Below are 288358 nucleotides of genomic sequence, written 5' to 3'. Positions count from 1 at the left end.
CCGCCCTGGAGAAGACCCAAGCGTCCATAATAAAGATATATGTGGTATTTTCTTAGGAAGAGGACAGCATCCTCCAGGAGGAGCTTTTCCAGCTGGCGAGCAAAGGGCTGATAGAGCCAGAGCGCAAAGTCAGGTTCATTAGCAACTTATTTCTAGTGTGCAGAAAGGACAAGGTGAGGCTAGTAATAAATCTGAAAAGCCTCAATGGGTGGATCCCTTACAAACATTTTAAGATGGTCGGCATCCACCTCCTCAGAGACACTCTCTGAAAAGAGGATTGGCTGGCACGGATAGACTTGAAAGACACTTATTTGACAGTGCCAGTAGTGCTGGAGGATAGGCCTTTTCTGGGATTTCTGAGGGACGGGCGTGAGTGGAAGTTCAAGACACTGCCATTCAGTCTCAACTTAGCCCTGTGAACATTCACCAAGCTCATGAGGCCAGTGGCAGCAGCATCCAGGGAGAGAGGAATCTGTATGATCATGTACATGGACGATAATCTACTATTATCAGTGGAGCGATAGAGGCTGCAAGAGCAGACCCAGTGGTTGGGGTTCCTTCTAGAGTTGCTAGGGTTTCCCTTCAACCATGAGAAGTTGGAATTAGCTCCCAAGAAGAGGGTAGTGTTCCTAGGTTTCGTGGTAGACACCAGCAAGACGATGTTGGAATTCCCACCACAGAAACTCTGAGACACCAAGAAAGAGATCAGGGCTTGTCTGCGAAAGGAAGTTATATCTCTGACAGGGTTAGCGAGAGTGGTAGGCCTGCTAGCGTCCTCGATCTAGGCAATATTCCCGGGGACTTTGCATTACAGAGCCCCTGAAAGACTAAAGATAAAACATTAAAACATCCATATCAGGGGTTAGGATATCACCAACTAGTCCCCTTACACCAGGCAAGCAAGTCGGAGCTGTAGTGGTGGCACCAGAGCATAGAAGCCTGAAATGTGCACGCAATCTTTGGCAATGTTCCAGAGTTGGTTATAGAGTCAGACACGAGAAGATCTGGCTGGGGAACCAGGTGCGGTTCTTTAGAAACAGGATGAAAATGGGGTGAAAAATGTAAACATCCTATAAACTGTCTGGAACTCTTAGCAGGGTTATCGCAATAAAGACATTTGCCAGGGGGAAGGCTGTGTCCTACTCTACTCGACAACGTGTCCGCCTTGGTGGTGGATGAAGTCCAGAATGCTAGAGAGCTGGCGAAGAACTTCTGGTATTTCTGCCTCAAGAACCAATTTTCAGTCAGGGTGGAGTACCTCCCTGGGGAGCAGAATATGAGGGCACAATAGAATTCCAGGTATCTGCTAGATGCCAGTGACTGGAGGCTCCTGGAGGCAATCCGCCAGAAGCTATTAGCGATCTGGGGACTGTTAGACATAGATGTATTTGTGTTCAGACTAAGTACTCAAAGTCCCAGATGTTTCAGCTGTCTTGGGGATGGTTGCATTTCTGCACAACTGGGGAGCTGGGAGACACTACGCCTTTCCACCCTTTCGTAATTATAGCCAGAGCGCTAGAAAAAGTATGCAGGGAGCAGGCAGAAGTGGTGATGGTGGACCCAGCCTGGAAGTCACAAGCATGGTTTCCAGTTCTGATGGAACTTTCCGTGGATTTCCCACGGATGCTTCCTCAGACTCAGGACCTGATCTCGGACCCGACAGGTCAGTGCCATCCCCTGAGGATGAAGAATGCCCTCCCACTGCTCACCTGCTTGGTATTTCAGGACTGGCTGAACAGCTTATAATAGAGTGCTGGGCTCCATCCACACTCCTGAGCTATGACACAGAATTGTGTAAGTGGCAATCCTGGCGCCGGCGGCACAATGTTCATCGCATTTCTGCCCCAATAGTCCAAGTGCTTAACTATCTAGCTGCCCTGGAAGGTGCAGGTAGAGCATTCAGAACTCTGGGAGTGGATGGGCTGGTAGTTTCAGCAGGGCATGAATTAATAGATAAGAAGCCGGGCGAGGAGCAGCTGGCAGTAGTAAGATTGCTGAGAGGGGTGAAGATCCGATCCCCACTAACTCCAAAATATACGTACCTATGGGATGTCAACAAAGTGGTTAGAGTTATTCATAGGCTGGCTGCACAACAAATATCTGTCCGTGGCGCAGCTGTCTGGGAAGTTAGCCACGCTGCTATGTCTGGTTTGTGTAGACGGGTGTCCAATGTCAGACAGAAAGATGTTCTTCCCGGAGGGATTTGCCTTCAATATAGTAAGAAGGACGAAAACTAATTCGAGAGTCCTCTCATACACGTACTTTCCGGGGCAGAGTAAACTATGCATAGCTTCATGTATCAAAGAGTATGAGCACATGACAGAAGAGTTAAGGTTTCACGGGGTGATCCAGCTACTTATAGCGAGAAGGAAACTCTTAAAAGCGTTGGCTTCAGCGACTATAGCCAGATGGGTCAGAGAGGTAATGGAGCAAGCAGGAGTGCATCTATCCACTTTCTTGGAACACTCAGTGGGAGTTGCAATGGCTTCCAAGGCTTTTGCAGCAGGGGATAGTTTTCAAGACATATTGGCCCTCATTACAAGCCTGATTCACAGTTTAACGCCTGCTTTTTGCAGGCGTTAAAGTCCAAGGCGCTAAGCGACCTTGGTGCTAATTACGGCACCGTAATTTACGGTGCCGTAATTAGCGCCTTCCCCATCCCCATTATGCCCTATGGGGCAAAAATGGGAATGGGGAAGGGCAAATGGTGAATGGGGAATTACCGCCCCACTCACCTTGGAATGGGGCGGTAATTCCGCCATCCACCATGGCGGAATCCGGCATGGACCATGGTGCTACTAGCACCATGGTCCACCGCCTGACTTGTAATGAGGGCCATTGCGCGCAGCGGATTGATCTAATGATTCATCTTTTAGAGTGTTTTATTTTAAGCCAGTAACCTCAGTAGCAGAAACAGTGGTAAATAGCTTTGAACGAGCATAATGCTCGCCTCTGGTCTTGACATAGAATGAATATTACCCAGGCATAGAAGCGCAGGTACTCTTGATTCTAATAAAGATACGGAGGCAAGCATTATTCCTGCCCAGCATACACAGCGGGGAGTATGGGAAAATGCTACCCTATGCTCTGTGAGATTCTGAATTGTGGACATGTGGCTTTGTACACCCACCCTAATATGACTTTCGTTTCTCATGCAGTAGAGGAGCAGAAGAATGATTGAACACCACAGAGCGCAAGAAGGATCAAGTTCTGAATTCCACAAAAAGTGGTCAAGATTGGACTGGCTTCGTAGTTGAGAGTGGCCCAATTATTCGAGTTGACATAGTCTAAGTTACCTCAGAGACAGTTGGTGTTTTGGGACAGTTCAGAGCAGTTCAAGAAAAAGGAAGGCACCCTGGAGGAAGTGACATAAGAGGGGCAGGGAGTGCCCGGGGGACTACAGGACTGAGACCAGTGACGTAGCACAAAATGTGTGCCCCCCCTGTGAGCCATGTTAATGGGGTCCCCCTCACCTCCAGCTCAGAATCAAATCACGGGTCAAGTCACACTTTGGGCCGGCCTAGATTACCATGCTTGCCCAATACTCTCAAACGTGCTTCTGTCGGGGTACGCTGCACACTGCACTACGAGAAAGATATACATATGTGTTTTAAAGCATTATACAGCAAACTTTCTGAGAAAAATTGGCTAAAAAGCTAGAGTGTTTACAATTGTTTTGTAAGGTAACACCAATCCAAACATCCAATACAAGCATGTCACCTACAGTGCACAGGAACATTAATGCTTTAATTAATGTAATGCTTTACTCTTAAACATGTCATGCCCAATGAAAACATGTCCAACTGGCTGCACAATGTAGACTAGCCTAGACATGCAATAACATATTACAGTAAAGCATTCCAGGCCACATTTATGCATAACTAGACTGGTTGCACCAAAATGCCAGTTGAAGCAATAACGCTTATCATGGTTATTTTATCAAGGATGCCTAGAAAAATATACAATGCCATACTAAGAAATGGCTAGTCTGGCAGCATTCAAATGCCAGCCGAGCCAGGTATTACTCTTAGCAGGACTACTTTATCAGAGATGCCCAGTCAAGTCAAGCCAAACTAAGAAATTAATAGGCTGGCTGCACCAAAATGTCTCTCTAGCCACTAATACCACACAATATGCCTGCTTACCCTGGACATCTATGATCATTAGGATTTATTGCACAATCCCCGGCCCACTGCACCCCTCCACACAACCCCTCCGTTCCACCCCCTGCCCCAACTCACGAAATTAGCTCCATGGCCTAGAATGACCACCACATCCCTCTTCCTTGTCCAAGTATTTACGTATGAGTCACCTTGCCTCATAGGAATGCACTGGGATGAGGAAGAGTGGGACTAGGAGAAATTAGGATTACAGGCAACTAAGACAGATATTACCTCCATGTCATCCTTTCTCATCCCAGTACTTGTGTATGAGGCAAAGTTCCTCATACACAAGTACTGGGACGAGGAAGAATGGGGCTAGGACTAATGAAATTACCAATAAGTAATCAAGACATTAAACATAAGCAGTGGTGCAACACCATTGATCTGACTGGGCTTCACCCCCTGTTAGGCAGAAACCTGTGCAGTTCCCTCTGGGACCACTGCAAAAGATTTAGGACTACAGGTGGTTGGCAGTAAACCCACTTGGTAGCAGTCTGTACCACACAGATTCACTTGGTAGCTGTGGCTGAGCAGTCAGACTGCCCTCAAGAAGAGTTAGGCAGTATACAGAGTATTCACAATAGGTCAAGAGAACACAATAGAACAAGTAAACACTGACCAGGGCTTGGTGTAAAAGAGATATAATTATTTATTTAAAACCACATCTAGAAAAACACACAGGCACTAATAGTAAGCAATTCAAAAACACGGTCACTAAAAGGTACACACTCCCTTAAAAGAATATTAGACAAGTCTTAAGTAAAGCCCCACTTATTTTCAGACAGCAGTGAGCGCTTAACGTAGATGGCACTCAAATAATTTGTTTTAAAAAGGGAGAGAAAAGCAGAGAATAAATTGAAACAGATCCCAACACTTTTTCATGAACACAAGAGGGGAAGGCAAAGTAACACCGTGAATTCAGAGTCAGTAGGCCGGATCAGCTTTAAGAGGATCAAAACGAAATGTGTCCAAGGTCACACGGTTGCAGTGCACAAAAGTCTTGTAACGGTTCAAAAAGGAGTTGGACCAAAGAAAGGGACCAGTTAGAGGGTCAAGGCGGCCACCCCAGTCCAGAAGGTTAAGGGGTTATTATTACCTTGTAGCAATCTTTAGAAAGGGAGGCCTGGCGAACACGGTACCTTAAAGTGGTGAGAACACTCCAGTGGGGGCAGTTGTTCCTGGCAGCGGATGCAAGTCGGTGCTTCATCCGGGGGAAGAGAGGATCTCGTAGGGGAGGAAGACAGGAGTCTGTTGCACTGCCAGGGAAGAAACCAGCCGCAGAGTTTCTCAGGTACAAAGAGCGGTCCGTTGATTCGCGGTCCAGTGGTAAGTGGCTATTCGGCTGCCGGGATGCTTGGCACGGGCAGTTCGACCACAAACCGGTCTGGGGTGCGAAGAGAAGAAGGTAAACTGGTTGTGCCCACCAGTCAGGGGAAGAAGCCTCTCCAGCCGGGAGATCTTCTCTGTCGTCAGGAAGTGGTGAGTCGGTTCCGCAGGGTCCACCGGTGGTGTCGTCATGGTAGGTCGGCTCAGCTTCTCCCTCGTCAGATTCTCAGGTCCTGTAGCGACTTCTGAAGTTCCAGTCCCCAAAGCCCTGCTTCTATGCCACATACCCCCATTCACTCAGCCTAGCTGTCAATCAAACATGCTAAGTGGTGAGCCAGCCGGCTCACCACTTGGGCCAATCACACAAGAGTGCGACTTGAGTTACCAAGGTAACTCAGTCCAGGGTGCCTAAACCTCCTCCCACATACCCTGTGGTACCCAGACAGAGTGGCACCACTTTTGGAGTCTTCTGTGGGGAAGCCCGCCAAAAAGTGGAACAAAGGGCTCGACTTGGGTTGGAGTCACAGAAGAGAACACAAACGCCATTTTAGAATCGAGTCCTGGCAAAAAATACCAACCGGCGAATTAATATTAAATAAATAAACCGGCGGTATGTTCGAGGCTATGAGAATTAAATAATTAAAGTTGGTAGCCTCGAACAATGGGAAAATCCCATAGGGAAATATTTGCGGTCGAATATAAAAAGTAGTATCCACTGCCACCAGCCAAAACTCGATCAGGGGGGACGGAGACGTGCGCCCTCGACTAACAGACCCCAGGGCAATCGAATTGCCCCAACCAGTACGTCCACAATATGATGGTTTGTACTGGTTTCTGTTAATAATTTGGGACTAGTAATTTGGGACTAGTAAAGCGGATTGATCTAATGATTCATCTTTTAGAGTGTTTTATTTTAAGCCAGTAACCTCAGTAGCAGAAACAGTAAATAGCTTTGAACGAGCATAATGCTCGCCTCTGGTCTTGACATAGAATGAATATTACCCAGGCATAGAAGCGCAGGTACTCTTGATTCTAATAAAGATACGGAGGTAAGCATTATTCCTGCCCAGCATACACAGCGGGGAGTATGGGAAAATGCTACCCTATGCTCTGTGAGATTCTGAATTGTGGACATGTGACAAGCCAATGGTGACTTTACATGCCCTGGGAGATAGTAGTCAGTCCCAGGGTATGGAGTCTATAGTGGGGTGTCACTATGACACCCCTGTGTCACTGCATGGAGGGTGCTGTGTAACACACATAGTAAAAACACATGAGACCCTATGGAGTAAAGGACCCCATAGCCCATAAAACACATTAACAGTCAAAGGAACACCATAAATCATGTCCAAGAGTGGGAGAAAAAGAGTCTCACTCTTGGCAGGAGAAAAAAACAAACTCCAGAAATCCAGCAAAGCTGCTGGGGGACTCACTAGGTTAGGAAATTCAGCCTAAACAGAGAATTCTCCCTAACATTCGCCCCCCCCCACTCCCAGACTAAGAGACAGGAGGATTTAATCCAGTCCTGGATGAATCTCATACCTCTAGTCGATGACATACATCCTAGAGAGACCATCAGCATTTTGGTGGTGACACCCTGACCTGTGCTCAATGGTGAAATCAAACCCTTGCAGGCAGATTGACCATCTCAATAGTTTTGGGGTTTCCCCTTTCATTTGCATTAACCATCTCAAGGTTTGGTGGTCAGTCTGAATGACAAAAGTAGAACCATCCAAGTATGGCCTAAACTTCTTCAGAGCCCACACAATAGCAAAACACTCTTGTTCAATGGTTGCCCACCTTGTTTGAGGATCCTTCAGTTTTCTACTGATGAAGCAACTGGGGTGCTCCCTACCTTTCCCATCCAGTTGACTGAGGACTGCACCTATTCCTACATTTGAAGCATCTGTTTGCACAATGAAAGTTTGGTGGTAGTCAGGAGCTCTGAGTGCTGGGGCTTGGCAAAGAGCCTTTTTCAGGGTTTCAAAGGCCTGATTGCATTCCTCATTCCACCTAACCTTTTTAGGGAATTTAGGAGAGGAGACAACATTCAGTGGAGAAGCTATGGACCCATAGTTCTCAATGAAATTCCTATAATACCCAGTGAGACCTAAGAAGGCTCTCACCTGGGTCTGAGTAGTATGTGTTGTCCAATTTTGCACAGCTTTAATCTTACTGGGCCAAGGCCTTATTTCTCCACCTCGTACCTCATGTCCAAGGTAGACCACTTTAGTCTGTCCAATCTGGCATTTACTTGCCTTTATGGTCAGATTGGCCTTTCCAAGAGCCTGCAAAACATATCTCAGGTGGTCCACATGCTCTTCCCAGGAATTGCTGAACACTGCTATGTCATCCAAGTATGCCATGCAGAAGTCCTCCATCCCATTCAGAACCTGGTTTACTATCCTTTGAAATGTAGCAGGTGCATTTTTCAATCCAAAAGGCATAACCTTAAACTGGTATAAGCCAACTGGGGTAGAAAATGCAGTTTTCTCCTTGGTATGGTCTGTCAGGGCTATTTGCCAATAGCCTGACGTCAAGTCAAATGTGCTGAGGAACTTGGCTGCACCAAGTCTATCCACCAACTCATCTGTCCTTGGCAAAGGGTGGGCATCAGTCTTAGTGACTGCATTAAGAGCTCTGTAATCCACACAGAATCTAAGTTCTTTAGATCCTGCCTTTAGTACTAACACAACTGGGCTAGACCATGGACTAGTAGAGGGCTCTATTACCCCGAGATCAAGCATCTTGTTGACCTCACCTTTGATGTGGGTTCTTACATTTTCTGACATTCGATATCCTCTGCTTTGGACTGGCAGACAGTCACCAGTGAGTATGTCATGCTGTCCCCAAGGGGTCAAGCCTGATGAAAGTGAGAACAGAGAGGCAAACTGATTTAACATAGACTTGCACTCTTCCTGTTGCTCAGGGGTCAGATTTGAAGAGAGATTCACTCCTTCAATCTTTTCATCTAAAGGTAAGTCTCTGAGGAGATCAGGAAGAGCTTCACTCTCTTCTTCTTCCTCTGATGATGCTAGAAGCAAAGCTCCTACATCAGGTCTGGAGACGTACACTTTTAGTATGTTGGTGTGGAAGACTGTTGGAGCCTCCTTGGGATTTCCCAAGTCCACCAGATAGTTGACCTCTCCAAGTTTACCCACAACTTTGAAGGGTCCCATCCATTTGTCTTGCAAGGCCCTCTGCCTTGTTGGAATCATAACGAGAACTAGCTGGTCCTGAGTAAACTCAACCATGTTAGCCTTTTGGTCATGCCAGTGCTTGACCAATGCTTGTCCAGCTTTCAAGTTATCACTTGCTTCTGCCAACATTTGTGACATTCTCCTTCGGAGACCTATCACGTAGTCAGTCACTCTGACTGGCTTGGGGGAAGGAGCACTCTCCAACCCCTCCTTGATCAGAGCCAATGAACCTCTGACCGGATGACCATAAAGAATTTCAAAGGGAGAATAACCTACTCCCTCCTGAGGGACTTCTCTATAAGCAAAGAGAAGGCATGGCAGTAGAAAGTCCCACTTTCTTTTAAGGGGGTTCTCTAAAGCACCTATCATGCTCTTCATGGTTCTGTTGAACATTTCAACCAGCCCATTTGTCTGAGGGTGGTATGCGGTTGAGAACTTGTAAGTAACTCCGCAGGTTTTCCACATGGCTTTCATGTAGTGAGACATACAATTTGACCCCCTGTCAGAGATTACTTCCTTAGGAAACCCAACCCTGGTAAAAATACCAAGGAGGGCCTTAGCCACAGCCAGAGCTGTAACAGTCCTCATAGGAATTGCCTAAGGGTACCTGGTAGCATGGTCTACTACAAGTATAAACCTGTTGCCCGAGGAGGTTGGAGGATCAAGTGGACCAACAATGTCAATCCCTACTCTCGCAAATGGGACTCCCACAACTGGGAGAGGCACTAAAGGTGCCACATTCTTGGAGCCAACCTTACCAGAAGTCTGGCAGGTGTGGCGGCTCCTGCAGTATTTATCTACTTCAGTCCCCATCATTGGCCAATAAAAGTAGAGTGAGCGCCTTTCCTCAGTCTTCTTGAAACTCAAGTGACCAGCAAAAGGAATCTCATGGGCTAACTGCAAGAATGGTCTGTTCTCTTGGGGTACTACAAGTCGTTTGTTGTCCCCAGAGGCAGACTCGGTTGGTTCACTGTAGAAGAGGCCATCTTCCCAGTGTAATCTATATTTCTCAGGCTCTTGCCCTTCAGCCTGAGAATCTGCCTGGTGGCGAAGACCTTCCAGAGTTGGACATTCTCTCTGTCCCTTACTGAAGTCTGCCCTGTTGGGTCCACCTTCTGCCAGTACAGACTGCAGCTCAGGATGGTCAACAGGATCCAGATCTCCAATGAGTTCCTGGCCTTCCACTAGCTCTTCTTCAGAGTCTCGTTCAACCACACAGGGTTGTACCTCCCTCTTAGCCTCAGCTGGGGGGGAGTTACTGGTGTTACTTTTGACAACCTAGGGGAAGTCCTTGTTGGCTGCACTGGAGTGCTGACTGCTGGTTTCTTGTTAGAAGTCTTAGGTTTCCCCTTTGCTTCTTGTTGCTTAGAGACAGCAGCTGACATCTCCAGTGGAGCAGGAGTGATCTCTTTCTTCATCATCTCCTTGGGAGTACCTCTCATGGTTCTCTCCCTTGCAGGTCTGGTGAGCTCCTGTAACCTTTTGCTAGGAGGTCTGGGGGTATGTGACACTACTCCAAGAGTTTTCAAGTCATTACCCAGCAGAACCGTTCCTGGCACCTCACATTGTATGCTGACAGGTATCTTCACAGTCATGTCATTACACTGGGTGAGAACTGGTAATTGGGGAAGCATCTGCACAGGCCCTCCAGCTAACTTGGTGAGGCGTTTGGGTGCCTTAGCAACATCCTCAGCCTGAAAAAACGATTTGTCCACCACAGTTATGCTGGCCCCAGTGTCCCTAATGGCAGGAGTCTCCTGACCATTCACCTGAACACTGACCTTATAATACTCTTTAGTATTATGTAGGATAGAATTATAGAAATCTAAGTTCTGTTGTTCCCACAAACCCAGAGACACTAAAGAAACACTGGCTGAGACTCCAATGGCTTCATCAGCCAGTAATAGAAAGTTTCCACTTGCCATTTGTACTTCCTCCTCTGGAGCGAAGGCTAAGGAGACAAGCTGGACCCCTGAAGGTTTACCCTTACACCTGGGATCTCCTTTCACATGGCCAGTAGAGCCACAAACAAAGCATTTACCAAATGCTTTCTGGAATGGTGGCTTGTTCTGACCTCCTTCTGGTTTGGCACCAGGAGGTACACTAGCCTGATTTGGTTTCCCTGGTGGCTTACCTTTTTGGTTCTGTTTGGGGCCCTCTTTGGAATTGGAATTATTAGAATTCTCTTTGGAGTCCTTCTTTGGCTGTTTTCCCTCATCCTTTTTCTGAGTAGCCCCAGAATCCTTGTGAGTGGCCCTGTTGGCAACCCACAAGTCAGCAGCCTTAGCTAACTTCCTGCAATCTAATTTCTTTGAATCAGCCAAGTGCTGTCTGAGCTTAGGAGAGCAGGCATCATAAATTGACTCCAACATTACAAGATTCTTCATTCCTTCATAAGTGTTAACTCTGTAACCCTTAATCCATCCCTCTAAGTTTTTCAAACTTTCACTCACCCAGGTAGCCCAAGGGGTACCATCATGCTTTTTGAGGGTCCTAAACCTCAAAAGGTACTGGGAAGGGGTCTTCCCAAATCTAGCTATCAAAGCTAGTTTTACACATTCATAATCCTTCTTATCCACCTCCCCCAACTCCATTACCACATCCCTTGCAACAGGGGGAAGCCTAGAGAACAACCAGTGAAGTAACTCATTCCCTGTGATGTCCTGGAGCCCATGATTATACTCAAACATTTTTAACCAATCCAACACATCCAACTTAGGTTCATACATACCCACTAATTCCTTAGGCATCCGGGGTCTTTTGGGACTGGAACTCCTAGAAGAACCACAGGAGAGAGAAGGATTTTCCACAGACAACTTTTTCATTTCTAGTTCATGATTAAGCTCTATTTCTCTGAGTCTTAATTGAGCTTGCTTCTGCTCAGCCTGGGCATTCATTCTTCTGAACTCTAGCTCTTGGTTTCTTTCAGATTGAGCAATAAAACGTTTGTACTCTAATTCAAGCTTCATTTTTGCAAGTTCAAAATAAGCAGGGTTACATGTGGGACCTGGTATGGGCCCAGTAGGTACAGTAGGTAAGGCAGACAGAGGCTTGGAGTGGCTAACTTCATTAGGCTCACTTTCCTCTTCTGACTCATTATCAAGACTTTGATTCAGATCAATACCATCACTGTTTTCTACATTTGCTGGGGGGTAGATTCCTCTGTACCACCCAGACTTTGGTTTTCTAACAATCTTTCTATAAGTTCCATTTTCTTGCCCTTCTCAGAGAGATTCTTATGTCTACACAATACTTTTAAGCAATCAGCAGTGTTGGCAGACAATGATTCTAGGGCATAACTCTCCATAGCAGACAAAGTTAGAAAATAGCTATTTAGTGCTAAGCTTTGTGGTTAGTTGTCCTAAAGTGTTCAACAAGCACTCTAAAGTGTATACTCAATACAAATCCCACTGCTGTACACCAGTGTTAGGCAGAAACATGTGCAGTTCCCTCTGGGACCACTGCAAATGATTTAGGACTACAGGTGTTTGACAGTAAACCCACTTGGTAGCAGTCTGTACCACACAGATTCACTTGGTAGCTGTGGCTGAGCAGTCAGACTTCCCTCAAGAAGAGTTAGGCAGTATACAGAGTATTCACAATAGGTCAAAAGAACACGATAGAACAAGTAAACACTGACCAGGGCTTGGTGTAAATGAGATATAATTATTTATTTAAAAACACATCTAGAAAAACACACAGGCACTAATAGTAAGCAATTCAAAAACACGGTCACTAAAAGATATACACTCCCTTAAAAGAATATTAGACAAGTCTTAAGTAAAGCCCCACTTATATTCAGACAGCGGTGAGCGCTTAACGTAGATGGCACTCTAATAATTCGTTTTAAAAAGGGAGAGAAAAGCAGAGAATAAATTGAAACAGATCCCAACACTTTTTCACGAACACAACAAGAGGGGAAGGCAAAGTAACACAGTGAATTCAGAGTCAGTAAGCTGGATCCGCTTTAAGAGAATCAAAACGAAATGTGTCCAAGGTCACACGGTTGCAGTGCACAAAAGTCTTGTAACGGTTCAAAAAGGAGTTGGACCAAAGAAAGGGACCAGTTAGAGGGTCAAGGCGGCCAGCCCAGTCCAGAAGGTTAAGGGGTTATTATTACCTTGTAGCAATCTTTAGAAATGGAGGCCTGGCGGACACGGTACCTTAAAGTGGTGAGAACACTCCAGCGGGGGCAGTTGTTTCTGGCAGCGGATGCAAGTCATTGCTTCGTCCGGGGAAAGAGAGGATCTTGTCAGGGAGGAAGACAGGAGTCTGTTGCACTGCCAGGGAAGAAACCAGCCGCGGAGTTTCTCAGGTACAAGTAGCGGTCCGTTGATTTGCGGTCCAGTGGTAAGTCGCTATCCGGCTGTCGGGGTGCTTGGCACGGACAGTTCGACCACAAACTGGTCTGGGGTGTGAAGAGAAGAAGGTAAACTGGTTGTGCCCACCAGTCAGGGGAAGAAGCCTCTCCAGCCGGGAGATCTTCTCTGTCGTTGGGGAGTAGTGAGTCGGTTCCGCAGGGCTCCACCGGTGGTGTCATTGTGGTAGGTCGGCTCAGCTTCTCCCTCATCGGATTCTCAGGTCCTGTGGTGACTTCTGAAGTTCCAGTCCGCAAAGCCCTGCTTTTATGCATCATACCCCCATTCACTCACCCTAGCTGTCAATCAAACATGCTAAGTGGTGAGCCGGCCGGCTCACCACTTGAGCCAATCACACAAGAGTGCGGCTTGAGTTACCAAGGTAACTCAGTCCAGGGTGCCTAAACTCCCTCCTACACCCCCTGTGGTACCCAGACAGAGTGGCACCACTTTCGGAGGCTTCTGTGGAGAAGCCCGCCAAAAAGTGGAACAAAGGGCTCGACTTGGGTTGGAGTCACAGAAGAGAACACAAACGCCATTTTAGAATCGAGTCCTTGCAAAAAATACCAACCCGGGAATTAATATTAAATAAATAAACCGGCGGTATGTTCGAGGCTATGAGAATTAAATAATTAAATTTGGTTGCCTCGAACAATGGGAAAATCCCATAGGGAAATATTTGCGGTCGAATATAAAAAGTAGTATCAACTGCCACCAGCCAAAACTCGATCAGGGGGGACGGAGACGTGCCCCCTCGACTAACAGACCCCGGGGCAATCGAATTGCCCCGACCAGTACGTCCACAATATGATGGTTTGTACTGGTTTCTGTTAATAATTTGGGACTAGTAAAGCCAATGGTGACTTTACATGCCCTGGGAGACAGTAGTCAGTCCCAGGGTATGGGGTCTATGGTGGGGTGTCACTATAACACCCCTGTGTCACTGCACGGAGGGTGCTGTGTAACACACATAGTAAAAACACATGAGACCCTATGGAGTAAAGGACCCCATAGCCCATAAAACACATTAACAGTCAAAGGAACACCATAAATCATGTCCAAGAGTGGGGGAAAATGAGTCTCACTCTTGGCAGGAGAAAAAAAACAAACTCCAGAAATCCAGCAAAGCTGCTGGGGGACTCACTAGGTTAGGAAATTCAGCCTAAAGAGATAATTCTCCCTAACAAGGCAGCTCTCTGTAGCCGGGGACCACACTATCTACAACTGGCTCTCACTAAATACACTCCCTCCAGATGCTCCTCCAGCACCATCTCTCTTCCTATCAAGCGCTTTGCTAAAAAGCGAGCCGGTGGCCGATCTCTTTCTTGGCTGTCTCCCTTCCATGGAACAGCCTCCCATTCCCTCTTTGTCTTGAGCCGGATCTCCCCAAATTTCGGAAGCTCCTCAAGACTTTCCTTTTCACCCCCCCACCCCCTTTGCTAAAACCTCACAGTCGCTGAGATTTGTGACGAGGGCCCTTATGTGTCCACTTGGGCCTGGCCTCTCACCCCCAATCGCCGTCAGCCTTGGCCCACTCCCAGCACTTGCCTCAGCACCTACTGGCCTGTGATATTGCAACTTACTTGCCTAGCACTTTGTTCAGTTTTACTCCTAGCACATTCCCCCATCCCTCTCTCTCGCTGCACTTGCACGTTCTGAAAACTCACAAGGCCTAGTAGGACCGCTTCTCTCTTTCATTGTTTTATTTACTTCTCATTCCCATGCTCACTCCCTATTGCCCTATGGGCGCTTTGAAACACAATTTACTTGATGCAAAAACGCCTTACACATGCACAATAAAATTAAAATAAATACATTCAAATTATTAATTTTTTAGGCACTTAAAATCGTGATGTGGGTTTAGTACTTGCACACCAGGGCAGAGATTCAAATGGTCGAAAGGGGACAAGAGACCGCTCATTCTCACAGCAGTCTATAAGTGGGTGCTTTCAGACTTAAAGGAGAGAGTTAACTGCTTTTAACATTGAAGCTTCACTAGAATAGTCCCATTAGAATGTGTAAAGAAGTGAGATGCCCCGACACAAATACATGTGCCCCCGCCCCGACGCCCATGATGTTATTGCCTCTCCAAACATTTGAAGGATTAGCCCCCCCAAAAGAATGTAGGTTTTGTTGCACCCCTGAACACAAGCACACATGCCATTCACCATACACAAACACACACCCAGCCACCCATACATTTAAGTGTGCACCCTTTCACCATACAAACACACCCAGGCAGCCAACCATACATTTAAGTGTGCACTCTTTCACCATACATGCACACCAAGGCAGACACCCATACATTTAAAAGTGAACCCTATCAGCATACAGGCACATTCTGGCAGCAACCCATACATGTACGTTTGTACACTTTCACCATACAGGAACACACACCCAGACCCCAACCCATACATGTAAGTGTGCACCCTTTCATCATACAGGCACACACACACACACCCAGCCAACCATACATTTAAGTGTGCTTTACACTCACACAGGCACACCCAGGCATACACCATGCACTCACGCAATTATGCACATTACATTATATACATATACACACACAGACTTACATGCACGCAGATGCATTAAAAAAAAAATAATCGTTTAATCCATTGGTCCAGGGAGAGGCTTTCAACTCCCTGCAGCAGCCAGGAACATTTGTTCCCATCATCTGCAGAGAATCTTGATGCCTCCATGTCATGGGGTGGCGGGGAGTCCTATTATTTCGAAAAGAAACAGTTTCTTTTTTAAGTCACTCTGACTTCATAAAGAAATTATTTCCGTTAAAGGACCAAACCATAACGGAAATCATTTCTTTCTGAAGGCACAGTGACTTCAAAAAGAAATTATTTCTTGTTTAAGTCATAGGGCTCACCCCATCCCATGACATGGAGGCCAACATTTCGTTTTGATTATTATTCTTTTTTAAATGTTTGCATTTTTTTTTCCTGAGGGGGGCCCCGCAGGACATGTACTGGTGGTCCCCCAACCAACAGGGGCTTCGGGGGCCCCCAGTATGCCAGTGACTGAGATTGAGATTAGGGATTTGTAGTCCATAAAGAAGGGGGAAAGGAGAAGGGACATTTTGCGAGTAAAGAAGAGCATACGTAAAGAAAGTTTAAGCATTATGCTCACCTCCGTGTATTTAATAGAATCACTTCTACGCCTGGGTAATCTTCGTTATACTTTATTTTAATCTAGTGTGTTCAGCTCCCAACAACTGCAACAAAGTCCAAATAGTTTTAAAAGTACACGGATGTGGTCATGTATTTTATGAATGCTGCTGTCTATATACATACAGTGACACTAGCTTTAAATAAAAAAGTACTTTTTTTCAATCTATAGTGGGTCTGTTGGGCAAGGTTCACACTGATATGACCAGTTAAAGGTCAAAGGTACATGAGACTTGCATGTATGAAAGTTAATACATGTGTTATCTGGCAAAAACTACCCATAACAGAATCTTATGTATGGCACACTGGAGGTTCAGATAATGAGGTAATTTTATGTGCAGCAGATGGCAGAAACCTAAAGCCATATACAAGGCCAGCCCATTTAATGGCCATTATAGCAAGTGTTGGGTTAGTTACCTGTAACAACTGTGAGCCATCTGCTAATGTCATCATACAGTAAATTGCCTCGTAAAGTCAGCAAGAGTTGTGCTTGTGTCTATTACATGTCATATATGATGGCATGATTTGATTTGATTTGAATTATGCCACTCAGGCAATGCAGAACAAATTGCATCCACACGCAGATCATGAAAAACAAGCATTGCCAATGGCAATAGTTTTTGTTTTTGTGTAGATATGGAAAAGGTATTTATCAGGCATTGACCTAATGGTACTAACTGGCTTTTAATGGTAGCAGCTGAAAAATGGCGCACATAACGCTGAAACTGTTGGCTTGCAAATGCTTGCTTTTAACAGGACAAAGAAGAGAATATCCACACTGGCTTTTTTCGTGGGCTGATGATTTTCTGCCAGGAAAGTGTCAAAGACAATTGAATGAAATTAGCATATTTCACTTTATGAACTGTCAATTTTTGGTGACTTCACTGCACTCTGCAGATGTTAGAAGGTCTTCCTCCTGTTTTTAGGACGTTTGCTCTGCTTGTATTTAATGACGTTTATCATGCTTGAAACTGAGCGTAAAGCCAATGAAAAACAAGCATTGGAAATGCCAACAGTTTTCTCTTTTGTGTAGATGTGGAAAAGGTATTTGCCAGGCATTGGCGTAATGGTAATAACTGTCCTTATTTATTTATTGTTTATTTATATAGCGCTTATAAACAGGTAAGGTGCTTGAATCCGGGATGGGAACAAGGGAATGCAGTAATCATTCTTAGACCTTGAAGATTCTGAATGATATAAACAGAAAACTAGCATACTAGGTCTGGCAACATTTCTCCTAGTGCAAGGTCAAGTGGTACAGTTGTGACCAAGCTCAGGAGGTGGGGACAGAAATGTTGGGGGGCGGCGAACTAACTGGTCCTAGTCCATTTAGGTCATTCATATGTACAGACGGAGGTACAGAGATGGGAGTGTTGGGGGAACAAAGAGTTTGGTCCAGCAGGGCCCCGGGTAAAGTGCAGAAAGGTTGCCCGCTTAAAGAGCGTAAGCTGAAAGTGCAGTAATGTTGAGCAAAGTGCAGCAGCCAGGAGGCAAGTGCAAATGACTGGCAGGGGAGCCTGGGACCTGTAGGCTCTGAAGGTGAACCAGGCAACCAGTCAGCAAAACTGAACAGAGTTAGGGAGGATAAGGAGGGTGTGGAGAAAAGAAAGGAGGTTAGCAGGGGAGAGGGAGAGAGAAGGAGGGGGAGAAAAGCAAGGTATTGAGAAGTTTCCGGAACTTGTGTGTTACAGCTCAAGACGGAGAGAGGCAGGGAGGCTGTTCCAGAGGGAAGCACCTGCAGAGGACAAAGATCTACCCCCGAATTTCTGTTTGTGAAAGTGGATCATCTGCAGAGAGTTGGAAGAGGACGAGCAGAGGACACTAGAGGGAGAGTATTTAGGAAGTTGGCATTGTAGGTAGTGCGTGCCCCGGCCCTGAAAGCCTTGTGGAATATACAGGGGGTCTTGAATTTGATCCTTGCAGCCACTGGAAGCCAGTGGAGGGATTTTAGCGCCAGAGAGATGTGATCCCAGGGCTTGAGGCCAAGGATAAGTCTTGTGGTTCTGTTCTGGATGAGTTGTAGAGGACAGAGAGAAGAAGTAGGAAGATTGAGGAGAGGCTGTTGGAAGGGTAAAGTCTAGAGAGAACCAGGGCTCTCGAGGTGATGAGCCTCTGGGGAAAGTGAGAAAAGGTACAATACCTCTGAGGAGGTGCAGTTGGTAACTGGCCGCTGTGGAGATGCCAGAGATAGGAGAAGGAGAGAGTGGAGTCAAAGATGACCCTGAGTTTTTTTGCCTCACTGGTATGGGTGGGTACAGGGCCAAGGGAGGCAGGCCAGTGAGAAAGTGGGAAAGCGGGAGCAGGGGTCAAAATGAGGATGATCTCTGTCTTACTGGCGTTCAGGCATAGCTTGTTAGCAGCACACCGAGCCTAAATTGTGGATAGACAGTCAGGGATGAGGGAGGGGGATGAAGAGGCCGAGGGTATCCTGAAAGGGAGCTGCATGATATCAGCATAACACTGAAAGTTAGAGGTAAAGGTAGAGATGCTGTGGGCCCAGGTGGCCATGCAGGTATTGAAGTACCAGGGGGAAAGGTTAGATCCCTGGCGGACACCACAGGTGGAGAGAGTGGTGGAGGAGAGAAAGAGCCCGAGTTCCATCTGCAGGGGCCAGTCAGAGAGAAAGGAGATGAGCCACGCCAGGGCCTGATCTGTGATGCCCAGGGTATCATGGAGATGGGTGATCAGGATGTTGTGGTGTACCATATCGAAAGCAGAAGAGATGTTGAGAAGAATGAGGACAGAGGGAGAGTTGGAGTGAAGATTTGAGAGCAGTTTTCACGGGTGTTCGGAAGAGTACTTTCCATGCATCTGGATGCTCTAAAGCCAGGCTGACGGTCATGTAGACAACCAACAGATTCAGTGTGGGGGGTAATTTGAGAGATAGCTAGCATCTCCAGGGATTTTCCCAGGAAAGGGGTGATGGAGATTGGGCAGTAGTTTGCTGGAATGGACGGGTCGGTGGAGTATTTTGAGCAGGGGGTGCATAAGATAGTGCTTGAGGGGAGAACACTCCAGTTGTGAAAGAGAGATTGCAGAGGTCGGCCAATGCTGGAGCGAGAGTGTCAATATTGTCCTTGATGGTTTTGGAGGGGCAGGGGTGCATCTGTATGGAGCAGGCTTTCATAGACCTGACTTGTGTAGAGACCTCATCAGGTGTGACAGGTGAGAGGGAGGAGAGAAGAGGGGGAGAGATGAGTGTGGCCGAGGGGGTCCCAAGAGATGTTGGTGCATGGGGGTAGCAGAAGAGAGAGATGACAGGATGTCCTGTGTTTTGGTGGTGAAGTGTGTGGCCAGGTCTCTGGAGGACAGCTTAGGGGCAACGTGCTCGCCTTGGAAGCAAGACGACACAGAGCAACACAGGTTCGACCCCGGGTCCGCGCTTAGAAATGGGTATTAAGTGTGTTATAAATAACCTATCATATCATATCATATGGTACCATCTAGAAATAATTGGGGTTTGAAATGGCTCCAATAAATTGATCCATTTGGTTGTGAAGCTTACATTTGTTGGAAACTTTTGAACTGGAATTGGAGCTCCTTGTAGAGATATGAGTATTTGATAGTCAGCTTGGCTTCAAATAATCTGAGCAGAGTAGAGGGTTCCATTTAAAACAAATCTTGTTTTTATTATGTTTTGGTGCATGTTTAATTGATTCTCAGGACAAAGGTCGGGATAGAGCAGATTGAGAGAGGAAGGGAGTTCCAGTGGAGGGGGGCAAGGAGTTGGAAGGAGCGGAAATGAGAGGGGGTACAAGGGGAGGGAGGGAGGAACAGTGAGGATGAAGTGGTCAGCGGAACGAAGGATGCAAGAGGGAGTGTAGAAAGAGAGAAGGGAAGAGAGATAAGGGGGAGCAAGATTATGGAGAGATTTGAAGACTAGACAGAGAAAACTAAATTTAAGTTGGGAGTGAAAGGGAAGCCAGCCAATGGAGGATAGGGAAGCAGAGATGGAGTCACGGGAGGTGAGGAGACAGAGGGTACGGATGGCAGAGTGGTAGATAGATTTGATGGGGGCGAGATGTGGAGTAGGTAGACCAAAGAGTAAAGAGGAGCAGTAGAAGAGGTGAGAGAAGATAAGAGAGGAAATTCAAAGTTTAGTAGCATGGAAAGTAAGGGAGGGGCGGACTTTGTGAATATTATAGAGGTGGTAGCGGCAGGCACGAGAGGTGTGAGAGATATGATGGGAAAAAGTGAGAGAAGAGTCGAAGTGAATGCCTAAGTTGCGAGCATGGGGGAGAAAGTAAGATTAGAGGGAGGAAAATTAATGAAAGGAGGAGGAGAGGAAGGGGAAGGGAGTTTTTAATGGCAGTAAGACAGGAGGAAAGTTTAAGGTGGAGATCTGGAGAGAAGGAAAGAGCTGCGTGTCATCGCCATAGAAATGGTGAGAGATGCCAAATGAGGAGATAACAGGGACAAGGAGGGAGGTGTAGAGTGAGAATAGGAAAGGACCAAGCACCGAGCCTTGGGGTACTCCGTATTCCAGAGGCTGGGAGGGAGAGGAGCGGCCTCCCCAAGAAACAGTAAAAGAGCAGGAGGAGAGGTAAGACGATAGCCAGTACAGAACCTTTGAATCCAAAGGAAGAGAGAGTGTTGAGAAGAAGGGGGTGATCAACAGTGTCAAAGGCAGCAGAGAGATCAAGTAGAATAGGACGGAGGATTGATTAGAGTGTAGGGCAGAGAGGAGGTGTTAAGGATGTAAGTGAGGGCTGTTTCAGGAGAGTGTTTGGGGCGAAAGCCATATTGGGAAGGGGGAAGGAGAGAGTGATTACTGACAAAGTAAGGATTACATGTATTACACCAGTAGAGTGCTCACAACACTAATTAAACCATTAGCTTTCAAAAGACTGCTTTGATAAACCTCTGACAGGCACGTCCAGTGAAAAGTGTGATTTTAAGTTTTTATAAAGGTAGCTCAAAGAGATCTCAGGAGGGTGTGTTTCAGGCCGGAAGGGGCAGGTGGGTGGGAATATGCATGGACATGGGCAGTCAATGGGTGGCTAAATAACCAAACAAAATCTACAAGCATTGTGTCCCTTCTCATATGTATCTCTCCCTTGCTGTACTCTAATGCATTAGCTTCGGCTAATAGATGGTGCTAAAGTGCCACCTTGTAGCCAAAACTAAAAATAGAAAGAGTAAAACGTGCATAAAATTAGGAATGGGCAAACCATCTAGAAATAATTGGGGTTTGAAATAGCTCCAATAAATGGATCCATTTGGTTGTGAAGCTTACATTTGTTGGAAACTTTTGATCTGGAATTGGAGCTGCTTGTAGAGATATGAGTATTTGATGGCCAGCTTGGCTTCAAATAATCTGAGCAGAGTAGAGCGTTCCATTTAAAACAAATCTTGTTTTTATTACGTTTTGGTGCATGTTTAATTGATTCTCAGGACAAAGGTCATAGTTGTGTCACTGCCAGCCACAACCCAATCACATTCTGGCCCAGGACATCAGCACAAACATACCAATAATCTAGCAAAAACTGCAGAGACAACATCCAAAGTGCAGAAATCCCCATGTATCCTTCACCTCCCCTCCTAAATTACCAGGCAAGTTGGCTTCTTACCCTATAACAATGTTCACAGCCACAATCTATCTAACACTGTTTACCCCTACGAACTTACTATGGTATCCTTACAATGTTCTCAGAGGTGGTGCTACCATTGATCGCCCGGCAGCACTACGTTAGCCGCATCAGCTCAGACTCAGGCCACCAGATGCTCACGCTGATACAGCGCTGAGAAATTAATCATCACATCGCAAGTGTCTCTCAAAGGTCTCAAAGGACAAACATGAAAGTTGTTGATAATGGCTCCAAACTTAAATGAGCCTAGATGCACACATCACTGCAAGCCACACCATGCATGCAAATGCACTGAAACAGCAGGCACAGCCACTGTTGCTATTTATTTGATACTGCAGAGAGACAGACTTCTGGGCCTGATGTGCTTCATCTGAGGCCATCCGGAGCAGGAAGGGTCCATGATAATACAAGAGACTGGGTCTGATTCGATTAGAAAATTAGATTCACAGCTAGGTTATGTTGAAAAAAAGTCACTTATTTTAACAAAACAAAATCAATATTCTAAAATATTTCATATTTTTTGGCTGTCTCTAATCTAAGAACCTCTGCGACACCCACAGGATGTTGGGTTACCCTGGAAGATAAGGACTGGTTCTTAAGCTTTTTGCACTTACATATTTGGCATTAAAGGAATGGTTCGGTCAGAAATATTATTGTCCTTATGGTTCGGCCATGTGTTTTTAACCATAAATTGATCGATCCTACAAACATTTCCGATGGACCTTACCGGAGTTTTCGTCTTTTGAACACAAGCGAAATCAGGCATCAGGGCGTGGCCATCTTGTGATAATCTTATCAGTTGACGCATCGCCCTGGATAAACTGCCTTTGCGGCACTAAATCATATCCCCCGCCCCTGAGCCTGACATCACTAGACGCGTACCACTCATTTCACAACGCCAAAATGTGTCAGCATTCTCTGTGCTTCAGCTAATGACGTGTCGCCATGGAAATGGCAGGACTCATCTTTCCTCAATAAGTATAAACAGACAGTTTCACAACACACAACAGCAGATTTTCTGTTACATTCCTCTCACTGTATTTCTTTGAGTATTCTGTGACTCGTTTCTGTGCTCTGGTCAGCTACCTTCATTGCTTGTAGCCCGTGCAAACAGATACCAGTACCATTGCTATAAATTATTTTCATTTGTTTACCACACAATGGCAACAATAATGCCCTACCAGTACGAGCCTGAGTATTCCGAGGAGGAATAACTGGAAAGAGAAAGATACGGAAACGATGGGGCTTCGGACAACAGTTGGGAGGATGATTCAACAGATCAAGAGCCTGAGCCTAGTCACATGGATGGCGTATCCACCTGGTGTACCTGCAATCGGTGCGTGCTAATGCCAACAGAGTTGGAGAAACAAAACTCTGGATTCTTGTCCTACATATCGCAAGGCGAGCCTCGGCCTCAATGCGTTACCGAGCTGCCAGACTTCAGGGCAGCCTGCCTCACACGGTCCGTGTTGAGGATTTTGATGGTGCTTATGCACAAACTTCGCGCAACAGTTCGCCCTCGTAATCCAAGTAACGAATAAGTATACTCTGGTTGTGATGTCAGTTAGGCCACTACTATTTCATGGTTGTCTTCTATATTCTCGTAACTTCAATATATCATTGTCATACCAATTTAGTCTTGCAATTCTCCAGTAATAGTCGTATAAAAGTCGTTCAATATTGTGCAGTGTCTAGGTAGCATTTGTCCTGGCAAAAGTGCCATTAGATACAAGAATTGTCATTGACAACTAAGGTTTAATACACTTACTTTGGTCATTTAAAAACAGTTTGTATCTTTCTCTTTCACAGGTGGTACCGGCTGGTGGCCTATCGTTCTTTTACATGGTGGCTTCATGGGAGGCTTGGACACCGCGTTCGACGAGTAATACCCGCCTGTGTCGTTTGTGCCATCAGAGAAACTTTCCCCAGTGACAGCGGTCAGTACAGGGGATTTTCCCTCACTGTACTGCAACCAGACAATGGGCCTCATCACGACTTTGGCGGTAACCGTTAAATCCGGCGGTAGCGCTACTACCGCCGGATTTAAGGGTCTGCCAAAGCAGGACTTTGGCGGATTTCTCCCCAGCTCTGAGCTGGGAGGAAATCCGCCGAAAATTCGTGCTATTACCGCCGGCGGGAAATCCGCCGGCGGTATTAGCGCGAAATTTCCCCATTGAGCCCAATGGGGAATGGGGCATTCCCGAATGGGCTCAATGGGGGATGGGGATTGACATTACCGCCAAACTCGTGATCCGGCGCTATTAGCGCCGGGGAGTTCGGCGGTAGGGCTAATACCGCCCGCGCTAATAGCGTTACCGTTACCGCCCAAGTCGTGATGAGGCCCAATGTGTAGTAGTTTTGTGCCATCAAAATAAGAAACAAAATAAAACACAACATATTTTTTATCAATGGTTGTTTCAGTTTTTCAGTGAATCAAGTGTGTCTCCATTCAGCAGTGTTCGGGTGCCTTGTCTGCACGCCCCAGGCCCATCCATCCCCCCTCCACTATCAAAGGCAGTTGGCGCCAGTGGATATGAGCTGCCAAGGGGTACTGTATGGGGCGTGAACAGGCAAGGTGCCAAACACCATGTACACTTCAAAGCTATCTTTCGTGCAGGGGTCATTGTTCACATGCCCTCCTCAGACCCCGTGTCTGCAGGCAGGCTCCCCTTGAAGCAAGCCACACCCCTGCAATCAAAGTAATACCACAACATACACACGTCATTCATTCACATACACCCCCCTTTTTTGTAATTCTTTATAAACCACTGGATATTTATCATGAGAACATCTTTGAGCACTGCAAGTCATCTTGTGAATGTGCTACCTGAGAACCCCAGTGACCGATGCTAATATGCTAGTTGTCGTGCTATCTGTGAACTTCTGTGACCGTTGCGAGTCAACTCGTCAGTGTGCTACCTGTGAACATCTCCCGGTTCTCCTGCCACTAACTACTCTGCTTGCTGAATTTAACTGTTTTTGGTCAAGGTAAGGGCATGCATCCTAATCATATCTCCTTCATCTGTAAATTTCTATTTATTTTGAACTTACGTACTCAGTAGTACCATGTTCATTCTTCTCATTGCTTTTGACTTGAGTTTCATTTGTTATGTTATCGATATATCAATTTTCATCAGTGTCAATTGGCGGCGAATTGCATCCTTCGTGGACTGTGTCTATAATATAAGCATGTTTCCTTTTCATGCACGATAGTACATTCAAGGGACGAGTAACATGTTCTGATTTTTGTCACATCAATTAATTGTTTATGAAAGATATCCTATAATACAGCCGCACACGCTGCACTGGTTTTGCTGTGGTGACCAAAACAAAGCTTGGATTGAACAATGTATGGTCTAATTCCTTCTTTCTCACATTTTTATGCAAAGTAAAATTCGAATAATGTTGACCGTTTTTTCAGAATTTACAACAGAATTTTTTAAAAAGAATTGTACAATTTTTACGATTGCCATACAATGTAACACTGTGCTTTCACATTTCACATTTTTGTCGAGCTACTGTGGGACCTTCATATATCGTGGTAGGGCCCGATGGATAACAGTGTGTAAGAATCTTTGGGTTTCGGCAGTTGCCTTACCATCCAGTTCCCCAAACAGCTGAATAAATGCTTGTCACACAAAAGGAATGAGACCTAGGCTACATAAGATACTAGGCACGCAAGAAGTAATGACTGTGAAAACATGCCATGGGGTAGGAGGCCGTGAGATAAGCAGAGGTGGGGCTATTACTAGACACACTTTGACTCCGTTTTCGTGTTTCCTCTACTACAATTTTGGAGTAGGGCGCATTCTGTCATTGGCAAGTTTCCCCTACCACTCAGCAGCATCACGAACAGTGAGCAGTGACAGCCCCCAAATTTTTCCTCCAGGGCCCGTGCTTCACAATTCTCATGGATGCGTTGACACGAGATGTTGCAAACTAAGAATGTATGTTCTTTGTGAGTGAAGGTCACCAGCTTTGAATTTTTTCTTGGGAGCTGAGGATGCCCACGCATCGCACACACAGTATAAGGTTATATTGTTTTTTGACCTTGAGAGGCAGGGACCTTTCGAAAGGGATTGAATGGAAGGAGGGGTGTAATAACGGAAGATATGATAAGGTTGTCCATTGCAAAACTGGACTTAGTTACATGTAAGTCCAGTTTATGAAAAATCATTGACACGAACGGAGTCTGCGTTACGGTCTGCATTACGCCAAGAGAATGGAAATGCCGAATATAATGTATGTTTCACATTAGACGATTTTATACCAGAACTAGTCCAAATATTAATAGCTGACCCTTACTGCTGGGTTACATTGTACTCGTTCTTTCTGTGTGGCATATTGCAATGAAGCGCAAGTAGAACCTTTGTGTGCAGTCCAGCATCGACACGCATGTAGACAACCACTCGTTTCCCCCTGGTTCAACGCTAAATAAATCATTACATTGTGCACCTCAAATTGTTGCCTCAGTTTACGCATTATGTTTGGAGCTGAACATACTCCATTGCACTATCCCTTGAAGCAAATAGCGGAGTACTTTCCACGTTGTGTTCTCTTGGTTCACATTGTGTCACATCTGTGCTAATAAGTAAAAGGATTAATTGTAATAAAGATCTGCTACTGAGACACATTTCTATTTTTATGTTTTGAAAACAGGTACATCCTGCCATTCTGCGATTGTCATCTATTCCAGACCCCAACCGATGGTTTCTTCAACCGCCAGCTGCAGCTACATGTCAATCACTGGATTTATTTGACTGTTTTTTGGGACAATCGCCAAAGACTGATATGCCCTTACATTGTACCAGTGATTAGGAGCAACATAACAACTTTTACGGTGGTCTAGTGCCAAGTTGATGCACCAGCCTTGCAATTCACCATGCGACCAAAGTGCTTCTTTTACCCAAAACTAACACCCGGTGTACCCAAAAGGAACAGCACATGACTCATGATAAACATTTGCGGATCGAGAGCAAAGAAAAAAAATTCAATTTTGATTGAATATGTCAGTCGACAAATGTTCTCGAAGCATTTAATGTGAAATAAATGTACTTTACCAATTGTACAGTCTTGCTGTTTCCTTTTAAAGTACAGTATCATATTCCGAATTGTGACGCGCTGTGTTGTGATACCATATGTGTTGTTTTCTGGATTCTGTGTCAAGTCGCGTAGGTGACGGCTGGGCGGGTTTGGCTACGCTGCCCAGGAATGTCACGGAGAGAGGCAGAGAATATAAATGATTTGGTGATGTCAGGCTCAGGGGCGGGGGATATGATTTAGTGCCGCAAAGGCAGTTCACCCGAGGCGATGCGTCAACTGATAAGATTATCACAAGATGGCCACGCCCTGCTGCCTGATTTCGCTTGTGTTCAAAAGACGAAAACTTTGGTAAGGTCCATAGGAAATGTTTGTACGATCGATCAATTTATGGTTAAAAACACATGGCCGAACCATAGGGACAATAATATTTCTGACCGAACCATTCCTTTAACAAATGGATCCCAAAAGCTCTCCAGCTAAACTCCTTCTTTATATGGCTCAATTGTGTCCCCTTTTTTAATTAAAAAAGAGATATGCAAAATGTATATTCCAAGTGGGTCAAATGAACAGCTGTACACTTCTTAAGTTTTTAAAATAATGCCCTACTTAAAATACATTTGGAAGTAGAAAACTACTCATTTTCTTATAAACATCCCTGATTGCAAGGATCGAAATTTAGATTAGACAAGCAGGATCTAAAAGCAGTTCCTGGGCATCTGACATTAACCCCAGTGAGCAGAAGCTGCCACAGAGGAACTAGGAGCTAGTTCCGCAAATCTGACTTCAGCGTAAGATGCAAACCTAACATTTTGCTTATTTTGTATGCCCCCTTATGTTTTAAATGTCGTATCGATTTGTCCTAATGCTCGTTTATAGACTGTCCCAAATGCACAGAATTAAATTCATTTAGGTGTGCTTGTTTGGTATCAGTTGGCCTGGGGAGCAAAAAGTTGCTCGTGGTAGCTGTTGCCAGGCTCTTCTAGGCAAGAAGCAGGAGCTACATACCTTCCAGCTACCCTCAAATTCAAACTCTGCTAGTGTTATTTCTATTTGCTTAAATTAACCAACTTTATAACTTAAAATGAAATTTAGGATTGTTTTCCCCACACAAATAGATGTACATCTCTCTCTTAATCAGGATGTTTCCCTTTGACTCAGTGAAAAACATCCGAACATGTTTAAGTCATATATGACTGTTTTTTTCTCCATTCCAATACGAATCCATACATCATACTAAATTGCACTTTTATTTTTATCTTATGAAAAATGCATCTTGCTCCACTCTCTGTAACGAGGGGGAAATTAAAATTACAAAAGCAATTACATTATTTCACTTTGACGTGGAACAATGTGGCATACCTGCTCCAGGACCATGGCAGCCTTGGCTCCTCCACATTGCTGTCGCTGCAGTGGCCTAAGATATCTCAGGACCAGCGTGCTGTCACCACACCCTCTCTGTGGACTGAGAAATCTTTATGCTGCAGCATGACAATTCTTGCCTCCCCTCCATGTCTGGTCTGGGTTATGTAGGCCAGCCACACTCGTCCATTCTCACTGCACTTTACTCCACAGTGCAAGGCACATGAAATGATAAGCGACTCAGTACATGAAACCTACAGGATCATTGATTTTCAAAAAATAATTAGAGTATTATGATGTCTGTCTACAGAACCCATGCAGAGCATGGGTACTTTTTGGTAGTATGCTATATAATAACTTATAATGTCATACATTCTGTATTAATGTAACTACCGATACAGTATTATGCATTGTACAATAGTCATAATTACTAAATATACCTATACATGTATGGATCAAAAAATCGCAACAGACAATTTAAGGTGTTATATGAGGTAAATCATTTCGTCTCACTAACAGGCTACAATGAATGGGCATTGTTTTTCTATGAACTAGTTTATTGAAGGCTTGCATAACATTGCAAACTCCTTGATTAAACGGCCTGGCTCCCCAGCCTTCTTACAGGTTTTGAGCATGTCTTCTAAGGTTCCCTTATTGCCTGTGATTGCCGCGCTCTTTCATGTCTGTCGCGAGAAGCATCATAGACACGGTTTTAGGTATTGGTATCAGCCCGCTAACGAGATGAATGTTCGAGGCTGCCCCACTTTTTTTTACATTATCAAGGGCGTATCACGGTCATTAATGGATACCTTGAATTAAAGGGACCGCTCTTCAAAACGTGCTCACCCATTAGCAAACCTCTTAGCTCAAAAGGCTCTCGAAACACCCTCTCTGTCAGCATAGGATTCAGGGCCTTCAGCAAATGCAGCTCCAACTGAACAATCTGGCAACTGTTTTTGTCAACGAAAAGCAGAACTTAACCGAATTCTTTTTTTTTTCTTCACACCACCTTTAAGTCAATCACTTGAACGTTAAAACTCTATATGCACAAACCCATATACACCCCCCAGGAGTTAACATAAAATGCCTATAGTTTGATGTTTGTATTGATATATATTTTTAATTTCAGCATTTGTATGGCACGTGAAATCTCTGGATGACTCTTAGGACCTAATTTACAAAAGAGGTTTCAAATGGACTTTCCAATGTTAAAACATTTCTCTAAACTTCAGTGTCTCTGTGTCTTTTTACCTTGTACACGTTCACACAATATTATTAAATTAGGGGCCAAACAAAAGAAAACGATCTTTTTTTGATTGCTTTGAGAAATGTTTCCAATGTGAAGCCATGCAGAGTGACAAGGTCACAGAATCTGCCATGAGATTGATGTTAGAACGAGCACCAACACATGTAAAATCAGGTGGAGTAGGATTCAGCATTAGACAGGGTCACTGACTAGGGTGGGATATAAAGTCACGCCTTAACGGGTGCTGCAAACGACATCATAATGCTGAGAAAATAAATAGGACTAACCGGCGCACGCACACGTGAGTGCACCCTCTACCCCCCACACGTACTAGCTCTGTGTCTTCCTTTTCCTGCACTCTCAATTCTTCCATCACTGCTGTGGAGCACCCCATTCTTCAGCACTTCCCGTAACAACTGGTGACAACTGGCAGGCGGACACTGGTGCATCAGTATTGGACCCATTGGCATCACCATGCACGGATCGCTGACTTGGCCCTGGGTGGCCATCTTACCGCCTAGTCTCATACGAATAAGGTGATCTTTATTTTATTTGATTTTATTTATGTTATTGTTTAAAGCGCAGACCCAGCTCGAGAGCAGAGGAGTGCTGTACACAGTGTGGATAGCAGCCATTTGGGCTGGCCTCTTCTAACAGCACTGTGAGCTCTGTATGGCCGTATGTGCATCCATTGGAATTAGCCATTGGTCAGGTGTTTTTTTAAAGAGGCATGTTTTGCGAGAGTTGCAAAATTGGAGAATTGTGGGGGCATTCTGAGCCAACACAGAGATCGAGTTCCAGAGGGTGGGTGCATGACAAGAGAAGGATTGTTTACGGGTCCTCTCTTTGCAGACAATTTGTGATTCAAGCCGGTTGGTCGATTTGATGTGCAAGGAGTGTGTGGAGCTTAGCCACCAGGTACACTGGTACACTATTCGTGACTGATTTGTAGACGATACATGCAGTGTTGAACAGTATGCTGGCTTGGAGTGGAAATCAATATAGTTTGTGTAGGATATGGGTAATTCAGTCAAATTACCCTGATCCTGTAATAAGACATGCTGCAGAATGGTTGACCGCTGTTTAAGGCAGCCAAGTGATCAGCTGGTAACCCTCTCAGGAGAGCATTTCCCCTATTGATTTGCAAGACTACAAGGACCTGCACTACAATCTGGAAATCTTGCAGCGGGATAAAGGGTTTGATTTTTCGAATAATAGAGATTTTGAACAAGGCTTTTTGGGCCTTCTTGGCTTTGTGTTTCTGGACTGACAGAGTGCCGTCAATGGTGAAGCCTAAGGATTATATCTTGAGGATTGCATACAATTTCTGCAGCCACAATTTTTGGAAACACTTTGGAAAACATTGATTTATGCAGGTTGGCAGTACACTTGCCTGATTTATGCTTATGTAACTGCACTTCAATTTTGATAGCATTTTGATAGCATTATTATTCACCTTTAACCAAACACCTCAACTGTGGTTGCTCGCACGGCCACATTGGGCTTCTTAAAAATGTCTTGCAGAACACCATTCTTCACTGTAAATTGCAGCCAGGAGTGATTAGGATGAGGCTCAGCTGGATTCTTCCACTGCTCCACCACAGAGAACGCCACCAATGGTCAGAGGATCAATCTCTTACATTTCACCAATAGTGGTGTTTGATTTTACATTTGCTACCTCAACACAAGGCCCACCATATGTCCCGTGGGTAGAAAGACTTGAAATGCACGTGGCGGTAACTGGGGAAGATGGTGACATTGTGAAGAGAACTACTCTGCTATACTGCAAGGGTTCACAATCTTCTCAATGTTGCACCAGGCTGAAAATGTCTGTGTTGCTTCATCTGCTTAATTTAGTCCCTCAGTAATTGTGGTTTATGAGACATTTCAACTGCTCCCAGTTCTCCACCCCCTCTCTGGCCAGACTCCTTAAGTCCCATCCCCTCACCCGCCTGTGAGGCAAATAACATTGGGATCATCTTTGTCTGATCTCTCCCTCTCCACACCTCACAGACCTTGCCAAGAAGTTCAAATTTCCGCTCCAACTTCTCAGGGGCATTCTACCTTTCCTCACCTTCCCCCAGAATCTCAATGTCTCCAGAGCCCTGGTTCCCTCTTGGCTTGACTATTGCACCAGCCTTTTCCTCAATATGCCATTTTCCTCCCTCTGTGCACTTCATCTAAACCAGAATAGGACATCAAAACTTATCCTTGGCCTCAAGCACAGTAACTGCATCTATCCTGCCCTAAAATCTCTACACTGGCTCCTGGTGACCACAAGGATCAAACTTGTGACCCTCTGCATCATCCACAAGGCCGTCCAGGGCATGGGACCTCTTTGCATCCAGCTTTACATCCCTAAATACATGCCAACATCCCTTCGGTCCTCTGTCTCCAACTCTCTGCAGCTGAAATGTTTCTCCAAGCAGAGAGTGGGAGGTAGATCCCTTTCTGTGGCTGGCTCTTCCCTATGGAATGGCCTGCCTTCTGCCCTGCGTCTTGCGCTGGATCTTCTAAAGTTCCGGAAACTTGTCACGACTTTCATTTTCTCCTCTTCCTTCCCTCTCCCATGTGAAATCTCCCTCTGTAGCTATGACTGAGGACTGGTCCCATCAGAGTCATACAGTGGCCAGACCACCCCCCACCAGTCCCACTTGCATCATTTGCCAGAACTAGCCGTCGGTCTCCCTTTCTCTGACTAACTGAACCCACCCTGGCCACTGCACTCATCCTCCCTTTCCTCCTTTTTTCCCATGGCACTTACCTTCTTGACTTCCCCAGCACTTCCCCTGTCCCCACTCCTGAACTTCACTCTCTACCCTCTCACCCCCCTGCACTTACCACCTTCTCAAGCACATGCACGGTAGGATTGTCGCAAGACCAATATAACTGCTTTTTGTTTTGTTGTTTTTCCCCTGCTCCCCTACCCCCATCTTCTCTTGTGGCACCTGAAAACACTTGTGTATAGGTGCCATACAAATATCCAATAAATACATAAATTAAGTAAACTGTGGCAGGCAAGACAAGGGAAGGAAGAAATACCAATACTACACTAGGTCAGCTAGAATGCACATGTACACACAATGGTTGAGATGATGGGTGACGGCTCAGCTAATTCAATGATGCTTTTCATCAATGTTGAAGCAGCAATTCTTGAAGGAACTAGATATCACCTTCTAAAGACATGTTAAGTTAGATCGATCACATGAACTGGCCAATGCTGAAGTGTTGCAGAGAAAACATGGGCCACGATTGCTGCAACTGATGGATGTTAAGGTGTCCATCTCACCCTTTCCAGACCGTTCCTTAGCCGCATCCATCAAGTTGACGTGACTGATGTGTTTTGTCACTAGCCCACAAAGGTCACTGTCCCAAAAAAGAGAGGATGTGGTGCTGGTGTGAATAATGTAACCAATGTGCACGTCTGTTATTCAGAATACTGAAATCAAGACCAAGCCGCTGTCAAAAGCCTTTCCCTGAAAAACCCGCATTGGCACATGTCGAAAAGGCCACCACTTAGGTACAAGATGGTTAACTCAAGGATGACAAATATGTCTTTCTCATATAAGTGGCAATGGAGGCAGGTTCATGCTAGCAGAAGCAACCACACAGCATTATCCCCATATGAGGAAAGGATCCAGCAATCCTAATTGACACAAAGGCATTCATCAATTATTTGTAGTATACACGCTTCTTAACAATCGCCTTACACCAAAATCTGACAAAAAGAAAAGTGTGCATATTCTCTTTTGGTGGATTAACTCCAATAGCCCAGGAAAATACATTCACAACAGCCAACAGTCATGACCACAAGCGAGGGTCAGGTTTTTCATCACCACAGTTGGTAAAGACACATGCCAAATGTACAACACTGTAGAGCCAGTGTATGCATTGGATGCCTTGCACTTAACTTTTGAAATCTATTTGGATGATGTTGCTATCCCCTTTTATACATACAATACACTCTTCCAGGGTGTAGGGTGCCTGAAGAGTCCACCTCCATTTTGGTGAAACAATTCAAGCAGTAATGCTCTGACACAAGAGTGTCCCATTTAATCTAAGGAAGACAGTGGACATCGAGTTGGAACAAGTAGAATGGGAAATTTGCCTAGAAGGAATGCCTTGCCATATCACTCATAGTCATTGCAACGCATCCCAACAACCAGAATCGATTCAAATGTGTGTGGACATGTGCCTTCACAAAAAGACTGACCATTGTTGAAATTAAAGTAGAATTGTAAGATTTCAAATTGCTCTGCAAATTGGGCTTTTATGCAGGATACATCAATTACAATAGCATCATGAATTTCGCTAGATAACTTTCTTTTCAACAACCTATATATATGTATATGAAGGACCTGGTTTCTGGTGACTATTCAACTGCAGAGATATTTAAGGAAAATATCATTGGTATGTTGTCTAGCCCCCTGTGCCTTTAATGCCAGAGAGAAGATCCTGGTGTATGCAATGTTAGAGGTGGAATATATAGAAAGATGTTTGTGGAGACTCCAGTTACAAGGCATAACCCTAAATGTGGGCCAAGAATGAGTTCTTCAATTCCTGAATTGAATTCTTTGGCTACATCTTCCTGGAATACAGTCTCTCATCAGCCAAAGAAAGTGTTGGTAGTAAAGAGAAAGCCAACTCTAACACATATCCTGGGAATTCACAGTTTCCTAGGTATGGCTATCTACTGTGGGTGTTTCATGCATTGTGTAGCACCATCTTGGAGCCATTCCGCAATCTGTGACAAAAAATAATTGTCATTGGTATGTGCTGCACCTGAGAAGCACAGATTTTAAGTGAGTGACCACACCAGCACTCATGGATAATACCCATGGCATTTTTGATCTCTATAAAGATGGTTGTTGATGTGAGCCCATTTGGCCAGTGCAGATAACGACAACAATTGAATGATTGATTCATATCTTTCTGCACATGCCAGGGTAATTTTTGATACACCTTGGTATTCCCAACTCTGTAGGAACAATCTGTTTCCTACTAAGACTGTCTTTTCAATTAAAAGGTTTACCCTAACTGGTTTTAAAGAACATATTGAGTTTTGTATGTTTATGTTCATTTTGTAAATACTTTGTTGAATGTTGTTCTCCTTTGTTCTTCAATTTCTTCTGTTTTCAATAATAATTTTATGTAATTTGTGTTGAAAGTGATCTGATTCAAATTTATTTAGTTCATTAAATTATTGTACTCTATGACTTTTTCTCTGGTTTCTCTGGTTTCTTTTATGTGACTTTCTTAAGCACAATCCTTTTGCAGTTTCTTTGGAGACACAGTTGAAATAATTGACAGAAATTAGGACTGTCCTAAGTGTGGGTACCATATTTGGTTTTGCTTTATAAGTATATCTTGCCCCCTCCCACGCTAGCACAAAGGGGCACCCCTTTTGTTTGTACAAATATATCATAAGTGCAGTGGCATTTAGGACCCAAGACAGAATAGAAAGATGGATGTTCCAACTGCAGAAACATAAGGGGGGTCATTCCAAGTATGGAGGTAACCATGCCACTATTAGCGGCATGGCTACCCCCATACCGGGTACCGGGTGTGGGTTCCTTGAATGAGGAATTACCTGGCCATTTCGACTTTGGAGGGCCCGGTAATTCCTCATTCAAGGAACCAATCCCCATTCCCATTCGAGCCCCCATAGGGCTCAATGGGAATGGGGAGGGTGTTAGCAACGGGCCTGTTAATAATGGGCCCATTGTTAGCACCCTGGTCTGCTCGTGGGACCCGCTAAGGACGTCTGGTGTTACATGTGGGTTAAGAAGGTAACTCAGAGGTGAGGAGATAGGCTTTTATCTTGGTTTTGAAGAAAGTTATTGGCATCCTTACAGAGGTAATCAACGGGTGAACAAGACCAAAGCCTGACCATGGAAAAATAATTCCTCTCCTTCCAGGCTAAATTTGAGTAAGCAATTTGCAGGTGTTTGTTGTGTCAGTCCACTGGACCACAAAACTACTCATCACATGTCAACATGCTACAAAGAAACTCCCTGCCATGGCAATGCATCAGCATGACCTTTGGGAGAATACAGACAGACATACGGACAGGTCTTTCCTGTTTGATAAATGGTCCTGGTTTTCAGAATTAGAGTTTGTGTCATGCACCATGGCAGCCCTGGTAGTCACTGTGGTAGAGAAGCGGTTTGCTATCTGTTAGACTGGATTTCTAAACTCTGGCTTGATGGACAGTTGTTTAGGAGGCCACGCTAATTATAGTGAACAGGATAACTGTCTGAGCTGTAGCAAAACCAATCAAGGTAGCATGGAGAGTGGTCAAGGCTAAGCATCAGGAGATAGTGAGTGGGGTCTGTGGTCCACAATGAATCCACACAGTGAGCAATCAAGGATTACACTTAGACAGATATGAGAACACTTCATTTATGGCCAACAAAGCTCTATGAAAATGACTAAGAACAGGTAATGATATCACACAACACTAACAGTCAAATACATACACACCATCACAGTGAGTTAGTGTAGAATAACCAATTCACCCCCCCCCCCGAACCACCATACTAATGCCTGAAAGGGAAGGGAAGCAATTAGATATACCCCCAACAGTCCACAGGAATTAGAACCCTAATTTACAAAGTCTAACCCTGTGTGGGGCCTTGTGCCCAAAAGTCCACATCATTTTCAAAGAATTTTAGGAAGTGGGAACAAGTTAGGAGGAGGGTTCCGTGGATTGAAGAAGGTTCCAGAAGACACATGAAGACGTTCACTCGTGAGTAAAACCTTTGTATATCTTTTGGAGGGCTTTAGGTAACAAGTGTTGTCAAAGCCAAACGTTATAAAACAATTTAAACGTTCTTCAAACTCTGATTTTTTCTCAGACTTGGCAGGACATTGGACGGTCATCACAGGTTGATTTTCCCACTGCTGGTTCCAGTCACAGATGCACAGGAGCTGTGTCCGGTCAAGTCCAGGAACTGGTGCAACCTGTTTCTATGGATGAATGCAGCAATCACTGATGCAGGCCTCCTCTAGGCACTCGACCAGATGTGGGAAAGCCAGTTTCAGCGACAGTCATGGATGAGCAACAACAGCAGGAATGTACCTATTTAATTTATTTGTAAAGTGCATACACTGGCCCTGGGGCATGGAGGTGCTGGGACAGGACATAACAACAGAAAACAAGGAGATGGGCAATACAAGGGGTGGGGTCAAAAGAAACTAGAGGAATAGAGCAGTTTTCAGCCTATGCTTAAAAACAGCAATGGAGGAACATGCTCTCAGGTCCAGTGGAAGAGCATTCCAGATCTGAGGGCTGCAATGCTCTGCGGGCTGGCAGCAGCGTGAGGTAATTGGTCAGATACCTGGGCGCTTGTCCATATAGGTATTTATGCGTAATCCATTGTACGAAAAAAGTGATCCTGCTGCAAACAGGGAGCCAAGGTAGGGCTCCCCTGGCCGCAGTACCATGTTCTGTTCTGTCTAGGCCCTCAACAACATGCACAGCGTTATTTTGAACAACCTCTAAGCAAGTACAAGTAAGTTACGTTTTTTAATCGTTAAGTGCAAGCTTGTTCACTTGCATCCATGTCTAAAAGATCTTGCATGTAAGGCTCAGAGCGTTGAAGTCAGCAGTGTGATCCCCCATGAGTGGAACAAGACACTGCGTGCCGTCCGCATAATTTGCATATAAGATGCCTACCCTATCTAGTTGTTCGAAAAGGGGGAGCAAAAAGATGTTAAAACAAGTGGGTGACACGCACAAGCCCTGTGGCACCCCACAGGTGATTGTAAAGCTCTTCGCCAGGGCATCCTTAAAGAAAACCCTTGCTCTACGATCCGCCAGAAAGGACTTCAGCCGTTCAGTAGCTGCTGAGGAAGAAAATGCCTGTGCTACGAAGTCTCTCTGCCAATATGGCATGATCACCCAGATCGAATGTGGCAAAGGGATCCAAAAGCACCAGCAGGATGGTATGCCCACCTTCCAAAGACTTTAACATGTTCGTTTTTAACTCAAGAAGAGTAGACTCTGTGCTGTGAGCACGTCTCAAATTAGATTGTTTCTGGCCCAATATGTCCTGCTCAGAAAGGAATTCCTCGATTTGTAAGCAGGCCACCTTGTCAAGTTTTTCAGCAGGTAGGGGACATTGGTGATGGGCCTACATTTCCCTGGCACATTTTGGTCCAGGGAAGGTATTCAGTAGTAGAGGAGAGATCCAGGCATGTTTGATATCATTAAGGACATAGTTGTCTGAAAAGCAGGCATTCATAAACTTGGTTATAAGGGGAACTAGCTGCGAGGAGCAGGATTTCACTCTAATGGCAGGGCAGATTTCCTCTTTGTAGTTGGTTGGCTTTAATTTTCTAAGAATGTACAGGAGATCATGCTCAGATATAGAGTGAAAATTGAACTCTGGGACAGGTCATATTAGTGGTGGAGGCTACTGAGGTATGCTCTATGTTGGCTCTGCCACTTTCAACAACGATATTGGATTTAATTTTCTTAAATTTATACAATAATGCTTCTTGGATAGTATTACACCATCTGGCATCAGTAATAATCTGTGATGGAAGAGGGCACCGATCCTCGTGCTCTCTGGGGACTCTAAACAGCTCGTTGGAACTGGAGGCAGCCCCTAGGATGCATTGATCATAGTAGTGTTTTCCAGCTTGTGATGGCTATTTTATGTGCCTTGACAGCCTGAAAATAAATGATGTCCTCTGTGAATTTGTTTTTTTCCCCATTGCTTTAATGCATTATTTTTACTTTTCTTGAGATTGTGAATATCCACTGAGTACCACGTTTTGTTGGGTAGCTATTTCAGAAGGCAAAATTTTACCGGGGCCATGCTTTCAACATCGGTCTCTAGTGTTGTTCGATAAGTAGTTGCCAGTTGTTCAGCAGAGTGAAAATCAGGGAGATTACAAATGGTGGGAGAGATGAATGGTGCCAGGCAGATGGGGGAGCTTATGGTGGTTTCTTTAAGAGGATGGTGATGGACCATGGGTATTCATTATTGCACATGTCACCAATAATGATGTTCTGTGATAAGACCCAATCCAAAGTCCTCTCTTTCTTATGAGTGGGTTTGACAGTGTGCTGGTAGAAACCTGGATCAAGTAACATTTTCTTCACCAGTGAGGACTGTCACAATATATTATGCAGCACAGGCAAGTCAGGACCTTTTTCCCCTGCACAGAGTGTGTGCACAATTAAACCGCTTTGTATTTTTACAACCCCCAAATGGTCTTTAAGGAGGCCTCCTACCCGTCTCACACCCAACCTCCACCAGCACCCTTTGTCCCAATAGACCAGGAACCAGACCGGTATGTTGTCAATGAATACTTTATTAATGTATTATTTTAATATTCAATCAGAACAAAAATATGACAGCAGCCACTAAAGTTGTGGCAACACAATGCATAGGCTTCTAGAACATCACCGGGTTAAAATAGACTTCAATGCCCCAACACATTTTTGTTGTGAAAAGCAATGCCAAATAATTTCCCTCAACTGATGGCAGAAAGGTTAATTGCTCTCCCCTGTGACAATGGAAAACTGGGTTTTCAATTATTTAATATTACTGCTATGGGACAGCACGCAAGGGTACTTCAGGCTGCTTACACTAGAGAACAAAGAGGGCTTCGAAACCCACTAGCTAGCACTTATAGGCAATTGGCATTTAACACAGGCAACACAAGAGAAAGAAAATAAAAAAAATAATAAAGGGAATGAAATTCAAAATCAGTGAGCAGGGTCTAATAGAGGAAGAAGGATACAATAGGAAAAACGAGTTATCAAAGAATAAAATAAGTTTTTAGAAAAAAGAAAATTGAAATCACATTGAATTTGGCAGGAGCTGGAAATGACAGGGACGCTCCGAATCATGAAAAACGAAGGAAAGGCAATGCAAAATCCGATCTGAGAACATGATAGAGGAAGGGAAATACTTTAGGAAAATCACTGTTTGAGTATGAAAAGAAATATTTGGAAAAACGAAATTATAAATCCCAATAAATTTAGCTGGACCTGGAACTGACACACACACTGTCAACAATGAGGAAGACACATAGGAACCATGGTTTTTAGGGAAATGACAGGGGCAACTCACAGGTATGTTTTGGGGCAAAGAGATTCTCGCTGTGGGAACAACAGTTTGGGTTTATTATGACAGCTGCAAATGGGGATTTGTTTTTAGAGACACAATTTAACACATGGACACATAGCTTATAATGAGAATAATTCTTTTTGGGCAACACTTTAATGACTATAACCATTAAATAACAACACTGGGCACAAGATGGTTGATTTCAAATTGCCACAATCTTGCTCTGTGAATTTCAATGGTGAAATTAATTGATTTACTAAGCAAAATACTAGGGAAATAACTTACTTAACTATGCAAGCAAACAAACAAACAAAGGACTTTTCTGGGGAAAGGGAGCTATAATCGACAGAACACAAGGGATTATTTTGTTGCATGGGAAAAATGACTTAAATGCACATAGGAACACAGTATTTGTCAAGGGGAGAGTTACTAAGAGTTACTTAATCACACAGACAAATAAACTACTTTTCAATAGAAAAGTGACTAAATTTTACAAACAGATAGAATAGAATAGAAGACAATTATTCTAAAGTCATCAATGGTGCCAGGAATCCACTGCCAGGACCATCTAAGGGGTCAATCAGGGCCTAAATCTAACCCAATTTCTGCAAGTATAGCTCCAGAACTTCAGTCAGCTGCACACACATATATTTTAGAGAGAATCTCCAGTTGAGGAGGAGTAACCTATTTATAAGCCAAATGACATCACAGCTGTGCCATCCTCCTCGCACAGCTGATTGGGCAGTGGTCAAGGGTCCCCTCCCCTTCCATAAGCCAGTGGGCTCAGAGAAAGTAGGCATGATTTCAGAAGTCAGGGGAGGATACCCCATCAATCATAGGACAAAACAGGGGGCTGGACCTGGCTTTAGTATATAGAAATCTCATATTTTAATAACTACCCTTTCTCCTCATGTTATGTCACCAATGGCCATATTTCTAGATACTACATTTTTCAGACAGTCACCTAAACTTAGTTTAATGACTGTGGGACCTACTGGTGCGACACTCTGTTTTTCCCTCATTTCCGCCCAAACTGTATTACTGAAAAATTGATTAGTTGGGCAGAATGCCTATCATCTGTTAAACCTTTTTTTCACATGTTTATGATCGTCATATTTACGCAGAGGTCATAATCAATTTTTCCCCTCTAACTCTTGTTAATTTGGGGTCCCAAAAATCACTTTCAGTTGAGCAGATGCAGCTTGAGGACAGCTTTCCAGAAATCTGCACATTAATATTTTGAGATTGATATTGGGGATTTTACACAACAAAATGCATATATCCCCAGTGTGTGCAATGGGACACCAACCCCCTCATTAAATCGCCCCCCACCCTCTGCCATATGGGGCAATGATGTAGCAAGGGTTGCTGTTTCTGCTTCAAAGGGGTTGATTGTCAGCATCAGCAGAATTTATGAGGTCCTTAAGTGCTTTTGATCTTAAAACTGGGAAGGCAGGAAATTCTTCAAGCCATTCCTTTGGTAACAGGGTGGGGACAGAGCCAGGATCACACCTCAAGAGCCCACAACAGAAACAAAAGTGCAACTCTGGCATTTCCCCCACTGCCAGCATTTCTTAAATCAAGTATTACAATGGCACAATTGCAATATGTAAAAACCTTCACATAGTGGTTGCCTCCAATCCCTGATTATAAAAAGGTACATAATGTATTTTACAAGACTTTAGCTGAACATGTGCCAGCTCCAAGTGTGAACATTTAAAGCACAATTGCCATGATTCACGCAGAAAGTTCCAGCTGTGACCCTTCATTTGTTGTTCTTTTCATGATGGGCTCAGGATGAACAAACTTACAGTTCCTTTATGGCATTTCTTTTACACATTTTGAAAAACATGTCTTTAATATAATGAGAGGGAAAAACTGATTTTTGAAGACCATCATTCTTGTTACAGTAAAAACCACAGTCTGTTGTGCTGACTTACACAAATTTGGCCCCTTTTATGTACATGCTGGACGTCGTCATTTTTGCCAACATGGTCTCAGCCTCTCTGGATCTTTTGCAAAAGTACCATGATATCTTCCCCTCATGTGTGGCAAGAAACATTTTCAAGCCTCGCTAGGCTTAAATGCCTAAATTAGCTCCTTTGTGTTTGGGCATGGGCCTCATTTTGCCTGTGCTCATGCGCAGGCCTTTTGCTGAGGGGCATATATCCCCTTCTGACTCCGGCCTGCAGTTTTGGCATTTTAGGGCGTTTTCACTCCACAGGACGAGGCATCTAGTTTGTCCTTGAAGCCAAGGATAAAGTCCCTCAGAAGGAGCGTTCTTGCGCTGGGTTTGAGACTGGGGGATATCAAGTCAGTAAGGTGTGTCAAGAAATCTGGCATGCGGTGCAGGGTTATATATAGCAGGAATATATTGATAGTGGTATTAGGATCCACCTCAAATTTAGCCCACATCACTTCACATTCAGGGATTGAGATATTCTACATTTTTCAGATTTTCATGGCTTGATCGTAGAGTAATGCCACTCCACCTCCCTTAGCATTCATACGGTCGGCTCTTAGTATGTTGTAACCTGCCAGGACTGCCAACGCAAAGGCGGGACCTGCAGCAACATGTAGCCATGACTCTGTGATAGCGCAGAGTTCAATTTTTCTGGCTAATTATGTATTCGGCCACATCTGTAGAATACTTAATAAGTGATCTAGTATTGAGTAGCATATATTTCAGCTCCCTGATTTGTGTCAACCCAGGTACGTCATTACATTTGGGGACACTACCAATCTCAAAGTTGGGTGGTATGACATCATTGGACACCATTGGTCAGTTTGTGAGATTTGGAAGATTCCTGCTGGGTATGTTCCACGCAACCTGGGGTTCAAGCCCTTTTGCCCTTTCAATTGATTGGGAAACACTTGTTGCACTAGTATTGGTACATTCCGATTGGATGAGACTGCAACTGTGTCAGCAGGATTTTGTGTCTTTACCACATTTTCAGGAAAGCTAAACCCATTGCCATCAATTAGTGGAAGTTGCACAATATCACAAACTAATTTCACGTCTTTGAGTGGTATACACATGGTATACACATGGAAGGTGACTTGCCTCTATTCACGTTGGATGAACCCCCCAGCTTAGAAGGTACACTGCAAACCATAGAGCCCTATGTGTACCTCTCCTGTGAAGGCATACAAATCAGAGGCAAAAGGCCAAGGTCCAAATATTTCTGCAAAATGGTCATAGCTGTTTTACTGCATCACAGTAGACATTTCCTAGGAAGGCTACTTACAGGTGAAACTGAAAACACCTGAATTTCTCAGTCAAAATGCAGAACGACAACACTTCTCCTGCGGTATCCCAAATTGGAGTTGATCAGTCCATTGGATGGCTCAGGAATGCTTCCAAAGACTGCAGGGCACAAAGAAGATGTTGAGAATGGTTGTTCCCACCCAATCCAAAGGGTTGAAGCACGGGCAAGGGTTTTCTAAGATCAATAGGCAGACATGGCTCCACCGGGACTGCAGCAAAAGTTGGTCACAAGGCCTTCTAAGGATTGGTCCTCGGGTCTTCCGAAGTCTTCGCAGCTGTGCAGTCTAATTGGCTCCTATTTTCTGACCTCTGGGAAATGGCTGAACAACGCCTCTCCTTATCCAAAAACTAAGATTAGAACATAAAATTGCTGACTCATCTACAGCCCTTCATTACCCAACTGAATGGCGAGACTATGGTGAGGGCGAGAGTGGGCGCCAAAAAAATTGATTACTGTCGATTTTTTAATTTTTTTATTTATATATATTTTTTTTTGGGGTCCGGGAATAATAAAAATGGGTAATACAAAAAAAAATTCTAAAAAGGGAGGGTTTGGGGGCAACCCCCCCCCATTTCGAATAAAAAACGTAATAAAAAAATCGACTTTTTTATTTTCGACATTTTTTTTTTCTATATTATGACTTTCGACATTATGGTTTTCGATTTTATGACTATAAACCCTGTTGCAGTCTCTTGTTTGGCATTAACAAAGGGGGCTGTAAGCACCTGCAAGTTATTCAAAACAGCGTGGTCAGAGTGGTAACAGGTACTGCTCACAGAGATCATATCTTCCAGGCCCGGCGAAGCCTACATTGGCTGCCGGTGGAATCCAGATGACTTTATCGCCTTTTGTTAATTGTGCACAATGTTAGCTAGGTAAGATGCCGGCTTACCTTCAGGCCGTGATTGAAGAAAAAATTCACACGAGATGTCTCAGGTCCAACAACACTGATCAGCTTACTCTACCTAAATGTAATACTGCCAAGGCTAGTAAAGGTGCATTCCTGAATGCGGCCCCGGAGCCTGGAATGGACTACCCACTGAACTGAGGGGCATCAAATCCACGAAAGTAAAAAAAAAGAAATGTAAAACATGGCTTTTTAATTAGCTCTTCCTCCTCAGTCCCCTGTTCTCAGCGTCACCTGCTTTCTGTTTGATGTCTGTAGTGCTTTCTGTTTGTTTCTTTGTATTGGTGCCCTCAAACCTTCCAGTCCATGGACTGCGCAGTATACATTAATAAAGTAAAAAGAAACTCAGGCCAACAACTGAAGATCTGCCGCTCACACACGCCCCAGAAGTAGTACAATTAGGGACCACTGTTGGTGAAATGTATGCATAAACTCCAGACATACAGAAACCAGTTTGTGGATTGGGACCAGCCAGTCCCAGCCCGCTTCACGGCTTGCAACTCACATGGTCTGCTCACATTTTGACTTTTTGCAGCAGTGCTTGCCTGGGAAAATGCAAGACCATAAAAGGAATTTCTTAACCTGGCAAGGCAGGAAGAAGGCAGAATGACAGAATGGCCAAGGAACAAACGAAAAGCCTCATGGCACAGGCCACAGTTAGCAGCCAAACATGGTAAACTCGGCAAGGCTAAATAAAAGTACCCTAAGAATCAGGAGAAAGTAACTGCTGCCACCAGTTTGTACTTGGGCACATCTGCAAGTAACCAAAAATCCCTTTGAGGGTAGTCTAGTGTGATACAAATGTATCCCCAAAACATTGCACTGTAAAGTGCTGTGTGCAATCTAAAACTGCTACCCAAAATAGCATGTAAAAAGAAAAAGGGAAACCTAGTTTCCCAGTACTGACAGTCTGAAGAATTAGTCAAATCATAAGTGAGCAACAGGCCAGTGCAGTGAAGCTGAAGAAATAACTCTCTGCAAAAAGTCAGGACATGGTATAAAAACAAAAGTAAAATGTGTGAGGGTCTATAGAATATAGAGGGCAAGTTGCTGAAAGAGAAAACATTCCTAACATTGTCCATGGGTTCTGAAATGTTGATAGCTTCTAGATAGATTAGACATTGAACACAAATGGATTACATCATGCTAGTCGACAGCTAACGGCAACATTTAGCACTTCATACACACACTGAAAAAAGCATTCTGGATTGCACACGTTCAAAATGAAGAAATGGAAAAAAAGCATTGTATTGCTTTATTGAGGGACTAATGAACAACATCATATTCATCAAGAGGAGTAGACCTGACAGAAGCATTGGTGGAATGGAATGTGCGAGGAAGCATACCAAGTGTGCCATCAACACAAATGCCTTCTATTGATTATCAACATGTTCCTCACAAGAAAACAATAGTAATGCAAACACATGCAGGAGTTTATGCACTTCTCTGGTGGATTTACAGAAAGGTGACAAGGCCCGCTTAAAGCAGAGTTGTCCAACTCCAGGCCTCGAGGGCCAGATCCACATCAGGTTTTCAGGTTATCACTCATTAATATTCATGAGATACATGTGCATACAATGATTTCAAATGTATGCAATTTCCTCCTAATGAATAGGCATAAGGCATATCTTGAAAACCCATCAAGATCCCATCCCTCGAGACCTGGAATTGAACAACCCTGTCTTAAGCGCTATGTATCCTCCTCTCCCTTATGATACACATTCATGAACAGTAACATAGATGGAAGGATCTATGATTCTGACAGCAAATGAGACTCAACAGATAATCCAATAAATGCAATTTCTTTAAGGAGCTACTAATGTACTAGGAAATGGAGCACACATTTGTCCCAGGACGTATCCTGGAGAATTATGACAGTGAAGTAGTAGAGATAGGACAATACACTGGTGAACAAGAACCTCAGATAGACAATGATTCACAGGAAACTCTGGGCTCGTCTGCAAGAGAGAGGGCAGAAGAACAATCACAATTGAGCGAGAGAACTGTGATATTTGTGTAATGTGTGAATAAACACATTAAGCGCGGGCTGTGACACAGGCATAGATCTGATACTGTTATTCAGGAATTTCAGATGCTCTGCATTTAGTTTGGTGGGACGGGATGGTGCATTGTCACAATAAGAACATAAATGGACTGGCTTGACTCACCTCTTCTTTTCTCTTAGCTTGTAACTGTGGCATCACCACTCTGGAGAACCCAATCCTTAAGTGATCCCATAAACAGGTGGACACATTAACATAGTTTCCATATTATGGACACTTTTCCTTGGATATCCAGAAATAAATTCAAGTTGCATCAAACATTTCTCAGATTCTCACTGAACTCTATAAACCAGGAACAGAAGTATTGACCATTGGTCGTCCTGCCCCTGGTATGACCAGGGGAAGAATTGAAAATAAATAAAATATGCATTTCTGAAGAAGTTTTGAATGAACTGTCAGAAACTTGAGACACCTGTAATATAAGAAATATTTGAAGAAAGGAGATGTAGGTGTACATCCCTCAAAGGATGTGCACAATAAACGGGCAAATTAAAAGATCGGTTTCCCTTGCACTGTTTCTAAATAAATCATCAGTACAGCTGCTCTGTAACCTCATAGGGATGTATCACTTATATAATAATGCCTTTAACACTGTGACCCACCTTTGTGAATATTGTTTTCAAAGATATAATTTGCAAAACTAAAGCATGAGAAAAGCATGTTCAGTCCTTACTGGCAGTAAATGATGTATTTTACACATGTTCTTCCAATATTGGCCAATTCTTCAGTTGGATATGGATAGTGTTGTTGAAAATCACTGGGACAAGGAGTGGACACACCAGTGTTTGTGGGTTGAGCATCAACAGGATGAACAGTTGACCATTTGGTTGCATACAGACAATACCTTTCAAGACAATGTACCTCATTACGAGTCGGGTGGTCCGGAAATAACAGTGGCGGTAAACCCGCCGCCACTGTTAATTCCGGACCGCCCGATCTCGAGCACTGCAGGCGGGAGGTGGCGTTCCCGCCAGGTCTGACCTGGCGGGTTTAACACCGCCCGCCTGCAGGCGGATGTGGAAACACAGTGTTTCCACTTCCCCATTCCCCACTTCCCCATCCCACATTCCCCATTCCCCATTTCCCACTTCCCCATTCCCATTGAGTCCTAGAGGACTCAATGGGAATGGGGATTTACCGAATTCCGCCTCCGGAATTCCTGGGACACCAGGGTCGTAATGCCCTGGTAATTCCGTCAGTCACGGAGGCGGAATGGTAACACGAGTCCGGCAGTAACCGAGCAGGAAAAACCAGCTGGTTGCTGCCGGACTCGTAATGAGGCCCAATATAATGTGTTTAATGATACCAATGTTGAAAAATAACCATAAATAAAGCTTCGTCATAACTTCAAATACTGCAATAGCACACACCATCAAATCATTCAGTTTTGTTATAGGTGCTGTACAAAATACAGCATCAAGTGCACTAATATATGGCACGCGGCCTTGACCCGCACCGTTACAAAGTTCTACAAGCCCCTACTACATAGAAACATGCTTTCAATCACATATTTTTCCAGACATCATTGTTTGTAAAATGTGTCCATGTAACACATATCGTTCCATACTTACAGGATAGTTACTAGTTCCATTTTCTGTTGCCCTGGTCTCAAGCTCTGAAAGCTTTCATGAATAAAGCAGAATATATACATGTCTTTGTTTTATACTGTTGTGAAGAAAAAAGAATTATGCATGTTAACAGGAGATTTGTGTATTATCGTTACTTTCTTGACTATCTCAGACCTTGGGTTTATCGTTAGCTTACCGGATGTAATCTCAAGGCCAGAAATACTGAGTTCCCTGTTCTATCAAATGTAACATTCGTATCAAATGTGCAAAAGTCAAAATCTGCTGGCGAACAGTGAAAGATGGAAATAACAGGTTGTATTGTGCAATTGTCCCATTACCTGACTAGTAAAAGCAGAAATGCAGCAGCGTTACATTTAAATCAATCGATCCATAAAAAGTAGTGTTGACGAGTGTCATGGGGGGAAATGCAGTTAAGTTGTGGTGTCAGTCGAGTTAATTTGTCTGGCGCCCAGCTGATTAGGCTAACACAGTCTTGGATCCTGGTACTCTAATGTATTATGAGTGCACCAATCATGGCTTTCGTCTCACTAACCACCTCCTCTACAGATGTTCTCGCATTTGAGTGCACTTCTATGTCACACATTCGCCACAGCCTCTCTCTGGCAAAACCATGAAGATTGTTGTATACTCCCTTCAAGTCAGTATAGTGGCAGGCCACGGAGAGTAGCCATAAGAAAATGGTACACATTCTTCATCATAGGCACAGAAGATCCACCAGACTCATAGAATGTCAAAGTGTGGATACTGGAGACATATTGGAAGCAACACAGAAGGTAGACATACCATAGCATAGATCAGAACTACTGATATGCTGGGGCCAGGATAAATAAGTATGCAGGCATAGATGGAGATTCGAAGAGAGCCATGGTTTTCAAAATGTGTTGCCATTAGTGAGGAAAGAAAGAAATGACGCTGTGGTGTGCAGTAGGTCATTATTATTATATCTAAAGCAACATTATAGCCACTTAATCCACGAGTGAGGCGTGTCTGCTTGCCCTGAGAACTGTATGACTATTATGGACTGCTGATTTTGAAAGATTTTAGGGACTAGTAATTCTGAAAGGTTGAATTGTATTTGTTGGATTACACACTTTGGTGAAGAGGTGATGCTGTAATTGGAGCTCAGTTTGCTTTCCTTGCATTTGAACATGGTATTTTTCACAGCAAAGTGCACGTATTTCTGAATATTTGACTTCATGAACAACAATAATACCCTGTTTTGTAGTCATGTCTTGAACATTTTAGACATTACATAATAACCCATCATGACATGACAAAACGTTACAGAAACATTATGAAAATGGAGAAAGATTGCATATTCTCCATCATCAAGTACCGCACAAAATAACAGAACCAACCTGGAATATGTCTTGTCGGTTTGACTGTTGTATTTTAGCTCTTAAAGTACGTTCAACACACATACTTAATTCATGATGAGCAGAGGAACTTGCATAAAAAAAAAAACTGTTTTCTTGTTGAATAAGGGAAAAGGGAAGCAGCACATTTATAGTTAAAGTCCAGGAAGTCAGGGTTGATAGAGATGGTGAGTGGAGGAGACAGTAGAATTGACAGTGAAATTGATGAGGCAACAGTTAGGTGGAGAGGGATTGAAGGAGAGGGAGAGGGATTGAATCTGTATCCATAGAGGAAAATGAGGTTCAGCGAGATGACATGAATGTGGGTGGCTGATTGCGAATGAGCACTGAGTTTTCAGAAAGAGTGCTGTCGCTGTGGAAGCAGACACTTCGTAATGTTAGAACGTTTAAAATCTTACATGAGTGAAGCAGCAGCCTCACAGGGGAGGTGTTTGAAGTCAAGGAGGAGGGAATTGAGAGCACCAGGTAGGAGTTACATAAGAACGATGGTGTGAGGGTTTGATACTAAATGTTAAAATGAACATATTCAAAACAAGTCAGGAGAAATAACGTTGTGCGATGAGGTTCAAAAGGGCAGGCCTTATTGATCCACAATCTCACTCCAGTTGATTGGGGAAAGGTATTCAGGTTTTTCTCTGTAAGGCTGCAATTCTAGTTGTGTTGTGGAGATGTATCCAGGTTTCAGTGATGGGAATCAGCGAGCGATGGGGAAGGTAAGAGTCAAAGGGGTCAGAACTAAAGAGGTATTTTTACAGAGAGATTGGGTGTTTCATTGCCGCAGTGATATCTTGGTATTACAAGTGAAAGAGGGGGGTTGTTAGTAAGGGCCTACTCTAAGAGGAGGTGATAGGGTGTGGATGAGTTGAGGGGAATATGGCTGAAGTGTTCATGATTATGCTTGGGAGAGAAGGGGGTGATACACATATGGTGGGAGAGAGGTGAGGGGATGAAGGGCAATGGTGATGTGTCGGATGGGCCTTGTAGGCAGGAGGAAGTTAGTGCGAGGTAAGCATAGTACAGCCAGAGCTATTAGTTACTATTGATGGTGTAGTGACAAGGGTTTCAGGTTATCATGATCCGCAGTAACCACAAGATAAATATGCAAGAGTGCAAATGACTAAACATTACTGGACTAGGCCTGTAGCTGACACAAAAGTAATACGCAAGTCTGGCTTTGAACACTGTGTATAAGTGCTGTATGTGTTTGTAAGTGATCCCTTCACCTGTGAATCATCTGGTTAGTACATTTGAACATTTGAAAAGCTATACAGTTTAATAAGGTTTCTGCCTTGTTCTGTAAACATTGTCAATTCATATAACTTTTGATGTGTTTATTTATAGTTAGCACCCTGGCGGGAGAGACAGCCAATCAGGTGGCTCGAACGCGGGCTTGAACCGCCGATGAAAGCCTGTGTTCCATGTCACCTGGTGGCCAGATCCCCCCACTGTCACCTTCTCCCCACCCTCTGTTCCTTTTTCTTGTTTTTCTCACCCTCCCACCCAATTTACCTTATTACTGCGGCGGCGAGTGCCGCCGCCGCAGCATCTCCTTCTGCATGGCTCCCTCTGGCTGCCATGTAAAGGGAGCCCCGCCTTTTCTTTCCGTGGCGGCCATCTTTGAAAAGTATTTTCCTTCATTCAATGGGACGCACGTGACGGACCATTGAATGAAGGACAATACTTTTTTTGTTTTAGCACCCAGGGTCACCGCTTTGACAACCCAGTGTGCTAATAGCCTTAATCCCGTGGTCCAAGGGTTGGAACAGGGAGTAACGGTTCGGAGCCCTCATTATCCACACTCGCTTTGCTTCGGAACGGGTGATTAATGCCATAGTAATTAATCTGAAATGCAATACAAGGGTAAACCCGTTGACAATGTGGATGCATGAGAGCGGTTTTCTCGAGTTAAATAGTTACTACATGACATTTTTTATCATTTTGGAGATTAATTCCCAGGCGTAATTAGGTAGCATTTCGTGGACAAACTAATCTGTATATTCTATCAATTCAAAGCTTTTCATGTGTAGCAGAATGTATCTCTGGACAACTAGACTTGGGCGCTCTGTGCAGCACACCTTCTTGTGGCATATACATGAGGTCTCATCCTGACACATGCAGACATCTGAAGCAACTGTTATGTGGGATGCATTGGCATTGATGCTAATTTCGAATTCCAAGAAGAGAACGCTTGAACTAATTAAGCTAACGCTTGTGCAACAACTCATGCTCCAGCAGAAGCTGATCTTGTGCAGTTCAGCAAAAGAACCATTGAGCCTTGAAAACCCCTCCCTTGTATTTGGGAAACCCAGGAAATCAGATAACATCAACTGAGGGGGCAGACTGAAAGTCGGGGGGCAGGAAATGGATGCTGTTCCACTGAATGTCTTTGTAGAAACATGCTCCGATGCGTTAATTGACAGGCAGCAGCAAAACAATGTCAATAATGAAACCAACCTGCTCCTTGGCTTCTCAGACTGTCGGTGTCATTTGCACAGAACGTTGTAGGCCTATTCAACGCCCCTAAGGTCACGAGGCGCGCACAATCGGCTTCCACACTACTGGGTTACTGTGCATAAGATGCCACTCATCAGTTTGGCAAATCTCTTCTGTTTAAATCGGAAAGTAACTCTTTCTGGACCCAGTATCAATCCCAAATAGCCGGTCTGCGTGTATTCATTCCTTCTGTCTGTGGCGTTCGTTTTCTTATCCTAGACACACTCATTCTAGCCGCTCGAGGAGGAAAAAGAATGAACCTCTGCCAGACAACGCCGTGCCCACTATTATTGCAGAGGGCACAGCTATTCGCTGGAAGCATGCTAGGGTCAAGCCAGGTGGTGCATCAAGAAACCCCTTCAGACCGGAGGGTGCCGAGGCAGAGTGAGCACATTGGGATCTTTGATTTGAAGGAGGAAAAAACAGGGGCATCACGTTTGCTGCAAAAGTGTCTGCAAAGATTCTGTAGACACCCAAGGCCTGATTTGAAAGGCCTTTTTCAGTGATGTGTTCCCATTTAAGAGGGTTTTTGTAAATCGTGTCCCAGTGTTACTGTGACTAAGCTCAGACGTGCAAGCAAGTAACATCAGTGGTGAAAAAACAGGGAGGGGCTATTTTCTATGTCCTGCTTACTTTATGCATAGTGGACATGTTACGTTTACACTTTGGTGTACACAGGTTCCCTGTTTGCAATTTTGAACATTTCCATGTCGGACTGCAAAAGGGGATTGTAAAATGGTGGAGTACTCGCCTGCACGCCACACCGCTGTGCAAAAGGAATGCTGGTAAATGCTGGTGTAAATGCTGGTGTAAATGCTGTGGAATCCTCCTGCTTTTTGCTGGTGCAAAAAGCAGGAGGATTCCACAGCATTTACACCAGCATGAACATCTCATGCTAACGTAAATGCTGCAGTATTTGTATGGTGGAGAGGAAGGGTGTTGCGGAAGCGTAACTTACACTCTGCGTCTCCTCTCCACCATACAAATAAATGAACATGAGGTATAACGTAAATCCACTGCATAAAAGTCTTATGCATGACTTTGGCATTGAATGCAAGTTACGCCTGGAGCCAAATGAGCTCGAGACAGATTATTTCCTTGAAAAATTGTAAGTGATGGCAATTCCTTCGAGGTTGACTTAAAGGGAAAAGTAGAGCAGGAGTCAAATGGAGAATCTTCCCACACAGGTCCCTGAGAAATTCAAGGTAAAGTGAGAGTAGTTATATGGAGTGAGCAACTAGAGGCAGAAATACTGACCTGGGTAGGAAGAGATGAAGTGAAATGTTAGATGTAATCACGTCTGAAAAATGACGCCAATCACTCGAAGCCTTAGATAAAGGTTCAGCAACATACCGACTTAATACACCTTTTGGAGCCCATACTGACAGAAAATGGAAGAACAAAAACACGAAGCACCAGTCAACAAGAGGGAGGGTATAATGCCATTCAGGGAAGAATGTGCCAGCATGAACAATTAGCTCCTGGTAGCGCTGAAAGATGCAACATATCCAGACATTATAAGAAACAAAAGGAAACGCTGTAAGGCTTTGATGGAAGGCACGAAAAGGAAACTGTTGGAAGAAAGTGGCCACTCCTGGAAAAAGCAGCTAATGAGAAAGACAGTCCAAGTTTCTGGAATTAAGTGGTCACAAGCCTGGAGCAGTGGAGCAGCCAAATTGTAACAAAGATCCCAGCAGAAGACTGGTTCAAGATTTGTAAAGTGATGTTTAATAGATGGGAGGGCCAGGGATGTGTGCAATGGCAAGATGAGAAGGAGACAATGGGGATGCCACAAGTCAATTCAGGATACCCAAAAAGGAACACTGGGCAAGTGTTTTCTGGCCCTCCAAACTGAAGGTGTCATTGGATTGTATGACAAGAAGGAAAGCTCCATGGTCAAATATGATACCTCTGATACTGTTAAACGGTCTGTGGTCTGGCAGATACCATTGCTGGCACACACCTTCCACAGTCATGAACCCATCTCCAAGAAAGACCCAACAAAAGATGCAGACACATGCAGACCAATCAGCCTAATTGCTATGGATATCAAACTATTATACTTTAGAAATGCAAAAAAAAAAGACGGAGGAGAAAGTGGCTCTGAATATCAAACATGGAATCCTCCACCTGGGTTTACCAACAATTGACCAATTATTTACTTGTACATCATAATTATTTTGGCCATGGGGTTTGAATACTTGGTAACTCTGGTGAGTTCTGACTTTAGTTGGGTATGTAACAAACATGTGGAGAAATCATTAATATCATTGAGTAAAGCAGTGTAATTCTATCATATGTCCCTGCTCTCCATCATGGGATGATTAGCCTTGGGGAAAATGATCCCATTGCCAAGAGTCTTATCTCTGCATGGAGTGATGACAGTGTTGATCTCTTCTGGATACTTTCAGAGATTAAATGGTGTTCTTAATCTTAAGAAATGATTGTGCGGGGGCACAGTGGCTCCCAGATAGCTCTGCCTACAATGCAATTGCTGGGTGAAAAAGGTTTTACAGGAGTACCAAGCTATCACGTGCACTACTAGGCAGTGTTGTTGTAGCATGCATTGGACATGTTTAATACTACTAATGTGGACCATATAATGCATACTATTAAGGAAATGCCTCAACTTTTAAAGCTTGTTTGAAATAGTGGGATCTTGTCAAGCGGAATCGAGTCTTCATTCAACTCCCCTGGCAAGGCGTGTACAGATCAAGTGTCAAGGGACAAAATGGCCTCACTGCAGGTTGATGTTTCTGCCCAAAATGTTGGTTATTAGTTATTGTTATGCCCTGTAATGATGCTGGAAGCTGGTACAGGCAAGATCCAAAGTTAAATATGGATACTGTAAAGGGCTTGTATTTCGGTGATACATGTGTAATGTGTCAGGAATGCTGTACTTTACATCCACAAAGGCATTCTAATTGTTCAATGTTTTATTTTATGTATTTACACCAAGTAAATTGTGTTTCAAAGCGCCCACCAGACTTTGCCAGACTAAGGGCAGGTGTAACAATATGTTGTCCTGGCTTTCTTGCATACACGTGTTGCATGGTATAATTATAACCCTCACAACATTAGTAACAGCAGGCAAGAATAACACAACATTACACAAGCCAAGGTTATTTTATTTATAAAGTGTTTATAAAGTTAGAACCAGAGGGCATAAATATTTAAGTGAAACATTAACGGACTGCGATTTGCTAGCGCTTGTCCCCACAAAATAACTTCTCGTAATTACAGATTCCAATGGGTGCAATATAAATATTTGATGTGAGCATGCGTCACATCAATGATACTGGTTAAGATAGCTTGGGGCAATAGTCCAACGTCTTGGTACTTCAATAGGGACCTGGCTGATTTTCTGCATATGTGCTTGGGATGCCAGGAGGTGGCAGTTCTTTGTAAGAAATTGGTAACTTAATTGACCACATTAACACTTACACATGTCTGTAAAGTTGTGCTTATTGGGGCTAGTGCCTAGGAAAAAAGAGCACCAGGGATTAGTTAAATGTCTGTCATTGGAAATTGTATTGGCCAGGAGCCTTATAAGCTTGAAATACTCTGAATGGCTCAAACCAATTGGCTGGTGGTCTATATTACAAAGTGGTTAATTGCAGAGAGAAATATGAGGTGTATTGAAAAACCCTGAGGGTGGGGTTATGACACACACTGTTTTGTTATGGGGAAACTGATATACCCTTCAGACTGTCAGTACTGGGAGTCTTTGTTTCCCTTAGTCTTTCAATGTGTTGCTATTTATTAGCAACATTGTATCAGTGCACAATATACCTTCCAGTATAGTGGGCTGGGGTCCCTTTTTCATTTTTAACACCCTAGACACCCTCAAAGGATTTTTGGTGAATCTATAAGTGTGTCCAGGACAGAGCTGGTGGCAGCAGTTACTTTTAAAGCATGTTTTACTCTTTTTAGTGTTCCAAACTGTGTTTACCATGTTTGGCCCAGGACAGTGGCTTTTGCCTAAAATGGCCTTGCCACGAGGTTCTTTGTTCTGTCCTGTGGCCATTTTGTCCCTTTGCCTTCCCCAGGCTGGGCAGACCCGGGAATTTCCTTATTTGGTCAAGTACACCCCCACGCAAACCAAAGCTTTTGCAGGCTTCTGCATGCCTTGTGTGTGTGGGCACTGGATGTGGGCTGGAGCTGTCTACTTCCAATACACATCCTTGGTGCCAGGATGTCTGGTCTGCTGTGATGACTGGGACCACTGTGGACCATGATTGGTCCACACCTGGGATGGCTGAATGTGAGCAAAACTCTTATTGGTTTCTCTTGATTTTAGCGCAAAGGAGACTTTGGATGAGAGAAGGCTTACACCCATTACAGGTCGATCTTCTGAGTTCAGACCAAACTTAAGTAAGTAAAGGAGCAAAGTGTCCTGAACTGAAGAAGCAGATCTGTAGAAGTACTGGTGACCCGCTGGAAGGTTTGGCACCCTGACCTTGCTGTTGTCCCATCAGAGCCCCTGTTTCTCATTGAACACAGAAGGCCTGCAAGGGTGCTGCAACCCGTTGGAGCAGTGGGAATAACTAGACTCGGCACCTCCTGCTTAACCTACAAGCAAGCCTTTTCTGAAGTGTTCCTGGACTGCCCAGTGACCTGACCAGCTCTTATGGGACCTTCGCCACCGTCTCGATTTTTGACTTGATCCTATGGAAACCATAAGCTCTTGGTACAAGGCATTCTCCTGCTGAGCTTCGTACACCCAGCATTCCTAGATCTGGAATTAGGAGAGTCCACCTGAACCTGAGCATACTTGGTTCCTGTGTCACCCCGCTGTGGTACCAATATTCATGGGTGCCTTTCTGCTGTGGCCCCCTCTGCCCTAAAATGAGCTGCAGTGGAACTAGCTCCATCCCTTCACCAGAAGCGGACAAATCACCACTGTCCCAACATGGACTGAGGTCCTGTAACGCAGCCCCTGAAAGCCAGAGAGATGGGCAACTCTTGGGTTCGAACCTGAAAATGAACTGGACTTGACTGCTTAAGTTTGGTCCGGAGAGCACTGAGGGTCAGGGAGTACTTGCATCACTTACTGGTGGCCCATGGCGCATCCATAGACTTTTATGCATGAGTGTCCCCTGAGGGCCACTCTCCTTTGTGAAGGTAGCCTGCTACGGATAGTTCATATCCATCACTGGTGGGGAGAACTTGCTGCATACCAGAATTTATTGGTAATACTGACAACGAAGAGAACGTTAGAAGATTGCTCATAATCATCACTGAAGAGTTTTTGAAGTTGCCTGAGTTCAGTGTGGAAAACACAAATGTCCCTATCACCCAACGCAGCACAGTGTCAGTGTGGTGTTCTTTCGTTTAATTGAAGACTTCCCCCCATCTCGTTGGAAGACAAGAAATACTGCAAACTTGAATGTGATCCTGGACGGCATCATCATCCAGGTGGCGATATATTCTGAAAGAAAGCAGAGAGTTGTGTAGTAACTTTCCTCCGAGGGACAGATCGAGGAAGTGATAAAACCTAAAACTATGTTCATGCTGACAGGGAAGCTACAATGTCAACTGGACTGAAGCAAATTCGAGGCATCAATTGGGAAATGGTTAATAAAGCAAAATTTATAGCAGCTCGCAGAAATCATCTTTTTTCACGATAAAGGAACATTTGCACTGCGACTGGTGGAGAAATTGGTTCCAGAAAGCAGCTAGTTGATCGAGGACGAATGCTAAAGAAGACAACAAGCTTCCAGAAGCAATCTAGGAATACAGTGTGATTAAAGAAGTGTTTTTCCTTCCTTTGCATTAAATGATCGAGATGAGTAATCAGAGTAGCAACTTTGTATTGCCCCAAGAGGACAGACGTTCAAATTGCCCCAGAAGCAGATGCTGTAAGATTTCCTACCATTGCATTGTTTACACATGTATTGTATTCATACTCATAATGCTTTCACTGACAGTTAGAACTGCTTTTTATATAGGAGCACATGATGCAAAGGTTCCTGTATATGTTTCCAAGCCGAAGGAAAGGGTAAACGTGGCAACTACAAGGCAACCCAGGCCATTCACAGTCATTCCTGTCCCTACAAAAAATTGACAGCTACCTGAGATTAAAATCGATGTTATTAGTAATACATCACACACAGCACTTGTTTCAAACACTACTTTTGAATGCCAGAGACAGGGTTGGCGAAACAGGCAAAATAAGGGATTGACAAAGATTTGGCCCACACAGATAATACATGCAGACATGCCTGGTTTAGTAACAAGAAGATCAAGCACAAGTCCCACAAGACAATCACGTGCAGAAATGATAGCAGAATCTGTATGGCCGTTCTTAGCCATTGCCAGAAAAAGACAAAGGATAAAGAAAGACTTGCTGAACTTTCTTCTACGCAGATAGTCCGGATCGATGTTCCTGCAAATCGACCAGCCAGAAGAAGTTATACTGATGTATTCGGAGATGTGGTTTTAGAAAACTACAGGAAGACTTTGAGAATTAAAAGAAGCACCCAAAAAGACAATTATGAACTGAATGATTATCTAGACAGCACAGCACACTTGGGAAACAATATATGGTACCAACAAATGAATGAACTTGGAAGAAGGACGTCAGATGAAGACTGCTTCGTATGTGCACTCTTGCCATACAGCATGGTAATGTCAAAGATCTTCATAGCTATTGAAATTGATGTCCAGACAGCTCATTGCCTTTCGCACATAGCACTTTGCAAAACAAAAAGAGGTCAATTTATGGGAAGTGATGCTTCTCTTAAATGGGCAACTTAAAAGATGATCCAGATGAAGATATAAAGACAAGAAACAGAGCTCATACGAGAAATCATGTGATCCGATATGAGAATCCAGGAGTGAAAGCAGCTGGCAGTAGAGGGGAAGTGAACGAAAAACTTGATGTTAAAGGAAAATCTGTAGAAGCTTGCAGATGGAAGAACAGAGGACAAATGCAAATTTAGGGAACAGTACTGTCACCAGACGGGTGGGAAAAAGGAGTTGTGATCTGCAGAGCATGGGTAATTATAGGCTGTTACCAACCTACTATTAATATAGTACAGAATGGATGCAAGCCATTATGGCCAAGACTAGCTAAACTACTGACATGGGTCAAAGACAGGGGAGAACCATTGCATATAGTACCATTAGAAAGTTCTAAGTTTTGCTTCAGGAACTATGGCACAAGAAAAATGGGGGAAAATCAGAACTGTGGACAAATATTCAATGCACCAGGAATAGTGCATGGAACAGCAGTAATCATGGATCACTATTGGACTTTTGGATCAAAAGCCTACATCATAATGCATAAAGATTGGGGAGGAATTTGCACATTATTGAATGTCCATGTTCCGGCATTGGTGATTCCTAAAGGTGACCTGAACATTGATAGTTTTCCAAAAGCAGATGCTCATCGAAGGAAAAGGAGATCTGTGGAGCTGATAAATCGAACAAAGAGAGAGAACTACTTCTCTGCTAAATCAATGGAAGCCTTTGATGCCGTCCCTCATGACCACAGGCTGTTCAGCCAGACCTCATCAGTGTTCACGATGATATTTATGTGAAGAATCCAGGTTGGAGCAAATACCAAGTGGTTACAAATCACCAGATGGAAATTGCTGCAGACAATTAACACAACTATAAAAGGATTCAATGCAATCAGAGAAGAACTGAGAGCTGTTAGACTAATGGCTCTCCAGAACAGATATGGCCTGGACATGATTACAGCCATGATTGGAGGCATTTCTGCCAAAATTGGAGAATCATGTTGCACATTTATACCTTCTCACGATGACAAGGATGGAACTTTGACAGAGGCCATAAACATGCTGACAAAACTCCATGGCCAGATGATAGAAGAAGTAGAAGATATTGCTAATGACAGTTGGATTGGATCACTCTTCTCATGGGTTCCACAATGGATGGCAGATATGTTCAAATTTCTTGGAGCTTTGCTATTATTAGTAATTCTTGGATTTTGTGTGATAAACATAATAATCTCGCAAATCAAGAAGACAGCAAAGAAAGCCATAGGGATGAAGATCATGATCAATGTTGAACCAGGATGGAAGCCTAAATACTTGACCGATGAGGAAATCAGAGACTTTGTGAAGGCTAGGATCCATGCACCTGAGGGAACAAAGTTCCTGTATCCAAAGGACTGCAGAAAATGTGTGGGAAGATGGATCTACTGCAGTCCAAGTGGACAGTGCATGCTCATGACATGGAACAAGGATGAGCATGTGAAATCAGCTGGATGCCTGAAGGGAGTCATAAAAATATGGGTCCCTAGGAGGCACTTTCAGCACAGGATGTCTAGGTATAGGGATAGAAGATGATGTGAGAGTGGTTGATACATCGCCCAGAGGAGGGAGTGTAGAGGAGGAGCCAAGTACCCCACACCACCTGCCTCCTACATTACCTGAGAAGTATGTGACATATACTGCACCAATAAGAAAGCAGGAAGAAGAGCAACAACTCTGTGCAGTACCCATAAGAATACCTATACCTAAGAGAATATGGGAAGTGAAGTTCCCATTGAGGAAACCATACCTACATCCAAGTCAATATGATGGCCATTTGAATGTGATTCCTGATGAGACAAAGAAACGGAATAATCAGGATGAATGGTGACGTTATACAAGACTGAATCAACTCCATATAGAAGATGACCAGCTCAAAGAGGCAGATGATTTATGTAGAATAGAGAAGTACCAAGGATGAGTGACATCTTGGGATCAAGATAAAGAGACATATGCCATATGTATGATGAAAATGTTTAGTTTAAACGTGTATCAATGCAATGAAATGCAAGCAGCAAAGCAATCAGGAAGCTAGCCAAATGCTTATAGTGAATAGATTGCGGCAAGCACCAACATATACATATGTACCTCGTGGATACATATGGATTAAATAAAGAATGAATGTTCCACTATGTATATAGCAGTCTTGAACAATGGGGAAGGCCTCAAATTCAGTGTTGCAGTTACAAAAGCAATTGCATTAAACAGAATATATTTCAACTAATGAGATGGATGCGCCAAGAGAGCCAAGGTCTTATCAGAAACTAGAATTGGCTTACATTGGGTACAATTAATGTGAAAGAACAGAAGCTCCTGTTCAAGAAAGTCAAGTGAAAACAAAAGACATCAGAGGACTATTAGAGAATAAAATCAAATACACAAAAAGGCTCAAATCGTGGTGTCCAGTCAGGTGATGGAAGAAAGTTGGACGCCTGAGAAGATCACACCTATGCACAGAAGCCAGACAGTACCCATATTCCTTAAAAAATCCCAGAGAAACAGTACAGAATCAAAGCCAACTTTAAACACTAATTGACACTGGACCATTGAGGTGATGATAGAGTGTACTTTTAGTTGGTGGGAAGCTGGTATCAAGACAAGCTCACCCACACCTGGTTGTTCAGTCTGCGTGCTGCTCACATAGGTGGAAAGTTATTTACAGGGGTTTGAAGCCAACCAATTGTAGAGGACCACGTAGTTGGGGGTCCTATAGTTTGTGTAGCCAATGGGACGTCATACAATTAGTGACTTTTATAGTGGTCATTTTGCAGGGAGGGCTTAGTTGCCCCACCTGATGTTAAGTATCCAATTATTCCTTTCTGTTACTCTATACAGATATAACACCTATGCTTAGTTATTCACTTAGAACCAATCCCGCTTCCCGATAGGTTTTAGAAGTTTGCCACGTAGGATGACGTTTGTAATGACGTAGGTCAACACGTCAGCTATGACCAATTTTGGGTTTAAGAACCCAGCTTTTTAATGAAATGATTGAGAGTTGAGTATCGAGCAGTTGCTGATGTTCGTTGTACTCCCTGTTTTAGTTACTTGCATTAAAACCGACAAACTTTTGCCAAGATATTTGTGACGTCTGAATTATTGATGTTTGATTAAAATCTGCATCCCCATCCATCTCAACGGTATTGCTACTCATCTTAAAGGGCTGGACGTGTCCAGTTCACTTGGTGTGCCTTCCATTTTTCCCTTACACCTGATACATGAGTGTAAAGGCCCCAAGAGGGAAAGGGGGCAGACATGGCTGGGGTCAAGGATGTCCTGTGGAAGCAGTTGCCCAATCCCCAAGGATTCAGGGATGGGCTGCGGAAGCAGCTGCCCAAACTCCAATAGTTCAGGGATGTGCTGCAGAAGCAGCTGCCCAAGCCCCAAGGGTTCAGGCACATGCTACGAAGCAGCTGCCCAAGGCCCAAGGGTTCAGGGATGTGCTGCCGAAGCTGCTTCCCAATCCCAAAAGGGTAAGGGACGTGCTGCGGAAACAACTGCCCCAGCCCAAAAGGACAAAGGACGTGCTGCGGAAACAGCTGCACCAGCCTCAGGGGGTAATGTCATGCCCCAGGCCATTTGTGGTCCAGCAGCTGGACCCCAGATTGGTCCCAGCCACACAGGGGTGGCAACAATACCGTGTGGCATGAAGGCAAAACCTGCACATCAGGAACATGCACAACCCCAGGACATAGCACAGGACACTGGCACGTTGAAGAAGAAGAACTTGCATGATGGAGAACTCAAGATCCTCATGGACTAAGTTTACCACTATGACAAGTGCCACCAACCCGGGAGCACAGATACACCTGCTCATTGTAAGGTGCATTGGCAGCATGTCACAGATGGGATCAATGCCTTAGAATTTGAGAAGTGCACTGCTACACAGGTAGTGAAGCACTGGAATGACCTCACCCATCGTCATGCTGGGTGCCAACCTAGCCTCTGCTCTTGCAAAAGAAGGGGGATCACCAGAAGAGGAGGAGCTGACCGAGCATGAAGAGGCCATGAGCCAACTCATTCTACTGAAGCAGGTGCAAGGCGTGGGAGGCCTCGAAAATTACGAGGACATGTCCGGTGAGTGACCAAGATTGTGCATTCTGAGTATGTGAAGTGAAGCATCACCAAGATGTATAATTGTGGTGCGCATCTGGCTGCATTTTAATGATGGCCCCGGGTGAACCATGCCATGGTCTATTGACTCCTGTCCAGTGAACACAAGAGTAGATACAAACTATGTGTTGTACATCAGTTTAACATGGCCATGTGACAGTACTCATCCCCCACTAGCATACCCCCACAATATCTGCAACATGATACTAAAATGTGCACTCTTGTTAGCTGCATCCTTGATGTCAGTGACTCTGCTCTGCTAGACATATGCTTGTGTCCGAAAAAACAGTTACACTTCAATACCTGAAGGGTATAGAATCTCTTTTCACACATGTACATAGGTGCTTCTATGCTACATAGAACATATAAGATGACAACCAACACACCTTACGGCATACCATGAGTGAGTGTGCATATGTCTAGACTGTGCACATCCCTGCTGCCCCAACTGCAATGACACCTGAGGCAAATCATTGTGGAACCTGATCCCTGTTACTCTCCCACACTCAGCCCACACTCCATGGGTCCATGCCCCTCTCCCTTTTGTGGGTCACTGTACCTTGTTCCTATCTACAACTCCATTGACTTACTCTCTCCACTTCACGGACCTTGCCTAGTGGTACTCTTACAGCCATAAATTAACTGGGACTGTTTCCTTTTTCACACACTTACGGCATGTTCCCATTGTGTACAGTGAACCATTGTGTACAGTGTACCAGGTCAACACTCGTGTACGTTTCTAGACCCAGCACACCCCATCTTACAAGAGAGTGCTGGAGGGGTTACTTAGTATCCCCTATGTTTAGTTACTCCTGTAACAGTCAAATGTTACCCTTTCCTCTCAGAATGGCTGATGGCAGTGGTTTTACAATGAACTACCATGATTTACCCTGACCGCGAACTGTTCGCAGCTCCGGTAATGTTAAATCGCGCGAGCCATGTTTTCTAAAATGGTGCCTGAGCCTCCTTTGTTAAAACGGGTCCCGGTCCTCTTTTTTCACCATTTCTTTGTGTAAAGGTCCTTCTTGAGTTTTTCTCTGCGCGCCAAACCATGTTTGGTCTCTTTGGTCATTCGCCTTTGCACGGCTTTGGGAATGAAACCCGCCTCTGGCTCCAGAGTGTCTGGGGTAGGCAGGAAGTGAGGGAGGTGCCCGAAACTCCATGTGCTTAGTCTCCCAGGAGACCCAAATGCCCTCTGTGACGATTGGCTGGCTGACTGTCAGGCAAGGACAGCCACCCTGCTGGGTGAGTGTCAGCTAGGCTGGAATAAATGGAAGAGAACTGAATAAAAGGCGAGTCTCTTGGCTTGGAAGGCAGAGTCGACCACTGGACGAAGGAACCGAAGAACAGCTTGAAGAGGACGGCTGCTGCAACTCCTGGACCGTTGGTTTGCCTGGTGAAGCCCTGCTGCAGGTCCAAATCGCCATGTTTGCATCGACAGAGAAGCCCTGCAAATGGCGACTTCTCCCTTTGAGTTTGTAGGGCCAATCAACTCCCAAGTAAGCCACCTGGACATCCATCTCAAAGCTGGTTGCATTTCCTCAGAGTGGTGCAGGAAACTGTAGAGCCAAGAAGAGGGATACCAGATAGTGTGCGTTGCTTGTAAGCTGCCCTAAAGCTTTTAGAAGATCCACTGGTCTCCCACAAAGCAGGAGACCAAGCCTGACTCCCCTCAGTTGAGTGCGGCAACTCAGATGTGAGTAAATTCCACCTTGACCGCCGGGAACCGCGCTTATTGCTATTTGCTGAACTGCAAGGAGCTGAACGCGAAACAGCCACTGAAAGTAAAGTTTGCTGGTTGCCAGCTTTGACGGTGCCAGTACAGTGCAGGAGTGCCCCGACGTCCTCCCTCTTGTCCGCACAACTGAGGCCCAAGAACAGCGAGATCTGCAGGGCTTTACAGGAACAGAAGTCTTCAGCTGCATATTTTTCTTCTTTACTAAGGTACTGTAAAACTAGCCTACGAGAACTTACCTCTTGCTGTGGAAGTGCTTGTAACTTCTGCAACTCACAAGTCTAATCAGCTTGTGGCCCTACATCTGATTCTTCTTTTTTACCAAAGACTCCTAAGAACCTGTTCAAAGACTTTTCCATTTACTTACCTGAAGTGCTGCATCCTATACAAAGACTTTGGCCTATTGACTTTGGCTTAGCCTATTGAATTGAATGACTCTTCTCAGAGCTATCTGCTTATGACTATTTGTATTTCTTGTTTTCTAAATGCATACATTATTAATTGTTTATGCAAGAAACCTTGAGTGTAAGAGTTTATTTGAATACCTGCAACTGTGAATCTTTGTGTAACTCCACTACAGCTCACATTTCCCCTCTTGAGATAAGCATGGCTGCTCAACACGCTACCAAAACTGTGTAGTACAAGCTTATACAAAAGGTTGGGTTGCCTATACCTGTAGTCATTGTTATTTGTAGTGTTCCCAGAGGGTACTGCATTCAAACTTTGCCTAACACAGGTGGCAGGTGGTGAGGATATACTGTAGAGTTGTTACATTTAGAGTTTACTTTACCTTTATTTAAATAGTAACCTTCACAAGGCTAAGTGCCACTAGAAAAGGAATTGTAACATGCCAGATATGGATAACTTCAGACAGGAAGCCCTGATCATTTTGACAGTAGAGCAACTGAAAGAAATGGGTAAGAAACCTCTGACTCAAGTAAACAATAAAGATTCTAACACAGTTTGAAATATACACAAACCAGTAAAAGCAGTGGTTTTTGAAAGACCATCTAAGATACGACCTCTGAGCTCTAAGGATGAAATGAATACTATTGTGAATCTTGATCAGGAGGAACCGGTACAGGTGGAAGCCCTTAATGAATCAGGTCAAGAACAAGAAGATCTTGAGGAACTACTAAACCTCTCAACTTATTCTGATGAGATGAAGGTAGAAAGCCCAAACCCGAGTGTAGGGATCCATGAAAGGGGCCAAGAGCTTGACGAACAGCTTGTCAGAGAGGAAGAAAACTCTCAAATGGAAGAGGAAGTAACCAAAGTAAATGACCCACTGAAAGCTAAACGTATGGAGAACAATCAGGTGGATAAGGAGTGGGCCACTGAAAGAGGGACTTTAATGAAAATAAGCAGAAAGGTTTAGACCAGCAAGCTAGAGATGGATATATGACACTAGAACAAAAAAGGAATGGTCTAATTGGGGTGGAAAAAGGTCTAATGAAACTCGAAAAAAGATTAGTAATTAAGGATAAAGAGACCCTGAGAATCACAAAGAGGGTAGAACAACAAGAAATCAGCAAAACATACAGACTTTCCCTAGAGAGGCTGCTGAAAATTAAGGATAAGCGGATTCTGAATAGAGCCAATATCATGCGGATCATGCACAGCTTTCTGGAATTAAGAGCTATTCAGTCAAAGGATCTATATTTGATAGAGGTTCCCAACAAACACCGGCTTGTTATGGTCGTGATTTACTTTCCAGCTCACAAAGTAAAGGACCTCCTAAACAGAGAAGGACATAGGTTACTCACAATGAACTTTTCTCTGAAAGAGCTTGATGATGAAGAATTACCTCTAACAAATAGACAAGGCTGTGATAACCTTCGGATAGATAAGCAACAGAAAGAAAAATGTATTAAAAAGACCATGAATGGTCAAATGCCCTCCTATGAGGAAGCTTTAGGCATGGATGTGGGGAGGCAAAAAAAATCAGCCCTCCCACTGGGGTGTCCAGTATATTGTAGGGGGCAACAGAGTACAGCACAAACAAACTGGTCAAACGAGGAATGATGATTATGTGGAAGACTGGAGCTGGCTTGTGGGAACGCTAACCTTAAAATCACAATGCCTACAGCATTTACAGGTCACCCCATATGAAGAAACGTTATTCGGTTGTTGAAATAGTAGGGGGTTTATACACCTCTTTGGTAAAGGTGACCTGAGTTTTGAAGATTATGACATCGTGTGCCTTCAGGAAACATGGCTGAGGGAGGCACTGGTACTAGAAGGATTTGAAACCTACAACAATCCGGCCGAGAAAGGGGCGACTGGATGACCAATGTCAGAGATGATTACTGCTATTGAGAGATCCAGTGGTTTGGTGGTGTGTTCTATGACTAATTCATCCCCACTACCACAGTTCATTCTATTAAAAAACAAAGTACAAAAAGACTAACAACCCTTGTCTCTTTTGATCTGTAACCTTTATTGGAACCTGGCATTATCGTTGGCTACAAACTTGATACAAATGGTTATGGATCATATAGATGAGCAAGGGTCGCTAGGAGCAACTTAGACATTTTGATATGTGGTGACTAGAACCTCAAATGCTTCAATAATGATCTGGAACTAATAAATAACCCACCGACAAATATTTCATCTAATATACAGGTTATTTTAGAGGGATGAATTAAAAAAAGAAACATTAATATCATTAACGGTGACCTGAAGGGTGATGTTCCACCAACAAAATCCTGGAAGAGAGGCAACCAATCTATGATCTTGGACTATGTGTTTGCCACTGACAATCTCCAAGGAAAGTTGGAAAGTATGAATGTCTTAGACACAAAATACAGTGACAATAACCTTATTCAGGTAAAAGGACAGCTGTGGACTGAAGGGCAAAACATTCCCCACAACATCAGACATAATGTGGAGATCATGCCAGGATGAAATCGTTTAAGAATTAGTAGAGCTGAGTTGATGACTCTAACGGAAACACTGACAACCGAGTCACCAGAAGACGACATTGGCAATACTTTAGCAATCTTACAGTACCCACTGTTTTCTTTGTAAAAACATGGTACAGGTTCAATAAGAGTGTTCTCTTCTACGCATGTGTTCAATCAGGAGGTGGCAGTCAGGAAGAACGCTCTACATAAACTGAGTTAGCTCTCAAGAAAATGTCTGTCAATCACAACTGTTGAAGCAGTTAGACTAGGAAAGCAGTCCTTTAGAAATTGGCTAAAACACCATGGATGCCAACAATTCCAGCAGGATGGTGAAATAATGTTAAAACTGATGGCCAATAAGAACACGGCTGAAATGTGGAAGTTTTCAATGCTTCAACAGTTCCACAGCAATCTTTTATAGTCACTCAGTGTCATCAAAAAAATGGGAGGACTACTATGGCCTGCTCTTCTTAATTAGTAATATTCCTGTACCAAGGACCGTGACTTCCAGTAACATCGGATGGTCCTTTCAGTTTGACAAGGGGTATATTGTCAATCTGATTAAAAAATCCAGTAAGTCAAGAGCTGCAGGGCCGGACAGCCTGTGAAACACCATACTTAAAAAATATCCAGAGCAATGGGCTGCATTCATGGTGAAACTGTTCGAAAAAATTAAGCTTACAAAGTCTATTCCACAGTCGTGAATGAAATCAATAGTGGTACATATCTATAAGAAGGGGGATAGGTTGGACCCAACCAACTATAGACCTGTTGCCCTCTTAGATGGGGTGGGTAAGCTCTTCTCTGCAATTTTGTTGAAAGAACTAAATATCTGGAGTACAACTACTAAACATCTAGATATCTGGCAGGCCGGATTATAAAGGGTACGGGAACAACTTTGAACTTGTTCCTGATACATCTCTTTAAATGCAGGGTGAAAGCAAGCAAGAAAAAAATAATCTACATTGTGTCAATAGATATCATGAATGTCAGGCTGATTTCTTGATTCGTCGGAACCAAAATCGTCGTTACGCAGAACCCACTCCTCCTCACCTGATTCTTCAGTAGACTCCTCGCGTCTTCGCCCCTTTTTTCTTGTGGATTTCTTTTTTGAGAAGAGATATGGTCTTCCGCGGTTAGAAGCCACCCTGTTCCCCCTAGTAAACCAGGGAAGCAAGGGACCCCCTTTCCGCAGGAGCCGTAAGAGAGGAAAAAAGCGTTAGCTAAAAAAAACCGCTCTTGTAATTCGATCTTGATGAGGAGCCAGGTAACCCAGACAAACTGTTTCTCCAAATATCCGAAGGAGAGGAGGATCCGGGTTGGAGGGATAGTAGAGACCGCGGGTTGTAGCGCCAAATGTCTAGTTGGAAGGGAAAAGGGTAAGGAAACAGGTAAGTACGGAGGAAGGAACGCAAAAATAGAAAAGGAGGACTGAAGTACCGGGTAGGAGAAAAGCAACAAAGGAAGGCAGAAAGGGACGATCACCGGCAAAAACACCGGTCAGGAAGCAGGCAAGGAACTGGAGAGAGAGCGCTAGCGAAACGGAGCGTGAAAGCTTCTGTTGCAAAGCGCCGGGCAAAACAAAGAGGCGTGGTTAAGAGTGAAACCAGGAAGAGGTCGGAAAAAGACTAGAGCGTAGCAACAGGAAATGGGGGAAAAATATGGAACGATTAATGGCGGCGGAGTTGCCATTGGTTTCTCAGACTCCAAGGGAATCTCTTTGCAAACGGCATGACAATAGACTTAGCACAGGCTTTTGACTCCATGCACTGAACAATTATGTGGTCAAAACTGCAAACCTGGGGATGCCCGATAGACCTTAGAGAAGCCTTGGAATTATTACATACCTCAACGACATTCAGCATAAGATTGGACGAGAAAGGTACGCTGACCAACGAAATACATACATAGAAAGGATTAAAACAGGGATGTAGGCTGCCACCAGCAATCCTCAATTTGTAAATTTCTGATATTGAAGAAGCTTTCTCCTGTGTTAGGTGTTTTCCAGAGAAAATATCACGAATAGCCGTCGGTAGGCTTCTATACATTGATGATCTCTTGTTATTGGATCAAACGGAAATAGGGTTGCAATGACAACTAGATGCCCTGGCGATCTACATTGAATCAAACACACTTAAGATCAATCCAAAAAAATCAAACATATTTACGTTAGGATCTTAGAAGAAGCGGCACAGTTCCCAGCTACATAAATACGTTTCCATCACCTGCATCGAGACATGAGTTCATGGGATTTCGTTTGAACTTGTACCCCTCAAAGGAAGTAATAGAAAGACGGAAGGCTGCAACTGAACGCGACTACAGTTGCAGAATTTGCACTCAATCATCAGAAACCTTATTCCACCTTACGCTACAGCTACAGTGTCTATCGTTAATCCAATCAGGAATGAAATATTTTGGAAAATTCATTGCGGGGTCTAATGTGATGTCAGCTAAATAATAGTGGAACTTTTTTGAACCAAAGGAAAAGAGTAACTGTGACATTAGCCCTATTGGCACTCTTAAAGGACATTTTTAAATTGATTACAGAAGAAGGAAACTGTATTGTGAATTCAACTCTTGAACATTAAGTCAATGAGTAGAGAATTATGATATTGACTGCTAACCATTACTACACTACAATTAATTGCCTTATTCTTTCCTTCTATTTTTCTCCTCCTGTTTAATATTCTTTCTGTTGTGATTACCCTTAAGGAGGAGACGAAGTGGGGTTATCTATTTGTATGCTTTCCTTATGCTTTTTTTTCTTTTTTTCTTGTGGGTCTTTTTCTTTTCTTTATGTTTGCGTTTATTGTTACTTATGAAAGAATAGCATAAAAAGTTTGATTTGTAAACTAAAAAAGGCTAATTAAAAAAAGAAAAAAGAACACTGAATAAGTGGCACTGATCACTCACAAAAGTATGACTAAGTGATCTGTTTGCATAGAAAGTTCCTACTTGTCATCTACCACTTACATATAGTATTTCACATTTTCAACATATCCCAGTTTGTTACCATACTACTTCGCTGGTAGTGGAGAGATCCTCTGCCTCTTCAGGAGTTCACATTTTATAAGACTTCACAGTGCAATTAATAGGTTACCACATGGTTCACAACTAGCTATGTGGACAGTTGTCCTTAAGTGTGTGTTCGGGACTATAAAATGAAGATCCCCAATTGCACTGTTCATATAATGCCGAATGATTGCATCGTTGAGTCATCAAACACTGATTTACACCTCTGGCACTAAGGTATGTGTAGCAGTTACTGCACAAATATACTTCTCTGCCTCTTCAGGAGTTCACAGTTTATGAGATAGCTCAGTGAGGTACATATGACCAATTACAAACATTAATTTGTTATATCAACTTTTATAGTGATTCTTATTATGGCTCAGATAGGGAACACAAAGATAGGGACCCAGGTACTACTCTTCATTTTTCCATAATGGTGTCATGGTGTCTAGTTTGTGAATCCAAAATAATTCACGTTGTGAAAATCGTTTAGCCAAGTCACCACCTCAAGGTAGTGGGTGAATGACGTTGAGGGTGATACATCTTAGCTGTGAAATGTTGTGATGGTTTTCCTTGAAATGTCTAAATACTGGTGTTTTAATGTTAGCTGTTCTAATGCTGGACTTGTGCTCCGTCCATCTCTCTTTGGCTTTCCGTGTGGATTTCCCCACATAGTGCTTGCCACATGGGCATCGTAACGCGAAAATGATGTTTCTAGTATCATAGTTTCATAGTCTTTGATGGGGATTTTTTTGCCAATGTTAGGGTGACGGATGTAGTCACCCTTAATGATGCTAAAACAATTCTGGCAATTGAGGCAAGCAAAAGTGCCACATTTTGGTTAGCTCAGGGTGCTTTGTCCTCATGTCTTTGGTCTTTCAGCTCTAATGAGTCTATCTCTAAGGTGTTTGCCCCTTTTAGAGGTGAGCATGGGTGGTTTAGGGAACAATCGCTTGAGATTGGGATCTGACTTTATTAAATCAAAATTCTTCTGGATAATCTGCTTGATTTGATAACTTTGGCTTGACATTTTGAGCGAGGGAATTAAGCTCCTGTTCTCCTTTCTTTTGTTACCTTTCAGCAGTTCTTCATGTTTGAGTGGTTCCGTTCTAACAATAGCTTTATTAAATATCTCCTCTGGAAAACCGCTCTCTACAAATCTCTATTTCATATCATCATACTCCTGTTGTAAGTTAGCAGAGTCTGAGGTGATTCTCTTGAGTCTTAATAGTTTACTATATGGGAGTTTTTCCTTTTAAGTGTTTGGGGTGAAAACCTTTGAAATGCAAGGTACTGTTGACTTCCATTGGTTCCTGTAAATATTGGTTTAGAAAATAGTTATAGTCTGTACAACGTTCACATCTAAATAGTGTATTGGTGGTCTCCCAATTTCAGTGGTGAATTTAATCCTCTCATTACAACTGTTTAAATAGTCAAAGAAATGTAGTAGTACCTCCTCAGTTCCTGCCCAGATTCCAAAAATGTTGTCAATATATCTTTTCCAATATTTGATCTTTTAGTTCCAGGGTTGTCTATCTAAGACATGAGTTTGTTCAAAGTAATACATAAAATGTTTGCATAAGAATATGCCACTGAGTAACCCATTGAAGCGCCAGCTATCTGGCAATAGTATTGCCCATTAAACCTGAAATAGTTATTGTATAGAATTATGTTGATCAATTTGACTGCAAAGTCTTTCTGTATTAAGGTTCCATCATGTCGCAATAATAACCATTCCAGGGCCTCAATTCCCTCGTTGTGGGGAATGGATGTATATAGGCTAGTCACATCAAGTGTGAATAGAAGTAGATTGGGATCCTTGATTTTGAATGTGTCCAAAAGTTGTAAGAAGTGTGTTGCGTCCTTCAAATAAGTAGGGGTGGCCTGTACCAATGGTCAAAGTGCTGTGTCTAGATAGACTGCCAATAGGTGGAAAACACTTTCTGTCCCTGCTACGATGGGTCTAAATGGTGGGTCAGTGATATTTGTATGTATTTTTGGCAAGGAATAAAATACAGGTGTAACAATTAATTTTCTTAATAAGGAACTCACTGTTTTTTCCCGAGATCCAATCCATCTCTAATGCTTTATCAATTGTTTCCTTGATGATTTCTTTGATTGTAAACACAGGGTCATCATTTAATGTTAGATATGTTCTGGGGTCTGCTAAATGTTTAATGCAGCCTTTATTGTAAAGGGTAGTGTCTATAAAAACCAAAGCTCCCGCTTTGTCGCATGTTTCAGAGTTATGGTGTTGTCATCAGCCAATTCTTTTTTGATTTTTAGTTGGTGTTTCCTGATATTACTTTTACATGATGTATCATATTTGAGGCATTTTAAATCTTTTGTGGTTTTCAATTTAAACATATTAATCAGAGGATGATTTATTTGTGGATGAATGTGTTATTGGTTGGTATAAATGAAATACCAGGATTTCGTGTGTCTATTTGAGTTTTTGACAATTGTTTAGACAAAATATTGAATACTATTGTTTGTCTTATTTGTTCCTCTGTCACGGTTTTCTTTTTACCTCTTCGGTCTTCCTTCACCTAAAAGAGGTAATTGCTCAGTTGTTGTCTTCAACGATGTACTGGGTTGTTCTGATGGAATGTCCTCAATGGGGGGAATAACCAGACAGAATGTTGGCACTAGTTGTGATGTTGCTCTCTACTTCTCCAATAGTGGCGCCACTATTCACAGAGCTTTTGTTGGAATTTGTCTCCCTATTCTGGTTGGGTCTGGTCTGGCGTTACTGTAAAATTCCTGCCATGAGTAGACAATATTGCGGGCGTAGTCCAAAGTGTCCCTTCGGAATTTCCGCATTTTGCGTTGCTCATGTCTTTTTTATAAGCATCCAGTTTCTGATTAGTATCCTCCAGGATAATCTTGAGTTCTGCCATTGTTTTTAATTTGGATAGTTGTTGTGAGACGTCCTCAATTTCTTGGTTGATAGTAGACAATGATTTAGCCAGTTCCTCAATAGTGAGTAAGATCAGATTGAGTGAGCATTTATTTAAAATGTGTTCCCATCCCTTTACAAAGTCTTGGTTTTCTTTACATAAGGTGGGACATAGGTATAGTCAAAGTCCTCTGGGTATCCTTTTGGATTTATAATATTCAACCCAGGTTGTTGTGTGCAGGTTCTGGGATATTTCCCTGCCAATCAATCTTTCTAATTTTTGAATAGGTCTGTCAGGGTTGTCGTCACCTGTTGTTTCTTTGTCAGTGTCTTTAATTAATGCCAAAATTCTAGTTGCTTCCTCTTCAGTAAATGCCAACGTGGTGGCAGATTTGTCAGTTAATGTATTAATTTATTTACAAAAAACAGTTTGTTTACCTATGATGTCTTGTATGCAATCGCACGATGGCGTCATAGGTAGACATGTAAATAATCACTGACCATTCAGACCTAGCCTAATTCTTACAGGCCTTTTATCATGCGCTCACTAAGCTTAGATGGTTCAATCTTTAAGTATACTTACCCTTGCATTTACAGATGCGCTGGGTCCTTTTAATTACACATAACACTGCCGACATCCCTTACCACTTGAACAAATAAATAACACCTCAGGATTCATATGGTAAGAATTCCCTGATTAATTGGACAGTTTATGCAACACAGAGATTTGCTTATTACAGTCTATGTTTTTTCTTAACCGTGAGAGCGGATTTCTTCATTGTATGACAGAATTGGAACATTGAACTGCTATTATGACAAACCTCATATGGCACTCTGTGGACAACAATGAAGGTCAGCATATCATTCTGATTACGGTATACATTTTTACAAGTCTATGAGTTACTTTCTTAACATGACAACTACCAATGAGAGAACCTCATGATTTAACTATGTTGTATTCTCCAATTAGGACAAAGGGTTTTAGGAATACTTTGAGGTATCCATTAAGTTTATTAACACATCACTATGATATGTGACCTTTAGATGGCTTAGCACTTGATTAGGCTCACTAAGTAGAGCATTGCACGTTTAAGAATATAGATTACAAGATCTCAATGAGAAATGTTTTCCTAGTGAACAATGTTCACAAGTGTTAAAGATGAATCATGTATTGATACAAATATTAGACTTATCCATTTTTTGTTTCACTTTTTTGTATAAAAAATTGCAATTGTACAACCCTGATGAATATTTTACTCGAAAAGCGTTGAACAATATATGCCTGTACTTATGAACTATTGATGAATGGTCATTGGAATTAAACTTGTTGGATTAATTTAACTTTTTTCAACAAAGCATTGTATATTAGAAGATGATACACAAAATTACACTAAATTCCTATTAAATTGTGAAGTAGCTGAGTAGGTGCCTAGGTTAAGGTATCTCACGCTATCTCTTATAAAAGTTTGGCTTTCTTCTAGCCATAGACAGTGTCTAATAGGGAACTTTTGTCTCTTTCAAAGTATAAAAGTTGCTCACCTTTTAAACCCATCAATCTGTCATGAAATATTTTCTGGAAAACTAAATCCCAATACGAAACAAGTTCTTGTGGTCTTGTGAGTAAGAGTCTATACAGGGAATATGACAACATGAGTAAAATCATGGTAGCCAAATATATTAGCAAGCTTGCCAACCTAAAAAAAAAAAGGGGTTGCATCCATCCTCTGAAAAAAAGTTACGCTGTCCACCCACAGGTGTTTTTTGCTGGTGCCTTGAAAAGCAGCCACAATCAGGGGAAAATAACTGCACCAGTGTACAGGATTGCAAACTCTCTTGCCACATTGTGGGCACGAACTCATGGCTTACTTTACTTCTCTTCTAACAACATGAGGGGGGATTCCAGTAAAGGAGCCACAAAGCAATTAATGGTATAGAAAACACCTAATTAAACAACAACAGATGGAAGCAATCTAGATGAAAATTGCGACGTTTTTCTTGAAGGATTCCATTCATGAATTTACCAGACTTCCAATTAGTATAGTCTGAGTGAGCCACCCAGTACAATAGTGTACTAATAGAATAGAACAAAACCGAGTTGTCAAAATGAGCCTCTGTCCAAGTTCCATTCTGACGTTGGACTTCTATGAAATACTATTTGTCCAACTGTAAAATCACTATCATACCCCTGCTCAATTCCTAAGAACAAACTAAGTATCTTGTATGAAAGAAACATGCTGGGTTGCGTTGAAACAAATGTGTAGTGTGGTTAATTGAGACATTGTGAGTTTTGTATTCTTCTAAGTTGTATGATTATTTCTTGATTTAAGAAGACAACTGATGTGTTATGTACACTGTCCCACTCTGTAACTATACATGTTGATGTTGATGTGATCTTTTCTGAATGCTGATTATTGTATTTTAGTGACAATTTATATACACTGAATTAACTGTGCAAAATTTTAGAATTGCACTAAGCACTTTTGTGGTTACAAATATACACAATGAGGAATTTTGCTTACTTTGTCATCTAAAGCGATTTATTTTGAACTTTTTGTGCGATTAATAAAATTATACATATAATTTTATTTTCAGGGTAATTGTATTTTTTACCCTGACATATGATGAGAGTGTTCAACTACATTACAAAAGGTGTATGTAACACATACCTGCCCAAAGTCGGTTGTTGTTTAATGATTTTAGAGTACAAGAAGTGGGTTCTAGGTAACTAACACTCCTGTGCTAAGCTCTTTGTATAGTTCTATTGGAGTTGATCTGTTGTTGCAAGGTCACAGGTTGAGAGAGGCCAACCCAATACCTCTTACTGGGGAAATTCGAGAGAAAACGTCCTGGTTACCTTGCAGGATAAGTATTCGGACCCTTATTTGTGGAAGGATCTCACGCGTTTCTGCTGTGTTGTTACATGAACATTTTTATTTGCTTTGGAATAAGGTTTAGACACGTGGGTGAAGGTCAGCCGACACGTGTTTCAACCCCTGAGGGTCTGTATCAAGTCAATTGGTAAGGTTCATATGGCACAATACAGTTGGTTCATAGAGCCATTGGCTAGTAGTAATCCAAATATTGGGATAAAGTAGGCTGATGCCTGTCGTCTGCTTGCTCCGTTCGTCCGGACCTCTAGCGGACCTCAGACAGCATTTACACCGCCCAAAAGCACAGGGGTTACCCTACATTATAATATCATGCAACAAACAAAGACATGTACTTTAAATTACAACAGATAGGTATAGCACATTCAAAAATTAAATATGTATATAAATTCTGTACTTATGCAACCAGAAGTAAAATATCATAGGTTACGCAACAAAATGGAATGCACCAAGCACAAAAGTAAACTGTACATCTAACAGTAATACCTCAGTGCAACCTTGCATACACACTCAGAAGCAACTCCAAGATACTCAGAAGAAACACTAACAAAAAGTAGTAAGTACACTGTATTTCTTCTTATAACATTAGAGTTTGTTACATGTACATGACTTGTAAGAAATAACATTATTGTTTTCTTTAAACAGAAATGGCAAGCACCCTGGAGTGGTTGGAAGAAAATGTCCCCCATAATGAAATAAGTCAAGGAAATAACTCTAATGGTACAGAATGCAATTTTTAAAATAGAAAAAATGATGTAAATAATTGCATAGTTTTAACAGCACATAGTGCAAATGAATAAAGTGGTCCCAAATGTCTATGAAATTAGCAAGAAGATGTGCACATGCAGCCCCAAACTCCCAATGGAGCAAATGAACTGTTAAGTCTGTCTGCAAGTATGCATGAACTGAACACTAATTTTGTACAGTCATGACATTTGTCAAAAGTCATATTCAAGAAAATATTAGATACCACTGCCCCACTTGTACTTTTGCCCCTTAACTCTGCCCCAGCCAATCATCCCCACCAAATTCCTTCAATCAACGATGCTACGATGAAACCTCAATCCCTTCCTCCCCTCATGAACAGTCTGTAGAAAACCCCAATTCTCCCATATTTGTTTCCCATTCTGCTACCCATTTCCTTTCCTAATTGAGTGCATTTCTGTGTCTTAATAAATAAAAAGCCCAGTTGGGTGCCTGCAGACAGCACGACTGTCCGGGCTGTCCTCAACCAAAATGGAGGAACCCCTGAACAGCGCGCCTGTCCGGAGATGTCCCTAAAGTCATGATGCAATTTTATACAGTCTGGGGGCCCCGGCCCTGTCCTACGGACACCTGTGCACACGCGCATCGCTCTCCTTGCCCTCCGAACACTGCACCTGTCCGTAGATGTTTGTGTAGTTGTGACACACTTTAAATTAGTTTGGGGGTTCCACTCCTGTCCTACGGACACCTGGGCGCATGCACATCTGATATCCTGTGCCCCCGAGCACTGCACCTGTCCACATGCACGTGTCTTACTTTTAATTAGTTTGGGTCCCCAACCCTTCCCTACGGACACCTGGGTGCATGTGCACACTATATCCCTCACAATAGGTGTCCTGTGGACAGCCGTCCTATCCGCAGATGTCCGGGGGTGTTATCATGTGACCGTACCCGCGCTGAGCGTTGGGAGTATCGGCTAACACTGTTCATACCCCTGGACAGTTAAAAAGTGCATTTGTGGCCAGTCTGAGGGGATTTGAAGCTGAAACTGCAACTTTGCAGAGGTACTAGACCATTTCCTGGTCAATCTAGCAAGTTTTTGGAACTTTTTGAGCCACATCCACTGCTGCTCCTCATTGTGTTTCTGGTTTTCCAGGAGTAGCACCTGCTGCGGATTAGGAGATTGCTTTCTCTACTTTCTTTGTATTTGTGAGAATGGCTTCGATGGTGCTGCAGCTGCCCCACCACCAGTACCACCACGGTCACCATCTGGAGGGCCTGGAGAGGGGGACAGGCTTGGTGATGCAGAGGGGAAGGACCATGCACCATGCTGATGGCACTTAGTGCTGTTTTCGTCTGAAGGAGCATCCTTCTGTGAGCCTCGCCTTACCCCCTTTGGGCTGGCAAAGAAACGTAGAGCAGCCAAGACATCAAGAGGAAGTAGAGGATGAGGTTGGGAAATCTCTGTCACCAGCTGCCAGTGTGAATCTTGGGTATGGAGGCTTTTTACCACCATTGGGGGTTACCCAAGACATGTGTGGACAAGGTTTGATACACTGAGTGCATTGTACTCAGTCTCGGAAAGCCTGGTCTATATAGCTACGAGACCACCTCCATGTGACGACATGGTCAAACCACAAGTCAGCTTTTCGGAAGGTCGTACCTTTCGAAGGCGTGAGTAGGTTGACATCCAATGTCACATCCTCATCATCTGCTCCTGCCACCACAATAGACACACCTGTGGGGCAGAGTATATCTGGGGATGCCCGGCAGGTGTACATGACGCAGTCGACCCTTACCTTTCAAGGGTGACAGTGCTCTGTATGCACTGTGACACATCACTCTGTACAGGGGAGCAGTTTCAAAGTGCTTTTGAGGCTGCGGTCCGGGAGCATGAGAAACACTGCCCCCTACCTAAGTAAGGCCCACCCAAAATCTTCCTCTCTCCACCTGCCCCTTCATCCATGTGGTTGGTGCCCCTTCCCTACCCTCCCTTCGATTCCCGCCCACCCTTGTGTGTCCTGTGTAAAAATGCCCAAAAAATTATAAAACACAAAAAATAAAAAATAAAGATTCTTTTCAGATCCACCTATCACAGTTCAAAAATAGAAATATCAAAAAAAGGGGCAGGCCCCTGTGCAGCCTGCAATGTCTGCGGACAGCGCCGTATTGCGCTGACATCCAGAAAAATCTATGTGGGGGTGGAATCAAAAGCATTGCACTATTTTGCGTGAGAAATTGGTGGCTCTGAAAAGGGCTTTTTTAAGTATTTTTTGTTTTTAGAAAGTTTTTTCAAGTTTGAAAGTTAACTAAACAACATTCTACTGAACTAAACTAGTCCGGACAAATGTTGGCAATACTTACAAAACATGCTTTAAAGCATTTTGAGTATTGTGCAGAAGAAAACTGATTGCCAACATCACTAAGATGTAGTCCATCTCTGTGAAAAGTATTGGTACTATGAAATTGAATGTTTTCATTATCGAAAGATGACATGCCAACATCTCTCAAAAATGCTGAAACAGCTGTGTTAACATTGTGCTTTGCTTTCTCCATTTGTGGACCAAATGAACTGGAGCGCTGCCACATCTGTCTCTGGGCAATGCAAGAACAAATGACTTTGAAGTTTGGAACATGTCCATGATTTTCACAAATATCTCCTTCATTGCAAACTGCAGTGAAATTCCAATTACATGTTACCTTCACAATGAACAATGATAATGTTGGGATGTTGCAATGTGACCCAATTGACACAACATGGGACCAAGTCCACCCACTTCATGCCACACACTCCATACCATTGCACATGAACATCATGAAATGCAAGATTTTCAGCCACTCCACACTGCTCTGCATAGCCCTGCAACCAATGGATCCATGAGTCCCCCAAATTCCACACACTCTGCATCCTGTAAGACACAACCATAGCCATAGCCATCTGCACTCTTCTCAGCAAACAGACCTTCTGCCATACTCTCTCCTTGCATACCACACCCAGGACACCTTATTGGCCAATCGCCTGAGCTCCAAAGTCCCATTTCCATGCCTTCCATCCTCAACTGCCCCGGATGTGGCACATGCCGTTCATAGACTACCTGTCATGGTCACGGGACCAAAGTCACAAAAGCACACAGGGGGCGCGGACGGACACAGTCCTGGCGCCTTTGGCGCCAGGCTCATGAACAACAATAAACGGTTCCATGTCATTTCATCGCGGGATGAAACAACGATGGGTTTTTCTCTGTTGATATTTCAACGAGAAAACGCATAGCTATTTTTTTTTTTTTTTGGGGGGTTCCCACGCAACCCCATCCACTTTAATTATTTAACTATTCCCTAACACCCACACCCTATCTATACATTTTTTAACCACCCTACAAAATTTGATCAGTTTTCACGTTGAAACAACAACAGAGAAAAACCAAGCATCCTTTCATCCCACGATGAAAGGACGTTGTACCACAATAAACAAGAACAATTCATTTTGGTGCAGGAGTGTCTTTATTATTGGAACTGTCCATGTACTTTACTTAGGAGCAGCCCCACGTGTACAATATTGGGTGTGGCTGCTTCTCTGGGTTGCCTTGCACGTGCTGACTCAGGGAGTGGCAGGGTGTGGCAGGCAAGCCAGGCCTGATGGGCGTGTCCCACAAGCTCAGCTATATAAGCTCCTCCAATCCTAGAGGCCGGTGATTGGCGTTATTCTGCTCTCGCATGCAGCATAACGCTCACTGCCAACTGGGTGCAGACTTACCTCTTGGAATCCAGCTTCCTGCCTTTGCAATTACCTTTGGGGACCTGCTCCCACGTGCAGGCATCTTACACTGAACCCGGCAAGATTATTCCATCTTCATAACTTCCGGAACGCAGAATCTTGACCTTGACACCACAGCACAATGCGCTCCTCATCTATGAAGACAACTCCTGCAAGGAACACGAAAGACAAGGTTAGCCATTTAAAAAACATTCAGTTTAAGGTTGCGCTCATCCTTAAAATACCACTTACCTGTTGTCTGGTCATCGCAGATTCATTCCTCTTCCATCCGGCTTCGTCTCGGGCTCCGAAGCTGCTGCTTGGCCGCAACTTCTCCTATTCAGAAGAAAGCAGAAGAAAGACATTATTTAATGAGTGGATGACAGTATTGAAAACAAGATTGAAAACAAGATTGGAACGAACAATACAAACACTTTAAGACACAACAGGCAAGAAGAGACAAGAGAAAGAACAAATACACTTACCAACACAAAGTGGCATAGTCGCAGCTGGGCTGGACTACCATGTGCAAGGGGCCAGTGAAGGAACTTGGTCCCGTAGTACAAGCGCCCCTGCCAGAAGAAGCATGGTGGAGAGCGCATCATTAATAATTACCCGGTGAGCTTCTATGGGTTGGAGCATGCTCAGAGAAACCACGCTTTGGGAAGAACCGTTTGAGAGGGGAATTATTTACAGCTTGATAAACTCACCTCCTCTCATATTTCTGCAGGAGCAGTGCTACCACTTACCGCAGTCCACTGAATACTCGCAGGGGGAGAAGCCGGATAGGGGTGATCACATTCCAGGGAGGGCTGCAACTGTGCCCCAATGTCCCCACAGAGACCAGGTGAGCGTAACACTACTGCAGTGTCTGTGGGCAGATCTACCAATTTGAGGGGGTGAGGAGGGAAATTAAACCCAAGGCAAGGTATTTACTCCTAAGTGGTGGCTCTGAAAAGAACCTTTTTTAAAGGGGCTTGTAGAAAACACCTTTTTCAATAATTTGACTTTGCTTTTATCTTCTTTTTTTCCATACCATCTTACCAAAACCTCTTTGAAGCATTCCTCACATTATAAAGGAACATTGCATTTCCAATGTTTGACAAGTAATTGCCATCTGCAGCAAAAAAAATCATACCCTGAGAATTATTGTTGTCATTCCCAATAGCTGACATCCCAACACTACACCAAAAAGAAGCTATGCTTCTGTTCACTAGACACCTTCTTTATTCTTGTTGAGGGCAGAAGAAATTGGGGGAAGTTCCATAGTGCTCTATGCGGTACGTGAGAAAATATCACCTTTGCACATGGAAAAAGCAGCAATAGTGTCTTTAGCAATTCATTCAGTGCACTCTGCAAAGTTACTACACTAATGTACTCCAAATGCAGTCATCCACAGTGCACCACAAGAACATCTTGAGTATTAAAAAAACGGCCATATCTTGATAAAGTGCATGCACACCTTTCAAATTGTGGCCAGGCACACCACACCACAAAGTCTCCACTGACTCAAATCCAAGGTTGTCAGAAATGTGTTTATCCCTACATACCTCTGCAGATTAGTCACACAGCAATTTCCCACCATCCACACACTGAATCTCTCCATCTCTGCAACCACAGCCACCTTCACTACACAAAGCAATGAAAAAAAACCAAATGCCCTCTCTTCCTACAAAGCACAACCAGAACACCCGATTGGCTAATCCCCACTGTCCCTTTCCATGCTAGGCATCCTGGATGGACCCGGATGTGGCGCACCTTGCCATGGACTACCATGGTGTCTGCGGACCCCGTAACCCAGGGCAACGCTTCTTCCCTTTCCGCTTCATTCTTTGCAGTACTCACTCATTGGCTACAGTTAAGCAGTCACACACCCATGCACCAATCAAATCCAAGAACTCTACATCTAACTATTTCATTTCAGTTCAACACTTCAGATGTACTGTTGAACACTCAGAGGACAGGTTTCCTGTTAGTCCAAAGCAACTGTATCAGAAATTACTATACAAATCTCCAAGGTTTCGATTTGCAGATTCAACCACATCTGCATCCATCAACACAAACTACAGGTATGCATATATTTTGTAAAGTACATTTCTAACTCTTTTACAAATGCATGTAAACAAGGTTCTGGCCATTTACCCTGCATACCCTACTCAATAATCATAGTCTCGTTTGTCCCATCTCCTGACATCATGGGACATTTACTTACAATTTTGTGCGCTTACAAAGTTTTCTTTTGATGAGCATTTTCAAACAGTTTCAAAACACATATTTTCAAGTTCAGCAGCGCTGTCTGTGTCTTTTTCATGAAACAAAATAAAACCACATTTGACACATTTCCACAGCATGTTTAAGTGCCAGATCCTGTGTGGAACCTCAATATATAACCAATGCATGCATATCTGCCCATATCACCCATTCTAATGTAGAAACTGTTATTTTCTTCTTTCATTCTGTCACTTTTAAAACCACTTCACCCACTAACAAAGCTGCACTAAAACTCCCACAATGCACACTCAAAACCAAATGTGCAGCCAGGGTCGTAATGAGGCCCATAGTCTGGCTAAGCATTGATCCTGATGCATCCAGAAAAAGAGTGCTGAAATTCAACCAAGACATCAAAACAATAGCCAAAAAGAATCCCAACAGCCAGGACATTTTGAAAAACAATTCATTAGACACATACTACCCAAACAGAAAAATTGCTTTGGAAAACATGTTCCTATGCCACATTGCCCAACATTTCTCCTACAAGAATAATATTAGACCAGATGAAAAAAATGGAAAATACATAGTCAAAACTTGTGTCAAGGCAGCATTTTTAAACTTACCAAATCCAGCCTAATTAATCATATAAAATTGTCATTGAAAACTCTTCAACATAGAGAACTTTTCTACATGTCCCCACTCCAACTTCTTAAACATTGGCTCCTTTGAAGCTGCTTTGAATGCAAATGAAAGCAGTATAATAAATGTCAATTTCAAGCAATACAAAAACATGTTAGACAATGAACGCCAACAAGAGGAAGAAGTTCAGGCACAACAAAATGAAGACACTCCTGAGGGTAGTCAACCTTCTGTTACAGGAAGCCAAGAACCACTTGGAGAGGAACACATATTAAATGAAGCAGAATTAGCCATGACTGGAATAGAAAACCCCATGTATAAATTTGAGCTAATCAGAAGAAAATGTGGCACTGCTCAAATGGCAATGCAATGATGAGCATTTTCCTAGAAGTGACTAAAGAAATTGAATATGGTTTACAGCATGGAAGTAAAACGTGTAGCTGTCAAAAGTATCAACCTATACTCCTCTGTGTAAGTTGTGAAGCTGGTTCCGAAAAAAAACATTCTCAATAAAAAATCATCAGCAAATTCCTACAAAAGTTAACAAACAACAAACTTTCCGCTGTTGTAACAGCCCAACACAGGTTTAGCTGCCTACAACATAGGAGGTGTTACATTACACCAACTGCTGCTCCTTCCAGTAAAACACCAAAACAAATTAGACTACTACAAACTATCAACAGAAGCTGCTACTGAACTACGCAGAATTCTGAGACAAATGAAAATGCACCTAATAGATGAAATGAGCATAGCCTCTAACCTAATGTTGGCTTTAATTCACCTCAGATTACAAAAAGTCCCTAAAACGGACTATGAAGAACTCTTTGGAGGAACACACATTATTGTTTTTGGAGATCACCTACAATTAACACCAGCGAAAGGTGAATCTAATTTGAACCCTCAGGACACAAGCAATGCCGCAACACACTTGGCAGCATAGAAAATGTAAATCTCTGGCAACATTTCCAATACAGAGAACTAACTCAAAACATGTGTCAGTCTGAAGACCTCACCTATGCTAACATTTTAAAAAGCATTAGGACTGGTTTTCTTTCAAAAGATGCACAATCTGTCTTAAATAGTAGACTCATCCATGAGCTATATGGGCATGACACATCTGCTTCTGATGGCATGGAACAATAGCATAAATGTATGTCCTTAATGCCAATCCTAGCAAGCTGTATGCAATTCAATGAGAAAATGTTAAAAAAGAAATGCAACCAATAGTGCATATTAGCTCCACAGACAAACTGGAAGTGCCCGGCATGTCACTCCCTATGTGTTAACAAGCAACAGCACGACTGAATACGTATGGCCATGCACTCAAGAATCTAGGCACTGGCCACAACCATAACAGCATAATGTGGCCATGCACCCAAGAATGTGCCCACTGGCCACAACCATCACACCACAACTTGCTTTTAACTTCCCAGTTCAAATGCCATCTGCAGACACCAACATAGACTGACAACCCTATTTTTCACCAATGCCAATATCGCCATATTATTTTGATTCACCTCCCCTACTCTAACAATCCCTCTTGTAATCACCAAATAACCCCAAACATGTTTCTCCAAATGCCTACCAAACACTTAGTATTACAATGCAATCTAGGCACTGACCGCCCTATTTTTCACCAATGGCAATATCGACATATCATTTAGAATTCTCTCCCCTACTCTAACTTTCCTCATAACATCTACATTCCACTCCCCTACCCTAATGAAGCCTTCCTGTAGTCACCAGATAAGCTGCCCGCACAGGATCCTGTCTGCGGACTACTGTGCTATCCTCAGACTGCCGCGTTCTGCATGCTCTTCTTCCACCTAAACAAATAGCCTCAATTCATCTTTCTTTCACTCCCCCACCCTTCCCAGCCCCTCTTCCAAACACCAAATGACCCAAAACATTTCCGCGGAAAGAACATGGCAGGCGTTTTGGAAAAATATGATACACATCACGATTTTCACCAACTAATCAGCGGGCACGTGGCCCTCCAGACCAATCGGAGTCCTGTCCACGGAGCGAACAGGGAAGTGAGTCCGCGGACCGGACCCAGATAGCACTTACTTTGTCTGCCTACATTTTGACCATTTTAAAGAAAACAACTGGATGGATTTACACCAAATTTACAGAGGCACACTTTCATGACCAAGCCGTGGCTTCTGCCGCAAAGTTGGTGAAAATCTGTACAGCAGATTGGACTGTAGGCCTGAGCATAGGTTTTTTTCCATTGCATCTATGGAAAAAAAGTTTGGTAAGGATTTGTGCAGGGGAGCGAAGTTATAAGCTGCCCAAAAAGTGATCTTCCTATGAGTTGAGCAACTTAACCATAACTACAGGGCCGGTACCGCAGGCCCTTTAATATATACATATTAAGTAAAAAAACTTTGTTGAAGGGATGTTTTGGTTAAGTTGCACTAACAAAAACCCTATTAAATTCAATGTAAAAACTTTGTTAAAGAGACGTTATGGTTACAAATAAAACCAAAAAAAAACTCAGATATTCGCCATTTATAGTAAGCTAAGCAACCATAACTTGCGTCACCACTGTGCACTGCTAAGACTAACACCCAGGACATCAAAGATGACAAATCACAAATGTCATTGATGACATCACTGATGACATCACATGTGAAATACATTTTGATGAAAAGTCCCTACAAGGAGTTGTGTTTATATTGTTGGTAACAAGATGTCAGGGGTATGTATGTATGTATATATGTATGTATATGTATGTATGTATGTATGTATATATTTTTATAAAGCGCCGGTAGCCCGAGGGCATCAGGGCGCTTGAACATTACAACATAGAAGAGAAGAAAGCAGGCATAAAGAGACGCAAAACAGTTGGCATGGAAGACCTGACAGCCACTAGCGTTAGAGATCTTATCTGAAGAGGAGTGTCTTCATCCGTTTCCTAAATACAAGGTGGTTGGGAGACCTATCATGAACTACTTAATCTATTAAAGAATGTACTCATCTAATATCATTGTATTGGAGTGTTGTGGTTAATACAGAAACCTAATCATATATAAACATAGGCAATGACTGCAGCATGCACCATAGAAGTACACTATTTGCACTCTTGTAATTTTGGATAGTACAATAATGAATGCTACTGTATCAGAGTTTTGAGTAATGTTAAACATGTAATAACTAGCTAACAATTCAACACTTATAGCACTTGTGCTGGTACAAACAATACATATGAAGAACCACAATGCATACATATCAGAGGCACATACAGGGAAACTAAGGTGCGGAAGAAAGAAACTGCATCATCAGAAAATGTTAATGACATTAAAGTTTATCTTCATGTATACAAATGAATTGTGTGTTTGAGGCCTGCTCATTTCCCCATGTATGTGCACCATAAGCTGAGAACAAACCCTAAGGAATATACTTAAAGAACATATGACAAGGTTAACGTCTAGATATATAGCACCTTTTTCAATTTTATTATTCTGACTGCCAGTGAACAAAACCACCTGCCCTATATATGTCACTAAACAAAAAAAAGTGGCCCAGATATCTGATGTCATCAGTGATGTCATCAATGACATTTGTGATGTCATCTTTGATGTCCTGGGTGTTAGTCTTAACAGTGCACGGTGGTGGAGCGAGTTATGCTTGTTTAGCTTACCATAACTGGCAAATTTCTGGGGTTTTTCGATTTTAGTTGAAACCATAATGTCCCTTTAACAAAGTTTTTTCTTTGAATTTCATAGGTTTTTATTAGTCCAACATAACCATAACGTCCCTTTAACGAAGGTTTTTCAGTGAATTCCAAAGGTTTTTATTAGTGCAACTTAACCATAATGTCCCCTTAACAAAGTTTTTCATTGAATTTCATAGGTTTTTATTAGTGCAACTTAACCATAACGTCCATTTAACAAAGTTTTTTCATTGAATTTCATAGGTTTTTATTAGTGCAACTTAACCATAACGTCCCTTTAACACATTTTTTTCATTACATTTCATAGGTTTTTATTAGTCCAACTTAACCATAACGCCCCTTTAACAAAGTTATTTCTAGTAAACTTACTAATATCATACTTACCCAATATAGCAATGTTTGTGTCCAATTTACAAAGTGTCACCTTAGAACTCTGCCATTTCCCACCTTCTGGAATCATTTTTAACACTTCTAGACACTTTCTGCATTTATTTCAACTAGTTTTGCATCCGTAGATGTCTACGAACATCTGACTTCATAGCGGACCTTCCGGACAGTGCCACATGACCATACATTTGCGCGCTGCATGATGACGTGTCCGAGAACCCGTCCACACTTCACAATAAGATCTCTGCTGGCAAATTTCTGGGGTTTTTCGGTTTTAATGAAACCATAACGTCCCTTTAACCAAGTTTATTCATTGAATTTTACAGGTTTTTATTAGTGCAACTTAACCATAACGCCCCTTTAACAAGGTTTTTGTCAGTGAATTTCATGGCTTTTTACCAGTGCATGCTATTTTCCTACAACTTACTAATACATACTTTACTTACCCAATATAGCAATATTTGTGTCCCATTTACAAAGTGTCACCATAAAACTCGGCCATTTCCCACCTTCTGAAATCATTTTTAACACTCCCATACACTTTTTGCAACTAATTCAACTACTTTTGCATCCGTAGATGTCTAGGAACTTCTGACTTCATAGCAGACCTTCCGGACAGTGCCACATGACCATACGCTGGCGTGCGGCATGATGACGTGTCCGAGAACCCATCCACACTTCACGATAGGATCTCTGCTTCGCGGACAGTTCAGAACTGCATTTTCTACTGATCTAGGAACTGTAGGTGCCTTTCCCTGGCTTACTACGTGTAAGAAAAAATAAAATAACCAACACAACCCCTGTCGGGGAAAGAGGCACTGAGAACCGACTGCAAGAGTTCAAAGGATGGTTTATTTCTCCAGCTAGGAAATAACCCAAAAAATGCCCACTCTCATTTACATCATCACTCATATATATATCAATTAAAGTAACTCTAACAAAAAATACTAAATGGACCCGATTGGCCAGGCGGTGTGGTGCTGTAGGTGTGGGTGGCATCTCTTCCTTCTGATTGGCTGAGTGGCTGGCGAGATGATGGACGTCAAATATCTTGTGCTCCACGCAGGTCAGGGTCCGGTCACTGTGGTCACTACCTAAACTAATATGTTGCATTCGTAAAACACTAAATAACAAATTATCTAAACATTTTATACTTCTTTTCATATTTCTACACAAATCACAGATAGTATTTATTGTCAGTACAATTTGGTCATTCGTAGCTTTAATTGGAGGTCTTGACCTTTATTGTGCATTTAAAAAGAGTCAAGCTGTGTTTCACATATCGCCTAAGCTTTAGACCTATTAGTATAAGTAAAAACATATATTGTGGCAAAGTGCTTAAGGTTAGTAGTGGGTGTGTTGGGTGGGTTTCGCAGCGCAGGCGAGGGTCTGGCATGCAGGGTCAGGATGGCAATAAATTACTCTAAATGGGGGTGGGTGGCTTGCACGTTTATGGGGACGAACAAGCAAAAAGTGCTTAGCTCATCCTGGTTCACATGCTGGTTCTCATGCTAGCAGTGATCTCAGAGGAAGAAAACTGTATCATATTGGTTGTTGCAACTTTCTCCAGCTTCAGCGTGAGAATGGGAGCGCAGAGCTTTCCTTCGCAGGGGGAGTGCAAGGGTGGGGTCCAGCCAGCTGCCTGCGCGCCTTGTGTGTGTCTCTGTCCTTGGCTGTTGCAGTGGAAGGGGGAGCTGAGCCTTGCTTTACTATCGCAGTGAGGCCTGTTTACCCAAGATGGAGTCGAAAGGGGGCACAAAAGATGGATGCCCCGTGTCCTGCTCAGTAGTCCCATCTATGTAGTGGTCAACCATGGTTAACTTTACATAAGGACAAGGGGCAACCCCACTACTGGAGGCACGTGGTCCAAGTCTCGTACTGAGGAGTGTACGGCGCGAGAGGCCTGGGGGCCCCTCGCTCCCATACAGAACTTTCAACTTCAGCATTTTCCTTGCACAGCTCCAACACCTATTCCTACTCATTATCCATTAACAATCTAGTACACAGTACATACTTTTAGCAAAACTGCTATTTATCTTAAAATGGCATCAAGAGCCACCACTACTGCTGTAATCAAAGAGCATGAGAAACATTGCCCCCTACCTTAGAAATAACACACTCGCAACATTTTCCCTTGTCCACCTAACCCTCCATATTTGTGTTTGGTTCCTGTTCCCTCATTTCCCTCCCCACCTTTTGTTCTTAGCACCCCTGCCAAAAAATATACATCCAAAAAAAACAAAAGACATATTCCTTTAGGAACCACCTTTCACAGTTAAAAAATAGAACAAAAAAAAATGTATAGACTCCATATAATGTATAGACTCCATCTACTTTATATTTCTCAGTAAAGTACATAGACTCAATAAGATTTTTCCACATTTCCATTTGCATTTTGTGTTATGCTAATGGGAATATTGTGGCGCTCATCCTCTGTTCCAGGGACTGGAACGGTGGATACTGGCCCTGCAGCCCAAGTTATCAGCCCACGGACATTGGATGCAGCTGCTGATTGGATGGTGAAAAGTGTTAGGTGCATCATATTTTTGGGACACGCCCCCCATGTCATGTTTGTAGACAGCGCCCTCTGTCCATGAACATCACAGTAAAAGCATATTAAAAAACACAACACTAATGTAACAATCTCTGGGGAGATGAGGGGTGATGCGGATGGGATGGAACATTTTGTTATATTATTTTAGACGTGACCTTGAATGGTTCAACAAAGTTTGGTGCTGCTTTGCAAAGAGGGAAAAAAGTAGAAAAGGGTCCCAGAATATTTGAAAGGTTTATAAATGTGGTGCTGTTTCACAAATCTAACCTAAGGTTTTATTAAAGATTCAAGACCCAGATTTGAATGTTTTTGCAAAGTTTTGGTGGGAATATGTGAAGAGGAGGAAAATTAGAGGGGGGTTAACATTTTTATATGGGTTATAACTTTGTTGCCATTTGACAAATGTGCACAAAAGATCTTAGAAAGATTATAGACCCATCCTTGAATTTCTATGCAAAGTCTAAGAGGATTTTTTCAACTGGAAGCTAAGTTATGTGACTATTTTATGTACATACAATGTTGACACTTTAAAGTGTCATAATGTATGTACAAAAAATAATATTAAACCGGTGACTGAGGTATCGCCGGTAGTTTTAGAAAATCATGATAGGTTTGAATGGGAAAATAAATTCTGCCCGTGGCTAAAATTCTGTCTTTGGCTACAGCCGAAGTGCTGCACAGGATTACATGAACAGATCCCTGTGACTATCGCTGCATCTACTACGAGACAATGCTAATCAGCAGATTAGTTCAACCAAGCATTGGTTCAGCAGCTTGGTTCAACCAAGCATGCTGAACCAGATGCCCACATGTTGACCGGGCCAACCCTTGAAAGCATTACCCACCCTTAATTGCGACCGTAGTATAGTGGAACAAGATGTTGGGATTGGATGCTGGACTCATTTCCACAACCTCACAGCAATGACTGGCCTTCAATCCATAAGCCTTAATATAGACTATAGAGAGGCAAATTATGTGTCAGCTGAGGTCTAACAATAAATATAGCAGCAAGAATGGTTTTGAAGACTGCATTTATTACGAAAATAGTTACTTATTGAATAACCCAGTGCTGAGACACTGCATAGACTCAGAGATAATAGTAATCAGCAGATAATTAGCAAGCACGCCACACCAGTTGCCCACGTGGTCACCAAGCTAACCCTTGAAATCATTACGCACCCTTATTTGCGACCATAGTGGGACAAGATTTTGGGATTGGATGCTGGGCTCATTTCCACAACCTCGCAGCAATGAATGGCCCACAATCCATATGCCTTAAGCAAGACTCTAGAGAGTTGAATTACATGTCAGCTGAGTTCTAACAAGAAATATAGCATCAACAATGCTTTTGAAGACTGCTTCATTATGACAATAGTTACTTACTGAATAACCCAGTGCTGAGGTGAACAGGGCTCACTCTCCTATTCGAAACCTAACACTTGAAGAAGGAAGCGCACCTTCACAAAAAAAAACCATCACCAGCAGCAGGGTAATCTGTTTAAAGTACTAGATGAAGTGCAGTGATCTACCCATTCTACAGTCCTGCAATTACTAGATAATTGTGTACTCTGATTTGATTATTGGGGCATGCAATATGGCCGAACAATAGGTTTGAATGGGAAGAAATATTTTGCTTGTGGCTACAGCCTGAAATGCTGTACTGAATGACAACAAACCTGCACAAATGTCTACTATGATTTGCCTATTCCGGTATCCTCTGTTGATAAGGACTCACATAAGTATGCGTTGCAAAAAATATATTTGTTAAAGGTGGTTTGTAGTTCTTTCATGTATGTTAAAAGAGGAATTATTCGTAACTTATATTCAATGAAAAAACTTTGTTACAGGGATGTTATGGTTAAGTTGCACTAATACAAACCTATGAAATTCAATGAAAAAAAGTATGCTTACAAGTAAAAGCAAAAAACCTCAGAAGTTCACCAGTTATGGTAAGCTAAGCAACCATAACTCCTGCCACCAGTGTGCACTGCTAAGACTATCACCCAAGACATCAAAGATGACATCACAAATGTAACATTAGGAAACATTTACACTTATAAAAACCTATTCAACTGATGAATGGAAAGGGTAGTAGGGATTGCCAAATGCTGATATGAACCCAGAAGGAAAGTGTGAAGGGATGCCAAGGTGGGAGGCCACTGGATAACTGCTTGGGCAGAGGAGTCCCAAGGGTGCGGTACACAGCCGCCAGGCGGTAGACCCACAAAGGCAGTGCTGAAGGGGGTGTACTGGTGTGAACTAGATACAGGGCCAGGAACCAGTGAGGTTCATGAGGGACCAGGCCACCAGTCTCAGTGGCAGTTGTGTGAGTTAGCAGGGAAGGGATTAAGTGAAAAAGGAAGAGAAGATCTGAGTTTTCAGAAGTTTCTGAAACTTAAGGAAGTCCAGCTTAAGTAGAAGAGGAGTAGGAAGGCTGTTCCAAAGAGAGGCGCCGGCCGAAGAGAGAGACATGCTTCACGCGTTCTGTTTCAAAAAGCATTTGACAAGCAGAGAATTAGAGTTAGAGGAGCAGGGGGCTCTAGCAGGGGAGTATTTAAGGAGACAAGGTTGGAGCTATCCAGGCCCCAGAAAGTATTGTCAATAATTCAGAGGATCTTGTATTTCACCCTTGCAACCACAAGTAGCCAATGTACACATTTTAGGGCTGTAGCAATACAATCCCTGGGTTATGAGGGCAAGGATAAATCTTGCATCCCCATTCTAGATTAGCCAAAGGGGGGGTACACAACAAAGAGGGAGGTTAAGGAAGAGGCTGTTGCACTAGTCCAGCCTAGAGTGGACCAGGGCTCTAGAGACTTTGAGCTTCTGGGGGAAAGTGAAGAGCGGTAGAATGCCCGCAAGGGGGTAAAGCTGAAAGTGGGCTTTCTTTACAAGCTCCAAAATGTAAGAAGTAGAGGAGAGAGAGGATTTTAACATGACCCCAAGGTTTTTGGACTCACAGGAGGGTGAAAGTACAAAGCCCACAGAGCGCGGCCAGAAGGTAGGAGAAAAACAGGTCACAGGTGTCAGTCACAATAAGAAAGATCTCTGCCTTACTTGCATTGAGACAGAGATTGTGAGCTGCACACACTGCCTGGATGGCTGTCAGACAATCAAGGATAAAACATGAGGAGAAGAAATGAGTAGAAGGAAGTTTAAGGAAAGCTGTGTGTCATTTACATTACACTGGAAATGAGAAAATAAAGGACATCAAGTAAGCCAGAGGGACGGAATCGATATTAAAAGCCACAATGAGAGCATAGAGCCCTGGCAAGTAAGTGATGTCATCAATGACATGTGTGATGTCATCTTTCAAGACCTGGATGTTTGTCTTAGCAGTGCATGGTGGTGGCGCGAGTTATGGTTGCTTAGCTTACCATAACTGGCAAATGTCTTTTTTTTTTTTTTTATTTTACATGTATAATAACGTCCCTTTATCAAAGTTTTTTTTCATTGAATTTAATAGGTTTCTCTTACTGTAACTTAACAATAACATCCCTTTAACAAGGTTTTGTCAGTGAATATATATATATATATATATATATATATATATATATATATATATATATATATATATATATACACATAATTCGAAACTTAACTTATCACAGGAGAGGATTACATATTAAGTATTTATTATGGTCTATTAATTAAAAGTAGCGTACATTGCAGTTGGCAATATTTGCACAATACACACTTTTGGTGAATTTCGGAGCACAATATACATACTAGTGGTCCAGAATTCTGTAGGTAGAGCAATCCAAGCATTGTATGCTCAATGACCCTTGGTTTTGCACTTAATATTTTTAGGATAAGGTGTGCCCATGTGTGTTGTATTTCTTGTGTAATGTTCACCCACCGTAAAATAATTGAAAGCATGGGAGAGGAAAAAAAATAACTTCTATGGAAAGCAGATAAACAATTTTTCATTGCCTGTATTGCTCTGTAAAAATAAGCACTTTTTATGTCTGCCTGTGTACTGAAGTATTGATGCACATATGCTTGACCCCTCACTAGGGTGTATGCGCATATTCACCATGTGTAGGAAATGCTAATATGACACGTTCTCTGAAGTGTAAAAAAACACTTTATTGTGAACCGGCGGTTGGGATCTGAAGGAAACCTTTCTCTGCTGTCACACAGGAATACCACCAGCAATGTGGTCTCTAGCTGACATCAACCAGAATTTTTCAGTTGCCAAAGGCAAAGGATGTGAATTGCATGGAAAAGAAAGATAAGTGGTACCTGCAATAATATACTACATTGACAGACATGGTTTGTTTGACAGAATTATTATTTTGCTGGATGGTTCAAAAGGGGCATTTATATAAACGTGGATATAATAAATAACCGTATTTTCAAAGCTACATATAATATGTGATACAAGTTCAATTGGATATGGATGTGAATAGGTTGTGCCATGTTTTCAATAATCTATATTAAAACAGAATACAAAGGAAAACTACTATTAATCTTAGAGTTCTCATTATGAATAGTAATAAATCATAACTTCTATTTTTAAAATAACACATCCTGTTGTATTGAGATCACATGGGATATTGACTGTGTGGTGTGCATTCAAAGTGCTGCATGGGCTAAAAAGACATACATATTTCATCCATGCACTACATATCCTATGCAGTATTATACTACCACATATTTTGGCTGTTACAATAACACTCATAAAAGGGCCCTTGGCAGGGTTGTTAAAGATGATGTGAAAATATTCCAGTGATTAATATCCACCAGCAAACAATACGGGGAGGGAAGTGAAGTGGAACATCGTATTTGTGTTTACAGCTATCTACATGCATTCAGAACATTCATTGAGCTGTTAAAGTATGCAAGATGCCGTGAGTCAGATGATATTGCCTGTCCCAATTGTGTTACAAAGATTGCACACATTCATCCACATTGGAATCGAAATATACCACATGTTTTGCTTATGTAGAACCATATTATAGTTGATGATTTGTTAGCCATCCCCTCATATTGTGAATAATATTACATTATGTGGTCTGGTCACAAAGGCATTTTCCTCCCTTACCCTTGACTTACACCTGGGGAGGTCTATATACAAAAAAGTTACCATTTGAAAATCTGACTTACTTCTATAACTCAGGAGTAAGCGTGAGTTAGTCATTTTAATTTCTTTGTTAATCCGCCCCATGTTTAAATTTAGAGTAAATCAGAATCACGAGCATTGGGCACGATTCTGAAAAGTGCCCAATATAGGCAGACAACACAGCCCAACGTTCAACAGATGTAACAAAGAACATTCCATTTTTCTCCAACTCAATTCATGAAGATTTCAAATGCAACTCCCCTGTGGAATAAGTATAACATTGTACAGCACACATACAAGCGTGTAAATCACATGCATCTTCATGAATACAGCATCTAATTCTGCACATTTGGCATGGTGCACATACACAAGTGAAAAGCACACATATGCCATGATGCATCCACGTAACCCGTAGGCCAAAGCTTGGAGTGAAGTACATTGGTATCATGATGGAACACGTGAGCGTGCATTCATGTGCCTCATCCAGTACCACATTCACAGACAGGTGCAGTGAATGCACAACACACAGTTGCACCAAATCCAGAAACACAGAAATATCCATCAGACCAACACACCCTAGACACTACATAATGGGGCAGAGAGGCAGTAGGAGCATATTGCTGTAGGTAAGCAAAAGGTAGACCAATTACACAAAGGGAGAAGATCACTTTGTAATGGGTTAGATGTATATGCAGGTATCACCTAGTACCCCCACACAGATTAATATGCAAGTACCAATTCCTGCCGTTACTACTCACCATTATCGTACAGGTGGGGAAATTATATCATCTGAGGAATCCTTACTGCACCATGAATCTAGGGGTGAGAGACGATACAAACTAAGGAAGAATCCAGGACACAATACTTTAAATAGTCCATGTAAATTAATGCTTTGTGAGGGCAAAGCTGCACAGTCCATGAGATAAATAAGTGGTGGCAGGATGTCAAGTGCAGGATGAAGAAGAGGCTCATGGACATCAAAATTGTGAAGTATCTACTGCTGGGGATCAAGTGGCTGGCCACCAAACTCAACACAGAAGAGGATGCAATCTGCAAGCTAAAACAACCATAAACCACACAGCCTGGCGATCATCCTCATCGGGCAGTTGAAGGGCATGCCATGTTAATCAAATGCCATTTCTATTAGCATGGCTCGGGTAGGTAGGCTGACTTGTTGTTTACTTAAAACTCAGACTCAAACATAAAAGAATACCAAACCAAAGAACTGGTACCATATTACAAAGGAATGCTGTGATAGAGGATGGCAAGCACATATATTGAGTGTAATCTTTCAGAGGCTTAGCAAGCCATCCCCAGTGACTGCTGACACAAACAATGACACAATCCATGCACCAACAGAACCTCACAGCACATATAAATTCACACAAACTTTATCATTATCCCCACACAAACTGGGCCCGTTCATGAGAACAATTCCAAACTCCACTACCATCATGAGATTATCTCTAATGCTGATTGGGCAGATGTGATTAATATCATGAAACGCTGTCCCTCTCTGCATGACAAACGCCAAGAACCCCAAGAAAACCCTCCAGCCCCATTGAAAGGTATGCAATGTTTCCACATTGACCCACTACACTCATTCATGCACCACTGCCAACGCCTACCCTACCTGGATAGTGGTGTATTTTCCATGTGAAAGTCACTGCATATTGAACTCATTAAGTCACTTTTGTGACACATGCATGACCGTGACAAACCCACCATTCCCAACACCACCATTAGTAGGTAACCTCCAGATACCTCTACTGTGGTGTAACATCCAATTATACACTTCCTAGATCTCGGAGAGCCCCCCCTAACTCCTGCACCAAATCATTCCATGAAGCACAATCCAACAAGCCATCCCTATCCACACCAAAAACACCTTCTGTTATAGAGCATCACAACTTTACAGAAGCTCCTCCTCCGCAAGCTACATGGCACTACTTTACTTGCACACACATAGAACAACCACCCTCAATAGGCTGCAAACTATTCCACGCTACAAAGCCTAACCTTTGTGTGATGAGGCTGTATGGAATCATGCAAGAAGTATGTTGTGTGCTCTCATGTGTGTTTCATGTCACCCATCATTCACACGCCAGCTGGTGTGGGGCTCAACCAATGACAGCCCCATTAACAGTTGCCTCAATGTACCATATAAGTGCCTCTGATCCAAACATACTTAATCTGAAATTGTCACAGAAAGGATTCATCACAATGCATCACAAGTAATCCAGATAAGAACCACCAAACCAGACCAGCAACGGTAGATCATTGTGAAGAGGCACAGTGCAAACACACCTGAACCACAAAAGTCAACCATGCTGCATGCCGAAAGCCATCATTAGTCTACCTATTGACATTTTAAAAGCACATGGATGAGGTCCAATCCTACGAAACATATCAAGTCTGCTGTGTCTGATATGAGAACCTAGATGGCACCTACATCGCTGTACTACAATCAGAATTGAAAATCAATCACATGGTTCAGGGTGATCATCTAGATGGTACAACTGAACAGCACACAAATCAAGACTTATTTATCTTTTATGTTGTTATTTTTTTACATGGTTAAAAAACAAACCTTTCACAAATAAGCAAGGTAATAAAAAGTGTCACAGATTTAGGATTGGATAATCTATTACATACTAAACTTAATAAAAAGATTCCCTAAAAACTGTTCAATTAATTCACAAAACGTAAAATTAGAATCAGATAATATACACCCAGGACTTATCAAGGAAGATAATCTCTGTAAATCCAAGTTATCAATCTAAAACAAGGACACATAGTGTTCTTTCACTATAATTTTATCAGACTAAGTTGGCCTATGACTCTTAATGCTGCAATTACAATTGATGTAGAGGAACCAGCTAGGATCCAATGCCAAAATATATCTTCATCATATATTCTGAAATCTCTTAGAAATCTTTAAAAAATGATTGCTGCTTTTCCCTTAAATGCGCGCACTGACAGAATGTATGTTTCAAAGTTTCAAAAGAATTAGATGAATTGCAATATCTTTATAAAATGCTAATCGAGTGGTCTTTAGTTTTAATATTTAAAATGTCACATGTTTGATCGGGATCAATCTAAGACGTAAGAACTGGTGCCTCCAATACATATTGGGAAATGTTTCTAAATGTAGGAGTAAATGACCCCACTTTAATGGTCCAGGAGTAAATCTCGGTTCTTTACCACGGGCCTTCCGTGTGGTGATCCAATCCCATTCTGGAACAGTCTCCCTCCCTCTCTGAAACTTGAGGAGAACCATCTCCGGTTCCGGAAGCACCTCAAGACCTTCCTCTTTGCTTCTGCCTTCTCTCTTCCTCTGCCCTGCTGGTTTCCTGTCTGATACTGCACTGGTCACCTGGCTTCCCTCTGATTTTGGGACCAGGTCCCTGCCCGCCCAGATGCACACCCGCACTGCCTCCCAGCAACCCTTGCACTTGGGGCTGTAACCCTACAGTACCCCTACCTGCATTTTTACACCTGCTGTCTCCACTTACCCTTGCACCTGCCACCTGCTGGCAGCACTTTTTTTATTGTTTTGATCCCATGTACAGCACTGCCCCCTCCCCTTTCCCCTGGCACTTTTGCCCTTCCCCTCCCCTGCACTTGCGCAATCTCAATGTCACTTGGCCTAGTAAGATCGTTGTCTCTGTCCTCCCTCTGTTCCCCCTTCCTTGCCTTGTCGCGCCTTGAAACACTTGTGTATAGGAGCGCTACAAATGACATATCAAATGATATCATATCATATAATTCCCAGACTTTTGCTTTAACAATCATCAGTGTCTGGATCAGTGTTTCATAATTACAATTTAAACAGTTAAGAATGTTATTGCATTTGTTACCCCATTCATTAAAACATTAATTTTCTTTACTCATGAGCTGAGTTCTTAAAACAACAAACAAGAATCATTTAAAAAAAAAAAAAAGCCAGAGGATGCTCCACAAAAATCTTGCTCTCAGCGAGATCGGGCCCAGCTTGAATCTTATGGCCACTCTAGGCACACAGCTTGGCAAAGATACAACAACCCTCCATAGCCCGGCTTCCACAGCCTCTAACTCATTCCAATCAAACCACAATATGATTTCTAAACTATTTATGATTTTTGGTATGGAAGTGTAATATTTTTTCACAAGATCTAGAGAAAATCATCCCTATCTAACTAGAACATTCCTCATCTTTGGTTTGACCTATAGAACCCCATCCTAATGGCATTTGAAGTTTACATGCAATGCATGTGGAAGCACACACCAGCCATTAATTGTGGCAAGCAATTGGAATTCCAGCAGTTGTGGTAAAGGACCCCTTGTGCATACCTTAACTTAGTGAAACAGGCATAATTTATTTTATTTATTCATTTTATTTATTACATTTGTTACACACCCAGACCCTGAGGTATCACGGCAAAGTTACAGACAGCTTAGAATAGTACAAACAGTGATTAGAAATATACAGGGTCATGATAAAACTATACAGTAAGTTTGCATATTTACAGTATTACAGTATTCATTAATACCACAGTATTTACATTGTTGCGGAGTTGCATAAGGCATCAGTACAGGCACTGTTTGGCTTTATTCACAAGTTAGGGAGTTATGATTTTATTCATAATGGTTTAATAACCACATTTGTAGTGATTTTTTGAAGGCAGTGAGTGATTGTTCTTTTTTGATGCTGATCGCGAGGGCGTTCCAGTGTTTGGAACTGCTACCCCCAGCTCTGGATTTCCTATAGCAGGGTGTTGTCATTAGCAGTTGGTTATTGGATCCGAGCACTCCAGCATATTCTTTTTTGGCAATGGCCTTGTTCAGGTAAATGGGAGCTTTTTTGTAGTGCAATTTGAATGCGATGTATAGTGTTTTGAAGATGATTCTGGCTTTGATGGATAGTCAATGGGAATCTCCTCTTATCTTGGAAATGTGGTAAATTTTTTGTGTGCGTAGGGTGGCTCATAATGCTTTATTTTGTATAAGTTGAAGTTTGTTAAAGTTGGAATTTGAAGTTCCAAGTAGTAAGACATTGCAATAGTCGAGCTTTGATAAAAATCAATGCCCTGGCTAAGGTGATGCAGTTGGTATGTGTCAGGAATTGCCGGTTTAGTGCTATTAGTTTGGTGGTGTAAGCAGTGGTAGAAGAAAGTGTGTTTATATGTTTGGTCATGATGTATGCATTGTACAGTGTGGGTGATAGGCACCACCCTTGTGGTACTCCAATGGGAACTGGGATAGGATCTGCTGCTTCTTTACCTATAAAGACCCTGCAGGTTTGATCGTCTAGGAACGGTTTTACCCATGAGGTGGCGCCCTTGGAGAAGTTGAAGTCTTCGGCTAATGTGGAACAGAGCTTTTCCTGTGTCCCTAATGGAGTCCATCTGGATTTTTAGGTCCAGGAGTGCCGATTCTGTGCTGTGTTTAGGCCTGAAGCCGGATTGATGGGTTCTGAGGAGATGATTATCTTCTAGGTGAGCTTGAACTTGAGTGCAGGCTATTTTGTCTAAGATTTTGAGTAGGAAGGGGACTGTCGTTATTGGCTGGTAGTTATTGGGCACGGTGGGGTCTAAGGTGTTTTTTTTTAGGAGGGGCTGACTCAGGCTTCTTTAATGCTGGCTGGGTCCCGGTTGGTATTGAAGGATGCCTTAACAAAATTGGTTATGATGGGAGTGAGAATGTTGGCACATGAGTTGACTATTTGCGCTGGGGCAGTGTCGCCTTTGCAGTTTGAGGCCTTTTGTTTGGTAATGGTGTCAAGCACTAATTCTTGAGTGACTGAGGCGAAATGAAATAGGGGGTCATTGTTCTTGTTAGGGGTTTTGCAAAGGTTGCTAGTAGCTGGTTTGTCAGCTAATGCTTGCTTTTTGATAGAATTTTGTTTTGCAGGAGGGTGATCTTGGCAGCAAGGGCGTCTTGGATAGTAGTGCACCATACTTTACTGGAGTTGGTGACTGCTATGATTGGAGTGGGGTTTTCCAATTCTCCTAGGATCGAGAACAATTCTTTGGAATCTGAGGCAGCATTGCTAATCCGTGTTTTGTAAGTATTGGCTTTATGATTGACGATGGTGGTTTTGTAAGTTTTATTAGCTGCCTGGTAGGCAGTGAGAGACTCAGTGGAGGGATGTGTTCTGTGGGTGTGCTCTACGGCACGTTTGGTTCTACTTAGTAGGACTAGGTCTTTGTTGGACCAGAAACAGGTTTGTTTGTCGTAACGTTTCGTATTTGTGGTTAGGGGGCTATGGCGTTAATAGTCGAGGTGAGACATTTGTGGTAGGAGTCAGCGAGTGTGCAGGGGTTGTCACTGGTGATTGAGATAGTATCTAGTGATTGGCTGAGTAATGGGACAAGGTTTTCAGGCGAAAGCTTACACACATTTCTGGTTTCATAGCTGTTGGTTATATTAGCTGAGCAGGGCACTAGTTCATCAGAAATGAGAGTGACAAAATGCTGTAATGATCAGTCCAGTCTAGAGGAGTGATTGAATCTATGGTTGTTGTGGAGTCGAGAGAAAGGATCCAATCAAGGGTTCTTCCTTTGATATGGGTGGGATCGTTCACCAGCTGAATAAAATTCATATCTTTCAGAGAAGAGTGCAGGGCTTCTGCTTTGGGGTCTTGGGGGTCGTTGAGGCTCATGTCTCATAGGATGACACATTTGGTTTTGGGTTTAATGAGAGGAGCTAGCAGCAGCGGGATGTCAGCTTCGGAATGGTTGGCGACACTGGGTGATCTGTAGACTACCACAAGGTTGATGGTAGGTTTTTGGTTAGGGGCACATTTAGCTAGGAGTATTTCATAGCTTGCAATGTTATCAATGGGATAGCTTCTTAGTTGTAGTGATGTTTTTGCTATGATGACAACACCACCGCCATATGAGTGGGATCTGTCAGTTCTGAGGCTGATATAGTCTGGTGTGATGGCAAGTGCCAGCAGCGGGCCAGAAGCTTGGTGGGGCCAGGATTCCGTGACTACTAGGAGGTTGAGATTTTGTTTGATGATGACATAATGGACTTCAATGGTGTGGGATCCTAGGGATCGGGCATTGATGAGAGCTCCCTGGAATCTAGTGGGGGAGCCTGCTTCGGATTAGTTGTGGCTAGGAAGGCCTGTGGGGTAGGTGCTAGTTTAATTTTAGTGTTCGGCTTATAAGAGCGTAATGGAATCTAGCAATACCACTGAGATGGCATCTGCCAAGATCTACCACTTGCATGTGTCCTCACATTATTATTCACTTGAAACAGTCTACTTCGACTTACAGACATGCCCCCAAAAGCTTATTTGCCATACATTTTACACCTACTCACAACCACCATTCAAGGACATGTGACTTACAGTGTCATGTGGGACCATTACCATGAAAATATTGAGGAGACAAAAGGAGCATTTGAGTGAGTAGTGGGGAGCACATCGCTGAGAAGATTGTAGCCTAGTGGCTCAACTTTATTCATATGTCAGAAACAAAATCAAAAGCTGGTAGCAGTGCAATCTCTACGTATTCCCAAGACAGCCATAGAACAAATATGATTTTCTCTATCATAGGATTGGATCAGTAAAGTAGGCTCAAGTGGCAAATGCAAGGTCTTTGCACAGCTGAAGAAGCCATCTTTTGGCATGTGCATGCCACAACAGATACATATTGGCACCACGTACCCTCAATCATGGACACACATTTGCCTATTAGGTACCTGAATAGGAATGGCCATATAAGGCCACATATCGTACACATCAACTCCTGAAGTCATAAAATCAAGGTGTCGTTTTACATGAAGCACTGGACCTGCCTGTCAATTGTCCAACACACAGGCTCTCCCTATATCTGGAAGACATAAATGACACACAATGTGCACTCTCAATTGATAGGCTCACAACAGCACATACATCCTCAGGATGTTTACAATGTACAATTGGGAAGTGACGTGGGACTCACTTGATAATGCAGTCAGCTAAGACAGATTAATCCAAGAGCCTAGCTCAGACTTGTGTCACTCTCTTGTGAAGTCAATAGTGGCAGGACAAATCATTGGTGTTCCCATAAAACAAACTCCCTGAATGCTATCTGTACACAGGCCAATGCAGAAATAGTAGCTGTGACATTAAATCACACGAATGATCAAAGAGAAGAAGTTTTCCTTGGGTGTCTTTGTGTTTAGGTAAAGGAATGAGGCACAGACAAGCATTAGCACCTGTGCCAGTGTGTTGCTCAATAGCCTAGATGCATCATCAGTCTGACTGGGTGATTGAACGCTATGGCCATTAATAACAGATAAAAAAACATCATATGACAATGCTCCTGGAATCACTGATTTCGAAGCTCATATGGGTTCTGTAGCCTCGTCTACATTACTGCAATTAGGTAAATTACTTTTTGGTAATTTACGTCATTGCAATTATTTTTTTCCCAATTTATTTACGGGGGTTCCTCAATGCCCCTCCTTCACCGCCACCACTTCCCCAACTCCCCGAAAGTCCCCTTTTGCCCCTTAACCCTTAAATACATGCATACATGTCGAAGTAAAATCAACGGGAGACCCTGCGGTCATGTTAACAGTATACTGGTCAGTGACCATAACAGTGCTGACACCCACACTATAGACATAGCCATACAAGCACAACTTTCACACTCATGTCAGCAATTTCTGTAGGGATATCATTGGGTGATGATAAAGACATGAACGGTTGAGATGCACCACATAGAAATTGCAAACATGTATACCACTCTGCAGATGTTTAGTTACTACAGTAATCAGCCACACAGTAATGATTATTGCACCTTAGTACATTCATAACAGCAGATCCAACCATCGTGGCCAAGGTGATAAAAGGCAATAGGGATCAGAAATGGCTTATTATGGATGTTACTTTTTATGCTGAAGATTTGTGAGTGTGCCGAGGTGATCTAATCATTTGTCACATGTGTCACTGTTCCATTGATGCATGTGTGGGATGTGCAGGACAATGCCATGCACATGCTGCTGGAAAAGTAGTGCCTGAAGAGAAAATGCAGCTTGAAGAAGAAGACCTCATCCAGGACAGCAGCCACATACATGAGGGTGGTCACACAAGCAGCTAACATTTGATGTGCCAGACATCTCAGCAGTCATACCCTTCCATCGCCACAACACTTTAAGCACACAATCATGAAGTCATCAGCTGGATATATGAAGCCAAACCTACTACAACGAAATCCAAACATTCTTGTCACTGCAACACAGGAGGCAGAAGAAGATGAGACAGACATCAAGGTACAGGTGATGAATGCCCCCACTGACAAACACATACACACAGCTTCCTGATTATCCTTGTCCCATCCATCCCACAGATTTCTGCACACATGCAAGGTGTCCTAGACTCTACCACACTGGGAAAAGTAGCTGTTGCACCAGTAGGAGACTGCTCAGGAGAGATTGACAGCTGCAGACCGTTAGAAGGTCATAAAATGGTGAAACAATTTGAGAATAGGAGCACATTGACTCCATCATGGCCATGATACATCAGGGTATCGAAGACAATCGCACCATGAACTTACCCTGGAGAGAAATACATGGCAGAATTGGATAGGCAAGAAAAGTAGAGGGCACAAGGGGAGCAGGCCAGATCATGTACTCACAGTGCATATGTGTATGGATTGGATCGTGAGTGGGGCATGGTTGGAGGTTTTTCTTCATGATAGGTCCACTGAGGTATTTTGTGACCACCTCAACATCTGAGTGGGGTTCATCCCTTCTGAATTTTCCCATGGCTGTGGCTGTGGTGACTACATCACCATCTTCATTCCGTTGATTGCATTGTATCAAGGTTGTCACATAAATGCACTTGCCATATGATTTAGGGATCTAGAACACGTAAAGGTATCTGTTTTGTGTCATTCATAGAAAACTTTATTAACAAGGGTGCAAGTACCAATAACAAGAAACTGACATGGTAGAAACAGCATCAACACTTTTAACATCTGCCAAAAACAAACATACCCATGGGAATTGACACAAGACATCTAGCAATCATCCGAGTGTGGTGACTCATTGACCTCAATGATGTCCATCTCACAAAACTGCATAGGGGCAGTATGTGTGGTTGCAAATTGGAGTGTGTCCCCATGGTACCCTCCTGTTGGATCTAGCTGCTGAATCACGATGGCCTGGAGCAGGGTTGACAATAGCATCACCGCGTCACAGTGCCTCACATTAGCATATATGTCATTCTGAACAATAGCCTCATGTATCTATTGAAGATGCGAGCATATGCTGTGCATTTCCTAGCCAGGATTCTGAATACTAGTGTTGATGGACTGCATGAGCTCATTAATTGGTGCCAAACCACATTGGGCTGTCTCTGTAGTAGATGGTAAATTGCTATTCCTGACTGACTCCATACTGAGTAGACCTATGCGTCCTTCATCTAATATTTCGCTTGGGCTTCACATATAATAGTGCCTGGCAGGGGCAGGGGTTTTGGCAGCCTCCCAGTCAATGAGGAGGCTCAGACCAGGGAAATTACCACATGGTAGTCCCCCCATTCCGAGCCTCCTTGCGGCTGGAGGCCACCATCTCCCACTGCCGGGGATTCAGGTAAGTGCTCCACTCCCCTCCAACTCTCCCCTCCACAGATTTCCCTCCCCCCCTCCTTCCTTCCACTTACCTGCTTTCTTTGGTCCTTTTTGGGAGCAGAAGTGCTGGAAACACTTCTGTCTCCAGTACGTCCACTCCCGATCTGTGGAAAGGCCACCATAGAAAGGAAGAAGAGAGTATGGGTAGTCCATTCTCTCCTTTCCATGGCGGCCATTTTTTTGTTGACCTTTTTCCTTTTTTTTTAATGGCTGCCATGGAAACAGTGAAGGGACTACTGTCTCCCTTTCCATGGCAGACATTTTGTTTGTTTACTTTTTAAAATTATTTTCAATGGCTTCCATAGAAAGGGAAAACGTACTTTGTTTTCCCTTCCCTGGTGGCCATTTTTTTTCCTTTTTTTCTGATATGATATGGCATTTATAATGCACCTGTACAAATATGTTTCTAGGCGTGACAAGACAAGGAGGGGAAACAGAGGGAGGAAAACAAATGATCTTACTAGGCCTTGTGTAATTCAGACCGCACAGGCTCAGGGAGGGGAGAAGTGCACAAGTGGGAGGGGGTATGGAAAAGTGCAAAAAGGGTGGGGAGAGGGAGAAGTGCAGGCAACAGAGTGCAGGCTATGGTTGGCTAAGTGCCGGTAACCAGAGGGTGCAGCCAGCGGCTGGCTAATAAGTGCAGAGAGAGGGTGGACTGTAGGGTTACAGCTACAGACCACAAGTGCTAGGGGGGCAAAAGGAAGTGCATGTGCATCTGGACAGGCAGGGACCTGGTCCCAATTTCAGAGGGTGGGCAGGGGACCAGGTGCATGGAACAGAAGGGTTTTCAGCAGGGGAGAGGAAGAGAGAAAGCTGAAGCAAAGAGAAGGTCTTGAGTTGCTTCCGGAACCAAAGATGGTTCTGTTCAAGCTTGAGCGAGGCAGGGAGGCTGCTCCAGAGGGAGGCCCCAGCCGAAGAAAGAGATCTGCCCCCGTAAGTGACTGACCCTTAGAGAGTTGGTGGTGGATGAGTGGAGAGCTTGAAAAGGTAGATACTTAGGAAGAGAGAGTTGGGGGTGGTTCAGACCCAGACCCCAGAAATCCTTGTGGACAATCCAGAGGGTTTTGAACTTGACCCTTGCCACCACTGTGAGCCAATGAAGAGATTTCAAAGCTGAAGAGATACGATCCCTGGGCTTGAGGGCAAGTACAAGTATTGCAGTCCTGTTCAGGATATATTGTAGAGGATGGAGAGTAGATGCAGGAAGATTTAGAAAGAGGCTGTTGCAGTAGTCCAGCCTTAAGAGGACCAGAGCTTTGGAGACAATGAGCTTCTGGGGGAAAGTGAGAAATGAAAGAATATCTCTGAGGAGGTGAAGCTGATAGTTTGACTTCTTAGAGACGTCAGAAATGTGAGGAGAGAAGGAGAGGGTGGTGTTGAAGATGCCTCACAGGTAGGAGAAGGAATAGGACCCAGAGTGGTCAGCCAGAGAGAGGAAAGGAGGGAGCTCTTGTTCCGATGAGGAGGCTATCCATCTTACTGGCATTGAGGAAGAGATCATTAGTGGCTCACCACTCCTTAATTGCAGACAGACAGTCAGGAATGAGAGAAGCCTGAAAGAGAGCAGAATGTCATCTGCATAACATTGAAAGTTGGAGCAGAGAGTAGCAATGCGGTGGGTAAGAGGAACCAAGTGTTGGTTGAACAGCCAAGGACAGAGGGTAGACCACTGGGGAACACCACAGGTTGTCTTCCTTTCTGAAATGCTGTTTCAGAAAGGAAGAAACATGCTTTTAGTACCCTGGTCCAACAGAAAGGGGTACTAATAGCAATAATCCCCATGCCGGGTGGAATTACCGAGTTGGGTAATGCCCCGGGGGCCTTCGTTATGGCCCTTGCTACACTCAGGCCTGTAGCTGTGGGCCTGGGGTATTACCCTACTCTTTAATGCCTCTCCCCCAGCTCGGGGATTATTGCTTAATTTTGTTGCACATGTTACTGGTGGCTCACATGCCCGATCTTCATCCACTTTCAGGAGTGGACGAGACCCTGGTGTGACTGGGGGATGATGGTGGTTGTGGGAGTATGTCTTGTAGTCCGATCTCATATTCAAATTAGCTGGATATGGCCATACCTTTCTGCATGTCTTTCCTTCCAGACCTGGATCACGAAAGTCATTCCACACATGCCTTCATCCTGAATCGATGCTGTCAAGAGCTCTAGGGAATGGGACAGAGAGGGTACGATGTGTGGGTGAACATCAGTGCTCCACATGTTATTTTTCACTTAGGCATTTTGGGTGATCTTCTTTACTATTACTCTGAGGAGGCTTTTACTTAATTACTTCAAATGCATATACGGAATGATGATGGTTCTATGATACATTGTTACTCAAAACCCTGTACAATGATCCTATAACAGAATGCAGGTAAATGGCATACTTGACGGTATTTTGAAGTCTCTTTGACAGTGCACCACCCTTGGAGAGTGCCTGCATTAATGCTCACATGCCATCATGCACACCCATCCTGTGAATATTGGGTCTACAATGAAAGGTGGGTATTGGAAGCATAATTGATACAATATCCTTGTGGCACTTCAGACATGTGACTTGTGGATGTTTGTTTAGAACATATATTTCTCATGTGTTTAATTGCACCTACTTTGTGATTGCCGAAGTCCTACTTTCCATAGTAATATTCATTGGTGTCAGGCTCATGTTTTCCATTGCACTACCCACGTATTCCTTATCTTTTATAGGACTACTATTCTTAACCGATTGTGTGTCCTCCCCCACTGCCCAATATGAGCCATCTCACTTTGCAAAAATCTATTATGTATGCAGTAATCTCCCATTGATGGTGGAAAAGTGAGAACGTGATGGAGAGTATTTATATCCCCATGTGGGGGAGCCCTAGAGGCATTTGTCTCACGATATACAGGTGATGAATGAGCAAATATGTTTATCAGTCTTCCTGATACGGTTTCTGAAGTAGTTTCCTCATGTTTTTAGGTGTATGTGATTCAAAGCACCTCTCTCCAAGGGTCACCTGCATTTCTTCACTATCATTTGTGTCTGATGCCCTTTGGCTGGTCCAGGTTTTTTCTGTCGTCTATGGGCACTGGTGCTTCAGGTTCTCCCATCTTTTTTACATGTACAGGGCTTCAAACATATATTTTCTCATGATTTACATCATCTATCACTAGCCAGATGTTTCCCCAGTCTAATTTGTAATTCATTTCATCCTCTGGCCAATGCAAACTTCGGCAGTCGAGCCACACTGCCTTTGCTTTCTTTTTTTGTAGGTCCTCCGGTGCTGAAGTTGGGGCCTCTGTGCCTCCACCCCGATTCACTGTCTTCATGTATGGATTTTTTCCCAGTGGAATACACAATAAGGGATGTGTGGCTATGATTTTTATAAGATTGATTATCACACCCTGGATTTTGTTTTGTGGAGTTTCCTCTGATGGAACTTGAGGAACATGCACCATCATGTGCTGCGCAAACGTGCATTGGCGTACAGTTGATGTGCATGCAGCACATGCAAGTGCATGCTGGAAGTTTCTTTACCAGACTCACAGGTGTACACTTGACATACAGGTGGCATTCAGCATACAGATGGAGTATGTGTTTCTTGCAAATATATTGGACACCACAATGTACAATGTATATGGGACATGTTGCCTTTGTATGTATAATCCTTGCAGTACAGAGTTGTTATTGCAATGTGCTCTACTCATGTGTGAGGACAGTAATACTTGATGATGTATATGTGGATCTGGCATTGTGGTCTGTGTTGACATCAATTCTACCCCTTATGATCTATTGGTGTCTGGCCCCCTATATGTCTTGTGTCACAAGTATTCATTTACAGCCAGTATTTGTGTCAGGTGTCTTGTTTCCACGCCTACTGAACATTGCAGTGCAGAGGTTTTATTGTGTGGTTGGTAACATGGCACATGCATGACTCAATCTGTTAGGTATGGCATTTCATAGTCATGTCACACCTCATCATTTATATGCATTGTGCTCATGCACACGTCATTTTGGTTTATGTTTGCACTAACTGAAATGGATGACGAGCAGGTGCTCCCTTATTCTTGTTGACTCATCCCTCTGGCCTGTATCTCTTGCAGAGATGGCTTGTGCATGTGGTTCTCAGGTGTGCGATAGTTTCAGCTTAAAACAAAAAGCAAACTGCATCTGGCTGTCTAGGGCCTACAAATGCAGAAATACTTTCCTGTAATTTGAAAGCACACTGTTTATTGCCAGAACGAAAGGCCAACATGGAAATGTCAACACTGCCAAATATTGACAGTGGTGTCAAAGAAGGGAGAATACAATGAAGTGTGTCCTGTGTGAAAATAAGAAGACTGAAGAGAAATGAGGCCTACCTTACATTACAGGCTATAGAGACACTGAAAAGAATTGTCCCCAAAGAGAAAGCTGCCATAGAAATGAATACATGTGGCAGTTTGAATTGAAAGGAACTGTTTACAGAGGAAGTTCCCTGGCCTGAACCATTCAAATGTATATTACGTGAGGGGTTGGAGTAAGGAGATGGACACAGTGTTGGCTTGTTTCACAATGCTTTTATTTAACAAATAAAATGGGTTGGAGAAATGGCTTATTAGCCCACATTATATAAGGGGGTTCCCTGCCTCAACAAAACTAATTAGTGGACCAGTCGTAGTCAGGAGGTCCAATATAAAGGTCACCATCCTGTGTCCTAAACCTATTCTGACCCTAACACTGAATATATTACCAATAGTCTACTTTAAAGAGAAATACAATGTCTTTGGGCTGTTTCCTTACAGCCTACTGGTGTTCTTCAAACTCTTGTCAGGGTTCAATAGTATGCCAAGGGGACAATCCTCATCCCTGGTCTTTCCTTCCTTGGTCCTTGGGTTTCTCTTGAATTTACCACCCTGGTTACTGTTGAGAAATTGTTAGGTAAGATTTTCATAGGAATGATAAATCTTCCTGACCTGTATCAACTCCAGAACACTTTTGCTTTTACTGGTGGATTATTTTTCCTTTTACATCAGTGAGTGGGACGCATTTTCCACACTCACAGAGCCTTTTGCTCTTTTTATGGGTGTCATTTTTAAGATTCTACATAGTGTCTTTTTAATTGTATCCTCTTTGACAAATTCTGGCACTTTCATGAGGTGAGGCCAGCACCCCCCACCGTATGTGGAGTGCTGCGGGATACTGGATATCCCCTTTCTTATTCTAAATGTAACATTTATTTTACAAGGACAAACTTACCTTTAATGGCTGGTGGCAGTGAACCTTTTTATTAATTCAGTGCACCTTTACCATGGGTGGTTTGCACAGCACAGCCCAGGTAAAGGCACCCATGGGTGCTCATTTTACCAGAATGGTCCCTGTCTTCTTTTTTCACTTTTTTAGTGTTCCTTGACCTTTCTTGTTCTTTACCTTGACCTCCAGGGTGGGAAATTCCTTTGTGTGATTTTTATCTTTGGCAGGAGTCCTGTAAACTCCCCAACCATGCTCCAGAGTGTCTGTGAAGGCAGGAAGCAAAGGGGGCAGTGGGTCCAAAACTCTGCAGTCATTTGTCTTTCAGCCTTAGTGTGAGAATCCAGTTCAAACTGGAGGATGGCTGTCCTGAAAGGTTTGCCAACCCCACCAAGTTTGAAAGTTGCAGGGCTGTTTTATTGGCTGGGTTCCTGCATAAAAGTCTGATCCTGGAAGCTGGAACCAAAAATCGAAGTGGAAGATGAAGAATTTGTGGCTGAGATGATTTCCAGTGACCAGAGAGCCTACTGTGCAACCAGAGCGTGCTGTTACCCTTCCATCCAATTGAAGACTAGAGACTCCAATGGATACTCCAAAAATGATGACCCTGACCCCGAGCCTGGTGAGACCCACTAGACTCAAGACGACCTGCATTTTGAGCCATCCCACGCCCTGCTACGCCCTTGCGATTCTGCAATTCCCCATTAGCTGGTTCCTGAAGCCATTGTGCTGTGCATGGTCTTCCGAATTCCCAACCTCGCTGAAACTTTGTGGGCATCCTGCTGGACCTCCAGAGACATGAATCGAGTCTGAAAAGCCCCCACACCAGAGTGCTGGACCTTTCAAAAAATGAGAATCTGACTATCGATATTCTGTCTTCTTCTGTGCTCCTGAAAAGGGTGCCATATCACCAGAGCTTCATCTAGCCCCAAGGGAAACCTTGCCTAGAGCATTCCCCCTGATCCTTGCTGCAAAACATCTTTGGTTTTTGGCTGCAGATCCTGAAATGCTACTGCTCCAAAATCTTCTTCTGTGCTAAGGTGCTGTGCTGGCTTTAGTATTTACTTATCTTAAGTATTCCTTTGTAGTTGCGGGGTATTTTCGGTGATTTGGAGGTCTCTCGTCCAGTTCACCCAGATTCACTGCTGGAATCGTCCTAGTGTGTCTTCTCTGAAGTCCCTGGACCCTCAACTAACTCTAAAGTAGAATAGTAACTTGTTTGTCTCTCTCTGGAACTCTGAACTTTGCTTTGCTTGGAACTGAGCCCTATCTCACCCTGCCTACAGCTGACTCCTAGACCACTAGGGTCCCTCCTCTGTCTCTGAAAGAACTCATGTACTAGACTTGGGAAGGGATGGATACGTTAAGGTGTGTGCCATGAAAAGTAAAACGAGTATTGAAAAATGTACTTTTGAAAAATTTACTTACTTGTAAATAAGTTAGTTGGTAACTTTAAACTCTCAAAGTGTAGTTATAAAGAGTTATTACTTACCTTAGATATGTTCTGCCATACTGAAAAGTAAATGTAGGATTTACTTACCTTGAATAAGCTTTGTGCCTTCTTAAATAAGCATTCTCAAAGTCTTAATTTCCTTAGAAACTGTCTTGCCATTCTAACAGAAAGAAGATAGAAGGTTAACTTACTCACCTGTGAATTGCGTTCCACTCTTCCCAAAAGTAATGCTGCTGGTGTCACTTTACTATTCCTGTTAGGATAACTGTATGAGAGTCCGCAAATGGGTCTTACTTCACCTGAGCTGCTGTAAGAACTGTCCAGAATAAGTCTGCCTAGGTCATACTTACCTTTTAGGTTGCTCTGGTAGCTCCTTACAAAAGTATAAAGGGTTTATTTACCTTGCGTATAACTGTGTCATTCTAAAATCAGTTAGAATTATTGCTTCGCTTACTCTTTGAAGTGAAAAGCAACTGAAATTGAATATTACACCACTAGGTTAAACTCCCCTAGAATAACTGTGTTATCCTGAAACAGAGTTATTGGTGTTTACTGGTCCTAGAATAAGTGTTACACTATTCTGAAAAGTATATTGTCCAGTTGGATTACTATGTGATTTATTGCTGAGCATTATAGTACAACTGATAGGGACTACTACAATGGTATTACAGAAAGTAAACTAAAAGTAACTATTGATATTGACTTCCCTAGAACTAGTGTCAGGTTTTCCAAATTAGATTATATGTTTTGGTCTGTGCACCTTCAAGCACAGTGTTGTGATTTTATAATGTTTATTAATGTGGTTATAGATAACGTGTGTATGGGAGGAAAGGTCTTTTAGGCCCCCTTACTTCCATTCTGACGCACATGCACACGATGCTCGTCCTACAGCTGCCCATGCGCCTGTGGCCAGAGGTGCCGGACAGCCGCAGAATGACACATATGGATGCAAAGCTCAATCAGAGGGCCGATTACTGACTCCATTTTGTACCAAACCCTGACTCCATTTTGTACATGCTAAAGCAGACCTCATAGCAAAGCCAGCCAAAGCTCTCCTTTGAAATTGCACACAGTGAGCCAGTTATTTCTCCACACCTCCTCACCTCCGTGTCCCTGCAGCAGTCCTATTCTCAGGGGAGACTAGGCGCGAACAAGCTACAAGTCAAACACTGTATCGTTGGCCTTCCTCCATCCTTCACTGACCTGTGAATGACTGGGTAAGAGCTTGGGTCTGGAAAAAACAATTTATCTCCACAAACATGTCTCATCACTTGCAGACCCTACATTTAAGATATGTACTATGGATAACCCCCAACTCCACACCTCTTCTGATGTAAGAGATACATACCCCACGACTGTGTACCACCACCCTGTTTCACCCACAATGCTAATCCCCTCTTTAAAGGCTATAAATCCCCTTCTGTGGTTGTATATAAAGGGGCTGATTCTATGAGATGCAACAGAACAATCATGAATTAAAATGTCTAAATCAATTGCAATGAACATAAAGTTATGATCCATATGTCTGGGTCCTATATTGTTGGTTAGACATCATTCCCTACCAAAGGCCCTCACTAATGTATAACATGCTAAGTGACTTGTTCGATATGATGCAAAATGTATGGTCCGCATGCTCACAGGTTTTTCAATACTATGTATATTTGCAAAAGTGCTCAAACAACATAAGATTCTCATGTGTACAATATAAACGGCAGGGCCACGAGGCTAATGTAAATAGAGCCATTCTGCAGCACGATGCTCATGGTAAATGTGAAGGTATAGCCTATAATGTAATCAGAGCTTGCTTATTATTTGTTGTAAATGAAGTGACAATAACTTGTCTTTACCTCATTCTAATGATTCACGAATAATCCCACTAATCGGACTGAACCGAGCGTAACAAGCCTCAGGGCCTCCTCTCCCCTCTCTAGCAGCGCGGCACACTTAGCCCTCACCACTCTCCCCTCATGCTGGATTGATGGCTAAAGGCCCTTGTCTTACTGAGTCATTAATACAACAAATGTAACCTCTCACCCTTCCATTGAGCCCACACCAAGTACCTACCCCCTTCCCCCTGACACACAATGTCACCATAAACCCGCCACGCACCCACAGACTCTGTTTGAAGAAATATAGCCAACAAGCCCCTCACCCCAAAGCCTTTTGATGTAACGGTTGCTTGCCCCTCATCGGTGTACCACCCCAGCTCACCACAGACCACTAATCCCATGTGTGGCAATATATTCCCTTCATGATAACAAAAAATAAACCATTCTTTCATGGGATCTAAAGGAATGTTTGATGAATGAGTCAACGTAATATTGTGAATAGATTAGGTACCTGGACCCATGTAGTCTCACTTTTATTGTCCGGGTCAAACATCCAGTGATATAACTCTTATATGCCAAAATGTATAAATAATGTTCAAGGTATGTGAGGCCACAAGGGCAAATGATAGACAGTGCATATTTCCACAATTTGGACATCGCCTGACCCTGCACCACACCCAGATGAGCCCAGCTGAACCACATGCTCCACGAAGTTGCCAGTTCTATGCCAGCCAATCCAGGAGCACCACCCTTACAGAAATGGATACAGTCCTGTCCCCTTCGTCCAATGACCGAAACTCAATGTATCCCCTACAGCACACGTCATAGATGACGTGATTTTGTGATATAATGTGCATTTTCTGATGTTTGGGCAGAGCACTCTCGGAGTTTGCAGATTCCTCTGCTTGCCCTATTTTGACTTTAGATAAACTTAACTTTCAAACTCACCCGCACTTGGTCCTGTTCTAATTCCCTCCTGGGGTGTGCCCATTATTGACTCTCATTGAGGAGTTATCATTGCATTTTTGGAGGATGTTCACTTTCATTGGTGACCCCGAAGTGATTGCGTTCTTTTTGTTCCTTCTGGCACGAGACATCCCTGGCCACAGTGGAGATCCAGGGTGCGCCCCCTTAAAAGAGCTGCCCACCTACGGCAACCGGTATACCTAGACGCGCGCACACAGTAGGGCGAGAGGGTACAGGTCCCGGCTTTGCAAAAACCCACCGTACCGCTCTCCGGAGCCGGGTGCGGCCATTGAGTATGGGGTAGCACCTTGACAGACCAGGTCCAGAGGGCCTTGGATCAAGACAGACACGTGAGTATCAAGTGCAAGTGACACTAAAAGAAGCTAGGGGAGGGATGCAGATGTAGTGCATGGAGTCAGATGAAGTGAAGGGGAACTAGAGGAGAGTAAATGTTAATATAGTAAAGGGAGAACTTGTGGGCTTAATCTATTTTCTTTTTCTGGCATATGGCCATTAGGACAAGTTAAAGAGATTACAAGGTGAAAAAGGAGTACAGGACCCTAGCTCTGTGAGGGGGGTGAAAGGCGGCGCCGCATAGTGCTATCTTGACTAGTGCTGGATATAATGAGGAAAATATGTGGAATCAGTAGGAGTCTTGTATGAAGGGAAGACTCGGAGTAGAATTTGGAAATGCTTCATTCCTTTCTTCTTTGGGTAGGGAGGTAATACATGAGGGGTTGAGATAGGGAACGGCCTAGCATATCAAGTGGAAAAAATTGCAAGGGTAAAGGGGACAGGAGGGAGGATTTATGTTAAATGTTACATGTGATATGTTTAATGGTTGTTGTTATGTAATTGTCTCGTTGTGTTTGTTGAGCATAGTGTACACGGACAAGTTGTGATAAAAGGCAGTGTTGCATGATTGTTTTTATATATTCTGTCATAGTAAGTCTGACAAGTTGGAGAGTACCAAATACAGTGTCACGGAGGTGGAATAAAAAGAAGTAAAGTATTGAAGTATTGTGAATTGCAATATTTTTGTACGGACTCACAATGTTGGGAAGGCATTGTTAAGACAGAATGGGTGCGGAGATACTGTTGTCACACATTTGTAAAGGTTTGCCAGGATATGCTGATAAAATCACCAAATACCATGATCAGTGGGTCACAGAGTTAAAAGGGGAATGCCTACCCCAGGTATGGCCCAAAGGTGGATTGTTCGATAAGAACGTCCTAGACATGGTAGCCATCTGCTTTTTTGTGAAATATAAGGGCAAACAATTGCACAATAGACGAGAAATGTTAGATTTATGGAGGCTCTTCGAGGAAGTACCTCCAAGCAAAGGAAAGGAACAGAGCAAGGAACAGAGCACATCTCCCCTGGCAGCAAATAGTAGTGGGAAGGAGGGGGAAGAGAAGGATGGCAAAATAGAAACCGCACAACTATATCCCCTCCTGCCAAGGCCAGTACCAGCTGAAGGGTATAGTGAAGCAGGGTATGTATCAAAGCCTACATCCCCTCCACACCCCAACCCACAGCACCTCCCCCATACGAGTGTCCAAGAGCAGGTGGACAGGTGAGTACCCCAGCAATAGATATCAAAAAGTTCACACAAGATTTAGACTCATGATTAACAATGGCCCGGACAGAACTATGCTGATTAAGAGATATATGCGACCAAGGAGGCTCTGGTACCTCCAGAGTAGAGCAAACGCAGATGTCACAAACACTTGAAAGGTCTACGGAGGAGGGATGGAAGAAAGGAGAAATATTTTTCCGAATTAATGATACACCGACGAGAATAATAGAAATTGATCAAGCAGCAAGTGAGGAGGGAGCATAAGGAGGGGGCATGGCATCTGATAGAGAGGAAGAATATTGGTGTGACATAGAAGAGCAAGAAGAAGAAAAGAGGAGATTGGGGTGTGCAGCAGGTGGGGTATCAGCAGGAATAGAACAGACTCCCTTGACGAGGGTGATGGAGGAAGAATGGAATGTAAGGCTGAGGAATAGGATGGGACGTGTTGGGGAAAAAAGGGAGCGAAGGTAAGTACAGGGAAAGCAGCAGGAAACAAGTTACAGTTACCATTGATACACAGAGGGGGCGGGGAGACCCAATATCTACCCTGGGCCCAAATAGATAAGGCTAACTTACTAAAACTGTTACGCACGATTTCGAGCATGGCTAGTAAGTGGATATACACATTTGAGAAAAACACTGCCAGGGTTCCCTTGGCAGTAGGTGATGTCAAAAGTGTATTAGTGTCTGCAGTAGGTGACCAAGCCAACAGGGTTTGTGCAAAGTCTGGCTTCCCTGGAATAACACTACACTGTGACCACCATGATGGGGCATCCTTTAAGACAGTAAGAGCAAGAGTATGGGATGCCCTAAGAGACACTTTTCCAGATACACCAGATTTACAGCCTGTAATTCAGTGCATAATGGGAGAGGGTGCAGGACATGTGGAGGGTGGAGAAGGGTACGGCTTGGGATCAATCAACTTTTCTACTTTATAATCAAAAGCGGGCTCCCAAAGGAAGTTCAGAAGGCTCTTGATAAAATAGTTGGGATAGAAGCCAAAGGTTGGCCAGAAATACAGCGTAGTATGGTACATCATTGCAAAAGAATTAAAGAAAGAGAAAGGGAGATAGCCCAAAAGAGGTTGGCAGATGAGGCTAAATTAATTTAAAAACATTAGTGAAGGTCACAGAAGCAGTAGCCACCCTCCCTCTAGACAGAGAATGAGAGAAGGAGGATGGGCCGATAGCAATACAAGCCAAGATGGCAGCAAACTGGGCAGAAAATGGACAGGAGTAGTGGAATGGTAAGGAACAATACAGATGGCCACAATGGCAAGTAAGGAGCACCCGTGGAGGAAGTGGTGGGTACAGAAGGCCCAGAGAGTGTGGGTATGGGTATGGCGGGTATGGAGGACAAGGTCCCTGAGGAAGAGAAGGACCAGGGGCTTGTTGGAACTGCGGGAGGTGGGGGAATTTTTTAAGAGAGTGTCGAAGCCGCCCCATGAACAACTATCAGAATGGCCACCCCCACCCAGGAAGCCCATACGGGCCGCCTATGGGTGGCGGCAGGAGAGAAGAGCAACCCGATCCCAGGTACATAGACGATCTCAGAGCACCTCCACAGAATGCACAACAACACCCACAGTCCCAAGAACACATGGCCCCTGTTTGTGGTAATCCCTTTGTTACAACAGCAAATGGTGCCCCTGCGGCTTTCAGAGGAATGGCAGTGGTTTCAGGCAATGTTTTTGATAATGGGGAGAAGACGAGATATTCAGCATAGGACAGCCCACAGAGAGCATTTGCGTGTCCAGTACTATCAACGACCCTTGATGCAGCAGAGGAACCACTGGTGGGGGCGGAGATAGGGAACAAACAGTTCATTTTTATGGTAGACTCGGGAGCAGAAAAATCCTGCCTATGAGAAGGCAGATTTCCGCTGTCTAATCATAAAATGGAGGCACAGGGGTTTTTTGGGGCGGTGGTCGAGGTTCCATATATAGAAGAATTGGAAATAACAGTGGGGGGAAAACAGTGCGGGCACCCCTATTGTATTAGGAAGACTCGCCCATAGATCTGCTGGGGGAGGGATCTCTTTACTAAGCTCAATATGATCATTTCATTTACAGAGAGAGGGATAGTGTGCTTTACACCTGGGATATGTGCAATATGAGCCATGCAAGTAATACAGACGCAAGTGACGGCACAGCAGGTGCGTGGAATGCCTGTAGACCCAGACATGTTTATCCAATGGTTAAAGGCTCTAGCGCGTGTTGTACCCAAATTGAAATCCCAAGAATGGAGAATACCAACAGAATTTGTGTTCTGTCCCATAGCACACCCCAAGATAATGCCAGGGTCAGTGGTGTCCCTAGACTTACCTGGGGTACAGGTATCATCACAAAGGATAGCAGTGATTGGACTAGTCATACATGGATGTGCATGGTGAACAGTGTTGTGCAGAAATGCCAACATAGCCTAGCAAGATTTGTCTGACGAGGAGCTTTTCACTGATTCAGACAGCGACGGGCAAATAATAATGGAAATAGCAATTCCCTGTGACATAATGATTCAGAATCGGCAAGTGCCACTTCCACTTATGGCTGTAGTGAGCACATCACCAGCATGTTTTAATGATGACATGCAACAAGGGCTTGAAGATCTATGGACAACAGGCTCACATGACGTGGGATTGTTGCGTGAAGTGACACCCGTAAAAATAAAACTCAAGCAAGGGGCATTATTGCCCTGGCTAAAAGAGTACCCCCTGTCACGAGAGGCAGAAGAAGGGATGAAAGAAACAATACATGACCTATTACAGCAAGGGATCATAGTACCTTCAAATTCTATTTATTTTCGCATTTTGATGGAACACTCATGACAGCAGCACTGACATCATTGGGTCACAAGTCTCTGGCGTACTACAGTGGTACACTAGACGCTGTAATGCAGGGACACTTCGCTTGCGAACAAGCTCTCGCAGCAGCAGTGTTCGCCATTGAAAGAAGTGCAACAAGTGTGATGGGATGCTCTGTTACTCTGTACGTCGAGAACTCACTGTTTGCCATAGTAGGAAGGTCCAAAAGTACACTAACAACAAAGAGAGCCACTGCATATGAAATAAAACTGTCAAGTGCAAATATACACATAGTAAGGTGTAAAACAGTGAACCCAGCCACATTTCTCACAGAAGCATGCACAGTGGAAGATATGCAAACACATGATTGTGCCACTTACAGAGGAGAAGATGATGGTACACCCACAGCCAATGAGGATGCACTGACTGAAGGCGAGGTATATTTCATAGATGGGTCAGCATCACTTAATTGTGAAACAGGGGAAAAACACATGGGGGTGGCAGTGGTATGACTGAAAGAAGGAGAATATGAAGTAATTGTCCAAAAAGATTGCCCGCCCATTTTTCGGGAAACAGGCAGCTGAACTAGTAGCAGTAATTGAAGTGCTGCATACAGCGAAAGGAAGCGATTTAACAATATACACTGATTACGCATACATGACCACAACAGTGCATGGAGGACTGGCCCGCTGTGGAAGGAGAGGATTTCGAAGAGCAGATGGGTCCCCAGTGCAGCATGCATAATTACTAGCAGAACTAATAGAAGCACTAAAAGAGCCAACGGTTGTAACGTAAGTAAAATGCCAGGCCCACAAACAAAAATGATGCCATCTCATTAGGTAATGCGGCAGCGGATGCTGCCGCCAAAGAAGCGTCCTGTTTAACTAAGGAAACAACAGGTGAGTACATATTACAAAGACATGTGGAAGAAGAGCAGAGGGAGGGATAGAACTCCATGCCAGTTTCGCAGATGTTAGAATTACAGCAGGAAGCACCAGCTGAGGAAAAAGAATTATGGGAAAGAAGAGGGTTTAGCCAATCATCCACTGACCTTATCTGGCGGCAGAATAACACAGGTAAAGTAGTAATGACACAGAAACTATTAGCAACAGCATTTCAGCAGCTTCACTTCCCAGTCCAGAATGCCAAACAACATATTGCAGCGGACATTCAGGAAAATTGGTTTGTGCCGGGCCTACAAGAATAGATATCAAAAATAGTGATAGAATGTACTACATGCCAAACATATAAAACAGGAATGACATTGAGAACACTACGAGGAACATTGCCTAAGCCAGTTGGACCATTTCGGGAACTATACATAGATTATGCAGATATAGGAGAAAGATGTAATGGAACCCGATACATGGTAGTGGTAGTGTGTCCCTTTTCAAGGTTTATGGAAGCAGGCCCCTGCTCCCACCCAGACGCGAAGTGTGCAGCCAAGTTCCTAGTGTGGGAGGTGTTTTCCCGCTGGGGGATATCTGATGTAATACGCTCTGACAATGGGAGGCATTTCGTTAATGATCTGTTCAAAGCAGTAACAACAATGTTGGGCATTACTCACAAATTATGCACAATTTACCACCCGCAATCAAATGGCGTTGTTGAGAAAATAAATGGACTCCTTAAAAGTAGACTGTCAAAACTGTGTTACATATTAAAGAAAAATTGGGTATATTGTTTACCCTTGGCTCTGTTTGAGTTGAGAAACCAACCAAGTAAGGACCATCACTTGTCCCCCCACGAGATAGTGACAGGCAGACGCATGCACACAGCACACTCTCTACTATGAAGGCAATCAGATGCACACAGAAGTGCAACGGTGCTGGGGGAAGAGTTCCACAAGTATCTGAAACAACTTACAAAAGCAGCGCGTATGATTGCAAGACAGCTAGTACCCCCATTAACACAAGAAACAGCGATTGACACAGTAACGGCAGCCACAGTTAGCCCAAGCTGCCAGCTCATGCCAGGGGAGATGGTGTAGGTGAGGATCTTCATACATCTGTGGAAAACCCCCAGGTTTCATGGCCCATATGAAGTTGTGCATTGCACACCCACAGCAGTGAAGGGCCTGAGATACTGGATACATTTGTTCGACGTACACAAAGCATATCACAGTGTAGCACAAAATAAAGAAACAAATAAATCGGAAGGAGAGTCACACATGTAAAAGGAAAAGCAGAAACAACTGATGAGATACGTGAAACAGAAAAGGAAGAGAAAAACAAAAGAATTAGATGAAATGAGATGTGAATTTTGTATCGTAAAGGATGCGAAGAAAATTGAAGTAACATGTGTTATCACATTGCAATAATAGTGATGATGAGAAGTGACTCTCTCTCTCTCTATGTCTCTCTCTCTCTCTCGCTCTCTCTCGCTCTCTCTCTTTTTCCCTCATATTAGTGGTATAGAGTAAACAATGATGTTCACGAAAAGACACAAACAACAGTAAGAATAATAATTAAATGAAACAAAATGCAAATCCAAAAACCCCCCAACTTCACACCTCTCTTGATGTAACAGATACGTACCCCACGAATGTGTGCCACCCTGTTTCACACACAATGCTAATCCCCTCTGTAAAGACTATAAATCCCCTTCTGTGGTTGTGTATAAATGGGCTGATTCTATGAGATGCAACAGAACGATAATTTATGTTAACATGTCTAAATCAATTGCAATGAACATAAAGTCATGATCCATATGTCTGGGTCCACCTCATTCCCTACCAAAGGCCCTCATTAATGTATGACATGCTAAGTGACTTGTTCAATATGATGCAAATGTATGGTCCTCATGCTCACTGGTTTTTCAATACTATGTATATTCGCAAAAGTGTTCAAATAGCATAAGATTCTCATGAGTGCAATATAAACGGAGAGGCCATGAGGCTAATGTACATAGAGCCATTCTGCAGCACGATGCACATGGTAAATACGAAGGCATAGCCTATAATGTAATCAGAGCTTGCTTATTATTTGTTGTAAATTAAGTGGCAATAACTTGACTTTAACTCATTCTAATTATTCATGTATAATCCCACTAATGGAACTGGACCAAGCTTAACAAGCATTATCAGCACTAGCCGCAGAACACACCCTTCAGGTTTGTCATTACTTGCTGCTTAGAATTCCGCTGTTGTATGCTTTGTAATGCCATTGAATGCATCCACAAAAGCCCTGCCTTCCACTGTTCACCCCTGCCTGCACTCTCACGTCAACACATGCTTATACTCTTTGATTGCATGTATATTTACCTCATCATGAGACTGTACTGAAGGGGTCATTTTGATTGTTGCTTTTAACCCATTGCAGCCCACCGCCATTTGATTGTTGCATTTAACCTATGTGTAGCACTCCATTTGATTGCCTCCATTTGATTGTTGCTTTTAACCCATTTGCAGCCCACCATTTCATTACCGCCATTTGATTGTTGCATTTAACCCATGTGCAGCCCTCCATTAGATTGCCTCCATTTGATTGTTGCTTTTAACCCATGTGCAGCCCACCATTTCATTACCACCATTTGATTGCTGCATCTGTAATTGTAGTGCATCCTGCATAGTCCATTCACTGTGCCTCTATAGGCTGCCCTCCTTGCCTATAGTTGTACCTTCTGTCCCAGACTATCATGTATCTACTGCACTAACCTGGTTACCGTACTGACCCCTGATTAGGTTGACTGCTCCCAGTCTATCTCTACTTCACTCCACCATGGATTTAGCCTCTAAAATGTGTTGTACTCCCGGTAGTCACCCTCACTACTCCTCCTCATATGCTAGTACATTAAAGCACACACACCTGTCTACTCTACTCTCCGCCACCTACTTGCTCACAATTCAGGCCCTAACCTGGTCTCCGCTCCTGCAGATCACCGACCAGCACCACGTCTCGCCCTCTCCCACAACTTGCACAACATTAGCACACATACTATCTCTTGCCTTCCTCATGAAAGGTCCCAATCCTTATCTAAACGAGCCAGCACTTTGGTTATTTCACTTCGCCACCAAACCTACCCCTAATCAACCATGCCCCACCCTCTTTAGAAACTCCAGACTCGGCTCGCGCCTGCGCCACCAACCACCCCGCCAATCTACCATACTCAACAATATAGCTACGCCCGCCAGATACTATTCTGTGCCCACTGCTGCAAGCTCCCACTCCCCTCTATCTCAGGCACACGTCGCTGACATTAGTCCCCCACTACCACACTGCACCATACCTACATCACCAAACCTATTCAGTCAACCGTGTGCCACCGCAGTTAGAAACCAAAGATTGGCCTCCAGATGTCATCACTGGTCCTACCACCTGTACAACCCCACTATTGACAAAATCTCCAACGCTAGTGATAACAAAACCTCTGCCCTCCCGGCACCTATAATTGACTCTGCTCTTTTTGCTCACAATACCAAAACAGCCCCCAAACTCTAAGGGGCACTCATCAACGCACGTTCCGTCCCCGCCCATGCCCTAGATGTTGCAGACTTCATTATCACGGAAAACCTTGACTTTCTAGCAATTACGGAAACTTGGCTGCATGCGGCCTCTGGCCCTGCCTTGACCTTCGCCATTCCTCCATTATCTGGTGTGTCAGGGACACTAATCAAAAGAAGGGGGGAGGATTAGCCTTCATATTTAAGAGCTCGCTCAACCTCAGACCTGTCAAGAGCCTGCAGCTGCCTTCAGCTGAACTACTCTCCATCAAACTGCCAATCTCACCTAATCACACTGCCACATTACATCTCATCTACAGGCCCCCTGGCCCTACCTCCTCATTCATGGAGGACATCTCATCTATGCTTGCTACGAGTACCAAGCCCAACTCGCAAATCATCATACTGGGCGACCTCAATTTAGGTTACCTGGACTCGAATGATGCCAAAGCCATTGACTTAGCGAGTGTTCTGGCCGACTTTGGCCTCACCCAACATATTAGTGAGCCTACCCATATCAAGGGTAGCACTCTTGACTGGGTCGCTGACATGAATTGTGCGCTTGACGTAACCTCTGTGACTCCATGAGCCTGGTCTGATCATCACAAAATACTATTCTCCATTAACTTTAGTCCACCTTCAGATAAACCTAGCCTTGCCTCCCCCACTCAAACATGGCGCAGACCCCACAATTCTAGTAGATACCTACAACCTTGCTATGCTAAAAGCTCTCAACACCATTGCCCCTCTCAAACTGTGCAAACAAAAACCTCGCCACCACCTTAACTCCTGGTTTACCCCTGTTTTACGCGACATGCGTAAAGTTAAAAGAAAAGCTGCACCTCATTGGAAAATCTCACCTTCTCTAGTTAATAAAAATAACCTCACCTTAGCCTCCCTTACCTACAAAGATGCCATCCAAGCTGCTAAAAAGGAAGTGTACAACAAAAGGATCATACAAGCCCAATCAAATAGCAAGTAACTCTTCAGGATCCTCAAGGAACTAGAGTCTCCCATTGCCCCGCTTGATACGTGCAACCCCGACACGGAGTGGTGTTCCAACATTCAAAAGGCACTACTGGATAAAATTGCCTTGCTCCAAGCCAAAATCAATACGAAAAAAGACACCTCTCTGATGCAACAGGTAACCCCCACCCTACAAAACCTCCTCACCTAATCACTCCTTTAAACCTTTTAGCTTCACACCCCTTACCATTAAGGAAGTTGAAAATACTATCATGAAGCTTAAGCCTTCCAATTGCCAAGGCGACGCTTGCTCGGCACTGGTTATACAGGAAGCCGCACATGATCTCGCCCCATTCATTACCTCATTCATTAATGCCTCCTTCAAATCGGGCATTGTACCTGACAACCTCAAGGATGCGTGGGTCATCCCTTTAATCAAAAAACCGAATCTCGATCCCAGCAACCCTTCCAACTACAGGCCCATCACCAGGGTGCCATACCTACTTAAAATTTTAGACCATGCAGCATATCTCTAAATCCAGGACTACCACGAAACCCACAATCTATTAGGGCTTAGACAATCTGGTTTCCGTCCCAGACACAGCACTGAGACAGCCTTTATTGACTTGAAAACACAAATCGAGGACCTGAAAGACAAGGGCAAACAGGCACTCCTGCTCCTCCTTGATCTCTCTGCAGCCTTCAATCTGTTCGATCTTCAAATCCTCTGCCACCATCTCACTTCTCTGATGCAGCCACATCCTTGATCAGCTCTTTCCTGGCAAACAGAACCATGAGGGTCTTCTCTTCCTTAGCCGTAGCTGATCCAGCACAAGTCCCATGCAGAGTCCTACAAGGATCTTGCGTATATCTCCGATATACTTGACTATCTGGGTGTCTCCTACACTAATTATGTGGACAACACCCAGATACTCATCCCTATCATGGGCGACTATGTAACCTGTGCCAAAGCACTCAATGCAGTCTACACAGTCATCCAGGTCTGGATGGCACATCATGGGCTCTGCCTTAATGATGAAAAAACAGAGTTACTCATCCTAGGCTCTCACTCCAAACTCACTAAACTTGATCTCAAATTCAAATAATTTATTATTGACGGGAATGATATCAAAGTCTCCAACATCACTAAAACACTTGGAATCTACGTAGACTCTACTCTGTCCCTCAATAGACACACCAATGTGGTAGTCTCAGCGTCATCTTATACCTGTAAACTGATCACAGCGTGCCACCCCTTCTTGACATCGGGCAACTGCCTGATCCTCGCCAGAACCCTTATCATGTCCATAATTGACTATTGCAACTCCCTCTACCTAGGGACCAGTCAAAGAAACCTTGATAAACTCCAGGTCATCCAGAATAATGCCATAACATACCCAGGCATTCTCATATCTCTAACACTAGACACAACCTGCATTGGCTTCCTGTCACTCACCGCATTTCTCTCAAAGCACTCGTTCTAACTCACAAGGCCCAGAACAATGCAGCCCCTGCCTGCCTACCTATCCACGCGCTTCACTCAACACACAGCAATCAGACCACTGAGATCTGCACAGGCTCACACACTGACTATTCCTAGTTTCAAGCTGCAGACAGCCAGAGGCTCGAGCTTCCCAGTCCTGCGGCTAAGCTCTGGAGTACCCTACCCAATGCTCTCAGAAATGTTCCTTACATCCACTCCTTTAAAACGAAAACCAAACTGTGCCTACATGAACTGGAGGCCCCGGCCTTCTCGCCATAAACCACACTGTTGTAAATCCTCCACCTACGAACTGGCTGGGCAATGTTTATAGACTGTTCATTCTGCATACTCAGGCCACTTGCCTCTTCACTTTCTAATGTTCTTAAATGTTTGTAAATATGCTTAAAATGTAACTATTGCCAGGACCTGTAACTATGTATCTATTGCTGTAACCTGTAACTGCCTTGCAAAACATGCACCCAGATGCCCCGGGCAAGGTGCGCACTTTAAATAAATAAATACAAATACAAGCCTCAGGGCCTTTTCTTTCCTTCTCTAACAGCGCTGCGCACTTAGCTCCCACCACGCTCCCCCTCATGCTGGATTGATGGCTAAAGGCCCTTGTCATACTGATGCTTTAATGCAACAAATGTAACCTCTCAGCCTTCCATTGAGCCCGCACCAAGTGCCCACCCCACTGCCCCCTGACACACGATGTCACCATAAAACCGCCTTGCACCCACAGACTCTGTTTGAAGAAATATAGGCAACAAGCCCCTCACCCCCAAAGCCTTTTGATGTAACGGTTGCATGCCCCTCATCGGTTTACCACCCCAGCTCACTAATCCCATGTGTAGCAATATATTCTCTTCACGATAACAAACAATAAACCATTCTTTCATGGGATCTAAGGGAATGTTTGATGAATATGTCAACGTAATATTGTGAATAGATTAGGTACCTAGACCCATGTAGTCTCACTTTTATTGTCCAGGTCAAACGTCCAGTGATATAACTCTTATATGCCAAAATGTATAAATAATGTTCAAGGTATGTGTGGCCACAAGAGCAAATGTTAGACAGTGTATATCTCCACGATTTGGACATCGCCTTACCCTGCACCCAACCCAGATGAGCCTAACTGACCCTCGTGCTCCACAAAGTAACCAGTTCTATGCCAGCCAATCCAGGAGCAACACCCCTACAGCTTGGATACAGTACTGACCCCTTCATCCAATGACCGAAACTCAATGTATCCCCTATTGCATACGTCATAGATGATGTGATTTTGTATTATAATGTGCATTTTCTAATGTTTTGCCAGAGCACTCTCAGAGTTTGCAGAGTCCTCTGCTTGCCCTATTTTGACTTTAGATAAACTTTACTTTTAATCTCAACCGCAATTCCTCCTGGTCTCATTCCCTCCCGGGGTGTGTCCATTATTGACTCTCATTGAGGAGTTATCACTGCATTTTTGAGGGATGCTCAGTTTCATGTGATAGTAGTTATTCTCACAAGATTTAGCTGGACACACTTGTATTGAAATAAACAATTTATTTGTGCAATGCAAAGTGTGTCAGTGTTTCTTTGGACCCTATGTGCATTACAATTTCTTTGTAGTGATTCTGCAGCCCTCTCTCCCTCCTAAGATAGGCCTGGCTGCTCTGTCTATGCTACCATTAACTCAGGTGGTGCAGCCTTATACTAAGAGTGGAGGCTTGTACTGTCTCAGTTGAATGAATTTACTAAGCCCTTAGTTGGACTTCAGAAAAGCTGTCCTAACAGGAAGTAATTCCTTTCCCCTAGTGATTAATTTTCAAGTGCCAAGGGGGACAATCCAATTCCCCTGATCTTGCCCTTCGTACTCTCTTTATGGCTAGCAAGTACTTAGGTGCCCCTTCCCAGCTTTGGCAGGCTTGATCTGCTCTTCTTCTCACTACTGCCAGTATGAGTGCCCCAGATTTACTGGGACGAGCAAGAGCTGGGTACGGATGATCAGTACTCTTATCTATAATGAGCTTCTCTTCTTATTATTCTTTTCCCATGTTGTTCTATTCACCCTCTAATGGGTATTTTACAAACACACATACCCTGTTTCACGTATTCCTCTTTGCTTTGTTCTCCTGTTTTATTTAACAGTCTTTGGTATATCCATTTATATTATTTAGTGATTAACACCTTTATTTTATAGGGCTCTTAGCTTTAGGATTCAATCCTCAACAAAAAATAGAATGCTGCTGATGCCTTTCACCTGCCTCCATGCCGTTCTTCATTGTCCCAGTTAAAGCAACATTTTCATTGGGGAATATAGTGAGCATCCCTTGGCCACAGCTGTTTTTAATAATTGGGGCAGTGTTTCTTGTTGTAAAATAGGGACGTAATCCCTGGATACATCACAATTATAATTGGAAGTAGGACATTGATGGCCTGATGCAAGATATTAAAGCAGTCCTCATGTTTAAAGGAATTGCAGCATTAAAAAATACCACTTTTCTGTGCATGAGGAAAAGCTGTGCTTAGCCCCAAAGACATTTTTCCGATGAAATTTGAAGGCCCCGAACTGCCCACCTTCCACCATCAGATGCAAGGTTCGGCTTGGCTCTTCTCTTTATCTAAGAATCTCTTGGAAGCTCACAGAGCCAAGAAAGGGATGATTTGTGACAGGCAAAAATGTTATGAGGTCAACACATGACCACTGTGAAAACACTAGACCCAACATTTAAAATTGATACATGGTGAAGTCCAGGGTTTGACTGACAATTGACATGTTACACAGACTACTACATGAGTAAAGAAGTGGTGTTATACCCTCTGCTCAAATAAGATAAGAAACCAAATGGACATTAGCCCTGGCAAAATAATGTTAGTGACTTTAGGGCTGGCAAAATAAATAAAGAAGCAGATGGCCCAGACAAATGTCTTAGTTTGAAGAAAAGAAATATAATGTGCAATTGAAGTTAAAATATATCTCATTATTTGTACATAGTAATGCATGGAGGATCATACTTTGACCATTATCTCGGGAACCATAACTCTCACAGAATGATTAAAAAACTTTACAAACATCATGGAAAGCGTTATAAAATTATTAAACTCTCAAAATAATTTGACCATGGGAACTGAAGTTATGAACTGAAATGTCATGATACCTTCCCTGAAAATGTCACGAAGTGGAGATTCAGGAAGATGATATATTGAATTTGATATCCATGTACAACATCTTGCATTTATACCTATTTTATTTGTTGAATAAATTTAAAAAATCTGCTATTAGAAACCTGCAAGATTGTGCCGACGCCAGACACAGTTAAGTCTGGCATGCTCAGACAAATGTAAACATATATAGTTGATGATTCTTCTTTGTAAATGTAGAAATATTCCATGCTGTAGATTTTGCTGCAACTGGAAAATTGTTCAGAATGATAGTTCAAGGGGGTGGAGTCATAAACTCTCAATATTTAGTCTTAGTAACTAAAGGAACCAATCCAAAGAGAAGAGACTAGGCCTTGTTTAAGGAGAGGAAAATAGATGCCCAATCAAATTCATTTGCTAATGAGCCGGTCTCACCTAATTTGGATATTATGGGGGAGTGGTTAAAGATTTATAAAGAGATGCACAATGGGATAAGGGGAGAGCTGCCTGAAATCATCTGAGTGGGAACTGCTGGAAGACATTTCTGGGGAACCAGCATTGTCTGGGAGGTATATTAGACCAGGAGGAAGACTAGTATCTGGAGGGAACATGGAGAGGCAAATAAAGGGACGGGTTCTGCAGGTCTCCATGACTGAATCTGGAGAGGCAGTCTAACCATTTAACTATGACCCTATGTTTCCACGGAGTATCCAGAAGCCTTGATATCTTTTCCTGAGGACGAAACCCAGAGATAGTCTATGTAAGTAAACTTGTCCAACCAAACCAAGTCTTGTCGGGATCTGTTTGATTTAATATGTTCCCCTTATTGAGTGGGTGGGCAGACCAAGTAGATGCTTCACATTTTTACTAAATAATCAATTAATTAACTCCCATATAGTCAAAGAACGTGCAGTGAGCTTGGGGGGAGTTTGAAACCTCCAATCTCTCTCTTACTGCTGATTAAAGGGATAGGCATTTAAAATAAGTGAGTATCCACTTACCTTATTTTGGCCAACTCCAGAATGCCCTAAATAGAAGTGGTATACTTATAAAAACAAAATTCCTAGCTGTTAACCATTCTCCAGACCCTGCCTTAAGCCGAGGGGTGTAAATGTAAACTGATTATCGGGGTTTGTGCTGGGGCAGAGAATTGTCTTCCCAAATAAAATAGAGTGAATTCCTACTGAAAAATATACCTTCTACAGAGAGTGAGCAAATGCCTCCTGATTGAAGAGAGATTATTCTTTGCATAGAGTGAAGGTAGAAGTGTTTCACATATATTAAAAGTGTTTTGTTTTTAAAGGTCTGTTGTGCTCCAACACTGTTAACATTGCCAAGTGCCCAGGGAGATTCAAAATAAAGAGCGCTGCATCTGTCAAATTGAAAAGTATTGCATGTTATTTAAATGAAACTTAATGTAAAGTGTATTGCCAAGCGTATGATCCCGTCAGGTTGCAAGGTGTTATAAAGTAAACCGCAAGCAAATTATATTGTGAAGTTAAATTGTTCTGTCATGTCCATGGTGCGGCACAATTCTGCACATTAAGAATATTTCGTGAGTGACCCAGGTATCTGACGTATTCTACAGACATGTGTTTCTATGTAACCAGGGTGGTAATAACCAAAGAAGCAACACTGTACATGTTGTGGGGTTAAAGAGGCCATGATCTATGTTATCATTAAACAACTGGTGTTTTCAATTTGGGTGAATTGTCAGGAAGAAAAGCATTTGAGGTAGCGTGCCATGTGATTCGTGCAAATATACATTTTTCTATTTATTAATGAACATATATACGTTCTACACACCGGCCTGATTCTTAGATTATATATTGTTCATGGGTGAGGGCTGATAGTGGTATGAAATGCATCAGAGGCTGGGCTAGTGAAAGATCTGATGAATTGAATTATTGGTGTGGTGCTCTTGTTTGGGTAGGGAAAGAATTCCCAGCATTGATTGTTGCTGCATACATATCTCCTACACAGGCTATATGTTCAGCCCACCATGTTTTGCTATGTGTGTCGCTTATGAATTTTTTGAGCAGGTGTTTTGTTGTTGTGTCAGAAAATCTTATATAAATGGATTTGGGATTATAGTGTCCACAAATGTGTGTAGTATGCACTTGTGTGTAGTTTACATCGTGTATACCAAGGAGCCACATGCTGTGGTGTTCTGCAGCCTCGAGTTGCGCTGTCACAGGTGACTGGCTGAATATATATGTGGCTGTCGTGGGTTGATCCTGGATAGTTTGCAAAGACATTCAGGAACAACGCCTTGGTATAGCAGAATGGTACACTGCCAGCAGGTTGTGCTGAAGGGCGACCGGTGCCAAAATCTCAATGGGCAAACGCCTGGCACCAAAAGGCCTGGGCTGAAATGTCCTGCTTCATCGCAGATGGTCTGCATGTTTATTGAGAGATAACAATGCCCATTGAGATACAGATATTTTGTTAGGTGGGGCAGGGCTGCACAGACATGTTGGTCCACTTTATGGCTCCCACCACTCCTTGGAAACTTGAAACATGGTTAAATTCAGCTGCTGGTTGTTACCTTTCAGCATTTATATGTGCTGTTGTGAATGGGCAGTGATGCAGCGTATGACGTGGCTTAGGCATTGTCAGTGGATTGTTGTGCAATGCCCATCACTAACTACTTGTCCTCTGGATTACTGCAGCACTGAGGAAGTGCAGGGACATCAGCAACTGTACATGCATGGGGATGGGCTCCCCATGATGTGTGGAGACCTGTAAGTCTGGACCCCACTCATCTACCATTTAAAGTATTATGTGAGGTGGGAAGTGGTACATGGTAGAACCTCATCATCAGGCAGTCGTAATAGGGTTGTTCACCACCGGTAGTTTCTGGGGTGATTCTGCCTGAGATGTCGGCTTCCATACATAAGGAGACCCAGACCTACAAGTGCCTTGCTGCAGTGTATTTCTGGATTTGCTCCTGCTCTGGGTAGCCACTGCCTGAAGTTGTAATTCAAATTGAACTGCAGAATTCTCTTTTACTGGTTGTGCCATACTATTTTAGTGGTGTTTCAAATGGGTTTGTGATGTGTTAGTTGCCACTGCTGATTTTACAGTGGTGAGAACACATTTTTCAGAGTTTTAGGTCTTTTTTATCATCGTTCTTTCTCTTTCGCTGCCCCTCTGCTTCCTTATCAAGTGTGCCTAGGACGTATGTTAATTGTACTACAGTTACATATTGTCGTACGACATGGTGGCACATGTATGCCATTGGGTTATGATTACCAAAATTGAGCCCCTAAACAAGAGCTGGACTGGTAACAAAAAGAGGCCCTGGATATAATTTTCAAAATGGCCACATATTACACATTTTTACCAAGCCCAATCCTTTTAAAACGGGAACATTTGGAACTACAACACAAAAAAAGGCACAGAGTGCAGAGGTTTACTAGGAAATCTCCAGAGTTCCCTATGGGCCAGTTGTCATGATGACTACCCCCAGAGCAGCAGGCCAGGCCCAGCACCCCCGGAAGCAGGCATCATGCCCTCGGGTAAAAGCCCAGCGGCCCCTTATAGGGGCTCTTTGGACTCAGTCCTGGCGCCTTTGGCGCCAGGCTCATGTTGGACATCAGTCCTGGCGCCATAGGCGCCAGGCTCATAAAGGGAGGTGTTTTGTGCACTTACCTGATGCAGACCATGCTGCATGCTTCAGGCCTCCCTGAGACCTGAAACGGACTATTTTTTCATAGGGACTATTTTTTCACTCGGGCGTGGCCAGGGAAGGATACATACCTAGTTGGAGAAGGATACATACCTGGGACTTCTTTGGAGGCTATTTAAGCCACGCCCAGACAGCAGCTCATGCTTTGCGTTGTTCTGCTTCCAGCAGCTTAACGCTCACTGTGTCTGCTCCTGCTCCTGGACTCCAGCCACGCCCGCCTCGAACCTGGAAGACCTGCAAGGAAGGAAGAGAAGAGAAAGATGAAAACCAAGGACTATTTCAAACTTCTTACCTGCATCCGGAATCTTCTCGCCAGCATCCCTGAAGAAAGACTTCCATTTAAAAGCATCGCGTTGCTCGCTGCAGCGCCACGCTTCACTTACCTGTCCTCGAGACATCTCCCGGCTCCATCGCGGCTGTCAGCATCGGACGCCATATCTCTGCACCTAGGGGAGAGAGGAAGAAACAAAAGCTGAGCAGAAGGAACACAGAAGGAAAGCCTGATTAACAGCCATAATACTTACCGGCTTTTCTTCCACATTTCGGGTTGGCGCCGCCCCGTTGGCAGGTACCGTACCCCGACCCCTATGGAGAAAGGACAAGAGACATTTCTGGGGAATGATAAGGACATTTAGAGGGATCGCCCTCATCACTACTCACCTCGGCAGTTTAACCCCTCAACGCATCGCCTTCATTCTGCACATGAAATAAAGGACAGATCACAGGTTAGAAAGACAACATAAAGGGGGCCTCACTTGAACTTTGAACTTTCATACTTACGGCGCATCGCTCAGGAAAGTCAAGTGGATTTTGCCAACGCCATTCTGAAAACCAGTGAAGTAACTGGACGAACACGCGCCCCTGCACCAGAAGCAGGATGGAGAGTTCATCCTTCCAAACCATAAGGTGAGCTTAAACCGGGGTTTGGAGGAAGTTAGAGAGGAACGAAGGGGGAAGGGGGAAAGGGGGGAGCTAGCACACTATTCTGCAGACTGTTAATCCCCTTTCTCATCTGCAGAAGGATATTCCTACGGGCCAGGCAAGCACGATTTGGAGGTCCTGTCCAATCGGTGTTCCGGGTCCTGCGCATCACGCTAGAAGAGGCCACAGCAATCCAGACTAGACCAGCGCCCCCGTGGGAACCAGGTGAGCGTTACACCAGTCCACCTGTGCTGCCAGTCTTCAGTCCCATGCCCTTTATCCGGTCTCCTTGATCCTTTCCCCTGTTTTCCCTTAGCCCATACCCTAAAGCATGAACCAGGGACTCTTTTTCACCACAAACTGAAGTCTGAGCTCTTCATCACCTGCACTGGCATTGCTGGCAGCCTTAACCTCCTAAACATCTGTAAAATCGGTAAACCTCCAACCTTTTACTCCACCAGGACACTCATCGCGACTCCGGTCCTGAGTAGGCAGGATTGCTTCACCAGTCTCCACCTAGGATGCCCCCTCACTCTATTTGCTCCACCAAGTCACTGAACCTTACAAAACAACCTCTAAGATTCCCACCATCACCTCTCACCTCTGGGCAGCATCATGATGCGGGGTGGCTATCCAAGATAAATTGCTTCCTAGTCAAATGTATATAATGCACCAATAAATAAAAGAAAAGAAAATATCCCTGCAACGCACTGCACTGCGCCAGTGTGATGCAAAGGGCGGGAAAGCACACAGAAGGTCCCAGTATGCTGCAGCACACCAACTCTTGCCTTCCCTTCACGTCTGCTATGGGGTATGTCAGCCAGTCACACGTGCCCATTCTCAGTGCAGTTAACTTCAGAGTGCAAAGCACATCAAGCGATAAGCAACTCGGAACAGCGACCTACAGGATCATTGATTTTCAATAATTGATGAGAGTGTTATCATGTCTTTCGACAGAACCAATACAATAAATAAATATAAAATTCATCCAGTGTTTTAAAAGCAATCCCTTGATTGATTAACAGCCCATAAAATATGATTTGCTACTAATGTTTTTAGCAATAAACTACTTATTGCAATATTGATATCAGAATGTTGTTCAACTTGGGTTACCGAAGTAAATTCAGGTCAGATCAATGACCCATTTTTGAAACCAGTGTCTCTAGTGACTCTCTATTCGTAATTCTAATAATGAACAGCATATTTTCATTTCCTCAGACCAGTCATAATGTGTTTTTTATGTTGTCAACTATATTGAGGTGTGGGGAACCATTTCCTCAGAATTTCAAAAAGTGTATTCACTACAAACATGTAAGGAAACCATTTATGACTTTTTTTCTTGCCTTTTATGTGAAGCTGAATAATTGCAAATAGTTAAAGCCAAGAGTATGAGAAATAATAATGCGTGTTTATATAGTGCTTCGTCTACCCACTTCTAAGCGCTGTAATAACAGATGGTAACCCACTTTAATGTACTATCCTTTTCCACCTTGGAAGTGTAATCGACTGTATTGTTCCTGTAGCAGGATTTGGCTTGCTAAATTCAAACTGGTCTCATTATTAAGGTGGACACGCATCTCGTAATCTACCCACCACCGAAGGATAGGATTCTAGGCTTTTTTACATGTAGGACTTAAAATGTGTTTTAACCATAGGACATGGCAGTTTCTGGCCAACTTGGTTCCCAGGATGAAACACCAGAATATGCCCCACCCCTGACTGGCACACGGTACTTCCAAACTACATCTCTGTGTTGTGCGACAAAACCCCTCCTCAATATGAATAAATAATTGCTATATAAATGAAGCTGGTTTCATTACGTTGTAATGAAAGTACTTTATGAAAGATTCTTAATGCGAAAACACAGCTGTTGCTGCCTAATTAAATGTTGTTTCTGTCACCTGCTCTTAGGAAAGGCCATGCCTGAATCCAGTTTCAAACTACATGTACTGGCACACTGCTGTGTGACCAGCCTGCCAGAGTCTGATGGCCCACTCACCACTGGCCTTGTGTTGCAGGAGTTCTGTTCACACCACTTCACTTGTATTTCGCAAGGGGCAATACTAGACTAACAATATGAATTATTTTCTGATGGAAGGTTATCATTCCAAGATGGACAGTCTGGTACACTCTTATTGTACTCTGTACCTCTGAGAGTGGGGAAGGGTACAAATAGCACCAATGATGGTTCCTGTATGCTTTGCATTAAATCAAAGAGTATGTCAGGACTAGAACAGTGATCAGAGATCTCTATATTGGCTAAACAAGTCAGTGATAAAAGGATTGTATGTGTGAATCTCTAAATTCATAACAGATGCATGGCTTGGTGCTCGCATCAATGGTCACAACACTAACTCCAACATTAAAATGTTAGATGTGAGTATAAAATGGCTGCAACATCAGACACTCAATTGGGGAACAAGGGCTCTTTTGCATCTTGTTTCTGAAGAATTTTAGATGAGGATGGTCTGCGTCTCTGTGTCAGCATTCTCAGCCTCCAATACAGAAACATCTTTAGGGCATTATATCTACCGAAAGGACAGGATACAGCAGAAGAGTGACCCAATAAACAATGCACAGAAAGACTACACAGAAAGGATTGTACCTCTTACAAAACTTTAGCCTTACCATTAATAAGACGATTAAGTGTTTTAAACAAAACTGGCTTCTAATGCATGTTAAAGGGTCCACAGATCCCCATTGACTATCTCCTCACTATTAAGCAGTAGTCTGGGGTTATTTCTGCAAAAACTAGCAGACCCATGCTTGTAACAGAGCTGGTATTAGCATCTCTAATTAGTGCTGGCCTGCAGCTAGTGAACATCATGGTGTGGCAGTGTAGAAAGGGCGTTTGGCCTAGTGGATGTACAATTTGAGGCAACTTCCTTTATTACTTCCCGTGTTTAGTGTGGGCACAGTATGGAATGCTCGTCAGAGCCACATACACAAAACGTTCCAGTATGCTATTGTATGAACTGCACACATCAGACAAACAGCATATGTGCTGTTACATACAGGATTGCCACATAAATGTCATTAACCAACAGGCTGGTGGTGTGTGAGGCGCACCAAACATTGCTGCGCACATACCACTGCATTGATTTGCCATGGATTAATCTCTGCATGGTGACACACAATAAACTATACTTTCCTAATCAAGGTGCAACGTCACATTGAGGAGCCATCTGGTGTGTGTGCTGGGCAGTGGTTGACTTGTTTAGAAAATTAAAAGACATTTGATGCTAAGTGCATGCATTTAGTCCATGTCCCAAAGCAGCCACTAGTATACTTAAGCAAGTATGTGCCCATGTGTAACTAAAAAGTAATATACCAAAAAAAAAAAAAACGTTTTGGTATGTCAAATAGAGACAAGAAAATAAAGAAAATAGTTTAAAACTTTCTGTGTGGCATTTTAATTCTCTTTGAAGAATGCATAGGTTTGGCAAGCTTACTGATACATGTGCTGGCCTGGTGAATAAAAATGCCCCATGTTCAGTGCCTAGGTCAGTGGAAGCAGTCGGCAGACAGCAATTTCAATGCAATAAATCCATGTGGATTTACGTGATGCAAGCGATCATCGCTAATTTTGTATCCCTCCGACAAAGAGGCCCTATGCTCGAGGCATATGGGGGATATCTCGATGTCTCGTGTGGGCAGTCCAGCTGTCCCATAAACTACTTTCTGAATTGCCCCCTAAATCTGTAAGCATGAAACACATCCACAGTTACTTTTTACCTGTTCTTTTTATTTATTACAATGCCACTTTTCTGGATGTGAATAATCATCAACCAATAGCACTGATGTTGCACATGAAAGCATATTTTAAGTTGTTAGGTAGTTATGAACAATCTGCTCTTTGATGTTGGATTTGCAGAATATTTGGGACTTAATGAGCTAGGAAAATTCTCCAGGAAGAATGTGAAAACAGCTTAACATGCTTTCTATTTTCCTCTGCCAGTTGCTACCTTGCAAACTTTTCTATGCATATTTCTATGCACATTTCAGCCAATTTTAAAGCAATACCAGTATGGGAATTATTCCGTGTAGCACAAAAGATTCTTGAGCTCACGTGACCTAGTGGGGTAGAATAAGTCAGTTTTCTATGGCGTTGTCTTGAATTGTGTTGTCTTGAATTTCTCCTGTTAAACTGATCTATGCACCACCAGTAAGTGCTTCTGAGTCCGTTTAAAATGTTTGGTGGTGACGTTTCTCAAATTGCACTTTGGGAGACTGTTTTTTACCAGAGCCGAAACTATACAGAAGTGGAATCGTTCTAGAGTCAAAATCCTCATTGTCTCCAGCTGATGCGTCTGAAACTTTGGTACACAAAAGACCATGTCACAAGGCGAGATGCATAGAATGTCTGGGTTTCAGGAAAGTATAATATAGACCCTGATCGGACAGCCTTGGGGGTCTATAGAGGTAAGTGGAGGGGATGGAGGTAATAAGGGCCGGGAGAATAGCTCAGGGGCAACATGTTTGACTTGGAAGCCAGAATACACAGAGCAACACAGGTTTGAATCCCAGTCCCACTCCTAGAGGCTGGTCCTCGGAATTAAGTGTTGTATAAAAGATGAATTATTAAATTAAGGTATGGGGAGTGAGGCAACAGGGCCACACAGTGGGAAGGGGAATGCAGGAAGGGAAAGGTAGGCATAAGAGTAACCCTGTCTGGAGCTGCCTTCTGCAAAGTAACTCGTATGTCTGTGGTTTTTAGACATATATCTTTCAAACTACTCATACAGTGTGGCAGACTTAAGACAGCACACAAGAGGATTTCCATCCACCCTTTTATTTGTGCTCCACCTCTGAAGCATTGGTTCCTGGTAGGACATAGCATCTTCATAATGATATCAGAGGTTTTTCCAAAAGTCCTGCACAAATAGTAAAAAAGATATGGGAGAATGACCCTGGTTCATTACATTGGAAGCCTTCATGGCAGCCATTTTGAATTCACTCTGATGTTTCTTTGTGAGGTAAATTGGACGTGAACATTATAAAATACTAGCTGTATCTGGTGTATTGTCTCTCACTCTATCTCTATCTCTATATTTACTTTATCTCCCTCTCTTTCTATACAGCTCTCACTGCATGTCTCCTCCCTCTCCCTCTCTCTGTGGGTGGATTTGTGTTTCGAGATGGGCCTTTGGCACCACCAGCCCAGCCATTGCTGATAGACGTTTTACTAGAGTAAAATACAGAGATAAATGTATTTGTGTGGGGGGGGGGGCTGCATTATTTTGTAAAAGATGCTAGTAAAAAAATATATATATTTAATTCTAATTGAACTTATATCGGAAAGTAGATATTTTTAAAATGTTGCAATGTTAATTTCTAATGATCACTTACAGTACATATTGTATTAATAATAACTATGTTACACTTGTTTTATTGAGCAAACCATATCATCAAACCCTAGAATAATAATATGAATTATGTTCTGCTAAAAGGTTATCATTTCAAGATTAAAGTTTTGTACGCTTTACAAATAACCCTTTAAGGAAGGGAAAGGCGACAACGGGAATCAATTATGGTTTATTCTTGCTTTGCATAAAATTAAAGAGCAATAAGGAACATAGGAATGACTACCGAGAATTATATTTAGTTCATGTACCTGTGGTAAAAGCGTTGTATACTTAAATCACTAAGCACATAATTAATACTGGGCCTGGTACTTATGTCATTTTTCAAAGCACTAACCAAACATTTACAGCGTTTGTTTCATTGAAGGGTATATGTCAATTCGGAACAACCTGAGTAAAGGTTATTATTATTCAGTAATGTGCTTTGCTCAGTAAGACTATGTACATCAAATGTAATGCTCTTATTATAATTACCATAAAAACTGAAATGTATCTTTAGATATGAATTTGCACAACTTTAAAAAGAGCCAGTTAAATGATTTCCTTTTCTACAAAAACACCTGCTTTTGAAAAAATAAGAACATAGCTCACCCCGCTGCCCCAAAGATAGGTTTTTATTCCTCTGGTCATACAACTGTCAGCAATAGCTGGAGTTGCTCTAGCAAACACGCACCTGACTATGTGACGCTCACTGTCATAAAAGGAGACAGGGCCAGAGAGAAAGAGGGCTAGAGAAAGAGAGAGAGAGCGTGTGAGGGAGAAAGAGAGAGAGAGAGATTTGCTAGGACAGATGTGTTTATAAACAACCTGAAACAGAAATAAATTGCTTGTGAACACAACCATCTGTACTAAATGTCTTCACTGAAATAATATTGTTAAACATATTCTAGCCCATCTTTTAAAATCTTAGAGCATGTTACTGAAGTCTTTCTATAGTGTTTATTTGCTTGACCGTACTGTTTTTCACGATCTAGTGACATTCCTCCATGTACGCTAATGCGATAATGCACCCAGTTACCCCAGAGTTTGGTTGCGCTATACAAATAAACAAACTAAACTAAACTATGCTGCTAAGGATATACATTTATCAAACATGTTTTTCTTAATTTTCCAAGCATTTTCAAGAGTATGGGTAACTGATAACAAAACAAAAGAGGTGATGCCTGGAAGATTTAGAATTCATCTTACCTTCTGTCATTGCTCTGGGCAACCTTCTTCACCTGCTAAGCCATTACTCAATGGGTAACACCATATGCAACTCAGGCTTTTTCCCACCCCAAAATGGGTAGTCCAGCCAGAACAGCTTGTTCACAACCCTTCTGCACGAGACCACAAGCATCCCCAGACATGTTTTGGCCTTGTTGGACCTCATCAGTGAGGAGTAGCTTGGGTCTCTAGGCCCAGCAGGCAGAGGACTCAAGTCTGGGCACCATAACAAAACGAAATAGGTGATGGTTGAAAGATTTAGAATTAATCTTAACCTCTGGAATTGCTCTGGGCATTTGATAGCCTATTGTTTGGATTTGATGTGGTTCTCTGGGTGCACATTCCATTTACTAAGTGATCTTTACTGTTGTAATCTTTGTGTAATGTCACCATAATTATTTCAAAGTGAACTGGTGACATATCACACCCTAGGCAAGGTCCTATAGAAATATGTAGAATATGTGCAGTGAAGTTGTTCATTTCTATTCTAGCCTTTGTAAAAATGTACTTCAATAGTTCAATACATTTTTTCCTCACCCATCAATTAAATAATTATAACCAACACTCCACTTAATTGAAAGCTTTATGTGCATCAATGGTAATTATAGACTGTGGTAGCTTCTTATTGACATATATTTCACTTATTGATACTGATAAGTGTGTCTTTTGAAAACTATACCTTTCCCAACTAGATCCATCTCTAATGTTCTTTGTCAAGTGTGATCTGAATAGGAATGGGAATGGACAGCCAATTAGCCACTAATTTGTTAACATGTTGAGTCATTGCTTAAGCGAGAGATAGGCTGATAGGCCCATTGCCATTTGTGACCTAATTACTGTTTACTGAAAATTTATGCTAAAAAGTCCTAATAGATCCTAGAGGAGACCTGCATTTTTATAACAACAATCACTGTTTCCAGTCAGGTTCTTATTTGCCTGAAGGATACATGTTTTCCTCCTCAAATTTTGAACATCTAACCTGTACATTAGCTCTGCATATCTTTTTTTCGGTTGGGCATGTTGTGATATTTTACAATGAATGGTTTCTTTTCAGAAGGAGCTAACCATGGTTTCAAGTCAACATTAAACTGACATGAAACAACATGATGGTAGAAATGTGGGCAAATGTATGGCATGTTTCAGCAGTGTGTGAATGTAATAATGGTTTGGTTCGTGATACAATCATTACCAAGATATTGATCCTATTGTGTGTATTATCTCCTCCTAGGATCCATTCCCCAAAGGCATTCTGGTATCAGTTTTAAATTGTAAAGAAACATTAATAAAGATGAAATGAGAACAGCCCTATAGTTGCAGAGTTGGTGGAACACATTAAGGAATTGCTCGCCCATTGATCCTTAATGTGAGGGAACACAGTGGGCCTGATTTTCAACGTGTTTTTCAATGGAACTGTGATTTTGTAAAACATTTTTGTAAATCAGGTCCATTGTCTTTTCATCTGAGTATACTGTATCGAAGAGCTTTCAAATCGAGACTGTGAACCATTTCAAGTATATTATCTCTTTTTTGTTGTTTTCTTGGGAATTCCCATTACACGGCCTATGGCAACCAAGCTAATGTATATTTGTTTCTTTTCTTATTGAATTATTTTCAGCATCCATGTTGGACCCCTTTGTTTGACCCTAGTCAGGCAAACCTTAAAAAAAAGCACACTCACAAAAATTGCATTAGTAACATTGATTGTTGTTTAATGTGAGCTGTACTTAAAATTATGTTCTTGCCACAGGCGGCTGTGGAAATTTTCCCTCTCCCAAATGGGTTTCACTCATTAGCCCTGAAGTACCCCAATTCCCAGGTTGATTTGTACCAAAAAGACAACTTATTTTTGAACAATATGAATAAGTGGGTTGTATTGATTATGGGTAGTTTCAGTTAATTCTGTCATGCTTAGTTATTGAATTTGTGTCTTTTATTGTCTACGTTGAAATCTGAGAATGACCATTTATGACTAATATTTACCTAAAATAACATCTGTATCGCCCTGTGGACACTGTTTTTACATGTTGCGAGTTGCATTCTTTTTTTAATTAGTTTGAATTTACCTAGGAATGATTAAATTGATCAGGGGTGTTAAGATTAGGGATCTGATAAAAGGGCATTTAGAGATGTTTTAACACTGTCCCCAAAAGGTTATTCTGGCAGATATGGGACTGAAACTATTTCTCCCATTACGTCTTCCCTCGGATACTAAAAAGCTCAAGGTTTACTTTGTGAAAATGAGCCTTAGTGTCCTCACTTTAAATGTTATGTTATGGGAAAGGGATATATGCCTCGCATGCTGCCATTTTCATGATCTCCAGGTGCTCTGGCACATGTCAAAAGAAAGAAGGGGAGGGATGGGTTTGTTAGAAGGAGGAGAGGGAAAGTCCAGGAGTCCTTTTGCTGTTCTGTTGGTAGTTTCAGTTCGGAAACAAAGGTAACTGTGTGCTGGGATTGCTTCTAGATGGTTTGGGTAGGTGGGCATTCAGGTGTGTATACATTGTTGTGTGTGCTTGTGGCATGGGGTTCGGCTTGAGCATGCTGTGATGTTGTATATGCATCTATTGTGAGTTATTACCTTACGTATGAAATATGCACTTGTGTATCCTTCTCATCGTTAATAATAAATATTCTTTCTACACATTCTTCAATTCATATATTGAAGTGTTGCAGTTGATTTGTATTTCCCATTCAAAATTTTGAACACATTACATGTTAGCATAGGTTTAGCTTTGACTGGACTGTTTTTAATTCATTCATCAGTCTTACTGTTCTTGCTAACTTCATTTCAGCTCTTGGTTTTTTGTGGGTTTGGAAATCACTATTTTGGAATGTCTTTTGAGGGATGCTATGAAGACATTGATAAATATAGAAAAGCCATAACAGGATGTAAATGTGGTATATTGGATATGTCCTGGTGTAACAACACCTAAAGTGGATGACGTTCCCAGTGTTTATATCGGGGTATTGGTCTCTTTTCACTGATGTTTTGTGGCTGTGTTCTCATCAAGTCATTTTCTGAGTCTGTTGATGTATTGATTCCGTAGATGCCTTTGTGCTTCTTTTTAGTTTGATGTCATTAGCCAGTAGTAGCTAAAACTACGTTTACAGTGGCCACTAGATAACCTGATGACTGGGCTGGCTGGATATGTCATCTCTAAATTTGAACTTTTGAGTGACATGCTAAGGGCACAGCATGATCATTTATGTATAGAGGAATTTTCATGATATGGTTTAGGTTGTGTGTGATTTTTCAAAGCACGCTGAGACGACGCACCTACTAGAGTCACATGCAATCAAACAAGGGCAAACAATCTGTGGAATTATTCTGTTAGTTTGTTACTGGAGGATGCTCACCCTGGATATTGCGAGAGACCTTGCTATAAATCCATTGAGGAGCACCTACAAACGCACCTTCTTATAAGCACATCATTGATGTGCCCTTCAGCCAATTTAGTCCCACTCACAAGGGTTCATCCTAAAATCCTAGTGAATGGTTCCTGGAATTAAACTAATTGGAGCAAAATATGATGCTATTTGTTGCAAGTGCATTCTTACACCAAGCACATTTGATGCTCCACTGCAGAGAGGAGTGTTTGTGATGCCATGGAGATTAATGGTGAGATGTTTTCCTTTTGAGGGTTTTGCTTTCTAATAATGCCATTGTTGAAGTCATGGACTGCATCATATTTAATGGTTATTTGTCTGAGATCCTGACTTCAATGAGCTTTTCCAATGGCAAATGAATCAGGACAAAGACCCCCTCATTTTAGGTCCAAGTCTATCAATGCTACTGTTATTAGCTGATATGTTCCACGCTAACAGGGAGACTTGTGAGCAAATACAGTATTGGGGTACATTGTCTCAGTGCAAAAGGCCACATTTCAGTAGGAGTAGAGCTATTGCAATATTCTCATTTATAGTTCTCAGATTGTGGACCCTGATATGCTGGTAAATGCTCACTTTCTATGGTGAATTTTTGTGGTGGGATGGTAGCTAAAACTGAATGTCCTTGATGTCTGTCGTAGCAAGTAATGTTGGGTGAATATGTACCAAGGCGCAGAGGCTTTTTGTTCAGAGTTACGAGAGAGCACTGCCATGCCTTCAGATTGGGGCAGGCACTAGAAATTAGAGTCATTGTGGAGTCTAGTAGCCACTGCAGATAGCATGAGCTTTCTTCTCTGCAGAAGGGGTTGTTGGAGCCACAGCAACTTCTCTTGTTGGGCAAACAACCAAAAACGTTGTTTCACTAATGTTACAGGGTTTGCAGTACTGTCCAGAAATAAAATAATGCAGGCCACTGTAGGCGGCAAGTGACATACTGCAGCTAATCTATTTTGTGCCACTACTAGGATAGAGAGATGTTTTTTTTCCCCCCGAGCTCTGCTTGGCTTTTTCCATGTAGTAATGTAGACGAGTTACTGACTTAGCTGCCTCTACTTTTGTGAATGATTTAGTATGTTTTTGCTTTTATCTTCTTCTTTCCTCCCATCTTCACATTGAGTCCAAAAGAGTGTTTGTCTTTGCAATAATGGCAACATTGGCAATGTTTCCAGTGTTTGTGATCTCAAATTTGATAATCCATACATAATCCATCCACCCATAATTCATTCATGCATTTGGTAATGTCCATAGGTTGCATTTATTATTTGCATTATTTTGATAAATGTGTAAGCCACCTTATTCACAAAGTGGCCAGCATCAGTGTCGGGACCATGTATGACAAAGGCAAGCCTCTTGAAAGTCTGAAAGCTCCTCCGGCTATGACCCCCAAAAATGATAACACCTGTGGGTGGGAATGCTTGAAGAGTGTGCTATCTGATCAGGGGCGTCTGTTAAATGAATGTGTAAAATGGCATGTTGGCATGTTGGAATACCAGGGGCCACTCAAACTTTCTGCTGGAATAAGGATTGCACACCTTGCTTTTGACACGTGACATTCTCTATAATAAACGTGGTTAATTTTTCCTGTGTTCATTGATGGGGACATACTGCACCAAGATTATGCTAAAAAAGGGAGTTGGGGACTGCCCTGTGGCGATCTTATCACAGTAGCCAAACAGGAACAGAACTTTATTCTGGTAACCCCTGCAGACATAAATGACAATGCATTGGGGGTGGAGGTCGTGTTTAAATGTGGGGGAATCGAAAAACGAATATTGATTCTGAATGTACATGACCCTCCGGGTGGTATGGTAACGAATGTCGTTTTTGATTACACCAACCTGATCCTTATTGAATGGGGGTATTCCCTCAGAAATTACATGGTGTTGGTGGGTGGGTATCTGAATTCTTGGGGTGGGGACTCTGATACATCGGCACCTTTTCAGAATGTAATGGTAACAAGTGTGATGACTCAAAAGAAAGGTAAACTGTGGGGTACAATGGTTGGGGTTTCTAAAAGAATGGGACTTGATTTTGTTAAATGGTCGGACGAAGACTGACTGCCCGGGAGAGGGTAACAGGCATTGTGGGTCCTGATGGGCAACTTTGGGGATTACACCTTATTAGAAAGTGTCTTAGACTTTGAGGTGTCATCAAAGCAGTACAGCGACCATACCATACGTAGCTTAAGCCAGACTCTAGGTACTAAAAGCATATAAACAACTAACATTGTCGAAGTCGAAATAAACCATTCTGAAAACTGTCTTTGGTGAACCAAAGCCAATATTGACAAAGCCTGTGCAGTGCTTGGGCGTGTGGGCACTGTTGGCTGGAATAAGTTGGAATGTTTTACAAAAAATGAGCTCGAAAACTGGCTAAAAATTATGTCTCATGCAGAAGGGGTTGTTAAAGGACAACTACCTGTGATTGCTAATAAACCTAGTGCAATCCCCTTCGGCATACAATTGTGTTATGCAAAGCGAAAGATGCGTAGGGAGATAAAGAGCATCAATAAGCCAAAAGGCACCTCGAATCTTGCGCTGGAATAAATTAGGAAAGCAAAGAGCACTTACCATAACTCTCTTAAACGCCGTAATGCCTCTATTAAAAAAGTAAACTGCAGCGCATGTTAGGGGAGCATAGGAGTCCCAATTCTCGCATTATGTGGCCAGTTTTATCTCTGTCCAAGGGTCCTAAACTTGAACAAATAGTTAACCCAATTGCGGAAAGTGCGTGGAAGTCATATATCGGCTCTAAAATGTACCCACATATTTTAGCATGTGAAACAGCACGAGGGGAAGCAATTGAAAAGTTGAAAGACTCTAGGGCCCCAGGACAAAACAGCTTGTTTAATGTGATCTTAAAGAAAGATCCTGCTGAATGGGCACAAATACTTTCAGTCATGTTTGATGAGGTATGTTTCGAGGGTGACATTGCAGACTCATGCAACAGGTCATATGGATTCTGCTGTACAAAAAGGGAGATGAGACACTCCAAGAGAATTATAGACTGCTATACATGTTGAACGCGAATGGGAAAATATTTGCGTCCTTTATACTGTAGGAGCTGCAAAACCCGGTTGAGAGGAATAATATTCTCTATCCCTTTCAAACTGGTTTTTGCCCTGGCTCGGCGATGCTACATAACATAAGATTGCTTGACACTCTTATACATGGGGCTTGTCATAGAGAAGGACCCTCCCTATAAGTAAAAATTATGTAGATTTTTGATCAACATATGATCAAGTAAACTGCCCCATTCTTTGGAGAAAATCGAGAAATCTGGCTTGCCCAAATTGACTATTGAATATGATCATCTCATTGCATAGCAATACGAGGGCTAAAGTCTCTTTAGACAATGAGGGCTTATTATCTGGCCAAGTGGTAACAAGCAAAAGAGTCAAGCAAGGTTGTGTGCTGGCTCCTCTGTTATTCAGCTTATTTTTAGTTGACTTACACACATGGCTGGGAAATAAATCAAATTGCAACGATCCACATATGGCCAATATTCGGGGAACAATGTTATACATTGACGACTTGGTCATATTCGACCAGACTTATACTGGTATGGAAAACATGCTGAACAATTTAGGAGTCTATGCTACTGAAAATGATTTAACTATTAACTTGGACAAAACTAGAGTAATGTTGTTGACTGCCAAGAAAGTTAATAAGGTGTCCATGATATTTGTGTTAGATTATACTGATTTTTATCCTTACTTGGGCCTTGAAATTACTTTCCGGGCCAATTATGATGACATGAAAGAAAGTAAAACAAGGAAAGCATTTCAGTCCATGTATTCCAAACAGAGGTTTATAGGGCAATCTGCGGGCTATTCACTTGAAGGCATTTTAATCTTATACAAACAGTTTTTCTGCCCCACTATACTTTACAAACTAGATGCCTTGACCTTGAAGGATTTCGGGAAGCTGAATAAACTAGAAGGGTTCTTCTGGCATAGAGTCCTGGGTGGTGGTGAAAACCATGAGGCTGAGTCGGTGGTTAGAGTAAGGAATTTCAAAGATTTGAAGGCGGAAATCTTTGATGGCCTACAGTGGACCCAGCACTTTGAATGGGGGAAAAACCATGAAACTTTGAAGGATGCCTTTAAATGAAGGTTTGATTGATGTGATTGGAGCAATAACAATTTACAGCATGACCTCTGTAATACACTGTTTAAGAAATCACATTTGGATTTATTTCAGTGCCCGGAACCGGCAATACGAAGTCTGATGCTCCAACTGAGCACAAACTAGTTAACATTATTGGACACCCACAGGCCCCAGTTGAAATTGGCTTGGGAGCTAAGATTTTGTCACATATGCACGATTCCGAATAAGTTAATAACTAAACACGTGTTTACAGAGTGTGTCAAACTTGGATGACTTTACGGGAACATTTGTTTATGAAGACGAAGCGATTAATTCTCAAGAATTTTGGAACTACTGCCTTAACAGTGACTCAACCTCCATGCACATACCACCTTATCGTTTATGGACACATATTGTGAAATACTTGAATTAATGAAAAGAAGATGATTATGAAGATGCTATTAAGGAAATAGATTTGATGGTCAAGGAAAGTTTAATTTATTTACATATGTGCATTTTATATGTATTTATTAAGACATTTTGATATTATGTCTGTACAATTTTAACTTTCCATAGTTTGAGCATTTGTAACAGTTTCTGAACTTCTGATGTAATTTAGATGATTGTTTTTAGATGAATGTTAGAGTAAAATGTGTCTTATGTTTTGAAAAGTTCAAAATAAACTAAACACAATAAATATGAATACTTACATAAATAAATAAATATATGTTCAATAAAAAAAAACTTTAGTTAATGGTCAATTAAGGTAAAACATGTATTGCAAACAGAACCCTGGAAATTCAGCTAAAGCCACCTTAACTTTACGGCCACAGTTGTAAAGCCTATGACCACAATGATGACATCTCAGATGAATTCACTGATGACATCACTGGTGCATCACTAATAACATCATATTTATAAAAATAAAATAACCCACTAAAAGAATACATTGACAAACAGAACAAATGACAGGACAAAGGAAAGAAGTAAATGGAAAAAGGAGGGCAAAATACGATGGAAAAAATTAGGTGTTTGCTCAAAACCATCTTCTCCTTTACAGACCACCTACTCAGTAGACAGAAGAAAAAACAATCAATAAAAGTTAAGTAGTTGCCTTTGGGTGTGGGGAATAGCCGTGGATATCCCCACCAACAAATCAGGTGGTGCAGCTGTGTAGATGCAGCTGTGAGTAATGTGTTTCACTGTTACTGCAACATGCAATCTGATTGGTCAGTGACGTACACACGGGTAGGTCTTTGCGCCTCGGTGTAGCTGTGTTAACGCACTGCTTCACCCAATTGGCTATTCCCATTGACATGGCTATATGTCATGTGAAGGCACATTAGCGCGCAGAGTGGAATCTGATTGGCCAATGCCGCACGTGCAGATATCCATCATTGCGCCTGGGTGTAGCCGCATTAACGCGCAGCATCGCCCGATTGGTTATTCTCATTGATGCACCACAGCACACAATCCGAATGGTCGGTGTGGAAGGCATGAATGCATGTAGCCACATTAATATTCCTTGCCACCTGATTAGCTATTCCTGTTGATGCAGATAAATAGCGTGCAATCTGATCAGGTCAGTGAGGAAGTGACAAATGTGCATAGTTTTAAAATACCATGCTGCCTGATTTGCTATTCCTGTTGATATGGCTATATTTCATGTGTAGGCGCATAAGTGCAGTGCAGAATCTGATTGGTAAATGGTGTACGCGCAAATGCATCATTGCACCTGGGCGTAGACACAGGTATGGAAGTCGTGCTCTGATTGGCTCTGTGGGGATGGCGCAGCAATACATCTTAGCCGTGTCTATGAATCCCCAACATCTGATTTGCTTGTGTGCATAGTTGTGGTTATTCATTACATCCAACGACACCTCTGCGTTTTTCTCTCATTGCTTTTTGTCTCTTGATGAGCGAACTTTCTTGTGAGGCTCCATGAACTTTTTAAGAGCACTACTCACATTTTTCCATTCCTTCCTTACCATCCCTTGTTCCAATACATTTGTCCCTTGTCATACTTTTTGTAGTTTGTGTTTTTTATGTTAACTTGTTACTTTATTTTGTTTAAACATTTTTCATTTTAAATGGCAGCACCCTTTTTGTGTTTTTTTTGTGGTTTTGTTTCTTTCTCCCCGGTCCCACGTTTATATGTCTGGGACCAGCAGTGATGAGGTAGTGTGGGTGTCTACTGCCTTACCTCTGTTGAATAAGCATGCCTTGAAAACTGTCTATGATAGCTAGCAGTATTTTCGTGTAAAGGACCATCGAAGTAAGAAGGAGGTTCAGGAAGTTCAATGTATTTTCTGTGGGAAGGTGTTGCGGAGAGGACCTTCCCACATACCATCACAAAGCTTGCGCACCTCTGCATTGATTCAACAGCTGGTCTGTGTCCATTGAGATGATGTGGAGGAACCCTACAGGAAGACTAATTTCCATCATAAGGTGAAAGCCCATGGTCCACAATCGGCCCACCAGTATCTGTAGGCCAAAAGCACCTCTGCACCACTGCCTTCCACTTCTGTTGCTTCCTATGTTCCATCCACCACCACCGAACCTCATCCCATTCTGCCTGCACCTGATCTGCAGGAGTGCAAGGTAATGTGCCTGAAATGTCACAAGTGAATCATGGAGGAAGATGCCACCCTAGATGGTTGGGTACAGGCCATTCCATAACACCAGGCCAACTGCCACTGCTAGGAATATACATAGGAATATACATATATACATATATATTTTAAGAGGCAATTTTTTGTACTCCCTTTTTAAATAAAAACACTCATTGTTACATGTGTGCATTGTAATGTTCTTCTCTTCTCAGTTACACCCTCCCTCCCAAAAAGGCAATTTTCAGGGCCGAGGTTTCAAATAGATAATATAAAATGCAGACTGTATAAATACATCAATAACACTTATATGATCCATTTTATGCAGTATGTGTCTAAAAAATCCTTTAAAAAATGTTCTTTCAAATCTGCGGTTATGGTGGGAACCCTGCTGTGTAGCCGCGGCTAAAAGCAGAACATTATGATATGGGTCTTTTCTTTCTCTATAAACATTCAATATCCTATTCATCCCCCCTCTACCACCCGACACTTCCAAAAAACATCCCCCTCCCTATGATGTCCACTATTCTTCCTATTCAAGCACAGTCTCTTTTTCTGTGATACAGTTTCCATGCGCTTATTCCATGTGTTTATAGCCATGGGTATATTTCTTTTTGATAGCTGCAGCTATACATTTGCTGGCCTAATGCTCGCAGCTACAGACAAGCAAATGGGACATTGTGTATTTTGGTGGGATGGTCTAGTCATGGCTATAACTGCCATTGGAGCCATGGGTACAGCATAGCCACAGCTATGCAGGTAAGTTATGTGTTCAATTTTTCTCCAATGACAATAGCAGTTTGAAGTGATTATTTCATTGTTGGTTAAAGCTACACAATGTTATGGTATTGGATGGTCATATTTATTTTACATTCTATTGTGAAAGAACTATATCATTAGCTATATCATTAGCAGCTGGACAGTTGAGGTATATATTATTTTTGGAGAAAGGTGAAGAAATTCAGCCAAGTTGTGAGCCAGTATCTGACAATTAATTTACTGATCTGTCTAGCTGTAATAGTTGTGGACAGATATTTTTGGTTGGGAGTTCATGTTATTTTATGTTTGGAAGAAGAAAATGAATAGAACATCTGAAGGAATATCAGATATTCATTGGAAGTTTATTTGGATGTGTCTAACAAGTGTATAAGGGACTTACCAAAGTATACACATTGGGCCTAATAGTGGTCTGGAAATAAGTTGCTACGTCGCCCTTTCCAGGATGCCAGACTATGAGTATGCGTACAGGGCCGGCCCATGCAGGCATGGTTTTCATGGAAGCACCTGCACCGTTAGCAATGGTGCTGGTGCTTCCGTGTGCACATTCCCGAGGCGTCCAATGGGACTCCACGGGAATGGGGACTTACAATGTCCGTCACCTGACACTGGGATCTCAGGCAGCGGAATGTGGTTACGAGGTTGGCGGCAACCCGCCTGAAGCACTGTCGGGTTACCATCAACCTCGTAATGAGGCCCATTGTCAGAGTAAAACATTATTTTTGAGTAGAATGTTGAGTTATGTTTCATCCTTAATATTTTTTCATTTCCAGTTCCTCCCCCTTCTTTCCATAACCCAACATGGCCCTTTTAAGGGCCACCCTCTAAGTTTAAAAAATCAACAATAAAAAACACATTGTGTATAAATGGATCAAGTTTTCAAACTATTGATCATGCATTTATTACAAAAAAAGAATTAATTACACAGCCAAAGTTCAAGCAGCACTTAGACTTACTGGAAAAAAGCAGCTGAATTGGGAAACAATACTCACAAGGGTAGTCAAGGTTCTACAGAAGAAAGACAAAATGTTTTAGACAGGCCATTTATTCAATTGAGATAGAGCTTGCCATGGAAAACATACAAAGTGCAATGCAACATACTTTAGACATTAGTAAGTAAACCTGAAATACAAGATAGATTTTTACATGGTTTATAACTTGACAAGCATGAATGTTCTTGTGTCAATACAGACCTCTTTTGATCTATGTCAGTGGACAAGCAGGAACAGGAAAATCCTTTTTAAGTCATGCATTGAGAGCAATGATACAAAATGGAACTGATTTGTCTCTGTCATGTATTGTAACTGTTCCAACAGGTTTAGCTGCATTCAACATAGGGGGTGTTACTTTACATCGAGTGTTGATGCTGCCAGTGGAGCAAGACAATAAAGTTGTATATCGAAAACTTGTATAACATTCAGCACAAGAAGTAGGGAAAGTCCTAAGAAAATGAAATGTGTTGATTGTAGATGAAAAGAGAATGGCGTCTAGATTGATGCTAGCTTTCATTCATTTGCAAACACAAGAGGGCTTGAAGACTGACTATGCTGTGTTGTTTGGAGGTTAACATATCCTTGTTTTTGGATATTTCTTACAGTTAACTCCTGTGAAAGGTCAACCAGTCTTCAAGATGCTGCAATCTAAGAACAAACATCTAGAGATAGCATTGGCAATATCAACTTTTGGAATTTTTTTAATTGCTTAATAAGCAGAGATGCTTAAAAAGATTTGTACAGCTATCCTTGAGGAGAATATGAAACAATCTTAAAATGGAGACTTATTTTTAACATGTTTCATGCTAGTTGCACTGCACCTGATGTCATGTTGACTCTTCAAGAAAAGAAGATTTCTCGTGTTGCTTTGATGTGTACACTCTGAGTGTGACAAGATCAACACTACAATGCTGCTCATTGACAAGCAAGACATTAAGGGATAAAATCATGAAATGTTTTAGATGTACATCTTATGCCACTAGATTTAGATAAAAGAGCAAAAGCATGATTAATTCAGTTAGACAATTCAGTTTCTAAACAGCGTTCTAGAATCGGTTTAAAAACTGTGCATCAATGTACGAGTAATGTTAAAGAGGAACTTGAATATAGAAATTGATCTAGTCAATTGAGTAATGGGAAGAGTGGTTGCATTTCTCACTTTTCCTCACAGTATGAATATTGAACATATTCTTGTGAAGTTTGATTGTGTAGATGAAACTCATTTCATTTCTCAGACCCCTGCCTGTGTCATGCTTTTTAAGGACACTTTGTGAAAAGAGCTCTGTATATGCAATTATTATTCATAAATGCATAAATCACAAGGGTTGACTTTAGATGCAGCACTGATTGACATTGGTCATACAGTGTTGAAAGAAGGAATCTCATATGTAGTCTTGTCACGTGAACAAAATATTGAAGATTTTATTAATGAACTTTGATGAATCAAAAGTGACAGCTCACATTTCATACATTGAAGAATATATTAGATTATGTGTACAGTATGCTCCTCACCTTGAACTTATTCCTCGTTCTGCTAAGGTTATAACAAGAAAAGATAAGCAACCTGTGAAACTACATTCAAATAAAGTGGACCATTTTAACTCTGCAAAAGAAGATAATCAAGCAGTGTTGGAAAGTCAAACAAATATGACATACTCCCACTGCATATTTAGTAATCAAACTGGAGTTGAATGCTTTTTAAATGCAGCTTTTTGCATGTTGTTTCAAATGACGCCACTGAAAGGTACGCCCCTTTTGGGAGGAGAAGGATTGTCATATGTAGCCCTGTCACGTGAACAAAATATTGAAAATGTGTTAATGAACTTTGATGAATTGAAAGTGACAGCTGACATTTCCTGCATTGAAGAATATAATAGATTATTAAGGTTATAACAAGAAAAGATAAGCAACCCATGAAGCTACATTCAAATAAAGTGGGCCATTTTAACTCTGCAAAAGAAGATAATCTAGCAGTGTTGGAAAGTCAAACAAATATGACATATTCCGACACAAGATTTAGTAATCAAACAGGAGTTTAATGCCGTTCAAATGCAGCTCTGTGGATGTTGTTTCAAATGACACCACTGAGGTAAGAAATAGCTTCAACTGTAGAGAAATATCTATGTGTGAAACTTTCAATTCTAAATGTTTCTGTAGATTAAAGACCACAGAACACACATTCGGAAATGTCAATCTGAAAAAGTAGTAGCTGTTGCGAGTGGAAGAGAACAGTTCTCTGATAATACAGAAGACGATAGTCAAGAATGTTTAATGACTATTTTTGAGGTGCAGGAAACAGTTAGGGAAGATAGATATGTACAATGTCTTATGAGTGGAATCAAAAGTGTCCACAATGTTATAAACAGGAAATTATTTGAGATTTTAGAGAAATGTTTTTATATCTTCCTGTCCCTAATCAGGAAAGTTAGCATTTTTCTGATCTGGTAACAATGGTGGTCTGGAAATGAATTGATATGTCACGCTTTTTGGGATGCAAGACTATGAGTATGCCTACAGGGGCCGGCCCCTGCAGGCATGGTTGTCATGGAAGCACCTGCACCGTTAGCAATGGGGCCGGTGCTTCCGTGTGCACATTCCTGAGGAGTCCAATTGGACTCCATGGGAATGGGGACTTACAGTGTACTTACATACCATGATATGTGATGCAGTTACTCTGGTTGTAATATACAGTCAACACTGCAAAATGTACTTTTTAATAAGTACCTTTTAATAATGTTTATGAGATATAGTGTAGATAGTAGGAACATTAGTACTATGGTTTTCAATTTTGCCAGTCAGGTTGACAACCTTTAAAACACACACAATCAGTTTTCATGAGGGAGCATCCACTCACTGTGAACATTTCACAACATGGGTGCGTACAGAAGGGTGTGTACAGAAGCAGAGTGGCTTGTCTGCAATTACTCTATATGCACACACCAAGCTAGATTGCTAAAGGCGTTAAAGAATGCTTACTTAATGTTGCTATAGCCTAAGTTTTAAGATATGCTGTGTATTCTTAGTATATAGGTAATAAGTCTTTTCTGTAAACTTAGGGATATACATTAACTAGGTTGCAATATAAAGCCACTAGAATGTGTATATTAGATTGCAAGATTCTATAAATCACAAAAAAAAAACATTGTGTAATCTTCTACTTCTGTTCTATTATGTAAAGGACTGAGTACTGGAATATGTACAATGATACAAAAACAAGCATTGTGTATTCTTCTGCTTCTGTTCTATTATGTAAAGGACTGAGTATTGGAACATGTACAATGAACCTGTGTTGCTCCGTGTTGTCTTGCTTCCAAGGCGAGCATGTTGCCGCTGAGCTATCCTCTTGAGAACAAGTGTTCCCCATAAGTACTGGGTTATATACGTGATCCCATGTTCATTAATTTGTGTGCTGGGGAGTGAAGATGTTGATAACTGTTTACATCTGAAACAAGTAAACAGTAGGAAATAGAGCAAAACAATGAAAAGTAGAATATATAAAAAGATATGTGTTCTGACAACAAATTGAAATTTTAAGGAAAGATTCATGTATATTGTCATTTACTTCTTATTTGTGTAGGTGGCCAAAGTAAGGATGCACACAAAATTCACAAGAATAATTGTGATGAAAATAAACAGGAAAATCAGTATAGTCTTGAAATGTGTGTGATCTTTAAACCATGTATATACTTTCTATAACCATCTCCACATTGATTAAACATGTGTTTAGATATTGCCTTTGGGTATGCTTCTATGTGAAAAGTACATGTGAATATCATATTGCAGTGCATGGATATATCACTATATTGCACATTCCTTTGAACTGCATTTCAGTCAGCAAATCAGCCTAGTTCAAGCAAAGTGATAGTTCTAATTGATCCCAAAGATATCAATTTTAGATGGCCCTTTTAGCTACCCCACTTGTGCAACTCTGCACAGTTTAAACATCAGTTTGCAGTCCTCCTGTGTTACTTCAAAAATGTAGTTTCCCATTTGGTTGACAACTTTAGGATGGTGTTCTGCAGCTATAATCAAGCCTTTTTGCAAATACAGTATTAAAGAACAAAAGAATGCAAAAGAAAAACGGAGAAAGTTGGAGTGTGTATTAGGAAATGTTGTTATTAAAGTATGCGTGTAGGTGGACAAAACTAGGATAAACACAGATTTTACAAGAAGTATAGAAATGGCATGTCTAAGATAGTGTAGCGTGCAGTATATATTAATGTATTTAAATACAGGGAATGTTTTACTTTCGACGTATTATTTCAAAGAATAGTACAACTAGACATTTTAAATTGTTACAGTAAAGATAATTGTATAATGTTGACATACACTATTCAGGGTGCACAACCAGCATTTATAAAAGAATGGGGTACAGTTTTGCAATTTTTACAAGAGGACTATTATGTGGCACTATGTCCACATAAATTGAGGATTTTAGGCATTGCATGAACCTTGACTCTTGGCGGACATTACTGGACTGTGGCTGGGGGAGGGAGTAGGAAGTGAGGGAAGGGGGATTTGATAATGGAGGGAATATGTTCATTGTTTATAAAAATTGAAATGGCAATAAAATAAAATGTTAAAACAGAAAGTAAAAAAACACTGTTTTGCCATAGTCCACATTCATGTTCCCGTAGAGAAAAAGTCAGATATTTGCTCAAGTGCACAGCCAAAACTGCTGAATGGAATTGGACCAGGTATGCAAAACAAAATTGGGAACGAAGTGTTGACTCGATTTCTGGGGATGGTCTGGGTTTATTCTGTCCAGTAGTTGTGGTGACCCCTTGTTCCAAAATTATAGCTATATCTCCTATGCAGCAGAGAGGCTGACAGGATTTTCAGAAATGAAAAAAGCAGCTTCCCAGAATTCTGTTACTAATAACTTATGACTTGCTGGATGGATTTGGATAAAATTCTGAAAACAAAAAGTCTGTCAAGGGTCCTTCCAGACTGCAATTGTTGGGACGAATACGTTATAAAATGAAAATGTTATTAAGAAAACAAAACACCACAATTTCACAGTTTTCAGTCCATTCATTTTGCCATGGAGAAAAAGTGCAGTTTTTTAAAAGCAGTAGTGCAAAATCTGCTGGGCACATTGGACCAAATAAGCACACAAAGCGTTGGCTGAAAATTCTGGACTGGTTAAAATATTTGACAAGGAAGGGGGTTTGTTCCTTAAAACTTTGATATCAGCCTTCGTGCTGTTTAAAGCTGAGAGGCTGAGCAAGGCTAATATTCTTTGGCATGGTGGATGGATTTTTATGAAATATTCCCGATACATGGTTTATCAAGGGCCCCACTAAACTGGACATTTTGGGAATTATTTGTTAGCAAATAAAAAAGTTGTTAAGAAAACACACAAACACGGTTATCAGCCTACTCGTATTAATTTTCCCATAGAGAAAAAGTACAATTTCTGAACAGGCGTAGCATGAAGCCGCTTTGCAGCTTTGAACCGAACAAGAAATGATTTGGCCACAAAGCATTGACTTAATTTCCTTAACTGGTTTTGGGTAAATCCATCCATAATCGACAGAGAACGGGGTTCCTCCTGTGACTTAAAACCTTCATGTCAGTATTGGTGCTTTGCAGTAGAGGGACTGAGAGAGGTTATTCACTTTGACTTTCTGAATGGATTTGGATGAATTTTTCAAAAGCAAGGGTTTGTCATGTCCCCCCACCAACTCGAATTTCTGGGAACAATTTGTCAAAAAATGAAAAAGTTATTAAGAAAAGATAAACACGCTGTTTTCAACCCAGTCCCATTTGTTTTCCCATACAGAAAAGTCCCATTTTTGAACAGCCAGAGCATGAACACCGCTTGGCAGATGTGAACCAAATAAGAAAAAATTTGGGCACAACACATTGACTTAATTTCACTTACTGGTTTGGGGTAAATCCAACCAGTAGTTTTAAAATATTCGACAGAGAACTGGGTTCCCCCTGCTCCTTAGAACCTTTATATCAGCCTTGGTACTTTTCAGCAGAGAGGTTGAGAGAAGCTAATAACATTTCCAGGAAGAGTCTGGGGTTATTCTGCCCAGTAGGTGTTAAAATATTTTAAGAAAGGGGTGCCCCTTCTCCCAAAATTATAGCTGTATTTGTGTCCCACAATGCATCAGGGAATCTTTACAGAAATAGATTGCTGGATTGATGGCTAAAGGCCCTTGTCTTACTGAGTCATTAATACAACAAATGTAACCTCTCACCCTTCCATTGAGCCCACACCAAGTACCTACCCCCTTCCCCCTGACACACAATGTCACCATAAACCCGCCACGCACCCACAGACTCTGTTTGAAGAAATACAGCCAACAAGCCCCTCACCCCAAAGCCTTTTGATGTAACGGTTGCTTGCCCCTCATCGGTGTACCACCCCAGCTCACCACAGACCACTAATCCCATGTGTGGCAATATATTCCCTTCATGATAACAAAAAATAAACCATTCTTTCATGGGATCTAAGGGAATGTTTGATGAATGAGTCAACGTAATATTGTGAATAGATTAGGTACCTGGACCCATGTAGTCTCACTTTTATTGTCCGGGTCAAACATCCAGTGATATAACTCTTATATGCCAAAATGTATAAATAATGTTCAAGGTATGTGAGGCCACAAGGGCAAATGATAGACAGTGTATATTTCCACAATTTGGACATCGCCTGACCCTGCACCACACCCAGATGAGCCCAGCTGAACCACATGCTCCACGAAGTTGCCAGTTCTATGCCAGCCAATCCAGGAGCACCATCCTTACAGAAATGGATACAGTCCTGTCCCCTTCGTCCAATGACCGAAACTCAATGTATCCCCTACAGCACACGTCATAGATGACGTGATTTTGTAATATAATGTGCATTTTCTGATGTTTGGGCAGAGCACTCTCGGAGTTTGCAGATTCCTCTGCTTGCCCTATTTTGACTTTAGATAAACTTAACTTTCAAACTCACCCGCACTTGGTCCTGTTCTAATTCCCTCCTGGGGTGTGCCCATTATTGACTCTCATTGAGGAGTTATCATTGCATTTTTGGAGGACGTTCACTTTCATTGGTGACCCTGAAGTGATTGCGTTCTTTTTGTTCCTTCTGGCACGAGACATCCCTGGCCACAGTGGAGATCCAGGGTGCGCCCCCTTAAAAGAGCTGGCCACCTACGGCAACCGGTATACCTAGACGTGCGCACACAGTAGGGCGAGAGGGTACAGGTCCCGGCTTTGCAAAAACCCACCGTACCGCTCTCCGGAGCCGGGTGCGGCCATTGAGTATGGGGTAGCACCTTGACAGACCAGGTCCAGAGGGCCTTGGATCAAGACAGACACGTGAGTATCAAGTGCAAGTGACACTAAAAGAAGCTAGGGGAGGGATGCAGATGTAGTGCATGGAGTCAGATGAAGTGAAGGGGAACTAGAGGAGAGTAAATGTTAATATAGTAAAGGGAGAACTCGTGGGCTTAATCTATTTTCTTTTTCTGGCATATGGCCATTAGGACAAGTTAAGGAGATTACAAGTTGAAAAAGGAGTACAGGACCCTAGCTCTGTGAGGGGGTGAAAGGCGGTGCCGCATAGTGCTATCTTGACTAGTGCTGGATATAATGAGGAAAATATGTGGAATCAGTAGGAGTCTTGTATGAAGGGAAGACTCGGAGTAGAATTTGGAAATGCTTCATTCCTTTCTTCTTTGGGTAGGGAGGTAATACATGAGGGGTTGAGATAGGGAACGGCCTCGCATATCAAGTGGAAACAATTGCAAGGGTAAAGGGGACAGGTAGGGAGGATTTATGTTAAATGTTACATGTGATATGTTTAATGGTTGTTGTTATGTAATTGTCTCATTGTGTTTGTTGAGCATAGTGTACACGGACAAGTTGTGATAAAAGGCAGTGTTGCATGATTGTTTTTATATATTCTGTCATAGTAAGTCTGACAAGTTGGAGAGTACCAAATACAGTGTCACGGAGGTGGAATAAAAAGAAGTAAAGTATTGAAGTATTGTGAATTGCAATATTTTTGTACGGACTCACAATGTTGGGAAGGCATTGTTAAGACAGAATGGGTGCGGAGACACTGTTGTCACACATTTGTAAAGGTTTGCCAGGATATGCTGATAAAATCACCAAATCCATGATCAGTGGGTCACAGAGTTAAAAGGGGAAGGCCTACCCCAGGTATGGCCCAAAGGTGGATTGTTCGATAAGAACGTCTTAGACATGGTAGCCATCTGCTTTTTTGTGAAATATAAGGGCAAACAATTTCACAATAGACGAGAAATGTTAGATTTATGGAGGCTCTTCGAGGAAGTACCTCCAAGCAAAGGAAAGGAACATAGCAAGGAACAGAGCGCATCGCCCCTGGCAGCAAATAGTAGTGGGAAGGAGGGGGAAGAGAAGGATGGCAAAATAGAAACCGCACAACTATATCCCCTCCTGCCAAGGCCAGTACCAGCTGAAGGGTATAGTGAAGCAGGGTATGTATCAAAGCCTACATCCCCTCCACACCCCAACCCACAGCACCTCCCCCATACGAGTGTCCAAGAGCAGGTGGACAGGTGAGTACCCCAGCAATAGATATCAAAAAGTTCACACAAGATTAAGACTCATGATTAACAATGGCCCGGACAGAACTATGCTGATTAAGAGATATATGCGACCAAGGAGGCTCTGGTACCTCCAGAGTAGAGCAAACGCAGATGTCACAACAACTTGAAAGGTCTACGGAGGAGGGATGGAAGAAAGGAGAAATATTTTTCCGAATTAATGATGCACCGACGAGAATAATAGAAATTGATCAAGCAGCAAGTGAGGAGGGAGCATAAGGAGGGGGCATGGCATCTGATAGAGAGGAAGAATATTGGTGTGACATAGAAGAGCAAGAAGAAGAAAAGAGGAGATTGGGGTGTGCAGCAGGTGGGGTATCAGCAGGAATAGAACAGACTCCCTTGACGAGGGTGATGGAGGAAGAATGGAATGTAAGGCTGAGGAATAGGATGGGACGTGTTGGGGAAAAAAGGGAGCGAAGGTAAGTACAGGGAAAGCAGCAGGAAACAAGTTACAGTTACCATTGATACACAGAGGGAGCGGGGAGACCCAATTATCTACCCTGGGCCCAAATAGATAAGGCTAACTTACTAAAACTGTTACGCACATTTTCGGGCAGGGCTAGTAAGTGGATATACACATTTGAGAAAAACACTGCCAGGGTTCCCTTGGCAGTAGGTGATGTCAAAAGTGTATTAGTGTCTGCAGTAGGTGACCAAGCCAACAGGGTTTGTGCAAAGTCTGGCTTCCCTGGAATAACACTACACTGTGACCACCATGATGGGGCATCCTTTAAGACAGTAAGAGCAAGAGTATGGGATGCACTAAGAGACACTTTTCCAGATACACCAGATTTACAGCCTGTAATTCAGTGCATAATGGGAGAGGGTGCAGGAGATGTGGAGGGTGGAGAAGGGTACGGCTTGGGATCAATCAACCTCCCTTTTCTACTTTATAATCAAAAGAGGGCTCCCAAAGGAAGTTCAGAAGGCTCTTGATAAAATAGCTGGGATAGAAGCCAAAGGTTGGCCAGAAATACAGCGTAGTATAGTACATCATTGCAAAAGAATTAAGGAAAGAGAAAGGGAGATAGCCCAAAAGAGGTTGGCAGATGAGGCTAAATTAATTTAAAAACATTAGTGAAGGTCACAGAAGCAGTAGCCACCCTCCCTCTAGACAGAGAATGAGAGGAGGAGGATGGGCCGATAGCAATACAAGCCAAGATGACAGCAAACTGGGCAGGGAATGGACAGGAGTAGTGGAATGGTGAGGAACAATACGGATGGCCACAATGGCAAGTAAGGAGCACCCGTGGAGGAAGTGGTGGGTACAGAAGGCCCAGAGAGTGTGGGTATGGGTATGGCGGGTATGGAGGACAAGGTCCCTGAGGAAGAGAAGGACCAGGGGCTTGTTGGAACTGCGGGAGGTGGGGGAATTTTTTAAGAGAGTGTCGAAGCCGCCCCATGAACAACTATCAGAATGGCCACCCCCACCCAGGAAGCCCATACGGGCCGCCTATGGGTGGCGGCAGGAGAGAAGAGCAACCCGATCCCAGGTACATAGACGATCTCAGAGCACCTCCACGGAATGCACAACAACACCCACAGTCCCAAGAACACATGGCCCCTGTTTGTGGTAATTCCTTTGTCACAACAGCAAATGGTGCCCCTGCGGCTTTCAGAGGAATGGCAGTGGTGTCAGGCAATGTTTTTGATAATGGGGAGAAGACGAGATATTCAGCATAGGACAGCCCACAGAGAGCATTTGCGTGTCCAGTACTATCAACGACCCTTGATGCAGCTGAGGAACCACTGGTGGGGGCGGAGATAGGGAACAAACAGTTCATTTTTATGGTAGACTCGGGAGCAGAAAAATCCTGCCTATGAGAAGGCAGATTTCCGCTGTCTAATCATAAAATGGAGGCACAGGGTTTTTTTGGGGCGGTGGTCGAGGTTCCATATATAGAAGAATTGGAAATAACAGTGGGGGGAAAACAGTGCGGGCACCCCTATTGTATTAGGAAGACTCGCCCATAGATCTGCTGGGGGAGGGATCTCCTTACTAAGCTCAATATGACCATTTCATTAACAGAGAGAGGGATAGTGTGCTTTACACCTGGGATATGTGCAACATGAGCCATGCAAGTAATACAGACGCAAGTGACGGCACAGCAGGTGCGTGGAATGCCTGTAGACCCAGACATGTTTATCCAATGGTTAAAGGCTCTAGCGCGTGTTGTACCCAAATTGAAATGCCAAGAATGGAGAATACCAACAGAATTTGTGTTTTGTCCCATAGCACACCCCAAGATAATGCCAGGGTCAGTGGTGTCCCTAGACTTACCTGGGGTACAGGTATCATCACAAAGGATAGCAGTGATTGGACTAGACATACATGGATGTGCATGGTGAACAGTGTTGTGCAGAAATGCCAACATAGCCTAGCAAGATTTGTCTGATGAGGAGCTTTTCACTGATTCAGACAGCGACGGGCAAATAATAATGGAAATAGCAATTCCCTGTGACATAATGATTCAGAATCGGCAAGAGCACATCACCAGCATGTTTTAATGATGACATGCAACAAGGGCTTGAAGATCTATGGACAACAGGCTCACATGACGTGGGATTGTTGCGTGAAGTGACACCCGTAAAAATAAAACTCAAGCAAGGGGCATTATTGCCCTGGGTAAAAGAGTACCCCCTGTCACGAGAGGCAGTAGAAGGGATGAAAGAAACAATACATGACCTATTACAGCAAGGGATCATAGTACCTTCAAATTCTATTTATTTTCGTATGTTGATGGAACACTCATGACAGCAGCACTGACATCATTGGGTCACAAGCCTCTGGCGTACTACAGTGGTACACTAGACGCTGTAATGCAGGGACACTTCGCTTGCGAACAAGCTCTCGCAGCAGCAGTGTTCGCCATTGAAAGAAGTGCAACAAGTGTGATGGGATGCTCTGTTACTCTGTACGTCGAGAACTCACTGTTTGCCATAATAGGAAGGTACAAAAGTACACTAACAACAAAGAGAGCCACTGCATATGAAATAAAACTGTCAAGTGCAAATATACACATAGTAAGGTGTAAAACAGTGAACCCAGCCACATTTCTCACAGAAGCATGCACAGTGGAAGATATGCAAACACATGATTGTGCCACTTACAGAGGAGAAGATGATGGTACACCCACAGCCATTGAGGATGCACTGACTGAAGGAGAGGTATATTTCATAGATGGGTCAGCATCACTAAATTGTGAAACAGGGGAAAAACACATGGGGGTGGCAGTGGTATGACTGAAAGAAGGAGAATATGAAGTAATTGTCCAAAAAGATTGCCCGCCCATTTTTCGGGAAACAGGCAGCTGAACTAGTAGCAGTAATTGAAGTGCTGCATACAGCGAAAGGAAGTGATTTAACAATATACACTGATTACGCATATATGACCACAACAGTGCATGGAGGACTGGTCCGCTGTGGAAGGAGAGGATTTCGAAGAGCAGATGGGTCCCCAGTGCAGCATGCGTAATTACTAGCAGAACTAATAGAAGCACTAAAAGAGCCAACGGTTGTAACGTAAGTAAAATGCCAGGCCCACAAACAAAAATGATGCCATCTCATTAGGTAATGCGGCAGCGGATGCTGCCGCCAAAGAAGCGTCCTGTTTAACTAAGGAAACAACAGGTGAGTACATATTTCAAAGACATGTGGAAGAAGAGCAGAGGGAGGGATACAACTCCATGCCAGTTTCGCAGATGTTAGAATTACAGCAGGAAGCACCAGCTGAGGAAAAAGAATTATGGGAAAGAAGAGGGTTTAGCCAATCATCCACAGACCTTATCTGGCGGCAGAATAACACAGGTAAAGTAGTAATGACACAGAAACTATTAGCAACAGCATTTCAGCAGGATCACTTCCCAGTCCAGAATGCCAAACAACATATTGCAGCGGACATTCAGGAAAATTGGTTTGTGCCTGGCCTACAAGAATAGATATCAAAAATAGTGATAGAATGTACTACATGCCAAACATATAAAACAGGAATGACATTGAGAACACTACGAGGAACATTGCCTAAGCCAGTTGGACCATTTCGGGAACTATACATAGATTATGCAGGTATGGGAGAAAGATGTAATGGAACCCGATACATGGTAGTGGTAGTGTGACCATTTTCAAGGTGGATGGAAGCAGGCCCCTGCTCCCACCCAGACGCGAAGTGTGCAGCCAAGTTCCTAGTGTGGGAGGTGTTTTCCCGCTGGGGGATATCTGATGTAATACGTTCTGACAATGGGAGGCATTTCGTTAATGATCTGTTCAAAGCAGTAACAACAATGTTGGGCATTACTCACAAATTATGCACAATTTACCACCCGCAATCAAATGGCGTTGTTGAGAAAATAAATGGACTCCTTAAAAGTAGACTGTCAAAACTGTGTTACATATTAAAGAAAAATTGGGTATATTGTTTACCCTTGGCTCTGTTTGAGTTGAGAAACCAACCAAGTAAGGACCATCACTTGTCCCCCCACGAGATAGTGACAGGCAGACGCATGCACACAGCACACTCTCCACTATGAAGGCAATCAGATGCACACAGAAGTGCAACGGTGCTGGGGGAAGAGTTCCACAAGTATCTGAAACAACTTACAAAAGCAGCGCGTATGATTGCAAGACAGCTAGTACCCCCATTAACACAAGAAACAGCGATTGACACAGTAACGGCAGCCACAGTTAGCCCAAGCTGCCAGCTCATGCCAGGGGAGATGGTGTATATGAGGATCTTCGTACGTCTGTGGAAAACCCCCAGGTTTCATGGCACATATGAAGTTGTGTATTGCTCACCCACAGCAGTGAAGGGCCTGAGATATTGGATACATTTGTTCGACGTACACAAAGCATATCACAGTGTAGCACAAAATAAAGAAACAAATAAATCGGAAGGAGAGTCACAAATGTAAAAGGAAAAGCAGAAACAACTGATGAGATACGTGAAACAGAAAAGGAAGAGAAAAACAAAAGAATTAGATGAAATGAGATGTGAATTTTGTATCGTAAAGGATGCGAAGAAAATTGAAGTAACATGTGTTATCACATTGCAATAATAGTGATGATGAGAAGTGACTCTCTCTCTCTCTATGTCTCTCTCTCTCTCTCTCTCTCTCTCTCGCTCTCTCTCGCTCTCTCTCTTTTTCCCTCATATTAGTGGTATAGAGTAAACAATGATGTTCATGAAAAGACACAAACAACAGTAAGAATAATAATTAAATGAAACAAAATGTATATCCAGAAACCCCCCAACTTCACACCTCTCTTGATGTAACAGATACGTACCCCACGAATTTGTGCCACCCTGTTTCACACACAATGCTAATCCCCTCTGTAAAGACTATACATCCCCTTCTGTGGTTGTGTATAAAGGGGCTGATTCTATGAGATGCAACAGAACGATCATTTATTAACATGTCTAAATCAATTGCAATGAACATAAAGTTATGGTCCATATGTCTGGGTCCACCTCGTTCCCTACCAAAGGCCCTCATTAATGTATGACATGCTAAGTGACTTGTTCAATATGATGCAAATGTATGGTCCTCATGCTCACTGGTTTTTCAATACTATGTATATTCGCAAAAGTGTTCAAATAGCATAAGATTCTCATGAGTACAATATAAACGGAGAGGCCATGAGGCTAATGTACATAGAGCCATTCTGCAGCACGATGTACATGGTAAATACGAAGGCATAGCCTATAATGTAATCAGAGCTTGCTTATTATTTGTTGTAAATTAAGTGGCAATAACTTGACTTTAACTCATTCTAATTATTCATGTATAATCCCACTAATGGAACTGGACCAAGCTTAACAAGCATTATCAGCACTAGCCGCGGAACACACCCTTCAGGATTGTCATTACTTGCTGCTTAGAACTCCGCTGTTGTATGCTTTGTAATGCCATTGAATGCATCCACAAAAGCCCTGCCTTCCACTGTTCACCCCTGCCTGCAATCTCACGTCAACACATGCTTATACTCTTTGATTGCATGTATATTTACCTCATCATGAGACTGTACTGAAGGGGTCATTTTGATTGTTGCTTTTAACCCATGTGCAGCCCACCGCCATTTGATTGATGCATTTAACCCATGTGTAGCACTCCATTTGATTGCCTCCATTTGATTGTTGCTTTTAACCCATTTGCAGCCCACCATTTCATTACCGCCATTTGATTGTTGCATTTAACCCATGTGTAGCCCTCCATTAGATTGCCTCCATTTGTATGTTGCTTTTAACCCAGGTGCAGCCCACCATTTCATTACCACCATTTGATTGCTGCATCTGTAATTGTAGTGCATCCTGCATAGTCCATTCACTGTGCCTCTATAGGCTACCCCTCCTTGCCTATAGTTGTACCTTCTGTCCCAGACTATCATGTATCTTACTGCACTCACCTGGTTACCGTACTGACCCCTGATTAGGTTGACTGCTCCCAGTCTATCTCTACTTCACTCCACCATGGATTTAGCCTCTAAAATGTGTTGTACTCCCGGTAGTCACCCTCACTACTCCTCCTCATATGCTAGTACATTAAAGCACGCACACCTGTCTACTCTACTCTCCGCCACCTACTTGCTCACAATTCAGGCCCTAACCTGGCCTCCGCTCCTCCAGATCACCGACCAGCACCACGTCTCGCCCTCTCCCACAACTTGCACAACATTAGCACACATATTATCTCTTGCCTTCCTCATGAAAAGTCCCAATCCTTATCACTTCGCCACCAAACCTACCCCTAATCAACCATGCCCCACCCTCTTTAGAAACTCCAGGCTCGGCTCGCGCCTGTGCTACCAACCACCCCGCCAATCTACCATACTCAACAACATAGCTACGCCCGCCAGATACCATTCTGTGCCCACTGCTGCAAGCTCCCACTCCCCTCTATCTCAGGCACACGTCGCTGCCATTAGTCCCCCACTACCGCACTGCACCATACCTACATCACCAAACCTATTCAGTCAACCGTGTGCCACCGCAGTTAGAAACCAAAGATTAGCCTCCAGATGTCATCACTGGTCCTACCACCTGTACAACCCCACTATTGACAAAATCTCCAACGCTAGTGATAACAAAACCTCTGCCCTCCCGGCACCTATAATTGACTCTGCTCTTTTTGCTCACAATACCAAAACAGCCCCCAAACTCTAAGGGGCACTCATCAACGCACGTTCCGTCCCCGCCCATGCCCTAGATGTTGCAGACTTCATTATCACGGAAAACCTTGACTTTCTAGCAATTACGGAAACTTGGCTGCATGCGGCCTCTGGCCCTGCCTTGACCTTCGCCATTCCTCCATTATCTGGTGTGACAGGGACACTTATCAAAAGAAGGGGGGAGGATTAGCCTTCATATTTAAGAGCTCGCTCAACCTCAGACCTGTCAAGAGCCTGCAGCTGCCTTCAGCTGAACTACTCTCCATCAAACTGCCAATCTCACCTAATCACACTGCCACATTACATCTCATCTACAGGCCCCCTGGCCCTACCTCCTCATTCATGGAGGACATCTTATCTATGCTTGCTACGAGTACCAAGCCCAACTCGCAAATCATCATACTGGGCGACCTCAATTTAGGTTACCTGGACTCGAATGATGCCAAAGCTTAGCGAGTGTTCTGGCCGACTTTGGCCTCACCCAACATATTAGTGAGCCTACCCATATCAAGGGTAGCACTCTTGACTGGGTCGCTGACATGAATTGTGCGCTTGACGTAACCTCTGTGACTCCATGAGCCTGGTCTGATCATCACAAAATACTATTCTCCATTAACTTTAGTCCACCTTCAGATAAACCTAGCCTTGCCTCCCCCACTCAAACATTGCGCAGACCTCACAATTCTAGTAGATACCTACAACCTTGCTATGCTAAAAGCTCTCAACACCATTGCCCCTCTCAAACTGTGCAAACAAAAACCTCGCCACCACCTTAACTCCTGGTTCACCCCTGTCTTACGCGACATGCGTAAAGTTAAAAGAAAAGCTGCACCTCATTGGAAAATCTCACCTTCTCTAGTTAATAAAAATAACCTCACCTTAGCGTCCCTTACCTACAAAGATGCCATCCAAGCTGCTAAAAAGGAAGTGTACAACAAAAGGATCCTACAAGCCCAATCAAATAGCAAGGAACTCTTCAGGATCCTCAAGGAACTAGAGTCTCCCATTTCCCCGCTTGATACGTGCAACCCCGACACGGAGTGGTGTTCCAACATTCAAAAGGCACTACTGGATAAAATTGCCTTGCTCCAAGCCAAAATCAATACGAAAAAAGACACCTGTCTGATGCAACAGGTAACCCCCACCCTACAAAACCTCCTCACCTAATCACTCCTTTAAACCTTTTAGCTTCACACCCCTTACCATTAAGGAAGTTGAAAATACTATAATGAAGCTTAAGCCTTCCAATTGCCAAGGCGACGCTTGCTCGGCACTGGTCATACAGGAAGCCGCACATGATCTCGCCCCATTCATTACCTCATTCATTAATGCCTCCTTCAAATCGGGCATTGTACCTGACAACCTCAAGGATGCGTGGGTCATCCCTTTAATCAAAAAACCGAATCTCGATCCCAGCAACCCTGCCAACTACAGGCCCATCACCAGGGTGCCATACCTACTTAAAATTTTAGACCATGCAGCATATCTCTAAATCCAGGACTACCACGAAACCCACAATCTATTAGGGCTTAGACAATCTGGTTTCCTTCCCAGACAAAGCACTGAGACAGCCTTTATTGACTTGAAAACACAAATCGAGGACCTGAAAGACAAGGGCAAACAGGCACTCCTGCTCCTCCTTGATCTCTCTGCAGCCTTCAATCTTGTCGATCTTCAAATCCTCTGCCACCATCTCACTTCTCTGATGCAGCCACATCCTTGATCAGCTCTTTCCTGGCAAACAGAACCATGAGGGTCTTCTCTTCCTTAGCCGTAGCTGATCCAGCACAAGTCCCATGCAAAGTCCTACAAGGATCTTGCGTATATCTCCGATATACTTGACTATCTGGGTGTCTCCTACACTAATTATGTGGACAACACCCAGATACTCATCCCTATCATGGGCGACTATGTAACCGGTGCCAAAGCACTCAATGCAGTCTACACAGTCATCCAGGTCTGGATGGCACATCATGGGCTCTGCCTTAATGATGAAAAAACAGAGTTACTCATCCTAGGCTCTCACTCCAAACTCACTAAACTTGATCTCAAATTCAAATCATTTATTATTGACGGGAATGATATCAAAGTCTCCAACATCACTAAAACACTTGGAATCTACTTAGACTCTACTCTGTCCCTCAATAGACACACCAATGTGGTAGTCTCAGCGTCATCTTATACCTGTAAACTGATCACAGCGTGCCACCCCTTCTTGACATCGGGCAACTGCCTGATCCTCGCCAGAACCCTTATCATGTCCATAATTGACTATTGCAACGCCCGCTACCTAGGGACCAGTCAAAGAAACCTTGATAAACTCCAGGTCATCCAGAATAATGCCATAACATACCCAGGCATTCTTATATCTCTAACACTAGACACAACCGGCATTGGCTTCCTGTCACTCACCGCATTTCTCTCAAAGCACTCGTTCTAACTCACAAGGCCCAGAACAATGCAGCCCCTGCCTGCCTACCTATCCACACGCTTCACTCAACACACAGCAATCAGACCACTGAGATCTGCACAGGCTCACACACTGACTATTCCTAGTTTCAAGCTGCAGACAGCCAGAGGCTCGAGCTTCCCAGTCCTGCGGCTAAGCTCTGGAGTACCCTACCCAATGCTCTCAGAAATGTTCCTTACATCCACTCCTTTAAAACGAAAACCAAACTGTGCCTACATGAACTGGAGGCCCCGGCCTTCTCGCCATAAGCCACACTGTTGTAAATCCTCCACCTACGAACTGGCTGGGCAATGTTTATAGACTGTTCATTCTGCATACTCAGGCCACTTGCCTCTTCACTTTCTAATGTTCTTAAATGTTTGTAAATATGCTTAAAATGTAACTATTGCCAGAACCTGTAACTATGTTTCTTTTGCTGTAACCTGTAACTGCCTTGCAAAACATGCACCCAGATGCCCCGGGCAAGGTCCGCACTTTAAATAAATAAATACAAATACAAGCCTCAGGGCCTTTTCTCCCCTCTCTAACAGCGCCGCGCACTTAGCTCCCACCACGCTCCCCCTCATGCTGGATTGATGGCTAAAGGCCCTTGTCATACTGATGCTTTAATGCAACAAATGTAACCTCTCAGCCTTCCATTGAGCCCGCACCAAGTGCCCACCCCACTGCCCCCTGACACACAATGTCACCATAAAACCGCCTTGCACCCACAGACTCTGTTTGAAGAAATATAGGCAACAAGCCCCTCACCCCCAAAGCATTTTGATGTAACGGTTGCATGCCCCTCATCGGTTTACCACCCCAGCTCACCCCAGACCACTAATCCCATGTGTAGCAATATATTCTCTTCACGATAACAAACAATAAACCATTCTTTCATGGGATCTAAGGGAATGTTTGATGAATATGTCAACGTAATATTGTGAATAGATTAGGTACCTGGACCCATGTAGTCTCACTTTTATTGTCCAGGTCAAACGTCCAGTGATATAACTCTTATATGCCAAAATGTATAAATAATGTTCAAGGTATGTGTGGCCACAAGAGCAAATGTTAGACAGTGTATATCTCCACGAATTGGACATCGCCTTACCCTGCACCCCACCCAGATGAGCCTAACTGACCCTCGCGCTCCACAAAGTAACCAGTTCTATGCCAGCCAATCCAGGAGCAACACCCCTACAGCTTGGATACAGTACTGACCCCTTCATCCAATGACCGAAACTCAATGTATCCCCTATAGCACACGTCATAGATGATGTGATTTTGTATTATAATGTGCATTTTCTAATGTTTTGCCAGAGCACTCTCAGAGTTTGCAGAGTTCTCTGCTTTCCCTATTTTGACTTTAGATAAACTTTACTTTTAATCTCAACCGCAATTCCTCCTGGTCTCATTCCCTCCCGGGGTGTGTCCATTATTGACTCTCATTGAGGAGTTATCACTGCATTTTTGAGGGATGCTCAGTTTCATGTGATAGTAGTTATTCTCACAAGATTTAGCTGGACACACTTGTATTGAAATAAACCATTTATTTGTGCAATGCAAAGTGTGTCAGTGTTTCTCTGGACCATATGTGCATTACAATTTCTTTGTAGTGATTCTGCAGCCCTCTCTCCCTCCTAAGATAGGCCTGGCTGCTCTGTCTATGCTACCATTAACTCAGGTGGTGCAGCCTTATACTAAGAGTGGAGGCTTGTACTGTCTCAGTTGAATGATTTTACTAAGCCCTTAGTTGGACTTCAGAAAAGCTGTCCTAACAGGAAGTAATTCCTTTCCCCTAGTGATTAATTTTCAAGTGCCAAGGGGGACAATCCAATTCCCCTGATCTTAACCTTCGTACTCTCTTTATGGCTAGCAAGTACTTCGGTGCCCCTTCCCAGCTTTGGCAGGCTTGATCTGCTCTCCTTCTCACTACTGCCAGTATGAGTGCCCCAGATTTACTGCGACGAGCAAGAGCTGGGTACGGATGATCAGTACTCTTATCTATAATGAGCTTCTCTTCTTATTATTCTTTTCCCATGTTGTTCTATTCACCCTCTAATGGGTATTTTACAAACACACATACCCTGTTTCACTTATTCCTCTTTGCTTTGTTCTCCTGTTTTATTTAACAGTCTTTGGTATATCCATTTATATTATTTAGTGATTAACACCTTTATTTTATAGGGCTCTTAGCTTTAGGATCCAATCCTCACCAACAAATAGAATGCTGCTGATGCCTTTCACCTGCCTCCATGCCGTTCTTCATTGTCCCAGTTAAAGCAACATTTTCATTGGGGAATATAGTGAGCATCCCTTGGCCACAGCTGTTTTTAATATTTGGGGCAGTGTTTCTTGTTGTAAAATAGGGACGTAATCCCTGGATACATCACAATTATAATTGGAAGTAGGACATTGATGGCCTGATGCAAGATATTAAAGCAGTCCTCATGTTTAAAGGAATTGCAGCATTAAAAAATACCACTTTTCTGTGCATGAGGAAAAGCTGTGCTTAGCCCCAAAGACATTTTTCTGATGAGATTTGAAGGCCCCGAACTGCCCACCTTCCACCATCAGATGCAATGTTCGGGCTTGGCTCTTCTCTTTATCTAAGAATCTCTTGGAAGCTCACAGAGCCAAGAAAGGGATGATTTGTGACAGGCAAAAATGTTATGAGGTCAACACATGACCACTGTGAAAACACTAGACCCAACATTTAAAATTGATACATGGTGAAGTCCAGGGTTTGACTGACAATTGACATGTTACACAGACTACTACATGAGTAAAGGAGTGGTGTTATACCCTCTGCTCAAATAAGATAAGAAACCAAATGGACATTAGCCCTGGCAAAATAATGTTAATGGCTTTAGGGCTGGCAAAATAAATAAAGAAGCAGATGGCCCAGACAAATGTCTTAGTTTGAAGAAAAGAAATATAATGTGCAATTGAAGTTAAAATATATCTCATTTTTTGTACATAGTAATGCATGGAGCATCATACTTTGACCATTATCTCGGGAACCATAACTCTCACAGAATGATTAAAAAAACTTTACAAACATCATGGAAAGCGTTATAAAATTATTAAACTCTCAAAATAATTTGACCATGGGAACTGAAGTTATGAACTGAAATGTGATGATACCTTCCCTTAAAATGTCACGAAGTGGAGATTCAGGAAGATGATATATTGAATTTGATATCCATGTACAACATCTTGCATTTATACCTGTTTTATTTGTTGAATAAATTTAAAAAATCTGCTATTAGACACCTGCAAGATTGTGCCGACGCCAGACACATTTAAGTCTGGCATGCTCAGACAAATGTAAACATATATAGTTGATGATTCTTCTTTGTAAATGTAGAAAAATTCCATGCTGTAGATTTTGCTGCAACTGGAAAATTGTTCAGAAAGATAGTTCAAGGGGGTGGAGTCATAAACTCTCAATATTTAGTCTTAGTAACTAAAGGAACTAATCCAAAGAGAAGAGACTAGGCCTTGCTTAAGGAGAGGAAAATAGATGCCCAATCAAATTTATTTGCTAATGAGCCGGTCTCACCTAATTTGGATATTATGGGGGAGTGGTTAAAGATTTCTAAAGAGATGAACAATGGGATAAGGGGAGAGCTGCCTGAAATCATCTGAGTGGGAACTGCTGGAAGACATTGCTGGGGAACCAACATTGTCTGGGAGGTATATTAGACCAGGAGGAAGACTAGTATCTGGAGGGAACATGGAGAGGCAAATAAAGCGACGGGTTCTGCAGGTCTCCATGACTGAATCTGGAGAGGCAGTCTAACCATCTAACCATGACCCTATGTTTCCACAGAGTATCCAGCAGCCTTGATATCTTTTCCTGAGGACGAAACCCAGAGATAGTCTATGTAAGTAAACTTGTCCAACCAAACCAAGTCTTGTCAGGATCTGTTTGATTTAATATGTTCCCCTTATTGAGTGGGTGGGCAGACCAAGTAGATGCTTCACATTTTTACTAAATAATCAATTAATTAACTCCCATATAGTCAAAGAACATGCAGTGAGCTTGGGGGGAGTTTGAAACCTCCAATCTCTCTCTTACTGCTGATTAAAGGGATAGGCATTTAAAATAAGTGAGTATCCACTTACCTTATTTTGGCCAACTCCAGAATGCCCTAAATAGAAGTGGTATACTTATAAAAACAAAATTCCTAGCTGTTAACCATTCTCCAGACCCTGCCTTAAGCCGAGAGGTGTAAATGTAAACTGATTATCGGGGTTTGTGCTGGGGCAGAGAATTGTCTTCCCAAATAAAATAGAGTGAATTCCTACTGAAAAATATACCTTCTACAGAGAGTGAGCAAATGCCTCCTGATTGAAGAGGGATTATTCATTGCATAGAGTGAAGGTAGAAGTGTTTCACATATATTAAAAGTGTTTTGTTTTTAAAGGTCTGTTGTGCTCCAACACTGTTAACATTGCCAAGTGCCCAGGGAGATTCAAAATAAAGAGCGCTGCATCTGTCAAATTGAAAAGTGTTGCATGTTATTTAAATGAAACTTAATGTAAAGTGTATTGCCAAGCGTATGATCCCGTCAGGTTGCAAGGTGTTATAAAGTAAACCGCAAGCAAATTATATTGTGAAGTTAAATAGTTCTGTCATGTCCATGGTGCGGCACAATTCTGCACATTAAGAATATTTTGTGAGTGACCCAGGTATCTGTAGTATTCTACAGACATGTGTATCTATGTAACCAGGGTGGTAATAACCAAAGAAGCAACACTGTACATGTTGTGGGGTTAAAGAGGCCATGATCTATGTTATCATTAAACAACTGGTGTTTTCAATGTGGGTGAATTGTCAAGAAGAAAAGCATTTGAGGTAGCGTGCCATGTGATTCGTGCAAATATACATTTTTCTATTTATTAATGAACATATATACGTTCTACACACCGGCCTGATTCTTAGATTATATATTGTTCATGGGTGAGGGCTGATAGTGGTATGAAATGCATCAGAGGCTGGGCTAGTGAAAGGTCTGATGAATTGAATTATTGGTGTGGTGCTCTTGATTGGGTAGGGAAAGAATTCCCAGCATTGATTGTTGCCGCATACATATCTCCTACACAGGCTATATGTTCAGCCCACCATGTTTTGCTATGCGTGTCGCTTATGAATTTTTTGAGCAGGTGTTTTGTTGTTGTGCCAGAAAATCTTATATAAATGGATTTGGGATTATAGTGTCCACAAATGTGTGTAGTATGCACTTGTGTGTAGTTTACATCGTGTATACCAAGGAGCCACATGCTGTGGTGTTCTGCAGCCTCGAGTTGCGGTGTCACAGGTGACTGGCTGAATATATATGTGGCTGTCGTGGGTTGATCCTGGATAGTTTGCAAAGATATTCAGGAACAACGCCTTGGTATAGCAGAATGGTACACTGCCAGCAGGTTGTGCTGAAGGGCGACCGGTGCCAAAATCTCAATGGGCAAACGCCTGGCACCAAAAGGCCTGGGCTGAAATGTCCTGCTTCATCGCAGATGGTCTGCATGTTTATTGAGAGATAACAATGTCCATTGAGATACAGATATTTTGTTAGGTGGGGCAGGGCTGCAGAGACATGTTGGTCCACTTTATGGCTCCCACCACTCCTTGGAAACTTGAAACATGGTTAAATTCAGCTGCTGGTTGTTACCTTTCAGCATTTATATGTGCTGTTGTGAATGGGCAGTGATGCAGCGTATGACGTGGCTTAGGCATTGTCAGTGGATTGTTGTGCAATGCCCATCACTAACTACTTGTCCTCTGGATTACTGCAGCACTGAGGAAGTGCAGGGTCATCAGCAACTGTACATGCATGGGGATGGGCTCCCCATGATGTGTGGAGACTTGTAAGTCTGGACCCCACTCATCTACCATTTAAAGTATTATGTGAGGTGGGAAGTGGTACATGGTAGAACCTCATCATCAGGCATTCGTAGTAGGGTTGTTCACCACCGTTAGTTTCTGGGGTGATTCTGCCTAAGATGTCGGCTTCCATATATAAGGAGACCCAGACCTACAAGTGCCTTGCTGCAGTGTATTTCTGGATTTGCTCCTGCTCTGGGTAGCCACTGCCTGAAGTTGTAATTCAAATTGAACTGCAGAATTTTCTTTTACTGGTTGTGCCATACTATTTTAGTGGTGTTTCAAATGGGTTTGTGATGTGTTAGTTGCCACTGCTGATTTTACAGTGGTGAGAACACATTTTTCAGGGTTTTAGGTCTTTTTTATCATCGTTCTTTCTCTTTCTCTGCCCCTCTGCTTCCTTATCAAGTGTGCCTAGGACGTATGTTAATTGTACTACAGTTACATATTGTCGTACGACATGGTGGCACATGTATGCCATTGGATTATGATTACCAAAATTGAGCCCCTAAACAAGAGCTGGACTGGTAACAAAAAGAGGCCCTGGATATAATTTTCAAAATGGCCACATATTACACATTTTTACCAAGCCCAATCCTTTTAAAATGGGAACATTTGGAACTACAACACAAAAAAAGGCACAGAGTGCAGAGGTTTACTGGGAAATCTCCAGAGTTCCCTATGGGCCAGTTGTCATGATGCCTACCCCCGGAGCACCAGGCCAGGCCCAGCACCCCCAGAAGCAGGCATCATGCCCTCGGGTAAAAGCCCAGCGGCCCCTTATAGGGGCTCTTTGGACTCAGTCCTGGCGCCTTTGGCGCCAGGCTCATGTTGGACATCAGTCCTGGCGCCATAGGCGCCAGGCTCATAAAGGGAGGTGTTTTGTGCACTTAACTGATGCAGACCATGCTGCACGCTTCAGGCCTCCCTGAGACCTGAAAGGGACTATTTTTTCATAGGGACTATTTTTTCACTCGGGCGTGGCCAGGGAAGGATACATACCTAGTTGGCGAAGTATACATACCTGGGACTTCTTTGGAGGCTATTTAAGCCACGCCCAGACAGCAGCTCATGCTTCGCGTTGTTCTGCTTCCAGCAGCTTAACGCTCACCGTGTCTGCTCCTGCTCCTGGACTCCAGCCACGCCCGCCTCGAACCTGGAAGACCTGCAAGGAAGGAAGAGAAGAGAAAGGTGAAAACCAAGGACTATTTCAAACTTCTTACCTGCATCCGGAATCTTCTCGCCAGCATCCCTGAAGAAAGACTTCCATTTAAAAGCATCGCGTTGCTCGCTGCAGCGCCACGCTTCACTCACCTGTCCTCGAGACATCGCCCGGCTCCATCGTGGCTGTCAGCATCGGATGCCATATCTCTGCACCTAGGGGAGAAAGGAAGAAACAAAAGCTGAGCAGAAGGAACACAGAAGGAAAGCCTGATTAACAGCCATAATACTTACAGGTTTTTCTTCCACATTTCGGGTTGGCGCCGCCCCGTTGGCAGGTACCGTACCCCGGCCCCTATGGGGAAAGGACAAGAGACATTTCTGGGGAATGATAAGGACATTTAAAGGGATCGCCCTCATCACTACTCACCTCGGCAGTTTAACCCCTCGACGCATCGCCTTCATTCTGCACCTGAAATAAAGGACAGATCACAGGTTAGAAAGACAACATAAAGGGGGCCTCACTTGAACTTTGAACTTTCATACTTACGGCGCATCGCTCAGGAGGAATTTAGAGAGGAACGAAGGGGAAAGGGGGAAAGGGGGGAGCCAGCACACTATTCTGCAGACTGTTAATCCCCTTTCTCATCTGCAGAAGGATATTCCTACGGGCCAGGCAAGCACGATTTGGAGGTCCTGTCCAATTGGTGTTCCGGGTCCTGCGCATCACGCTAGAAGAGGCCACAGCAATCCAGACTAGACCAGCGCCCCCGTGGCAACCAGGTGAGCATTACACCAGTCCACCTGTGCTGCCAGTCTTCAGTCCCATGCCCTTTATCCGGTCTCCTTGATCCTTTCCCCTGTTTTCCCTTAGCCCATACCCCAAAGCATGAACCAGGGACTCTTTTCACCACAAACTGAAGTCTGAGCTCTTCATCACCTGCACTGGCATTGCTGGCAGCCTTAACCTCCTAAACATCTGTAAAACCGTTAAACCTCCAACCTTTTACTCCACCAGGACACTCATCGCGACTCCGGTCCTGAGTAGGCAGGATTGCTTCACCAGTCTCCACCTAGGAGGCCCCCTCACTCTATTTGCTCCACCAAGTCACTGAACCTTACAAAACAACCTCTAAAATTCCCACCATCACCACTCACCTCTGGGCAGCATCATGATGTGGGGTGGCTATCCAAGATAAATTGCTTCCTAGTCAAATGTATATAATGCACCAATAAATAAACATGTAAGGCACCAATAAACAAACATGTAAGGAAACCATTTATTACTTTTTTTCTTGCCTTTTATGTGAAGCTGAATAATTGCAAATAGTTAAAGCCAAGAGTATGAGAAATAATAATGCGTGTTTATATAGTGCTTCGTCTACCCACTTCTAAGCGCTGTAATAACAGATGGTAACCCACTTTAATGTACTATCTTTTTCCACCTTGGAAGTGTAATCGACTGTATTGTTCCTGAAGCAGGATTTGGCTTGCTAAATGCAAACTGGTCTCATTATTAAGGCGGACACGCATCTCGTAATCTACCCACCACCGAAGGATAGGATTTTAGGCTTTTTTACATGTAGGACTTAAAATGTGTTTTAAACCATAGAACAGGGCAGTTTCTAGCCAACTTGGTTCCCAGGGTGAAACACCAGAATATGCCCCACCCCCGACTGGCACATGGTACTTCCAAACTACATCTCTGTGTCGTGCGACAAAACCCCTCCTCAATATGAATAAATAATTGCTATATAAATGAAGCTAGTTTCATTACGTTGTAATGCAAGTACTTTATGAAAGATTCTTAATGCGAAAACACAGCTGTTGCTGCCCAATTAAATGTTGTTTCTGTCACCTGCTCTTAGGAAAGGCCATGCCTGAATCCAGTTTCAAACTACATGTACTGGCACACTGCTGTGTGACCAGCCTGCCAGAGTCTGATGGCCCACTCACCACTGGCCTTGTGTTGCAGGAGTTCTGTTCACACCACCTCACTTGTATTTCACAAGGGGCAATACTAGACTAACAATATGAATTATTTTCTGATGGAAGGTTATCATTCCAAGATGGACAGTCTGGTACACTCTTATTGTACTCTGTACCTCTGAGAGTGGGAAAAGGTACAAATAGCACCAATGATGGTTCCTGTATGCTTTGCATTAAATCAAAGAGTATGTCAGGACTAGAACAGTGATCAGACATCTCTATATTGGCTAAACAAGTCAGTGATAAAAGGATTGTATGTGTGAATCTCTAAATTCATAACAGATGCATGGCTTGGTGCTCGCATCAATGGTCACAACACTAACCCCAACATTAAAATGTTAGATGTGAGTATAAAATGGCTGCAACATCAGACACTCAATTGGGGAACAAGGGCTCTTTTGCATCTTGTTTCTGAAGAATTTTAGATGAGGAAGGTCTGCGTCTCTGTCAGCATGCCCAGCCTCCAATACAGAAACATCTTTAAGGCATTATATCTACCGAAAGGACAGGATACAGCAGAAGAGTGACCCAATAAACAATGCACAGAAAGACTACACAGAAAGGATTGTACCTCTTACAAAACTTTAGCCTTACCATTAATAAGACGATTAAGTGTTTTACACAAAACTGGCTTCTAATGCATGTTAAAGGGTCCACAGATCCCCATTGACTATCTCCTCACTATTAAGCAGTAGTCTGGGGTTATTTCTGCAAAAACTAGCAGACCCATGCTTGTAACAGAGCTGGTATTAGCATCTCTAATTAGTGCTGGCCTGCAGCTAGTGAACATCATGGTGTGGCAGTGTAGAAAGGGCGTTTGGCCTAGTGGATGTACAATTTGAGGCAACTTCTTTTATTACTTCCCGTGTTTAGTTTGGGCACAGTATGGAATGCTCGTCAAAGCCACATACACAAAACGTTCCAGTATGCTATTGTATGAACTGCACACATCAGACTAACGGCATATGTGCTGTTACATACAGGATTGCCACATAAATGTCATTAACCAACAGGCTGGTGGTGTGTGAGGCGCACCAAACATTGCTGCACACATACCACTGCATTGATTTGCCATGGATTAATCTCTGCATGGTGACACACAATAAACTATACTTTCCTAATCAAGGTGCAACGTCACATTGAGGAGCCATCTGGTGTGTGTGCTGACTTGTTTAGAAAATTAAAAGACATTTGATGCTAAGTGCATGCATTTAGTCCATGTCCCAAAGCAGCCACTAGAATACTTAAGTATGTGCCCATGTGTAACTAAAAAGTAATATACAAAAAAAAAAAAAAAAACGTTTTGGTATGTCAAATAGAGACAAGAAAATACAGAAAATAGTTTAAAACTTTCTGTGTGGCATTTTAATTCTCTTTGAAGAATGCATAGGTTTGGCGAGCTTACTGATACATGTGCAGGCCTGGTGAATAAAAATGCCCCATGTTCAGTGCCTAGGTCAGTGGAAGCAGTCGGCAGACAGCCATTTCAATGCAATAAATCCATGTGGATTTACGTGATGCAAGCGATCATCGCTAATTTTGTATCCCTTCGACAAAGAGGCCCTGTGCTCGAGGCATATGGGGGATATCGCGATGTCTCGTGTGGGCAGTCCAGCTGTCCCATAAACTACTGTCTGAATTGCCCCCTAAACCTGTAAGCATGAAACACATCCACAGTTACTTTTTACCTGTTCTTTTTATTTATTACAATGCCACTTTTCTGGATGTGAATAATCACCAACCAATAGCACTGACGTTGCACATGAAAGCATATTTTTAGTTGTTAGGTAGTTATAAACAATCTGCTCTTTGATGTTGGATTTGCAGAATATTTGGGACTTAATGAGCTAGGAAAATTCTCCAGGAAGAATGTGAAAACAGCTTAACATGCTTTTTATTTTCTTCTGCCAGTTGCTACCTTGCAAACTTTTCTATGCATATTTTTATGCACATTTCAGCCAATTTTAAAGCAATACCAGTATGGGAATTATTCCGTGTAGCACAAAAGATTCTTGAGCTCACGTGACCTAGTGGGGTAGAATAAGTCAGTTTTCTATGGCGTTGTCTTGAATTGTGTTGTCTTGAATTTCTCCTGTTAAACTGATCTATGCACCACCAGTAAGTGCTTCTGAGTCCGTTTAAAATGTTTGGTGGTGACGTTTCTCAAATTGCACTTTGGGAGACTGTTTTTTACCAGAGCCGAAACTATACAGAAGTGGAATCGTTCTAGAGTCAAAATCCTCGTTGTCTCCAGCTGATGCGTCTGAAACTTAGGTACACAAAAGACCATGTCACAAGGCGAGATGCATAGAATGTCTGGGTTTCAGGAAAGTATAATATAGACCCTGATCGGACAGCCTTGGGGGTCTATACAGGTAAGTGGAGGGGATGGAGGTAATAAGGGCCGGGAGAATAGCTGAGGGGCAACATGTTTGACTTGGAAGCCAGAATACACAGAGCAACACAGGTTTGAATCCCAGTCCCACTCCTAGAGGCTGGTCCTCGGAATTAAGTGTTGTATAAAAGATGAATTATTAAATTAAGGTATGGGGAGTGAGGCAACAGGGCCACACAGTGGGAAGGGGAATGCAGGAAGGGAAAGGTAGGCATAAGAGTAACCCTGTCTGGAGCTGCCTTCTGCAAAGTAACTCGTATGTCTGTGGTTTTTAGACATATATCTTTCAAACTACTCATACAGTGTGGCAGACTTAAGACAGCACACAAGAGGATTTCCATCCACCCTTTTATTTGTGCTCCACCTCTGAAGCATTGGTTCCTGGTAGGACATAGCATCTTCATAATGATATCAGAGGTTTTTCCAAAAGTCCTGCACAAATAGTAAAAAGGATATGGGAGAATGACCCTGGTTCATTACATTGGAAGCCTTCATGGCAGCCATTTTGAATTCACTCTGATGTTTCTTTGTGAGGTAAATTGGACGTGAACATTATAAAATACTAGCTGTATCTGGTGTATTGTCTCTCACTCTATCTCTATCTTTACTTTATCTCCCTCTCTTTCTATACAGCTCTCACTGCATGTCTCCTCCCTCTCCCTCTCTCTGTGGGTGGATTTGTGTTTCGAGATGGGCCTTTGGCACCACCAGCCCAGCCATTGCTGATAGACGTTTTATTAGAGTAAAATACAGAGATAAATGTATTTGTGTGGGGGGGGGCTGCATTATTTTGTAAAAGATGCTAGTAAAAAAATATATATATTTAATTCTAATTGAACTAATATCGGAAAGTAGATATTTTTAAAATGTTGCAATGTTAATTTCTAATGATCACTTACAGTACATATTGTATTAATAATAACTATGTTACACTTGTTTTATTGAGCAAACCATATCATCAAAACCTAGAATAATAATATGAATTATGTTCTGCTAAAAGGTTATCATTTCAAGATTAAAGTTTTGTACGCTTTACAAATAACCCTTTAAGGAAGGGAAAGGCGACAACGGGAATCAATTATGGTTTATTCTTGCTTTGCATAAAATTAAAGAGCAATCAGGAACATAGGAATGACTACCGAGAATTATATTTAGTTCATGTACCTGTGGTAAAAGCGTTGTATACTTAAATCACAAGCACATAATTAATACTGGGCCTGGTACTTATGTCATTTTTCAAAGCACTAACCAAACATTTACAGCGTTTGTTTCATTGAAGGGTATATGTCAATTCGGAACAACCTGAGTAAAGGTTATTATTATTCAGTAATGTGCTTTGCTCAGTAAGACTGTGTACATCAAATGTAATGCTCTTATTATAATTACCATAAAAACTGAAATGTATCTTTAGATATGAAATTGCACAACTTTAAAAAGAGCCAGTTAAATGATTTCCTTTTCTACAAAAACACCTGCTTTTGAAAAAATAAGAACATAGCTCGCCCCGCTGCCCCAAAGATAGGTTTTTATTCCTCTGGTCATACAACTGTCAGCAATAGCTGGAGTTGCTCTAGCAAACACGCACCTGACTATGTGACGCTCACTGTCATAAAAGGAGACAGCGCCAGAGAGAAAGAGGGATAGAGAAAGAGAGAGAGAGCGTGTGAGGGAGACAGAGAGAGAGAGAGATTTGCTAGGACAGATGTGTTTATAAACAACCTGAAACAGAAATAAATTGCTTGTGAACACAACCATCTGTACTAAATGTCTTCACTGAAATAATATTGTTAAACATATTCTAGCCCATCTTTTAAAATCTTAGAGCATGTTACTGAAGTCTTTCTATAGTGTTTATTTGCTTGACCGTACTGTTTTTCACGATCTAGTGACATTCCTCCATGTACGCTAATGCGATAATGCACCCAGCTACCCCAGAGTTTGGTTGCGCTATACAAATAAACAAACTAAACTAAACTAAACTACGCTGCTAAGGATATACATTTATCAAACATGTTTTTCTTAATTTTCCAAGCATTTTCAAGAGTATGGATAACTGATAACAAAACAAAAGAGGTGATGCCTGGAAGATTTAGAATTCATCTTACCTTCTGTCATTGCTATGGGCAACCTTCTTCACCTGCTAAGCCATTACTCAATGGGTAACACCATATGCAACTCAGGCTTTTTCCCACCCCAAAATGGGTAGTCCAGCCAGAACAGCTTGTTCACAACCCTTCTGCACGAGACCACAAGCATCCCCAGACATGTTTTGGCCTTGTTGGACCTCATCAGTGAGGAGTAGCTTGGGTCTCTAGGCCCAGCAGGCAGAGGACTCAAGTCTGGGCACCATAACAAAACGAAATAGGTGATGGTTGAAAGATTTAGAATTAATCTTAACCTCTGGAATTGCTCTGGGCATTTGATAGCCTATTGTTTGGATTTGATGTGGTTCTCTGGGTGCACGTTCCATTTACTAAGTGAACTTTACTGTTGTAATCTTTGTGTAATGTCGCCATAATTATTTCAAAGTGAACTGGTGACATATCACACCCTAGGCAAGGTCCTATAGAAATATGTAGAATATGTGCAGTGAAGTTGTTCATTTCTATTCTAGCCTTTGTAAAAATGTACTTCAATAGTTCAATACATTTTTTCCTCACCCATCAATTAAATAATTATAACCAACACTCCACTTAATTGAAAGCTTTATGTGCATCAATGGTAATTATAGACTGTGGTAGCTTCTTATTGACATATATTTCACTTATTGATACTGATAAGTGTGTCTTTTGAAAACTATACCTTTACCAACTAGATCCATCTCTAATGTTCTTTGTCAAGTGTGATCTGAATAGGAATGGGAATGGACAGCCAATTAGCCACTCATTTGTTAACATGTTGAGTCATTGCTTAAGCGAGAGATAGGCTGATAGGCCCATTGCCATTTGTGACCTAATTACTGTTTACTGAAAATTGATGCTAAAAAGTCCTAATAGATCCTAGAGGAGACCTGCATTTTTATAACAACAATCACTGTTTCCAGTCAGGTTCTTATTTGCCTGAAGGATACATGTTTTCCTCCTCAAATTTTGAACATCAAACCTGTACATTAGCTCTGCATATCTTTTCTTCGGTTGGGCATGTTGTGATATTTTACAATGAATGGTTTCTTTTCAGAAGGAGCTAACCATGGTTTCAAGTCAACATTAAACTGACATGAAACAACATGATGGTAGAAATGTGGGCAAATGTATGGCATGTTTCAGCAGTGTGTGAATGTAATAATGGTTTGGTTCGTGATACAATCATTACCAAGATATTGATCCTATTGTGTGCATTATCTCCTCCTAGGATCCATTCCCCAAAGGCATTCTGGTATCAGTTTTAAATTGTAAAGAAACATTAATAAAGATGAAATGAGAACAGCCCTATAGTTGCAGAGTTGGTGGAACACATTAAGGAATTGCTCGCCCATTGATCCTTAATGTGAGGGAACACATTGGGCCTGATTTTCAACGTGTTTTTCAATGGAACTGTGATTTTGTAAAACATTTTTGTAAATCAGGTCCATTGTCTTTTCATCTGAGTATACTGTATCGAAGAGCTTTCAAATCGAGACTGTGAACCATTTCAAGTATATTATCTCTTTTTTGTTGTTTTCTTGGGAATTCCCATTACACGGCCTATGGCAACCAAGCTAATGTATATTTGTTTCTTTTCTTATTGGATTATTTTCAGCATCCATGTTGGACCCCTTTGTTTGACCCTAGTCAGGCAAACCTTAAAAAAAAGCACACTCACAAAAATTGCATTAGTAACGTTGATTGATGTTTAATGTGAGCTGTACTTAAAATTATGTTCTTGCCACAGGCGGCTGTGGAAATTTTCCCTCTCCCAAATGGGTTTCACTCATTAGCCCTGAAGTACCCCAATTCCCAGGTTGATTTGTACCAAAAAGACAACTTATTTTTGAACAATATGAATAAGTGGGTTGTATTGATTATGGGTAGTTTCAGTTAATTCTGTCATGCTTAGTTATTGAATTTGTGTCTTTTATTGTCTACGTTGAAATCTGAGAATGACCATTTATGAGTAATATTTACCTAAAATAACATCTGTATCGCCCTGTGGACACTGTTTTTACATGTTGCGAGTTGCATTCTTTTTTTAATTAGTTTGAATTTACCTAGGAATGATTACATTGATCTGGGGTGTTAAGATTAGGGATCTGATAAAAGGGCATTTAGAGATGTTTTAACACTGTCCCCAAAAGGTTATTCTGGCAGATATGGGACTGAAACTATTTCTCCCATTACGTCTTCCCTCGGATACTAAAAAGCTCAAGGTTTACTTTGTGAAAATGAGCCTTAGTGTCCTCACTTTAAATGTTATGTTATGGGAAAGGGATATATGCCTCGCATGCTGCCATTTTTATGGTCTCCAGGTGCTCTGGCACATGTCAAAAGAAAGAAGGGGAGGGATGGGTTTGTTAGAAGGAGGAGAGGGAAAGTCCAGGAGTCCTTTTGCTGTTCTGTTGGTAGTTTCAGTTCGGAAACAAAGGTAACTGTGTGCTGGGATTGCTTCTAGATGGTTTGGGTAGGTGGGCATTCAGGTGTGTATACATTGTTGTGTGTGCTTGTGGCCTGGGGTTCGGCTTGAGCATGCTGTGATGTTGTATATGCATCTATTGTGAGTTATTACCTTACGTATGAAATATGCACTTGTGTATCCTTCTCATCGTTAATAATAAATATTCTTTCTACACATTCTTCAATTCATATATTGAAGTGTTGCAGTTGATTTGTATTTCCCATTCAAAATTCTGAACACATTACATGTTAGCATAGGTTTAGCTTTGACTGGACTGTTTTCAATTCATTCATCAGTCTTACTGTTCTTGCTATCTTCATTTCAGCTCTTGGTTTTTTGTGGGTTTGGAAATCACTATTTTGGAATGTCTTTTGAGGGATGCTATGAAGACATTGATAAATATAGAAAAGCCATAACAGGATGTAAATGTGGTATATTGGATATGTCCTGGTGTAACAACACCTAAAGTGGATGACGTTCCCAGTGTTTATATCGGGGTATTGGTCTCTTTTCACTGATGTTTTGTGGCTGTGTTCTCATCAAGTCATTTTCTGAGTCTGTTGATGTATTGATCCCGTAGATGCCTTTGTGCTTCTTTTTAGTTTGATGTCATTAGCCAGTAGTAGCTAAAACTACGTTTACAGTGGCCACTAGATAACCTGATGACTGGGCTGGCTGGATAGGTCATCTCTAAATATGAACTTTTGAGTGACATGCTAAGGGCACAGCATGATCATTTATGTATAGAGGAATTTTCATGATATGGTTTAGGTTGTGTGTGATTTTTCAAAGCACACTGAGACGACGCACCTACTAGAGTCACATGCAATCAAACAAGGGCAAACAATCTGTGGAATTATTCTGTTAGTTTGTTACTGGAGGATGCTCACCCTGGATATTGCGAGAGACCTTGCTATAAATCCATTGAGGAGCACCTACAAACGCACCTTCTTCTAAGCACATCATTGATGTGCCCTTCAGCCAATTTAGTCCCACTCACAAGGGTTCATCCTAAAATCCTAGTGAATGGTTCCTGGAATTAAACTAATTGGAGCAAAATATGATGCTATTTGTTGCAAGTGCATTCTTACACCAAGCACATTTGATGCTCCACTGCAGAGAGGAGTGTTTGTGATGCCATGGAGATTAATGGTGAGATGTTTTCCTTTTGAGGGTTTTGCTTTCTAATAATGCCATTGTTGAAGTCATGGACTGCATCATATTTAATGGTTATTTGTCTGAGATCCTGACTTCAATGAGCTTTTCCAATGGCAAATGAATCAGGACAAAGACCCCCTCATTTTAGGTCCAAGTCTATCAATGCTACTGTTATTAGCTGATATGTTCCACGCTAACAGGGAGACTTGTGAGCAAATACAGTATTGGGGTACATTGTCTCAGTGCAAAAGGCCACATTTCAGTAGGAGTAGAGCTATTGCAATATTCTCATTTATAGTTCTCAGATTGTGGACCCTGATATGCTGGTAAATGCTCACTTTCTATGCTGAATTTTTGTGGTGGGATGGTAGCTAAAACTGAATGTCCTTGATGTCTGTCGTAGCAAGTAATGTTGGGTGAATATGTACCAAGGCGCAGAGGCTTTTTGTTCAGAGTTACGAGAGAGCACTGCCATGCCTTCAGATTGGGGCAGGCACTAGAAATTAGAGTCATTGTGGAGTCTAGTAGCCACTGCAGATAGCATGAGCTTTCTTCTCTGCAGAAGGGGTTGTTGGAGCCACAGCAACTTCTCTTGTTGGGCAAACAACCAAAAACGTTGTTTCACTAATGTTACAGGGTTTGCAGTACTGTCCAGAAATAAAATAATGCAGGCCACTGTAGGCGGCAAGTGACATACTGCAGCTAATCTATTTTGTGCCACTACTAGGATAGAGAGATGTTTTTTTCCCCCCGAGCTCTGCTTGGCTTTTTCCATGTAGTAATGTAGACGAGTTACTGACTTAGCTGCCTCTACTTTTGTGAATGATTTAGTATGTTTTTGCTTTTATCTTCTTCTTTCCTCCCATCTTCACATTGAGTCCAAAAGAGTGTTTGTCTTTGCAATAAGGGCAACATTGGCAATGTTTCCAGTGTTTGTGATCTCAAATGTGATAATCCATACATAATCCATCCACCCATAATTCACTCATGCATTTGGTAATGTCCATAGGTTGCATTTTTTAATTTGCATTATTTTGATAAATGTGTAAGCCACCTTATTCACAAAGTGGCCAGCATCAGTGTCGGGACCATGTATGACAAAGGCAAGCCTCTTGAAAGTCTGAAAGCTCCTCCGGCCATGACCCCCAAAAATGATAACACCTGTGGGTGGGAATGCTTGAAGAGTGTGCTATCTGATCAGGGGCGTCTGTTAAATGAATGTGTAAAATGGCATGTTGGCATGTTGGAATACCAGGGGCCACTCACACTTTCTGCTGGAATAAGGATTGCACACCTTGCTTTTGACACGTGACATTCTCTATAATAAAGGTGGTTAATTTTTCCTGTGTTCATTGATGGGGACATACTGCACCAAGATTATGCTAAAAAAGGGAGTAGGGGACTGCCCTATGGCGATCTTATCACAGTAGCCAAACAGGAACAGAACTCTATTCTGGTAACCCCTGCAGACATAAATGACAATGCATTGGGGGTGGAGGTCGTGTTTAAATGTGGGGGAATCGAAAAACGAATATTGATTCTGAATGTACATGACCCTCCGGGTGGTATGGTAACGAATGTCGTTTTTGATTACACCAACCTGATCCTTATTGAATGGGGGTATTCCCTCAGAAATTACATGGTGTTGGTGGGTGGGTATCTGAATTCTTGGGGTGGGGACTCTGATACATCAGCACCTTTTCAGAATGTAATGGTAACAAGTGTGATGACTCAAAAGAAAGGTAAACTGTGGGGTACAATGGTTGGGGTTTCTAAAAGAATGGGACTTGATTTTGTTAAATGGTCGGACGAAGACTGACTGCCTGGGAGAGGGTAACAGGCATTGTGGGTCCCGATGGGCAACTTTGGGAACTACACCTTATTAGAAAGTTTCTTAGATTTTGAGGTGTCATCAAAGCAGTACAGCGACCATACGATACGTAGCTTAAGCCAGACTCTAGGTACTAAAAGCATATAAACAACTAACATTGTCGAAGTCGAAATAAACCATTCTGAAAACTGTCTTTGGTGAACCAAAGCCAATATTGACAAAGCCTGTGCAGTGCTTGGGCGTGTGGGCACTGTTGGCTGGAATAAGTTGGAATGTTTTACAAAAAATGAGCTCGAAAACTGGCTAAATATTATGTCTCATGCAGAAGGGGTTGTTAAAGGACAACTACCTGTGATTGCTAATAAACCTAGTGCAATCCCCTTTGGCATGGAATTGTGTTATGCAAAGCGAAAGATGCGTAGGGAGATAAAGAGCATCAATAAGCCGAAAGGCACTTCGAATCTTGCGCTGGAATAAATTAGGAAAGCAAAGAGCACTTACGATAACTCTCTTAAACGCTGTAATGCCTCTATTAAAAAAGTAAACTGCAGCGCATGTTAGGGGAGCATAGGAGTCCCAATTCTCGCATTATGTGGCAAGTTTTATCTCTGTCCAAGGGTCCTAAACTTGAACAAATAGTTAACCCAATTGCGGAAAGTGCGTGGAAGTCATATATCGGCTCTAAAATGTACCCCCATATTTTAGCATGTGAAACAGCACGAGGGGAAGCAATTGAAAAGTTGAAAGACTCTAGGGCCCCAGGACAAAACAGCTTGTTTAATGTGATCTTAAAGAAAGATCCTGTAGAATGGGCACAAATACTTTCAGTCATGTTTGATGAGGTATGTTTCGAGGGTGACATTGCAGACTCATGCAACAGGTCATATGGATTCTGCTGTACAAAAAGGGAGATGAGACACTCCAAGAGAATTATAGACTGCTATACATGTTGAACGCGATTGGAAAAATATTTGCGTCCTTTATACTGTAGGAGCTGCAAAACCCGGTTGAGAGGAATAATATTCTCTATCCCTTTCAAACTGGTTTTTGCCCTGGCTCGGCGATGCTACATAACATAAGATTGCTTGACACTCTTATACATGGGGCTTGTCATAGAGAAGGACCCTCCCTATAAGTAAAAATTATGTAGATTTTTGATCAACATATGATCAAGTAAACTGCCCCATTCTTTGGAGAAAATCGAGAAATCTCGCTTGCCCAAATTGACTATTGAATATGATCATCTCATTGCATAGCAATACGAGGGCTAAAGTCTCTTTAGACAATGAGGGCTTATTATCTGGCCAAGTGGTAACAAGCAAAAGAGTCAAGCAAGGTTGTGTGCTGGCTCCTCTGTTATTCAGCTTATTTTTAGTTGACTTACACACATGGCTGGGAAATAAATCAAATTGCAACGATCCACATATGGCCAATATTCGGGGAACAATGTTATACATTGACGACTTGGTCATATTCGACCAGACTTATACTGGTATGGAAAACATGCTGAACAATTTAGGAGTCTATGCTACTGAAAATGATTTAACTATTAACTTGGACAAAACTAGAGTAATGTTGTTAACTGCCAAGAAAGTTAATAAGGTGTCCATGATATTTGTGTTAGATTATACTGATTTTTATCCTTACTTGGGCCTTGAAATTACTTTCCGGGCCAATTATGATGACATGAAAGAAAGTAAAACAAGGAAAGCATTGCAGTCCATGTATTCCAAACAGAGGTTTATAGGGCAATCTGCGGGCTATTCACTTGAAGGCATTTTAATCTTATACAAACAGTTTTTCTGCCCCACTATACTTTACAAACTAGATGCCTTGACCTTGAAGGATTTCAGGAAGCTGAATAAACTAGAAGGGTTCTTCTGGCATAGAGTCCTGGGTGGTGGTGAACACCATGAGGCTGAGTCGGTGGTTAGAGTAAGGAATTTCAAAGATTTGAAGGTGGAAATCTTTGATGGCCTACAGTGGACCCAGCACTTTGAATGGGGGAAAAACCATGAAACTTTGAAGGATGCCTTTAAATGAAGGTTTGATTGATGTGATTTGAGCAATAACAATTTACAGCATGACCTCTGTAATACACTGTTTAAGAAATCACATTTGTATTTATTTCAGTGCCCGGAACCGGCAATACGAAGTCTGATGCTCCAACTGAGCACAAACTAGTTAACATTATTGGACACCCACAGGCCCCAGTTGAAATTGGCTTGGGAGCTAAGATTTTGTCACATATGCACGATTCCCAATAAGTTAATAACTAAACACGTGTTTACAGAGTGTGTCAAACTTGGATGACTTTACGGGAACATTTGTTTATGAAGACGAAGCGATTAATTCTCAAGAATTTTGGAACTACTGCCTTAACAGTGACGCAACCTCCATGCACATACCACCTTATCGTTTATGGACACATATTGTGAAATACTTGAATTAATGAAAAGAAGATGATTATGAAGATGCTATTAAGGAAATAGATTTGATGGTCAAGGAAAGTTTAATTTATTTACATATGTGCATTTTATATGTATTTATTAAGACATTTTGATATTATGTCTGTACAATTTTAACTTTCCATAGTTGTTTGAGCATTTGTAACAGTTTCTGAACTTCTGATGTAATTTAGATGATTGTTTTTAGATGAATGTTAGAGTAAAATGTGTCTTATGTTTTGAAAAGTTCAAAATAAACTAAACACAATAAATATGAATACATACATAAATAAATAAATATATGTTCAATAAAAAAAAACTTTAGTTAATGGTCAATTAAGGTAAAACATGTATTGCAAACAGAACCCTGGAAATTCAGCTAAAGCCACCTTAACTTTACGGCCACAGTTGTAAAGCCTATGACCACAATGATGACATCTTAGATGAATTCACTGATGACATCACTGGTGCATCAATAATAACATCATATTTATAAAAATAAAATAACCCACTAAAAGAATACATTGACAAACAGAACAAATGACAGGACAAAGGAAAGAAGTAAATGGAAAAAGGAGGGCAAAATACGATGGAAAAAATTAGGTGTTTGCTCAAAACCATCTTCTCCTTTACAGACCACCTACTCAGTAGACAGAAGAAAAAACAATCAATAAAAGTTAAGTAGTTGCCTTTGGGTGTGGGGAATAGCCGTGGATATCCCCACCAACAAATCAGGTGGTGCAGCTGTGTAGATGCAGCTGTGAGTCATGTGTTTCACTGTTACTGCAACATGCAATCTGATTGGTCAGTGACGTACACGCGGGTAGGTCTTTGCGCCTGGGTGTAGCTGTGTTAACGCACTGCTTCACCCAATTGGCTATTCCCATTGACATGGCTATATGTCATGTGAAGGCACATAAGCGCGCAGAGTGGAATCTGATTGGCCAATGCCGCACGTGCAGATATCCATCATTGTGCCTGGGTGTAGCCGCATTAACGCGCAGCATCGCCCGATTGGTTATTCTCATTGATGCACCACAGCACACAATCCGAATGGTCGGTGTGGAAGGCATGAATGCCTTCATTAATATTCCTTGCCACCTTAATATTCCTTGCCACCTGATTAGCTATTCCTGTTGATGCAGATAAATAGCGTGCAATCTGATCAGGTCAGTGAGGAAGTGACAAATGTGCATAGTTTTAAAATACCATGCTGCCTGATTTGCTATTCCTGTTGATATGGCTATATTTCATGTGTAGGCGCATAAGTGCAGTGCGGAATCTGATTGGTAAATGGTGTACGCGCAAATGCATCATTGCACCTGGGCGTAGACACAGGTATGGAAGTCGTGCTCTGATTGGCTCTGTGGGGATGGCACAGCAATACATCTTAGCCGTGTCTATGAATCCCCAACATCTGATTTGCTTGTGTGCATAGTCGTGGTTATTCATTACATCCAACGACACCTCTGCGTTTTTCTCTCATTGCTTTTTGTCTCTTGATGAGCGAACTTTCTTGTGAGGCTCCATGAACTTTTTAAGAGCACTACTCACATTTTTCCATTCCTTCCTTACCATCCCTTGTTCCAATACATTTGTCCCTTGTCATACCATTTGTAGTTTGTGTTTTTTATGTTAACTTGTTACTTTATTTTGTTTAAACATTTTTCATTTTAAATGGCAGCACCCTTTTTGTGTTTTTTGTGTGATTTTGTTTCTTTCTCCCCGGTCCCACGTTTATATGTCTGGGACCAGCAGTGATGAGGTAGTGTGGGTGTCTACTGCCTTACCTCTGTTGAATAAGCATGCCTTGAAAACTGTCTATGATAGCTAGCAGTATTTTCATGTAAAGAACCATCGAAGTAAGAAGGAGGTTGAGGAAGTTCAATGTATTTTCTGTGGGAAGGTGTTGCGGAGAGGACCTTCCCACATACCATCACAAAGCTTGCGCACCTCTGCATTGATTCAACAGCTGGTCTGTGTCCATTGAGATGATGTGGAGGAACCCTACAGGAAGACTAATTTCCATCATAAGGTGAAAGCCCATGGTCCACAATCGGCCCACCAGTATCTGTAGGCCAAAAGCACCTCTGCACCACTGCCTTCCACTTCTGTTGCTTCCTATGTTCCATCCACCACCACCGAACCTCATCCCATTCTGCCTGCACCTGATCTGCAGGAGTGCAAGGTAATGTGCCTGAAATGTCACAAGTGAATCATGGAGGAAGATGCCACCCTAGATGGTTGGGTACAGGCCATTCCATAACACCAGGCCAACTGCCACTGCTAGGAATATACATAGGAATATACATATATACATATATATTTTAAGAGGCAATTTTTTGTACTCCCTTTTTAAATAAAAACACTCATTGTTACATGTGTGCATTGTAATGTTCTTCTCTTCTCAGTTACACCCTCCCTCCCAAAAAGGCAATTTTCAGGGCCGAGGTTTCAAATAGATAATATAAAATGCAGACTGTATAAATACATCAATAACACTTATATGATCCATTTTATGCAGTATGTGTCTAAAAAATCCTTTAAAAAATGTTCTTTCAAATCTGCGGTTATGGTGGGAACCCTGCTGTGTAGCCGCGGCTAAAAGCAGAACATTATGATATGGGTCTTTTCTTTCTCTATAAACATTCAATATCCTATTCATCCCCCCTCTACCACCCGACACTCCCAAAAAACATCCCCCTCCCTATGATGTCCACTATTCTTCCTATTCAAGCACAGTCTCTTTTTCTGTGATACAGTTTCCATGCGCTTATTCCATGTGTTTATTGCCATGGGTATATTTCTTTTTCATAGCTGCAGCTATACATTTGCTGGCCTAATGCTCGCAGCTACAGACAAGCAAATGGGACATTGTGTATTTTGGTGGGATGGTCTAGTCATGGCTATAACTGCCATTGGAGCCATGGGTACAGCATAGCCACAGCTATGCAGGTAAGTTATGTGTTCAATTTTTCTCCAATGACAATAGCAGTTTGAAGTGATTATTTCATTGTTGGTTAAAGCTACACAATGTTATGGTATTGGATGGTCATATTTATTTTACATTCTATTGTGAAATAACTATATCATTAGCTATATCATTAGCAGCTGGACAGTTGAGGTATATATTATTTTTGGAGAAAGGTGAAGAAATTGAGCCAAGTTGTGAGCCAGTATCTGACAATTAATTTACTGATCTGTCTAGCTGTAATAGTTGTGGACAGATATTTTTGGTTGGGAGTTCATGTTATTTTATGTTTGGAAGAAGAAAATGAATAGAACATCTGAAGGAATATCAGATATTCATTGGAAGTTTATTTGGATGTGTCTAACAAGTGTATAAGGGACTTACCAAAGTATACACATTGGGCCTAATAGTGGTCTGGAAATAAGTTGCTACGTCGCCCTTTCCAGGATGCCAGACTATGAGTATGCGTACAGGGCCGGCCCATGCAGGCATGGTTTTCATGGAAGCACCTGCACCGTTAGCAATGGTGCTGGTGCTTCCGTGTGCACATTCCCGAGGAGTCCAATGGGACTCCACGGGAATGGGGACTTACAATGTCCGTCACCTGACACTGGGATCTCAGGCAGCGGAATGTGGTTACGAGGTTGGCGGCAACCCGCCTGAAGCACTGTCGGGTTACCATCAACCTCGTAATGAGGCCCATTGTCAGAGTAAAACATTATTTTTGAGTAGAATGTTGAGTTATGTTTCATCCTTAATATTTTTTCATTTCCAGTTCCTCCCCCTTCTTTCCATAACCCAACATGGCCCTTTTAAGGGCCACCCTCTAAGTTTAAAAAATCAACAATAAAAAACACATTGTGTATAAATGGATCAAGTTTTCAAACTATTGATCATGCATTTATTACAAAAAAAGAATTAATTACACAGCCAAAGTTCAAGCAGCACTTAGACTTACTGGAAAAAAGCAGCTGAATTGGGAAACAATACTCACAAGGGTAGTCAAGGTTCTACAGAAGAAAGACAAAATGTTTTAGGCAGGCCATTTATTCAATTGAGATAGAGCTTGCCATGGAAAACATAGAAAGTGCAATGCAACATACTTTAGACATTAGTAAGTAAACCTGAAATACAAGATAGATTTTTACATGGTTTATAACTTGACAAGCATGAATGTTCTTGTGTCAATACAGATCTCTTTTGATCTATGTCAGTGGACAAGCAGGAACAGGAAAATCCTTTTTAAGTCATGCATTGAGAGCAATGATACAAAATGGAACTGATTTGTCTCTGTCATGTATTGTAACTGTTCCAACAGGTTTAGCTGCATTCAACATAGGGGGTGTTACTTTACATCGAGTGTTGATGCTGCCAGTGGAGCAAGACAATAAAGTTGTATATCGAAAACTTGTATAACATTCAGCACAAGAAGTAGGGAAAGTCCTAAGAAAATGAAATGTGTTGATTGTAGATGAAAAGAGAATGGGGTCTAGATTGATGCTAGCTTTCATTCATTTGCAAACGCAAGAGGGCTTGAAGACTGACTATGCTGTGTTGTTTGGAGGTTAACATATCCTTGTTTTTGGATATTTCTTACAGTTAACTCCTGTGAAAGGTCAACCAGTCTTCAAGATGCTGCAATCTAAGGACAAACATCTAGAGATAGCATTGGCAATATCAACTTTTGGAATTTTTTTAATTCCAGGAATTTGTTGGAAGTGCTTAATAAGCAGAGATGCTTAAAAAGATTTGTACAGCTATCCTTGAGGAGAATATGAAACAATCTTAAAATGGAGACTTATTTTTAACATGTTTCATGCTAGTTGCACTGCACCTGATGTCATGTTGACTCTTCAAGAAAATAAGATTTCTCGTGTTGCTTTGATGTGTACACTCTGAGTGTGACAAGATCAACACTACAATGCTGCTCATTGACAAGCAAGACATTAAGGGATAAAATCATGAAATGTTTTAGATGTACATCTTATGCCACTAGATTTAGATAAAAGAGCAAAAGCATGATTAATTCAGTTAGACAATTCAGTTTCTAAACAGCGTTCTAGAATCGGTTTAAAAACTGTGCATCAATGTACGAGTAATGTTAAAGAGGAACTTGAATATAAAAATTGATCTAGTCAATTGAGTAATGGGAAGAGTGGTTGCATTTCTCACTTTTCCTCACAGTATGAATATTGAACATATTCTCGTGAAGTTTGATTGTGTAGATGAAACTCATTTCATTTCTCAGACCCCTGCCTGTGTCATGCTTTTTAAGGACACTTTGTGAAAAGAGCTCTGTATATGCAATTATTATTCATAAATGCATAAATCACAAGGGTTGACTTTAGATGAAGCACTGATTGACATTGGTCATACAGTGTTGAAAGAAGGAATCTCATATGTAGTGTTGTCACGTGAACAAAATATTGAAGATTTTATTAATGAACTTTGATGAATCAAAAGTGACAGCTCACATTTCATACATTGAAGAATATATTAGATTATGTGTACAGTATGCTCCTCACCTTGAACTTATTCCTCGTTCTGCTAAGGTTATAACAAGAAAAGATAAGCAACCTGTGAAACTACATTCAAATAAAGTGGACCATTTTAACTCTGCAAAAGAAGATAATCAAGCAGTGTTGGAAAGTCAAACAAATATGACATACTCCCACTGCATATTTAGTAATCAAACTGGAGTTGAATGCTTTTTAAATGCAGCTTTTTGCATGTTGTTTCAAATGACGCCACTGAAAGGTACGCCCCTTTTGGGAGGAGAAGGAATGTCATATGTAGCCCTGTCACGTGAACAAAATATTAAAAATGTGTTAATGAACTTTGATGAATTGAAAGTGACAGCTGACATTTCCTGCATTGAAGAATATAATAGATTATTAAGGTTATAACAAGAAAAGATAAGCAACCCATGAAGCTACATTCAAATAAAGTGGGCCATTTTAACTCTGCAAAAGAAGATAATCTAGCAGTGTTGGAAAGTCAAACAAATATGACATATTCCGACACAAGATTTAGTAATCAAACAGGAGTTTAATGCCGTTCAAATGCAGCTCTGTGGATGTTGTTTCAAATGACACCACTGAGGTAAGAAATAGCTTCAACTGTAGAGAAATATCTATGTTTTTTTTTTTTATTTATTTATTTGTTTTTGGTTTTACCAGAAAACCTTTACAAAAGCATAGTACATTTCCTTAGATAAAATTACTAATGGTTCTCGGAAGCCAGGGAGTAGCTAAAAATCCTGAAACTCCTGAAAGGCCAATGAGTGACCACCAGGAAGCACATTAGACTGTGTCATCTTTTGATGCTTTGTTAAAATGGTGAGTTCCTCTGATACTTTTACTATCGCAGCCGTGAGCATAATTTCCTGGCCGGAGATCAGTCTGTTCCAGAATGCGTCTTGGATTAAGCTCTTTTCTCTGCTGACGAATCTCCTCAATAAAGACACTCTTATGGCCCATGTGCCTTCGCATTCCAATAGCAAATGTTTCAAGGTTTGGAGGTTCGGAGTTTTGCAGATTTCACAGAATTTTATTGCCTTCTCTCCCTGGTTTCTTTGAGCCAGTATTTCTCCTGTGTGGGCTAAATTCAGACGTAGTCTGAGAAAACTGTTTCTTATTTCACGATCTGGGAATTTTTCCAGATAGCGTGGCATGGTTCCCAGTTTCCTGTCTACTATCAGGAAATAGTTCAGTGATTTTAAGTTTCTGACTCTTGTGATTGTGTCGATCCAGTCAGCCATTTTTAGGTTTTTTTTTTACTTTCAAAGGGTTTTGTAGCAGGGTTTCTGTTGTTAAATCAAGCTTGTGCAGAATCTGTCCGATCTTCTTTTCTAGGCTCGATAGCTGGTTTGATTTTGCTTTCTTTAGATGTTGATTTATGTCGAAAAAGAGGGTGGCCTCACTGGCTGTGATTATATTACGGTATAGTGAGAGGAGTTTCCACTCTGCGTAGCAGCTCAGTGAGGTCAAGCCTAATTCGAACCTATGTGTGAAACTTTCAATTCTAAATGTTTCTGTAGATTAAAGACCACAGAACACACATTCGGAAATGTCAATCTGAAAAAGTAGTAGCTGTTGCGAGTGGAAGAGAACAGTTCTCTGATAATACAGAAGACGATAGTCAAGAATGTTTAATGACTATTTTGAGGTGCAGGAAACAGTTAGGGAAGATAGATATGTACAATGTCTTATGAGTGGAATCAAAAGTGTCCACAATGTTATAAACAGGAAATTATTTGAGATTTTAGAGAAATGTTTTTATATCTTCCTGTCCCTAATCAGGAAAGTTAGCATTTTTCTGATCTGGTAACAATGGTGGTCTGGAAATGAATTGCTACGTCACGCTTTTTGGGATGCAAGACTATGAGTATGCCTACAGGGGCCGGCCCCTGCAGGCATGGTTGTCATGGAAGCACCTGCACCGTTAGCAATGGGGCCGGTGCTTCCGTGTGCACATTCCTGAGGAGTCCAATTGGACTCCATGGGAATGGGGACTTACAGTGTACTTACATACCATGATATGTGATGCAGTTACTCTGGTTGTAATATACAGTCAACACTGCAAAATGTACTTTTTAATAAGTACCTTTTAATAATGTTTATGAGATATAGTGTAGATAGTAGGAACATTAGTACTATGGTTTTCAATTTTGCCAGTCAGGTTAATATTTGCAAGACAACCTTTAAAACACACACAATCAGTTTTCATGAGGGAGCATCCACTCACTGTGAACATTTCACAACATGGGTGCGTACAGAAGGGTGTGTACAGAAGCAGAGTGGCTTGTCTGCAATTACTCTATATGCACACACCAAGCTAGATTGCTAAAGGGGTTAAAGAATGCTTACTTAATGTTGCTATAGCCTAAGTTTTAATATATGCTGTGTATTCTTAGTATATAGGTAATAAGTCTTTTCTGTAAACTTAAGGATATACATTAACTAGGTTGCAATATAAAGCCACTAGAATGTGTATATTAGATTGCAAGATTCTATAAATCACAAAAAAAAAACATTGTGTAATCTTCTACTTCTGTTCTATTATGTAAAGGACTGAGTACTGGAATATGTACAATGATACAAAAACAAGCATTGTGTATTCTTCTGCTTCTGTTCTATTATGTAAAGGACTGAGTATTGGAACATGTACAATGAACCTGTGTTGCTCCGTGTTGTCTTGCTTCCAAGGCGAGCATGTTGCCGCTGAGCTATCCTCTTGAGAACAAGTGTTCCCCATAAGTACTGGGTTATATACGTGATCCCATGTTCATTAATTTGTGTGCTGGGGAGTGAAGATGATGATAACTGTTTACATCTGAAACAAGTAAACAGTAGGAAATAGAGCAAAACAATGAAAAGTAGAATATATAAAAAGATATGTGTTCTGACAACAAATTGAAATTTTAAGGAAAGATTCATGTATATTGTCATTTACTTCTTATTTGTGTAGGTGGCCAAAGTAAGGATGCACACAAAATTCACAAGAATAATTGTGATGAAAATAAACAGGAAAATCAGTATAGTCTTGAAATGTGTGTGATCTTTAAACCATGTATATATACTTTCTATAACCATCTCCACATTGATTAAACATGTGTTTAGATATTGCCTTTGGGTATGCTTCTATGTGAAAAGTACATGTGAATATCATATTGCAGTGCATGGATATATCACTATATTGCACGTTCCTTTGAACTGCATTTCAGTCAGCAAATCAGCCTAGTTCAAGCAAAGTGATAGTTCTAATTGATCCCAAAGATATCAATTTTAGATGGCCTTTTTAGCTACCCCACTTGTGCAACTCTGCACAGTTTAAACATCAGTTTGCAGTCCTCCTGTGTTACTTCAAAAATGTAGTTTCCCATTTGGTTGACAACTTTAGGATGGTGTTCTGCAGCTATAATCAAGCCTTTTTGCAAATACAGTATTAAAGAACAAAAGAATGCAAAAGAAAAACGGAGAAAGTTGGAGTGTGTATTAGGAAATGTTGTTATTAACGTATGCGTGTAGGTGGACAAAACTAGGATAAACACAGATTTTACAAGAAGTATAGAAATGGCATGTCTAAGATAGTGTAGCGTGCAGTATATATTAATGTATTTAAATACAGGGAATGTTTTACTTTCGACGTATTATTTCAAAGAATAGTACAACTACACATTTTAAATTGTTACAGTAAAGATAATTGTGTAATGTTGACATACACTATTCAGGGTGCACAACCAGCATTTATAAAAGAATGGGGTACAGTTTTGCAATTTTTACAAGAGGACTATTATGTGGCACTATGTCCACATAAATTGAGGATTTTAGGCATTGCATGAACCTTGACTCTTGGCGGACATTACTGGACTGTGGCTGGGGGAGGGAGTAGGAAGTGAGGGAAGGGGGGTTTGATAATGGAGGGAATATGTTCATTGTTTATAAAAATTGAAATGGCAATAAAATAAAATGTTAAAACAGAAAGTAAAAAAACACTGTTTTGCCATAGTCCACATTCATGTTCCCATAGAGAAAAAGTCAGATATTTGCTCAAGTGCACAGCCAAAACTGCTGAATGGAATTGGACCAGGTATGCAAAACTAAATTGGGAACGAAGTGCTGACTCGATTTCTGGGGATGGTCTGGGTTTATTCTCTCCAGTAGTTGTGGTGACCCCTTGTTCCAAAATTATAGCTATATCTCCTATGCAGCAGAGAGGCTGACAGGATTTTCAGAAATGAAAAAAGCAGCTTCCCAGAATTCTATTACTAATAACTTATGACTTGCTGCATGGATTTGGATAAAATTCTGAAAACAAAAAGTCTGTCAAGGGTCCTTCCAGACTGCAATTGTTGGGACGAATACGTTATAAAATGAAAATGTTATTAAGAAAACAAAACACCACAATTTCACAGTTTTCAGTCCATTCATTTTGCCATGGAGAAAAAGTGCAGTTTTTTAAAAGCAGTAGTGCAAAATCTGCTGGGCACATTGGACCAAATAGGCACACAAAGCGTTGGCTGAAAATTCTGGACTGGTTAAAATATTTGACAAGGAAGGGGGTTTGTTCCTTAAAACTTTGATATCGGCCTTCGTGCTGTCTAAAGCTGAGAGGCTGAGCAAGGCTAATATTCTTTGGCATGATGGATGGATTTTTATGAAATATTCCCGATACATGGTTTATCAAGGGCCCCACTAAACTGGACATTTTGGATATTATTTGTTAGCAAATACAAAAGTTGTTAAGAAAACACGCAAACACGGTTATCAGCCTACTCGTATTCATTTTCCCATAGAGAAAAAGTACAATTTCTGAACAGGCGCAGCATGAAGCCACTTTGCAGCTTTGAACCGAACAAGAAATGATTTGGCCACAAAGCATTGACTTAATTTCCTTAACTGGTTTTGGGTAAATCCATCCATAATCGACAGAGAACGGGGTTCCTCCTGTGACTTAAAACCTTCATGTCAGTATTGGTGCTTTGCAGTAGAGGGACTGAGAGAGGTTATTCACTTTGACTTTCTGAATGGATTTGGATGAATTTTTCAAAAGCAAGGGTTTGTCATGTCCCCCCACCAACTCGAATTTCTGGGAACAATTTGTCAAAAAATGAAAAAGTTATTAAGAAAAGATAAACACGCTGTTTTCAACCCAGTCCCATTTGTTTTCCCATACAGAAAAGTCCCATTTTTGAACAGCCAGAGCATGAACACCGCTTGGCAGATGTGAACCAAATAAGAAAAAAATTGGGCACAACACATTGACTTAATTTCACTTACTGGTTTGGGGTAAATCCAACCAGTAGTTTTAAAATATTCGACAGAGAACTGGGTTCCCCCTGCTCCTTAGAACCTTTATATCAGCCTTGGTACTTTTCAGCAGAGAGGTTGAGAGAAGCTAATAACATTTCCAGGAAGAGTCTGGGGTTATTCTGTCCAGTAGGTGTTAAAATATTTTAAGAAAGGGGTGCCCCTTCTCCCAAAATTATAGCTGTATTTGTGTCCCACAATGCATCAGGGAATCTTTACAGAAAAAAAAGCTGCCTTTTTTGGGGGTGAGGGTGGGCTTCACAATCTCTGGGTTTAGAAAATGTCATCCAAATCCATCCATAAAATCAGTTATTAGCCTCTCTCAGCCTCTCTGGAGCAATGTTTTGGGAGAAGGGGGCACCCCATCCTCCATCAAATATTTTAACAACTATTTATTTATTAATCACTTGTTAGGCGCTTACATAGGAAGCAAATACTGTTTCAAAGCATCCACAGGGAAACAGGGAGGGGACAAGGGGATGTGAAACAATTAAAATGCATACAACATATGAAGTACAGTGTGGGGGGAAACCAACTAGGCCTTGTGAGTGTTTATAAGAGGAAAGTGAAGGAGGGAGGGGGAATGGGATAGGTACTGGGATGCTCATGGGTGAGCAACAGGTGAAGTGCAATGACAGGTAAGTGGGAGTCTACATGGTCGAGGGTGAACTGAGGCAAGTGCTGAGGTCAGACCGAAACCGTGGGAAATTCAGTGTGGGAGGTCAAGGCCACAGAGATGCATTAGGGCCCTGAACACTAAATAAGCCACTGTGAGATTAGCAGAGGAGGGGGGGGGGAGTTAAAGAGGAAAGTCTTGAGACATTTCCAGAATTTAAGAAAGTCCTGCTCAAGATGAAGTGGGAGGGGGAAGAGGGAGGGAGAGGTGTTAAGACGGATTTCTGAACTCTGTCCTGGTGGAGCAGAAGTTCAGAAGGCCAACCTAATTACTTGGAACAGGGTAACCTCTGGACGAGCCAGACCAATCAAGGTAGCGATCGCGGCGGTCAAGACTAGGTCTCAAGAGGGGTGAGGGTGACTGAAAGCCCGCAATGAGCACACAAAGCAAGAGCGCTTACAAACTACTCCAAACAGTTGTTATATCAAAAATATATACACATTTATTTTAAGGCCTTTAAAACAACGACCGTAGCGAGAAAATCACAATATCACAATATTAAGCCAACACATACCATATCAACACAATATATATACAAATACGACAGTCGCAAGCGTTATATGCACGAAATGTGTAGTCCACCTGAAAGGGAAGGAAAACAGGCAGTGCGATAATGCTTTAGACTCAGTTCGCCTTCAGAGGCACCTAACTAGATGGAAGTCCGAGCCCTGCGAAGAGTGGAGCCTTGTGCTCAAAAGTACCTGCACACGCTGGTGCCAACGGGCAAAAGGAGAGTCTCTTCTAAGGAAATCAGGCAGTTCAGTTCAGTGCACAAATGAAGGAGAACAAGTTCCGCGACTCAAGCGCAGCCTCCACAGGGAGCAGAAGCAGAGCGCGAGTACGGACAAAAGGGTGCTGTTTTTACACAGCGGGGAAAAGCAATGGGCTACTGCAGGAGGGCGACCAGATCCTAGCTATACTACTCACCGGTCCCCGATGCAAGCAGACCCAGGCTTCTCCACGTTAGTTTCAGCAGCTGGCAGGTTCAGAAGAGCCGGGAATGCCTCGTCGTCGTGTAGAGAAAAAAGACGTCCCAATCGAAGAAACCTGCACAGTTTTGTCACCACAGCAGGGCAACTGAGCGGCCGTGTGTATCTGAGCCAAATGTACACTACTCACTTCAGACTTGGGAACGCCAAGTGTACGAAGCGTGTGAGAGTGACAAGGACTCGAAATACAACACAACCTGGCGGCGGTTACAGAGCAGGACTCCCGTGTAAGCTGGTCAGTCAACTGGATGGCCCAGAGACGCTTCCGAAGGCTTACTGGCAGGAGATGATGAAGTCGCCGAGAATAGCTGTTCCTGCTATTCCAAAGGTCGAAGCACCAGTACAGGCCTTCTGGTTCGATGAAAGGAGGAAAGGGTTTCATAGGACGACAGCAGTGCAAAGGAGGAGTCCTTCAGCGGGTCACCAGCGATTCCTCGGTCCAGCCTCTTGGTTGCAGGATACTTGGCTCCTGTATTCCTTCGTTCGTGAGAACTCAGGAGATCGACATGGTAGTGGTGTTTCCAGCCCCCTCTTATCCACGGTTCCCTTCGCGCCAAAACGGAGGGGAGCCAATGGGAGATCCGCTCATCAACACACACACCATTCGTGGACCAATCACGGACCACGGTGGTCCCAGGCATTCACACTACCCTAGACTCTCTGGCACCCAGGATGTGTATTGGGACCAGACATCCCAGCCCACACCCTGGAGGCACACAAAAGACATGTAGAAGCCCGCGAAAGCATCCGTGTTTCGCGGGAAAGTACATGCCCAAATAAGGAAGGCCCCGGGTCGCTCGACCTGGGGAAGGTGAAGGGAGCAAGACGGTCAGTGGACAGGACAAAGGAGCCTCGTGGTCTGGCCATTTTGGGAGCCAGGCCACCATTTTGGGTTCAGCGCGAAAAATGCGCTCAGAACGCCAAAAGGAGCTCAAAATACACAAAACGATCGCTGCCACCATTCCAATCCCTGAATGACTTGCACCGATCAAATACAATCCTAAACGAGTATCTAGGGCCTGTAGAAGGCTAGAGACCCAAGAGAGCTGTAACTTAGCTTACAGTGCCCTCTTGTGTCATGTTGCACTAAAGCCGCAACATGATAAAAGAAACTACGGGAAACAGCGTTCCCCGGTACTGACTGTCTTAAGGGCATGTCAGTTTCCCCATAAGAAAAGGAGCGAAAGCCCAGAGGAGTGCAGCAGAAGGCTGCACTTCTCTGGCAAAGTCAAGAACAAGGTGAAAAACAACAGCAAAAAGTTTAGGGGTTGCCACATGGAAGGAAAATTACCTACAATTACGAAATCTTTCCTAACAAGAGGCTGTTCAAAGAAAGGGAGCCAGCTGAGGAAAGTTACCAACCTCCTTCCCTCTTTTTAGTGAAACACTTTACACACAAAGAGTTGGTATGGAGGGCAGAGGTCTAGAGGGGGAATCTTTAGTAAGAGAGAGTTGCAGGTAGTGTGGTCCTTGCCCTATACAGTCTTGTGGAAGATACAGAGGGATTTGAATGTAATCCATGGAATAACCGGGAACCAGTAAAGACTTTTTAGGGCAGGAGAGATGTGGTCCCTGGGCTTGAGGCCAAGGATAAGTCTTGCTGCTCTTTTCTGGATTAGCTGGAGGGGTTTCAGAGTGGAAGAAGATTGATTCAGGAGGAGGCTATTGAAATAGCCAAGCCTAGAGAGAACCAGGGCACAGGTAACAATGAGCTTCTGGGGAAAGGTGAGAAAAGGGTTAATTCCTTTGAGAAGGAAGAGCTGACAGTGGGACTTCTTGGCAATGTCCTGAGTAGGAGGGAGGGAGGAGAGAGAGGAAGAATAACCCCAGACCCTTTTTGGGAATATTATTAGCGTCTCCCAGCCTCTCTGCTGCAAAACACCAAGAGCAATATAATGGTTTTAAGGAGCAGAGTGTACCCTGTTTTCTGTTGAACATTTGAAAAGCTACGGGATGGATTTACCCCAAACCAGTCAAGGTAATTAGTTCAAGGATTTGCGCCCAAATTGTTTCTTATTTGGTACAAATCTGCCAAGAGGATTTCAGGCTACAACTGTTCAACTACTGCACTTTTTCTCGATGGGAAAATGAATGTGCTGAAAACTGTGTTTTGTTTTCTTCATAACCTTTTCATTTAATAATGTTTTTCCCCCGAATTTTCAGATGTGAGGGGTGGGGGGGACAAATTTGATGTTTTGAGAATTTCATCCAAATCCATCCAGCAAGTCAATGGTTATTAGCAATAGAATGTTGGGAAAAATTGCTACTTTTTCATTTCTCTAGCTATAATATTTAGAGAAGGGGGCAAAACAGATACACAGCCACTTCTAACCATCTTCTCAGAGTTTAAATTGAGCTATCATTCTTATGTGGATGATATGCACATTTTTGTTCGTCTTGACTCCCTACCAGAAGCCATTAATCGAGTGTTAGCCTGCACCCAAACATTAATAAAACAGGATGCTTAAAAACAGACTTCAACTCAATACGTCCAAGACAGAGGTCAGTGTATTTGGCCCAAAAAATCATCTGACTGAATTTCATTTCTCTGTACGTTGCCCTGCTTTATTTGAAGTGCCAACCACCTTTTCTGAAAAAGTAAAAAATAAGGGACGCATCTGGCAGGCAAATCTAAGCTGCAATCTGCATGTCAGTGAAAATGTTAAACTGACCTACTATCAACTAAAAATTCTGAGACCTGTCCTACCCTCGATTGCTGAATAAGATCATCCAGCTGTCATTGAAACCCTTGTAAACTCCAGATTGGACTGCTGAAATGCTTTATTACTGGGTGCTCCAACTGGTCAGTTACATTGTCTCCAAGTAGCTCAAAATGTGGGAGTGAGACTTCTATACAACCGACCTCGATCCACCTAGACATTATCTTTTCACAGGAACCTTCACTGGCTACCAGTTCAACAAAGGATTATTTTTTTCAGGTTAGCAAAGAGATTCTTCGGGCTTCTGACATGGAAATCTATGGCAGGGCTGCCCAAATCCTGGAGGAATGGAACACCTGCGTAATTAAATTAAATTTGAATTCAATGACTGCTGTCCAATCTAACAAACACAGTGTCCATTCTCACACATTCAACGCTGAAGTAGCCAATCTTAAACATCAGAAAAACAAACACATCAGAGAGCTTAAAGGATTAATATTATCGCAATCTCAGTATAAAGGTCCTAAAAATCATATATTTCAAGCACACAAAAGCAAACTCAAAGCTATTAAATATCAATTATACATTGTGGAACAACCAGAATATGAATTCTAATTCATGCAAGCGCAACACCAAGAATGTCTGGGCTGTGTTGAGAGGTTCGGGCAGCACTGGTAGTGGCATTTTTAATTCTTTTATTTCAGGTAAGCTATGGAATACCTTTATTTTGCACAAATGTGAGTTGCCGCATGAATATAATGATGATCTTCTATTCAATGTGTCAAATTTAGTAGTCTTAGAATATTGTCCAGGGACTGTTGCAGACGTTCAATGGGCAATTTCCAAACTTAAGTATTCCAAAGCAGCTGGTCCCCGATGGCATCCTCTCGTGTATTCTCAAAGCAGACACGTATTTCTGGGCCGCAATACCAAAAGCCAAGTTTGACTATATATTTTTATCGAACCGAATACCAGTATCATGTCTTTCAGCTATTATAATCACCATGTACAAAAAAGGCAATGTCAACGATCCAGCTAACTTTAGACATATTGCCTGATGGATGCTTCTTCTAAGGCATATTCCATTCTTATCCTTAAGCAACTTGAACAACACATTCAAGCACATGACATCCTTTCTAGATTGCAAGTGGAATTTCGCACTTATATGGGGACCTCTTTTAATTCCACAATTCTAGCTCATATTCTGGAAACTTCTAAGCATTCAGACTCTGGTCCAATCTATATGGCATTATTAGACATGACTGTGGCCTTTGATCGAGTCATCCGCAATCTTTGTTGGAACAAAATGATTATGTTAGGTGTTCGGCCATATTTCGTTCCCTTAATTGTCATGCTTCACCAGAATACTAGTTTCCAGGTACGAATTAACCAGGAAGGAGCACTCACCGCACCAATCCCTACCTTCATAGGGGTTAAACAGGGGTGCAACCTGCCATCCATTTTATTTAACTTGTACTTGTGTGATCTGGATAAAATATAGGAATGAGGTAACATCTTTGCGGTCAGGCTCATCAAGCTCCATCTGCAATGGATGGCGTTTGCTGATGACCTGATTTTCTTTGATAAGACCCCATATGGTTTGCAAAATAAACTTAATATATTTTCCAGCTATGCCACGAAGTATAACCCCAATTCTAGCATAATGATTTTTACGAATCGGAAGAAGATCCAGGCTTTCAAATGGAGGATTGTAGGCTTAGAAATTGAACGCACTTGCTCACTATGATACCTTGGTTACAACCTATGTGATAGCTCTTATTTAACTATGTGGGCCTCTGCTATCAATCAGAAAATTAGACCACTTCTGTCTCAGATGAAAATCATATTCAAAAAGCATTGTAAATATTCTTTCTTGCCTATTATTGAGTTCTACACCCTAAAAGTCAACGCCATTTTGTTATATGGCTTAGATATGTGTCTGTTGGACGTGGATAAGATCCTTGACAAGGCTCAGGGCACCATTTGAAAAAAATACTTTGGGCTTAGCCACTGCTTTACCTAACTCCATTTTACGACACAAGCTAGGGCTAAGTTCCCTATATTCCAAATTCCAATGGCGGATGTTGACTAATTATGCTAAAATGCTTAATCCTCCCCGCTATTCCATGTACCAAGAACTCAGGCAGATGCTTAAAGAGGCACATCCAAAATCCCTGGTGAAATTTGATGCGAAAATGCAGAACCTTCTCACTAGAATTAATGTAAATATGCAAGATCTTGGTTTATGCTTACCCCATGTTAAAAAAAAATAACATTATGAATTTGACTGGTTGCTTACGATTGAGACCAATAACAGCTACAGGTCCTAAAAGGAATACGCACGATTTGCAAAAAAAAGAAAACCTTGAGCGAAGTACTTACTATGCTACCCTTGCGACAAAACCTGTGCTTTATTCCTCAGATTTAAACTAAACCAATTTGATACTTATGAGCAAATCTACCATTGGCATAAAAACAATACGAATGTAGACAATGGTTGGTGCGGTTTTGTTCATCCACCACTGGACCAGAAACCCTAAAACATTTGGTTATTTTTTGCTTACATTCTGAACCCACCAGAATGATCACTTTTGGCAAATTTAACATTGGTGATACCACATTCTCCAGGGAACTGCTGTGGATCTGGTGCATCTGGGGTGAAAACACCTCCATGTCTTTAGCACTCACTCGGCTATTGGATATTATTATTGAGTTTTTATATCAGCCAAGGAATGTTTAGTACTTTAAAATTTGGCATCGCAATCTTATTAGTAACATTTTTTTCTAGCATGACTTGAATGCAGTTATATGCCTAACCTATTTCACAAGTAGACTTTCAAAAATAATAAAACAAAATTTGGTTTGGCGCTCTCTAGCACGCTAAACCTATACACAAATATGAAAAGAAACATTTTTTAAATTAAGCGAAGCATCTATCAATGAGCTCTACAAATCTGTTAACCATGTAACTATATTTAAAAACGGGTAGGAATCCACACTCAAAACAACAAAATGTGTTTTCATTATTCATTTCAATTCGTCTGAATAAACTTGCATGCTTGAAAAAGTCACAAGGAGAAAAACGTAAAAGTGTATCTAGATGTATCAAAGTTTTTTAATGAAACACAAACGTTTGTGATACAGGTTTCATAACAACACATAAAACCTAGAACCAATTACCTATGCAAAAATTAAAAATACTTTAAATCAACATTTAGTTCAAAAACAATTTTTTGAAAGAAGAAAAAGAGAGATGAAGAACAGAAAAAACACATATGCTCAAGTCAAACAATCATTTATGCTCCTCTATAGCCGGTGCAATACTACTCGGAAGAGGAACCAGGATACCTGTTAATATATTCCTGAAGTGTTATTATTGTATTTTCTGTGTTTTAAAGGCATGATCAATGAATGATCATGTCTTATAGTCTGCCATGTAACTATGTCTGCAAACGTTGGACCTTTATACAAGTAAATATATTTAGATAATAATTGGCATGTTGTTTTAATATCTTTGTATTTTAATGTGTATTGATTGTCTTTTAAGTAAGTCTTATTAGGCTGGTTTTATATGTAATTACTCAGCACACTTTGCGCATTTGCGATTTTGCACAAAACTATTTGCGACATTTGCACATGTTTTAACATGTGTAATTGATTTATCTGTGAAGCTGAATCTGAAACTACTTAGATGTGTAACATGTTAGGAAAATAGGTTGATTGTTGTTTATAAAGGTTTTTTTGTCTTCAAACCATATGTGTTTGATTTTTAAGTGTATCCATGGCACTGCCTCCCCCCACCCCCCAGCTACCTTGCCTCAAAAACCTTTCTCCTTTGCCCATCACACTCACTCCGGTCTTCTGACCTTCTGAAAGTTCCCCTATCTCATTTTGTACACCGCAGAGAACAATGCTTTTCTATCAGCGACCCCAGGCTTGGAAGTCTCTACTCTTTGATCTTCGAAAACATGACTGACTCTCTCTATTCAGGAAAAAGCTGAAAACACACCTTTTTCAATAGCTACTTATAGTCCTGAATGTTCTTACTCCCTTAGTCGGACAGCACTTCCTGATACCTCTGTGCCTAAATGCCTGGTTCCTTATGGATATTGCCACACAAGGGAAGAATACTCAAAGGCATACAGGGGACAAATGAGTAACGAGATAAACACACATAGGGGGGTCCCCCAAATGAACCATTCAGCAACTAATTTAATGGCCCAGTTTTAGCTCATACCAGGTCCCATTCCATATGCTGTTTGAATCACCACACAGAATGTAACATATAATACACAGTGTTTGTCATTTTATACAAAATAGTTATAATTTATTGCGTAGGCCATTGGTCCTACGTTAACAAAGTAAAAAAACCACATAAATACATATATCGATATGGAAGATGTATGTATACATCTAATAGCATTTCAGTGATTCAATCATAAAACAAAAGGTGACACAGAGACAATTCTATAATTTGGAGGGAGGCGGGCACAAAACACTGTCTTCCTGGCCCTATCTGGCTAATAAGTCACAGAAATCCTCCAAAACATAGTGTCACCTAATACATATTCTAAAATTGATTATGCATGACAAGATGAATTGTACATGACTGAAAATACACATCCCAGTTCTACGTCCATGGTGGCGATGTTGGACCACGTAGCATAACTCGTTGGTACAGAGTGATGCAAGGGACGTTTCGGCAGGACATCAGTTATACTACCTTCGTCAGGACCCCAAGGGAAATGGAGCTTTTAAGAAAATAAACGATCCTCCAGAAGTATATTTGCTGCCACAAAAGCGGCGCAAAGAGGAAAGAACCTCCAAGTCTTGATGGAAAGGCTGGGTATGACCTCAATAAGTATGCCTCTAATGACTGTCGCATAGATCAAACGTCCATGTCACCAAATACAGAGGTACAGGGCAACCATGCAGTTGGGCATCCTCCCGTAGCCATTCCTAGACTGCGTTACACTCCTCAACTCCGCGTGTGTGGCGCCGAACGTAACCTGAGGAGAGCCTTCCACCTAACAGCCCGCTTCCACAGTGTTTCGTCGTCCGCACTACACGAAACAGGAAATGCGGTGTGCGCGCGCTGACAGTAGGTCCATGGAAACAAAGAAAGGACACGATTCCTTATGGATATGCATGTTACAAATCCCACAAACCAAATCAAATCATTTGGTTGTTTGGTGAGAAACAGGAGGGTAAAGAAATGTGTATTTTCCAGTATTTCTTCAAACTAGGCGGATATCTCATGTACACAACCAGGTGGATACAGAAATGACCGTAGACAACTCCCTGTAGCTGCAAGTTACTCCCATGGAAGGCATGTCAGATGGAAACTTAACACTGCATGGTTCAGTGCAGGAGTTTAAGGCACAAGTCTGAGTCTCAGGATTGTCAGAAGCTCTATTTGGTTTGTGGTTGCTGGGACAGGAACTCTCCAACTCGTGTGGGTGCAACATCGTCTGGAATTCTATCCCTGCTCCCACATATGCCATAACTGGAAACGTGAAAAGAGCAGGAAGGGCTCAAGCCCACTTATCAGGCATCTGGTTTCACTCCAGTCCAACAGGAGCTGGTCAATAGTGGAAGAATCATCGAATGGAAGAGGGAGGGAAATTGTGCTTTCTTTGTAAAGTTTACACTCGCCTCCATGCTCTCTTCCTAAAAGAAATGTTCAGGACGATTACACATATAGCTCGGTTCTGGTCATGGAAGTTCCCTGTAAAAACCTCTGATGCCCTAAACATTCGCTCTGTACTTGATTTTAGATTTGTAAATGTTCTATATCACAAGCAGATATATGGTATGCGGAAGATGCATCTGCTCTGATTGAAGAAAAATTGAAGTAAATAAAGCCATTTTAACATGCACTAGTATGATATGTGGTTGTGGGCCTGATTTACAAACATGTTTCAACATGAGAATGTCCCATTGAAAACATTTTTGTATATCAGGCCCTTTGTGTAATCCTCTGCTGGTTAGAGACAAAAGAAAGATACCTTTGTGTTGCATAGATCGAAATGCTATAACTACTTAACCATGCAAGTGTGCTGTATGCTCTCCAAATTGGGTTGATATGTGCATGTAACCATTATGCTGTGCTGTGCACTGCAGTTCTTTTTAGAAATATGGGGCAAATGAGTTTGCTGTAAATGCTAAAATAAAATCTAAAACAGGAAATATTATTTCATATTCCAATATAGGCACTTTTGAAAGGGACCACCATTTTCTTTAAAAGGCCACCAGTGCTTAAGGAAATTCTCAGGATAAAAGAAAAATCACTCCTGGCAATTCACAATGCTAGATATCCCTTTACGTGCCTTCACCCCCCTTTACCTCCGCCTGTTGACTATTCTGGGTACTGTGGTAACAGAATGGGACATGCTCTGTCTTTTCAACACCTTCCAGGAAACACTATGCACGGAAATGCACTGCAGCAATTCCATTGTATAATACAGAAACACATTGGAAGTCAGTTGGGTAAAAAGGTCAATAATGTAGGCCAGTCTCCTAAACATGTGGACTATGTGCTTAACTCTTCAGGCACTAGTCACCACCATAGTGAAATGAACTTGTTGATGTCAAGTGTGATAGAGGAAACATTTAGGTGTGTCGCCCAGACAATAGATCCATAAAGAAACACAATAACGGGTAAAGTGCATTAAAACTCGCTTGGGCCATTAACTGTATCCAAATGCCATTAAAACGTGTTAACCTGCTATGGGCTATGGTGGGCGTCAACACTATTACAATATACCTCTGCTTTGGCAAGCATTAAGAGAAGAGGTCACATAAGATGGGGACACTAACATTGAGAGTTTTCTTTGCAGGTGCCTGTCTAGTGTGCCCCATGACTATAAATCCCCCAGCATGCTGGAACACATTGGCCAAAAGTAACAGCAACCCTAAAACAGGAGGCAGTGTTTGACGACTTTCGGACTGGAAGAGAGCGTGGGGGCATGAATGCATTTGCCAGAGCATACGCTTGTGTATATTAACAGTAATGCACGGTCGGGGAAGAGGAGAGGCAAGTCACACTGTTGTGTGCATGGATACACATGCTTAGAGGAAGTACAGTATCTGCACATAAGAGTGCACCCTCGCACATGAAGTGGCCACTTAAACCGAATACAAATGTTTTATGTGAATGACTCAATAATGCTCGTCTTTTTTACCTACACAGAATATGAAGGCCATCAACATAGCCAAATATTTGACGCACAATAGATAATGCCCTAGAGCTACGAGCCTATTCATTTCATGTTGGTGTTATTATGTTTGAGAGCTATACATTTTTTATGTTTTCTCCAAACTTTCCAATAAAGCGTATGGCATTCAAAAGACTTGTTCATCGTCTTAAGAAGCGAGGCATCACTAAAATGAAATTCGAGAAAAAGTATTCATGGAAATTGTTTCAAAAGAGCACCATGTAAATTCATGCAAATCTTACAAAAGTTAAAGGTCTCTCCTTTCTCAGTGATTGGCAGAACTTCTAAGATAAAAATGCAAATAGTGCCAGCATGTAACACTGCATATATTTTGGGCCGTGACTGAGAGCAGTTTTCTTTCATATGAAAAGGTGGAAAACCAAGACTCAAATACATTAGGCCAGTAAGAAGGCAGTCTGCTTGTAGCTAGGAATACCCTGGTATAATTGTGCAGTAAGACAATGATCATAAATGTAAATAGTTATAATATTCTATGTATCAGTGTAATACACAATACCAAATGATGTCATCAGTATATTATTATTTCTATTATTATATTATGTCTGGATCGGTAGACCTAACTAATAATCGGATTAATAATATGATAGTAATATATAAAACAACTTGAAAAATAACAATAACAATGAACATGCTTTAAAAAGTGTTTGCTGGCACAGGTTTACAGTTTCAAAGCACCAAGGGGGCCAGCAGAGGGAAGGGGGTTAGTTATCCACCGAATATGAATATGTGTGGGTGGCTGAGCAACGTGAGGTAGCGTGAACCAATGAGGAGTTCAAAGGGGGTTCTTTCCCCAAAAACAAATTAAACAATTGGTTTAAAAGGTGCATTTTACAGCAGACGTTCTGTGCAAAATTGAGTAAAATGCCTTTGCCCACTATAGACCAGAATAGAAAATACATTGTATACTGACTGTTCCATACATGTCCATGATGGCTGCTGTCTGCAATAATATATAGCAGCATTTCCTCACAAGAACAACTCATGTTTGCTTTGGCCTTAATGCTAGTAATGATAACATAAAACACATGTTCAGTCTGGGTATGTCATGATAGGCCAATATCCCTATATAACAACGTACTACTGTTGGCTGTGCCATTAATGCCATTACTTTTAGAATGTACAGTAGACGAATGCTGTCAAAGATGCATGAATAAGCTGCGTGTAAATGGAATACACAAACTGGTGAAACTAACATTTTTCTAACAAACCTAGAAATGACTATTGGAGTGACTTCGCCAATGTGAAGTTCAACTAAAGAGTGACTGATGTAGAATAAATAATTTGTTTCATGCCCTCTTTGAATCTGTCTATAAGACAGAGGAACACATAAACTAAGTTGTACACTTTTCATTTTTTTACATTTAGGTAGAACACCCGTTAATGGGAAATCAGTTACTGCTGGCTTCAACAGCTAAGTCTACAGGTCCATGGGCCTCATTACGACTCAGGCGGTAAGGGTTTTACGACGGCGTAAACAGCGCCGACCCTTACCGCCTGAGTACGAGGTCCCTTAGCGCCATGGCGGACTTAACACCTGCTCTTAGCTAAGGGACCATGGAGTTAATTACGCCACCGTAATTTACGGTGGCGTAATTAACGCCTTCCCCACTCCCATTATGCCCTATGGGGCAAAAATGGGAATGGGGAAGGGTAAATGGGGATTGGGGACTTACCGCCCCGCCAAGGTCGGAATGGGGCGGTAAGTCCGCCAACCACCATGGCGTGAACGTAGTTTACGCCATGGTGGTAAAGTCACGGCCCAGGCGGTAACTTACCGCCTGGGTCGTAATGAGGCCCCATATCTCAGCAAATGGACGACCGCCTATCCTGATAGGACTAAGACTGGATCAGAAGACACAAGTATACACGTGTTTTGCTTGTAAGTTTCTCTGTAATTTAAATGAATCAACTAACATGGAATGGTCCAAATAATATATTGATCAGTTCATTTTCCTCATTAATGTAGGAATTCGGTCACTGGATGCCTAATTACTGCTACACCAGGAGTCCAAAAAGCTCAGAAGTCCAAATCATAGTTTATGGACCACAGGTGGGTGCCTTGTCAATGTCTAGGATAATATATACTAGCCATCACCTTTAAATAAGTTGTATTGGGGAGTATAATCTCTTTTTTATGCTTATATATGTACACTTATGTTTTTAGATTTGTCAATCTATGTTAAATGGGGAACAAGATCAATCTCCTAGAAGTAACCTTTGTCCTGAAGATGGTCCAACATCTATTTTTCTGACCACTGCTGACATAAGTGGTACATCATCAGGGGCCGAAACATATGTTGACTGATAAAGGAGAGCCAAATTATTTTTTTCCTATGTCATGTATGTATATTCACACTAACTGTTATGCTGGAAGAATTTTCAAGTCAGAGTACCCCGTTGTTATAATAGGAGCATGTTGATTGAATGGTATGATTGTTGATCATTAGAAAATGTTTGTAATGTTTTTTTAACTGTTTTTTTATGAATAATCATTAAAGAGATTTACGTTTTGCAAAATTGCATTTAGCTTCAATAACTTTCCCCATTAAGGTGTTAACCCTGCTAATGATTGAGACAGGTTACCTCCACCCTTACCTGTGTTACATACAGGACTTTTAGAGAGGGGTAGTCACATCTGTAATTCACTTTTTTCTCCTAATTACCTACAGACAGTGAGTTACTGCAAATAGCATTTATTAACATGTCAACCGACAATGAAAGCAAGCAAAGCACCAATGAGCGATTTCATAACGAATGGCAAAGTGTCAACACAGGTCTTTGCAGACAATTCATCTGTTCGCAGTAAAGATACTTACATTCCTATTGACATTTTGGCCAGTACTCCTTCACTTTCCTGTAATGATGACTCAAGCCTGATTTGCATATGGTCTTTCCCCTTCTGTAATGGCTTAGCAGGTGATGAACAATGGTCTGGAGGTTAAGATTAATTCTAAATCTACAGCAGTTTGTTTTTGCTTTCAAAATAATTTGACCCATCGCCTGCGCCACTTAGTTCCACGAAATTACAGGAGTTCTGAACAAAATGTATTCTATGAATCAACCCTCTATTTTTGTACTTCATTTTGTTTTAAATGTGTTGGTTAAATTATACGAAAATATTCACATTGAATGTGATGAAAAAGACATTTAAAAAACTGTCAATATGAAAATCATCTCTTTGGTGCATTTGATTTTAGCGCAAAACAGGCTTACTGGACATTTCAGGCATGAGCAAGAAGGATGAGTTCAACCAACGCCTTTCTACTTGCTCTATAAACACCTCGAAGCAGCAGGTTCCCTCTGCGGACATTAACTCTATCGATTTAATAAAGTCTGATAATTATCTTGATTGAGAAATCAGGATCTGCTCTCCATCTTATGTGACTGAGGCGAAACTGTTAACTCATAAAGCGGAAAACACAGTCGCAAATCGAAGAATGCAAAAAAAGCAAACACTTTAAAAACGTAGCTTCAAACAAGAACACTGGTTCCAGAAAGTTCTTATGAAACCTGAAACATTCTTTAATGGAGGCCAACTCTAATAAAGAATCCCTTGCCCCTCTGAGGGATTCCAATGAAGAGAGGTCTCTCCAACCTCCATCAGTCCGTTTGCACTGACATTTGACTTCGATTAGTTAAAAAAACGAAACAATCTAAACTGGCCAATCTTTGGCCATAGACGGTGAAAGATAACAATAAAATAACAAGATCTAATGAAAAGTGCCCGATAACTGGGAAATCAAAGACTGCTTGCCCAAAAATACCAAATGCTGTTGACCACATTCTAGCAACCGAGTTAAATATCTCAGACCTTTTTACGTATTCCATTCATGAGAATGATTGTCTTGACATCGACTCTAAACTAAATGAAACCAAATTGCACTGAAATATCCCAAATGTCTCTAACATCCAGTGCTGGACCCTTGAAGGGAAACATTCATCCCAGGTAAAAATGTCTTCCGAGAAAGCAAGCTCTGTCAAGCAAAACAAATGTAATGAGAAACATATTTTTGGCCAAAACGTATATGGATAAAGCTACCTTGTTGAAGCATAATGAACGATTAGAAAAGTCATCTGCCTCTGTATCTCCTTTCATCTTGGACTCGGAAAGTATTTTTAACATGTCCCAAGAGATTGCATGTCTGAGAACTGTCATGTCTAAGGATATTGACGTGGTCATTTTTTTTCCCAAAGGAATGTAGAATTGATTTGGTGCAAATTCATCTTTCTTCAAGTCTTATTATGAATATGTTGCTTGATCACATGACTGTATTTGGTTCATTGGGCTATGAATTTATAGGATACATTAATGTAATCCTATTATTAAAGAAAAAGTCACTCAACCCCGGTTCTTATCAAACAAATCTCCTTCACCAATGACCAGTCCCCTATGAGCTCCATATCTAAATGATAGAGTTAGTGAATGATAAACTGTTTATCCTGGAATAAATAGGGTAATTCCCACCATTTTAATGATTCCAGTCATCTTCTTTCCCTTCATGATTTCGACATTCAGTGTCTACAAGAAATGTGGTTAATGTATGGTCCATAATGGCTGGCTTTTTACTCTTTGACATTACGTCCCTAAAAGGAATCAAAGGGCAACCCCGTGGTGGCCTAATTATCTCTATCTGTTCAACCTGATTACTAAGTATGCTAAATTCAAATAATTAGTTAAGCATTTAAGCTGTCAAATTAACTTGGACCGATCCTATAACTGCTATTCCATATGACTGGCTGTTGAAGAGGGGGTCAGGATCCTCCCACCACTACCACACCCACTAAATTCATGACAAGACGAAAAGCCAGAAAACACTGCAATCATCCATTCTCTTTCGGACGAATTCCTAACAGGCCAATGATTGATAAGTACACTGAGAGTTATCCCCTCAGCCAGCCACGCAAACCAGGAGCGGTACAGATCTATCCATGTGTGGAAGAAGAGCCGCAGACCATGGTCAAAGACACCTATATGTACAGTCTGGACTAGCGCACCAAGAAGCCCTGTCGGGGGGAAATTCTGCCGGGGTCGGCCGAGCCGTCCGTAGACCTCCGGGCAGGGAGACCCCAACTCCTCCCGTATATCCCAAAAGAGATAGAGTATGAGACACACGCAAGAAGCAAGGTGACTCTGCTGTTTATTAGACAAAACGGCAGGGATGGGTCAAGGACCGTACGCGTCCGTCCTGACACACACACAATCGTGGGGCTCGCAGGCCCTTTTTACCTTAGTATGACGCGCTACTTGCGTCACCTTAGAAAGTTTAGCAAAAAACCTATTTCCACTCTGGATTGGTTACTCGAGTGGTAGGGTTAGTATAGCATACATATAGAGAACGGTGTTAGTGGTTGAGGGTTAGTCAGGTGATATACTTGGGCTGTCCCTTCAATTTGATCCATGAAAATTGTTACATGAAGACCTCTGAGGATTGGTCAATGTTAATGGCGTCAGTGATAAGAGCCCCATGTTCTGATTGGTCCGCTCGCAAGCCTCCCAGTCTGGGACTATCGCTGTTCCTAGCTCGCGGTGCACCTGTCATTTGCAACAATGTTTTACTATGGGTAGGTGTAAACAATGTGAGGATTTATTCATATGTTGGGAGGTCGACTACTCCCACTGCTGCAGATGTTCAATGAGTCTTTTAATTGTATCTGCCTGTGTCTTGAAATGTGGGATTCAGGCGTCTCCTTCCTCCTGGGCTTGGCATCCTGTCAGGTTTGGCTTTGTCACGTGAGGTGGGACCGTGTTTGAGGCAAAATTCAACACAATTAATATTGTTTTTCCCACTGTGTGCCTGGTTTATCTTGCAGGTGCGACCTTGGCGTCGGCTTGCGGCGTGCGAGATTGCAACATCGTGCCCTTGGCGGTGTGCTTTCGCCGGGCTCATTCTGCAGGGTCAGCAACCGAGCTCTTGCTCATTCAATGTTCATGGAAGCTTTTGCTTGCGGCCTACTTAGGCCTGGTGCATAGGTGGAACCATTTGATGCAGAGCGCTTTAGGTTACGGTATCATATTGCTCTATCCTCAGTATCGTGTCTCCGTTATATTCTTCATTATGGTACATGGTTCTTAGAAGAAGCGTGAGCAAGCCTTTTTAGATAAGTTCATTATGCGTCTTGCGTTTCTGCATTTTGAGTGCCTATGTGGAAAATAATAAAGATGCACGTCCGTGGGTATGTCTGTCGCCTACGTCATAGCACTGAGTATGTTCTTCGTGTGGATTGGTGTGGGAGTGTCCGGTGTGCATGTTTGCACAGGTGTGCTGACCGCTGGCTAGGTCGTCATGGCATCTCTAACGACGTGTAGGTTTAGTCGAGTTGATCCACGCCGCAGGTGTCGGCATGGGCAGGGCGGGCTGCTGGGCAGGTAGGTGGGCACATCCGTATGTTCCTGTACCAGGGTATTTGGTCGTCTGGTAGATAGGCAAACTCCTCTCGTGGTGGGTGTCTAGGCCGTGATCCTCTAGGCCAAGCGCGAGAGGGGAAGGGCGGGAGCTTGTTCTTCCATTCTCCCACTTCAGTCCCCCCTCTGGTCGACTTGTCGACCACAAACATATCCTTTTCTTTATCTCCTCTTACTCTCCATATTTTAGTTATTCCTCCCAAATGTCCATAGTGGTTAACATGGTCTTCAAATGACCAATGCATATATGCACAGGTTCCTCCAGGAGTGCAGTATACCCATTTCCCTATGTAGCTCCTTGGGTTTCTTGGGTTTTCGAGCTTCACAGATGGTGGGTCCAGGTGGTTGGTGATGATCTGGTTGCGCAACTTCTCTCTCTCTTTTATGATTGTGCCTGTGTGTTGGCCGTCATCTGTTGGCATCAAGAGGTGCATACCAACCATTTCGATCATCTCGTCTGTGGTACGTGCCTTCCGGGCCTTCCAAAATCTTATTATGATCAGTGTAGCTCCAGCCAAAATAGTACATCCAACTATAATCTTCAGTCCATCTGACAGCCAAGATGGCATCCATGACCATAATATTGAAAACCAACTCTCATCATTTTTCACACCTTTACTTTCATCCATCATTTTTGAGTGCATCTGGGCCAATTGTAAAACTGCTTCTGTCAGTGTACCATTGTCAGCATCGTTGGCAGGGATGAATGTGCAGCATGATTGTCCTATCTTAGCGCAAACTCCTCCTTCCATTGCTGTGAGGAGGTCCAGTACATATCTGTTCTGAAGTGCTATCATTCTCACAGCTCGCAGTTCCTCTTTTATTGCGTTGAATCCATTTACCGTGGAATTAATAGTCATCATTAGTTCCCATCGAGTTATCTGGAGCCATTTTGCGTTTACGTAAGCCTGTAGTCCTGGATGTATTATTGAGGAGAAGAACATTGCTGCTCTGCTGAATAGTCTGCGTTCTGGTGGAATTGAAGTGAGTGCTGTTTCCGACCTTCCCCATAGGTAATTTCCTGTCAGAGGTTCTCCTTGTCTTTTCTTTCTATTCAGGACAGTATTATTGCCGTCGGTTTTGCTCTCTGGCCCCTTCTGAGGTTGTACAGATCTCTTCTTCCTCTTGTTCCCTTCATCCATTTTGGGAAAGTTCGCCATGTTGACATGTTTCTGGGGTACCACTAGTGATGGTACATTAACGTGAACCATTGTGCATATACCATTCCACAGAGGGGGAAGTGTGTGGTATGCTTTTTCTCCACAGGCCCAGTAATGGTCCATTACTACTGCTGTTCCTGCTCCCCCCTCAGGTAACTCCATCACGCTTTCACAGTTGGTGTTGTATCCTACGTCCACCTCCCCTTTATGTTGGTAGCATACCTTAGGCGCAGTTAGCGGCAGTATTGTTATTGGGTCTTCATCCTTCTCCATCCACGTGAGCATGGGTACGCACTTGACCCAAGTCGTCCAACATCTATGGTTGTGTCCATCAATAGTTGAAATATTTTCTCTTGTTACCATGTTGCTGCCAACCACTCCTATATCCCATTTGTTGTTCATGTACACCTTCCCTGTTATTATCACCAGTGGTCTTTCCCAACATCCGTTTTTACCAGGGACTTCAGTGGCGTACCAATCACATGGTAGGTACTGTAGTGTTACTTTCTTTGTTTCTCCTTTTTCAGGACCACTTGTTATGTATCTGAATCCTTCAGCATGTAAACTGCTCTTGTGGTAACTCAAATAAGTCTTGAGGAAGTTGTTTTCATATGGATATGTATCTCGTGTTTTCCACACCAGTTGCACCACTGTCCCTTGAAATCTTCCTTTCGTCTGGAACAGTGCCAGGTATATTATACATCGTGCTATTTTTTCATCTATCTCCGTGGCAACAAATGTTCGAGAAGTGCTCATGGCGTATGGGATTAATGAGCAAACGTAGCAGCTGTCTTCTGTTGTCTGCTTACCTATGTGGGTCATGTGTTGGTACCATATGTTGTTTGAGATGTGTGCTGAATCTTGTATGTAGTTGTCAATACCTTTATTATCTGAGTATGTGCTGCGTTTAACTCTATTTTCCTTGTGTGGGATTTTACTAGTACCACCTGACGTAACACCTGTTGCAGCAGGGGGAGGGGGTGTATTAGGTTTGGGTACAGCAATAATATTGATAGCATAGCTGTACTGCCATACAGAGGCAGCCAAGAATCCGGTGATCATTAAAATCCCTATCAATTTTATTACAGATGCTAATTTCACCGGCATTTTGCTCTTACCTTGCTGCAGTCCGGCAGCTTATTCTTGCGACGTTACAGTTGCCCGCCTGAAAATTCTTAATATGCTTGTTATTAGAGTTAGTTGTCGTTTTTAAGCTCTCCCTATCAAGTAGTCATTCAGTGCCCAGGCGAAGAGCTGTTCCCACGCCAATCTAAGCGATCTATCTCTTAGGGCAGGCAAGTATGGTTGGAGGTGGGGCATTGAATGTTCTATGGCCAAGAGGAATGCTGTGTAGTAGACAAGTACCCTCCTTCTTTTCAGGTACGTTGGCCTTTTTATTTCATATACAAATTGGTGTGACAATTCTTCCAGGTAATTATCGTCTGAGGGTACCATCTACTCCTGGGCAGTGAATTGGTTAGTTATCTACTTTCTTAGTAGTACAATAATACGCTGTACCTGCATGTGCGAGAGAAAAGAAAGAGAACATTCAGGTGTTTACATGTGTATATGTGCAAGACAATGTCCTTCAGTTCAGTTATTACTACAGTGGGTAGGGGGTCAATGGGCAGAGGGTTTGGGGCTCAACTGGCGGAAGTCTCTTTACTCTTTAATCGTGTAACCATGGGGTGGGCGGTATGGGGATCACCCCTTTCTTTTCTAGTAGTTGTCTCTGGGGAATCTGAGGGGTGGCAGGGTATGGGGACACTTAGGCCGTTAGTTGTGGTAGAAGTCTCTTCCTCCGTTGGTGACGCTGTTGTTGTTCTTCCAGTGGCCCTTTCGGTGGCGCTGGGGCGGGTCTGGAGTTTGTAGATCTTTACGTCGTGTAGGTGGTTCCAGGCACGTTTGTCCTGTAGCTTTACTGCTCTCGTTGATACCTCCTCTACCAGATGGGGGCCAGTGAAGCGTGGGCTGTTCCACTTTCTGTTGAAATTGCGAAGTAGTACGTGGTCACCTTTAGCAACTTTGCACAGTCTTTCCTTTTCCAATTCTTTATCCGCGTCTTCTTGTTGATCGCTGTTAGACCCGCCCCGCGTGCGCTCGAGCTGTTGAGACACAAACACTACACTAGTAATCAAAGACACATATTGGTACATTTCATCACCAAGGACATTTGCAGTACTCTCGTGATCGGTAAATGCTCTTGATGTTGGCGTTAGGGGATGGCGCATTTGACGTCCGGTAACCCCTCGTGAGGGGTGAGGTGGTGGTCGGAACCTGGTCTATTCTTTAGCTAAAATAGGGCTAGTGGAAGGCAATACAACCAACTCTTCTTTGTTGTTTGCTGTATTTTTGCAATTGCCTCCTTTAATAGGCCATTCAGGCGTTCACATACACCGTTGGCCTGTGGGTGGTATGCACATGCAAATTTATGCTTGATGTTCAGTAAGGATGTGATGTGCTGGAACATTTCGTTTGCGAAATGTGGGCCATTATCTGACCGCAGTACCTCGCACACTCCCCACCTGGGGTAGACCTCCCTCACTAGGAATTTAGCTGCTCTGAATGCATCTGGATGTGAACAGGGCCCTGCTTCAATCCACCTCGAGAATGGGCATACTACTACAATCATATACCTATTTCCTTGACATACGTTGATCATATCAACATAGTCAATATGGAGATGTCGGAAGGGTCCCTCTGGCCGGGGTATAGTACCTCTTATCACCTTCAGAGTGTGACCGGCCGTAAACTGTTGACATGTGAGACAATTGCTGATAATATTTGACACATGAGAATTTAACTCGGGGCAGAACCAGTCTTCCCTAATTCGTGCTGCAATTACTTCCTTGCCTGTGTGGGCTGGGTGGTGTAGTTGGCTCAGGGCGGTGTTCAATAGTGCCAGTGGTATTACAATCTTTCCAGTGTCACCCTGGCGCTATAGTGCGTCAGTTGGTGACATTGTGCATCCTCTTTTTACCCATATTTCTTTTTCTGCCATTGGTGCAGCCGCTTGTAGCTCCATTATCTGTGTGGCTGGGAGATGGGTGTAGCCTTCTCTTATCAACATCTCCTTAGCCATTCCCCTCCCTCTCCCTCTCTTTGACTCTGGGGGGTTCCATATCTCACCAAAATATGCAGCATACTTCGCATGTGCGTCTGCTGCTGCATTCCCTTTTGAAATGTGGTCTTCACCATTAGTGTGTGCGGTGCATTTGACCAAAGCTAATTCTTGGGGGTCATTTATTGCTTCAATTAGTTCAGCCAATAGGAGGGCATGTTGCACTGGAGTGCCATCAGCTCTCCTAAACCCTCTTCTTCTCCATTTCGACAGCCCTGAGTGGACAGTGGACGTAACATATGCGCTGTCGGAATATATGGTCACTCGTTTGTCAAAGCTTTCCTTCAACGCCAAGATTAGTGCAATTAATTCTGCTGCTTGAGCGGAATAATGCTGTGGTAGTTGTACACATTTCATTGCCACACACACCGGTACCTCCATCATTTTTACCACTGCTGCCCCAGTCCTCCTTATACCATCCCTTTGGTCGATAGTTGATGACCCATCAATGAACAGGAGCTCACCTCCCTCTAGTGCGTTCTCTTCAATCTTTCTAGTACATGAGTACATTTCAGTTATTTGCGTACAATCGTGGGCATAATCTCCTTCCTCAATTACTTCTGCTAGGAACCTTGCAGGGTTGACCGTGCTACATCTAACAATTGATAGTTCAGCTCTGGATAAGATGATCTCATAACCTGATGCCCTTTGTGTGGTTAGGGTGGACTTAGGTTTATTCAATATTGCAAATAGTGCATGTTCCACAAACAGTGTAGTTGGGCACCCCATGGTGATTGCTAATGCTTTCTCTACCGCAAAATCAGCTGCGGCGAGACCTTGTTCGCAAGGGAAATGACCTAACATCACAGGATCTAAGTGGCCGCTGTAAAATGCTACTGGTTTGTAGCCCATGCTTGTTTTTTGAGCCAACACTGCTTTCATTACTGCTGAGTCGCAATGTGAAAATATAAAGAATTGTCGCTCATTGTCTGGGGTTGCCAGTACTGGAGCAGTTGATATCGCATCTTTCAGTTCATCAAAAGCCTCGTTCATTTCCATTGTCCACCCCAACTTTTTCTCCACTTTATTAGCTTCCTTTAACGCCTCAAGCAGGGGTCCTATGTATGAGCTGTAATCAAATACCCATGCTCTACAGTAGTTGCACAGACCCAGGAACTGCTGCAGTTCCCTCACTATTTGTGGCACTGGTGTTTTTGAAATGGCCTGTGCTCTTTGTGGTACAATCTTTCTTCCATGTTGGGATATGAGCTGACCAATGTAAAGTACTTGTTCTTGACAGTACTGTAACTTTTCCATGTCTACCTTGTAACCTTTTTCAGCCAATATTGTCAGCATCTTTAATGAGTCCTCTCTGCATGTTCTTTCGTTTGTGCTGCAAATTATTATGTCATCGACATACTGCAGCACTGTGCTTTCCACTTCAATGTTACCCAAATCCATCTGTATTACTCTGTTGAAGATTGAGGGTGATTCGCAGTACCCTTGTGGCAATCTGGTGTGTTTCCACTTTGTGTTTCTGTAAGTGAAGCTTGTCAGATCTTGTGAGTCTGGGTGCAATGGTATTGAGAAAAAAGCATTTTTAAGGTCGATCACTGTAAATCGTGATGCTTCTGCTGGAATGCCACACAATATTGTGGGTTTGCGGCTATGGGGTATTCTGCTTCTACTATGTTGTTCAAGGGCCTGAGATCCTGTATGAAGCGCCAAGACCCCCCCTCTAGCCTTGCGCACTGGGTATACAGCCCTGTTACATAGTGATTCTGAGGGGACCAATATGCCATTATCTATAAGGGCCGTTATGGTTTCATATATGCCCTCATCTGCCTCTTTTGATAGTGGGTACTGTTTCACTCTGGGGAGTATTGCACCTTTTTTCAATTTTATCCTTACTCCCCCTATACTTTTTATGCACCCCACGTCATAGGGGCTAGTAGTCCATAATGATGTGGGTACTTTTGTCATATCCTCCTCAAAGAAGGGAACTGGGGTGGATGTGGGTGCCTCAAGTGCCATTGCAATTTTCTGTGCCACTTGTTTGTACGCCACTCTTAGCCATATTTCCACACTCATCATAAACACCATTTCACCTTCCTCCTTTTCTTCTGAGAACAGCTCCTCATCTGACACCTGGGTGAGTCTACATCCTTCTGCTAGTGCTATCACTGCCCTCCATGCTCTTCCTTCTCTGTCTTGGGCATGTACCGCAATGTAATCAGCTGTTGCTATAATGCTCTCAATGCCCACTGGAACCACCTTTCCTTCTGGTTCATTGACTGGTGTTTTTGGTCTGAACAAATAGGCTGCTGGCCTCCTCCAGATCTTTCCCTCTATCCCTGGCATCCATGCAAATGCCATGTCTGTCCCGTACTGGAAGAGTTCGCCATCTACTGGCTCAGCTCTAATCGCTGTCTGTCCGCAGTATGCTTGAATAATCTGTCGTGCTGTGAGCATGTTAATTCCTGGAGTAGAGCAAATTATGCCGTCCTCCGTAAAGGAGATCGTCATATTCAACCTGTTCATGATGTCTCTCCCGAGTATATTTACTGGTGAGGCACTATAATATAAAAGTGGGACTGACATGTCATAATCTCCTATAGATAAAGGGAATGTTATCAGTAAAAGGAACCACCCCTCTAGCCCCAGAGAATCCTTGGGTGTTCATGGCTTCGCCCGACATCTTAAATTTACCTTCCCTTATGCAAGACCGGGTCGCCCCGGTATCAACAAGGAATGATAATTTTTTGTCACCTATCGTTACCTCTATGCGTGGTTCCTCCGCACTATTAGGTGTTACCGACAGGATGGGACACACCAAGGCCGTCTGTGGGCTGTCCTATTGAGGGTACAATGATTGACCATTTCCTGTGTAAGGGTTGTGTCCCAGGACCGTCACCCTACCCAGTTGTGTTTGTTGTGTTTGGGGTTGTTGTGTTATAGCTACCTGTTGTTGTGGCAGTGGATATGTCTGTGGCTGTTGTTGTGTTATTAGTTGTTGCTGTTCATTTCCCTGTTGCAACGTCTGCTGTTGCTGTATGCCCTGCTGTTCCTGTGTGGGCCTTGGTTGTCCCTGTTCGCTCCATGATGGTGTTCCTCGTCTTACTCTACACGTGCGTGACATGTGCCCTACTAATCCACAACTCCAACACACCGGTGGTTCCCTACTCTGCCATGGAAAGCTTCCTGTGTTGTCCTGGTATACTGGTTGCCCGGTGGGGTAGGAATTTCTAAGTCCTCCCACCTGCTGTTGTGTGTTATATCCGTATCCTCTCCCTCTCATAATTCCTCCTCTTCCCCTGTTGTAATTATAATACCCAGCTCCTGGCATTGAGTATCCTCCTCCCATGTTGGTCGTGTATGGTTGGAGTGGCGGCACCTGTTGTGTTATAGTCTGTGAGGGTGGTATTTGGGAGGGATCTTGTGCAGCCACTACTTGTGTGGGGCTTTGGGTCATTGTTGTAGGTGTAGTTATTAGTGCCCCTTGGATTGTGTATTTAGTAAGTTTTTTCTGTACTAGTTTAGCCTCTTCCGTTTTCCTGTCCTCTTCCTTTTGTTTCATTTTTCCTTGCCATGCCCTGCAATGATGCACTATTGTCAGTTGTATTTCTGGCCATGCTTTTGCTTCCATTCACACTACTTTCTTTAGTTGTTTCTGAACTCCTTCTGGGAGCCCTTGTACTAGTATATGATAAAATATTGCTGGTGTTTTGTCCCATTGTTCTCTAGTTTCCATGCGCCACTTCTCTTGGATTTCCTGGATATAATCTTTTTATTTTTTTTATTTATTTTATTTAATATTTGTAGTGCGCCGGTAGCTCGCGAGCCTCGGGGCGCAGAGATAGGAACACGATAGACAGACTGACAGTGAGACGGACATGTGAAGACGGGAGGGAAATACAAGGATCAAGAAGATCTTTGTTCTCATGCATCTTGCATGAGGTAATTGCTCCTATGTCTGATGTGTCTAGGTACTGTACCCTCAGTGCCTGCAATAGTGCATGTCTGCAGTTTGTGAATGGTGCCCCATCGTGCAATGTGTTTGCTATTGTTACCCCAGGGAATCCCGCTCTCTTCCAAATGTCATCCGCTGCATCCCCTAATATCGATATTAGAAGGCCCTTTACATCTCCCACTGCCAGTTTCTGTCCTGCTGTGTGTTTTTCCATTTCATATATCCATTTACCCGCACCTCCACTTAATGATGGGAGCCTGCACTTTATATTTTCTTTGTCTGTATGCTTCCAAGGGACGTACTGTGGTCTAACCCCTCCTCTCTCCAGAAGTGGCATTAAGTTGTGTCTCGTTTTACCCCTTGGGTTCCATAAAATCGAGTCCTCACATCCCTACTCTTCTTCCCTTTCTCCTACATCGTCAATTTCGTCCGTATTTCCCCTGCTCGTAACTCTTTCTTCTCCATCTTTTCCCCTTCTTCCATCATTTCCTGTATTTAATGTGGGCGTGTGTATTCGTCCTTCCTGCCTGCGTCTAGGGAGGTCTCTAAGCCGACCTGCATAGGGTGTCAGTTAGTTTGTGAAGGGTGCAAGATTGATTGTACGTAATGAGCGTGAGGTGGTTGAGCATGTAGGGTGGGATGGGAGAGGGTTTGATGGTGACGGTGTGGCTTCATGTGTCTGTCTTTCCGCTATCCCTTGCTCTTCCTCCTCACTTCTCTCCAGTTCATCCTTTCTCCTACAGATCCATGGTGAGTCTGTATTGGTCCGGGTGGTGTATATTTTATCTAGACTTTCCCTTTCACTGTTTCTGCCTTCCTTCTCCATTCCTTCTTCTTCCTCACTACAAAAGTCATTCACAAACGGCAGCCCCCACTCTGTCTTTTTCCCCTTGATTGTTACTGGTTTTAAGTCTATTAGGTCCGGTTCTCCCTTTTCTTCTTTACCAACCGCTCCCCTTTGCGATGATATTGTTGCTACTTCTGTGTCTCTATACACATACCCCCTTACTTCACTCTCCCTTCTCCTATCTTCTCTTTCCCCTTCATTTCTCTCCTCCATCTCTCTACCAATTTCCTCCCTTTTCCTTTTTAATTCCTCCATTACTTCACTACTCACCTTTTCCAATATCCTTTCATCCTCTTTCTTCCTTTCCCATCTCACCCTCTCCCTTTCTAATATACTCTCTATCACCCTCCCTTCTTTGTATTTCTTAGTCGTTTCTGATAGTAATCTCTTCTTCCACATTGCCATTTCTTTTTCTTTCTCTTCTTCTTCCCTTTTCCTCTCTCGTAGCACTGCTCTTGATACCCTTTCTGCTGCTGCTTTTACCCTTTCAGCTTCTCTCCTTTGCTCCTCAGTTCTTTCCCTTATTTTTTCCAATTCGTTCTTACCTTCTTTCCTTCCCCTCGCTCTCTCTCTTTCCTCCCTCTCGAGCTGTTTGATCAGTTCATTCTGCTCATCCCTTAACTCTGCTAGTCGTTCCTCCAAAATCTCTTCCTTTTGTCGTAACAGCTCTTCCCCTCTCATTCCACTCTCCCTGGTATTATCCTCGTCTATTTTCCTTACTACCTCCTTCTCTTCTCCTGTTAATGAACCTCGTAATTTTAATAGTATCTGCGCAGCTACCCACTCATCATGTCCTATTTCCACAGTTTGTTCTTCTCCAGTTCTCCCCTCCCCTGCTGGCATCTTCCTATGAGCCACATATGGTGGCGGGCTGTATGCCGGGTTCGAGTACCCCTCAGCCGCCCTTAACTGTTCTCTTTCTATTTCTCCTAATTCTCTTAAAGGGTACAACCCCCCTCTCTCTGTTTTCACTACCTTTGCTAGGGGTATATCGTTGCTCTGTTCCTTTTTTATTTCACTTTCTTTTGAGTTATTATTCTTTTCTCCTCCCTCTTGTCCGTTCCCCGTGTTCTTTGGGTCTTCACTCCCCTTTTTCCCATTCTCTCCTTCTTCCTTAATCTCTTTTTCTTCCGGTATTTCCCCCACAGTGAACATTCCATTTGGTCCTGGTCGGGACCCTTGGAACATCCTCCATAAGTTAAACACCTCCACGTGGTGTGTCAACTTCTTCCCTTTGTATGTATTATGCAGATGGTTTAATAGTGAATGTTGGGTATATGGATCGAAGCTACCATTAGGCGGCCATGGTGTTATCATTTTGTTGTCCGTCCCCTGTGTCCATTTTATGCTATACTTGATCAGTTTCTCCCTATGGGGTGACAGTGTTGTACATATGTGTTGTAGTGGGGTAGTGAGGCAGTTCCCCCACCCTCCCGATCCTGTCCCGTATGACATAGTAGCACTTCACTTGTTATCCTTCCCCTATTTGGTAGCTATTATCTTACTAACACTTACAATACACAGCCTTATACCTTTACCTGGCCCCGTAAATTTGGGGACTTGCGATAGTGCGCTAAGGAAAATTATTAAAATATAGTATTTACATTTGTATATTTTCTTCTGTCTTTCTTCCTTTATACAACACCCTTACGGCCCCCTGCGGCCGAGGCGCACGTAGCCCCCTGCGGCTGCGTACCCCTTGTGACGTTCTTATACAGTCGTCCTATTTTCATTTGCTCCTCCTCCTTCTTCTACACTTGCCGTGGCCGGCGTTCTCCGTGCGCAGCCACGTCCCCCGTTTCGCCTTTCCCCGATCAACTCATTACCGTTTATCTCCGTTTCCACTCCCTTACCACAGTTCTCTTCCCCACCACTCTCAGAAAGAAAGATGCCTTGTGCTCGGGATATCCTATGAAAGCCCTACTGGTGACGTCACCGATCTCTTCGAGCTACTGGTAAGTTCTTCATATATTCTTTAAGTCCAAAATACACTTGCAATCTACCCCCGTTAACCTCACAGCTGTCTTCCTGTCACTCCTGGAACAAGGTAATCAATAATATAATCGGACTGCGCACGCTGCGTCGCCTCGCGTGTGATACGCCCCTCGACAGGAGGGCTTAACCAGCCAATTATCTTCCGTATTGGGCAACTAACTAGCTACCGCCTACAGGGAAACGTCATCTACCTATCGAGTTTCTTGCTCGAACAATAGGGATCCTCATCTACTCATTGATCAATAAGTGCCAAATCGTAGGAAACCACACACACACACACCCTTACACGTAGTCGCGACCTAGGCCAATCAGTATCTACGAGCGGCTGCACGTGATGTTTTCGTGCTCCACCTCCCTCTCTCGCGTAACATAGCTGACTGCTCTCGCACTCGTTCGGCTACCATTCATTTCATTGCCAACACTAAATTGTCAAACCTTCGCCGCGCACCTGTGCAACACCTCCCACCTCCCGTATTTAATTCCTCCCCCCTCCCTCACAATTTCACATTGCTTGTTGTGCGTGGCATGCTCACCAAGTTCTCTTGATGCGGGGCTGCTCGACTGCGTGCACCCCTCCAAGCGGCTCGCCACCTCCCCTCGTCTGGACCACGTCTGGACACTCACAACCGTTGGCGGGATACTTCTCAACCGGCTCCCGAAGGCCAATATCCGGATTGCGCTGTCCGGTCTTCTCGCAGTTCCGCAATGGTCCTGTAGTCCTCAGAAGGGGGCAACGGCAGAGGGGGCCGCGCCGCCAGGCCTCCTCGCAACGGGAGTACCTGGAAAAATAAAAATAAAAAAGCAGATCTTAAACAGATCTCAGCAGTGCCTCCAACTTGTCGGGGGGAAATTCTGCCGGGGTCGGCCGGGCCGTCCGTAGTCCTCCGGGCAGGGAGGCCCCAACTCCTCCCATATATCCCAAAAGAGATAGAGTATGAGACACACGCAAGAAGCAAGGTGACTCTGCTGTTTATTAGACAAAACGGCAGGGATGGGTCAAGGACCGTACGCGTCCGTCCTGACACACACACAATCGTGGGGCTCGCAGGCCCTTTTTACCTTAGTATGACGCGCTACTTGCGTCACCTTAGAAAGTTTAGCAAAAAACCTATTTCCACTCTGGATTGGTTACTCGAGTGGTAGGGTTAGTATAGCATACATATAGAGAACGGTGTTAGTGGTTGAGGGTTAGTCAGGTGATATACTTGGGCTGTCCCTTCAATTTGATACATGAAAATTGTTACATGAAGACCTCTGAGGATTGGTCGATGTTAATGGCGTCAGTGATAAGAGCCCCATGTTCTGATTGGTCCGCTCGCAAGCCTCCCAGTCTGGGACTATCGCTGTTCCCAGCTCGCGGTGCACCTGCCATTTGCAACAATGTTTTACTATGGGTAGGTGTAAACAATGTGAGGATTTATTCATATGTTGGGAGGTCGACTACTCCCACTGCTGCAGATGTTCAATGAGTCTTTTAATTGTATCTGCCTGTGTCTTGAAACGTGGGATTCAGGCGTCTCCTTCCTCCTGGGCTTGGCATCCTGTCAGGTTTGGCTTTGTCGCGTGAGGTGGGTCCGTGTTTGAGGCAAAATTCAGCACAATTAATATTGTTTTTCCCACTGTGTGCCTGGTTTATCTTGCAGGTGCGACCTTGGCGTCGGCTTGCGGCGTGCGAGATTGCAACATTGTGCCCTTGGCGGTGTGCTTTCGCCGGGCTCATTCTGCAGGGTCAGCAACCGAGCTCTTGCTCATTCAATGTTCATGGAAGCTTTGCTTGCGGCCTACTTAGGCCTGGTGCATAGGTGGAACCGTTTGATGCAGAGCGCTTTAGGTTACGGTATCATATTGCTCTATCCTCAGTATCGTGTCTCCGTTATATTCTTCATTATGGTACATGGTTCTTAGAAGAAGCGTGAGCAAGCCTTTTTAGATAAGTTCATTATGCGTCTTGCGTTTCTGCATTTTGAGAGCCTATGTGGAAAATAATAAAGATGCACGTCCGTGGGTATGTCTGTCACCTACGTCATAGCACTGAGTATGTTCTTCGTGTGGATTGGTGTGGGAGTGTCTGGTGTGCATGTTTGCACACGTGTGCTGACCGCTGGCTAGGTCGTCATGGCATCTCTAATGACGTGTAGGTTTAGTCGAGTTGATCCATGCCGCAGGTGTCGGCATGGGCAGGGCGGGCTGCTTTGCAGGTAGGTGGGTACATCCGTATGTTCCTGTACCAGGGTATTTGGTCTTCTGGTAGATAGGCAAACTCCTCTCGTGGCGGGTGTCTAGGCCGTGATCCTCTAGGCCAAGCGCGAGAGGGGAAGGGCGGGAGCCTGTTCTTCCATTCTCCCACTTCAGCCCTGTTGCTGACGTCAATAGAAACACCATGACGTAGCAGCATTAGACATGAAGCACACATGCCATCCGCACTTCGGGACACAAACACACACTTGAATACATGAAGAACATGAGCATACGTTTCTATAGTTAGGGGACAGATACATATACTGTCTTTGCTTTTATTATTAATAATTATAATAAATAATTAGGCTTTTATATAGCGCTACAAACCCTCAGGTATCCGAGCGCTGCTTATTATTACCCACGGTGTGTGGTGCTCATTTATCGACCTCGGAAGGATGAAAGGCTGAGTTTGGCCCCGCCGGGATTCGAACCTGCGTTAACAGGCTCTGCACGGGTGTCAAAGCAAGCGCTCTACTCGCTGTGCCACTTTACCGGCTATTGCCATTAGCCAAATGCAGCAGCACAGAAACCTTCAAGGCACAAGAGATCCTGAGCAAAGCTTGCAGATGCTTGAACGTGAATAACCCTATGGAACGGAGCACCTCTGGGACCTGACAGCACCAAGTGTGACTAACCTATGGAAAATGTAGTATAGCATTGACACTGTAAAAAACACATTATAAGGTTTAGGAAAATGACAGTAGGCCTCAGGCCTCTGAGCAAGAGACGAGCTGAGCTGATTCAGGCTGGACAGAGAGCAAGACGTATGAGACAGGACCTGCAGCCAAGGCCAAGAAATACGGATGACATTCCAATCCCCAGATGACAAAGAGACCAGCTGCAGAAAATATGAAAAAAAACTCATAATTCAGAGCTGCAAAGGGCAAATTCCTGGTCTCTGAACATGTGATGTGGCTGAACACACAATGGACAGTGATTGGCAGTGGGAAAGAAGAGCCGGTCCCAGGCAGCCAGACACAGCCTGCAAAAAGTATGCAACAGTATGCAACAAGTGTTGCGCCGGACAGGAGAGCATTCTCATATGGCAAAGGTGGTGCACACGAGTTACAATTTAGACACATAATCAGTCTCATCACCTTGAAAAGGTAGACAGTAAGCTGTGAACCATTTTGGGTCCCAGGCATGGGGACGTCAGCTCTAGCCAATCACAGTTTAGTACCTTGGGGCTGGGTAGCAATGGGCAATAACCAATGATAAGTCCACAACACTGCAACAATGTTATAGTTAGTGAATTGGGGATGGAACAGGTGAGCCACCTGACATCAAAGGGCCAGTATAATAACATCTATACTGTTTTGTATAGGTTATAGCATGCTCAGTACCCAATCACCTGTTTTTCTGGAGAAGGGCCCAGGTTGTGATGAAGTGCTGATGCCAGTTGAGGGTCTAACCGGACTGCGAGCCGAAGAAGAGCGAGATGTGCATGCCTGGGAGTTCTCCTCAACAAATTGGTAGCAGAGTAGATGTTTGGCTGCGCCAGCCCGGCACCAGGTCATCTCCTCCGACGAAGAACATGAGAGGCTGCAGGACCCTCACATATTTCGAGAAGATGGGAAATGCATGCCCGTAGAAAGGCTGTCAGGAGTCAGTTGGAAATCATCCTACCAAAAGTCGACAAGAGTCTAGGCAGACCAGGACTGTGAAGTGAGCACCTTCTGCAGGAGTCGGCAGCCGAGCAGCGCCAGAAGACCATGGAGTGTAAGTATTGACCCAGTCTAACAGCAACTGTGGGTGTGAGGGAGGGTATTGAATATTGTGGAGTATTGTTTGGCATCATTGAGCATTGTCAAAGTATGTTTTAGCATTGTCAAATTTAGTAGGGACAAGAGCAGAGGTAAAATTCCTTTCTCTATGTTTAGGGCACATTTGGTTTTAGAGGTAAATGGCTCTGGGTTCTGGTGAATAACCGAGATTATTGACTCGAGGGCACGGATGACAGACAATATGTAAATAGCGGTTTTCCTGTGGGTTGGGCGTTTGAGCTCCAGCCATAGATGACAGTATGCCCTTAAGGATTAGCAAGGGAGCTGACCTATATTGCAGAAGGTGAGACGACTGATCAAGTCTCCTGGAGTGAGACATTTTACACTCTAGGCAATACATCTGCTTCAGTTCGATCACATGAGAATATTCGTATACTCTGCCTTGAGACGGGAAGACAGCTATGGGGTTTTTGTGTGGTTTGGGATTAACAGGCTATTACAGTGTGCACGCAGTATTTGATTTTTCTTAGCACTATCTTGGTTAGTAAACTGGTGACCTCACCCCTAGGGTTGCACATATGGAGAGCATCAGACGGTGACAAGCTAGTATTGGAAACTTGGGATTGACAGATGAGGTGAACGGTTCATAGTGAAAAAATAAAAAAAAAAGGTCGAAAGTCAAAATGTCGAAAAAAAATTTCGAAAAAAAGGCATTTTTTTTATTCGTTTTTTATTCGAAATGGGGGGGTTCCCCCCAACCCCCCTTTTTTTTTTTACCCATTTTTTTTATTCCCGGACCCCAAAATAAATATGTAATTTAAAAAAAGGGAATTCGACTTTTTTTTTTTCAACATTTGTTTTTGTGACATTTTTGTCTTTCGACCTTTTCTTTCGACATTTTGACTGTACACCGAGGTGAACAAGTGGCGGTGTACAGAAGGCACATGCGCAACAAGATTGTGGGCGTGCCTGAGGAGGTTGTGGTTGTGAAGGAGGGGATGCGCGCGGAGCACGCCTGATAAGTTGTGGAGCCAGAGGGGCTCATAGAAATGGAAAAGTATTGCCATTATATTGTACCTTTCTCTCTGAACAGCAGATTGTTGAAACCCTCGACTTGAGGTCGGGTAAAGGCATGAACCATGTATCAAGGGAAATGCAGGGGGGGCACGCCCCTTCAGCCCTTGTGTAAGACACTCCCGCCCTATCGGAAGAAGATTTGCAAATATAGCATAGAATGGTCCAAAGGTACCAAGGGAAAGTTAACAAAACCGTGGCCACCATGTGGAAGTTTCTCCAAAGATGTGCAGTAATCACTATGGATACATATACAGGGAACCTAAAAGGGGAAGAAGGTAGCAAAATGCATGGCTGTATTTGAATTGTGCCACATGTTCCAGGAGGGAGAGGGGGACGCAGTGAGGCATCAGAGGATGCTGAGCCAACAGGAGGTGAAGGAGCCAGGCGATCATCCCTCCGGTCCTCCACATGTCCCTCTGAGTGTGGCATCTGATGACACAGATGAGCAAGGGATGAGAATTGAGAATTTGAGAATTTCATATGAGAATTGAGAGCAGCAGAGGGGTACTCAAATCCGACATACAACCCACCAGCATATAGAAAGGTGGAGAGGCCAAAAGGCACAGGGCAGCAAGCTGGCATGCGAGAGACAACAACGGCAAGGTGAAGATGGGTGCAAGGGAGGGGCTAGGGAGCATAGTCATGAACGTGTGGATAGGAGGGCATATACTCCTGAATATTAAAGGGAAATAGATGAGGACACAGAGGGGGAGACTAAGGCAATGGAGGACCTGAAGAGAAGCAGCAAAGCATCAGATTGCACAGAGATAATGGATGAGACAGACAGGAGGGAGAAAGAATGGAAGGAGAAATTTGAACGAGAAAACAGGGAAAGGAGCAGAGAAGAGAAGTTGGAGAGGAAGGATAGGAAATGAAGGAAGGAGGAGGAGAAGAGTGCATGGAAAGGGAGGGAGAGGAGAGGATCAAAAGGGACCTGAAGGAAAGGAAAAGAACAGAGCAGGAGCAAAAGGATAGAAAGACAAGGGAAGTGGAAGAGATAGCTAAGCGAAGGGAAGTAGCAGAGCGGGTTGGCAGAGAGGGAACAGAGAAAGTTACAGTTGGATAGACGAGCAAGAGAACGAGCATGAAGAGAGAAGGATGAGCGAGCAGTAAGGGCGGTGAAGACACAATGATGAATAGGTTGGGGAAATGACAGACTATAGGAGGACAGATGGACAGAACCAGAGTGCAAACTCATGGGGCAGGAGCACAACAGAGAGAGATGGTGCAGGCCTAGGGGCCTGAGGGGGGAGTAGATACGACTTAAGGGACATTGACCTTAGCACGAAACCTAACACAGACTTGACAACGGGGAGACTTAGTTTTGCAGATGATTTTTGTAGTAACATGGACCAGGTTCTGACAACAAAGACAGGAACAATAAGGATGAGAGGGGGGAGACAAGCAGGTGTCATGGGAGTTTAGGATGCACAAAGAGGAGAAGGAGGGGCAACCTCAAAAGAGCAGGCACGACTGGCAACCAACTTACACACCCTACATGACACCCCTAAATATATCCATAGACTCCCAGAACAAAGGAAAGGGGAAACAGCAATGGCCTATTCAAGGGGCACTGAAAGCAAGAGAGGGGACAGAGAGGTTAGACTGACTAGAAGAACGTATGCAGAGGAGGAAGGATTCACACAAATGCCCTTATTGGAGGGAGGAGGAGTTCGACCCTAGTATATACCATCGAAGAATGCAGACAAGGAGAATGTGAAATGTAATCTGCCCTCTTTGAGTGCAGGGGCTGGGAAATGGATGTGTGAAATGGAAAAACTGACAGCAGGAAGTAATCTAGCTGTTTGGGATGTAAAGGGACTCCTAGTGTTGATTTTAGGGGATGCATCTGATGACATATGGAAAAGGGCAGGCTCCTTGGGGGTGATGACACAGAACACGGCACACAATGGGTTGCCATTTGCAAACTGCATAGTGGCAGTATGGAAAGCACTAAGGACACAATATCAGACATCGGGGCAATTACGTCCCAGAAAATGAGGGAAGAAAAAGACACTGTGCAGTACATTCAGGAGATTCAAGAGCTTTGGCACCTTGAAACTCGAGAGCCATGGGACAAAACTGTGGTAATATTTGATCATATACCAGTACAGGGGTTACCCAAGCCTGTCCAGACATGTTTAAGGAAGTTAGTAGGAATGGAAGCAAAGGGATGGCCAGAAATACAACTCACGATAATTCACCATTGTAGGTTGTGGTAGGAGAAGATTAAGACAAAGGCAGAGGAAAGGAAGATAGACAAAGCAAAATTGGTGCAGAGAAAACTACCAAAGTATGCAATAGAAGGGGCGGAATTAACCAGCTCCATCCCACAGGGACAGCAGTTGCAGCAACAGCAAAAACCACAGCAGTTGACACCCCCCATGGGGGGAGGGTTGATGGGGTGGGGTGTCGCACAGCAAGGGTTCAGAGGAAGGGGGGCCAACAGAGAGGGTGCAGGTTCGGACCATATATGCATCACAGCCAAGGGGACTTTTTCCAGGAAGGGGGATGCAGTAGATTTGAGGAGCACAGGGCCAGCCGCCCTATCAAGGAGACCAGGATGACTATTATACACAGGGCCAACAACAACAGGGACCGGTGCAGGGCACACATCAGCAGATGGCCAAGCACAAGTACAAAGATCACAAACACAAATGCAGGTACCACAGTTACAAGTACTGGTACCACAATATTTAAAAGCACCACAGATTTGAGGGGTCACGCAGCTATTAGCACAAATACAGAAAAATGATGAAGCAGCACACTTGGACTCAATGGCAGCTGTCTCCGTCAGACAACAGGGAGGAGTTACCATGGTGGGGAACAACCCCTTTAGAGTGTCTCATTTGAAAAGGTAGCCGCGTTTCCTCCTAAAATCCATGGGTGTCATCTAAGCTGGTTGCTATACACAGATGACCTAGTGATCCTCGCCGTAACACCTATTGGGTTTTTATGAAAATTACATGCATTGGAAGAGTATGAATTAAGCATCAAGCCTGCCAAATCGGAAATTTTTATTGTTCAAGGTTTGAGGGGAAGAAAGACACAGTTGAATAAGAAGTTTCAGTGGCACTTGGAATTATTTAACTTATGATGTGTTATGCACACCACATTCCTTGGGATGGTGATTAACCCGAACCTGAATGACGCTCCCTGGGTTGAGAAATCCAAAGCTAAGTGCCAGCAATTGGCAGTACAAGCTGCCGTGATAAACAAAAAGTTTGGCCAATTTTCATTGAAACCTACAATTGACTTTTACGAACAAAAAGCGGTTTCATCTTTGATCCATGGAGAGGAATGTGCGTTGGGTTGTCTGTGCTCACTATAGGCTGCATTGGAAAATATCTTCTGGTGCAAAGTGCTGTGGCTGTCGAAAGGGGTCCTTATGGCTTGCATCTGATATGAAATGGGCCTCATTCCGATAAACGCTACAGTAACATGGAACATGCTCTCGCTATATCGAAGAATTATCATGTAAAATGGCCTGCATCAATTTCTGATCTTACATAATCCCAACAGCGGAAATAAGGGAGATATCCTCACCCAATGGGCAGAACATTGTGACAGAGTACTCGAAGAGGTTAACATTGATAAAAACAAAAACGCAATCCAAATCTAGCAAAGAATAACGTCTTGTTGCAAGATTGGATAGACACAGAAGATCAAAGATCCAAACACAGTATAATGAAGCATGTTCCTTGTGTAGCCAAAACTCTAAAAAAGATCTCAAAATACCTGGGGAAATTCCCTGATAGACATCGAAGAGCACTTTATTGCACATTTCGATTCAATCATTTCGAGACAAAAGAGGTCCTTAGTCGATGGGCAACCAACTCAATAAAAGACATCAGCTGAAGATTCTGCACCAAGGCCGAGGAAACACTGAAGCACTTGACTGTGCATTGCCCCGCGTTAAGATCTACGAGAACCAGTTATTTAGAGCATGTTATAACATAGAATCCATTAAGGAGTGTGGAAGGCTAGTGGTTCACTTGCTGCAAGAAATTAACATTTGCCCTGACATTTTCTTTGGAACAATTGGTAAAATTGCTAGCAGTGTAAATTCAGAACATTTGTTAATAAGAGTACATTGTATAAATCTGTCAAATTCTGTGAAAATTAAGAACATAGTATTTTAGTTGAGTTATTTGAAATGTAGCAATTTGATGAAATATAGTTTAAAGGTTTGTAATAAACCAAATAAAATAATAAAATAAAAAAGTATGTCCTTATACCCTCAATAGGACAGCCCACAGACAAACTTGATGTGTCCCATCCTGTTGAACACACCCAACCCTGCGGAGGATCCTCACATAGGTGTGGCAATCGGTAACAAAACTTTTACCTTTATTGTTGACACAGCGTCGATAAGGTCCTGCATTAGGGAAGGAACATTTGCATTGTCAGGCGATGTCATGAACACTCACTGATTCTCTGGGGCTCGGGAAGTGGTTCCTTTCACAGACAGCATTTCACTATCCATAGGAGATCATGATCTAACACTGTCTTTACTTTTGTCTAGACAAACACTTGTAAACATACTGAGACAAGACATTATGAGCAGACTGAACATGACGATTTCATTCACAGACAAGGGTATAGTGTGTTCTACACCAGGTATACACATGCTCAATGTAAGCCAGATTGTTCAGGCCTACTGTGGACGCACGGTACAGAGACGGGTGCCAGTAGATGCAAACATGTTCCAGTATGGAACTGACATCACTATTGCATGGCTCTCAGGCATTGCAGGGAAGTTTGTGGCAGGTTCCAAATGAATACTTATTCAGGCCTAAGCTACCATTGGACGAGGAAGAGGGAGCAATAGTGCCAATAGAATTAGAGGCAGTGGTTGTGAGAGAGGACTGAATAGTGGTATATGGGATGAATGACACAGGACGAGCATGGAGAGCAGTGATCGCAGTGGCAGAAGGGTGCAGGTTGACCACAGGGACAGATGAAGAGATATTCAGGGAAGCAAGACTAGAAATAGAGGTGGTGTTTGAGGTGAGTGTGACTTACTGGCAGAGGATGGCAATGGTGCTGGATACGCCAACCCCCATTCTGGGAGGAGAACATGGCAAAGGTAACCAGCACCCTCTGGACAAGTCCCTATGATTTGGGTCACTGTTCTGACGTGAGTGTCGTGTAGACCGTTGAGACCTCCGTCCCCAAGAGACGCACAGGGGAACCAAAAGAAACCCGCTGTGCGACCTTTGGAGCCACAGGTGGGAGATGTTACTTCCCGGATCCACGGAACCTCTAGAACACCGATGCTGCTGCAGAAAGAACGAGGTTAAGTACCAGGCAAATACAATATAACACAGTAATCAAAGGATCTGAGTAATCTTACCTATCCGGTGATTGGAAAGCCCGGGAAACCTAATGAAGGAGGTTCGAGACTCAGATGAGAGGCGGTCCCCAGAACAATAGGGAACGGAGTCAGGCGTGGACACAGGATAGCCCACCTGTAGAGCTGAAGACATAGTTTGAGATCCCAAAGGGCAATGACGTAGAAGTCCAACAAAGTACCGAGGGATGATCCGAAGACAGGTGAGGGACGGGTCGAAGTTCAGCAATGAGTAAACAGTTCCAAGCAAAGGTACAAAAGGGTAATCTGAAGGAGTCCAGGTGAAATAGCCAAGATCAAGGTAAACCAACAGAATATATCAAACGTAGCGCCAAACAGAGTCGAAAGACAGCTGAGAAGCGGTGAGTGCTCCGTGCATTAAGCTTTATATACTGTGCGCTTCCGAGTCATGTGACGTCCACCATGATCATGTGGGAGACGCCGTTCTGATTCACGTGAGCAAATGAATGATCTATGCGGAGGTGTTCCGCCGCCCCTTCTGCTGTATGTTCTCCATGACAACTGCCAATGCAGGAAGGGCTGCAACCGGGCACGTACATTGTACCTGGTACAGCGCTTTCGGTCCTTTGGGGTAACCACATCACGTTGTGAGTCTCGAACCCTGGAGGGAGTAGTGTGGGAACCCGAGGTAGGTGTTGTGGAGATGTTAGCAGTGTTCTGGTGTGCAGAGGAAAGTCTAACAGTCACATAAAGAGCATAGGGGTAGTGAATATCAAGCTGAAGCCAGGAACAATTTTCCAAGAGTGAAGCAGTACCCCCTAACTAAGGAGGCAGATGAAGGCATTTACATGACAATCACAGCCCTGATTGAAAGAGGCATTCTTGTACCATTAGAGTTCCCATGCAACACTGCGGTGTAACCACTGAGGAAAGCAAAGGGCGGTCATAGTGTTTCATACAAATTTTAAGGCTTCTTAGCCACATTGTAGAATTAGAATATCCTTTAGTTGCAAACCCAGCAACAATTTTGTGCAGCATTCCGGAGGAAGCTGCCTGCTTCACGGTCATTGATTTGAAGAATGCATTCTTCTCGGCACCATTACATCCACACTCACAAGACTTAACCAGCTTTATTTATAGAAACCAGGAAACATACAAGACTTCCTTAGGGGTACTGCGAGGCACCATCTATCTTTAACAGAGTGATACAGATGGACCTGAGCAACATGCAGATGGAGATCATGGTTTTGCAGTATGTAGATGACATTTTGAGTTGCAGCAAGACAGTAGGCAGGACTCAGTACAAATGCTGACTCTGTTAGCTGGCAAGGGATACAAGGTGGACAAGAACAAGTTACACTACTGTCAGTGCTATACATTGGACAGACAATATCCCAAAATGGCAGACAGATCACCCCAGAGAGAGCAGAGACAATACGCAAAATACCTAATCCGACGACAGTGAGTGAAATGCGACAGTTCTTAGGGTTATGCAACTACTGCAGAGCATGGGTCTTTGACTACCACACATACATGAGATCCTTACTAGGTGCTCTGAAGGAGGCACAGAAAGGGAACAGCACACTGACATGGACCACAGAAATGACTGAGGCATTTGACACGCTGAAAGAGGAAATAAGCACAGCACCATTGCTAGTGATCCCAGACTACAAAAAGGAGTATTTCCTGTTCTCACTCACTGACGGTGTAGTGATGAAGACAGTACTGAAACAAAAGACAAGCATGGGACACAAGCCTATAGCTTACTACAGTGGGAAACTCGACCTAGTAATGAGAGTACACTATCAATGCAAACAAGCTTAGGCAGCCGTGTTTGCAGTGGAAAAGTCAGCAGCAATAACCATGGGGTACGCCACCACTCTTTATGTGGAGAATGCCTTCTTTGTAATACTGCAGACCCCAAAGAGCACACAAACGACACCAAGAGCATTAGGGTAAGAGGTGATACTATTGAAGGTAGTGATGAAGATAGTGAGATGCAAAATTGTCAACCCAGCAATATTCCTAACAGATGTTCTAAAGGTAGGAGATTATGTCCCTGACTGCACAGCAAACATAGAGATGTTCAGTGACACTTGCAACGTAGAGGAGGATGCGCTTGTGGGGGAAGACATGCTCTACATTGATGGGTCTTCAATAATTGACCAGACAAATGGGGTCAGACATACAGGAACTGCAGTAGTAAGACCAAAGGCATAAAGGACAAGTGAGGTAGTAGCCAGTGCATGACTACAATCTCATTACTCAGCACAAGCAGCAGAATTAGTGGCCCTAAAACTAGCACTGGAACAGAGCAGAGACAAGGAAGTTACAGTGTATTCTGACTCCACCTATGTGACATCCACGGTACACTCAGGACTGTCATGATCGGTCAGGAGAGGATTTAGGAGGTCGGACGGGACTCCAGTACAGCATGCACTTCTCTTGGCAGACTGATCAGAGTAATTACTTATCCAGCACAGATAGCAATAGTGAAGTGCGAAGCAAACACTACAGAGGAAGATCCCATCTCAAGAGGGAACGAAGCAGCAGACTTTGAGGCAATGTGCAAAGCCTATTTTGGCGAGCTATGGGAACTAGAAGGAGCTAAAAATGCACAAGAGTGCACCAGAAATATGGTCCTAAATGAAGGTTACAATGTTTGCAAGAAGAACAAATTATGGAACTGCAGGGAGCTACACCCAGGGAAGAAAAGGAGTTGTGGATGAAAAGAGAATGCACAATTTCCCCAACAGATGCCCTATGGCAGCAGAATAACACGGGGAAATTGGTCATGCCATTAGCGTTACTGAACACTGCACTAGCACAATTACACTATCCAACACACACAGGGAAGGAGGTCATTGCTGCCCGCATTTGAGAAACATGGTTCTGTCATAATTTGGCAGACCCCGTGGCTGAATTTGTGAGCAACTGTTTGATTTGCCAGAAGAGCTGTGAGAGGAGCCATACCTGTACCAGTAGTCCCATTCCAGCATTTAAATGTGCATTATATACTACATGATAGTGGTGGTATGCCCATTCTAAAGATTGATTGAGGCAGGCCCTTGTTGACATGCAGATGCCCTTAGAGTGGCTAAATTCCTGGTCAGGGAAGTGTTCCCAAGATGGGGCGTGTGTGAGGTCCTCTGGTCTGACAAAGTCCCTCACTTTGCCAATGAGATGTTTCAGCACATCACAGCGTTGTCGGGCAAGCTAATGGGGTGTGTGAATGTCTAAATGGCCGCCTGAAGGACTCCATAGCCAAAACACAGCAGAGCACAAAAAAGAATTGGCTCCACTGCTTACCTCTTGCCTTGTTTGCATTGCGCAATAAGCATGGGTCTGACCACCATTTAACGCTGCATGAGGTGATGATGGGTTGGCACACGCATCTTCCCCTGGCTCCTCCAACAAGAGCACTGAAAGACTGTGAGAATAGTGCTAGGACAGGAAATGTACGAATAAATTACTTCCTTGATTACTAGCGTTTTTATATCTCTCGCCAGGTACAATGACACCGGGGAGGCCCAGAAGACAGCGAAGAGAACTACTGCGACAGCACACCACAAGACTCTAGTTTTAAAAACCCTGTGAATGTGGAGGAAATGGTCCTCCAGAGGAATTATGTAAGGTGCTGGAATTTGCCACTGTTCACGGTGCACATGTCGTTGATAAGGTAGCTGACCATGCTGTCAAACTCAACTGGAAGCAGGTCTGGATTCATCTGGCAGATGTCAAGCACAACAAAGCAGCGGCCTTGCCTGGCAACAAGATCATCTTGATCGAAAAGGCAAACGTTCAGCACCCAGATGAACTACAAGCGTGTTCTGAACTTACACGACCAGGAGGAGGACAACCAATGGTCACACACTTGTGGGAAACAGAGTTAGGGACAGGACTGCTCATCTGAGTGCGGGCACACTGTTTGTTATTTTCCTTCTGCACAAAATCAATGAGAAAGCCTATGTAATTGTTGATGATTGTGCATGTTGCCCTTTGCCCATCACCCAGATACGTTTTCAAACCAACGTGTCTATACTGCAAGGAGACCCAGTAGATTCAGAGCACGATCCACCAGAGTATACTATCTTACCTTTATAGAGTATCTGGCCCAAACATACCCACAGCTAGTGCATGGCAACCCCCATGTTGTCGCCACACTGAGAAACCCATCTGTAAGAAAAGTGTGGGAAGAAGCATTGGCCTTTGCTATCAGTGATTACTTGGGCTGCGAGGCTTAAGAGTATTTGCAATACCAACAAAATAATGCTTTTCTTCACACATTTCAGGCTGGCAACTATATCTTCAAGCTGCAAGGATCAAGTAAAAAAGAACGATATATTAAAAAAATTAATGGTTCTGTTGGATTTACTTATTCCTAGCGGTGTTATTGTGTTTGTATTTTAGAAAATTACATGCTTTGCTAGTGCTACCGCTGTACCCTCCACTAACATTCCCCCGACCATAGCAGGGTGAGCATGTAAGGTGGACAGGAGAGCACTGTTGATAATGTAAGGAGAGGTAAGCGCAGCGTTGACACAGACATGAAAGGGGCAGACATGTATCTTACCGACAGTGCTCGAGTGTCTAATAACATGCGGTACAAACACATGACCAAAGTAGGTAAGGAAACCATGGGGCTACTACGTCTGTTAATTAATACCCTATGCCGTGAGTGCCTTCTGAACGTTCATAGCAACTGAACTACTCGCAGCAAGAGCACACTGCTTAATGTATCTTTCGATGGTGACAACTCGAGGAAGATTTCAAGGGAAGACAACAACATTAAGATGGATGTCCAGAGCGACCTTCCCGCATGAGGAAAGACATTAGACATGATGAACAATTATTGACAGTTAGATGAAGCTATACAGTGCATACCTGATGGGCCTGACAAAGGAGAAACAAAGACTGTCACCCTGAAGGAATTGCCATGCCCATGGACAAGAGCGAAGGAGAGTGGAGGAGAGCATGGCTGCTGGGAGAGACCGCAGATGCTTGTGCATGTCCAAGTGTACACAGAAGATGGATGGAAGGATGGAGTGGTGGGAAGCAAAGCACTGACACTAGCACAATCCCCAGTAAAGAAGGTACAGGAGGAAAACGACAAGTGCCTGAAAGAATGGGAGGTGAGTGCAAGGTTACTGACATGGGTGGAAATTGAAGCTAGACGGATGCCAATAATACCCCTGAAGACACCAGCACTGTGTTAACAGAACAACAGTGAAGTTGAAGTTGGCGAGAATGTCAGATGCAGGAGCATTGAAAAACATGCTGCTATGAAGGCAGGAACAGCAGTACTGATGGATCATTACCGGGCTTGCGGATCGATGGCATAGGAGAAGCTGCCACCGACAGGGGAGGAGTTTGCTTGTTAGTACCCATTTACATGCCTTTGTTGGTCGTGCCAAAGAAAAATGTGAAGCTTGATGAGTTCCTGAAGATGGATAATAATAAAAGGAAGAAAAGGTCGATCAAAGTAGTACCAACAGCCAAGGCAGAGAAGCAAGTTGGATTGAGCAGAGTGAAGAGAGGAGGAAATTACTTCCCAGAAGCTTCAGAAATAGCACTAGATGAAATACTAGTGCTAGATGAAATACCAGTGGAACACTGACTGTTCAGCGGGACACAAATGTTCTTTGCATTACATATACCATCCGTACAGATGTACACAAATACGAAATGGTTACAAATTACCAGTCCGGAGCTAATGGTGACTATTAACTCCACAGTGAATGAATTTAATGCAATAAAAGAAGAGCCCCGAGACGTAAGGTTGGTGGCGCTCCAGAATAAATACTTTCTGGATCTGCTAACAGGTATGGAAGGAGGAGTTTGCACAAAATGTGGGAGTTCCTGTAGCACCTTCGTACCTGCCAATGACGAAGACAATGTTACCCCCCCAGAAGCGGTACTACAGCTATCGCAGATGCGAGCCAGAATGGAAGAAGAAGCGAGGGGTAGCATATATTTGGCCATGGAAGCCGTCCTGGCTTTCAGACGGACTGAAGGTGATAATGCGTGCATCAATACTGGCAGCAATTTTGATGTGTGTGATCCAAATCTGCATGCAAGGTGTACACAAACAGCAGAGCAGGCCATCGTTTTGCAAGCACTGATCCATGTAAATATAGGAGGAGCAAAGGACGAGAGTGTGGCAGAAAGGAACAAGATAAGAGAGAGGATTGCTCAATGCAAAGTGTTCCCACTTAGAGTAATGAAGCTGGACAACCCATTCGATGCAAAGTGCTGTGAAGAAAAGTGGGTTTGGTGTAACCCCGAAGGAGTATTTTGTTAAATGAACTGGTTGTTTGATGATCATACAGACTACTATGGGCACTTCAGAGGAATAACAAATATATGGCAGCTAAGAAAAAGGACTGTCATATAAGGATGTGGTTGACAGGTCACCAGACCAGAGAGGGGACTGAAGAGGGGGTCAGGATCCTGCCACCCCCTCCCCCCACTAAATTCATGGCAAGACGAAAAGACAGAAAACACTGCAATCATCCATTCTATTTCGGATGAATTCCTAACGGGCCAATGATTGATGAGTGCGTTGAGAGGTATCCCCTCAGCCAGCCATACAGACCAGGAGTGGTACAGATCTACCCATGTGTGGATGAAGAGCCACAGGCCATGGTCAGAGACTCCTATATGGACAGTCTGGACTAGAGCAAAAAGACATTTATAACATTGTGATATTGTACCATATGAATTTTCTTTTTCTTTCTTTTTTTGTATGTCTATCTTTTTTAAAGGGGTATATTAAACCAAAAACAAAAATAAAAAAAGAACAAACATCATATTGGTTTTTGTATTAGAGCCAGTTCAAAATGTCATGCATAGTAAGATGATATCTCCTTTGTGGCTGCATGAATGCCTCGTCCCCTCACGTAAGATAGCTCATGTTGGCACTGCCCTCAATGCCAGTAAAAAAAAGCCACTCCACAACAACAAAAAACATAATCTCCTTTCTGGCTGCACAAATGCCTCCACCATGACAGAACACTTTTGTTGGCATTTCTCTTAACACCAGTTAAAAAAAAGTAATGCCACAGGAAGAACACATCATCTCCTTGCTGCTTCCACAAATGATACACTCCATCATGTAAGAACATTCATATTTTAACGTGCCTTTAACGCCAGTACAAATGCTATTCCACAGTAAGGAAATATGTCCTTTCTGGTGCACAAATGCCCCCCACCATGTAATAACACACACCATGTTGGCGTTGCTCTTAACAGCATCAAACAATGCAGTGCCACAGTAAGGGACTATTTCCTTGCTAGCTGCACAGATTCCCCCACTCCCAATAATAAAAGCAAATGGTGCCATCTTTACTGTGAGTAAGAAATGCCATGCAACAGTAAGAAACAGTTAGCGATGCCTACCTCACTGTAGGATAGCCCCCTATCCCCAGCTAGTAACAGTCATCAAGTTGGCTTCACTAATATACCTGTGAAACATGTCATGTCACTCTACGAAAATGTTCATGCTCCAATGTCCACTTGGCCCAACCTCACATAGAAAAATGCATCCCAATTCACCCACCACTCACTCGATCACTCTTTCACTCAACACAGCTTCTCTCTTAATCCTTCACGTGTGCTCCCAGAACATTTGCTCTACATTTTCATTCACATATGAACTCACACCCATACATATACACAATTCACACTGCACCATCATTCAAATGCACACTTAATCACACAGTTATGGATGCATACATGCATACACATCTGTTACCCTTGTATGGAAACATGCATGCGAACATGCACAAAATAACGTCAACTGTTTTCGATACTCCCCTTCAGGTCTCCGGCAACGCTCCACGCAGAGAGAAATCTTGAAGCAGTGAGAGCTTTTGGGCTCCTGACATGTGTGGTGAGCCAGAGTGCCTCGACCTCGCTACCCAGTTCCTGAAGCGAAAGATTGTGGAGGGGCTTAGCCTGCTCAGGGCCATCCAGGCCATGCCCCTGAATGTTCATTCCATCATGCTCTGTAATGTACCCTCCTTTTCCCTAGTGCAAGAGATATTTCAGTTCTTGAAAGATGGAATACATGTAGGCTCTGGTCTGTTCTCAGTTTAATAAATATGCAATTAATGGCCAAGGTCCTAGTTTAAAAGTCTGGAAGCACTCAGATGCATTTTTGCTCTCATGAAATTAGTACCAACAGTGTAGTTAATAAACATACATATCATGAATGCCTCTTTATTTACCAACTAATTACAACGTATATTAGAAGAAAGGAATTTAGTACTTCCTTAGGTTTTCGATGCAACTGGCAATCTGCTGCCAGAGCTGCCTTGTGAGCTGTGTTCTGACAGTGGCAGCTGAACTGTTATGAGATTAGTGATCTCATTTTCGCAATAAAGGTCTTGGCTCTTGTGCGAAAGTAATGTGCAATATTTTATGCAGATATTAATGCATTGCAGCCAAGGGAAGGAGGGCTGTAACTGATATACTCCGAAATCCCGTGCACATTTTTTAATATTTCTGGGCCCGTTCTTGGGGATAGGACCGGGGCTTTATTTTGTTGCATTTGAAAAAAAAAAAAAAAACATTAAATTCGATTGGACACTCAAACATGCACAGGGGAATGTCCCACCAGTTAATGTGTCCATGCTGAATCGCAGGGACCTCTGGAGCTGAACTCCTTGCACTTCTTTTCCCTAATTATCATTCTTTTCTTTTTCCTCCTAGTTTTTGTTCCAATGCGATCCTTTGGTATCTGGTGGTGTTTCACCTATCCTCGGTGATGCCCGTTTTTGGGCCTGCATGCGCTGCCACAAAAGGTCCCTGTCCTGTTTTGGACCCCTAATCACTGCAGCTGGTTTGATTGAGCCTGGAAAATTGGTTGCAACTCCTTTTTGGTGCATGTGCTTACTTGTTGGATGCAGTGTTGTGAAGGCATTTTCTCCAGGCTTCAACCTCATTATCTTCTCAATTTTCCTGAAGTAAAAGAACCTTTGTGAGATAAGTATTACTTCCCCCTTTAGAGCACCCTGGCTGCAGGATTCCTTTCTTGGAGTCTCATTGACCAGGAGGTGCCCCAGCGACCCTTTCACTGCCTGTGGTGCCCCCAAGAGTCCCATTCAGGGATTAAATCTGGATGGAAAATGTGACAATCTGTAGGATACTAGAGGAATAGCCAGCCTGAGTTCTGAAGTGTCTCCTGTGGGCACTGTGTTTTGTTCTGATTTGAATCTTCCCAGAGTGGATCCCTGCTTCTATCATTCCTATGAAGGACTACTCCTCCTTTGAATGTCTGGTCTGCAAGCCCCCTATCTCTCCTGGCCTTTCTCTCACTGTGACCCCTATCATCCGGCTGCCCGACCTGGATAACTTCCTTCCTCTCTGAGTAGGCAGACCTCTCCTCCTCCCTCCTAGCCTCCACCTCTCAACTTCTCCTCCTCTGAGTGCTTAACATCCACTTGGATGCTTCATGTCCTTCTACAGGACTCCTTCACAACCTCTCCAACTCTCTCCCTCTCTCTCTATTCTTCTCTGTGGGCTGACTCAGTCTGCAGGGCACACCCTCAGACCTCCCCCTCTCTAACCCTCTCACCACTCCTCTCTCCTGGAGTGATTACTTTGTCCTTTTCTCCCATCTCTCTCTCTACCCCTCAGCCCAGGCCGTAGCCAGCACTGCCACCTACCGTCTCGGTCATCCGACACATGAAGCGTGTGTCAGTTGAGGCTTTCGCTGTTACTTTCTATCCTCCTTCTGCACCTTTGGCTAACTCATATCCTGACACAGCCCTTTCTAACCTCCATATTTTTATTTCTGACACTGTTGATATACTTGCCCCTGTCATGAGGATCTGCTTGAAGCCCAAATCTAAGTGCAATTTTTGGTACGACTCTAACCCGTCCCCCTCAAATGCAAGTGCAGGGTGGCTGAGAGGTAGTGGAGGACAACAGGTGCACCCTCTGACAAACTGCCCTGCCGCTTGCACCAAAGGCAGTACAGACTCTCTGTCCTCACCAAGAGGAGAGCACATATCCAAGCCCACATCTCTGCAGCATCAAACAACTCGGTGAACTCTTCAACATCGGAAAGGAGCTGGCCAACCATGCTGCAGTCTCTACCCCTAATGTTCCCTCCCAGGCCCTCTGTATGGCCTTGGCCTTTCATTTCATCACCAAAACTCAGGACATCCTGTCCAACCTCGCTTCCTCTTCCTCGCCCTCATCCTCTTTCACTCCTGGCCTGCCTGTGTCCTTCTCTCCTCCTCCCTTCTCCTCCTTTCCCTTGTTCACCCCGACAAGGTTTCTAGACAAGTCCGATCTATGAAAGTCTTGACAAAACATGTTCTTCCCTGTTCTTCCAGAACCATCAAGGACCACATCAACACCATTTCTCCAGCCCTGGCAGATTGCTGCAATCACTCTTTTGCCACTGCAACCTTCCCCTGCCCCTTAAGCACTCCCTTGTGCACCACCACCCTTAAGAAGCCCTCTGTCGATCATTCCTCTCAAGCAAACTATTGCTGATCTCCATCACACCTTTCCTGGCCAAATTCCTGAAAAGCTGGCCATCTCGCAGCTTAATCTTCACACTGAATGTGTTTCTTGTCTCCATGACCTCCAGTCTAGCTTCAGATCAGCCAGAAGCATGAGAACTGCTCTTCTGAACATCTGTGAAGACCTACTCTTCAACCTTGACTCTAACCTTCCTTCTGTCCTCATTCCCCTCGATCTTTCTGCTGCTTTTGATATAGTCAACCATGCCATTCTGCTCAATTGCCTCCATGAAAATGTGGGCATCACTGATCAGGCACTGGCCTGGCTGACCTCCTGTCTCACTGATTGACCCTCCCAGGTGCAGCTGGGGTCCTTCCTTTCTTCAATCCTTCTCTCTACCTGTGGTGTACCTCAGGGGTCTAACCTTTCTCCCTGGCTGTTCAACTAATTCCCGGCACCTCTTACCCGCTGCATCACTGCTCTCTGCTCTAACTTTCAGTGCTCAAGGCTTTCTGGGGCCTGTGACTGCACTACCTCAAACGCTCTCTCCCTAAACATCTCCTTTCTCGAGCTCCTCACTCATCCACCTCCAACTCTCTGAGGGTCAGTCGCTTTTCCAAGCAGAGAGTTGGGGGCAGATCTTTTTCTTTAGCTTGGACCTCCCTCTGGAATAGCCTTCCTGCCTCTCTCAAACTTGAGCGGAACTACCTCCGGATCCGCAAGCAACTCAAGACCTTTTCTTTGCTTCCACTTTCTCTCTTCCTCTACCATGCTGATGACCCTTCTGGTCCATGCACTGGTCACCTGCCCACCCTTTGCACTTGGACCCAGGTCCCTGCATGTCCAGTTGCACCTCACACTGCATCTTGGTTCCTCCAGCACTTGTGGTCTATATCTGTAACCCTACAATCCCCCCTCTCTGTGCTGAAGAGCCACCCATTGGCTCCACTTTCTTTCACCTGCACTGAGCCACCAGCTGGCTGCACTTTTGATTACCTGCTCTTCTCAACCCCCTCCCTTGGCACTTCTCCCCATCCACTTCTCTGCACTTGTGCGATCTGAATGACACACGGCCTAGTAAGATCATTGTTGTGTCCTCCCTCTGTCCCTCCCACTTGTCTTGTCATGCCTAGAAACACTTGTGTACAGGTGCATTATAAATGCCATATCATATCATATCAATCCCGGTATAGGGAGATGCTGGTCAGGACCCCACCTTTATAGGTAGTTATTCAAACTGTCAGTGCTGGGAAACTATGTTGCCCCTTTGAATTTTTACTTGTTATCTGATCAGGGAGCTTTTTCATATTGCACACAGTATCTTTCAATGCAGTGCAACAGTGATACATTTGTATCACCCTAGACTTTCACCAAAGAGATTTTTGGGTACTTTTAAATGTGCCTAAAGACAAGCTGGTGTCTGCAGTTACATTTATACAATGTATTTCTGTATTTTTAGTGTGCCCATTGAGTTTACCTGGTTTGGCTACTAACAGTGGCTAGTGTCCTAAAATGGCTTTGCCAAGAGATGTTTTACTTGTTCTTTGGACATTTTGTTTTTGGCCTTCTTTCAGCCCTCTCAGGTCAGGAATTCGCTTGTATGGTCATTCATTTGACCGGGAAAGCTGTTCCTTTTGCAGGCTATTGCATGCCATGTGTGTATGGACCCAGGAAGTAAGTTGGGACTTTCTGGCCCCAATCCACAAAATGGTGCCAGTGAGTCTAGTGCTCATGCATGAGTCAGTCCCACAATGGTCCCTGATTGGACCACTGCTGGTTTTTATGAGTGGTACATATCCTTTCTCTTGGAGGGCTGAGTTTGATCACTCACCTAAATTTAGAATAAGAGGAGTCCTGCAGCCATTGCAGCAGATCAGAAGAGGAGTCCAGTGTCCTGTGTAACTCTGCAGACAAAGAATACCTTAGGACGAATCCTGGAGAGGCCTGGCGATCATTCTTGCTGCTGTCAAGGTGAACACCTGCTTGACTACCTGATCTCAGAAGACCCATGCTGGTGCTTCAACCTTTTGGACTGGTGGGGCCAACCAGACACAATACCTTCTCACGATCCTGCAGCCTGGAGTCTTGGAAAGTGTACCTGGAACACCCAATGGACTTACCAGCTCCGTTTTGGGCTACCATTCCAAAAGCATGGCCATTCTGCGTTTTGCCTCGAACGTCCGTGGTCACCAGCGAGTCTTACAAGTTGCCTTCCTGCCAATCAGCATCCCAGCATCCAGGGATCCTATTCTTTGTCTGTGACTGGAGAGTTGCCTGCTGTTGCCCGCGTGCAATGACTGTTGCTGGAACTGGCCTTCCCTCATCTGGTGGAGTATCCTGAAGAGCCCTAAATTGGTGCCTGCTGCATTCCTTTGCTGGAAAGGGTTGCACTTAACTCTTGGACCTGACCAGAAACATCCTTGCACCCACAGTGTGAAAACCTACCTCCAGCGACCCTCATTCGTCCTGCCAAGTCCTTTGGGAAAATTGGAGTATGGGCGGTGAGTAGTGGCAAAACTTACTGCTGCCCCTATCTCCTCCATTATAAAGAACTTTGATTTATATCCATTCTATCGCTTTTTAACTGTTTACTTAAAAAGCTGTTCTAGAAGCTAGGAAAAGTACTTTACTTGGTTCCATGTGTTAAAATCGTGGCAAAAATGGCAGTTTACACATAAAATCACGGCAACAAGGCAGTGGTTTTGCCGCTGCAGTACATGTAAAGGATGCGGGGACACCCCCAACCCATTATGCCATTTAAGGGGAGCGTGAGACACCCCCACAACCCCCGCTCCCCTTAAATGTTATAATGGGGTACACCTTTACCGGGACAAACCACTGCATTTTTGCCACCATTTTTTCTAAAGGCGTCATTTTTGCCACAATTTTATTACTGCATACCCTTTACTTAAAGGTAATCCCTTAGAAAAAACTTTTGGAACAATGTTTCCCCTCCCCCCACACCCCCCACAGTAACATTTCCTAACTTTGTCCCAACTTCTAAAGGTACTTTGTGAACATTTGGGCACACAGACCGATTCAATTTAGGGCTTGGACCAATAAAATTAAGGCTTCTATTCTTGTTGACTGGTTATACAATTGTTTAACTACTTCCCTTTCAGGTGTATTGGTGAATTGTGAGCAATGTTATAACTAAAAGGGATTGTCTTTTATATCTTGTATGTTTAGTGTGTTGTGTGATAATGTTACCTGCTGGATTCATTTTGATAGTGTGTTTTGGGGCCGATAATAGAGTATGTTTGTACTTAAGTAGAATCATTGTGTGTTTCTACGCTTACATTGATTGGTTTGACTAGACCCCCACAGTTCCCCAGTTCACTATAACTGGGGTTGCATCCTGAAATCAGATTTCAGAAATCCTTCTTACCAGCATGCATTAATAAGGCAATCATATCCATGCAGTTAAAACGTGGACATAACTTGGAAGCAGCTCTTAAAGCCACATTGAACGCGTGTATATTTCTTGCAAATGTTCAGAGCAGTAAGCATTTGTAATAGATAACATAGTGTGCATGCACTCAAAGAACACACAGCATGCACATGCATACCACGCAGAAAGCCTGTAGGCATGGAACGCTTCGTCGAAATGTAAAATAAGCACCTAACAAGCACATTCAGAGCAACTACACAATTCGCACAAATATCTTACTTGGAATGCAAAACAAAATGCAAAAAAAAATGATAATGTTCTCAATATTGCTGCAGAGTTTGAAACATTAACCTACAAGGAATTAAGGAAACACCTTTTACTCCATTATATATTATGCAAGTAGTAGAATTGTGGCACCAAGTTTATTTTAGGTCCATAATCTATGTAATATTATAAACTCTCCCTTTTCTTGGGTCTACGTTGTCCTATCTGCAAACGCATTCTATAGAATTTCCTAAAAATGTAAAGACAAAACATACAGGAAATAGCTGCCGCCATTTTAAATCGGTCTCCCAGCTCTAAAATGAAAGGCTTGTCTTAAGTCATTCCTGAACCTGTTATGACCCTGCTAAGGATCCCGATGAACATTGTTCTTTTCCATTGATCAGTTGCATCCTCATTACCGATAATGATGCTCACATGCACACTGTGTAATAATTGTGGGGGAGTTTGTGTAGCAATCAGGGAAAGGATATAGCAGAATGCTCAAGTATATAACGACAGGAAAATGTTTTGTTTTAGTCACACAACATTGATTTCATTGCTAGTGTTGTATTTTTTTATAATTTTAAAGGTTCTGAGTGCCTTTCATCCCATTTAGAATTCATAATACATGAACAGCATTGATTTTAAAATTGCATACACTGGGAGGCAGCCATTAAGCTAGGGATGCAAGGCATCATAGTCAAAAATGAGAAAACAACATATACCTCTGCCTGCAGTCTGTCATTTGTCAACGGATACAGTTTGCAAGGACCCCGGGGTCAATGCTGACATCAAGAGACAAGGACAGTGTTTGAAGAAAGTATTCAGATTGATGCTGTAATCCATTAAGGACACATTGTGGAGGTTTGTTTAATAGGATGGAGTTCCAGATTGGGAGCATATTCAGAGCCTTCATTCAGAGTTTTGTGTATTTTTTTAAAATTGGCCAAAGAAGCAGCAAGCAACTTTCGTAGTTACAACCCTTGTGGGCAGAGGACACATTCAGAGCATTATCCGAGTCAATCGGTTTGAAAAAAATGTGTGCATCAAATGAGGAACAAGGATGACACGTCCAAAGTGTGTTTACTTTGACACAGGCATCAAACCTAGAATCATATGAGAGTCCCAACATTTTCTTTTCTTTTTTTTGCATTTTTAAAGCGCTCACACAGCCCGTGGGCATCGAGGCACTGTTACAGGAAGTATTTTTTGTGTGTGTGTCTTAGTTGCACATTTATTACGCGCTTAAATACCCAGAGGTTCCTAAGCGCGACCCGGGGATCGAACCGGTGTTGCTTTGTGTCCTCTTGCTTTCAAAGCGAACACGTTGCCGCTGAGCTATCCTCCCGGGCCAAAAATGACATACCATCAGCCCCACATCCACATGTCATGATCTCTGCAACCTGTGCGCCTTCAACTAGCCATTAGCACTTCAACTATGTGTGACAAACATAGCCAAGTTGACATGTGTGTAGGCTTGCCTGGATGTCACCAAATAATGTGAGATCAGGGGAACCAAATGGGAAACCAATTGCGACATCACTAAATGTAAATCCGATTCTTTGATTTCAGTTCTCTGCCAGTGTGAGATCATATATATTGCAAGTGCAAAAGACATCTTCAAGTCTGAATTCCAGAACATATCTGTGCTATGAAGAATGCGGAAGCCAGCTATTGTTTGGCAGTGCCCTTGCATTGCTGTACTATGATGCTCTAAGGCAACATCACTACGGAGCGATGCCACCTACATCAAGTGGACACATTCACTATCGAAATTGAGAACAATTGTAAACAAATGTAAACCCTTCAGTGTATGTTACCTGTATTCCCTGGCAAGTTACACAAGTGAGGACAGGTGAGGACAGGTGGAGAACACGTTCAAAAAGAGCAGTACCATTACTTTTGGTACAAAGGGGTATTTACTGCTGCAGGTAAAATACCGCCCATCAAAGAAATTGAAGATCTGTTAGTGCCGGTTTTGTAACTACCCCAGGGGTATACATGCTACCAATCATAAATGCATTACCATCAGTTGTAAAAAATATTCCTTCCACATGGTAAATGCGTTTCCACTATTCCATTACAAAGAAAATGAGGGGTCAAAATGATGGTATTTTCCATCAGAAATAGGATTGTGTATAAGCTGATCGATCCTAAACAGGGTTGAAATAAAACCAGCTGCCATTGGCTGAAGTACGTTTGTGAGGTCCCTATTGCCAGTAGTAGAGGTGAGTTGATCAGGGGTGCTATCTCTATCCCTCAAAGTGATGTGTGGCATGGTTGAAAGTATGTTACTCGCTACTGGTGGTACGTTTTAACACAAATCAACCAATACGCGTTTCACCTGTAGGTATGTGTTGTTCAAAAGTTGCAGTGATGTTGGGCGGCAAAGCGCTGACCTGAGGGCCCAGGTACCTGCTCATCCTCCTGCACAGCCCCCTTAGCCCCCCTTGCACTGGCATCTGTACCCATGCAGTCCCCAATTTTTCTTCTGTGCTTATCAGATATACCCTATCTGACAAATTACGCACTTGCCTCTACCTGTATTTATTTATTTATTTATTTAATTTGATTTGTTTATTGCGATTAATATTTATTTTGTTCCCTCCTTTGTGCTGCACTCTCCACCCCCCCCCCTTCCTCGCACTTTCTCCCTTTTCCCTTTTCCATACACTTGCATGTTCTTAATGTCACTGGGTCTAGTAAGATTGTTGTTTTTATTCTCCCTTGTTCCCCTCCCTTTGCTTGGTCGTGCTCTGAAGCCCTTGTGTATTGAGCGTGATATAAATAAAATATCTTATCGTATCATAAAGCAGAGCTCATTTTGTACCGAGTAGTATTTTCTGAAATAGGGCCTCCAACGGTTTTGAGAGATGTTCCAAAAACCAATTAAGAGGCTATCGCTATCTAACCCTTTGGGTGGGTTAAACATGGAAGGCCAAGATGCGTTTTACGGGTTCTACTACTGGCACTACTGGAGAAAGCAGCTTAGGTACAGAGCTCCGCCTCGGTGGAGACTTTAACGTCTTTAAAACCACAACAATGGGAACTCTAACGATAGGAAACTAGGTTTCTTCACACGGGAGAACCCCACAGCATGGTAGAGGCCCAAGGCCCATAACACAGAATCTGCAAGAGATGGAGAACATGGCCTTTCAACTCTTAACACCTTCCAACCTCTACAGCACATTTTACAAGAAAGAGCTAACAGAAGGCCTGATTTATGAAGTGTTTTCCAATGGGGTTACCAATTGGAAAACACTTTGATTAAATCAGGCCCAGATAGTCGAGGGGCTTGATTTACAAACGTGCTTTTCAATGGAATAATCCAATTGAAAAACGCGTATGCATATGTTTGCAAGTCGAATGGCTGCAAGAGAGGTAGAGTCGAACACGTCTCTTCTACAGCTGAAAGACAGTTACAAAGCCTTTAAGCCAGTTCTATCACACACTGATAAGTTAAGGAGAAAAGTAGGCATCTTAATTATACATTTTGATTATAAATCAAAGAAAAGAAACGTGAACTTTTGATGGATTCCTGAGAACATGGAGTGTTCTTCTTGCTCTAATCTAACACAATCACCGAATCACTGGCTGATATACTAATGGGACCTTATTTATAAAAACGTTTTTCAATAGGGGTGTCCCATTGAAAAAACGCGTTTGTAAATCACGGCTGGGGTGTGAAAAAGAACTCTAGACTATCTTTACAAGGCATGTGTGGGTCAGCTTTACCAAACTAAAAATGAGAGTCCTCATTCTGGGAGCTGGCATTACAAATACATGGTTTTAGTGGTGCCGAAACCAATTTGAAATCGTTCAACTCTTGCCAAATAAAGTGGTAACAAAAAGAAAAAACATTTAACGAGGCAAGGAGGTTGACTGTAGAAACTGAACTTAAAACCATATTTGTAAAACCATCAACACTACACATCCACGCAACAAACCGAGTTACAATGGCTTTATCCTCTGATAAGGTCTCACAGAGCTTAATCGATTTAAAAAAGAGGCAAGGCTTTACTTCCCAAAAATTAGAGACGCGTATGTGTAGTTAGGGAAGATGTGTAGGGCATAGCTATATTACTGTAGACGCACATGTCAGAGGATTCATTGTCACTATTGGATGCAAAATGCCTATGTTTTAACGTATATTAGTACATGGCGAGGGCACAATCAGAATGAGAGAGACATTCTGATTGGCCCTCGCTGATGAATTACCTGGCCGGGAATCTCTCAGCTGGGATTCCACGCCCACTGTTCCCAGTGAGGGGCGTGGCAGCCCCTCAGTCAATGAGGAGGCTCGAAGAGGGGCAATCCCCGCTCCGAGCCTCCAAGGCTGAGAAGCTGTCTTCGCTCATCACCAAGGACTCGGGTATGTTTTTTTTTGTTTTTCTCCCTCCCGCAACCCCCACTTACCTTTAGCCCGCTTTGGCCCTGGTGGGGGACGATGGAAGCCTCCAGCCGTGTGGAGACTCGGAGCAGGGCCATTCCCGCTCTGAGTCTCCACACGGCTGGAGGCTGCCATCGTCCCCCGCCAGGGACCCAGGTACATTTTTTGTTTTTTCATCCCATACTCCCTCCCTCCCCACTGACCTTCAGCCTGCTTTTTCCTGGTGGAGGACGATGGAAGCCTCCAGCTTTGTTCGAGACTCGAAGCGGGGCCATCCCCGCTCCGAGCCTCCACACGTCTGGAGGCTCCCATCGTCCCCTGCTGGGGACCCAGGTACGTGTTTTTTGTATTTCTTTTCTCTCCCCCCTCCCAACCCCACTTACCTTCTTGTCTTTTTTTCCGGGAGCAGACGCACTGGGAACAGAAGTGTTCGCAGTGCATCCACTCTCCCAGTGGCTGCCATAGAAAGGGAAAACGGACTCAGTTTTCCTTTTCCCGGCAGCCATTTTCTTTTTTTTCTTTTTTTGTTCTGACTGTTTCGGGACAGAAAAGAAAATGCTTTTAGTGCCCCGGTCACGCAGATCTTGCAGGCCGGGGTACTAATAGCAATATGACCCTTGCACGGGGGCATTACTGACTCAGGTAATGCCCCGGTGCCTTACTATGAGCCCCGGGGCATTACCTGATTCGGTAATGCCCCCGCCGCTCGGGTCATATTGCTTAAATAGTATTCAATTTGAACGGTGCTGTCTGGTGTGGCCGGGTCAGAGGAGATGACAGTCTCACTGTTCCCAGCGCTGCTGCTCCCCTATTATTTCTACTGAATGTGACAATGAGAAACCGTGACTAAACCATTGTGGTAAGAACATGATTTGAGATTGAACTCGCTATGATCATTGAGAAAATGCCTACTGAGTGAATCCTGCCATTGCCAGCTAGGCGAGGGAGAGTGATCATTGGACTAGTGAGGAACAGTAGTGTGGGAAAGCAAGATTCCTCAGTGCGGTGCACACAGTCTGTAAGACACGCCCAGAAGCACCCGCTGGAACCTGCTCCTGAAGGAAAGTCGGAAACTGAAGTTAAAATGGAATCTGTTAAATTTTATTGTGCGCAGTACAATAAACACACATCAGCAAAGGTTGACTTTAGAAGAGAAGTAAAGAAAGCAAACTAAGGGCACCTCAGAATGAGGCTGTGGCCCTGCAACAGTGACTTTAACATGTAACTACGGGACCTGGGTGCTCGGTGGTGGAACCACATCTCGACACCTAGACACTGCAAAGATATTTCCTTGCTATTCATTTAACAGGCATATATACAATATTAAAGGTTGAGCATCTTATCCTGGACTTATATGGTACCAATAAGTGAAAAGCCATACATTTATGCTACCAAGATATTTGCAGTTTGATATTCCAGTGCTAACACATAGGAACATTAGAACCAAAATAGGAGTTGCATGCTGGGGCCTCCTTATGTCACGCACCGTAGGGCAGGGGAGACTGTGGGATGTTTTTACCCATGCATCCAAGCGCTACCATAAAACTGTGCATTACTGGCATTGAAAACATCATGATGGCCAGAACTCCCCAGAGAGTGCACAGGGAAAACATGAAGAATAGGCTGCCACCCATTTTTGCCTATGTTGTGAGCACAGGAGGGCACTGCCTAAAAACACCTCTGGGCTACACACACAGTAGCCTGAAACCATTGGGAATGGCAATGCTGATTGCCAAAAGCAACCCAGAACTGTGGGGAATTCATTTTCTTAATGTCAAAATGGATGCAATACTGGTGCTTACCACAATCAGAAAGCCGGTGTTTTAAAACCACCAGACTTTTGTGTAAAACTGAAGAAATGAACCCAAACCAGGCCAAGGAAAGACGTGCTAAGAGGTGGATACAATGTAAAACTATATTCTGAAATGACTTGAAGGAAGTAATTATTTAATGTATATATAAAAAATAGCTGAGGATGTCAGCAGCTTAAGTGAATTTGTGGTTAAAGCCACTAAAATCGAAATGTTTAGAATAAATGAGTGACCTACTTGTGAGTGTCACATATGTTGCAATTGTTTAAATGTCATAGTTTTGAACTTAGAATCAGCATTCTAGCTGCATGTGAAAAAATTGTCAGTTTGATTTGAATGTAGAAAACTGGGAACTAAAGTGACATTTAGCTGAATTCTGCCTGACAACTACCCCCGACAGGAGTTGAACTGGCTCAACAACTCTTCCCAGGCCTAGCTGCAAGATGACACCTGTCTGATTGGAAAAGGGGAGGAGCACCTGGGGACTGCAGGAAGTTGAACAAAGCCCTGTCCTGGACTCAGGCAAATGTTATATTGGGGGGGGTCGTAAAATGGCTTCCTCTTGGGAGAAACTGGGAGGGGCAGTGTCTGTGAGAGCCAGCTGAGCTTGAGGGAAGTGGATAAACCAGAAATTCCACCATGTGCTTTGGAAAACCACACCCCTTTGGGGCCAGAGCATGATTTTAAAAAGATGGATAATTCACTGTGCGGACTTGTCAAAATTATATAAATAACAACATCATTTTTGTGATTTTTCTGTGCACATTTCAAGAGGTGTTAGGACCCTGTGGTATGTTCTTGGGGATAGTAGCGGAAAAAAGGGTTGTTACTCCAAATGTATGCATGTTAAAAATCTGACACTTTATCATCTGAAACCCATATCCCTGGTGCACATCTGTGTAAAATCTGGAAAGGTTTAGAGGTCGTTATCTGGATGAAAAGGGGAGAATTCTGTCATAAGTGGACACAACATCGTACAAAGACAGGGATCGGATGGTTTGGTGCTACAGAAAATATGTTAACTGGACCTATAATATTAGAAAAATGGTACATAGATAAATATGTATTTGGGTCAGCAATAGATTTGTGTGCAATTTGCCAAGGGGAGGTTCCTCTGACCATAAAACCTACAGCATCACTCTGACACTCCATTTCTTTCCCCCAATCAAGGGAGAGAGGAAAGCTTGGCCAATGATAAGTGAGAGGGGCAGGCTTAGCTTGGCCCAGGCACACACCCATTTTCAAAACACATAAAAGGAACATTGAAACCCAGGTAGAGACATTCACTTTCCACTTTCTTGCGGGACGCTTTGCCGGTAGACTTCAGACTTCACATCCAGAGATCCAGACTTCAAATCCATCAATCTTCAGAGACCAGAAATTAACTCCAGAATTTGTAGCAGAGAGGCCTGAATCCACAAGCTGAATCCTCTTCAGAAGGCCTCAAAACCAACCAAACTATTCAACAGCCGGGCGAGCTGTTTGAATTCTTTACCAAGAAATTTTGCAAGAACCTGTATCCAGAAAGCAGTGCTGTATCCGGAACTAGAGAGAACCAGAGACCAGATCGCTGTGAAGAACTGCTAGCAGAAGTCCATCCAATCCTGACAAGATCGGTGACGAAGCCGCATTCCTGTCTAAATTATTGTGTAAGTACCCAGTCAGGACTGTGCCAAAACCAATCTCTTAGTTTAAAATAATCTAATCCAAACTATTTTAGCCTATTAGAACTGCCTCCTAGAATCGTGTCATTCTGTCATTTTTAAAACTGAAAACTGTCATCTGTCATTCTGAGCTTTAACATTTCAAATCCGAAAAACTACCTTTACTAAATCGGCCGTATCTCCGCAACCGTTTGTGCTAGGAGTGAGTTTTAACTGTCATCTTAAAGCTAAAGTTCTAAGCTTTCCAACGAGCATAGAACCGACTTCCTAATCCTTATAGTGCCTCCGTAATTGCGCTCGACACACATGCTAAATTTGCCACAAATTGACATTTTGCTTAATTTCAGCCACGTGTAAAAATATTTGTCCTTGCTTTCCTTGCTGAAATTCGTGTGCAACCTGACAATCATTCATAGAGCATTGCTAAAGTGATCCTGAATTAATTTAAGTAGCTGTCACCCACCCTTAACCTCTATAGGGAATTAAAAGCCTTTTTAGCATGTTTTTCACTTTATTGCAACCACATAAAAGGATTTTGCCTGTGTTTAAAACTCCTACCTGTTTTCCTCTAAGCTTGCTAGGGGGGAACTGAATTATATTTGATTGCATTCCTGAGAACTGTGTGCTTTCCTCCCATCTCTGTACCTTGCATAGAGGGGTTGGGGGGGGGGAGGGTGAATTGTCAAAGAAAAGTGATTACATTGTCTTTTGTCATATCAAGTTTATTTTCTGTACTGCATTTTCATTGATCATTGCATTGTCCTTGAAGCCATAAAAGCATTCTCAGCTACTTTATCCTCTCTATATCAACTTCTAAAAAAAAGAGTGTACCACTATAACATTATCCATTGTTGATCAACATCATATTCTCAAGTGTGATATCAAATATTAATTTACTATAAAAGTGTGATAGATATATATTGTTTAATTTTCAAATAAATCTTTTAAATTTGCAAAACAAACCTACTTCTTGGCTCAGCGGGGTCGGAGGGATTCTGAGAGAGGGGTGTTATATAAGGGTTGTCATCCAGAGTAAATGAACTGGACATAAAAATACATCAGTAAGGGCTTCCATCAGCATCCCAGACTAGGCATTGACTTAGCTGTAGTGTTGAATTGAAGTCGCTTACAAAGTGGGGGCTCGTAGCCGGGATATTCTGGATTAGGTTTACCACGTGTGCAGCTTAATACAGTGTGTCAAGTGACCGGATACACATATCCGGTTAGATCACCACGCTGTTTTACACTGTGAAAGCACCCCTCAAAGGAACGCTCTAAAAAAACAGTCTGTTTTGCAAAATAAAATACAAACTTCTGTAAGTCAGGAAGGAACTCAAATTCCAGAATGACAACACTAGTAGACATCAAAATAGCCAGAGAGCACTTCTTACATAAGCTATTTATGAGAGGTGAATGGACTGAGCAGGGCCAGGATGCGTGGTTGCAGGCAATCACACGACAGGTCACTGCAACTGGGTTAGATATCTGGAGAGATCAGGGTCCCTTACATGTGGCCCTGAGTGAACTATACATGGCTCCTAAAGCTAAAGATGAACACGACAAGATGGTTAGGATAGCGGCATATTTGTATCTATATATGGGAGCCATGCAGGACAACTGTGCTGAAGGCCAGGATCTGGCAAATAGGCAACAGATTGTGTTAGAGAAGGCCAGATCTGACCTGGTCTCTTCTGAGCAGAGGATGCACAGAAGACAGGAGTCAGAAAATGAGAGCAGACAGTATCTCATTAAAAGAGGACATGTGTATCCTGCAACAGGAAAAGTCTGACCAGGATGCCAGATTTCTGGCCTTGCAGAAAGAGTATCAAGAAGGTTTGGACTCCCTACTGCAGAGCCAGAAAAAGCTGGAGCAACAATTAGATTTCAATAGGGCATGTGCTGAGCAGGTAGTCACCCTGCAAAGCTACCTAGATAGGGAAAAGGCAGAGAGCAATAAACTGATCCTGAAAGACCTGTATACCCAGGCAGAGTTTGATCAGGAGCGCCAGAAAGCTGGTGCCCTTCAAAGGCAAAGGGATGACCTGGCGGCACAGATGCAGACTCTTAGTCAGGAAAGGGACACCTTAGGCCAGGAAGTCTGCCATTTAAAAAGAAAAACTGAAGAAAATCACTTGGCCCTCCAGGGGCTGGGTGACCTCCAAAAAGAGAATCAGAACCTGTTAGAGCACACCAGGAGGGTGGAAGAGGCTCTGGCAAGAAAGGAGCAGGCCAGTAGGGATGGGACTCAGGAGGTAACCCTCCTGCAGCAAAGACTGGCCCAGTACTCCAGGACCAATCAGGAGGCACAGAGAGAGAATGAGGCTCTCTGCCAGCACAATGATATACTCCAGCAACAGGTAGCCATGCAGGAGAGACTGATAGAGTCTAGTAAGGCCTTAACTGAGGAACTGAAAGCGCAGGCTCTTGCATTGCAACAGGGAGCAGGGGCTGATAGAGATGAGGTTCGCTGGGAAAGGGAAACGCCTGAGCATAACCTCAGGAGCCCTAGTACCAGAGGCCTTTATCTCTCTCAGTCCCTGGACTCTGCCACCCCCATGTCCCCTGGCGCACATGAGCACCGGGCCAAAGGGTTGGCAGATTACTATCCAGCCAGAAGCATGGGGCTCATAGGCCAGTAAGTCCCAGGAATGGATGGGCGGGCATCCGGGTATGGCCACCCAAGCACATTGCAATTTAGTGGGGAACCCCATGAGAATAGGCCTATTAAGGGCATCCTGAAAACGTCTGCCCAGTTAGGTCAGTGGGGGGGGGGGTACCCATCAAATCCTGGCAGCAAGGAGGAATCTGAAGACTCCTCTGAACGGCGCAGGACACAGGAGACCAGGTCCCCACATTCAATCAGCCATTCCCAGGCTCGCAGAATCTGGGAAAACCTGGAAGATCAGACGGGCACCTCTGGGAGCAGTGCTTCTGAATCAGAGGATTAATGGACCAGAGTTACCCGAACCAAAAAGGCCAATAAGGTGAAAAGGGCCTTGCTTAAGGACCCCTTAAAACAGATTAAGGCAATCAGGAGTGTTATCACGCCTTATCATAAGAACGCTAAGTATTCTGTTTGGGAACACTTGGAGCTCTATGAGCAAATGATGGAGACTTTCCATTTGAAGGACAGCAGTAGCTGCATCCAGTACGTCAAATGGACATTCTCCCCTGAATACTCCAGTTTCTTTGCGGGGCTGGAGGACCAAAACCATTCAAGATGGTCCACATATAGGGCGGCCATCTTGAAACATTTTTCTGTACATAGAAATCACCAAGAGGCTCGCAAGGCAGCCTTCAATTTGCAATGTGGGGAGGATCAGGCCCCACAAGAATTTGTGCAAGAATTGAAGCGTGCCTTTGCGCAGACCACCAGAAGGGTACGCACGGACAGCAGAGAATTCATCAACACATGTTTCCATGCTCTTCCCAAGTACATAATGACCCAGCTTGTGAGAGATTTTCACGAGAAAAGATCTTTAGACTGGGTCATTGAGCAAGCCACCCGGATCTATGAGGTGCAGAAGCCCATAGAAAATAAAAGTAATGCGCAGAAAAACCCCAAAACCAACAGCACCCCTGCTGCTGCCAAGGTGGCAGAGGTAAAGGTTGCCCCCGTTTTAGATTTGGAAATGGGGGGCCTAAAAACCTGCCTGCACCAAATAATTCACAGCCCAGAAGGCCCTCGGGCCAGTCACAGACAGGGAGTCGAGGAGGTAGTCCCACAAATGGGGTCCCCTGCTCCCCTGACTATGTAAGTCCCCGCTACAAGGGAAACCGACCAATCCTGGGTTATGTGTGGACTCCTCTAGCCCAAGGGGGGGGGATCCAGCCAAGCACCTGACCCAGGGAACTTCCCTCCTAACTTCCCACAGGGAAATCATCCATCCTTCTTTCCCCAATTCCCTGAGCCCAGACAACCTAATCCGGGAGAGGGGAGGCCAAGGGTGGAGGGGTACCCAAATCTTCCCAACCCGGGATATTACCAGAGAAGGGATAGCTACCCTTCCCGGGATCAGCCCAGGGGAGATAACAGAACCCCGTATCAACCTGAGCAGGTTTCCCAAATTGAGCGCCAGGTCCAAAATATGGCACGGGATCTGGGTCACATACTGAGGGCTCAACAGAACCCTCAGATGAGCATGCCACCGCAGAATGCCCCAAACTCTGGACCTGGTGCTCCAGAACAATGACGGGGGCAGCACCCCGATAACCCACCGGTTCCCAAGGAGGAGGCAAAAGGGGAAGAGGGGTGTAAAGCCTTGGAGGAAGCTTCCTTCCCAACTTGTAAACAGCCCCTGGAAAACCAGGAACCGGAAACAAAATCTCCTGCCCATGAAAGCCTGCCTCCCAAGGAGCAGAGGGGGGGTAGGAGAAACAAAGGACAAAAACAGACCCACTTTGTGGATGAGGTACAGGTCTTCCAATTTGAGGGAGAGGAATCCTCAGAGGATCCTGGGGAAAGGATCTTCTCCTTCAGAGATGGGGGAACTCCTCCCAAGGAAAAATGGGTCCCAAGAGATTTCAACCCAGACTGGGTAGATGTGGGGATTGAGCTGTCGCCGCCCATCATCCTATCCCAGAACCAACAAAACCAAAAACCCCTGGTTCAAACCCATCTGGGTGACTGCCTCCCAAAAGGTAGGGGTGGCCCAGAACCGGAACCAGGGGAACCTAAAACCGAATCAACAGACTGGGTAGATGTGGGGATTGAGCTGTCGCTGCCCATCATTCTATCCCAGAACCAACAATACCAAAATCCCATGGGTCAAACCCATCCTGATGACTGCCTCCAAAAAGGTGGGGCGGCCCAGAACCCGAAACCATTTCCAGTTGCCAACTTTTTCTTTCAGATTCCCCAGGCTCTCCACAGAATTCTGCCCAAATCTCTTTGCTAGCAATATCCAAAACCAGAAATTAGCCCACCAGTTGTCCAAGAATGTGAATTATCTGTGCCCCCTTGAGGAGAAGGAGGGAAGATACTATGCCCCGGTACAAGTACAGGGGCAGGGTACAATTTTGGCACTGGTGGACACTGGATCCCAAGCTACCCTTCTGTCCAAAAGGGCCCTTGATGAACTGAATGCAGGAAGGGGGGAGAATTACCAAATTCCTCTCATAATGGATAATGAGACAAAAAATGGGGCCAGGTAAAAACCCAGCTGCTTACATACAAGCCACAAAGGGAAATGGGATTTAAACAGGAGGTAAGCTTGGGACAAAACTATAACAATTTTGTATCACATTTTATGTCAGGGACTCCCCGAAGAAATACAAAGGCAATTAAAGAAAATTGTGGGTATTGAGGCAAATTCATGGCCCAAGATACAATTAAACATTGTTCATCATTGTCGCTTAAAACAAGAAAGAGAAGGACAGAAAGAAGGTTGTGGAAACAATGATATAAGAAGCTAAGCTAGTACAAAGGAAATGGTCAAACTAGGCAGTAGAAAGACCAGTATTTACAAATGTTGGGGAGAACCACAGTGTGCAAGAAGCACAACAAATGCAGCCAGGTTTGATGGAAATAGAGGGTTTGGACCAAGAGTTAGAACATTTGGATTCAAAGGACCACAGACAGGAGGGATTCAGGGAGGACAGTCATGATTTGGGGGATTTGGAAGACAGTGCAAGTCATGTGGAAAAGTAGGTCACATTGCACATGTTTCTAGAGGTAGGGGAATGCCACAAAATCAGCAACAATTTGGCCCAAGGTGGGGATCCACATATCCACCACAATATAGTGCTACACAGCAGGATTTTAATGCCCAAGATAATATACAGTATGAACTAACCCAGACACAGGTGCAGCAAATACAGCACACACAGCAGGCAGTATAGCCACAAATACAGCACACACAGCAGGTGGTACAGCTTCAAGTACAGCAAACACACAATTAACCACAAGTACCACATAACACAATAGAACAATGGGATGCAAACATATTGCTGTAAGCACCGCCGGCACCTAGAATAGGGGGTATGACAGTAGTGGGAGGGAATCCCTTTACTGGAAAAGGACTGAACATGTATCCACAATTGGACATCCCACAGAGTGACTTGATGTGCACAATTCTATCAAATACCCCAGACCTGCAAGAGGAACCGATGGTGGGGATGACCCTAGGCAACAAGACATTTTCCTACTGGTACTATTGGGGTGACAAGATCCTGTGTTAGAGAGTGAAATTTCCAAATGTCAGTAATATCGATGGACACACAAGGATTCTCTGGGGCTATGACAAGAGTTCCTTTTACAGACAACTTTCCCATAACCATAGGAGACCATGAGATGGCTTTGCCATTATTATATTCTCTGAAAACATCAGTTATCATATTGGGGAGGGACTTGATGAGCAAGTTAAACATGACGATTTAATTTAGTAATTAGGAGATAATATGTTCAACACCAGGTATTCACTGAGTGAATATGTGAGTGTTTGTGAGTGTATTTTAGGTCCAGAAAGCACAAAGCAAGTGCCACAAAACCCATAGGTTTTCCTGTAGTGGTACGAGCATAGCTTCCGTCAATAGAGGACAAGTCGGTGAGATTACCTACAGAATTTTCTTTAGACAAGAGGTACACATGGATGTGGTAGAAGGGCAAATTATTTCAATTGAATTAGAGGCAGTGATAGTGAGAGAGGACAGAGTGGTTTTGCATGGAGCTGATGATGAAGCAGTAACCTGCTTTATAGTAATAGCACTTGACTCAACACACAGTGTTATTGAATTGACTGATGACAAACTGTTTGAAGATGAGTATTCAGATGACATTGTGAAGTATGACATCTGTATTAACTATCAGTTGCAAATAGAGTCTAATGAGGTTCCCCATACAATATTGCTGGTGATCAATGTACCATTATTGTGCAGGAAGATTTGGGAAAGGTGCCAAGTTCATTTTGGACTAGCAGTCCATATGACGTTGGCTTATTAAAAGGACTAGGAGTGGTCAAGAGAACATTTTAAAAAGGTGCCCTTTTACCAGTAGTAAAACAGTATCCCATAGCAAAAGAAGTTGATGGGGGTATTTATGAAACTATTGCAACCCTGATGTTACAAGGTATATTATTGGCTTCAGAATTACAATGCAATAAAGTGGTGTATCCAGTAAAAAAGGCTACACAGGGGTCTTTGAGTTTTATACAGGATTTGCTCCCTTTGATCAATATTTTTGAGGCAGAATTTCCATTAATGTCAAATCCAGCCACAATATTTTGTAACAACATTTTACAGTGATTGACCTGAAAAATGCTTTCTTCTCCGTCCCCCTGCATAAAGATTCACAATGTTTAACTGTGTTCACCTATCACAGAATCAGGTTACAGCATAGTTTCCTCCGACCGGGTTACTGTGAATCCCGCAGTGTTTTCAATATCATGCTGCAGATGGACTTGGGACATGTACAAACTGACAACACAGTAGTACAGTATGCGGATGGCTTGCTAGTATGTGGCTCCACCGAGGAAGAGTACGGGAAGGACTCTCTGAAACTATTGACAGTATTGGCTGAAAAAAGGCACAAGTGGATGAGGAGAAATTGTGATATTGTCTGGAAGAAGTATTATAAGTTTGGCCCCTCTTAGAAGGACTAAAGGAAGCACAGAAAGACATAAGTAATATTGCATGGACAGGTGAGATGATAGTTGCCTTTGATAAATTAAAAGAAGCAACAAGTGTTAGGGATCCCAGCTCACATTGAAGATATTTCTTGTTTTTTCATTCAAATGGAGTTGTGATGATTGCTGTGCTCACAAAAAAATCATCAATGGGATACACACCACTTCCATTTTATTAGTGGGATCTTAGACCCAGTAATGATAAGTCATTACCCATGTGAGCAAGCATTAACTGCAGCAGGGTTTGCAATTGAGAAGTTGTACAGTTTAACGAGGGGCTGTTCAGTTACATTATATTTTGAACATGCTCTTTTTGCCATTCTTGAAAAGCAAATAAAGCACATTGACATAGAGAGCGTCAAGCAATGAGGAGATAATATCAAATCAATCAATCAACATTGTGAGGTACTGTATAGTGAATCCTGCAAGGAGATCATGTGCATGACTGCTACCTATGCTGAATATTATGATGTTATGCCCCATATAAAAGATAATGCTCTAGGAGGGGGGATGATTCTCTTCATTGGTGGTTCATCAGTGATAGATCAAAGCAGCATAGAAATACCTAGTGGGACGGCAGTGGTGAAGGCAGAGGAGAGTGGATGTTTTGAGATAGTGGAAAGTGCAAGATTACCACCACATTGCTCATAGCATGCGGCAGAATTAGTTGCAATGATTTTAGCACTTGAAGCACATAAAGATGTGAAAGTAACAGTGTATTCTCACTCGGTCTATGTGATATCAACAGTACACTCAGGATTGTCACGTTGGAAAAGGAGGGACTACCAGCACACATATGGCACACCAAGGTATGTACCATTGCTAGAGAGGTTATTAGAAGAACTTGAATGTCCATCAGCGATTACCATGTCAAAGTGTGCAGTACATAGAAGAGGTGTACACATGATTTCCCACAGCAATGAAGCCACAGAGGCAGACGTCAAAAGGCCAGCCTATTTGCCCAAGATATTTGACATTACAACTGCCCCAAACAAATGTACATGTGCATGTAACATGGTGGTGAAAGAAGGTTTTAATACACTGCCAGTAACACAGATTGTAGAATTGCAGATATGCACGCCACAAGAAGAGCAGAAATTGTGGAAAAAAAAGGGGTGCTCATTATCACCTGCAGAGCTAATTTGGTGACAGGATAGCACCGGGACAACTGGCATGCCTCTTGAGTTTCTCACAGTAGCATTGGAACAGCTACGCTACCCAGCACATACCACAAGGGAGTGACATGCAGCATCTATTGGATGATTGGTTTGTCCCTAATTTGAATAAGCATGTGGCCAATTTTATTGTTAACTGTATAATATGTCAAAAATTCACTGCCAGTCACACATTGAGAATGGTGATAGGAGCAATACCCTGTTCTACTGGACCATTTCAGCATTTAAATAACTATTATGTGGATATGCTTCAAACTTGTAATGGCTACCAATACATGAAAGTGGTATTATGCCCCTTTTCTCGCTGGATAGAATCACGTCCCTGCACATATCCAGATGCCATACCGGCTGCAAAATTCCTTGTACGAGATGTATTGTCTAGATGGGGAGTGTGAAAAGTGCTCCATTCTGACCACGGACCACATTTTGTAAATTGACAGGCCGATTCATGGAATGAATGTGCGCTGAAAAAACGGCGCACGCGTGCGAAAATGTGCAATTCGCAGTGAAATAGCGAAAATCGCAGTGCAAGTGCGATTATCGCAAAGAAAACAGCGCACATCTATTCATGAAGTCCGTGCACGCGCAAAATGTGGGATGTGCGCTAAAAAGTGCGCGGCGCACGCTGGCGCACGCTGGCGCACGCTGGCGCACAGGTCATCGAACGCCGTGCGATAAGGCCACAGCGAATTCGCACATAGCGCGGCGCACATAACAAAAGTAGGCGTAACACGGGGCGTTACACGCAGAATGGGGAACAACTCGTGAAAATGTGGGCGTCACGGGGGAAGTACAGGAGGCAAGTGCGCGGAACGCCCACACGCTCGCCTACAACACGTATTCATTGAATGGAATAGAGAAAAACAGCGCACGGCCAAAGACGCGCACAGGCCCATACATGTCCGCCACACGAAAGCAGGCGGTAGCGTCCCTGCACAGGAAAAAAATGTGCGACAAAGTTCTACACGCGATTGTGCTGGGTGCGTGTACTTCAGGTGTGCGCGAGAAGTTCCACACACAATCGGGCCTAGGGGAGCGTGTGCGTGTATTTCAGAGGTGCGCGAGAAGTTCCACACGCGATCGGGCCTGGGGGAGAAATGGTTAAAATGATTCAAGAAAAAGACAAGAGAAACAAAGAATTCAATGAATGCCAAATGCAAATGTGCGACATGCAGGAGGTAATAGATAAAATGAGTGATGAAAACAACTATCTGCAAAATGAAGCACGCAGGCTCCTTAAAAAGTGCAAAGACTTAGAACAACAAATGTGCATTCCCAGGTCCCAGGAGAGGCGGCAGGGTACCACATTCAATGGAGTGGAGGTGAATTCTAGTTCTGCCCAAAGAGCTAGTGCTCCAGTGACTGGGCCGGTGACTGAACTTGGTTGCAGCGCCCTTGGGGGATTTGATACTCCCATTGGGGGCAGCCACCAATCCCATACACCTGAAACCAGGATTGAATCACAAAGTAGTGCAATTCCATGCATTGCAACAAGTAGCCCCATAAAAATAATGAAATCCATTAAAGCCCTGATCAAACCATTTAAAAAGGGAGGTGAATGCTGCATTGAGGATCACTTAGAAGCGGTTCATGACATTTTTAAAGCACTCCAGATACCTAAGGAACAGTACAGACAATATTTCATTTAACTTTAGATGCCCCGACGGCCAGCATCATAAGGGGATTAAATGAACAGCAGAATATGACATGGGTGGAGTTTGAAAAAGAAATTAGGCGTCATATTTCTCCTTTTCAGTCATTGCAGGAGGCAAAGAAAGTCGCTTACACAATCACTGCTGGGCCTAATACATCCCCTCGCCAATTTTTACAAGACTTAAAAAGAGCATTTTCTCGCTTTGATGTATCTTTTGACCCAAATTCCAATGAGTTTAAAACTGCATACTTCTATTGGCTACAAATTGGTCAGTGAATTTGACTGTGACAAGTCCCTTGAATGGATTGTACATCAAAGCACAAAACTATATGAGCTACTCTATTGTCAGGGTAGAGAAAGTGATAAAATGAAAGATACTAGACCTAAATCTAAAGAACCCTCAGCCACAGTAATGGAAATCAGGTCAGCCAAAATGTCCCTTGAGTCTGCTCAAAGCCCAGGTAAAAATAATGTGACACCTGAACAAAGGGGTAATCAACAAAGATCGCCCTTTCCTGTACCAATGTTCCAATCACATGATCCTAGTAATAGGGAGAGCTACATCAGCCCTAGGTATTTAGGGGACAGACCCCGGGTAGGATATCGGCCTGATATATCAGGTATGAACAATAACCAGAGACAAAATCAAGATCAAACAAATGATGGTCCCTACCAGACATTGGGGACACAGAGCAGATTTGATCCCAACACCATGATATATGGTAATCAGGATAGACCCCGATATGTGGATCGATTTACTGATAATGGAAATCAACATAGGGGCCAGTACCCACAATCTGAGAGACAGGACATGAGGCAAAACATGAAGTACAATCCACGTCAGTACAATGATTCCACACCAGGGGACTATAATGAAAGGATGGGTGCACCCCGCTCCCCTCCACAAATGAATCAAGAGTTCAGAAACCATCCCAACAGACATCAATCACCTGAGAGGTATCAGAATAGATCCAATCAGGAGGAAAACAACCAATATCGACCTAGGCCACAGAAAGAGGATTCTAGAGAGATGGAAAGGTTCCAGTGCCTTGAGGCCCAAGTGAAAATGTTAGCTGAGCAAATAGGAAAGCTCTATACAGCGCAAAAACAACCATCTAAAGAGGGGGCTGATGGCCCTAGCAATGACCGGGGGGCTTCTGAGAAGTGACTATGTACTTATGACGCATGCAGTGCCGAAAAGACAGATTGCCCTGATGTAATTATGCATAATGACTCTGAGATGCCTAATGATTTAAAAGTGAAAACACCAATAAATGAACATGTAACATAAAATGCAAATACTTCTAAAAAAGAGGTAGAGTTTAACCTAGAACTAAATCAAACATTGAAGATTTGTGCAAATAAAAAAGAAACACTGGAAATTCCAAAAGAACAAAGAGGCAGATTTAAGAAAAATTACTCATGCATGGGGAATACCAGTGAACAGGGAGTAAGTGGGGATGCTATAGCTCCTTCCCTGGGCAAGCAAAACAATGACCAAACACAGGCAGAAAAAGGAAATACTCAAAAGGAGGGTATAGGTCAATCACCTGAAGAATTCTTTGAGCCACATATTTTTGAAGAGGCTGAAAGGGCTGGTGTCACACTAAATGATCACAAATGCACAGAATTAAACAATGACAAATTGCTGAATGATGTTGTTACACATGTTCAGTTGGAAGGTTGTAATGTGGTCCCTGATGTTACCCAGATGGATGGGCGAACAGTGGCCACACTCCAAAAAATCTCTGATCATGGAGAAATTAATAAAGTCTCTCGCGCAGAAATGGGTAAAAAGGAGGGAAAAATGTCTTTCCATTTACCAATGTGCTTAGCCAAAAGTGAAAAAGGCCTGAGAAAGGTGAGCCCTGAAATCAGTAAGAATTCACACTTCTTATGTGTATTAGAGGAAGTTGAGGACAGATATTATGCACCCATCACTGTAGAAGAAAAATGCCAAACATTTGCTATGATTGACACTGGCGCACAGGCCACAATTATGTCCAAAGAGCTGGTAAAGAGTATCAATGAAGGGAAATCCCCACAGAATCAGATCACAGTGAAGGAAAATCAAGGTCCAGTGCATAACTTTAATGGGGAGGAGGTGCCCATCATAGGTGTAACTGAGGTTGACATAAACATAGGAAAGCACAGAATGAAACAAGAAGTATTGATCACATCTATTTGTCACATTCCATTTCTGATGGGGACAGATTGCCTGAAAAGATTGTCTCCTCTCATAGATGGGGTGAATGGAGTGCTGTGGTCCTTAACCAAAAAACCATTGAGACCTAAGAAACTAAAATCACAAAATAGTAACATAAATGAATGTCACACCGTTGCCAAAACAAATGATGCTGTGGAGGTATATCTCCAGAATAGTTGCATACCTAGTGTCACTGTTATATTAATGTGTCAAGACAAAATGCAGAGCGACAATGAAAGACTACCTGTACAAATATACTTGGACCCAAGGAAAAATTGGCAGACTGCCATAGATGAGCACACATTACGTTTTTATTTAAAAGAGAAAACAATCAAACAGAATATTGCTCCTAAAACAGATTCAGAAAAACACATTACTACTCTTGCTGAAGTACACATGGAAGATGAGCAACCATGGGTTCATGTTGGTATAAATGACTGTTTTAAAACAATAAAAGCCACTTTAGCGCTTGAACAGGAGAGGAGCTTCATTAATGAGAAATTGTTGCAAAAAATAATGGAGAGGGAGGAAATCCCGAAATATTTAGTGGGTTATGATCAGGTTAGTTGTTAATGATGTTAGTTTATTAATTTTCAAATGTGTCTCTTGCAACATAGGCATTTCAGGTGAAAAATAGTGCGCATTTTGAATGTACACGTGTGCTTTTAACTGTGAAAAAAAAAATCATTTGCATTTTATATGTAAAAATCGTTTTTGACTGAATACCTGCCCCCACTTATATGTCCATGTTACACTAGCAACACATAGCTTGAAACAATTGCATCATAGCAATGCACCAAACCCATGCAGTGGTACTGCATAAAAAAAAAACATGCTACACATTGATCCTGTGCAGTAAAGCATTTTCCCAAGTTGAAATGAAATTCAATGAATGTGAAAAGGCCCTATTAACCACTGTGTGGGCGCTACAACATTTCCGCCCTATTGTTCAGGGAGAAAAGGTGATTATTCAAACAAATCATCAACCTTTCCAGTTTTTAGAGAGTAAAAGAATTAGGTCAGGTAATCTAGCGCAGTCCAGAATCACTTCATGGACGCTGGCATTACAAGGTTTTCCTGTAGAAGTGAGATATGGACAAAATAAAAAGACCCAATTGCTCAAGGGTTAGCTGACTTACATGACAGTGCAGCTGAACAAGTATCAAACGAAATGGAAGTGGAACCTAGTTTGCAGGAATTTGAACAATCACCACACAAAGCTTTTGATGAAAAAACATGCAGGGATCTGCCAACTGTATATGTGGATGGTTGTGCTTTTCACATTGAAAATGACAGTAATAAACAATTAGTGTCAGGAATAGGGAATGTCTGGTTGAAATGTGAAGGCGTCCCCAGTGTAGGGATGAGGATTGGAGCTAGAAGTAGTCAAGTGGCGGAATTGGCGGCCATTTATAAAGCAGTTGCTACTGCAGTTGATAATAAATTCAGTGAAATTGTCCTGGTGACTGATTCTGACTATGCACGAAATAGCTTTGTGGAGTATTTACCTGGCTGGAAAGCGAAAGGCATGGTTACATACAGCAAAAAGCCACTTAAACATGGAAAAATGATACAAACCATAGACAAATTGGTGTCAGAAAATGATTTGACAATATACTGGAGAAAAATTTGTGGACATTTAAAAACACTAGGAGAGGATAAGGAGGGAAATGATAAGGCAGACCACCTGGCTAAAATTGGGGCTGTGATGGGAGAATTGCTACCTTTTGATGATTTACTGGGTGAAATACAAATTGATGCATTAACACGTTCTAAAGCACCAAAGAAGGTAGATCAACCAGTGGTGCAATGGGGCCATGACACGCCAGACCAAGATTTGATTGAGGCACAAAAGAATGATCGAATTTTGGGAATCTATTATAATCATTTGATAGATCCTGAACAAAACACTTTAACAGAAAATGATTGTATGGGAAAGAGTTGAGGGTACTGTTAAAGAATAAAAAACGAATTAGATTACAAGATGGACTCATGATTAGAGAGTCCATAACAGGACAGATACAGTGGGTGGTACCCTTTTCATTCAGAGGGCTAATGCTACAACATGCACATGATGCAATAACTGCAGGCCACAGAGGTTCACAAAAACATTGGAAATACTAAAAGATTATGCTTACTGGCCACATATGTCCCAAGATGTGGAATTATATACTAGAGGGTGTCTAGTATGCGCCCAATTTAAACCTGCTTCACCAATGCATAGAGCCCCATTGATGAAAAGAGGCCTAACTCAACCATGGTCAGATTTGCAAATAGATTATGTAGGCCCTTTAAAAAGGTCGAGCAGAGGACACTGTTACATTTTAAGTGTGATATGTTTGATGTCGAAGTGGATTGAATGTATTCCTGCACCAGATTGTAGTGCACAAACAGCAGCCACATTGCTGGTGAACCATGTGTTCTCAAGGTTTGGGTTGCCACAAAGAATTGAGTCAGACAGAGGAAGTCATTTCACAAGTACTCTAATGAGTAAGGTATGGCAAATACTGGGTGTGAAAAGGAAACTACATATCGCATATCGGGCAGCCTCTTCAGGTGGAGTTAAACGGAGCAATAGGTCTGTTGTGGATATTTTAAAGAAATTCATGGCAGAAGCAGGTTCCAGCTGGGATTTCTGTTTACCGTTGGTTTTGATGGCAATCAGATCAACTCCTGCCAAAGCAACAGGTGTTAGCCCCCATGAAGTCTTGACAGGTAGGAAAATGGTGTTACCACAACACCTGTTATACAGAACACATGAGCAGACACTTGTGAGTGCATCCACAGTTCATGAGTACATTGATGAACTGAGGAAGCATTTGCAACATGCATTTGCTTTTGTGCAGAGAAATCTGGAAAGGGCTGCTGACAGTGCTAAGACATACTATGATAAAAGAACATCAGTGAGAGAATACAGTGTAGGGGATCAGGTGTACAAGTTTCATTTTGGAAAAAGTAAACAGAAAAATTCTAAATTTCTAGCAGCCTGGCAGGGGCCATTTCAAATTATAGATAAGATCTCTCCTGTAGTGTATAAAATTTTGAAGAATGAAGGTGAAACAGCGATAGAGCATTTTGTCCATGTAAATCAGATCAAGCCATGCCACCCCAGACATGAGATCAGGCGGCTTGAGCATGTAGAAACAGAAAGCCCTGGGGCTACTGCCCACTGATGCACACAATACAACAGAAAGTCCCTTGAACACAAAAAGATAAAATAAATGGGTACAGTCAGGAGGCAGTGACAGAGAAGTTAAAAAGTTGATTATTATAATGGCACATAAACACTGTAATATATGTAAATATATATAAAATATTTAAAAAAATAATAAATAAATAAATAAATAATATAAAAAGTAAAAAAAATATATATATATATAATGGAAGCTCATGGTCGGTGTGCAGAATGAAAATGCATTGAATTTAAAATGTTGTTTCATGTATGCTTATTTTCTTTTTAACCTGTGTTTAATTTCAGAAAAAAAAAATGTTTTATTTTTGGCAAAAGGGCGAAGTTAGTATTGTGCTATATACTTAATCTGTTTCTTTTCTATTTTGGTTTAGAACATTAACTATTTATACCGGAGGTCACGGGAGATGATCGAGTCCTGGAGCCCACGTGAACGGATTCCGGGAAAGCCCCGAGAGGGGGCGAAGACCAAGGCTGCAAAGCGATCAGCAGTGAAGATGATACCAACAATATGTTTAATGATGATGATATTTGGAGGGATCTTCAAGAATTCAGAAGCACAGGTTGTCATTGAACCTGGACCAGCATCTGGTATCGCGGTGGAAGAGACACCAGGATTCATCATGAGTGATAGAAGGATGATTTTCCAAAATATCTACATACCATTGAATCCTGAGATTTTGAATGAAAAACATTTGAACAATACCGGCATTAAAATTGAACAGACTAAAGAGTGGCTGGAAATAAGAAAAGAGGACGCTAAGCAGTCGATAAGAGATATATTGATGCAATTGGAGAAAACATTTGTGAATTCAGCAGACATTAAGAAGAGGAGAGGAAAGAGAGGTGCGGTGATGCTCGTAATATCATTGGTAAGGTCTATAGTTGGAGCCATAATAGGTACCACAATATCAACAGCCAATGCTATTTTGGTAGGAAGACTGAGTACTAAAGCGCAACAACTGAGTATTGACCTAGAAATAATACAAAAAACATTAGATGGGATTAGAGGGGGACTGGATGAACAAGTAAGGTTCATAAATGAAATTGCAATCATTCTAAATGAACAAGCGGATGTGATGCAACGGGCAACGAAGCTAATTATTAAGCATGACAGAACTTTAAATGAAATATTGAACATAATGAGTCCTGTTGATAGACTATTAATGAATTATATGAGAGAAGTTCAAACTGCAGTTTCACAATTGATTCAAGGACATATCCCCTTGTATTTTGTTTCGCAGGATATTGTTCATCAAATGATAGAAAGACTGACCAGGAGGGAAATTGATGTTGTACAGGTAAAAATTGCATTTGAAATGGGTAATGCGATGCCATTATATGTGGACCTGGAAAGGTTGGAAATTGGATTTCTACTATGCATACCATATGTAGCTCCTGAGCTTATTTATCAAACGAAGTGGGTACACAACGTAGGATTTTGGCAATAGGACACATTTATTAAGATTAGGACTCCAGAAGTGGTGGCATTTCAGTCATGGGAGCCTGAAGTTGGAAACATGTGTCAAATTTAAAGAACAAAATTATATGTGTCCAGGTAAACCATTTGTTCCTGATGCCACAGATGCTATTTGTGGTTTGAAATCTGACCCAAGTATATCAGAAGGATGTGAGGTGATTATTAGCAATATGGGGAGTGAAGAACTGGCACAGGCTAAGATGGTCAGAGGTAAATGGTTGGTCAGCACCTGCTTAAAGAACATGACAGTAGTACATTTGAACCATGGAACATACGTGGTTAAACAGGTGAAATATAATGTTTTTTATTTACAGGTTCCAAAGGATACAATTGTGTCAATTGGAGGGTTAACATTGTTTCATGTAACAAACAATATTTGGGAAAGCCAAGTGGAAAATATCGATTTTTTTCAAAGGGACACTTTTCCAATAGATCCGGATGTGGAGTTTTTATTGAATCACAAAGAAAAACATGTTATAAAAATGTATCTGAGAAAAAACAATATTACAGTTAGTAATCTGGGGATAAGAGAAGTGGAAAGATTTAATAGGGGAACCTGGGGGGAACGCTCAATAGTGGGTTTGGCTGTCCTGGTGCTAATCATGGGTGGTTGGTTGATTGTGCTATCAGTAAAAATGAAAATGTTGCTGATTTTGGTAGCTACGTCAGGAAGAGAAAGATATCCCAATACACATGCATTTTAAAAGAAGGATGGGGGGCAAACTTGTTTTTTAAAAATTGGCTTGGATCGTAGCCAAGTTCTAAAAAAAAAAGGAGGGTATGTAAGGTTATTTAGCGTGTTACAACACAGAGTACAGCACTACTGCACAGGATCAATGTGTAGCATGTTTATTTTTATTATGCAGTACCGCTGCATGGGTTTGGTAACATTACTATGATGCAATTGTTTCAAGCTATGTGTTGCCAGTGTAACATGGACATATAAGTGAGGGCAGGTTATTCAGTCAAAAACGATTTTTACATATAAAAAGCAAATCATTTTTTTTCACAGTTAAAAGCACACATTTGTACATTCAAAATGCGCACTATTTTTCACCTGAAATGCCTATGTTGCAAGAGACACATTTGAAAATTAATAAACTAACATCATTAACAACTAACCTGATCATAACCCACTAATAATAATGTGTTCTTCAGTGCAACATGAATGGAAAATGACAGGCTCTGAAAGTCATTATTTAAATGCACATTGAGGTTTTTTTTTTCTTTTTGCCCTGCTGTTCTGTCCACAGTAACTGCAGGAAGCAAAGACCTCCAATAAGCAGGAAATCAGTTTGGTTACAGTTGCAACTGTATAAGCCAAGCCATTGTGTGCAGAGGGTGGTTAGGGCATGATAGAATTTTATTGGTTAGGATCCTTTGGTAGGAGGTAACCAGAGTTTTCTTGGGTAATCTCGAGGAAGAAGCTGGGGAGAGACATCTTGACACAGCTCGAAGAAGGACTGGGTTGATAGCTGGAGATGCCTGATTCCTAAAGCAGATTCAACTTGGTTGCAGAGACTGGGATTTCCAGTCAACAAGTCCCAGTTTGAGTGACAGTAAATGCTTGTCCTTGCTGGGTAAACCCCTGCAGAAGGCGAACAGCCAAAGAAGTTACATGCTGAATAAGCCTGGTAATTATCTCGCTGAGGTGTGGGGGCTGAGTGTGTACGGAAATATTCAGTCAGTGTAGGAAAGGAGATTTCTGTGCTTTACCCACGTGTTTAATGTTGCAAATTGAATTCTTGTTCCCTGCCACTCTCTTTTCAGTGTATCACAAATAATGCTGTTACTGTGCTATTTCATTTATTTCTGTAAAGAGTGAGATCGTGTTTAAATGCAACTTTTATAATACACAAAAATATATGAAAGCAGACGGGTGGTGTGTTTTATATTTACCAATACAGTGCTGATGATGTGGGGAGATGTTTAGACAGTGCAATTGTCATTTTTAAGGTAGCTAAAAATAAGATTTGGATGCAGCTGTGTGCATGTCATTCAATATGAGCAATTATAACTAACTGTGTGTGTTATAGCCATTTTTGCTGAAGGTACATGAGTCAGCAAAAATAGAGACCCGGGACATAGTTCACTACCGTATATAAGTTAGTGAAAAATACCACATGATAGCTCGCTGCCGTAGATAAGACAGCAAGAAATTACCCATGGTGGCACAGTAAAAATGAAAATGTGGTGTTCCTGAAATGCAAGCCTGAGGTCTCTAGTGATTACACGAAAAATATAAACAAAAATAAGGGGTTCTGGATATTGGGGCCACAAATAAACCAAAGGAATTATGCTCACCACCATACCAACCAACCACGCAAACCAACCACGCATACCAACCACGCATACCATCTACATAGGTCTGTGTGCTGAAATAATGCATATCCACTGTGTTATTGTTGTACATGGCCCAATCTGAATGTAGGGAGTGATCGTTACTAAATTATTATTTTTGGCAGTAAGAAAATACCGCCAGGCCCCAAATCTACACAAAATACCCAACAGAAGCCAGATGGTTTGCGACAATGGGGATCTATGAGAAACAAGTGACACCATTGATACCTATTCCACTGTATTTTATATTTAGAGGCACACTAGGCAAAGATGGCTGACATGTTCAGCACCAAACATGCTAACCAAGTCCTCTTTCCATTCTGAACCTCTAGCCCTTTCTCTGTCTCTCTCCCTCATTTTAAATGTATTGTTGACAATGAGACTAACAGTTGTGAGCAAGCGGCAAGTTGGCCGAAAAACGCGTGAACCTCTCAGCAATACTATTGCTACACTTTGGGAAGACCTTACTATTTTGGTCTCTTAATTTTAAACGGATTTCCATGTTTGGTTATATTATGACTTTCCCTGTTTGATGAAATAAAGAAAGAATAATTTGACTGCAGTGCTGTGGATCCGGATCCTTTATTTCTGGCTGATCGCTGTGGAGAGTGCAGCTCATATATTTGCCTGGATGGTCTATACCAGCAAAACTTCTAAACATTGCTACACGTCGTAACATGGTGGCGCAGAGCTTAGCACCAGTGTAAATTTTGGAAGAAGAGCTCACAACTACGACACATGGAAATACGACTATTTGTCTTGTTGTTGCACGGATTGTGCAACATAGACACAACAACGAACGCGAGTACGGCACAGCAGCTGGAAAACCCATGAGCAACGTGGAACCGCTTGTTGGAGAACGGACGGCAAGGCAAAGCAGGGTAAGTACGGTGGCTGTGCTGGGAAGCAGGAAAGTGTCAGATTAAACATTCTAAGGTTAATACATTGCAATCCTTTATTCTTCTCAGTATTACACGACTCGCATAGAACATTGAGACTGTGCATTACAGTTTCCTGCAGTGTGAGATTATATGTCATTGTGTGTCATTGTAAATAGACAGACGAGCCGGGGATCGTAGACCGCTGCCATTATTCTCCCAAAACATGGCTAACTCCCAATTTCACAAAGAAGCAACAGGACGGGCACAAGCCCTTACACTTTTTAATGAAACATTGCAGATGATGAAAAAAGATATACTCACTGCAGTAATGCCTACAAATGATAGTGAGATCGGCCTGCTGAAAGAACTAGAAAAAATTCAATGTAAGGAAGTCAGCAAATGGTGGGAAGAACATTCACTGAAAAACTATATAGAAGTTGGCAGAATACCACAATGTTTGACAATCCTAATAATTCCATCCTTGGAAGAGCAGGATCCATTGATGTTTACAGAATGGAGTGATGCCACTAATGGATGCTCAAAAACCTTCCTACTTTTGCTTATTAAACATGCAGGCAGTGATTGCATAATCCTGTTAGGAAAAAATAACAGAAGTGGAAGACAAGTTGAAATTGATAACGGAAACTGAAGAGGGTAGGAAACTGAAGAGTACAATGGAGAAAAACCTAGCAGAATATGAGGAAGAAATCAAACAAAGGAAACAAAGGCAATTCTTGAGGGACAAGGACGACTATGAAACAGGGAGAGTATATACCTTCACAAGAAGGTTTGATCAACTAAGACAAGCATCATTCAACAAACCACCCCCGACCACCAGGGAAACAACAGCAAGCACCAGTGAAACTTCCTCATTATCAGAATCAGATTTAACTGGGAGCGATATTGAAGAACCACACATTCGACTACATTTTTTAGATGAAATGCGCTTGCTGCGCCAAGACGGCAAAAAGAACAAACAAAAAAGAGGTGGAAATGCAAATCGGGGCATAGGGAGAGGCAGAAGAAACAAAATAGGTGGGGACAAAGGAGCAGGAGGCTCCATGAACAATATCCCGGCAAGATTTCTGCGCTCTGGGAAATGAGTGGGTCACATGAACAAAGTGAGGGCAGCTTTAAAATAATACATTTATCTGATCACATTCTAACTGCCAAGCAACATAAAATATTGAGTTTGTGTATTAATTTCTGTCCTAATGCCAAAAATGACTATGTGCAGATGAGGATAGATCTGAATCATTTCATCTGAAAGCGTTCACCTAAAGAAATTCTTTGCAACCAACATTGGAACCAATGGAAAAAGGAAGCACAAACAGGAAGAACAGAAATTGCAATAAGAGAATTGGACATACCATCAGATCTTATGGAACTTGAAAGTGGTACACATATGGGAGGAGAACATCAACCCATCAATCTTACAGAAGTGGGCACAAGCACAGATTGGGTGGCAAAGAGCAGCTTGAAATCGAAATCCAGATTTAACCCAACCACTAATGCTGGGAGTAATATTGAGGTATTCAAAAGTCTGGTGATAGAGGATTTAAAAAGCTTACGCAAAATAAATCAAGAACCAAACACCTAAAGACAATATGATATTCAAAGAGAGACTAGCCCTGAAAGAACTCCAGGAGTTTAAGAATTGTGTAATAAAGGGGCGTAACATAGTTCTACTCATTAAAAAGTATTACATCAAGGAAGCGTACAAACAACTCAACGACAAAAGCTGTGATTTAAGGCTGAAGGCCAACCCCATGGAAGAACTAGAACAGACAGTGAAATCATTCCTCGATAAATGGGAACGAAAGGGCATCATATCAGAAGAGACTTGTAAGTTCTTTACGGCAAGCAATGCCATAACACCCACTATATATTTCCTACCTAATGTGCATAATAATGTGAAGAAACCACCTGGGAGGCCTATAGTCTGTCTCATAGGCTCAGCACTGGAAAATATGCCATAATGTATAGATGAGGTGCTGTTTCCCTTTGTCTCTGTACTTCCTTCGTACATAAGAGATACCACAGACTTTTTGTGCAGAATAGAAGATATTCCATGGGAAACAGAATACTTGATGTTGACGATCGATGTTGTTTCCTTATACACTTCCATCGGACATGAAGATGGCCAAAAAGCGTGTTCACATGTTCTCAACACTAAATTGCTGAACTACCTCAAACACACCAGAATGGAATGGTGATGGAAATGATCGATCTATGCCTAACTAACAATGTTTTCCTTTTTAATGATGAGTATTTTAAAAAGGTACAGGGTACCACGATGGGCACGACATTCGTGCCCTCGTATTTCAACCTTATGATGGGCGCATGGGAAGAACTAGAGGTATGATCAACACAAATCAAGAACAAACACAAAATGTTGTGTTATGGCTTAGATACATTGACAATCTATTCAGAATCTGGAAGGGGACTGAAAGAGGCTGGCTGGAGTTTGTCAAAAATCTTAATTGTAACTCCAAACACTTAAGATTTATTGAAACCCACAGTCGGACACTAATTACCTTCCTAAATGTGAATGTTTGAATTGTAAATGAGATGATAACCTATGAATTGCATAGGAAAATGATTGGCTCCAATACACCATTAAATGCACTCAGTGGACACCCTCAAACTCTGATTTGGAGTGTCCCCTATGGTGAATTAGTGAGACTAAGAAAGAACAACACCACCTTAAAATCATATGATCGAGAGAGCAAAATCACAGCCCCAGGTTTTCACCGACAGATGTATCCTAAAAGTCATTGAAAGGGCTTTTTTAAAAGCAAGACTATTAGAGAGACAGAGGCTGATGATAGGTTGTCGTAAGAAAGAAAAATCAGAGGCAGAAAGCAACAGCACACAGCTCATCCTCACCTTTGATAACCATGCTACGATTATCAGACACATCCTACAGAAACATTGGAACATTTTGTTAGCAGATCCCGACCTAGCCAACAGCCTCAAAAGCAATCCTGAAATCAGTTTTAGGAGAATCAGATCTTTCAAAGATATCCTGGTCCAACGTTTTATGCCCAAAGAAGAAGAAACGACTCAAATGAATTGGTTGATGAAGAAAAAGAAGGGCTTTTACAAATGCACACATTGTAACATCTGTACATATGTGACCAATTGTGGGACATTCACACACCCGGTGACAGGACACATAGTTGCGATCTCACAAAGTATCACCTGTGAAACTGATCACGTGGTATATGTCCTCACTTGTGCATGCCAGAAATGGTATATTGGCAGCACGAAGTGCAAATTAAAAATCTGCATACAACAGCGTGTGCAAGTCATTTTAATTAATGATGTGAATTACACTATGGCAACAACATTTTGGAATGTCACAATAACAAAATAGGCAGTTTTAGATTATTTGGCATACACAAAATAGAAATGGGCCCAAGGGGAGGAGATAAAGATAAGTTGTTAAGACAAAAGGAAACCCGTTGCATCCTTGACTTTGAAAGCAAACAACCCAATGGGCATAACATGGATGAAGAGCTGTTCACATTCTTGGGGTGGTAAAAAACACCAATGGTCCCCAAAGACATTGAAATCTAGACAATAAGTGGCAAGGAGGAACTATCTATGTTATTCATGGAGTGGTCGAGAATGTGATGTTCCGTTGTACAGCTAAAAGTTTCCAGTTTATCTTACAAATGATATAATGTAGAACGCAAATGTGTTGTTCCGTTGTATACCTAAAGTTTTCAGTCCATCCCACAAATGAGATAATGTCAAACTAATGATCACGTTGAATTTTTAATGATCGGTTTTTCTCAATGCTTCAATCAAGATTTTAAGTGTTTTTATCTTGTGTTTCTATTGCACTTTGGTCAATGAAGAAGTTGAACAAAATTCTGAGCATAGAGCGAAAGAAGATGGTGCCTTACATCTATATAGACTCTTGTATTAT

This window comes from Ambystoma mexicanum, chromosome 1q (assembly GCF_040938575.1).
Source record: "Ambystoma mexicanum isolate Mex_15411 chromosome 1q, UKY_AmexF1_1, whole genome shotgun sequence".
NCBI classification, from domain to species: Eukaryota; Metazoa; Chordata; class Amphibia; order Caudata; family Ambystomatidae; genus Ambystoma; species Ambystoma mexicanum.
Note: the sequence above shows the minus strand (reverse complement) of the source record.